At 41.2% G+C, this 251,742-nt stretch overlaps 3 protein-coding genes across 10 annotated transcripts; 2 read left to right on the plus strand and 1 right to left on the minus strand.

Annotated features, from left to right (window-relative positions):
• The first annotated feature begins 67,335 nt into the window (after positions 1–67,335).
• On the plus strand, positions 67,336–208,285 carry ITSN2 (intersectin 2). 3 transcript variants are annotated; one of them, XM_044261982.1, is made up of 41 exons: positions 67,336–67,396; positions 96,734–96,797; positions 99,194–99,295; positions 106,428–106,520; positions 108,149–108,212; positions 109,421–109,584; positions 110,867–111,073; positions 111,227–111,326; positions 112,174–112,313; positions 119,276–119,339; positions 119,873–120,010; positions 120,468–120,553; positions 121,246–121,508; positions 122,577–122,726; positions 125,539–125,679; positions 126,674–126,761; positions 130,904–131,043; positions 132,011–132,091; positions 143,889–144,025; positions 146,867–147,003; positions 148,041–148,138; positions 152,264–152,439; positions 152,748–152,892; positions 156,315–156,520; positions 158,407–158,471; positions 160,273–160,439; positions 164,781–164,826; positions 164,909–165,030; positions 166,749–166,845; positions 167,256–167,447; positions 191,237–191,358; positions 194,359–194,465; positions 195,339–195,522; positions 199,649–199,747; positions 201,287–201,454; positions 201,856–202,071; positions 202,832–202,953; positions 203,719–203,801; positions 206,223–206,306; positions 206,741–206,914; positions 207,365–208,285. In XM_044261982.1, exons 2-41 carry the CDS (start codon positions 96,767–96,769, stop codon positions 207,520–207,522), a joined length of 5,157 nt encoding a protein of 1,718 aa, XP_044117917.1. In that variant the 5' UTR covers positions 67,336–67,396; positions 96,734–96,766; the 3' UTR covers positions 207,523–208,285. The 3 variants fall into 3 exon arrangements, with proteins under 3 accessions (XP_044117917.1, XP_044117916.1, XP_044117918.1); XM_044261981.1 differs by lacking the exon at positions 67,336–67,396 and adding an exon at positions 67,618–67,751; XM_044261983.1 differs by lacking the exons at positions 67,336–67,396; positions 99,194–99,295; positions 132,011–132,091.
• Positions 208,286–218,328: 10,043 nt separating this feature from the next.
• On the minus strand, positions 218,329–241,862 carry LOC122915268 (protein FAM228B-like). Of its 6 annotated transcripts, XM_044261987.1 has the most exons (10): positions 241,700–241,862; positions 240,926–241,056; positions 235,379–235,447; positions 233,074–233,265; positions 232,173–232,253; positions 229,637–229,724; positions 229,387–229,543; positions 225,201–225,308; positions 222,015–222,177; positions 218,329–218,592 (listed from the first exon to the last, which is right to left on the minus strand). In XM_044261987.1, exons 2-10 carry the CDS (start codon positions 241,022–241,024, stop codon positions 218,563–218,565), a joined length of 987 nt encoding a protein of 328 aa, XP_044117922.1. In that variant the 5' UTR covers positions 241,025–241,056; positions 241,700–241,862; the 3' UTR covers positions 218,329–218,562. The 6 variants fall into 6 exon arrangements, with proteins under 6 accessions (XP_044117922.1, XP_044117920.1, XP_044117919.1 ...); XM_044261985.1 differs by lacking the exon at positions 218,329–218,592 and having other exon boundaries at positions 221,668–222,177; positions 229,646–229,724; XM_044261984.1 differs by lacking the exon at positions 218,329–218,592 and having other exon boundaries at positions 221,668–222,177.
• Positions 241,863–242,866: 1,004 nt separating this feature from the next.
• PFN4 (profilin family member 4) lies at positions 242,867–248,081 on the plus strand. The gene is made up of 4 exons (XM_044262544.1): positions 242,867–242,983; positions 243,539–243,676; positions 245,088–245,193; positions 248,053–248,081. Exons 1-4 carry the CDS (start codon positions 242,867–242,869, stop codon positions 248,079–248,081), a joined length of 390 nt encoding a protein of 129 aa, XP_044118479.1.
• The last annotated feature ends 3,661 nt before the right edge of the window (positions 248,082–251,742 follow it).

Consider the following 251,742-nt stretch of genomic DNA (forward strand, 5'->3'; position numbering starts at 1 on the left):
CTCCCAGGGACCTGGGATGATGAAGGCCATCTCACCGATCCGAGCTAGGCTCTCTGGTAGAGGGAAAGTTTTACTGATAATGCTCTAAATGAAAGCAGTATCCTTCAAAGGAAAAAGAGAAAACAAACACGACAGCATGTTTAATAGGGAGGTTCGATCGATTTCAGATTCCAAAGGGTGTTGCGAGAGGCCATATGGAATTTTCAAAGTAGATGCCAAGAACAGGTTAGACAACTGACCCACATAAAAGGCCTAACTCGTTGGGAGAGGAGAGAGGGAGGATTTTGTGAGGAAGATTTCTCTGGAAGGAGCTGGGAAACCTGCTCAAAGTTGGGGAGCATCAGCCAGGCCCCCTGGAAACTGGCTTTGTTTTTTTTTTTGTTGTTGTTGTTTTTGTTTTTGTTTTTAAGATTTTACTTATTTATTTGAGACAGAGATCACAAGTAGCCAGAGAGGCAGGAAGAGAGAGAGAGAAGAAGAAACAGGCTCCCCGCAGAGCAGGGAGTCCAATGTGGGGCTCGATCCCCTGACGCTGGAATCATGTCCTGAGCCCAAGGCAGAGGCCTTAACCCACTGAGCCACCCAGGCACCCCTGGAAACTGGCTTTGTACTCCTTGCGGGGTTAGTTCCGGGGACCATGACCGAGAATGATTAAGGGGCCAGGTCGCAGAGAAGAAGGAAATAGGGCCCTTCTACCCCAAGAGCCTCAGCAGATCCCTTCCCGTTGTCACTTTGTCCTGAGGTCATTTAAAATAGATCCTACCTGCGAGGGCAGCTTGCTGGGGTGAGGGGCACAGGTAAAAAGAACAGTGGCAGGAGCAGACCCCAAGAGAACGGGTACAGCCAGCCAAAGGAAAGGGCACTGCTCAGGTCAAAGGATCTGTCAGTCAAGGCCCAGGAGAGGGTTGGATAAAGGGCCTCGGAAATTGACCAGGAGAGTGTTTCAGACATTGCGAGGCCCAGAGAGAGGGAAGCCAGGTAGTACTAGCGAGTAAGTACATTCATGCTAGTCCCCTTTCTCCTTCCTATCACACCCATTCCAGGCTCCCCGCTCCTGGCAGAGCTCCTCACCGACAACAGACAACATCTACCTGCAGGAAGGCAGTGAACAAAGAGAAGCATTTTCCCCCTCCCTCCTCCCGTGGATCACGGAGTCTAGTCTGCGACAGGCCCCAGCCAAAGGAAGGGAAAAGCTGTAATTACGCGGTTGAGGCTCTGTGTGTGACTTATAAGCCACCATAAGGATGCTTATTACCTGAGAGGGATGAGAAACGAAGGACGGGCTTGAGTCTTCACCCCGAGCAGGGGGAACAGGAGGACACACAAAGAAAGTTGCTGTTTGATGAGCCAGTTGCACAAAAAAGATTAGTTAACTAGGGTAAAAGTGAGTTTTTTTCATCGTTTTTCATTCTAATTAGGAATAATTAGGCCTTATCATGAATGACTTTTTAAAAAGATTTTATTTATTTTTCTGAGAGAGAGAGAGAGAGAGCATGAGCAGGGGTGAGGAGGCAAAGGAAGAGGGAGTAGTGGACTTCCCACTGAGCAGGGAGCCCGATGAGGGACTCCATCCCTGGACCCTGGGATCATGACCTGAGCTAAAGGCAGATGCTTAACCAACTGAGTCGCCCAGGCACCCCATCATGAATCATTAGAAAGGTCTATTAGTAATATATCGAATGTAGACATTGATCAAGATAGGTGCAGACATCAAGAGAAGGAATAAAAAGGCTCCTGATGTTGTTTTATTGTTATACTGGGATGCATTCATGAAAAGCAGAGGAAAAGGTGGACACATTTCAATGGAAAAGGGCCTCATGCTCCCCCATCCACCCCGCTGTGTACTTACAGGCTCCAGGTATGCGAGGCCTGCCTAATCTACGGCCACTCCGAGTCATGGATTCCAATTTGGCTGCCTCATTCGTTCCTCCACTTGACCTGCTACGTAACCTGAAAATTCTTGTGCTTCATCCTTCAAAGCCAGAAGGAAGGCACAGTGGCAGAGTTCCACATAACAGTGACGTCCCAGGGCGCCTGATTGGCTCAGTGGGTTAAGCTGCTGCCTTCGGCTCACGTCATGATCTCAGGGTCCTGGGATCGAGGCCCGCATCGGGCTCTCTGCTCGGCGGGGAGCCTGCTTCCTCCTCTCTGCCTGCTTGTGATCTCTCTCTGTCAAATAAACAGTGATGTCCCACCTTGTGGGAAAACATGTGGATGTTTATCAACTCCGGTGTAGTTCATCACGTGAACTACACATTGCGGTAGATCTCCCTTATCACTGGTAACTTTTTTAAAAGATGAAGGAATAAAGTTCTATCTTCTAAAAAAAAAAAAAGAAGAAGAAGAAGAAGAATAAAAAGGCTCCAGATATGTATGACTTGTTCCGATTCTCCACACTTGAAGAAAGTCCCATTTAATGATAGAGTATGCAGAAAGTTTCATCCCAATACACAAATTAAAATCAAAGCCAGCGACGGCCGCTCACCGGGCTCAAGCTCATAAGGGTTGAGTTAATTATACCCTCATGGCCATTATTGCCCATGTAAGACGGGAGACTGAGTCACTTCTCCTGGAGTGACCACTCTTCTCCTGGAGTTTCTTTCTTTAAACATTCTATACACTTGTTGATCCAAATAAATCAAGTGAAATGTTTGTGCCCCACCATTTGTAATTCACCAGCTGTCTTCCGCGGTTTTGGGGGCCAACACGCACATTCTATTTCTCCATGTTACATGAAAACTAGATAGTTTCTAGTTTTCTTACATCTCAACTCTTTTCCATTGCACCCTGAGACGTAGATCTCTGTGTTGCACATGATGTGTGCCCTTTGGAGATAGAGCCCCATGACGGTGAATTTATTCTTCATTTCAGGTTGATGTCATCATCACAGAAGGCTATGGCAGGAAGCACCCAGAAGAGACTTGTCATCTTTCAGGTGCCTAAAATGAACTGGTGGATACTCATTGTGTTAATCAGAGAGACCTGGGTCAGCTACGTTAGAGAAGATAAAACATTAACCTTTAATCCTGATAAGTTATTCAGAGACCATACAGTCAAACTGTGCAAATGTGAGCGATTTTTTTTCATTTTTTTAATATTTTTTAGATTTATTCATTTATTTCAAAGAGAGAGAGAGAGTGCATGGTGGGGGAAGAGGGGCAGAAGGAGAGGGCGAGGGAAAGCAGACTCAGGACTCAGTCTTCAGACTCTGAGATCATGACCTGAGCTGAAACCAAGAGTCATCTTGGTTGAACCCACTGAGCCATCCAGGTGCCCCATTGTTTCAGAATAATATACATCTGATTCTTCTGCAAAGCATGACTATCTTCTAAGCCAAACTTCATTTTGGAAGTTTAATTCTCCCAAAGTAGAACTTTGTACATGCAATATTCTCCCAATGGTTGAAGTTATTTGTTGTGTAGGGAATGCAGTCCTTAGTTCCTGTTTCTATGAACACCAAGTTTCCCCAACTTTTAGCATTTATATACTAGACAAAGGCTAATGTCCTGATATGTCAAGAGTCCCTACTCAAAATGAAGAAGACAACCAACCCCCACGAGACAAAGGAACCAAAAAATAAAGTATGGATAGTTCCCAGGAAAGGACATTAAATATATCTCATACAAATGAAAAAGATGATAGGGCACCTGACTGGCTCAGTCAGTAGAGTGTGCAATTCTTATTTCAGGACTGTGAGTTCAAGCCCCATGTTGGGTGTAGAGATTACTTAAGAAAATAAAATCTTCCCCAAAAGTAAATAAAATAAAAATAAAAGATGCCTAGCTTCATCATAATGAGGGAAATAACATTTTAAATGTGAATGCAGTACCATTTTCACCAAGAGATTGGTAAAGATCAAAAAGTTAGATGACACATCTGAGTTGTAGAAAGCAGGTATGCATACATAGACAACATCCTCAGGAGGGCTACAGGGCAGTATCTATCAAAATTACAAAGAACAGTATGTATCAGTCAAAATTTGCAGAACTGTGTACTCGAAATGGTAAAAAATCTGCTATATCTAAATTATACCTTAATTTAATTTTTTAATGAAAAACATTAAAGCCAGTCTCTTCACAAGAAATCCTATATTGCTTTTAAAGCCTATATTGCTTTTAAAGAGAATGAGATTGGGGCGCCTGGGTGGCTCAGTGGGTTAAGCTTCTGCCTTCGTCTCGGTCATGATCTCAGGGTCCTGGCATCGAGCCCCACATCAGGCTCTCTGCTCAGTGGGGAGCCTGCTTCTCCCTCTCTCCACCTGCCTCTCTGTCTCCTTGTGATCTCTCTGTCAAATAAATAAATACAATCTTTAAAAAAAAACAAAGAGAATGAGATTGATCTATACTAGCAATAAATTCTAAGATATATTAAGTGAAAAGAGCAAGGTGCAGAATGGTGTATGATCCTTGCATATTCCTTCTAAGCAAAGACAATTGACATATACTGACTGACATATGTAGATCAGCTGGGCATCTGCCTTCAGCTCAGGTCATGATTCCAGGGTCTTGGGATCAAATCCTGCATTGGGCTCCTTGCTCAGCAGGGAGGCTGCTTCTCCCTCTGCCTGCTGCTCCCCCTGCTTGTGCTCCCTCTTTGTCTCTGATAAATAAAGAAATAAATTTAAAAAAAGAAGGTATCCTAAGTGAAAAGAGAAATCTGTGCCTTTGCAGAGTAGGACATATTATTGAGGGAAAGGGGGAAAGATGATATTTACATGCCTTTGTTTAAATGTGCATAACACCTCCCAGAGAAGAAAACATCAGATGGATGGCCTCTGGGAAGGAGATCCGGGCACTGGGAAGAAAAGGGAGTGGGAAAGAAAGTGTTCACAAATATTTTGAGCCATGTGAAAGAACTACCTATTAGCATAAACTGTAGGCTTCGCTGGTGTAGTAGGACCAATATAGCTGTGTGATACAGGACGGGGGCTCATGGTGAAGATGACCTTCTTTCAGCACAATCAGCGTGTCCTTTACCACCATTAAAACACACACACACACACACACACACACTCAATAGAATCTGCCTTACTATTTTGTTTGCACAGGAAAATGAACTGGGTCTGTTTCCAGGGAATGCTCCAGGTAGACAAACTGGAATCATCCTTCCAATGACAAAACATTTCTCACCCTTTGACAAGGACGTGGACTCCTGGAGTGCAGAGCGCACAGGTCACAGCGGGGGGAAGGCTAGAGGCATCAACTTAAGAATGAAGCTTTTCAGAAAGGAACAGTTTCTTCACAGTGACCTCTGTCCTCAGGCGCAAACGTCTCTCAGCCAAGACATTGTGGTCACCCGGGTGGGCCAGCGTGTTGTGCCTGTTTTCCAGAACAGCATGGCTTGAGCAGAACAAATAGCTGGAGAAATTCGGGCCTCGCAGCAGGAGACCCCACTTTTACAGTGATAGGCTTATGTGTACAGAAAATTGATCAATATTTCTAAGTATCTGCCAGATTATTATACCCCCATGATAATGGGAAATGATTTAGATTCAAAAAGGAAACAAGTGTACATGCTGACTTGAGGACTGTCCCCAGAGCACATTACCACAATAATGATTAGAGTTCATTAAGTATATCATATCAAGAATACTAATTTAAGCTCATTAAATTATATGACCGGGGAACATTACTATCTGAAGAAAAGACGGTACAAATATTGGACATAAGAAGTTATAAGTGCACTTATTCCCTATGAAGTATTTTCCATATTAATTTTTGTAAGCTTCATTTTATTTATTTTAGAGAGAGAGAGAGCACCGGGGGAGGGGGGCAGAGGGAGAGGATGAAGGAGAAAAGCAGACTCCCCGCGGAGCACAGAGTCCAGTGGGGCTGGATCTCACAACCCTGCGATCACCACCTGAGCTGAAACCAAGAGTCTGATGCTTAACTGACTGAGCCACCCAGGCTCCCCCACCCTCCTCGTATTAATTTTTATGACACATTCAGCATCTTGGTCAAAAGAGATTCTGAACCTCTGTATCAGTTAGGGTCCCCTGGGTAGCAAGTGAGAGAAAAATCGGATCCAAACACTGGCTTCAACAAAATACGGACTTACTGGATTACGTAACTGAACAGTCCAAGGGTAAGACTTGGTGCTACGCTGCTCTCTTGGCCTGAAGGCTGAAGTGTATCACCCTGGGAACCTTTCCGTCTGTCTGTCTGTCTCTCTCTCAGCTCCATTCTGAGACTGGTTCCCACTCAAGATATCAAGATGGCTACAGCAACTCTGGGCCTCACTCTAAAGGTATAAATCTGGCAGGACAGAGAAAGAATCTGTCTCTCCCAGAAGTCCCAGCAAAAGTATTCGCACCGATGCCGAACCAGGCTTCTGGGAATCAGTCCGTCCGTCTGGCCAGGGGTATGCAACATTTGGACGGACCGAGGTTGCACGCTCTGTGTCTGAGGCAGGGTTAAGCCCCAGCGGAAGCAGCCACACCGGGGAGGCAGGGGTTTCCACAGATGGGAGCTGGAGTGTGGTTCCCAGCAGAAGGATGGCTACATGGTAGGCAGTGAAGAGAACAGCTGTCAGTAAGCAGCTGTGGCCTGAGATAATTAGTGTGCCGTGGAAATCCAATAGGAATGATGATCCACCACGAACAAGAAAGGCACCCTCAGAGAAAGAGGATAGGAAATAGATGTTTACACCCATCGTTGGACATTAATACTTCAAATTAAAGAGTCAAGGTTTCTGGACTTGATAGGCAATTTCAAAAAGAAAGAATAATGCATGTTTCTGGACTTGATGTGGCAATCTTAAAAAGAAAGAATAATTGCTTTATTCTTCAAAACTAAAAAAAAAAAATCCTTCATCAAACAAGCTTTGAGAAGAAAATTTTATCCTGAGAATTACTGCAAATATAAGATTACTCTCATCTAAAAGCATGTCAGAAATAAAAGACAGTGCTGGGAATCAGCTGCTGTCAGTTTTAGATGGAATGTCTCCTTTGAACATGATTTATTCTTTACCATGTAAGGTTCTTCTATCATATGTAAACCGGAGGTGACTCGTACAACTCATGTCGTCGGAAGATAAGCTCTAGAGTGAGAAGTTTGGGTTAGAAGTGGAATGATTCTTAAAAACACTTTTACAGTCAGTTTCATCAAGCATTAACAGCAAGAAATTAAGTCCTAGAATTTTTCTAAGTCACTGCAGAGAATTAATAATTATCAGAGGAAGAAAAACATTTTACTAGTTTCTGTAGAAGCATTGTCCTGCCCTTGGCACGGGGCCCGGTGGATTTAGCGTGTGTAATTTCTCCAGAGCTCCTCTGGCAAGGGCTATTGGTAGCCTACCCAACAGATATTCCTGGCTTCTTTTTGGCTTTAAAAAAAAAAAAAAAAAAAAGTACATAAGTAGAATAAAAGCCCTGTTTCAATTGGACAATGATGTGCCCAGCTTCAAGGTCTAAGTAAAGCATGCCGTTCTCATTTCCCTTTTGTTGGTCCAGGGAGGGGCATGTGGTCAAGTTCTGGCCCAAGACGTCTGCTAGGAGCCTCAAGGTTTCTTCCTGCAGAGGAAGACTGATGAAAAAGAGAAGCCCGGCTTGCTCTGGTCTCCTCCCTAACCTGCTTAGGACTCAACAAGCTGAGGGCGTAGTGTTTAGAGCAGCTGTGCCACCTGCTGGCCGGAAGGGGAAGGCCAAGCGACCAGCGAACTTGGACCCAGATGTCCAGCTGCTCAACGCCCCAGTCATCACCTGCTTCTGCATATTATGCGTCATGTGGTTTGAGCACTTTTAGTCGGATATTCTGTTGCTTTTGGGCAACGTCATTGGTCCGTGATACAGATCCCCTCAAATTTCTGACTTGTGGTTTCCAGACTAAATACCACACGGCTGAACCTGGAGGTTATTTATTTGCCTAGCAAAGCCTAAAACAGAGGACTGACTTTCAAGCAGTCCTTCTTGCTGAACAGCTATTTCTTAAACTGTCCTATTTGTTTAAATTTGATCTGGCGTTCCCACCTCCCCGCAAAATAATTCAAGCCAGACTTCTCCCCCCATCCCACCCCATTTCCTTTGGAAAGCCATTAAAGACATGTATTGGTAAGATGACATTCCCTCGCAGCTGACACCTGTCCTCCTGTTTCAAACACGGCAATCAGCACAATTTGCAGAGAGGAGTTCTGAGCTCATGGTAAGGAAGAGCCTTCACTCAAAGCCAAAGCGAAGACACAACAGGCCGCTCCTGAGGGTGGTGGCAGATGGCAGACCTCACCCACAGAGGAGCTGAAGAATAAACAGAATGACAGGACTTTGTAAGGGAAATTTAAGTGTCAGATGGAATTAGACAAAATAATCTTCGAGGTTCCTCAGCTCTGAGATTCAAGGATTGTCTGTTCTTCAATCTTGAATCTTAAAACTGAAATAGACCGTTTCTTGTTTGACTCTGCAAAACTGTTTTTGTTACCATCTTCTCTCTGTAAATATCTGATAGATTCCTATTTCTTTTCTACTTTCTGACTGCCTATTCCTCATCCTTAATGTTATGTAACCCATACTCTATACCCCACCTTTGGATGAAAACTCTTCTTTTACTAATGACTGAAGATTTAAGCTAAATCCTACATTTTTCTTAATCTTTAAAAAAACTAGATAATTGGTTTATTTCTGCAAATGTTTCGAGAATCAACATGCATTTTTAGAATCCTCCTTCTTGTATACATGCCTACAATGTCAGCATCTGATGGAGTTGCTTGCTGTTGTGGGTGCCCTTGTTCCTTGTTGTCTTTCTCTTTCTTGATTCTCATGTCTGCCTTGCATGATTTTTCCCCCCAGCTTTACTGAGATATTTATGTTTATTGACATATAACATATATAAGTTTAAGGTACAGTGTGATGATTTGAAACATGTAAAGAATGCAAAATGATGACCACAATAAGGTTACTTAACACCACCAAACCCTCACATAATTACATATTGTGTGTGTGGTGAGAATATGTAAGATCTACTCTTTTCACCTGTTAATTATAGTCACCACGCTATCCATTAGATCCCCAGAACTTACTCATCTTAGAGCTAGAAGTCTGTCCCCTTCTTAATCTTTGTACCGTCTGGAATGTCTGCTGTGTCTGAAACTGTTTCCCAACCCCTCTGTGACATTCCAGACACCTGAGGGTTGTTTGTCTCCTTTGTAGTCACTATCAAGACATAACTGAATCACCTGGGGGATTACACACATCCAAGTTCTAGTCCAAGATTCAGGGCGTCAAAGAGGTGGTACCTTTGTCTGAACATCGCATGTTTTTAGAGTATACATTTCCCCTAATCCTTCTCTCATGTATTCTGGTTTGTAAGCAGGGGAGAGCTGAAGGATGGCTGTTAGAGTACCAGGTCCTGGTCAGTATTACACAGTTAAATTTAGATTTTAAATAGCTGAGAGAAAAGATTTGACATGCGCTATGAAAAAGTGACCAAGGGGAACTTCTCAAAAAGGAAAACAAACAAACAAACAAACAAAAAACACTAGCCATAAGGTAAGCCACAGAGTGGGGAATCATATTGGTATCACATATTATTGAAAAGAGACAAGGAAGGAAGGAAGGAAGAGAGGGAGGGAGGGAGAAAGGGACTTCACCTCAAGAGTATAAAGAACTCTTACAAACCAGTAAGAAAAATCTGGACAACCCAATGCCGATTCATGAAGAACTCTGGAAATTGCCCATGAGACAGCCAGCCCCAGACCCTGACGAGCTCTCCAGCTTGCAAGCCATCTTGCAAAAATGTCGGTGAAATAAACTTCGTTACTCCTCATCACGCCTTCGCGCCAGCCCTGAGCGCACCTCTGTCCTGGCTCCTTGCCAAGTTACTAGCAACAAGCTCATCAGGCATATCATTTTGAGGTTGCAGAGGAGGAGAGGGCGAAAGAGAAAAGCTGTCCACGCGGACTTGTAACTGCAGCAGGTGTCAGTGGGGAAAAGATTTAATGACTGAGCTGAGGCTATTTAGTGACTTTTCATTTGGTGTGTAATTCTAGGTTGGCAGCTGTTTACTTGAGAACATTAAAGATATCGTTCCTTAATCTCTGGCTTCTATAACCGCTGCTGAGAATTCAGCAGTCAGTCTAACCATTGCTTCTTTGAAGGTAAACTGTCCTTTTTCCCTCTGGCTTCTCTTAATAGTTTCTCATTGCCTTTGGTTTTCTTCACTTCCCTGTGCTGCCTCTGTGGTGGCTGGCTTCCTATGACCCTCCTTGCGATCCACTGGGCTTCTGTGGGTTGATGTCTGGAGCTGAAAAATCCCAGCTATTTTTTCCTTAAATGTCGCTTCTACCCCGTTCTCTTTTACTTCTTCTTTTAAGCTCTCCAACTGAATGCTCATTGTATTCTCTCTTTTTTCCCATTCTTTTTTTCTTTGTGCTACATTCTGAAAGGTTTCATAAGATCTTTGTCAGAATTCTTTCTTAATTATGTCTAATTTGTTCTTAAATGCATCCACTGATTTAATTTAGGCTACTCGATTTTTTTACTATTTGATTCTTTTTCAAGTCTATGTCATTTTCTTATACGCTAGAGTTTTCTGCTAAAATATTCATACTTCACTTGTATCTACTTGAACTTGGTAAGCATAATTGCTTTACAGTCTGTATTTGGAATCCCTGAAGGTCTAGTTCTGCAGTCTGATTTTTTTTCTTGTTCCTAGTGTTTTATCATCTTGTACACCTGGTTATTTTTTCCTATGTCCTGAAAATTGTATTTTTAATTATTTGTAAAAACAATTTGAGACCTACTATGATGTTCTCTTTCTCCAAAGAGAATTTGTTTTTAAGATTTATTTCATTTTAAAAAAAAGATTTATTTCGTTTTAGACAAAGAGAGAGCATGAGCAGGAGGAGCAGAGGAAGAGAGAGAAAGAGAAAGAGAGAGGAAATCTCAAGCAGACTCTGTGCTGAACTGCAGAGCCTGATGCAGGGCTTAATCTCATGACCCTGAGATCATGACCTGAGCTGAAACCAAGAGTTGGACGCTCACCCAACTGCACTCCCCAGATGCCCCATCCAAAGAAAATTTTTATTGCTTCTACCAGGCACTTGGAGACACCAACATTCCAATATTTCCCTAATCCAGTTTCAGGCTTGAGATTTCCCAGGCCACCCAGGTGACTCGAAGACAGAACGCAGTATAAGCAAGGGCTGGTCAACTTCCAGGTCACTCATTTCTAGAGTCCGTCAGTCTCCACTCGGGGTCCAAGGCACTTACCCGTGGTGGGCCCCAGGCCCCGACTTTCGTCTCCCTAGCCCTAACGGGTCTGTCAAACCTCCCAGCCACCTGAGATCACCACACATCCTCAGGACAACATGGCACCAGTACCGCGCTCATCTTTATGAATTTTAAGTTCCCCAGAAACTTAACCTGGTAATTCTTCACTATTTGTTAGTTTGCTGTTTCTGGACAGGTAATTTTTATATTTTGCTCAGCATTTTAGTTGTCTTCAATGGGAGGATTTTTCTAAATGACTGGAAGGAGAAGACTAACCTTATCTTTTCGTCTCCTACTTAGCATCCTGTGACTTTTTGAGGAAGCACAGACATAGTGGAGATGATGAAACTTGGGCATTTGGTATTGCCCTCTCCATGAATTTGTTGTGTGGTTTACCTAACATTTGACTCTAAGTTTTGTGGAAACAAATTAAAATTGGCCAGGAGCACCTGAGTGGCTCAGTTGGTTAAGCAATTGCCTTCAGCTCAGGTCATGATCCCAGAGTCCCAGGATCAGGTCCCACTTCAGGGTCCCAGCCCCGCAGGGAGTCTGCTTCTCCCTCTGACCTTCTCCTGTCTCATGTTCTCTCTCTCTCAAATAAATAAATAAATAACCCCCCCAAAAAAGGGAAAAAAATCTATTTTAACACACATGCTCAAATTCATTAAGGAAATGTAAGGAAAATGCAAGGGAATTAAAAAATATATATATCACTGAGACCTGAAAGAACTTTTGTGTTATTCTTCAAAATGGCTTAGTCTGTGTTGGTAAACACAGCAAACTGACAACTTTATAAACTAAACCAAAAAGTTTTGGGTTACCTAATTATTCAGATTTAATCCAGTCTTTAAAGAGGATTACATTTGATCCTGGTTTGTACTAGTCACAGGTGACATATTTTTCTATTGGGCTTTCTTCTAGATCCTGAAATGATCTATGAAGAAATAAGAATCCCCTTGCTGTCAAATGTTTTTGATAAGAGATGTTTTACTCACACAAATATGGAGCTTTCAAATCTGTATGAATGCCAAAGATTATAAATTACATTCTGGGCAATTGTGGAAAGTTTAAAGCATGTGAGATGGTATTGTTAATGTGTTAGCTGCAATAGACTGGGTTATGCCGCAGGATTAACCGATCCCCAACCTCCACTGGTTTAACCCATGAAAGTTGACATTTCACTCATGCAAAGTTGGCTGCAGATACGGGGGCTCTTCCCGGCACCTCCCTCCCAAGCACGTCTGACATCCAGGCTGTTCCATCTTGTGGCTACACTGTTCCCAGGTCTAGCCTCTGCTGTTGTGGCGGCGGGAAAAGAGAGAAGCATCAAAAACTAAAAAGTGCTCCTCTTTATTCTTTGTCCCAGAAGTGACACATGTCACTTCCACTCACAGCTCGCTTGTCATAACTCATCACATACACCCATCTAACTGCAAGGGAGCTGGGAAATGTACGGGAGCACATGGATATTCAGTGACTAATAAATTATAATAAATTACATCACTTTAAATATGATTGAACTTAAAATGAACTCCTTGAAATATTTCCAAGGAAGAATTATTCCTGAAACAATAGGAAATCCATGGTGTGATTTCCAGTATTTAAAGAAGCAGATCCTCGGCTGTCTCTCCCCCACAATGGTTACTTTTTTCAGAGGTTCTGACAGCTTTAACACAACATGGAGCTTCCTTAATTCTTGGATACTTGCCTTATATTTAAAGAGAAGGAACTGGACTGATTGATCTCTAACATCGCTTAAGAGCCCTTGAAAACACTGTTTATTTTTTTATTCTAACTTGGAATAATTTTTTTCAGAATTCTGTTGTGCTTTTTTGTTTTTGTTGTTTAACCTAAAACTTTAACTATGCACCAGAAGTTCCAGCCCCTTGAGGGAAAGATAATTTTTTTTTTTTTTTGATAAGTGAACTGAAGCTTCAGGAAAATCTTATGCATCTGGTTTTTGTCACACGAGATTTCTATCCAAGGACCTTCTTTTTTTTTTTTTTTTTAATGAAAGCATTTTGTTAGGCAGTGTCGTTAAAAAATGGAAACGCCTTTCCTCAGGGGCAATGGCAAGGTGAGGGAATCAGATTATTCAAAAAAAATTAACATGACCTCCAGTCATTAAAACTTCGCTCTCCGTATAAAACTTAGCACATCTGAGTTTTAGTAAGAGAATTCTTTAGTAAGAGAATTAGGCTAAATTTGTTTTGCTAATAATGTTTCCTGTATTCTGTTTATTGGTAAGAGACTGAGAGGCTATTGGTAAAAGTCTCCGGACTTGGGGTTGCAAAATCAGATCCTACAGGGTTTAAAGAGGTCGACGAAGCAGATTCACGGTGTGAGGACAGTCTAGAACAGAGCGAGCTTGTTGAAAGCAAGGATCCAGTATCAGGGTATTGTTGTTAGGCAAGAATTTGGGACCTGTGTTGCCAGATCTTCCAAATTAGGACTGAAAGAAAGAGAGGAGTTAAGAAGGTCAAGAGGCTGCTGGCTTAGAACGGAAGAGGGGAGGGATGGTTGCCGGGAGGAGAGAGGCTACACCTTTCTTCTCTTGGCTTCCCTCTCTCACTCAAGCAATTTCTTCCTTACACAAGATTAAAGAGAGAAAAACCAGGAAAGCAAAGTCTGTGGGATACAAGAAAGTAAAATTTAAGACGGCAACACAGCTGTCAGAAGTCAAGGCCTGAAAACAAAAAAGGGACAAAGATTAACAACCCCGGGAGTAGTCATAGTAGTAACAAACAGCTACTGGGCACTTACCACGCACCAGGCACTATTCTAAGAGATTTACATGTGTTTATCCATTGAATCCCCAGAACCACTGTGTAGTAAAGAATTTATCCTGAAAGAGAGGTCTGGCCTTTGTCTAGCTCTAGGAAGTTACCTCTATCCTCTTGGGATACTCCAAGTGACAGGGGATGTCTTTGTGGCTCATGGTGGACCCCTGGGACCACACCTGAGACTTACACTAACAAGGTGACCCATGGTGGGCCCATGGGTCGTCTACACGAAGCGGAGGATTCAAGGTGGGGGCTGGCCATGGTCAACCATGAGATTAGAAGGGTGGGGCTTTGGCCCACATGATACCCTCTTGACTTCCAAGGAGGGGAGAGGGATTGAGTTCTACCACGTGGGTAATTCAATCAATCATACCTGTGTAATGAAGCCCCAGTCAAAATTCTGGACACCGAAGCTGCGAGAAGCTTCTCTGGTTGACAATACTCTGTCACACTTCAGTGTTGGGAAGATAACACATCGAGGACGATGGAAGCTTTGCTTAAGCTTCCCACACTTAGATCCATCTGTACCTCCCTTTGGCTGGGTCTAATTTGTATCCCTTGCCAAAAATAAATGTGACTATGAGTTTAATAGCTTTCAGAGAGTTCTTGGGAATCTTTCTAACAAATTATCAAACCTCAGGCTAGTCATGGGTACCTCTGAATTTATAGCCCGCTGATGTGAAGTGAGGTGGCCCTGGGAGCCTCCAGACTTTATGCTTGTGTCTAACTGAGGGCAGGCTTTCAGGGACGGTGCCCTCTGGGCACTTTGCCAAACTCCTCTGCATGCACTCAAGCGATTGTTATGATGACAGAATAACACATAGAGTGTAAGGAATCTGCCTGAGGTCACACAGGACATAAGAGGAAAAGCCTGGGTTAAAGCTTATGCCTTCGGCTCAGGTCATGACTCCCAGAGTTCTGGGATGGAGCCCCATATCATGCTCTTTGCTCGGCAGGAAGCCTGCTTCCTTCTGTTTCTCTGCCTACTTGTGATCTCTGTCTGTCAAATAAATAAATAAATAAATAAAATCTTTAAAAAAAAAAGAAGAAAAGCCTGGATTCAAACAAGGGCATTGCAACCACCACATTATATTCTGCTCCATTACCTCAAACTCAATGGAGAGAATATCTAATAGCAACTTGGAAAAGGTTTGCTTAGACCTATTTTCAAATGCACTGGGATACACGGTTAAGAATCTGTATTTTATAGAACTGCTCATTATACACACATACACACACCCGAAACAAAATGTGACACCCTCAGATGTCTTCCAAACTCGGTTATTTGTGTTTTCTAAATGCTATAAACCTACCAAATTGATTTCCTATCCAGTTAAGAATTTTGCATCAGCAAAATTTAGAAACGCTGGTTTGGAAAGTGGTTTTAAAATAGTACTTTCCAATTCTGGTTTTAAATTGGGATAACCTGGGGAATTTTTCAAGAAAAATGTAAAACCCAGGCTCCGCACCTAGAGTTTTTAATTCAGTTAGTTTAGGATGGAGGTAGGGCATCAACATTTTGTGTTTTTTGAAGTCTCTGGGTACTTGCGATGTACAGCAGGGACTTGAGAACGGCTGTTCAAAAATAGCACCTACTGTGCGATTTCAAGCAGATGTTTTAAGGAATCAATATGCTCTTTTATTTTAAAAGGAAAATGCGTGGCTGACTATGGTGATCTGGATCCCTTGCAGCTCCCTTTCATGGCTATGGCACCTATGGTAGTTTTATACCTAGACTGCAGAAGCAACCGTTAGACGGGGCGCCGGGGTGGCTCAGCTGATTAAGCGGCTGCGTTCAGCTCAGTTCATGACCCCTGGGATCAAGTCCTGCATCAGGCTCCCTGCTCCATGGGGAGTCTGCTTCTCCCTCTGACCTTCTCCCTCTCATGCTGTTTCTCTCTCTCTCTCAAATAAATAAATAAAATCTTAAAAAAAAAAAAAAAAAAAAAAAAGGAGGGGCGCCTGGGTGGCTCAGTGGGTTAAAGCCTCTGCCTTCAGCTCAGGTCATGATTCCAGGGTCCTGGGATCAAGCCCAGCATCTGCTTCCCTTCCTCTCTCTCTGCCTGCCTCTCTGCCTACTTGTGATCTCTGTCTCTCAAATGAATAAAAATATTAAAAAAAAAAAAAAGAAGCAACCATTAGAGCAATTAAAAAATAAATATGAGGAGGAACTCTGTAACTCTGAAGACATGTAGTGACACATTGGGGACTCTTTTCACTTCAAAGTGATTTTATTCATTATTAAGAGAAAAACTATTCTTTTATATTATATAATTATATACTATAATTCTTTATATATAATCTTCATATATAATTATGCAAATATATAAAATTATGCATAATCATATCTTATATAAATATAGAATATATATTTTTAAACATGTATTAATACAACAGATATTAATAATATACAAATAGATAATAGAAACATTACTATATAATACCAAATTATTTTCTGTCTCAATTTACACTCCCACTAGCAAAGTATTAGAGTTTGCGTTGTTCCGAGCTTTGCCCACACCCAATACCGGACATTAATTTTTGCCAGCCTCATGGATATAAATTTGTACCTGAATGTATCATTTCCTTGAAAATAATTAATTTGAGCATTTTTCCATCTGTTTATTGTCTAATTGGGTTTTCTCTTCTGTGAAGTTCCTGTTCTGGTCTTTTGCCCATTTTGGTAACTTCTAACATGACAGCCTATCTAATCCTCTGAAACCAAAATGTGCCACGGTGAGATGATCTTCAACCAGAAATCCTTCCGAAGTGTGTTTGTATGAAATTCCTTAAAGTTTTTAGGTGATCATTCTATAAACACTGAACTTCTAAATTTAAGTCAGGCCATTGAAAATCATCCAAGGGGCACCTGGCTGGTGGTTGTTGGAGTGTGTGACTCAGGGTTGTAAGTTTGAGCCCCACATTGGGCATAGAGATTACTTAAAAATAAAACAAAACAAAACAAAACAAAAAAAGAAAGAAAGAAAGAAAATGATCCAAACTACCCACATATCAGCAGGGCTTCCTGCTTTTTTCTATCCCAAACCTCCCTTCTGACTGGGCCACATTTTTCTGGGAAGATCTCCTAGTGGGATCACATGCAAGGCCCTGTGTTTACTGCAGGACAGAAACCTAGAGAGAGAAGAAAAACTTCCAACAGAACCAAATATTGTGGAGGAAAATAGATGAGAATATGATTGGAAAGCTGCCCGTCAGATGGAGTTTTCTTTATACATCTGCTTTCTTGACAGAGGATGAAGGTAAAGGTACACGAACGAGTAGCACAAATGAAACACCATTGTCCAAATGCAAACAACGGGGACTTCAGGGGTATTGCTAAAACATTAAGAAGGAAAGACTCGCCCTGCTGGGTCACCTCCACAATAAGCAAACCCCAGTAATCGGGTCTGTAATGATGGAACTGCTGGGCTCTGTCCTGAGTTTAGATGCGGCTCCATCCTTGACAACCAATCCCTTGTGTAAATCTCAACTCCTTCAGCCTGCTAACCCTCCAATTCTCTCACCCAGCAAACCCCAACCCTACTGGTATTCTTTAAATAAAATTTGTCGTTCCCCAAAAATGTTATAATTCAGTGTATTCTAAGGAGCTTTTTATAACTTGATCATTTCCCCCATTTCTTCAAATTCCTTATAAGTTTTAAATTTAGTCTTTTTATACAGTCTCTCTCGTGTGTGTGTGTGTGTGTGATAATCTGTTTCAGTGAAGAAGTACACTGTAGGGAAATACTTTGAAATATACTATCAGTGTTTCTACATCAATGTGGTTCTCATTCAAAGTCCTCTGTCACATTAGTTTTTAAAGGCTCATCAATGTAAAAGGAGGTGATTTACTTGGTTATTTCTGAACTTACCTTATGAACTGCTTGTTGATTCTATTTCACTATAACAAGATAAATACTTGTATCTGAAAGGATGAATACCCAACTTTTGTAGCAACATGGACAGGACTGGAAGAGATTATGCTGAGTGAAATAAGTCAAGCAGAGAGAGTCAGTTATAATATGGTTTCACTTATTTGTGGAGCATAACAAATAACATGGAGGACAAGGGGAGATAGAGAGGAGAAAGGAGTTGAGGGAAATTGGAAGGGGAGGTGAACCATGAAAGACTATGGACTCTGAAAAACAATCTGACGGTTTTGAAGGGGCGGGGGGTGGGAGGTTGCGGGGAACCAGGTGGTGGGTATTATGGAGGGCACGGATTGCATGGAGCACTGGGTGTGGTGCAAAAACAATGAATACTGTTACGCTGAAAAGAAATTTAAAAAAAAAAAGACAAATACTTCTGTTTTCATTGTTTTAGGGAAAACAGCTCCAGATCGGAGCCTGCTATTCTTTCTGTTCTGGGGAGAACTGTCCAGAGAAAGCAGTTGTGCATGCTCAGATAAGGGGAGACTGGAGCCTGATGAGCCAGTTCATGTGGAGAGCGCTGCTGTCTGCCTCCCACGGTGAGCTGACTGCCAATGGCAGTGACCTTGAAATCTGGTGGAAAATCTAATTTTGCTGAATCAGAGAACCTCTCTAAAACAGGAGAATGTGATGTTCCCAGCCACACACACACACACACACACGCACACAAAACCTGCTCTGCCTGGTTTTCCAGTGTCCTGGGAACCGCAGTCCTCCTCCTCTCTCCCACTTTACCCAGGGAAACTTCTAAACACAATGGACACCTTGGGCTTATCTAGGCTAGACTAATATAATTAGACTGCTTTTTGAAATAAAGATAAAAATCAATAGTTCAGTTAAGTTTCAAAGGGAGTAAGTACGTCTTTAAGCCCTAAAGAAAGCAAGAAAAAGAGGCACCTGGGTGGCTCAATCGGTTAAACATCTGCCTTCCACTCAGATCATGATCCTGGGGTTTGGGGACGGAGACTAAAGTCAGGCTCCCTGCTCAGTGAGGAGTCTGCTTCTCCCTCTCCCTCTGCCCCTCACTCTGCTCATTCTTTCTTACAAATAAATAAATACAATTTTAAAAAGAAAAAAAAGAAGGCAAGAAGAAAATCTTAAGGATGCTAGGTCAGAGAAGAATCAGGAATTCCTAAAATGCAAGGGGAATCTGCCTCAGATCCCATAACAAATGATAAGCTGGCGCCCTTCTACCTGTGCCGTTCTGATACTATATCAGAGCCACAAACTCAGTGAAATCAGGAATTCTTTTTAGTGGACATGAGTTTATTGTCCCAACCTGTTATTTTGAAAAATGTCAAGCTTACAGCAAGTGACAAGAATAGAACAAAAAATACGCCATTCGCGATTCATCTAGAATCACTAAGAGTTGACATTTTGTCATGTTTGCTTTATCCAACTTTCTCCACACACTTTCTTTCTCTCCTTTTTTCCTTTTTCTTTCCTTCCTTCACCCCACTGGATCATTTATTTTAGTTAGTTACAGACTGCCATGACACTTCACCCCTAAATCTCTCAGATGTTTCTTCATTTCTTTTTACTTTTTTTACATTTTTGAAAACATTTTATTTATTTAAGTAATCTCTTCCCCCAAAGTGGAGCTTGAACTCGTGACCCCAAGGTCAGAGTCCGATGCTCTTCCAACTGAGCCAGCCAGGCACCCCTCACAGATGTTTCTTCTGAGAACAAGGACAAACTCCTACAGGCACTATACAATTATCACATTGAGGAAACTCAACACATATTAACACTAATACACAGCCCATATTCAATTTCCCTAATTATTCAATAATGCGTATCATAGCTTTTGTTTCTTTCAATGCAGGATCTAGTAAAGCATGATAAATTCAAGATTTTTTTAAGACAAAGAAAAAGAATTTAACTCCTGAGGTCATCCTGGAAGCAATGAAACATTTCCTACTTGCAAACAAAATTAACACTGATGACTATGAAATACATTTGGTCTAAAAAACATTGATAAAATGTAATAACCACACTCACCTAGAATACGGTCCTGAAAAATTTACTACTGGGTGGCACTAAAACATTTAATTTTAATAAGAATCTACTGTTTGCCTTATTCTTTTTCTGTAGAGACTGAATAGAGTATCTTATATACCATTTTTACAATTTTTTAAAGTCAGTGAGAAAAGTGAAGCGATATAAAAGTCCTGTTTGATGAAGGAAATGTTAGTGTAAAAATATACAAAAACAACCCAAAAAAAAAGCCAACTTCTAAGAAGTGACACTAGAAGTGGATCTTTAACAAATTCCATGTTATTCTCCTTGGCTGTGATGATGTATAAATGAGCTCTTTCTTAAGTCAAGCGGAGAAAGACAACTATCATATGATCTCCCTGATATGAGGGAGTGGTGATGCAACATGGGGGCTTAAGTGGGTAGGAGAAGAATCCATGAAACAAGATGGGATAGGGAGGGAGACAAACCATAAGTGACTCTTAATCTCACGAAACAAACTGTGGGTTGCTGGGGGGAGGGGGGTTGGGAGAAGGGGGGTAGGGTTATGGACATTGGGGAGGGTATGTGCTTTTGGGTAAATTGGAAGGGGAGATGAACCATGAGAGACTGTGGACTCTGAAAAACAACCTGAGGAGTTTGAAGTGGCGGGGGGGTGGGAGGTTGGGGTACCAGGTGGTGGGTATTATAGAGGGCACAGCTTGCATGGAGCACTGGGTGTGGTGAAAAAATAATGAATACTGTTTTTCTGAAAATAAATAAATTGGGGAAAAAAAAATGAGCTCTTTCTAATCACATGAAGTGATCACAAGTAGTGGGTCATAGTCTGCAAGTCCCAAAAGGTATCAACAGTTTTGGAGATGAAAGGATGAGGGGAAAAAATAACAATCAGTATGACCTATGAAACTGTGTTTATCAAAGAAAGAGAACAAAAACAAAAATTGGAGTTATTTATTAAGTTAAATTTACAAAATAGATGATGTAGCATTCAATATTCTCTGTGAAAATGAACCAGCTTTTAAAAAAAAAAAAAGATTTTATTTATTTATTTATTTTAGAGAGAGGGAAAGCATGCAAGCAGGGGGAGGGGCAAAGGGAGAGGGAGAGAGAGAATCCCAAGTAGACTCTGAGCTGAGCCCACATGGGGCTCTATCCTACTATCCTGAGATCATGATTTGAGCCAAAATCAAGAGTTGGATGCTTGGGGCTCCTGGGTGGCTCTGTCAGCGAAGCTTCTGACTCTTGGTTCCAGCTGAGGTCATGATCTCAGGATCTTGAGATCAAGCCCCAAGTAGGGCTCAGTACTCAGTGGAGGGTCTGTCTCCCTCTCTCCCTCTCCCCCTCCTCCCACTCATGCATACTCTCTCTCTAAAATAAAATAAATACAACATTTTTTCAAAAAAAAGAAAAAGAACACTTAACTGATTGAACACCCAGGTGCTCCAAAAATGAACTAGCTTTAAATATAGAGTGCATATTAATGAATTTAATAGGAATAAGTAAACATGAAAATGCTAATCCCCTAAAAGCTGGATCAGATAGGGGCACGTGGGTGGCTCAGTGGGTTAAAGCCTCTGCCTTCAGCTCAGGTCATGATCTCAGGGTCCTGAGATGGAGCCCCACGTTGCGGGGGGTGGGGGGGGTCTCCGCTCAGCAGGGAGCCTGCTTCCTCCTCTTTCTCTGCCTGCCTCTCTGCCTACTTGTGATCTCTATCTGTCAAATAAATAAATAACATCTTTAAAAAAATTTTTTTAAAAAGCTGGATCAGATATAATTATTACCAGACAAAATAAACTTTAAGGCAAAACCATTACTAAAAATAAAGAGGGTAACTTCATAATGATAAAAGATTTTATTCCCCAGGGAGTTAGAACAATTTTAAACTTATATGTACTTTATAACATAACCCAGAAGTATATAAAACAAAACAAGTTGAGACAAGAAGGAGAGAACATAGAAATCATTGTGATGGATTTTAATGTACTTCTTTCATTAACTCCAGTAGATTATAGATCTAACTGTGAAGGCAAAACAATAATGTTTTTAGAAGGTAATTTAAGATAATAATTTCACGCGCTTGAGATAGAAATCAATTTCTTTAAAAAGGTGCAAGTATTTTTTTAAAAGATGCATATATTTCCTACCAGGACATAGAAACAGCACACTGACCGTAAATGGGAAAAATTTAGATAAATTTGACTAAATTAAAATGAAGAACTTTTGTTCATCAAAGCACATCACAAAAAGGTGAGAAAAAACAAGCTATAAAATAGGAAAAGATATTTGCAATACAGACAACTAACAAAAGGTTTATACTGATAACCTACAGAGAATGCCTATGAAGTCAAAAAGAAAAAGTTGAGGCCCTAATAGGAAAATGTGCTCAAACACTGGACAGGTCTCTTTACAAAAAGGAAATGTAAATGGTTAACAAAAATATGAAGAGATGTTAAACTTGATTAGTAATCAGGGAAAGATAAATTAAAACCACCACGAGATACCATTACACAGCCCCAGATTGCCAAAACTTTAAAGTCCTAAAAATGCCAATGCTGGTGAACATATGGACAACAGGGATGCTTAGAGCATTGTGTTTATATTACCAAATTTTAAGACACATCCCCCTAGGGATCCAGATATTCTACTCCATATTATATATCCTGGAGAAAGAAAGTCACATGCGTGAGAACCAAAACATATATATGCCCAAGAACGTGTATAGCAGCATTGCTTGTGATATCAACAGGAATGACCCAAATATCCATCAACAACTGAATGGATAAATTAAGTGTGGTATAAGTACACAATAGATATTACTCAGAAAGTAAAAAAGAAGTAACAAATAAGCAATATATAATATAATCAATTCCATATACTTATATATGTATTATATATTCTATACATTATATAACTTAAACTTTTATTTATATTAAATTATATATAATTTTTCAATAGATACACATTTATATACATATAACACATTTATAAATATATAAAATTACATAGAAAATAGAGGCATATCAAAGCTAAAACTTTAGTCTTTGAAAAGACAAACCTCTTTAAAGATCAATCAAGGCAAAAAAAGGAAGATACAAATAATATTGAAAATAAATATACATGATATAACCATGATGCTAAAGAGCCTTTAAGATAGGAAGATATTTTTGAACAACTTTTTTTAAGATTTTATTTATTTATTTGAGAGAGAGAGAGCATGAGCTGGAGGTCGGGGGAGCAGAAGGAGAGGGAGCAGACTCCCCACTGAGTAGGGAGCCAGACACAGGACTCAATCTCAGGATCCTGGGATCATGACCTGAGCTGAAAGCAGATGCTTAACTGACTGAGGCATCCAGGCTCCCCTGAACAACTTTTTAAAAGAAATAGTTTGAGCAACTTTTTGCCAAAGAATTTGAAAGTAGAAAAATATAGCTTACTTAAAGTGATGCAGGAAAAAAACAGAAAACATGCAGGCCTTTATAATAATTAGAGAAATTGAATCAGCTTCAATTACTCCCGTAAAAGAAAACAACAGACCCAGACAATTTTAGTAGTAAGTTCTCTCAATAACTCAAGAAGCAAATAATTTCAGCCTTATACAAACTATCTCAGAGACTAAAAAAAGAGAAACAACTCACTTTATGAGGCTGATTTTATTTCAACATCGGAAACCTAATGAGATTACATGATGGGAAAATTATAAACTAAATTCATTCGGACATCAAAGCAAATCCTCAGCAAGACACTAGGAAAAGGAATCTAGCAATATATGAAATGATGATACACCACGTCGAAGCTGGGGTTAACACAAGAATGCAAGATGAGTGTATCAGTTACCTACGCTACATTAAAAACAAAGCACCAAAACCAAAATGACAACACTCTGAAACAGCGGCTTGCAAAAGTTTATTATTTCTCACAATGCTATGGGTTGGCTGGGCCAACGTTGGCCTGGTTACTTTCATGGCTGCAGTCAGACGGGAGTTCAGCTGGGGGTGGATGGCCCAAGCTGACCTTACTCATGTATCTGGGACCTCATCTGCCATGTCTGGAAAGGCTGGGATTCTGGACCTCTCTCCATGAGGACTATCCTGGGCTTTTCCACATTTAGAGAAGTGCTCTAAGGGGGAGAGAGCAAAGGAACAAAATCCCTTGAGGCCAGGGGTCAGAAATCACTATACTTGGGTCGAGCCCCACATCGGGCTCCCTGTTCAGCAGGGAGCCTGCTTCCCCCTCTCCCTCTGCCTGCCGCTCTGCCTACTTGTGATTTCTCTCTCTGTCAAATAAATAAATAAAATCTTCCCCCCAAAAAATCAATTGCCTTGGGACGCCTGGGTGGCTCAGTGGGTTGAGCCGCTGCCTTCAGCTCGGGTCATGATCCCAGGGTCCTGGGTTCTCTGTTCAGCCGGGATCCTGCTTCCTTCTCTCTCTCTCTGCCTGCTTGTGAGCTCTCTCTGTCAAATAAATAAATAAATAATCTTTTTTAAAAAATCAATTGCCTTTATATTCACCAGTAATAGTAATGAGAAAATGTAAAGATATTATTTTTGTGAGAATCAAAAACTAACAAGTTTCTGTTTCTGGTAAAAGAGAGTAAGAACTATTCCATCCTCTCTCACACTGAATACAGCTATGACACCTGGACAGAACTCAAGCAGCAACTCTTTGATGAGTCTGAGCATAAATAAGACAAGATTCCCAACATCACCAGCCAGCAAGCAAATGCAAGCCAAAAGCACAATGAAATGCCACGTCATACCCACAAGAATGCCAGTAATCAAAAAAGGCACTAACAAGTGTCAGCAAGGAAGTGGGGAAATTGGGACCCACATGGAATGCTGGTAGAAATGTTAAACAGCACAGCCATATTTTGAAGAGAAACCCAAGAGAACTGAAACTTGTCCACACAAAAACTTGTACAAAATGTTTGTAGCAGAGTCAATCATGATAGACAGAAGTGGAAACAACCCCAATATCCATCAACTAATGAATGGATAAACAAAATGTGGTATGTCCACACGACAGAATATAATTGGGCCATAAAAAGGAATGAAGAATGGAGTCGTGCTAGAACATGGGTGGACCTTGAAAACATTGTGCCAAGTAAAAACGAAACAAAACAAAACAGACAGGAAAGGCACATGTTGTATGATTTCAAAATCTATGTTAGGGTTTCCCAGAGAGGAAACATGACTGTGTGGACTGGCGAGTTCAAAATCGATCAGCAGGGCGCCCGGGTGGCTCAGTGGGTTAAGCCACTGCCTTCGGCTCAGGTCATGATCTCAGGGTCCTGGGATCGAGTCCCGCATCGGGCTCTTTGCTCAGGGGGAGCCTGCTTCCTCCTCTCTCTCTCTGCCTGCCTCTCTGCCTACTTGTAATCTCTCTCTGCCAAAATCGATCAGCAGCCTGGACGTTCAGGGAAGAGATGGTGTTGAAGGTTTGAGTCTCTCTTTTTCCAGGTACCTCTGGCTTTTTCTTCTTAAGGCATTTGAATGATTGGATTAGTGACTTCTTTTTTTGTTAAATATTTTATTTATGTACCCGACAGAGAGAGATCACAAGCAGGCAGAGAGGAAGGCAGAGAGAGAGAGAGGAAGGGAAGCAGGCTCCCTGCCGAGCAGAGAGCCCCACGTGGGGCTCGATCCCAGGACCCCGGGATCATGACCTGAGCTGAAGGCAGAGGCTTAACCCACTGAGCCACCCAGGCGCCCCTGGATTAGTGACTTCTAATGGGTATGGGCTTCCTTTCTAGGCTGGTAAAAATATTCTGGACTAAGTGATATTACAAAAAGTCACAGAATCACACACTTTTTTAAAAGATTTATTTATTTATCTTAGAGAGAGAGAGCACGTGCACATGAGTGGGGCAAGGGACAGAGGGCGAGAATCTTGAGGCAGACCCCCTGCTGAGCAGGAACTCTACACAGGGCTGGATCTCATGACCCATGAGATCACAACCTGAGCTGAAACCAGGAGTCCTCTGCTTCACTGACTGAGCCACCCAGACACCCTGAAACTGTACACATTAAAGGGGTGAATTTTATAGTATGTGAGTTATAGCTCAGTAAAGGTGATGCTAAAAAATTCTCACAGTTTTTATGAATACAGACAAGCAGATTCTAAAATTTTTTAGAAAGGAAAAGGAACGAAATGGCTAAAAAATTTGAAAGAGAAGAACAAAGAATCACACTATCCAATCTCAAGATTTTCTATAAACCTGCAGTAACCAATAGAGGATAAGCTGCAGTCCATAAAGGCTGAGCCCTAAGTCCTAGGAGATTTTTCATAAAAGGAAAAGTTTTCTTAAAGCTAAATATTTTTATTTATTTATTCCATTTTAATATATTTCCCCATTTAAAAAAAATAGAATTTGAGGCACCTTACCAAAATCTAGTATTGAGTGAACCAATAAAAGACAAGTGAAAACATAAGAGTAAAACAAAGGCACAAAAGTCACTTAAAAATAATACACAGGATGGAGGAGGAGTAGCAGACTGAGATGACATCAGGTCGCAGGAGTTCGGCTAGATAGTTACCAAACCATTCTGAACACCTACAAACTCACCAGGAGATCGAAGAGAAGAAGAGCAGCAATTCTAAGAACAACAGAAAATCGACCACTTTCTGGAAGGTAGGTCGTGTGGAGAAGTGAATCTGAAGCCACGGAAAGATAGACTGCGGAGGGAGGGGCCGGCTCCCAGAAAGCAGTAAAGCAGCAGAGCACAAAATCAAAACTTTTAGAAGTCAGCTCCACTGAGGGACATCGCTCCAGAGGCTAAGCGGGGGTGGAGCCCTCGCGGGGACAGCGCGGTCTCAGGTCCCGTGGGGTCACGGAAAGACCAGGGGTGTCTGAGGGTGGCAGAGTTCCCAGGTATCGGAATGGGGAAGCCGGCGGCAGAGACGGGGCTGAGGAGTGAGCTCTCAGCTCCGGGTTACCTTAAACTGTGATCCGAGGCACCGTTGGGCCACTGTTCTTCGAGAAGGGACCGCACAAGTGGCAGATCCAGGGAGACTCACCTTTCTCCTCTGGAGAAGCGTCTTGCAGGAATCTGCTGGGTTTGGAGACTCCAGATGGGGTTGTGTGTCAGAGACAGAAATGCTCAGTCACAGGCCAGGTGATCCCAGAGCACGGCCGGAGACCAGGGAGACGGGAGGGATTGAGCGCTTTTCTTCGAGGGCACACTGAGGAGCAGGCCCTGAGCTCTCAGCTCCTCCAGGCCAGAGACTGGGAGGCCACCATTTTCATTCCCATCCTCCAGAGCTCTCCGGAAAGTGTTCAGGGAACAAAAGCTCCCGAGCAAACCTGAGTAGATTACTTAGTCTGGCCCCTGGCAAGGGCAGCGCAGTTCCACCTCAGGCAAAGCCATTTGAGAATCACTGCAACAGGCCCCTCCCACGGAGGATCAGCAAGAACATTCAGCCAAGACCAAGCTCACTGATCAAGGAGAACAGCGGAACTTCAGAGCTGGGGGAAAGCCGTGCATGGAATTCGTGGCTTTCTCCCCATGATCCTTTAGTCTTACAAAGTTAAATGAATTTTTTTAATTTTATTTTTTTCTTATTCTATTTTTTTCAACTTCTTTCCTTTCTTAATGTTTTTTTAACTAGTTTATCTTAACAATAATTTTCTTTAAAAAATCTTTTTAACCTTCATTATTATAGTCATATTTTATCCTTCATTGTATTTAACCTTACTTTTTGTGTGTATATATATATGTGTGTGTATACACACACACACACACACATATATATATATGGCTTTTTTTTTCCTAAATAATTTGGGGTACAATTTCTTCTAATAGATCAAAATATACCCTAAATCTAGCACAGGGCTTTGTTCTACTCTTTAGCCTGAGCACATTCTTTCCACTTTTTTCTTTCTTTTTCCAATCAACTTATCTTATTAATTCCTTTTTTAGAATTTTTAAAATTTTCATCTTTACAGTCATATTCCATCCCTTCATCGTGTTTACCCTTATTTTTGTATATACATAAGTTTTTCTTCCTTTAAAATTTTGGGAGGTAATTTCTTCTAAGAGACCAAAATTACACCCAAAATCAAGTGGGTGGCTCTGTTCTATTCACCAGATATATATAGATATAGATATAGATATAGATATAGATATAGATATAGATATGAATGACACACACACATATGTATTTTTTTTCTTTCTACACCTTTCTTCTATCCCCAATTTGGGGTCTCTTTTGACTTGGTTAGCATTCATTTTTCTGGGGTCTTTGCCACACTTTTAGTATTTTATTCTGTCATTCATATATTCCCATCTGGATAAAATGACAAGGCAGAAAAACTCACCACAAAAAAAGAACAAGAGGCAGTACCAAAGGCTAGGGACCTAATCAATATAGACATCGGTAATATGTCAGATCTAGAGCTCAGAATGACGATTCTCAAGGTGCTAGCTGGGCTCAAAAAAGGTGTGGAGGATATTAAAGAAACCTGTCTGGAGAAATAAAATCACTTTCTGGAGAAATAAAAGAACTAAAATCTAACCAAACTGAAATCAAAAAAGCTATTAATGAGGTGCAATCAAAAATAGAAGCTCTTACTGCTAGAATAAATGAGACAGAAGAGAGAATGAGTGATATAGAGGACCAAATGACCAAGAATAAAGAAGCTGAGAAAAAGAGAGACAAACAACTACTGGACCACAAGGGATATTCAAGAGATAAGTGATACCACAAGATGAAACATTATTAGAATAATTGATATTCCAGAAGAAGAAAGAGAGAAGGGGGCAGAAGGTATATTGGAGCGAATTATTTTGAGAATTTCCCTAATATGGTAAGGGGAACAGCATCAAAATCCAGGAGGCACAGAGAATCCCCCTCAAAATCAATAAAAATAGGTCCACACCCAGACATCTAATAGTAAAATTTACAAGTCTTAGTGACAAAGAGAAAATCCTGAAAAGAGCTCAGGACAAGAAGTCTGTAACATACAATTGTAAAATTATTAGATTGGCAGCAGACTTATTCATAGAGAACTGGCAGGCCAGAAAGAACTGGCATGATATATTCAGAGCACTAAATGAGAAAAATATGCAGCCACGGACACTATATCCAGCTAGGCTATCATTGAAAATAGAAGGAGAGATAAAAAGCTTCCAGGACAAACAAAAACTAAAAGAATTTGAAAACACCAAACCAGCCTTACAGGAAATATTGAAAGGGGTCCTCTAAGCAAAGAGAGAGCCTTAAAGTAGTAGGTCAAAAAGCAACAGAGACAATATACAGTAAAAGTCACCTTACAGGCAATATAATGGTACTAAATTCATATCTTTCAATAGTTACCCTGAATGTAAATAGGCTAAATGCCCCAATCAAAAATACACAGGGTATCAGAATGGATAAAAAACCAAAACTCATCAATATGCTGCAAGAAACTCATTTTAGACCCAAAGACACCTCCAGATTCAAAGTGAGGGGGGTGGAAAACAATTTACCATGCTAATGACATCAAACAAAAGCTGGGATCACAATCCTTACATCAGATAAATTAGATTTTAAGCCAAAGACTATAATAAGAGATGAGAAAGGACACTATATCATACTCAAAGGGTCTGTCCAAAAAGAAGATCTAACAATCTTAAATACCTATGCCCCTATCATGGGAGCAGCCAACTATATAAACCAATTAATAAAAAAAAATCAAAGAAACACATCGACAATGATACAATAATAGTAGGGGACTTTAACACCCCCTCACTGAAATGGACAGATCATCCAAGCAAAATATCAGCAAAGAAATAAAAGGCTTTAAATGACACACTGGACCAGATGGACGTCACAGATCTATTCAGAACATTCTATCCCAAAGCAACAGAATACACATTCTTCTCTACTGCACATGAAACGTTCTCCAGAACAGATCACATCCTGCGTCACAAATCAAGTCTCAACCCGTAGCAAAAGATTGGGATCATTCCATGCATATTTTCAAACCAAAATGCTCTGAAGCTAGAACTCAATCACAAGAGAAAAGTTGGAAAGAACTCCAATACACGGAGGCTAAAGAGCATCCTACTAAAGAATGAGTGGGTCAACCAAGAAAGTAAAGAAGAATTGAAAAAATTCATGGAAACAAATGATAATGAAAACACAACTGTTCAACATATGTGGGACACAGGAAGGCAGTCCTGAGAAGAAAGTTTATGGTGATACAAGCCTTTCTCAAGAAACAAGAAAGTTCTCAAGTACGCAACTTAACCCTACACCTAAAAGAGCTGGAGAAAGAACAGCAAAGAAAGCCTAAATCCAGCAGGAGAAGAGAAATCAGAGCAGATCAGAGCAGAAATCAATGAAACAGAAACCAAAAGAACAGTAGAACAAGTCAACAAAACTAGGAGCTGGTTCCTTAAAAGAGTTAATAAGATTGATAAACCCCTGGCCAGACTTATCAAAAAGAAAAGAGAAAGGACCCAAATTAATAAAATCATTAATGAAAGAGGAGAGATCACAACCAACACCAAAGAAATACAAACAATTATAAGAATATATTATAAGCAACTATGCACCAGCAAATTTGATAATCTGGAAGAAATGGATGCATTCCTAGAGACATAATAAACTACCAAAACTGAACCAGGAAGAAATAGAAAACCCGAGTAGACCCATAACCAGTAAGGAGATTGAAGCAGTCATCAAAAATCTCCCAACAAACAAGAGTCCAGGGCCAGACGGCTTCCCAGGGGAATTCTACCAAACATTTAAAGATGAATTAATACCTATTCTCCCGAAACAGTTCCAAAAAATTGAAATGGAAGAAAAACTTCCAAAATCATTTTTATGAGGCCAGCATTACCTTGATCCCAAAACCAGAGACCCCATCAAAAAAGAGAATTACAGGAAATAAAGCTTTGCTTGGCCTTCAAAAAAAAAAAGAGAATTACAGACCAGTATCCTTGACGAACACAGATGTGAAAATTCTCAGCAAAATACTAGCCAATAGGATACAACAGTACATTGAAAGGATCATTTACCACAACCAAGTGAGATTTATGCCTGGGCTGCAAAGTTGGTTCAACATCTGCAAATCAATCAATGTGATACAATACATTAATAAAAGAAAGAACAAGAACCATATGATACTCTCAATAGACACTGAAAAAGGGGCAAAGTACAGCATCCTTTCTTGATCAAAACCTTCAAAGGGTAGGGATAGAGGGTACATACCTCGATATCAACAAAGGCATCTATGAAAACCCACAGCGAATATCATTCTCAATGGGGAAAAACTGAGAGCTTTTCTGCTAAGGTCAGGAACACGGCAGGGACGTCCGCTATCATCACTGCTATTCAACATAGTACTAGAAGTCCTAACCATAGCATTCAGACAACAAAAATAAATTAAAGGCATCTGAATCAGCAAAGAAGTCAAACACTCACTCTTTCCAGATGATATGATACTTTATGTGGAAAACACAAAAGATTCCACTCCAAAACTGCTAGAACTCATATAGGAATTCAGTTAAGTGTCAGGATATAAAACCAATGCATTTCTATACACCAACAACAAGACAGAAGAAAGAGAAATTAAGGAGTCAATCCCATTTACAGTTGCACCCAAACCATAAGATACATAGGAATAAACCTAACCAAAGAGGCACAGAATCTGTAAACTATAAAGTACTCATGAAAGAAATTGAGGAAGACACAAAGAAATGGAAAAACATTCCATGCTCATGGGTTGGAAGAACAAATATTGTGAAAATGTCTATGCTACCTAAAGCAATCTACACAGTTAATGCAATCCCTATCAAAATACCATCATTTTTTTTAGAGATGGAACAAAAAATCCTAAAATTTATATGGAATGAGAAAAGACCCCGAATAGCCAGAGGAATATTAAAAAGTAAAGCCAAATTTGGTGGTTATCACAATTCCAGACTCCAAGCTCAATTACAAAGCTGTAATCATTAAGAATGTATGGCAATGGCACAAAAACAGACACATAGATCAATGGAACAGAATAGGGAGCCCAGAAATAGACCCTCAACTCTATGGTTAACCAATCTTCAACAAAGCAGGAAAGAATGTCTAACGGAAAAAAGACAGTCTCTTCAACAAATGTTTTTGGGAAAATTGGATAGCCACATGCAGAAAAATGAAACTGGACCATTTCCTTATAACACACACAAAAATAGACTCAAAATGGATGAAAGACCTCAATATGAGACCAGAATCCATCAAAATCTTTGAGGAGAACACAGGCAGCAACCTCTTCGACCTCAGCCACAGAAACTTCTTCCTAGAAACATCGCCAAAGGCAAGGGAAGCAAGGGCAAAAATGAACTATTGGGACTTCATCAAGATCAAAAGCTTTTGCACAGCAAAGGAAACAGACAACAAAACCAAAGACAACTGACAGAATGGGAGAATATATTCACAAACGACATATCAGAGAAAGGGCTAGTATCCGAAATCTATAAAGAAATAATCAAACTCAATACCCAAAGAACAAAGAATCTAATCAATAAATGGGCAGAGGACATGAACAGACATTTCTGCAAAGAATACATCCAAATGGCCAATAGATACATGAAAAAGTGCTCAACATCATTCAGCATCAGTGAAATACAAATCAAAACCACAATGAGGTACCACCTCACACCAGTCAGAATGGCTAAAATTAACAAGTCAGGAAACAACAGATGTTGGAGAGGATGTGGAGAAAGGGGAACCCTCCTACACTGTTGGTAAGAATTCAAGCTGGTGCAGCCACTCTGGAAAACAGCATGGACGTTCCTCAAAATGTTGAAAATAGAGCTACCCTATGACCCAGCAATCGCACTACTGGGTGTTTACCCTCAAGATACAAATGTAGGGATCTGAAGGGACACGTGCACCTGAATGTTTATAGCAGCAATGTCCACAATAGCCAAACTATGGAAAGAACCTAGATGTCCATCAACAGATGAATGGATAAAGAAGAGGTGGTATATATATACAATGGAATACTATGCAGCCATCAAAAGAAATGAAATCTTGCCATTTGGGACGACATGGATGGAACTAGAGGGTATTATGTTTAGTGAAATAAGTCAATCGGAGAAAGACAACTATCATATTATCCCCCTGATATGAGGAAGGGGAGATGCAACATGGGAGGTTTGGGGGGTAGGAAAAGAATAAATGAAACAAGTTGGGGTCGAGAGGGAGACAAACCATCAGAGACTCTTAATCTCACAAAAAAAACTGAGGGTTGCTGGGGGAAGGGGGGTTGAGAGAGGGTGGTGTGATTATGGACATTGGGGAGGGTATGTGCTATGGTGAGTGCTGTGAAGTGTGTAAACCTGGCGATTCACAGACCTGTACCCCTGGAGCTAAAAATACATTATATGTTTATTAAAAAAATTTAAAAAGTAAAAAAAAAAAGGAACTAGATGTCCATCAACAGATGAATGGATAAAGAAGAGGAATACAATACAATGGAATACTATGGAATACTATGCAGCCATCAAAAGAAATGAAATCTTGCCATTTGCAACGACATGGATCGAACTAGAGGGTATTATTGCTGAGTGAAATAAGTCGATCAGAGAAAAACAATTATCATATGATCTCCCTGATATGAGGAATTTGAGACGCAATGTTGGTGGGAGTTTCGGGGGTAGGGAAGGACAAAAAATGAAACAAGATGGGATTGGGAAGGAGACAAACCATAAGAGACTCTTAATCTCACAAAACAGAGGGTTGCTGCGGGGAGGAAGGGTATAGGGAGGGTGGTCGAGTTAGGGACATTGGGGAGGGTATGTGATATGGTGAGTGCTGTGAAGTGTGTAAACCTGGCGATTCACAGACCTGGGGCAAAGAATACATTATATGTTAATAAAATAATAATTTTTTTAAAGTAACACACAAACATGCAAATCATTGCGCACACTCTACCCTCTAGAATTACAAGCAGATTCGGCCAAACACTTTCCAGCAGCCAGCCCCCAGAAGAAGCAAAGTCAGTTTCAGGTCCACAGTGCTCATACGATAAAAGACAAAAGCAGATGCTCACGAGAGAGTATCATTTCCGGATTCTGTGAATTGAGAGAACGTTCTCCCAATTAGGAAAAATACTACTGTGCGGGGGCGGGTGAAGGTGTGAAATGTCATCAGCCTTGGAGCCTGCAGCCCCAGCAGTGACAAGGAGGAACATCCCTGGCACAAGCGTCAACAGTTTGACACCAGGTGTTGGCAGCCTGGGAACGGAGATAGGAAAGTCTGCAGCCTGCAGGGGTGTGGCCTGCAGTTGGCCTCTAAAGAGAGAAGAGCAAGAAAACTCTGAGGCAGCCAAGAGAACAAATTCACAGAACACTTGTGAGATACCACATAGGGATTCCAAGAACTCTTCACAAGGAAACAGAAGAGTTCTTAGAATAGGTGAGGGAAGAGAGAGAAATACTGCTATGTCACTGCTATTTGGGTCCACACATGGGATTATGTGTTTCTTTTCATTTTTTGTTTTTTTTTATGAAACCCATGAGTGTATCTCTTAAAAACTTTAATGGAACAGTTAGCTTACAGTGGAAAATACCAGAATTCTGCCCCTTTGATCCTCATTTTCAAAATCCCTCTCCTCTTTTTTTTTTTTTTATATTTTTTTATTAGAGAGAATGAGTGAGAGAAAGATTGAGAGAATAACTGGAAGGGACAGAGGGGAAGCAGACTCCCTGAGGGGCAGAGGCCTGACACAAGACTCCATCCCAGGACCTTGGGATCACGACCTGAGCCGAAGGCAGATGCTTAACCCGCCGAGCCACCCAGGCGCCCCCACAAATTCCCCCTCCTCTTAAGCAACTTCTCTGAGGGTTTTTTTTGGCTATTTATCCTGGTTTTCTCTCCAGGTACCTAAACTATGTGCTTACATCGCCATTTTTTTTTTCATTTTTTACTTTACCTATTATCTCTTGATTTGCTATTATGGTAAATGGAGATTTACCTCTCTTAAATCATCTCCCTCAAGTACAAGCTTTCCTCGTCTGATTGTACTTCATGTTATGCCGCTTGGCAGACACTGCGTTTTTTAGGAATTAGAGGTTTGTGGCAACCCTCTGTCGAGGAAGTCCGCTGGCACCATTTTCCCAACAGCACTTGATTGCTTCGTGTCCCAGCACCCTATTTTGGTTAATTTTGCAGTTTTTCAAAATTTTTCATTATTTTTATATTTGTTATGTGATTGGTGATTAACGATTATGATTATGAATGATGGTTAACATTTTTTAGCAATAAAGAATGTTTCAAATAAAGTATGTACTATTTTTTAGATATAATGTTATTACACACTTAACAAACTACAGTATAATGTAAGCATAAGTTTCATAGGCACTGGGTAGGCAAAAATTCATTTGACTCACTTTATTGCAACAGTTGCTTTATTGCCATGGTCTCGAACTGAATATCTCAGAGATGTGTCTGTATATTCATTTAAATATTCTTCCTCATTCCCATTTTCCCAAATCTGTTCCATGGGCATTTTTGTTTAAGCAAATATTTATTATTTATATTAGTATAGTTTCTACTATTCATACCTGTGATAGGGCGTACTATGATAACATTTCATTTTTGAACAACTTTATGTTATTTCCAGTATAAATAATTGCTTTGGTTTTTGTTACTTGTCTGGTTAGTTTTTCCATGTCAAATCACTAATTCAATTCCGAACTATCAAACAGAGCTAAAAACAATTTCTGAGTGTATTAAAATACATTGGCTGGGCACCTGGGTGGCTCAGTTGGTTGGACGACTGCCTTCAGCTCAGGTCATGATCCTGGAGTCCCGGGATCGAGTCCCACATCGGGCTCCCAGCTCCATGGGGAGACTGCTTCTTCCTCTGACCTCCTCCTCGCTCATGTTCTCTCTCACTGTCTCTCTCTCAAATAAATAAATGAAATCTTTAAAAAAAAAATACATTGGCTACTCCATACACTTAGTACACTAGTTTTCTCCAGTTAGTTTTCTCTCCAAGTGACTTTCTGGGAGCCCTCTGTCTCCATTTTCTTATTGGTACTGGTTGTTCATGAGGCATGCTCCCAACTATGGTCTTGAAACTAACCATCACTAAAATTTAGGAAACTCCCCCCCACACACACTTACTGTGTTGAATCTTTGCTCCCTGGGATCCAGTGTCTTTATCTTTCTTGGTTTCCTTTTTTACATAACTTAGTGTTTCTGAATAAACTTGTCATGATTTTACTCACTTACCTGAGTGGTAACTTGCCTAAGTAGAGAATTTCAGCTTGGATATAATTTGTCTTCAGAATTTTAAGCCACCACTCCTTTTTTCCCCCCAGATTAATCTAGTATTCTTGGTTTGTTTGTCTTTGTGTTTTTTTGTGGGGTTTTTTGGTTTTGTTTTGTTTTTATCTTTTTTTTTTCCTGAGTCCTGGATTGCTTTTCCTTCCTTTGGATTCTTGCTATGACTTGTTTGTTTCTTTGTATATTTAGCATTGGTTGTCTTTGTCTTTCTTGTTTAAATCTTTTTCAACTATGTGTGATTATTGAACACACATATTCAGATTTTTCTAGGGCTATTCCAGGGAAGAAAGCTGAACCTTCTGATTGCTGGGTATGTGCGGATAAAGCTATCAACATTCTGGCTTTCAGCTTTCTTGGCACTAAGAGACTCAAGGGAGTGGGTGGAGAATTATCCTTTATTATATGGACTTTTTCTTAATCTCACTCTTTATAGTATGGCTTCTGCTTTGCCTGCCACTGTACTTGTCCCCGATTTGGGGCCCATCTTTTCAATTTATCCATGCATTAAACCTCCAATCTCCTGCTTAGGGCATAGGAGAGAAATTAGTCTATTCTATCAAAGAAAATAGATACTTCTGCATAGGAAAAGATACTGGGGAAAGGATATCTAACAGTTAAACATAGCAGATTGAACATATGGCTCTTATTTCTGTTGCCTCCAGAAACTCTGCTAAAATGAGAATAAAATTTTTGAAATGAATAAACACAGTAAAGAGAGAACATGAACAGCGATGTAGCAGTCAGAGCTCTGGCAGAAAACAGATTGGCACACTCAAATGAGAATTGAATAGAATTTAATAAAACTATTTACAGAGGTGTGAGCAGGATTAAGAGAACTGACAAGGGATGATGAAGTACATGGGGGCTAACAACATTTGGAAGCGATCATCATCTCTAGGCCTCTAGGGGCAAGTGGGAAGAATGATGACTGGAATCTGGTTAAAAGCTCTAGGCATGGAAGAGAAGAACACTATAGGAGTCACAGAGCTAAGTAGAAGGATTGTGCCACCACCCAAACTGTGGTGTTCCAGGGAAAAGTATGTGGGGAGAATGCAGTGATGAGAATAAATATTCTTACATCTACAATTCTATTTCCTCCCACTCTCCAGTCTTCTGCCAGTACCTCCAATTAGCTGAATCCAACTGGAAGCCAAAAGTCAAGGGAGCTGAATTCCACAGAAGTATCTTCTCTGCACACAGAGCAGGGCAAAAAAAAAAAAAAAAAAAAAGAGAGAGAGAGAGAGAGAGAGAGAGAACATGAATTTGGAAGAGCAAAATGATAAATAACACAAGTACAGACAAGAGATGTCAACAAATTTTTAGAAGATAAAAATTAGATTAAGGAGTTGCTACAATTGTGAAAGCTTAGTACCGCAGGGGTTTGCTAAGAAGAAAGCTGAAATCATCACAGTATTTTATAAATGCCCAGAATCTGGAGGCACCAGTTATCACTAAAGGCAGAAATTAATGCAGAGCTGAAAAGAAAAGGACTGGTTGGAAAACTTTAAATGTCTTGCTCATAGCCATAAAACTCCATTCTGCAGAGACAAGTGGACCGTCTTTCCCACTCTAGCAGAAGACAGGGCATCAGGAAACTTGCAGTATCTAGTCACAAGAACACCAGACACAGCGGAAGGCAAAAATAATTATTTGTACAGGATTCAGAGCAGGATATCCCAATTCTTCTGGGGAGCTTAAGGTTGAACTAGAACTACTACATAGAAAATTACTAGAAAAAACCCATAGGCAATTATTAATTCTAGTAAAATTAAAAAGCTATATAATCAGTAGTATAACAATACAAGTATATTAATTTAAACAAAAAATGTGAAAATAAAATACAAATAAAAAATGTGAAACAAATATATTGGAAGGGTGAAGGGAAGGAAGGGGATGTTACGTGGCCAAAATCCCATTATTCCATAATATGAAGTCAATAGGTAGCATATAAAGAGCCACTTAAGATTGTTTTTGGAAAAATAGAATAAAAAAAAAAAAACAGGAGAAACAGCTAAAAGAATTCAAAATTTTGCTTCTAAGGAACACATTTCAGAGATGGGAATGGGGGTTCATGGTGCTATACTATTCTCAATATAAACCTTATCATCATATTGGACTTCTTCAAATTATGTACATATTTCACTTTCATAAAAGCTAACAAAGGATATATGTGTTGCCATTAAAATAGTAAGGTTCACTCAGGGCCCAGAGAAGAAAAACAAAGCTGAGGAAAAGCTTAAGGGAGGGTCATATGGTGGAGGACACACTGGTCTCATCAAACCCCTCAGAATTCAGATTCATTAAGTACTAACAGAAGTTGCCATTGACTTGTAAAGACAACAGAAATACATTTTGGATATACAAGAGCATACCCTAAAACACTCTTCAGAAAAGAACTACAACCAAATTATAGATTAACCAATTATAAATGTAACAATGGAGCAGTTCCTATCTAATCAACTTTCTAGTGGATAATAGGTATAAATTCTGAGAAAAATTGTAAAAAATCAACAACTTGAAAGCACTGGAGAAAGACCAAACTCAGGCCAAAAGTAGGTAGTAGGGGCGTTTACATTTGAAAAAGGGGAATGTTTCTGAATAAGTTCTCATTGTTAACCCGTTTAGCTTGAGGGAAGGTTCCAGGTGACCCCGAATGGGATAGTTAAACGTGAAGAAGAAAAGGGATGGGGGCACCTGGGTAGCTCAGTCGCTTAAGACCCTAAGACTTTGACTCAGGGGATCTCAGTGTCATGATCTCGGGGTCAAGATCTCAGGGTCATGAGATTGGGCCCCACTCCAGTGGGGAGTTTGCTGGAGATTCTCTCTCCCTCTGCCCCTCCCCTTGCTCGCTTGCTCTCCCTCTCTCAAATAATAAATTTTTCTAAAAAAAGAAAAAGAAGAGTGTGAGGTGACAATAGCCCTTGAAAAGAAAGGGCAGATCACAAATAGGAGAGAGCCAGAGAGAGGGAGACAGGGTTCTGTGTATAAATTCTGCCCCTATATCTGCCTGACCTTGAACTACACTTGTGCAGGGCAGACTCTGTGCAACCCAGCTAATGCTAGAAGAGCTGAACTGAGATTTCAGCTGCTGCCCACAACAATAGAAAGTTTGAGGTTTGAGTCTAGCCAAGTTAACTGCCAAGTTAAACTCCAAGCAAAGCAAAACAAAACAAAACAAAACAGGGCATGTGGTTAGCTCAGTTGGTACAGGATGTGACTCATGATCTTGGGATCATGAATTTGAGCCCCACATTGGGCATAGTTTACTTAAAAAAAAAAACCTTTCTGGAGAAATATAGCAGAATCCAGAGTCTCTACAACATATTGTTTATAATATCCAGGATACGGTCCAAAATTATGAGGGGAAATCTGGGAATTTGGTAGAATAGAAAGTATCAGTAATTTGTCTCCCCTCCTAGATAACAGTTGATGGCAGAATCCGTCTGATACACAATTTTGGAACTCTGGAGTCTATTGAGGGCTTGCAACTTCCAAGGGAAGGCTAAATTGGTAAATTGTGGTTAATTTTGGTCAATTTCAGTTCTTAGCACAGGAGCAAGTACCCATTCCCCACCCTCAGCCCCATGATAGGTAGCTATGCATGCCTCCTAAAGCAGGTACACACAGCTTGTAGAAGTCAGCATAGGCAGAAATTACCCTCCAAATATCTGGGATCTGTGTTTTGGTTATAGATTGCTGCTTCTGATCAGAGAGGTACACCTCTTTGCACCTACTCCCATTGTTGCAAACTCCTACCTCTCTAGGTTAAGGGATTTAAAGGGCTTTTTCCTTTTCTTTCTCTTTTTCCCCTTTTAGGGGTCACACATTAAAGAATAGGATATTCAAAAACAATTGCATAAATGGGGAAATAAGAAAGTAGCCATGTATGCCCAGGGAAAAGTGTAGGCTCAGAAAAGATCAGAGAAGATCTTAAGTTCATAACTCACATATGTCCCTGACGCAGAGCCAGGATACAATAAATTTTTTCAAAAGAATAAACAAACAAACAACAAGAAAACCCCATAGCAAACCCTTGGGAAAGGAGGGAAATCTGATTTTAAGTGTTACCACATTATTAGATTAAAATGTCCAGTTTTGGGGCGCCTGGGTGGCTCAGTGGGTTAAGCCGCTGCCTTCGGCTCAGGTCATGATCTCAGGGTCCTGGGATCGAGTCCCGCATCGGGCTCTCTGCTCAGCAGGGAGCCTGCTTCCTTCTCTCTCTCTGCCTGCCTCTCCATCTACTTGTGATTTCTCTCTGTCAAATAAATAAATAAAATCTTTAAAAAAAAAAAAAGTCCAGTTTTCAGGGTGCCAGAGTAGCTCAGTTGATTAAGTGTCTAGCTCTTAGTTTTGGCTGAGGTCATGATCTCATGGATCATGGGATCAAGTTCTGAGTCAGGCGCTGCACTCAGCAGGGATTCTGCTTCAAGATTCTCTCCCTCTGCCCCTTTCCCACACATGAGCACACTCTCAAATAAATAATCTTTAAACAAATGTCCATACTCAAGAAAAAAATCACAAGGCATAAAACAAAATAGGAAAAGGTGCCCATGCAAAGGAAAAATTTAAATCCACAGGGACTTTCCCTGAAAAAATTTGATGACAAATCTACTAGAAAGAGACTTTAAAACAGCTGTCTTAAAGATGCTCAAAGATCTAGAAAGTCAAGAAAATGATGTATGAATAAAATAGAAATATCAATAAAGAAATAGAAAAAATAAGAAGAAAACTAAAAGACATTCTGGGACTGAAAAGTACAATAACTAAAATTGAAAAATTCTGGGGCATCTGGCTGGCTCAGTGGGTTAAGCCTCTGCCTTTAGCTCAGGTCATGATCTCAGGGTCCTGTGATCGAGCCCTGCATCGGGGTTTCTGCTCAGCAGGGAGCCTGCTTCCCCACCCCCTCTCTCTCTGGCTGCCTCCCTGCCTACCTCTGATCTCTGTCTGCCTAACAAATAAATAAAATCTTTTAAAAAAAAATTTAAAAAAAAATGAAAAATTCATTGGAGGTGGGGTGCCTGGGTGGCTCAGAGGGTTAAGCCTCTGCCTTCAGCTCAGGTCATGATCTCAGGGTCCTGGGATCGAGCCCCACATCAGGCTCTCTGCTCAGCAGGGAGTCTGCTTCCCCCTCTCTCTCTGCCTGCCTGCTTGTGATTTCTCACTCTCTCTCAGTCAAATAAATAAATAAAATCTTTAAAAAAATTCATTGGAGGGATTCAAAGGCAGATTTGAGCAAACAAAAGACAGAATCAGCAAACACAAAGGTGACAATGCAAAGTATTAATTCTAAGGAACAGATAGAAAAAAAGACTGGAAAAAATTAACTGACCCTAAGGGAGCTGTGGGATACCCCTAAACAGACCAACATGTACATCATGGAAATCCCAGAAGAAGAAAAGGATAGAGAGAATATATGAATAAATGTGCCTGAAAACTTCCCCAATTTGATGAAATACATGAATATAAATATCCAAGAAGCTCAGTGAACTCTAAGTAAGACAAACCGAAATAGACCCACAACACCAAAACAGGTCATAATCAAATTTTCAAAAGACAAAAAGAGAATCTGGAAAGCAGCAAGAGAGAAGCAATTCACTGCATACAAGGAGGAAGATTATCAGAAGCCTCCTCAGAAATTTTGGAGTCCAGGGGCACCTGGGTGGCTCAGTGGGTTAAAGCCACTGCCTTCAGCTCAGGTCATGGACTCAGGGTCCTGGGATCGAGCCCCACATCGGGCTCTCTGCTCAGCAGGGAGCCTGCTACCTCCTCTCTCTCTTCCTGCTTCTCTGTGATCTCCGTCTGTCAAATAAATAAATAAAAATCTTAAAAAAAAAAAAAAAAGAAAAAGAAATGTTGGAGTCTAACATATCCAAGGGGCTAAAAGAAAAAAAAAAAGAACTGTTAACCAAGAATTCAATATCCAGCACAACTCTCATTTGAAAGTGGAGATACTGGGGTGCCTGGGTGGCTCAGTGGGTTAAGCCTCTGCCTTCGACTCAGGTCATGATCTCGGGGTCCTGGGATCGAGCCCCGCATCAGGCTCTCTGCTCAGTGGGGAGCCTGCTTCCCCCTCTCTCTCTCTCTCTGCCTGCCTCTCTGCCTACTTGTGATCTCTACCTGTCAAATAAATAAATAAATAAAATCTTTAAAAAAAAAAAGTGGAGATACTGATACATTAATGATAAACAAAAGCTGAGAGAATTCACAGCCACCAGAGCTGCCCTTCAAGATATGCTCAAGGCGATCCTGCAGGCTGAAATGAAAGGACACCCGAGAGTAACTTGAAGTCATGGGAAGAAATAGAAACTTCCCTCAATAAAGATAAATACACAAGCAATTATAAAAGCTACCAAACTACAGTAATCAGAACAACGTGGGGGCACCTGGGTGGCTTAGTCAGTTAAGCAGCTGCCTTCAGCTCAGGTCTTGGTCTGAGTCCTGGGATCGAGTCCCACATCGGGCTCTTTGCTCAGCAGGAAGCCTGCTTCTCCCTCTCCTGCTTCCCCTGCTTGTACTCTTTCTCTCTCTCTCTCACATAAATAAATAAAACCTTTTAAAAAACAGTGTGGTACTGGCAAAAAGACAAACATACAGACCAAGGAAGTTTAATTGAGAGCCCAGGAATAAACCTTAAATATGTGGTCACATTAATTTCTTAAAAGATTTTTATTTATATTATTGAGAGAGAGAGAGCACAAACAGGGGGAAGGGTGGAGGGAGAAGGACAAGCAGATTCCCCACTGAGTGTGGAGCCTGACACAGGGTTCAATCCCCAGACCCATAGATCATGACCTGGACTACATGAAGTCAGACACTTAACTGACTGAGCCACCCAGGCACTCCATTTGGTCAAATGACTTTCAACAAGTGTACCCAGACCATTCAATGAAGAAAAGATGGTCTTTTCTATAAATGTTGCTGGGAAAACTGGATACTCACATGCTAAAGAATGAAGTTGGACCTTTACTTAACACCATACACAAAAATTAACTCAAAATTAGTAAAAGACCTAAATGTAAGACTTAAAAGTAAAAAATTCTTAGAAGGAAACACAGGGCAAAACCTTCACTGTGTGGGATTTGGCAGTGTTTCCTTGGATATGACACCAAAGGCACAAGCAACAAACTAAGAAGATAAGTTGGACTTCATGCAACTTTAAAAATTCTGTGTATCAAAAGGCAGTGTCAACAGAATTAAAAAGCAAACCACAGAATAAGGGAAAATATTTGCAGAACTACATCTGATACGGGATTAACATCCAGAATATATAGAGAACTTGTATAACTCAACAACAACGGCAACAACAAATAATTCAAAAATGGACAAAGGACTTTAAATAAACATTTGTCCAAAGAAGACATACAAATGGCCAATAAGCACACAAAAAGATGAGCCACATCATTGCAAATCGGAACTATTATGAGATATCACCTCATATGCATTAGGCTGACAAATATCAAAAAACAACAGGAAAATAACAATGGTTGGCAAGGATGTGGAGACATTAGAATCCCTGTTCATTGCTGGCGGGAATATAAAATGGCATAGTTGTAGAAAACAGTTTGGCGGTCTTCAAAAAGTTAAACATGGGGGGGGGCGCCTGGGTGGCTCAGTGGGTTAAAGCCTCTGCCTTTGGCTCAGGTCATGATCTCAGAGTCCTGGAATCGAGCCCCGAATCGGGCTCTCTGCTCAGCGGGGAGCCTGCTTCATCCTCTCTCTCTGCCTGCTTCTCTGCCTACTTGTGATCTCCATCTGTCAAATAAATAAATAAAATCTTTAAAAAAAAAAAAAAGAAGTTAAACATGGACTTACCATAAGACCCTGCAGTTCTGCTCTTAGGTACACACTCAGAAGACTGCAAACAGGGACCCCTAGTCGTATGCCAGCGTCCACTGCAGGATTCACAATAGCCAGCAGGTGGAGACAACCGAAATATCCATCAATAGATAAAAGGATCAACGAATTGTGCCAAACACACGCAAGGTAATATAATCTAGCCAGAAACAGAATGAGATTCTGATGCATGCTGCAATGTGGACGAACTTGGAAATATACAAAGTGCGATGAGCCAGACACAAGAGGGAAAATGATGAATGATCCCACCTATGCGAAGTATCTAGAACAAGCAAGTTCGTAGAGACAGAGAGTAGGTTAGAAATTACCAGAGGCTGGGGGAACGGGGAGAAGGCATGACTGTTTAATGCCCACGAGTTTTTGTTGGAGGCAATAAAAAGGGTTGAATATAGATTGTGGTGGTGATTACATAACATTGTGAATATAATTCATGCCACTGAATTTTATACTTAAAAATGATTAAAGTGGTAAATTTTATGTTACATATATTTTACCACAATAAAGCTTAGAGCTATGGGGAATCGGGGCGGGGGGGAAGGTAAAATTATGGCCTCTATGCCACTATTTATTATCTCGAGTCTACTTTCTCTCTGCAGATTAACATTAAATATTTGCTTAGGACTCTAGTTTATAAGATTTATAAGGAACTTGGTTGTAAAATATTCTAGCAATGCCGTTTTTGTTTAGGAAGCTCTGACATACAAGGCAATGTTTCTTTCTTTTTTTTTTTTAAGATTTATTTATTTGACAGAGAGAAATCACAAGTAGATGGAGAGGCAGGCAGAGAGAGAGAGAGGGAAGCAGGCTCCCTGCTGAGCAGAGAGCCCGATGCGGGACTCGATCCCAGGACCCCGAGATCATGACCTGAGCCGAAGGCAGTGGCTTAACCCACTGAGCCACCCAGGCGCCCCCAAGGCAATGTTTCTTAAACATCTAAAAAAAATCTTCAGTAGTCCGAGACTTACCTGCATCAGCATCCTCTTAGGATGCTTGATAAAATGTAGATTCCTGGCTCCAACCAAGATCTACCAAACCAGGAAATTTGGGAATCAAGGCTATGAAAGAGCATTTTAAAAACGTGTCCAGAGAGAAATTATGCTTAGGTCATAGGCAATTATATGTATGCACAGTTGGTTAGGCTTACTCAACCTGGTGCAAACAGCCAGTTTCCAATGGCTTCCTGGAACCTTGGAAGGCTGGGAACACTTGAGATATTTGAACTAAGTTAACCCAACTTTGTAGTAGCTGAAGGAGCAAATAACACCCCTCTATTTAGACTGAACAAAATAAGATTTTTAGAAAGAGAGAGGGAGGAGCACCTGGGTGGCTCAGTTGGGTTAAGAATCTGATCTGACTCTTGATCTCAGCTCAAGTCTTGATCTCAGGCCTGTAAGTTCAAGTCCTATCCTGACTTCCACACTGGGCCTGAAGTCTACTTAAAATAAATAAGCAAATAATTTTTAAAAAGGAAGAAGGAACACATTTTCTATATAATTGAGGATTTAGGTTCAAGGGATTAAGTAAAGGAAGGGTATACTTGTTCTGTTTGTGGGAGGCAGTCAAAGGCTGGTGTGCTACATTATTATAGCGTGTTCACTGTGAATGGAATGCTGTCTGATGAGTTTAATTTCAGCATCAGGCACCATAACAGTAAATGAGACATTAAATCGATGAAGTTCCTTTTCAAGGAGTGTGCAGCACTGGTTTTCAACCTTAATGTGCCTAAGATTTGTCTCACTAACACCATCCCCTCCCCATTCCACCCTTGAAATTCCCCTTCCTTCCTTCCTTTCTTTTACCTTTCTTTCTTCCTACCTCCCTACTACCTTCTCTCCTTTCTTTCTTTAGTTTCAGAGGTAGAATTTAGTGATTCCTGAGTTGCATATAATACTCAGCACCCATTACATCAAGTGCCCTCCTTAATTCCCATCCCCCAATATCCACCCCCCCAGCAACCTTCATTTTGTTTCCTAGAGTTCAGTGTCTCCATGGTTTGCCTCCCTCTCTATTTCCATCTTATTTTATTTTTCCTTCCCTTCCCCTGTGTTCATCTGTTTTGCTTCCTAAAGTCCACATATGAGTGAAATCATATGGTATTTGTCTTAGCATAATACCCTCTAGTATAATACCCTCTAGTATAGTACCCTTAGCATAATACCCTCTAATTCCATCCGTGTCCCTGAAATTCTGATTCAGAGATTTGGGTTGGGACCCAGAAATCTTCATTTTAAAGAAATACTCTAGGATATTCCCATGCATGTGGTCCAAAGAGCACACTTGGAAAAACACTTGGGCTGCATTTGATAGAATGTCTTGACATAACTCAGGCTCCCTGGGTAGAACATCAAAGGAACATTTGTAAAAGGGCTGAACTACTTACCCATTTCATGAGTCCCGAGCGGAGAACTAGCAAGAATTAAAGAATTAGATGCATGAAAGTACAGACAGGACATTTCTGATACTCTGCTAAGCTCCCCGGTGAGGGAAAGCAACACCCTACATTTCTTGACTTTAACACTAAATCAACAGCAGCAACAACCCCCCGACGCAAGCACGTTAATTTTCCAGTCAGTGCTGATGCACACTCTAACCGCTAGAGGGAGCCCAAGGATTTCCACACACAAAACCCATTCCCTAGCAGGGAGAAATTTAACAGGGGTCAAGAACTTGAGGACTTTATTGCTAAGGGAACAGCAAAGTCTGGAAGGAGCTAAAGGCTAAAAGCATTTCATTACACATGCAATGTATAAAATGAAAACTCCTTCTGTCCCCTATTTAAATCTTTGCATCTTAAGACAAAAAAAGAAAGAAAGAAAGAAAGAAAGAAAGAAAGAAAGAAAGAAAGGGTTCTCTGAGGTAGCCTGGGCTAGATTTGCCAGGGTTGTTAAAGAAAAAATTATTCTAAAAATATTGTATTGTAAAAGAAAAGAGGGAGGGCACCTGGGTGGCTCAATCCGTTGAGCATCCAACTCTATCTTTCTTTCTTTTTTCAGATTTTATTTATTTATTTGATAGTGAGTGAGAGAGGGAACACAAGCAGGGGAAGAGGGAGAAGCAGGCTTCCTGCTGAGGGGCTCATCCCAGGACCCTGGGATCATGACCTGATCCAAAGGCAAACGCTTAAAGACTGAGCCACCCAGATGCCCAAGCATCCAACTCTTGATTTTGGCCCAGGTCCGACTCTTGATTTTGGCCCAGGTCATGATCTCCGGGTCCTGGGATGGAGCCTGGCAGTTGGCTTTCCACTCAGCAGGGAGTCTGCTTCAGGATTCTCTCTCTCTCTGCCCCTCCCCCTCTAAAAAGTAAATAAATTTTTTAAAAATATATTGCATTATACATTTCAAATCGCTAAGAGAATAATCTTAAAAGTTCTCAGCACACCAATAAATAAATAAATACCATGTGAGGTGATATTCATTTCACAATATATAGGTCTATAAAAATCATCCCATTGTACGCCTTACATCTGCACAATGTTATATGTCATTTATATTTTAATAAATGTGGGGGGAAAAGAAAAAAATATTCTGACACTTATTAAAATGGTAAGAAAGACTTCATTCAAGACTGTTGGAATAGGCTTCAATACTATCAAAATGGAGAGAGGGATCAGGCTGAATTCGGAATTGAGTAAGGACAAGTGGGGATCAATGGCCAAGGAGCAGAGTGAAGGGGCCAGTGGATGGAAAATTACTGGAGGAGACAGCAAGGGTAGGGGGGTTTTTGCTACACTGACTTAGCAGGATTCTACCGCAGGCCAAGACCTTAGAGTCAAAGGTAGGGAATGAAGAACTTGATCAGATATGGAGGGTAATCAGGTATCACAGGTGGGGTATTTCTCTTAACTGACTTGGCAGGATTCTTTTTTTTTTTTTTTTTTTTAAAGATTTTATTTATTTATTTGTCAGAGAGAGAGGGAGAGAGAGCGAGCACAGGCAGACAGAGAGGCAGGCAGGGGCAGAGGGAGAAGCAGGCTCCTTGCCAAGCAAGGAGCCCGATGTGGGACTCGATCCCAGGACGCTGAGATCATGACCTGAGCCGAAGTCAGCTGCTTAACCAACTGAGACTTGGCAGGATTCTTGCTAAAACTTGGCTATTCAGGCCAGACAAGGGGTCTTCAAGAGGTCAAGGTCGAGGTCCAGTTGAGAAGAGGGCTCAGAGGAACCTGACTTATGCTTGGTCAAGGAGACAATCTTTGTCAGGGCTTATGATGAAAGGGTTCTCTTTCTCTCGGTTTCCTTTTCCATTCTTTCCTTTCTCTTCCCAGGATAAGATCAAAGCGTAGCCCCAAGGGCAAAGGACCTGTAAGACCTGCTTTTTGCCTAGACTTGGATCTTGAAGTCCTGCCTGGCTTAGCAGCAGCTTAGAATAACAACTGAACCAAATCCCCAGCCTCCAAAAGAGTAAATAATATCCTTAAAAATGTCCATTCATGTATTTTTCACAGAGATCTAGTGGGTGTCCATCTGGGTGGCTGTAGAGTATTTGGGGCTACAAAATCCAAAATCTCTTTTATGCACACAACCAACCTATATAATTGAATGCACAGTAAATACACCACACACACACCCCACATGAACACTCATTCTGATTTAGAAAAATAGATACCTAAATAACAAAACCCCTTTATCTTTAGAGACCTAGAAAATAGATTGAATAATATTTCCAAATTTAATCTAAGACTCTGTAGATGTGTTATTAAAAAAAATTGAATGAACTAAAGAGTAATCCAATCATTAAAGACTGTTCTGTGTGTGATTTTCTACTAGGTGTAGAAATAGAGAAGACCTAGGATGTGCCCAGCAATATACTTGTTGCCTCATCACTTGAAATAAATTTACAATGGAGACTATATGTCCCCTTGAAAGATGAAGAAAGACTACATAACTTGTCCCAGGTAAAATTGTTGGAAAGGCAGAACTAGAAATTTAATTGAGGTCTGGGGTTAGAATCTTATTTAAAAATTATTTCTATCACTTTAAAGTAAAATATTCTAAACTAAATGGAATCATGCCCCATGCTTTGTAACCTATTTTTTCCAAATAGTATATCTTGAATGTCCCTACTTCATAGCCTTCAAATTCACTGTTTTGTTTTGCTTTTTCATAAAACCTTCACACTTCTGGAAAATAGAGGGCAGTTTGAGAAAACATGGTTGATTTCTTTCCCTCCCTATCCCATATACCCCACGCCTTGCAAAATGACCAAAGAAATCTAAAGTAAGGAACGTTCTGTATCAGCTCTGACAATAAAGCACACAAAGAGCAGGCACCTTGGGGAATTGAATTTTACTACATTTAGGACAGTTGGTGTTAAAGAATACCCAGGCACAATTGTCAGTTTTAGCAAATAAAAATACAAGATACACAGTTCAATTTGCATCTCAGAGAAATAATAAATAACTTTTATACTATTGGTGCATGAGATATTCATTGTTTAACGTTTGGATTTAACGGGGCATCCTGTATTTTGTCTGGCAGTCATACCCCACAACCCATTCAGAGCTTCCCTGAAGGAACTTCAAGGCCAGGACAGAAGGAAGGAGGAAGGAAAGGAGGGAGATGCTAGAGCTCAGGTATGGAGAGACAATGGTTGGGATTGGAGGAGCATGGCAGGGCTGAGTAGAAAAGCTGCACTTGGGGTACAAATTATTTGCTAAGGATCCCGTGGGTTATAAGCAGCCCTAAGTTCAAGGGATGTCAAGAGATGTTAGGTGTAGAAAGCTTAGGGGGGGTAGAATGGGACCCTCTGAAGCACTGCTAGTTGATGAATAAGTTAATGGGAGTTTTTCTAGAAGACAATTTGACTACACATCAAAAGCTTTAAAATATTTAACCTAGCAATAGCTCCACTAGAAATTCATTCTAAAGAAATGATAAATGTGTTCTGTAAAGTGTTGGGTATAATAACAAAGAAATGGATCCGTGTTAAGTGATGAACAACAGGAGAATATTTAAGTTATGGTACACCCATATGCTAAGGAATATTATACAGTCATTAAAAATGATGCCACAGAGTACATACTGATATGAAAAGAATTTTCACTGTATAGTTTGAGTAAAAAAAAAAAAAAGAGGCAAACTACGAAACTCCTTAATGGTAAGATTCTATTTTATAAATAGATAACATAGGTAGATATATCAGTCTCTCTGTGCATATATATATATACACACATATATATATATGCATTTTGTGCATAAAAAATCTCAAAGGGTGTATACCAAAAAGTTAACAATGGTTTTCTCTAAATAATTGCAATGTGGGTAGCTCCTTTTTACTTACATTTTGTAGTTTATTTTTTAAATATATATATATTTTAAAGATTTTATTCATTTATTTGACACACAGAGAGAGATCACAAATAGGTAGAGAGGGAGGCAGAGAGACAGGGAGAAGCAGGCTCCCCGCTAAGCAAAGAGCCCGATGAGGGCCTCGATCCCAGGACCCTGGGACCACGATCCAAGCCGAAAGCAGAGGCCCAACCTGCTGAGCCACCCAGGGGCCCCTAGTTTATTTTTTAAATCTGTATTACCTAGGTAACTTTTTAAAGGTATTGTTTAAACCTCTCATTGGTGAACATACGCTTTTGAGTAACTATGAGATTCCAGTTATAAAATGGGCTTTACTATTAAGGAATGTCTCGTCAAGGTAAATGAGCACTGAGTTTCTACTGAGTCCCAGGACTCTCGGCCCTCCCAGAGTCTAAAGGCCACATTCCTTGGTGAAGTTCCTTGGCTCTCATCCTTGCTGGCTCTGAAACCCCATTTGTCAGCCCATTTGTGATCATCTCTCAGGAGTCAAGTTCACTGATGAGCAAACTAGGACGATGTATTAATTTGTGCTGAGAATGATCACAGTCACATAAGTCAGAAGAGCACTCCCAGTGTAACCAGCACATTTCTTCCCTGTGGGGTGACACAGGGAACCAGATTGTGATTAGAACGTTGCTTGCTAGGCCTGGAATCATACTAGGGGCAGGTAGTAACTTGAAAATTTAATGGGACCTGACTAAGCTAGGCAGGACGTACCCTGTTCTCAATAAACATGGCCTTGCCAATAGGACTATAAATACGAGTCTGAGGTTCCTTCTTCCCAGCACAGTAGTAGTTCGATAGGCACTGCCAAAATTTATCTCCGAGATTCCCCTTTTATAAAAATCTCGCCCCCTTAGCATGGACAGTCAGCACGTTCTCATGTGTGGAGCCCTTCTACTTCCTTCAAGGCATTTTCAGCTATTTTTTCTCCTGCAGTGTCGTATTCTGATAGTTTAACTCTGAAGAGTATTTCCTCAATTTCTTTTCTTTTTAAAATTATTTAATAATTTAAATCAGTTACTATAAAAGAGTAATAATGATTTCCGCAGCACCTGTTAGATTTGGGTAGGATGGTGGGTGAGCAGAATAGGTGAAACCTTTCTCAGTTTTTGTTGCTTGCACAGGCTAGTTATTGACAACCTGGTGGCAAAACAGAAAATATATGCAAAATTACGTTTCTTTCCTTCTTCTCCCCCTCCCCTTCCCTTCTTCTTCTTTTTCTTCTTCTTCTTCCTCTTCTCCTCCTTCTCCTCCTCCTTCTTGGCTTAACAAAACACATTTCTTTTTTTTTTTATTTTAATTAAATTAATTAACATAAAATGCATTATTGGTTTCAGAGGTACAGGTCTGTGATTCTTCAGTCTTATATAATACCCAGAGCTCATTACATCACATTCCCTCCTTAATGTCCATCACCCAGTGACCCCCTCCCTCTACCCCCCTCCCCTCCAGCAACCCTCAGTTTGTTTCCTATGACTAAGAGTCCCTCATGGTTTGTCTCCCTCTCTGGTTTTGTCATTATTTTTTCCTTTCTTTCCCTATGATCTTGTTTTGTTTCTTAAATTCCCCATATGAGTGAGATCGTATGATAATTGTCTTTCTCTGATTGATTTATTTTACTTAGCATGATACCCTCTAGTTCGATCCACGTCATTGCAAATGGCAAGATTTCATTTTTGATGGGTGTCTAATAATTCATCATATATATGTATATGTGTGAATATATATATATATATATATATATAGTCACATCTTCTTTATCCATTCATCTGTTGATGGACATTTGGGCTCTCTCCATAGTTTGGCTATTTTCTTAAAGGGCATTTTAATATGCATTTACATACAACAAACTTTTAAATAGTAAACGCATTTTTAAAAAAAATATTCAAACTCGGGCGGGTGGATGAAAAGCGTTTTTGAAGAAATTAGGGGTCAACACACAAAGAGGCTTTCATAGCTGCTCTCTCGCTCCTGGATCAAGTTCATATTGGAGCAAAATTCTTTTGCTCAAACATGAAACTGAGCTTCTACACTGATAGAAGACACCAGGCTCTGGGCGCCTGAGTGGCTCAGTGGGTTAAAGCCTCTGCCTTCGGCTCAGGTCATGATCCCAGGGTCCTGGGATCGACCCGGCATCGGCATCTCTGTTCAGCTGGAAGCCTGCTTCCTCCTCTCTCTCTGCCTACTTGTGATCTCTGTCTGTCAAATAAATAAACAAAATCTTAAAAAAAAAAAAAAATAAAGACACCAGGCTCAGCTCTGACTCTTGAGGAGTCATAAAGGAGTTGCCCCTTGGTGTAGCTTCCTTGGTTGCCAAACAGTCTACTCAAATTTTCCATGACTGGAACCAAAGTCCACATAATCTACTTAACATTCTGAGTTCTGAAGAACATGGTGTACCCAGTGTGAGTTATCCAAAAAGCAAACCAAGCACAGTCTTAGGGAACTGGCAGCAAAGGTATACCCTTGAGCACGCATATCTGTATGTGTGTGAGTGTGTACACGTGACATTCACACATGCACACACACACAATTATTTAGAAATACTTTAATGTTTGAGAGTTCAAAAAAAAGGGGGGGGCAACAAAGGGGTGCTTGGGTGGCTCAGTCAGTCGGGCGTCTGCCTTTGGCTCAGGTCATGATTCCAGGGTCCTAGGATCAAGCCCTCTATGGGTTCCTTGCTCAGTGGGGAGTCTTCTCCCTCTCCTTCTGCCACTCCCCCTGCTGGTGCTTGCTTTCTCCTTTTCCCTCTCTCTGTCAAACAAACAAATAAATAAATAAAATCTTTTTTTAAAAAAGACAATGAAATAATTTCCATGCAAAATTAGAAAACAAACAAATCATAGAACTTAGTGGACTTGCTGATTTTAAGGTTTGGTGTGTTTTGGTGCTTTGTTTTGTTTTAATTTCACACGTGTGTGCTTTCATTTTAGGGCCTCTACACTCTTAATCCAATCTTGCTGACATTAATCCTAGTATAAACGTTTTTACAACTCTTAACATGAGAACCACCTGATTTCCACATTCATCAGGCCATGACATTTATGTATTGCAAATTTCAACATGTTTCAGCCATGGGATACTTTCCTGACTCCTTCTAAGAAGCCATGAAAAGTTTTTCACATCTCTCTTTCATCATATACCAAAATAGCTCTTAAAGTTAATTATACTTAGAGTTAGCATTTTGTGCCAAACACCCAATATCTAACCATTAATTATTATTTCCTAAGTATTGAGAGTACAGTGTAAGCCTCTATTACATGTCAAAACCTGCTCTTTGCACTGAGGCTTGCCATATAAATTACAAAACAAATCAATTCAAACTGGGCACTACATCAAATTAAAAGCAAGGCTAAACTTGAAGGACACAAAGTTCAGGTACATTTTGGTAAATCCCTAGGAAGTTAGCATAATTCTAACTAAAATGTGTTGGTTGGAAGGTAGAATTCTGTGTTTGTTTTAACTACTAACAATGCCACTGCCACTGTTTTGGGAAAGAATGCAGAACTTAAGAAGAGAGTGCTAGGGACGCCTGGGTGGCTCAGTTGGTTAAGCAGCTGCCTTCGGCTCAGGTCATGATCCCAGCGTCCTGGGATCGAGTCCCACATTGGGCTCCTTGCTTGGCGGGGCTGCCACTCTGTCTGTCTGTGCTCGCTTGCGTGCTCTCTCTCTCTCTCTCTCTCTCTCTGGCAAATAAATAAATAAAATCTTTAAAAAAAAATGAGAGTGCTAGAGTCACAACACAATTTCAGTTACTCTCTCTTGTCGCAAATGATAAAGTCAAACCACAGCATAAACTTCTGATACCACCCAGATTCTCCTTAGGCATCTAAATAATTAAAATAAATAATAACGAAAATAAATGCCATCATAACAAAAGTATCAGAGACACTTAGCATACCACAAAGACATTTCAATATTTATTTTTTCTTTCCTTTAAAAAAATCACCACCAGTACCATTATGTCTGTCTGACCAAAATATTACAGGAGAAATCTTTTCTGGTGCCTGTCCGGTTCCTATTGTTCCTCCTTTTCCCCTTGTCCTTCAGACATTAAAATTCCAAAATCACAAGACTGGATTGAGTCCGACTTGTTTATACAGGTTGATTCTCCCTCCCTGACTGCAGTTAACTGGAGCAAGAGTGGGCACCTGACTCAAGCTGGACCGCTCAGTCTCATCCCAAGAAATCTGGAAGTGGAACTGAGGGATTTAAATTTCTTTTATGTGGCTAGACCTATAACATTTACACCTCAAAAGAAGAATACATGAAGCCCAAAGTTTGTAGGAGGTGGGAAATAGCAAAGACAGAGCAGAAATAAACGAAACCGGGACTAAAAATGCAATAGAAAAGGTAAGTGAAACTAAGAGCTGGCTCTTTGAAAAGATACACAAAAGAGAGAAATCTTTAGCTAGACTCACCAGGAAAAGAGGCAGGCTCAAATAAATAAATTCAGAAATGAAATAAATAGAAATGAAAGAAGAGACATGACAACTGATTCCACAGAAATACAAAGGATCGTGAGACTACTCTCAACAATAATATGCCAACAAATGTGTCAACGTACAAGAAATGGATAAACCCTAGAAAATTACAGCCTCCCAAGGCTGAATCATGAAGGAATAGAAAATCTGAATGGACTGATTACTAGTAAGGATATTGAATCAGTAGATAAAAACCTCCCAAGAAACCAGAGTCCAGGATCAGATGACTTCACTGGTGAATTTTAACGTACATTTTAAAATGAATTAACACCAATCCTTCTCAAACTCTTCCAAAAACTTTAAGAGGAGGGAACACTTCCAAATTTATTTTACAAGGCCAGCCTTAGCTTAATACCAAAACCACACAAGGACATTACAGGAAAAGAAAATTATAGGCCAATATTTTGAACATAGATACAAAAATCCTGAACAAAATACCAGCAAACCAAATTCAATAATACATTAAAAGGATCATATACCGTGATTGAATGGGATTTATTCCAGAGATGCGAGGATGGCTCAACATCCACAAATCAATTAATATGATACACCACATTAATGAAATGAAAGATAAAAATCATATGATCATCTCGTTAGATGCAGAAAAAGCATTTGACAAAATTCAATATCCATTATGATAAAAACTCAACAAGGTGGGCATGGAGGTAATGAACTTCAACATAATAAAGGTTACAAATGACAAACCCACAGCAACATTGTCTCAGGAACAAGAAAAGAATGCTTATTCTCACCACTTTTATTCAGCATAATATTGGAAGTCCTGGCCAGAACAATTAGAAATGAAAGGCATCCAAACTGGAAAGGAAACGGTAAAAACCTTTCACTATCTGGGGGCAACTGGCTGGCTTAGTTGGAAGAGCATGCAACTCTTGATCTCAGGGTCATGAGTACAGGCCCCACATTGGGCATAGAGATGACTAAAATATAAATTAATTTAAAAAATGAACCTGTGACTGTTTGCAGATGACATATACTATATTTATGAAATCATAGACACTCTACCAATCAAAAAAACCTCTTAGAGTAAAAGAATTCAGAAAGGTTGCAGGATACAGAATCAATATACAAAAATCTGTTGTGCTTATATGTACTAATAATGAACTACCAGAAACAGAAATTAAGAAAATGATCCCATTTACAATTGCACCAAAAATGAATCAAGTACCTGGAACAAACTCTACCAAAGAGGTGAAAAACCTGTACACTGAAAACTCTAATAAGACACCAATGACAAAAATTGAAGAAAACGCAAATAAATGGAAAGATATTCTGAGGATATTCTATCCTCATAGATTGAAAGAACTGATATTATTAAAATGCCCATACTACCCAAACCAATCTGCAAATTCAGTGCAATCCTTATCAAAATTCAAATGACATTTTCTAAGAAATAAAACAAACAATCCTCAAATTTGTATAGAACCACAAAACATAAGAACCCCCTAATAGCCAAACCAGTCTTGAGAAAGAACAAAACTGGAGGCATCACACTGACTGATTTCAAACTATACTACAAAGCTATAGTAATCGAAACGATATGGTACTGGCATAAAAATAGACACATAGATCAAAGGAAAATAACAGAAAGACCTGAAATAAACCCGCACATAAATGGTCAATTAATTTAATGACAAATGAACCAAGAATATACAATGGTGAATGGACAATCTCTTCAGTCAATGGTGCTGGGGAAACTAGACAGCTGCATGCAAAAGAATAAAAGTGGACCACTCTTTTACACCATAAACAAAAATTAACTCAAAATGGGGGCACCTGGGTGGCTCAGTCAGTTAACTGTCTGCCTTTGGCTCAGGTCATGATCCCAGGGTCTGGTGATGAAGCCCTGCATTGGGTTCCCTATTCAGCAGAGAGCCTGCTTCTCCTCTCTCTCCGCCCCACTCCTTGCTTGTGTACTCTCTTTCACCCATAAATTAATAAAGTCTTTAAATAAAAAAAATTAACTTAAAAATGGATTAAAGACGGGGCACCTGGGTGGCTCAGTGGGTTAAAGCTTCTGCCTTTGGCTCAGGTCATGGTCCCAGAGTCCTGGGATCAAGCCCCGCATCGGGCTCTCTGCTCAGCAGGGAACCTGCTTCCCTCTCTCTCTCTGCCTGCCTCTCTACCTACTTGTGATCTCTGTCAAATAAATAAATAAAATCTTTAAAAAAAATCCCCCCCCCCAAAAATGGATTAAAGACTTGAATGTAAGGCCTGAACTCCAGGAAGAAAACATAGGCAATAAGTTTGATATTGCTTTTGGTGATGATTTTTTTGGATTTGACACCTGAAGCAAAGCGAACAAAAACAAAAATAAACAAACTTCAAAGGAAAAAGCTCCTACATAGCAAAGGAAACCAACAACAAAATGAGAAGCCAGCCTACTGAATAGGAGGAAAACTGGCAAATTATGTATCTAATTAGAAGTTAATATCCAAAATATATGAAGAATTCATAACTCAATACCAAAAAAATCCAACTGAAAGATGAGCAGAGAGGGCGCCTGAGTGGCTCAGTGGGTTAAGCTGCTGCCTTTGGCTCAGGTCATGATCTCAGGGTCCTGGGATGGAGCCCTGCATCAGCCTCTCTGCTCAGCAAGGAGCCTGCTTCGCCCTCTCTCTCTCTGCCTGCCTCTCCATCTACTAGTGATCTCCCTCTCTCTCTCTCTGTCAAATAAATAAATAAATAAATCTTAAAAAAAAAAGAAAGAAAAGAAAGAAAAAGGAGCAGAGGATCTGTATGGACATTTTTCCAAAGAAGACATACAGCCAGCCAACAAGTATATGAAAAGATCATCAGGGAAATGTAAATCAAAGAGATATCACTTCACACCTGTTAGAATGGGAATTATTTCAAAAGATAAGAAATGACCAGTACTGAAGAGGACATAGAGAAAAGGGAATCCTTGGGCACTGTCAGGGGAATGCAAACGTGTGTAGCCACTATGGAAAACAGAAGGGAGTTTCCTCAAAAAATTAAAAAGAGAACTGCCATATGATCCAGCAATTCTACTTCTGGACATTTATCCATAAAAAATGAAAATATTAACTTAAAATGATGTATCACCCCCGTGTTCATTGCAGCATAATTTATAATTGCCAAGATAAAGAAACAACCAAAGTGTCCATCAGTGGATGACTGGATTTTTTAAAAATGTGATATACATACAATGGAATATTATTCAGCTGTAAAAAGAATGAAATCTTGCCACTTGTGACAACATTGATGGGCCTTAAGGTCATTACGCTAAGTGAAGTAAGTCAGACAGAGAAAGATAAATACCATATGATCTCAGTCGTATATAGAATCTAAAATATAAAACAAACCCCAAAAAACAAAAAACAAGTTCATAGATACAGAGAACAGATTATTTATGGTTGCCAGGAGTGTGGCAACCATACTTTGGTGGGGGGGGAGTGAGTGAAATGGGTAAAGGGGGTACAAACTACCAGTTATAAAATAAATAAGTCATAGGAGTGTAATGTACAGCATTAGTTATATATAGTTAATAATATCGTCGTACATGTTTGAAAGTTGTTAAGAGAGAAATCTTTGTTCATATCACAAGAAGAAAAATTTGTAATTATGTATGGTGACAGCTGTTAATGAGACTTATTGTGGTGATCATTTGGCAATATATACAAATATCAAATCATATTGTCAACTGAAACTAATATATCTCATTATATCTCAATTTTTAAAAAGAATGTATAAGAATTGGCAAAATTGGAATACCATAATATATAAATGAACAAAGAATGTGAATAATTCACAGAATAAAAATTAATTTTATTAATAAAAAGTAATTTTATTGCCTTTATTAATGAAAGTACTAAAGTGTTTTTATCATCTTATATTGTAATGATCTAAGAAAAACTATTTAAATCAAAAAATTATTTTGTCTAGTAATTAAAACTTTTAAATGTGGATGAAATATTTTGAGGAGGGTGTGGTGGAATTGGTATACTCCTATGCTGCTATGAGAGAGTAAATTAATGTATTTTTATGGAAATTACCAATAATTATATTTATGCAGTAATTATAGTTCTGAGAATTAATTATAAGGATGAATGCCAAAAGAAAGAAAAATGGTATCTGTGAAAACATTTATTGTGAAATGCTTTTAATATGTGTTTAGGTATTTAGAAAGGAAATGTAATTTTTAATAATGAAAAATTAAAAGCAGCCAGTAACAGGAGAATCATTAATTATGGTACTTTATTCAATAGATAGTATGTGGTTTTTAAAGATAAGTGTGAAAAATATAGAAAACATGCTATTATGGAATAGTATTTATGACTTTAAGTGAGGAAAAGCTGAAAATTGTATTACACAATGAGTACAGTCAAATAATGAGTATACATCTAAATGGACAAATCCTAGGAGGAAAATGAAAGAGGTTTGATTTTTCATTATGATGCAGCTACATGACTTAGAATCTATGTGTAATTTTGAACTTATTGGAATTATTGAAATAATGTTTTTTGGAAAATAAAAAAGAGTAAAACAGCCCCTTTTTTTCCTGAAGAAAAAAGTGAATTTTAGAAAATAAAAACATTGCTGGATATGGGGCAGTTGGTCAACAACTTTCTTATATACCAAAACAATTGCTGGCATTATCCGGAACACAGAATTGAAAATTCTTAGTGCTGTAACAGAAAGAACTTGAAACTATTTCTTAGAACAAAATGAGATGGACAGATAAATGGATGCATAACATTTACACAAAGGTTTTCATTAATCACTTCTTGATGAAAATAAGGTAATAGGCAACCTCTTAAAGATGACATATTCTAAAATCTTTTTAAGTTTCTCATCCTACAAATGAGGAATTTGTAGGAAGAATTTAAAAGTGGGGTAGAAAAATCTGTTGCTTCAAAATGGACTGTCTACAACATTGGGCAAAAGAAGCCAGACACAGATAGAAACACACTGTATTTCACTTACATAAAATCTAGGAGCTGGCAAATTTATGATGTGTGTACTTTACCATCTGCAAATTATATCTCAATAAGGAAGAAAAAAATGTTCCATAGTCAGATAAAATCATTTCACAGAATTGAAACTCAGACACAGACATTGAGGGTTTATTTTCCTTCAATTGTCTATTTGGAATGTAATGAAGCTTTTCTAAGTATTTTGAGTAATGCGACCTTCCTAAATTACCTCGGGTCAATGTGGGTGGTCATGAATGGCAAGATGTTCATTTAATTAGTTATAATGGCTCACAGTGGCCAGACTGAGCATACATCCTTAAGGCTAATGCTGCTATGCTCCTTCAAGTGATCAGGTAGATTCTCTTAATTCTAAAGAGTTATGTCATTTACAGGACAGACTCTTAAAGGAAAATAAGGAATAAGACCATATATGTCCCACCTTGGAAGTCCACAACCAACACAGAAAACAGGAGTGCACATGACATGAAGTGTTGACTGCAGTGGGAGGAATCACAAGCTCCGGGATCATCACCTGGTGTGTCTGATTGCTGAGTGGAACTTGACCCACTATTTGAATCTTCATATTTTGGGGAACTGTTCTTCCAAGATAAATTATTTTGGAAGTTCTTACCCATGCATATTAATACAAAGATAGAAATTACTGATGATGTAATATAGTGAGAAGAAGCCTTGTAGAGTACAAAGAGCGTGGTCTTGAAGGTCATAAAAATAAGGATTCAAATTATAGCTCTTCCAATTCCTAAATATAATTATGGAAAAATGGGGGTGCCTGGGTGGCTCAGTGGGTTAAAGCCTCTGCCTTTGGCTTAGGTCATGATCCCAGAGTCCTGGGATGGAGCCCCGAATCAGGCTCTCTGCTCAGCAGGGAGCCTGCTTCTCTGCCTACTTGTGATCTCGTCTATCAAATAAATAAATAAAATCTTTAAAAAAAAAAAGAAAAAGATATGGCCCAATTTCTCTCAACTACAGTTCCTTTACCTTGTGAAATGAGGTTTATAATATCTGCCATGCATTGTTATCTTTCATTAGAAACTATAAATATGTGTGTGTATATGGGCTTGGCACACTCAGGGAACAGTGATGGTGGTGATTCAGCATTTATGGCTGAATGGTTTTGTTCAAATGCTGTACTTTTTTGGACATTCAAACTTATTCATTTATTAAAAAAGGCAAAAACATTCACAAGTTGAAGAATAGCTTCTAAGGTTCAATTAATTTGCAAACAAGCCTATTTTTTTTCTTTCTTGCCCTCCTATGTAGTTCTCCTGAATTAAACACTTTTTAAAAAATTATCATGTATTATTTGCTTCAGGAGTACAGGTCTGTGAATCATCAGTCTTGCATAATACATAGCAATCACCATAGCACAAACCCTCCCCAATGTCCACAACCCAGCCACGCTATCCCTCCCCCACCCTTACCTCCTAGCAATCCTCAATTTGTTTCCTGGGATTAAGAGTCTTTTATGGTTTGTCTCCCTCCCAATCCCATCTTGTATCATTTTTTTCCCTCCCTTCTCCCTATGACCCCCCCCACCTCTCCAATTCCTCATATCAAAGAGATCATATGATAATTGTCTTTCTTTGATTGACTTATTTTGCTCAGCATAATACGCTCTAGTTCCATCCACTAGATGACATCCATAGTCGTTGGAAATGGCAGGGTTTCATTTTTGATGGCTGCATAGTATTCCGTGTGTGTGTGTGTGTGTGTGTGTATACATATATATATTTATCTTCTTTATCCATTCATCTGTTGATGGACATCTAGGTTTTTCCCATAGTTTATCTATCGTGGACATTGCCGCTATAAACTTTCAGGTGCACATGCCCCTTTGGATCACTACATTTGTATCTTTAGGATAAATACCCAGTAGTCGGATTGCTGGGTCATAGGATAGCTCTATATTCAACTTTTTGAGAAACCTCCGTACTATTCTCCAGAGTAGCTGCACCAGCTTGCATTCCAACCAACAGTGTAGGAGGGTTCCCCTTTCTCTGCATCCTTGTCAACATCTGTCATTTCCTGACTTGTTAATTTTAGCTGTTCTGACAAGTTTGAGGTGGTATCTCACTGTGTGGTTTTTTTTTAAAGATTTTATTTATTCATTTGACAGACAGAGATCACAAGTAGGCAGAGAGGCAGGCAGACAGAGAGAGGAGGAAGCAGACTCCCTGCTGAGCAGAGAGCCCGATGCGGGGCTCGATCCCAGGATGCTGGGATCACGACCTGAGCCAAAGGCAGAGGCCCAACCCACTGAGCCACCTAGGCACCCCCTCACTGTGGTTTTGATTTGTAGTTCCTTGATGCCAAGTGATGTTGAGCACTTTTTCATGTGTCTATTGGCCATTTGGATGTCTTCTTTGCAAAAAATGTCTGTTCATGTCTTCTGCCCATTTCTTGATTGGATTATTTGTTCTTTGGGTGTTCATAAACGCTTTTTTTAAAAAAGACTTTACTCAGGTATTTGCCAGAGAGAGAGAGAGAACAAGCAGAAGAACTGGTAGGTAGAGGGAGAAGCAGGCTCCCTGCTGAGCACAGGGCTAGATGTGAGATTAGATCCTAGGACCCCAAGATCATGACCTGAGCTAAAAGCAGACACTCACCCCACTAAGCCAGCCAGGCATCCCTGAATTAAACACTTTGAAACCATAGGTACTTGAAAAAGGAAAAAGGCCTACTTATTGGATACATGCAATACAAAAGGAAAAAAAAAAAGAAAGAAAGAAAAGAAAGAAAAAGGAATGGCCAATAGCACCAAGAACCCAATCTTAATTTCCATCTAAGTCCCAAGGCAGAAAATTCTGGTCTAGTCATTCTTCCCTAGGGTGGATGAGGATGGCAACCCAGCTGAGGTTGCTGACCCCATTTTGTGCAGTGATTTCATTGCTGTAATTCTTAGATGTTCATCTTGTTCTTGTGGGAAGTCAAGACAGGGCAAGTTTTAAGCGTATCATCTAAACGAGGAAATGTGGCCTCCCATTTGCCTGGGGTCTTCCCTCATCTAGTGTGCTGGTACCACAGCAAACACAGCAATTCCCTCTCTCTCTCCTGAGAGTGGGGGTGGGATCCAGTTATCTTTTTTTTATATTTCATTGGTTTAAGATATTATCTTCCTTAGGAAGAAGAAAATGGTAATTCTAGAAATAAAAATGTTTGTCCAGCTAGACTAGGCCAAGCAGTACAAAATGATCTGATCCATTGTGTATTTTAAAGTAAAACATTGTTGCTGTCTGAACCCAGAATAGCATAGCCTGTGTTTCTCTATTTGAAGGGGGAAAAGAAAATCACAACAACCCAGCATGGGAAAACTACCCACACAAGACTGAGACCTGATTTTCCCTCTTTCCTTTTATACGAAGTTTAGATGATCACAAACAGATCTTTACCTTGCATCCCAGGATTGTTGTGAGGATTATAAATGAAATAACAAAATTACTCTGTCAAGGGCAAAATGTCACATAAATATTAGCTAGTTTATCACAGAAAGGGAACTGGAATCACTCCAAGTTTGTGCTGGAGAGGGCAGCAATGAACTGAACAGACAGCTGGGCAAATATGCCAGACAGGAAGCATGTCTGACTCCCGAATACAGGCTGAATTCCCTTTAGCTGAGCTACACCTGCCAGACTGGAAGCCCCTGGTGCTTCAGTCATGAATGAGCACGTCCTGTGCAGAGCTCTAGGGCCTTGCCCTAGTCTGGCCTTTGGCTCCAACCTGCTAAGCTGGCCCAGAGTCTTGTCTGGTCTAACTTCCACTCTAATATGCCTGGTACCGCCTCTTCCAGTACCAGCAGGCCTTAAGCCAGAGCCTCGAGTTTTGCATGACACAAGCGACCCAATAATGAGAACACTCGTTCCAGTGGGCTCGGGAATTATCCTTCTCTCCTCTTTCCCCTTAAATCACTGCTATTTCCATTTCTTCTCTGTGTCAGGGTTCCAGAATAGAATGCAGGAGGTGATGAAGCTGGTGACAAGATGAAGGAACTAATTAGGCCCATTAACCACGTCTCTGAACTGGGTCTCACCTGCTTCCCCTAGTGCCAATTCCTCACTAACTCCCTGTTTCCAGTAGCTACAAGGTAATAGATTCTTAATAGCTATCGGTTGAATGAAAAAAAAATCAAATTAATGAATCAGCAAATACATACCAGATGAAGCCCTAGGACTTTTCCTGGACCCTGACTTTCCCTATCCCTGACCTGATTTTCATGTGCTCTTATGGCCAAATACTAGGGCAGTCTCTGCTTGGTTTCCCAAACTGACTTTGACTTTAGTGCTTTATGCACAAAGAATGACTGTCAGCACATCTATTCTTTTGTGTGAGTTTGGAAAGAAAAAAAGAATCTAAAAAAGAACAAACCTCACTTTCCATCTATTTCTCAAAAGGAATAGCATAATTCTGATATGTGTGCGTGCGTGCGTGTGTGTTTAACACTGGTATAGAGATATTGCAAAGGTTTTTTCCCTACAGAATAAAAGAGACACCCTTGGTTAAAAAGAACAGTTGCTAACAATAGAGGCATATTAACTCCTACCAAAGATAGAAGGTAAAAGGAGCACAGCTTTAGATTCCCACTGTTCACTACTCCTATCTTTAGATGCCCTGAGGATCAGAAGGGCAGAGCCAGGTTTTTCTGGTGTTCAATGTTGGTTCAACACTGCTACACCTATATGAACCCTAGATGATACCAAATAATCAAATATATGTGTAACTGGAATGCCAGAAGGAGGTAAGAGACAGAATGGGGCAGAGAAAAAGTATTTGAAGAAATAATGTCTAAGATTTTTTTTAATTTGATGAAAGACAGAAATTTGCAGATACAAGATTGTAAATAAACACCACACAGAATAAACACCAAAGAAGTACACACTGGTGCACATCAGAGTCAAATTATTGAAAGCCAAAGATAAAGAGCAGACTTTGAAGACAGCAAGAGAAAACAGCATATTACATAAAGGAGAAAATGATCTTGTCAACAGCTGACTTTCAGTAGAAACCATGAAGGCCAGAAGACAAAGGGAAAACATTTTTTAAATGCCAAAGAAAAAAACTCTTGTCAATCCAGAATCCTATATTCTATATATCTAGGGGATATGTAGTTCAAGTATGAAAATAAAATAACATTTTCAGATAAAATTAAGGAACTTGTAGTCAAACTGCACAACAAGCAACAATAAAGGAAGTTCTAAACTATTTGTTTATCACGTCGTCTTGGAGATTTATTACTAGTGGGGGCATTACATGTGAACTCCAGTTTCTCATAGCCTTCCTTCTTTTTGGATAGATAATGTATTTACCAGATGGGATGGTTAGAGTCTGGAATCGTTTCTCTTCTCTATTATTGCCTCTTCCCACCACTGTGGGTTTGTTTTGAGGGTAAACTGAATAGGAATGGGGTTAAGGATGGAATCCTTGAAAACTAACAGAAAGAGAAATTGATGTAACAAAACATGTATGTGGTTGGGGTGGGGAGAACCAGCGCGGGTAAGGAAAACAGACTGAGATTAAATGCTCTCCAAGGAAAAGCTAGGTTACTAGGAATAGACCTGAAAATCTATCCTAAATTGTGGAAGAACTTGGGGAAGAAAAATGTAATATACTTAGTCCCTTCCCCGACCTCCATGTCTTCTTATTCTACAATAACTCCTAATCTTCTTTAGATTTGACAGGTATGTCTCTATGTCTTAGGTCGGACTCAGTTCCTTCACATATCTGATCACCAGTTGGTGTGGGAGGTAAACAAGAGATGATGGGATTTGGGAAATACAAAGGAGAAAAATTACAGATACAGTTCCAAGGTATGCTCTATGAATAGAGGAGGACATCAAAGAAGTAGAATGATGTTTCTATCATCTACGTAAATCATAAATACTCAATGAGTAGGATAGGTTGGACAAACTAGCCTCAAAGTTCCTTAAAGGAGGAACCCTAAGATATGTTTTAGCAGTTGGGATACTATAGGCCCCCAGTTGTATACAGGACACCAATTTCCATGAGAGGTTGCTAAATTTTTGGCTTATTTTAGGGAGATGTTTATTTTTTTTATTTGTTTATAAATATTCCTTTTAACAAACTTAATTTTTGTCCTGCCATGGATTTGGCACCTCCTTCAGAAAGAAAAGGGACTCACGGTGAATTTCACCAGGTCCAGAACTCAGAAACACAAATGACAATGACCAAGTGGTGGAAGGGAAATGGAGACAAGCTATCTGCCTATCAGGAATTAAAAAAGAGGTTTTGCCCTAGGCCAAGTCTTTGGAGCAACATGCTGAGAAGGATTCAGAGGCTTAGAAAAGGGATTGAATACACGCTCTGAAAGGAAGTACCACAATTATTTGGTGATGTCTGCTATGGGAATGAGACTATGTGGTCAAGAGTGTTATTCTTAGCTTGGGTGGTTTGTTTGCAGATTGATTGGTCCCCAGGAGATAAGAGTTAAATTAACCCTAGTAGATAAAGGACTTCCTAGACTAACACAAAGGAATCCAGCCTCACTGTGTCACCGAAGCACAGGGCCTGTCTTTCAGGTCTTGGTCAGGTCTTAATCGAAGAGTTAGAAAAAACACTGAGTGCCGGAGCGGGAAAAGCCTGTTTATCATCATTGATGTTTGCTAAGTTCCTCACATGAGTTGGTTGGCCTAAGGTTTGGACCCATCCTTCTAGAGCCAACCTTGTTACCTTCTCTTGTCCTAACAAGTAAGTAAGGAAGCCATGGGATCATTTGGTTTGTACAGATTTCTCCTTTACCAATATAAGTCAGGGGGAATATGAGTTTTGTACATGGGACTAGCCCCCACTCTGCCTCTAAAGCCAACAGAAATATCGGGTCTTGTAATCCCATTTTGTTATACTCATAAGAACCATGACTCTGCCTCCAACCCCAACTAACAGAAACCCTCTGTCTAGAAGGAGTGCTATGTCAAGGGCAAGGGTAGATGGCGGTTACTTGAGTTGAGGTCTAGTGTTTTGTGCGGAGACTAGGAGCTGAAAGTTTTGAGGAAAAAAGAGATACTCTGATCTTCACCTGTCAGGTGGCTGTAGGGTGGGGAAGGATGTTCAGCTTCTGCAGACTGGGTGGTATTTGGGGAGAGATGAACGTCTTATTGCTCGTGAGAGTTTGGGGTGGATGCTCTCCCAAGTGGAGGCGGGCCCCTACCTTGTTGGCCTTTTTTATATGGTATAGAGGAAAGTGAGGAATGCTGAATGGATGACCCTCGGGTATGGTCAGTCCTTCTGAGGACTGTACCAGACCCATAAACAAGGGCGAGAATGACCTCCTTCTCCTGCCTCACATCCCCTTTCCAGGAGAATCCCGGCTCTCTCATCAGCGGAGTTAACCTTAGAGGGAGAGAAGGCTCCGGAGAGAGCCCCATGTGGGGTGCAACAGGCATGCGTCCGACAAGGCTAGGCCTTCCCCGAAACCTTGGGGGTTCTGCAGTGGCAGGAAACGCACCACCCAACCTCAACATGTCACCTCGGGGAGGAGGAGCCAGGTGGGCCGCCGCTGCTCCGGGAAAGGGCTGCGGGGCGCGGGGCTTCAGGGCCTCCCCGAGGGGCGAGAGGAGCGCCGGCACCAGGCCCGCGGGGTCGGGTGCCCCAGGACTCTGGGGGTGAGGAGCGGCGCCCGGGCCAACCTCGCGTTCCCGAGGGTGGGGGAGTCGGTGCCGGCCGCGGGCGGGCGGGCGGGCCGTCAGCTGCCCGGCCCGTCGCCTACCTCCCCGCCCCCCGGCTTCCTGCGGAGGCCGCGGCCGCCATGTTGTTGTGGGGCTGAGGCGGCGCCGCGGAGCCCGAGCGCCGGTGACAGGCTGCGCAACAGGTTCGCTGTGGGCGGCCTGGCGACGAACCGGGCGGCGGCGGCGGCGGTGGCCGACCAGGGTCTCCCGGCGTCCGTCCGCGACCGCGCTGCCGGTGCCGAGGGGCGCGGGGTCGCGCTGTGACGTGCAGGAGGCGCGGCGGGGGCGCCAGGTGGGTGAAGCGGCCGGCCGGGGCTGCGGTAGGGCGCGGGGCAGGTGCGGGCGCCGCCGCGCTCGCCGCGGGGAGGCTCGGCGGGCCCGGCGGGGAGGCGGCTGCGCGCCCCGGCCGCCGCGGACGCCTCGGGAGCCGCGGCTAGGCCCCTGGCGGGCTTGGCGGCGCCGGGCGGAAACCTCCGGCCCCGGTTCCTGCTCCTGCGGCGGGGCAGGGGCGGACGCCGAGGGGCCGGGGCCGGGTCGCCCCTTCCCGCGCGGCGGATCCCCAGGCCCCGGCCTCTCCTGGCAGGTGCGGACGCCTCTGAGGGCGGCGGCGGGGGCTGGGGGGCGGCGTGGCCCCTCGTTTTCGCGGTGCCGGCCGAAGAGGGCCCTTAGGGGCAGTCGCACGCTTCCTCGGGGACCCTGGGACCCTTCTTTTTTATTTTTGTGTTTTCGGCCGAGTTGGCTTTCCTTGGTCATGGCTGGCGCGGAATGTCAGGTGAGCCGCATCCCGGTGCGTCAAAGTAGCCCGAGTCACGAGCGGCCAGTGGGCGGATGCTCGGCGTCCACCGCTCGCATTAAACCAAAGTTGGGAAATGTTACCGTTTGACTTTAGCGTTATTGACTTCCAGGGTGTACAGGAAGCACGGAAAGGTGTAATCTCTCAAGCCAGAGTAAAGTTTATTGCTTATCATTATTGTTATTATTTTTAAAGACTCCTGCGTGTGCGTAGTGAATGGGTAAACAGAGGCTGAAACTGCAGACGGCTTTGCATTCTGTAAAAAGGTGCTGTATCTGGGTGATTAATCATGTGCTTTGTCGTTGAACGATAGCCAATGGCAAGTTTGCTTCATTTGAGACTTGGATTAATTATGAATTAGGAATGTGTTTGATAGAGCCAACCAGTTTATTTTAGGAACTAAGGTTAACACAGAATGATCGCTTTATTAAATGCACTAGTTTGTTTTTACTAGAGTTTACTCGCTTACCCAGAGATAGGCTAGGTGTGAGTTGAAATTTTGTGTTGTTTTCGTCAGCTTAATTTAGGTGGCATAGACTTTGTAGGTTAAGTTCTTAAGCCTCTTAAGAAAATTAATTGCCTCTTTCCCTGTCCTTGTTTGCTGTATTGTTAGTGATAAAATTTAAACGCAATAAATCATTAATAATGTCCCTTAAATTTTAAAGGCAGTAGCATCTCTGATGTGCATACCTTTAGGTTTCTTTGGCTGTGTCTAACATTCTCTAGTAATTTCTTGCTCCCATCCCCCAGCTTTGAGATATGATTGACATACATCTCTTGTAATTTCAAAAGTGTAGAAGGTGGAAGTTGTATTTAAAAGCTTAACTTAAAAACAGACAATTCCATATTTTTCAAGGACGTGGGAAAATGTGCATTGCTGCTATTTTAATGTAATATTCATGAGCAGCAGAAAAGCTTGTATTTCTTAATGCTCTAATGCATTTATTCCTCTGCTCACCTTTATAATGAAAGGTAGAATTGTCTGAAAAAAAACTTGACCTATCCTGAATTATTGAGCAGGAAAGTACATTGTTCAGCAGATCTCAAGGCTAAAATCCCAGTCTGTTCTGAATATGAGGAAATGTATTAGGCATGTTCTGGGAGTGCAATTACAGTCACCCCCCAAAATTGTACTTTTGCAAAAAGAATAGTATAAGGAATCTCTGTATGCCAGTCACCCACATTTAGGAGCTGTCAGGATTTTCTTTATCCATCTCTTTTTCTTTCTTATCTTTATTTTTTAGTCATTTCACCATACATACTTAACACATCTTGGATTTTTTTGGTGGAATTTTTTTCCTCATAACCTTAAGATTTTTATTTTTAATGTCTCTTTAAGACACAGTTTCACAAATTTCCATCCTTCTAGTAAGATGAAAAGAACATTTATTGACCATCTGTTTCACATAGTTTCCTCAATACTAAAATATATTTGCTATTGTGGTTGTGATTTATTGAACACTTAGTACATGCTAGGCCGTGTGCTGTTTTGCATAATCAGTTAAAGCTTAGGAGTACCGTAGGAGTAGTTCTTTTTCTCCTGTCAAACAGATGAGTGAAATGCTAACGTAGAGGTTAATTGATTACTCTCCATCTCTGAGCTAATAAGTACAAGAACCAGGTTTCAAACCAGGGTCCTTCTAACTTTAGCACCTGTGCCTTTATCACTCCTCTTGGTTCAGGAAAAGAAAAAAAAAAGTGATTTGGGTATTCGATAAATATTTGTTGTTACAGTAAACAAATGAAAATAAATGTTAGTCCACTGATAAGTAACTAGCATTTTTATATACTATATTTAGTTGTAAAGCATTTTATGAACAAATTCCAGAAATGATTCAGAATAATTATGTTGCTAAATTATATCACTTAAACTTATTTTACTAAAAATGTGGTATATTTATTCCTATCTGCATTTGCTTTTCTTTCTTTCCTTTTTTTTTTTTTTTTTGGATTCTGATCTTTTCAATAACTTATTTATGGAAAAATTTTTATGGAATAACTATTTTTGAAGAAAGACTAAGAAAAGGCAGACTTTTTTTTCATGTACTAATTGTTAAAGGCAGGATTCCAAGTGTGAAGTAGAGAAATAACGTTTAGAATTAATTATGTAAATGAATAGATCTAAAGATGAAGGTGCATCAGGAATGCTGTGTTTTTTTTTTTTTAGTTCATTTTTTACTTCGTACCCTTCTGTAATTACAGAGCACAGCAACTGATGACAGAGGACAGCCACTGATGTTAGATTCCTGTTGGGTAGACTGCATATTTGTAGGTATTCTTTGAGAAGGAGGAACTGAACTTGTCTTAAAGGATCTTAAGGCAGAGAGGAAGTGGGGGAGGAGGGGAGGAAACAGAGCAGAAATAGGGCAGTGAATGCTTCAAAAAATAAGGTATTTATACAACTCTAAGAGGGCAGCATATTTCATTTGCAAATGTATAGTATTATTTTGAGAGATTCACTTAAAAAATCATTTCACAGCTCTATCAGGACACTGAATGATTTAGTTACTTGTGAAGTTATTCAGCAGTGGTTATGGGAGACATTTAGGGATCAATTACCAGACAGTAGACATTTAACTTGTCTCTCATTTAAGCAACCGTTTTATGTTTTCTAGATTATTTTCTTAGCTAATGCATATTCATTTTAGACAAGTATATGTGGTTAATAAAAATTTCACTTACTTTCCTTGTAACCATAGTAGATAAAATAAAGACTTTCAAGTTAAACCTCCTGCTCCTAACTAAATAGCTGTATGACCTTGAACAACTGATTTTAATTCTCTGAGCTGCTGTTTCTCATCTATAAAATGTATGTCATAGTGTTGTGATATAAAGTGTTTCCCAGTGACTGCTGCTTTGTATGAGTGCCCAAGTACCATTATTCCAACTAGCTTCCGTGAGAAATTTAAAACTAGCTTAATGCTTTTTGGTGGGAGGGGGGGTCTTTTTACCTAGTGACTGAAAAAAATTTCAGGAAGGAAATATCTATATCTGCAAAAAACCCTACTGCTTTGGATTATCACTTGCAAGTCTTTGAATCCAGGTGCTTAAATAATGTGTACTTTTAAGTGTGAAGAGCACTTGACTGGTGTGAGGCGGATGAGGGGGAGGGGAAGAATGGTCAAGAATGGTGGGCCATGTCAAACTACAAAGTCCCTGTAGATAAACCCCAGCAGGGTTTACTCTGACAGTTGGGAGGACACTGATAACTACGGCTTTATCATTTTCTTTTTGCTTAAACACATTGGCGTAGGTATTTGGACATTTTACATCACCCTACTGCCCTCCTTCACACTTAAGAATGAGTGCTTAAATATAAGAATTAAGTAGGTCAAGTTCATAAATTTCCTAGCATATGTATTATTTGGTAATTTTACTTTTTAGTGAGCATGAAATACATTTTCGTGAGTATAAGTGAAAACTTGAAGATTAACAGAGAATGATGTGAGCTGAGATGCATGTGTAGCACTTTTCTAACATTGTGATAAGTCCTGGAAACCTGAACGGTAGAACAGAAGCTATGGTTTAATTTCCATTTACCTTCTCCTTACTAGGGGCATTTTAGGCTTTCCCTCTGCCAAAGTTCCAGTGAGGTTCCAGCTTACAAATTGATTTTGTCTTGCTGCCGAGACATTCCATATTGGAAGGCTTTCCCTGTCTTTTGTTCTGGTCCTGATCCTCATTCTATGATTCTGACTTGGAGGTTTTGGCTCCTTTATAGCTGAGTCAGTTGTATGGTTGAGATGTCAAGAGCCATTTAGACTAAATACAGATAACCCAAAACTTTTTCTGAACATTAAATTACTCTCTAGTACCTGGATTTTATAGTTTTTGTAGCATGGTGGTAATCTTATCTTGAGAAAGTATATGCTGCAGCTCCCTCTTAACAACTTTGTTATTGCTTTCCTCATCAGATTGACTTTGTCCTCTGTGTCTTTGTCATCTTTGTCTTTCTAGGAACTTCAGTGAGAGAGAGAAAAAAAAAAAAGCCCCCCCTTCCTCGTAGTTTTCTGTCCTCTGGTTTAACTTTTTCTTTATTATCAACAACCATTTTTCATCTTTAAAGAATTAAACCAAACAGAAGTTACTCATAATCGTGGTACCAAATTAACTCTTTTTAACAAATATTGAGTGCCTTCATGCCAGGAACTGGTCCAAGCAATGAGTATATAAGCAGTAAACAAAATCTGCAAAAATTCCTGCCCTGGTGCTGCTCGCATTCAAGAGGGAGAAGAGAGACAATAAAATGTTTAGAAGTTAGAGTTTGCTAGGGCTATGGAGAAAAGCAAGGTAGAAAATGGGGTTAGGGAATGTGTGGGCAGTTGTGTGGGGGGTAATTGAGAGAAGTAAATTTGCCTTATTTGAAGTTATTATTGAGGAATTCAAGATTTGGGAAAAGATTATTCTGTGTGTTTTAGGAGTAAACTTAGTATTTCACATCACTGTTTTTAACGTAAATGTCCATCATTTCAATATTACTATTTGGTTTGCACCCAGCACACCTGTGAATATTCTTGTTTTCTAGTAATTTAAGCCAGAACAACAAACCTCAGGCACAGCATGAATCTAGAGCAGATTTGTCAAATGGTTTAGAATAGAATCTTCATTTTCTTTTTCCTAAAAGTGGCATACTATGTTTGTTTTTAAATCTTGTAGGCTTTTTGTTTATACCATTTTTATGACTAATATATGTTCTTTTGGAAAACTGGAAAGCAACAGGAAAATTGAAAGAAGAAAATAATAGTCATTAATAATCATATTACCCAGAGAAATAGTCAGTATTAATATTCTGGTAGATATCCTTCTAGAAATTTTTCTTTGCAAAAAATGGAATTATATATTCTTAGCTTGCTAGCATTTATCAAAAACATGGTTCTATTTTATTGTATATTTATCTGCAGTGTAATTTTATTGGCTAAATTATATTGCTTAGCTACCACCGAACATTCATAATGTCTAATATGTACTGAGCATTCACTGTATTCTAGTTACTTTTGAGACACTTTACGTATTTTTACTTGTTTAATTTTCAGCCTCTCCGTAAGAACTGTTCTGTTATTATTTGTTTTATTTTATTTATTTTACAGTTGAGAAGATTGAACAAGGATAGGTTCAGTAATTTTCCCAAGATCCCACAGCTAATAAATGGTAGACAGAGGATGTGAACTGGACTTATATTGGTTCAATAGCATTAAAGTATTTCGTAATTATTTTTTAAATTTTATATTGTGCCACAGTTAACATCTTTGTAATTGTATCTGTGTGCACATCTGTGAGTGTAAACTTATTGCCAAATTGTCTTCTAGAAAAACTTGTCAGTACCAAAGTGTTCTCCTACCAGTGATACCAGTCCTATTTACCACATCCTCAGAAACATTGGCTTTTTTTTTTCATCTGCTAATTTGATGAGGACCACCTTGTTTTCCTTATTATTGAAGTTATACTTTTAAAGATTTTTCTTTGAGAAATATTTATCTCTGCCCTTTCTCACTTTTTTAGCATTTTCATCTCTTAGTTATTTCTAAGGATTCTTTGTATTTTAAGAATAGTACCTCTTTGCCATATAAGTATAATTTTTCCCAAGTTTGTTTCTTACTTTGTTTTTAGATTTTTATCAATGATAATAGAATTTGTATAGTATTTCCCTTATGTAGCACTGTTCTTATTTGATACATTTATTCCCTCATTTAATTTTTAAAACATTCCTATGGGATAGGTGCTATTATTAGCCCCATTTACAAAGTCCTCTGACATTGTCTTTTAATTCTCAAACAGCTTTTTCCTCTGTGTCTTTGCCTATTTCTGTTCCCAAGTCCTAAAAAATCTCCTTTTCTAGCCTACTGGGTGATACTTATTGATTAGTTCTTCATTACTCAGTTGAGGAGTCGTTTCTTCTGGGATTGCTCATCTTAACAACTTTCTAGTTCTCTAAGACAAAGTTAGGTGCCTGTCTTCTGTCCTTTGTACCTATAGCACCTATATAGAATTCTGAGTTTGGGCCTTATTCCTCTTCTGTATTTCCTGCTCTTATACATCTTATCCAGGTGTTATACCTGTGATGACTTGGTAAATATTTGTCGATTTGAATTAAAGGTACTTATGATGTTGTTGGTGTTATCAAGAAGGGAATCCACCTTCTGAGTATATAGAGTAGAGAAACTTAATACTGAGGAAGTAACAATGGAACTGGGCTTAGAAGGGCGTTGGGGTTGGGGGTGGGGCCTAGAGACAAATCCAATGAAAGCAGACTTGGGTATTTCCCATTCTGGGAATAGCAATTTACCTAGAGTGACTTTGAGGATTATTAACTTTGCCTTTGGGAAGTCCTGAGGAAAAAGATCCCCCTTTCAGTCCAGTATACCTCTTCTGGTAATCAGAATATTCCTTCTTGCTCAGTTTCTCTTCTGACTTCCCCCTTTTTTTTTTGTTTTCAGTGTAATGAAGGAAGTTGGAGGGTCCTGATGTAATCCTGGTAAGGTTTGGAAATGCTTTAGGAAGTTTGGTGAACTGGTGGAGTAGGTCCGCTGGTAGCTTCTCCCAGAAGTCAGAGCCTTAGGGGAGAGAACAACTGTGAAGCTGTTGTCTTTGGAGATTTGGGGTTCTAGTCACACTTCTCCCTGTTAGTGCATTGGATGAGATTTCACCTCCTTTTCTCTACAGCATTCATTCATTTCTGTTCTAATTTTGTTAAGAGACATTCTTCTCTAAATTTACTAGTTTAATTTTGCTGGCCTCTGAGTATTATTAATATAACTTGTTTTTCAATATTTTTCCAAATCCTTTTCTCATTCAATTTAACTTTATTTTTTATTATGTAACTTATATTTATTGTAAAAATAATGCATGCTGATTAAAGAAACTTTGTAAAATAAGGGGGAAAAAAGTAGGCTAAAATGTTGTGTCATTCCACGTCCAACAGCCAGTAACAATCACATTTTGGTGTCTCCTACCCACCTTATTTTTTTTTGTTGTTTTTACATATATATTCTGTGTGTTTTATAATACAGCATGGTAGTTAAGAATAACATGGCTTTTGCTCCGTGGAGTTTTAGTTCTAGCTTGGCTTTTTATTAGCTCGATGAGTCTAACAGTCTCACTGAACTTTGGTTTGTCCTTTTTAAAAAGTGGAGATCTCATAATAATACTTACCCTTAGAGCTGTCAGGAGGATGAAGAGATAATGTATGGTTAGCATGGTTATCTCATAATAAATTCTTTATAAATATAACAGTATAATCAGGCCTGTCTTTGGTTAGGTTAGCTGGGGCTGCTGACCTAGGCTATGCCTGGAGGAAAGGGAGCATGTCTGGGGCACTGTACCTTTCTTTCCTGAAACAGCAGTTTCAAAAATTTTTTAACATTCCTAAGGGACCTTTGCAATTGTTTACAGTGAGGCCTTCTTTAGAGTGTAATTTATCTTGAGCCAGCTGTGCAGTTGGTGGCTGGCCCTGAGCCTCAAACCCTTCTAGGATGGCCCTATTATAATAATGATGTCAATGATAACATGTAAAGACCTAAATGTCAGGCTTGGAACGTGCCAAGTGTTCAGTGATTTTTAGCTGTTATTATTATTTTCTTACTGATGCACATTATATCATAAATTATAAAAATGTAACCAGTTTCCATGTTATTACATGGTGTAGCCGAACTTTGTTTTTTTCTTTTTTCTTTTTTGTTTTTTTTTTAAAGATTTTATTTATTTATTTGACAGAGAGAGATCACAAGTAGGCAGAGAGGCAGGCAGAGAGAGAGGAGGAAGCAGGCTCCCTGCTGAGCAGAGAGCCCGATGCGGGGCTCGATCCCAGAACCCTGAGATCATGACCTGAGCCGAAGGCAGCGGCTTAACCCACTGAGCCACCCAGGTGCCCCACGAACTTTGTTTTTAAAAGTAAGCTTATTGAGATATAAATGTAGATATCATTATGAATTTGATATTTGACTTAAGTAACAGCATGATTCATGGTTCAGTGTATTCCCAATTGCTGGTCACTCGTCTTACTTTCAGTTTTTTTCTTTCTGTAATAATAATAATTATTTTTTTAGATTCTATTTATTTATTTGACACAGAGAGAGAGATCACAAGTAGGCAGAGAGGCAGGCGGGAGGGGGAGGCAGGCTCCCCACCGAGCAGGGAGCCTGATGTGGGGCTTGATCCCAGGACCCTGAGATCATGACCCAAGCCGAAGGCAGAGGCTTAATTCACTGAGCCACCTAGGCACCCCTCTTTCTGTATTAATTATTAAATGCTGTGAATATATACACATTTTCTCCATTTATCATATTTTTGTGAAATAGTTGGCTCACTGCCTCTGAACATTAGTAGGGTTTTTGGTGTATGTTTTCATACTGTCTTCTGAAGAGCAATACCAGTTTGCATTCCCATGAGTTATGTCTGTAGCACTTACTTCCCTCACCTTTGCTAGCCCTGGCTATTAGTCAAGGTTTTGTTGTTGTTGTTTAAATTTATTTAAGATCTAGGCAGTATTGGTTTCAGAAGTAGGATTCAATGCTTCATCACTTATATAAAACCCCCAGTGCTCACCACAAGTGCTCTCCTTAATACCCATCACCCATCAGCCCATCCCCCACGCACCTCCCTACGTCAGCCCTCAGTTTCTTCTCTCATGGTGGGGTGCCTGGGTTGCTCAGTTATTGAGCATCTCATTGAGTGTCTTTTTTTTTTTTTTTTTTTAATTTTTTTATTGATTTATTTGACAGAGAGAGATCACAAGCAGGCAGAGAGAGAGAGGAGGAAGCAGGCTCCCTGCTGAGCAGAGAGCCCGATGCGGGACTCGACCCCAGGATCTTGGGATCATGACCTGAGCCGAAGGCAGCGGCCCAACCCACTGAGCCACCCAGGCGCCCTCATTGAGTGTCTTGAGAAGCGTCTGCCTTCTACTCAGGTTGTGATCTTTAGGTCATGGGATGGGGATGGAATCCTGCACTGGGCTCCCTGCTTGGCGGGAGTCTGCTTCTCCCTCTCCCTCTGCCTGTCTTGCCTCCCCATCATGCTCTCTCTCTCTCAGATAAATAAAATCTTTAAAAAAAAAAAAAAAGAGGAGTTACTTATGGCTTGTTTCTCTCTTTTTTTCTCCTTCCCATATGTTCATCTGTTTTCTTAAATTCCTGCATGAGTGAGATCATATGATATTTGTCTTTCTCTGACTGACTTATTTCACTTAGCGTACATAATACACTCTAGTAGGGACCTCAGTGGCTCAGCTGGTTAAGCGACTGCCTTTGGCTCAGGTCATGATCCTGGGCCACCGGAATCAAGTCCCACATTAGGCTCCCAGCTCTGCAGGGAGTCTGCTTCTCCCTCTGACCTTCTCCCCTCTCATGTTCTCTCTCACTCTCTCTCTCTCAAATATATATTATATTTTAAAAATTAAAAAAAATTTTATTTAAAAAATAAAATACACTCTATTAAAAAAAAATACACTCTAGCTCCATCCTCATTGTTGCAAATCAGCCAAGGTTTGATTTTGTTGTTGTTTTGTTTTGTTTTAAATAAGTTTTTTGGGAGAAACAAAACAAAATTTCACTTGCACTGCCTTGAATATTCATGATGTTAACATTTATTACCCAATTTCTTTTCCCCTTTGCAAAGCTATTTGAGGTCTTAGAGTTTTCATTATCTACTTTAATAGTTCTCTGTACATTAAAAATATTGACTATCATATTTATTTTGTTTTTTCCCCATTTATCTTTAAATTTTGTTTTCAGCAAACATTTAAAATATTTATATAGATGAATCTTAATTTTTCCCTTTGAGTTTTCTTGAGTGGTGTTAGAACTTAGTTTTTGTTTTGTTTTGTTTTGTTTTTTGTCAGAGAGGTGATATTTTACTTGAAGGTGAAACATTTATCTGAATGTTTCCCTCTTCTTATTCAAGACAAGTAAATAGTTTTGTTTCAATATTTAGCCTTGATATGAGACTGAAGAGAACAGACCAAATAGCCGGCACCCACCACCTTCTCCTTACGGCGGTGCGGGCTGAGTCACAAGCTATTCTTAGGTGGCTTTTTTTCCCCCTTTGTGTGGGTGAATTGTCTTATTCAGAGTTGTTGACTAGTTCTTCTAAAATTGATTTAATTTAAATCTGCAATATTATTGGAGTAGTAACGACTTCAGTATTAGTTTTACCGTTTCTGTTCTTATATACCTGCTTGGCTTCTTAGTTGATTCTTTTTAGGCTAAGCTTAACAATTACAAAAAATCAGACTTATAATTTATATTTAAACATCTTAAACAGAGAATGCTAAGTTGCAGAACTAGAACTAGTAACTAATTTTGAATAGGAAAGTTATCTTTGAAGTTTTTAAGTCTCAGCATGTTTTGTGTATTTGATCCCTAAGCCTTTAGAAAGAAATAATAGTAACCTTTTCCTCAGATATGAAAGTGAGAAAAAATGTGTCCTTCTTATCAGTAATTGGTACGACTTTAGTTTGTTGCACCAACTCAGTGAAATCAAGATAACTATTGTGTTAAAAATAGCATTGAAATAATAGTAGTAATAGCCATCGTTTATGAGCACCTTCTGTGTGCCAGATGCTTTGCAGACATTATATCTAAGCCTTAAAACAACCCAGCATTTAGGTACAACTATCCACACTTAGAGGTTAGGAAGTTGAAGCTGTCACATGGAGTCCACAAAGCCAAGGAGTAACTGTGCTGGGATTTAAACACAAGTTGGTTGACGTCCTTTCAAAGTTCAAAGTTATCAGCCTTCTTGTCCACACTGCAGTTGAAAGAATGCTAACTTCTGAGAGTCAAAGCATTTAGGTTTCTTAAAGGATATTTTAGTACCAGTCACATGGCTGACTTCTGGACATTAGGTATATGAAGATGAAGAGGCATTCATAGGAGTTCACCATGTCATAGATGTGGTTGGCATGAAAATAGAAGTTAATAATACTGGGTAGTGTGTAGTTTAATGGAGATATATACAAGATTAAACAGGAATGTAGCAAAGGAAGCTTTTATAAGTGGAAGTATCACTCAGGAGGGTAGGTAGTTCCATAGGGTCAGAGAGTGGGGAATGAAATAAGATGGGGCAGAGATAAAGGTGGGAACATATTCTAACACTAGGAAAATAGGCAAAGGATAAACCGTAAAACACCTCATATGCAATGTGAAAGAGATTAGTTTTTTTTAATGTAACAGTTTTGTTGAGATATAATTCATACCATAAAATTCACCTTTTTAAAGCTTACAGTTCTGTGGTTTTTATTATATTCACAGAATTGTGCAGCTATCAACAATACCTAATTTTAGAACATTTTTAAAGATTATTTTAAAAGATTTTATTTATTTATTTGAAAGAGAAATCACAAGCAGGGGGAGCAGTAGAGGGAGAGGGAGAAGCAGGCTCCTGTCTGAACAAGGATCCCGATGGGGCGCTTGATCCCAGGATGCTGGGATCATGACCTGAGCTGAAGGCAGACACTTAACCATCTGAGCCACACAAGTGACTAATTTTAGAACATTAAAAAAAAAAGATATTTACTTATTTGAGGGGATGGAGGGAGAGAGCAGGAGCGGGGTTTGGGGAAGGGGGGTGGAGAGGGACAAGCAGACTCCCTGCTAAGCAGGGAACCTGAGGCAGGGCTCTTTCCCAGGACCCTGGGATCATGACCTGAGCCATAGGCAGATCCTTAGCCAGCTGGGGCACCCAAGCACCCCGAATTTTAGAACATTTTCATCATCCAAGAAAGAACCCCCTTATCCATTAGCCCCATTTCCATTCCCCCACCACCCCGGTCGTAAGCATAGGTTTTGGGGTCTCTATGAATTTGCCTATTGTGGACATTTCATATAAATGGGAACATAAAATATGTGTGGTCTTTTGTGATTGGTTTCTCTCGCAACCATGATGTTTTTAAGGTGTGTCTTTGTTATAGCATATATGAATAAGTCACTCCTTTTCATGGTTAAATATTCTATTATATGGATATACCACATTTGGTTTATCCGTTCATCAGTGGATGGACATTTGGGTTGTTTACACTTTTTGGCTATAATGAAGAATACTGCTGTGAGCATATGTATACACAGTTTTGTGTGGACATAGGGTTAGGTTTTCATTTCTCTTGGGTTCATACCTAGGGGTAGAATAGCTGAGTTATATGGTAACCTATGCTTAACATTTTGAGAAATTGCCAAGTTGTTTTCCAAAGCAGCTGAATCATTTTACATTCCCACCAGCAATGTATGAGGGATCCAATTTAGGAGATTCGATTTTATACTACTGATGAACTATTATTACACAGAATCATGGTGGAGAATGGCTGAAAATTTTTGGATTAGGTTACTGTTTCTCCAGTATGGTTCAAGACACATGCAGGTGAGCAGACTTTTCCTGATGAATATGATGATGAATATGAAACTAAAATGAAAGTTATTTTCTTGTTTCTTAGGAGCTACTGTTATTTTGTGTCCATAGTCTAGATTTTTGTGTTAGTATACTTACTGATAATCTGAGGTACTAAGGATTACTGAAATTTAGTGTTTATAAACTAAAATTAACCAGTTTCTAGAGCCTACTGAGGGCTCTATTTTAGTTTTCTTTTACAAAACTTGTTAGCTGGAAAAAATACACTGTGGGAAAAAGACAGTCTCTTCAATAAATGGTGCTGGGAAAATTGGACAGCTATATGTAGAAGAATGAAACTCGACCGTTCTCTTACACCATACGCAAAGATGAACTCAAAATGGATAAAAGACCTCAACATGAGGCAGGAATCCATTAGAATCATAGAGAAGAACTTAGGCAGTAACCTCTTCGATATCAGCCACAGCAACTTCTTACAAGATATGTCTCCAAAGGCAAAGAAGACAAAAGTGAAAATGAATTTTTGGGACTTCATCAAGATCAAAAGCTTCTGCACAGCAAAGGAAACAGTCAACAAAACAAAAAGGCAACCCACGGAATGGGAGAAGATATTTGCAAATGACAGTACAGACATAAGGCTGACTGATATCCAGGATCTATAAAGAACTTCTCAAACTCAACACACACAAAACAGATAATCATGTCAAAAAATGGGCAGAAGACACGAACAGACACTTCTCCAATGAAGACATACAAATGGCTATCAGACACATGAAAAAATGTTCATCATCTCTAGCCATCAGGGAGATCCAAATCAAAACCACATTGAGATAACCACCTTACACCAATTAGAATGGCCAAAATTAACAAGACAGTAAACAACATGTGTTGGAGAGGATGTGGAGAAAGGGGAACCCTCTTACACTGTTGGTGGCAATGCAAGTTGGTGTAGCCGCTTTGGAAAACATGTGGAGATTCCTTAAGAAATTAAAAAATAGAGCTTCCTTGTGACCCTGCAATTGCACTTTGGGTATTTACTCCAAAGATACAGATGTAGTGAAAAGAAGGGCCATCTGTACCCCCATGTTCCTGGCAGCAATGGCCATGGTCACCCAACTGTGGAAAGAACCAAGATGCTTTTCAACGGACGAATGGCTAAGGAAGATGTGGTCCATATACACTACGGAGTATTATGCCTCCATCGGAAAGGATGAATACCCAACTTTTGTATCAACATGGATGGGACTGGAAGAGATTATGCTGAGTGAAATAAGTCAAGCAGAGAAAGTCAATTATCATATGGTTTCACTTATTTGTGGAGCATAAGAAATAACATGGAGGACACAGGGAGAGGAAGAGGAGAAGGGAGTTGGGGGAAACTGGAGGGCGAGGTGAACCATGAGAGACTAGGGACTCTGAAAAACAATCTGAGGGTTTTGAAGGGGAGGCGGATGGGAAGTTGGGTGAGCCTGGTGGCGGGTATTATGGAGGGCACGTATTGCATGGAGCACTGGATGTGGTGCATAAACAAACAGCACTGGATGTGGTGAATTCTGGTACACTGAAAATAAATTTAAAAAATTACAAAGCCCTAAGTACAATCCTTATACTTACAAACAAACAAACAAACTAAAAAAACCTGTTAGCTATACAATACTTTGGCTGCATTGAAAAATGCCTACAATGTAAACCCACACTCAAATGTAAATACTGTTTTCAGTGCAAGCATTGGTATTATCTTAAGTTTGAGGTAGTTCCAGTTGCTGTCCTTGAATTAGCTGTAATTATAGAATCATGTTAAATTTAATTTTTTTTGCCCACTTTGCTCTTATGCCACTGTTGCATTGTATAATTCTTCATCATGGAGTTATTTTTCTATTGGAAAATGGAAGCAGGTGATTGGTTAGGTTGGGTCTCTTGTCCCACTTAGGTGCGCCACAGTTAGAATACTTTGAAAACGAATGGAATACGTAGTGGAAGGATTCTTTCCTACTCTAGTATTGTATGTATTTTTAAAACTGGGAATTACTATATTTATAATTAAGTGCCTTAGCTATGGAAAACAGGAACTCTCTGAAAATCTTCACATTGGCTTGACAGGTCTGAAAAACCTTTGGAATTGTATGCTACATTTTATACATTTGTGTTTTTTTCCAGAAAGAGCAACTATAGGTTTGCCAGACTTTTTAAGTCCATGACTCCTCAAAATTAAAGAACTCGGATTGGTGAAGAGAATTTGTAAATTTGTGTTTTTGAAGTATTCGAGGGAAGTGAGTCCTTGTTTTGATTAGAGATAGGTATTTTCTGAACACTGTTGGTTTTAGTGGGACTAATTCCGCATTAGAGTATTTCTATCTTACTTTTTTATGGTAGTTTTTCTCCCTGTCAGAACTTGGAGTTTGCTTTTAAAATCCTCATTCTACTATTTTATATTTGCTTTCTTAATAGATTAGGATGTTCTATTTAAGAGCATTATTTTTGCTGCACTGATAGCATACTTTCTAGTAACTGAAACATTGATATTAAAAAAAAAAACAAAACTTAAAGTAGACTGATAGAATAGGAAAATGGATGGTTGCTTTTGTTCCCACTGGCTACTGCTTTCATTTTCTTTACTCTCTTGTTCTGTATGTGTTTGGATTGAATTTAGAAACTACCAGTCACAGATGGAAGCCATTCCCACTCAGGACCTTCTGGGTGTGGCATTGCTTTTGGATTCCAGGCTCTTTAGGCCTTTGCAGCAGGGTACGTGTGGAGGAGTATACTTCTCCTTTGTAGTTTTTAGCACTGTAGCATGGCAGGGTTTGAGAGATTGGTAATTTTAGTTAAATGTTTTTGGTAAAACAGACTTTTTACTTAATATTGTTTATAATACACTAAGATATAGACAAGAGCAAGGCTCTGGGTCATATTTGCTATTGTGTTGAAAGATCGTATAGTAGAATACAAAAACATATTTGGTCTTTGTCCCTGGTGCCTGGCACAGATTTCCTAAAACCTTTGGAATTTCCTGAGTGATAGGAGTGTCTTTTATTCATAATAAGCCCCTTCCCCTCACACCTGAGGTATGCTAATAAGGCTTAGAGTGGTACCCCTAGATAGCCTGAGGATGAGGATACTTTCCACCCCACCCACTGACCTCCAGGAAGAGGAGGTGGGCACTAGAGATTGAGCTCTGTAAAAGCTCTAGGACAGTGAGGTTCAGCAAGCTTCCAGGTTGGTGAATGCATTGAGGTGCTGGGAGGGTGACATGCCTGGAGAAGGCATGGAAGCTCCATGTCCTGCCCCCCATACCTTGCCCAGTGTGTCTCTTCCATTTGGCTCTCCTTGAATTATAACCTTTATATTAAAACAGTAAATGTAAATAAATTGTTTTTCTAGGTTCTGTGAGCTTTTCTAGCAAATTCTCAAACCCATGGAGGGGATCATGGGAACCTCTGACTAATAGCCAGCTGGTTGAGCTAAGGCCTCAACCTGTGGGGACTACATAACTCTAGGTGGTTAGAGTTAGAATTGAATTGTTGGACACCTACTTGGTGTCAGGAAAAAAAAAATCTCCATAGAAGACATTACTGGTTTTTGAAAGACAGGTAAACTTACCATAGACTTCTCTTCTTTGAATTACTGAAAATTGTCTATTTTTAATTGCTTGTCATTTGGTATGTGCAGTTCATATGAGATTTTAAAAAACAGCAACAAAACTTGGAAAAAAAATCAGTCACAGCCTTTCAACCTAAGTCAGCTATTTTTAGCATATTAATTTTTTTAATGTTATTTTAGAGAGAACATGAGCAGGAGGGGCAGAGGGAGGGGGAGAGAGAGAGAGAATCTCAGGCAGACTCTGAGTTGACTGCAGAGCTGGATGCAGGGCTCAATCCCCTGACTCTGAGATCACAACCTGAGCCAAAACCAAGACTGTTCCACCCATGCACCCCAGTATATTAATGCTTTTTAATTAGAGTATCTATCTGTTTATAACATATACACATACATATATGATTTTTACATAATTGCAATCAGTATAGATTTTTGTCTACTTACTACATGGAAGGAGTTTTTTGTGTTGCAATGATTTTCATAAGTATTAATGGCTATGTTTTTTTTTAATTTTTTAAAAGAAAAAAAAAATAAAAGATTTTATTTGTTTGATAGAGACACAGCGAAAGTGGGAACACAAGCAAGGGGAGAGGGAGAAGGAGGCTTCCCACAGAGCAGGGAACCCGAGGTAATATTCCATCCCAGGACCCTGGGATCGTGACCTGAGCCGAAGACAGACGCTTAACGACTGAGCCACCCAGGCGCCCCGGTGTTTATATTTATCTAGTAGATAGACTATGATTTATTAACCATACTCCTCTATTTTCAGGTGTATGGGTTTGTTTCAAGTTTTTTGCTATTATAAATGAAATTGATGAATATTATTCGTTGAATGTATATTATACATTTATACATTTATATTATACATTTATTATACATTTGTCAGACTCTCATTAGGTGCTTCATAAAGATAAGGTTCTTTCCCTTAAGAGGTTTTCTTCTAATCCTTTACATGCACATTTATAATTTTGAATATTTGTATCCATATTCTAGAATTTCTTATTTTTTATTTTTTATTTTTTTTAAAAAGATTTTATTTATTTATTTATTTGACAGAGAGATCACAAGTAGGCAGAGAGGCAGGCAGAGAGAGAGGAGGAAGCAGGCTCCCCGCTGAGCAGAGAGCCTGATGTGGGGCCCGATCCCAGGACCCTGAGATCATGACCTGAGCTGAAGGCAGAGGCCTCAACCCCTGAGCCACCCAGGCGCCCCATAGAATTTTGTATTTTTAAAAAAATTTACATTATATTGGGGTGCCTGGGTTGGTCAGTTGTTAAACGTCTGCCTTTGGCTCAGGTCATGATTGTGGGGCCATGGGATCGAGCCCCGTGTCGGACTCCGTGCTTGGCAAGCAGCCTGCTTCTTCCTCTCTTACTCCCCCTGCTTATGTTCCCTCTCTGGCTGTCTCTCTCTCTGTGTCAAATAAACAAATAAAATCTTTTTTAAAAAATTTACTTTATATCACAAACATTACTTATTATAGCCTTGTAATTATCATTTATAATACATGTGTGATATTCTGAAATTTATTTTCTTGTTCCTTTCCCTATTGGATAATTAACCTGATTTGTATACTCAGTAGTCATAAAAGAAAAGATTGACAAATCTTGGGATGAAAATAAAAAAGTTGGTATAGTAAAAAATGCCTTCAAATCAAAAGGCGAGAATCTGGGTGAAGAGTTTTATGACGCATGTTACGAGTCTGGAAGAGTGAGGGAGAGAGGGAAGTGTGGTGGTGGGCCGGGGGAACAGGTGAGCTAGGGACCTGTCAGGCTGGTGGGAGCTAGTGGTCAGGAGTTTAAAGTGACGCCAGTCAACACCTTCATTCATGTGGCCATGAAATAGTAGTGGGGTTTTACTAGATGCATAATATACAGGAAGAGGGGAGAGTGAACTTTGGGATGCATACAATGACTTACAATTTGGGTAAGGAGAGTTATTAGGACCTAAGGAAGCTGATGTTAGGGCATAAAGAAGAATGAGAGACAGTGAAAATTTGCCAAGACCAATAGTTTGTAAGTCCTGGTAGAGTTAAAGAATTTCTGGAAAATGGGCTGTTGATCAAGGCTCTGGTGAAGGAAGAGTGGGAGGCTTGAAGTGGGTTACACAGGAGTCCAGTCATTATAATAACAAGGCCTAGGGTGTGACCTGGGAGTGCCCAGCTAAGATAAGATGGAGGATAAGACATTTGGAATACGGGGGTCAAAGACAGGATGTGGGTAGGATCATCTGTGGGGAGACTTGACTTCACCAAGATGTATTGCAATAATGGTGGAGAGGGGATGGTGAGGTAGGTGTGAAAGCAGTTAAGGAATTGCCATGGTGATTGTAGGGGACAGCAGTGAGGGAGAGCCAGTGGTCAAGTCAGATGCACTAGTTTTCTTTTTCAACTTTCATTTATGAAAAATGTCAAACATGCAAAAGTTGAAAGCAATCACTTATTTTCTAATTACCTTCATTTACCCATGTACTTTTTAATTTAATGTGTTTTTTTTTAAGATTTTATTTATTTATTTGACAGAGAGAGATCACAAGTAGACGGAGAGAGAGGCAGGCAGAGAGAGAGGGAAGCAGGCTCCCTGCTGAGCAGAGAGCCCGATGTGGGACTCGATCCCAGGACCCTGAGATCATGACCTGAGCCGAAGGCAGCGGCTTAACCCACTGAGCCACCCGGATGCCCTAATTTAATGTTTTTATACTTTTGCATGAGCTTTAATTCTTTTTTGGAGAAGACGGGCTATAAATAAGTTCATTTCCAGATTCCTTTCCAGAAGAGTAGTTGTGCCAATTTTCATTTCTATCAGCTAGGTATTAATATAATTCTCATTTTTACAGCTATTGTTATAGTTCCTTGCATTGTTAAGCTCTTAACTACTTCATGTGAATAAACCACCACCAATTTTCCCAGACCACACTCCTCACTCCGCTTTTGCACATATTACCTCAGCCTAGAATGTTACTCTCCTATATTCATTCGGGTAACAAATGTTCCCATGTATAAAGCATAGCTAGTTGAACACAACTGAAATTCATACACCTGAGTGACTCTTGGGAACATATTTACATGAGACCTTCTTTTGTTGCTTGAAGAGAAGAGAAATGTGTGCTTAGCCACCTCAGAGCCATGCCCTTTGGATGTCTGGGCCCGAAGAAAAGCTGTACTTTCTCAACTCCTTTTCCTTCTGCTTCCAAACTTATATGTCTTTATTAATCTTTACTATCTATAAAGATATTTATCTTGTTGTTTTGTCCTATATTCCCAGAACCAGAAATGTGTGGCCCATGTTCTAGCTTTATACTCTAGAGCTGTCTGCTTTCTCTGGACTCTTAGCTTTCATTATTAATTAACCTCCTTTCCTTCTCCTTTTGGAAATTAAATCTCTTCATCTTCCTCTAAAAATAGTTTTGTTCTCCCATCTAACAGGAAAGCCTGATAACCTTGCCTCTTTCCTGAAACCTCCTGTCACTCCTCCCCATCCCCCCTTCCCTCTCCTTTAACAACATATTCTTGAGTCACACTTTACTGCTGGTCTACTTCAGTTTGACTTACAGTCCATTACCTGCACAGATGGCTGAAACTAATGGCTTAGTCTTGACTTCTATGACATTTGACAGTTATGGCCATCATCTCTTTGAAATGCTTTTCTTTCCTCTATGTTGTGATTTCTCCTTTTTCTCAACCTCTGTTCTGATCATTCTTCTCCTTTTTCCTGTACATGCTTTTTGTGGATAATGTGGATAATGTCATTTACTGACCTGTTTACAGCTCTTCCCAATCCATGATAGCTACCAAATCTGGTCTGCAGCCTGGGCAGAATCCTTACCATCTCTTAAACATTTCCACCTGGATGTCTTTGTAAGTGCATCAGATTAAGTAAGCTGAAAACTGAACGTTTTGTTGCTCACCCCCCAAATCTAATACTGAAATTTCTACTTTTTTAGAGCTTTTGTCTTGGTTAGTATTACCACTACAGTCACCCAAGAAGAAACCTATCTTTTTTTTTTTTTTTTTTAAAGATTTTATTTATTTATTTGTCAGAGAGAGAGGGAGAGAGCACAGGCAGACAGAGAGGCAGGCAGAGGCAGAGGGAGAAGCAGGCTCCCTGCCGAGCAAGGAGCCCGATGTGGGACTCGATCCCAGGATGCCGGGATCATGCCCCGAGCCGCAGGCAGCTGCTTAACCAACTGAGCCACCCAGGCGTCCCAAGAAGAAACTTATCTTGATGCTCTTCTTTCATCAGCAGCATTTAGCTGATCAGAAAATGCTGTCCATTCTAGCTCAGAAGTGCTTCTTCTCGATTGTCCAAGTTAAAATTCTCACCATCTGGATTACATCAGTCACTCATAACTGGTGTCCGTGTCTCAAGATACTCCCATCCAGTTCAGTTCCTATATTGTTTCTCAGAATTCTCTTCATCTGCCCTTAAAAGATCAGGTTCTTCTCTTGTTTCTTATATATGCTTTCCCTGGATAAAGTCACTCACTGATATGATGCCAACTATTTCCAGTCCCTGATGACTACCAAAACTGAGTGTCTGTCTTGCATAATAAATACGGTCTCTCCATGACTTGCACAGTGAAATTCAAAATCAATAGCGTGACATACTTTGCTGCTTAAATTGTATAATCTTGGCAAGTTACTTAATCTCTTTGGATTCTCTTTAATTGTCTCTAAAATGAAGGGGCTGAAATTCAGTATGCTGTTTAATTCTTTAAGAAAAAATCATCAGATAAAATATTATAGAGAAGCCTTAGTATGTGAAACACAAAAACGGAGCTACTGTCATTGAAGTTGGTATCCTCTTCCAGTCCTGCATTCCTCTTCCCTATTCCACATCTATCGTATCGCTTTAAAATTTCTAGAATTGCAAGGAGCCAAGTTTAAAACTATTGGGTCTCTTACGGTGTCTTTTAACAATTAAAATTAAGTGAGTTCTTTGAAATCCCATGGCTCTCAAATCACACCGTCTTTGAATAGGAAAGTCTCTACTGTGATACAGGCTATGTACTTTCCTTTCAACCAGTCTTTCCCTTAGATTCAGGTGCTTTTCCTTTCTCCGTATCAGTGTCTGTCCACGCACCTATACAATGTCTTTCACTCTGAGAATGCATGGAACCGACTTACTTTTGCCATCATAATCACATTAGAGCCTTCTTACACAAATATTACCTCCTTTGTGATATGTGCCCTAGTTTAACTCACCTCCTTAGTAGTGGTAGTTCTGTTCTCTGGGTTCTTACAACATTCTTCAAATCCTTTTATTATAGTGACTATTAATGTCTGATAACTAAACAAATGGATGAATGAAAGAAGTGATGGCTAGACAGGGAACAGGTGTAGAGAACGTATTGTACACTGTAAATTTCCTTCTACTGCAGAAACTGTAAAGAAGTAAGTAATTTTGCCTCAGTCATTCTCTCATGGGACCGACCTTGATCTCCTTTGGAATCAGATGATGAAGGAACATTTTCTCCAACTGATCAGTAAGTTTGGAGAGTTGGTTCTCTGTACATAGCACGTGAAGTGGAGGAGGCACTGGAGAAAGTTTTATAAGATAGGCCTTCAGGAACTTGATTATCTTGCTTTTGAATGTCAGACCTTCAGTCAGATTTATTTAAGCTCAACAATGTTTAACGAACATGATCAGTATAACTGAAAAACCCAAGTCTTTCTGTCCCAATGTAAAAGCTTCAGAAACCAACAGGCCATAAAACTTTCTCTCTAAAAGTATACTTAGAAGAAAAAGTTGTGGATCGACCACGTTGCAAAGGATGATTTGGTCTAAAATCCAGGGCCTAGTACCTGCAGGGTTTCAAGGAGGTCATTTAGAGTTTCTGTTCTGTATATTCCGTTCTGCGGCACCTTGCTCCATGCTTCCCTTGCTTCGTTTTTGTTTATCTTGCCCATACCACTCATTTACCCAATTCATTTGTTCAGCAAATCTTTATTGAACATTGTCTTTGGGAGGTCTGGTTTAGGCACCAAGCCTAAAAAAAAGTCTTTGCCCAGAACAAGTGAAACATGCAACTGAAATACAGTATGATAAATGAAGTTACGGTGGGACGAACAAATGGTGGACGACTTAGGAGATTGTGGCTAACTGGGAGGACACAAATCTCTCAGATAGGGTGTGTCATTGAGTTGAGAGTTGAAGAATGAGAAAAAAGTGTGAATGTGATGGGGAACAGCTCTTTACAAAGAAATAGGGGAGTGAAAAAAGCATCACTGTTTAAAAAAGAAAAAAGCTGAATCAAGGGAGCATGTCTAGAGATGAATGTGGTAAAGTAGATTGAGGTGAGGTTCTAAATTATGTTTCATACTCAACCGTGTTTCATACTAACAAGTTTGGGCTTGGACTTATAGTTGTGAAATAAGGTGTTTTGGAAGAAAACTAGTAGCTCTGTAGAAGGTCTCAAAGCAATAAGATCATTTTAGAAAGTTCATGCCATAATTCACACCATCTCTCAATGATGTGCTTGGGAATCTCTAGTAAATGACCCAAGTGATACCGTCAGCCAAGTTGGGGAACTCTTATGTCCAGATCATTGGACATAAAAGATGTGGTTTCTAGGATCAGCTTTGCTACTGGCTAGCTGTGTGAACTTGTACAAGTCTCTCAGTCTTCCCATCTTGAAAGTTGAGGGTTTTGAACTAAGTAAGTACTGTGATTGTTTCCTTCTCAAACTATTCTTCTAGACAGACAAAAATTTTTTTAACTTATAATGTCTACAACTTACCCTCTTCTGGATCTTAAAGAAGGATTGCCTGCTTCTGTGAAGCATTTCTACTTTTCTCTGCCTTAGTATGAGTGTAGTTGCCAAATTCTAAAGTGGTATTTGCGGGGCGCCTGGGTGGCTCAGTGGGTTAAGCCGCTGCCTTCGGCTCAGGTCATGATCTCAGGGTCCTGGGATGGAGTCCCGCATGGGGCTCTCTGCTCAGCAGGGAGCCTGCTTCCCTCTCTCTCTCTGCCTGCCTCTCCATCTACTTGTGATTTCTCTCTGTCAAATAAATACATAAAATCTTTAAAAATAAATAAATAAAGTGGTATTTGCTTTATATTGATTTGCAACATTCTTCTTTGCCTTAGGCCTGCTGTCTACCACATGTGTTTTCTTGGTGTCTCAAAAGGTAACAGTGCCAGTTCTCCACTAATTTATAATGTGCAAGGAAAGCTCCGTGTGAATATTCTCTTTTCCACATGAATATTCTAAAGCCATAGGTAATTAACACAGTGTTCTAACTGCAGGATAACTGCAAACTGCCAAGAGTGCGCATCATCATATTACCCCTCCTAAGGAATGGAGGCAGGTGTTTGTTGGATGCTGACTCCAATCACCCACATCTGAAACAGGCATCAGGCAGGTAACTGGGGAGATGCTGATCACCCTTTTCTTCCTCTGAGAGGGTTATACCAAGAGGAAAGAAATAATTAGCTGTCCCCTAATTTATGTACATGAGAGACCTGTGTGTTTTAAGATACCTCTGGCTTGTTTTCCTTCTCCCTACAAATGTACCACCATTGAGTTGAGCTGCTTCTCTCAGGAAGCTGCGCCCTATTCATCATTAATTATTATCCCAATTTAAGAGAAGAAGAGGCATATAAAGCCCATGGGAAGGGAAGTTTGTGGCCTTTAAAATTAGCCAGGTTTGGGATTGCGTCCTGGCTTCATCACTCAGTGAATATTGGCAAGTAATTTAGCCTTTCTGTTTCTTCATCTGTGAAATGAATACAGTATCCTCTGCCTTGCAGGGATAATTGTGAAAGTTATTAGTGTTATCAAAGGTGTTTAGCAGTATCTGGCACCTGGAAGCCTGCTTTACAAGCTCCTCTGTTTCTTCTCTGAAGCTCCTTGTATGCAACCTAGAATATATTAGACTCTCAGTATTGAGCACAACACATAGTAACACATAGTAGATGATTAATAGAAGTGTATTGCATTAATAGTAAGCACTTATTAAATTGTAGCTAGTATGATTACATAAAGTAATCATACTGGGGCACCTAGGTGGCTCAGTGGGTTAAAGCCTCTGCCTTCGGCTCAGGTCATGATCCCCGGGTCCTGGGATCAAGCTCCACATTGGGTTCTCTGCTCAGCGGGGAGCCTGCTTCTCCCCCCCCCCCGCCTGCCTCTCTGCATACTTGTGATCTCTGTTTGTCAAATAAATAAACTATTTTTTTTTATTTTTTTTAAGATTTTATTCATTTATTTGACAGAGAGAGATCACAAGCAGGCGAGAGGCAGGCAGAGAGAGAGGAAGGGAAGGAGGCTCCCTGCTGAGCAGAAAGCCTGACGTGGGACTCTACCCCAGGACCCTGAGATCATGACCTGAGCCGAAGGCAGCGGCTTAACCCACTGAGCCACCCAGGCGCCCCAATAAATAAACTATTTTTAAAAAGTTAAAAAATTGATTTAAGTGTAAAATGTCTAATTTTTCAAAATTTCAATTGTTATTTCTTTGTACAAGTACTATTCTGCAAGTAGATTAGTAGAATTGTTAAGCATGAGGTAATTATTTGACAACAGGGCAGAGAGAATTGATATAAACATAACAGATATGAAGTAGTAAAAGCTTGTTGGTTCCAACAAACTGCACTACCATAGTCAGATGTTATCACAGTCAATCAGATGTTACATGTATACATCTATGTAATGATACCTGCATGTGTGGCTGGCTAAATCCCATGTACCATGGGCTAAATCCCAGGTAAAGAAAGTTCTGTAATACTGGTACCTTCAGCTTCACTTGCCCTCCCTTCCCATTACATTATTTGATTCATTCTTTGGTTTTATTTCAGAATCATACCTGTGATTACTGAGTATCGATTATGTGGCATTCTGTTGTATTCATAGGATATGTGATGACTAACTATAAGTTCTAGATAGATAATCTTTAAATTTTAGACCTAGATCTAACTGATTAAGGCTTTGTGACTGTGGGATCCTATTCTTTGTCCTTTGTAAGTGCATGCTTTCTCTTCAAACTGTCCCTGGTAATTCACATGCTTTTATGCAGTTACACAGTGTGTTGCATGTAACATTTTTGGAGGATTTTTCTTCTACATTTTGAAACTATCTCCTCTCAGAGATCTAATAAAATAGGTCTTGCTACTTGCTACTACGTATCTTTAAACAGTTTCTTTGCAGGCATGTTAACTTATTTTGGTTTAACATTACTGATAACAATTTAAAATTGGGGAAATAAAAGTGTCAGACTTTTTTGTAGAATTTCTGTATTGGGGAATTATCAGTCATATCGATATTTATGAGACTTCTCTGTGTTCACTTTTTCTTAAAACTGGTGACCCCACAATTCACCCAGTCTCACAAACAAATTCTGGGAGTCATCACTTTGATTCCTTTTATTTCATAATCCCTCATATCTAAAGAGTTTCAGGGTTCTACCTGTTTTAAACCCTTCCTTATTATTCCAGTACACCCCATCTGCTCTGTTCCGTCTGCCACTATTTTAGATCAGGTGTCAGTTATTGTTCTCATCTCTTCCCTAACTGATCTCCCTGGTATAGCTGTGGTCTTTTCTTCACCATTGATTGTCTTAAGTGAAATCTATGTCCCTCTTCTTTGACCATTTTAAAACTCCCTGTGAGCGGGGCGCCTGGGGGGCACAGAGAACAAACTGTTGGCTGCCAGAGGGAGATGGCAGGGGAATGGGTGAACCACGTGAAGTAATTAGGTGTATACTTATGATGAATCACCATATCATACACCTGAAACTAATATAACATAGTGTTAACTATACTGGAATTTAAAAAAAAATTTTTAAAAGCTTTATTGCAATGGAACTTTAATCTTGTTACCACACTTAGACTTCACCTGTCACTATACTCTTCCTAGGTATGAGGAAATTCCACTTACGTACAAGTTAGTGTTTTCTTTCTTCCTTTTTCAAAAGGTAATGTAAGGTGTAGGTATTGGACTTGTTTACTACACAGAAAATAATATCTAAACATGGTGGGGTAGTCAAGAACTCACTTTACATGGGGTAAGAACACTGGATTTGAACCTGTGGCTCACAAGGAGGGTTTGGGTTTATTGGTTGTTTTTTTTTTTGTTGTTGTTGTTGTTTTTAAGATTTATTTATTTATTTGATACATAGAGCACAAGTAGGCAGAGCTGGAGGCAGAGGAAGAGGAGAAGCAGACTCCCTGCTGAGCAGGGAGCCCTGTGTGGGGCTCAGTCATGGGACCCTGAGATCATGACCTGAGCTGAAGGCAGATGCTTAACCCACTGAGCCACCCAGGCACCACAGATTTCGTTCTTTATGGCTGAGTAGTATTCCATTCTGTATACCACATTTTCTTTATCCATTATCTGTCAGTGGACAGTCAGGCTGCTTCCGCAACTTGGCTATTGTAAATAATGCTGCAATAAACATAGGGGTGCGTCTGTCTTTTCAAATTAGTGTTTTCATCTTTTGGTAAATACACGGTGCTGGAATTACTGGATCATATGGTCATTCTGCTTTTAATATTTTGAGGAACCTCCATATTGTTTTCCACAGTGGCTACACCAGTTCCATTCCTACCAATAGTGCACGAGGGTTCCTTTTTCTCCACATCCTCACCCATACTGGATATTTCCTGTATTTTTTATTTTAGCTGTTCTGACAGGCATGAGGTAATATCTCATTGTGGTTTTGATTTGCATTTCCCTGATGATTAGTGTTGTTGGGCATCTTTTCATCTGTCTGTTGACCATCTGTATGTTTTTTTTTGTTTGTTTGCTTGTTTTTGTTTGAGAAATGTCTGTGTCTTTTTTAAATGGATTATTTGTTTTTGGGACATTGAGTTTTATATGTTCTTTGTATATTTTGGATACTAACCCTCTATCAGATATGTCATTCACAAATATCTTCTCCCATTCAATAGGTTGTTTCTTAGTTTTGTTGATGGTTTTCTCTGCTGTGCAAAAAAGCTGCACTAAAGCTTATTAACACCTAAAGAAAGAGTATACACTTTAAGAGGGGGGATGGTGTATGGTGGTAGCATACAGAAAAGCTAGGAGTCACAAGAGTAAAGTTGGCAGTGTCATTCAAAGCATTATTGGAGGTTTAACTGTCCGTCCCTATTGTGCAGTCCTTGGCTTATTCTTGTTGTGTAGATAAATGTATCTGACTGTCAGTGCATGATGTCATTAAGCATTCTAATCACTGGTAACTCCCTTCTCTCACTACACAGTCATCTGGTTGAAATTTAGTAGATGTTGTAGTTTGCTTGATAAGAAGAAAAGGGACTGTTTCCTCGGCTATTAAATTTCTCTTTGTAAATCAGTAAATTGGATGTATATACCAGTCTTTTGTTGGTGTGACTAGCTTTTGGTGGTTATACTGATACAGTCATATTTCTCTTTGAGCACGGCAGATTCACTATGATCTAGTGCCTTGTAGCATTTCCAGGCAGCTGGTTAGCCAGCTCCTCTGGAGCTCCTCTGGGGACACCATCCACCATGATGTGTAACTCTTTGTGCCTTCTTTGTTCACATGGCTTGTGTAAACATTTTACCTTGGGCTTCTAAAAATGTTAATATTTAAATGATTTGGGTAAATAGATGAGCTACTGAACGGTCTTTTTAATATAGTGATTTTCCCCTGCAGTTTATAAGCCATGGTTTTAATTACTAAGTACATTATTATAAATTTCCTAGGTCTTCACTCTCCCTAACTGATCTTACCCTCAAGATTCATGGAATGAATTTTTAATTTATTCATAGTAAAATAATGAATTCAGGGTTCAAGATTATATTGCACTCTCCCTTCCTGGATGTTTGCAAAATAGCAGCTATTTATCAAACACTCACTGTGTGTCAAGCAGTGTACTGGAATATATCTAAAACTTAAAAAAAAAAAATACTCGTGCAGAGTATTTTTACAGATGAGGAATCTGAGACTCGAAAAGATTAAATAACTCTCCCGCCTTCACAGCTAGGAAAATAGCAGAGTTGGGATTTAAATCACAGCTGTTAATTTCCAAAGTCACTTCTGTTCCTAGTACAGGGTACTTGCCCAGCACAGTTAGTTGTTTAAATAAACATATATATTATAATAATTCTGGGAAATTTTTATAAACCTGTAGAACCCTGTGCCACATTTATTTTGGATATTTTTCTCATTTGGGGATTTTTTAAAGAAAAGAACTTATGGATTTCCATGTTATTATACACTTAATTTATACAGTTGATTTCTCTGAAATAGCATCTTGCCTAGCTCTAACAACCTTCCTCTCTCCCAAGTTGATGTCTACAAAGCTGATTCATGCCAAGGGTTTCTTTATTCAGTATTTGCTATGAAATATGGGACTGTTTTTTCTTATAAATGTTTCTGTTTTAAAGGCAGTATCATTACCCAACAAAGTCTCCTACCCTTCCTTCCCTAAATGTAAATCCTGCCCCTTCAGCAGCAGCAGCAGCTCTGCTTTGTTTCCTATTGGAAGTGTGAGCTCAAGGGGACAGACATTCCCACTGCTAAGCTGGTGCACTAAAGCTGTGATCTGCCCTTGTTGTATTATTAATGGCACAATGTTTTTATGTTGCAGATGGCTGAGAGCTAGCAAGGAAAATTCAGGACCATGATGGCTCAGTTTCCCACAGCAATGAATGGTAAGCTGCTTTGTGCTTGTGGCAAGATAAAGAGGTTATGCCGGGTGGGGGGGGTTGTAAAGGTGGTAAAATATTCGTCTTGTTATTTTTCCTTGAGCTAATAAATGCAAAACTTAAAATATTCTTACTGAAAACGTTTTGATAGTTTACTTCAGAACACTGCATATTTCTTCTATTAGAATATTATGCAGTAAATCCTGTGGTTCAAAGTAAGCACGTTCTGCTGTATCATCTGGAATGTGTGCTTGCCTTTTAGCAGTTAAGAATAACCTAAAGGTATATTGTGTTTGATGCATAAAATGGGAAGACAAAAAGCAGAGTGCTGTAAGTGAAGACTGTTGAAGGTATTTCAGTAGTTTAGGATGATTGTAAACTGACTAAGTTAATAAAGATTCATTTAGTAATATGCACATAAAATTAAGTATTCCTTTTAAAGGGTTGTGTGTGCCTACACACACAATTGTTTCATATGAAACATTTTTTTTTTTAAGATTTTATTTATTTATTTGACAGAGAGAGATCACAAGCAGGCAGAGAGGCAGGCAGAGAGAGAGGAGGAAGCAGGCTCCCCGCTGAGCAGAGAGCCCGATGCGGGGCTCGATCCCAGGACCCTGAGATAATGACCCGAGCCGAAGGCAGTGGCCTAACCACTGAGCCACCCAGGCGCCCCCATATGAAACATTTTTAAAGAAAATGTTTATATAACTTCAGTAACAAAAAGTTTTTAAAGTTTCTTTTCTGATTCTAGTTTTCTTTTTCAAATACAAATTAACCACCCTTAATAAGTATTAAGGTGTGTATGTCACTTAGAATTAATGCATTATATTTTTAAGAGAAAGAAAAAATGCATTATATTTTTAAATTGCTAAAGAAATCTAAGATGTGAACTTCTTAAATTTGTGGTAAATTTCATTAGCCAATTATAAAGGAATAGAGAGTCCAGTCAATAACTCTTTAACATTTAAATCGAAAGCAGTGATATTAAAGAACACTAGGAGAAGAAAAAGAAGGAAGCTTCATGAATTAATTCTACCGCTTTCAAACCATGATTCTGTTTTAATGCTCCCATCTTATATTCGATCAGTTGTATCCTTTTTAAAAACACGTTTTCAGTCATAAGGCCAAATTAAGCACATTGTTAACAAAAAAATACATGTTGTATATCTAAAATTTTAAGATTCAGAATTGACCTTGTAAGATTTAGAAAAGTTTCGGAAAATTGAATTATTTGTTTAAAAGGTAAAACTAAATTCTGTGTGGTAGAATTCTATGTCATGTAAGGATGGGCTTGAGATAAGAGTTTTGTTTTGCTTTTTGCCTTTTCAGAACTCTTATTTAAAGATCACTGTGAGCATTGCTGGAAATGGTATGGGGTTATGAAGATTATTTGATGCCACAGGCAGTTTTTAAAAATTGAATAATGGCTTTTTTCTTCATAATGAGTGATAAACATAAGCCTAGAATCAGGGTAATAATTGTAGTACTAAACTGCTCTACCCAAACTTAGGATTTCTACACACCACACATAGGAGTTTGCATTAAACACATAGTTTAGTTTCAAACTTCAATCAAAATGTTAAGGCTTACAAACAAAATGGACATAAAAGAAAGCAGTGTAGGTAGGCCTAGTCTTTCTTCATTCTGTTTCTTCCCTTCCCTTAACATTTGTGTATCTACTTGTAGCTCATTGCATTATATATGGAAGAATAATACTGACAAAATGTTGGATAATTACTTTAGGAGTGACGTTTAGGAATCAAGGTAGTTAAAAAAGGATTAGAGGTAGTAATTTTTTTTAAATTCTGAAGAATTGATAGCAAATGTAGACTTTGTACCCTCCTTAGTTTATAATACAGCTGAAGATTGAAGATGATCTTGCTCATATCTAATTCGTCAAATTCAGAGTTTAAGATCTTACTAGAAGAGGCATTCACATATAGCACAAAACTTTCAAAAGCAGTGTTTGCTCTTCTAGTAAATGCTCAATTATAGATGGTGTTAAATCTTTTCGATGCCCAGTACCGTTGGAACCTGTCTTTAAGTGCCCTAGACCAAGCTGTGTGTCTAAACGCTTCGAATGTATTTCTCACATTTTGCCATGTCTATTTCATCATCTCAAGACTAACTACAGATTTAGACTTCTTTGGTTCTCACAAAGATGTGCTGCCTTATGTAGTAGCCATTAGCTACATGTGACGATTTCAACTTAACTTTAATAAAAATTAAGTAAATTCAGTCGCTCAGTCATATAGCCACATTTCAAGCTCCCAAAGCCACATGTGGCCATTGTATTGGACAATGCAGATACAGAACATTTACATCATCTCAGAAAGTTCTATTGAGTAGATATTCTTTTCTTAGTCTCTTTGATGCTTCACTTCCCATCTCCTCAACAGAGCAAAAAAGATCAGTGCGTCATATTTTTACCACTCGTGACTCTAATTCTGGTGTCTTCTGCACCAGCAGAATCATCCTTGCCAGAGTCTTCTTTGATCATGGTAGGTTTGCTTTCTGCTTTTCAAAAATGTAATAAAACTGTAAACACAGCCTGATATTTGAGTCATCAGGTGATAAGCAAGAGGCTACTTCAAATTCATGTTACTGTCTGTTGATTATAGTGTACTGTAGCTTGTTCCAGCCTTAAAATTGGTGGGTGGGGGTACTGAAAACTGGTTAAATGAATAAGAAGTTCTGAAGCCCATGACAGTGGCAATATTCAAAATATGGAAGAGGGAAGGAGGATGGGGTGGGAGAGAATGGCTAATGGCTTTAGGAGGAAAAAGTGCCATTTTAGAGTTTTATTACTTTTTCAGAATTTTAGAGTTCATTGGTCTTTTCATCTGTGTAATTAGGAAATTGTTAAACATTGGATCTGCAGAAGTAGAGGTGGTACTCACTGAACTTATAACAGCCCAAGCATGCATTATTCATATCCTAGTTAAGGCTTTAGTTCTATCTAGACCAGTATTCTAGTTGTGTTTTAGAGATTTAAGTTTGTACTGGGTTGACATACATCATTTGACTATTATTTTGAACTGGACCCAGAAATAGTCTTCAGTTAATTTTGCAGCATATAAGCAGGATTGAACATGTTTGAATCGTGTACCTTCAGAACTGTGTGTTAGGATACTGCTATGCTAAACTCAGCTGTGTTGACTTAACCTTATGGAACTTGTGTGTGTGTGTGTGTGTGTGTACCCATACATGCATATGCATATGTGTATGTATGTTTGTCTATGTATGTGAAATAGGGATGACACTATCTACTGCATGGGATTTAGTAGATAGTGGATATTCTATAAATGTCTATTTTTCCTTCCACGTAGAGCATAAGAACATTTTTGACAGAGCCAGTAGGTGAGAAGATGAGAATAAGCAACAGAAATCTTTATGGAAATACCACATTCTCAATTTAGTGATGAGTGGGGGAAGTGGATAGAATATTAATACATTTCTAAAGTGATCAGACAATGTAAAAAGATGTTGGCTTTTCAAGGAAATATTAAACATCAACCCCAAAACTTAGGTTTTCCTGACTTTCTATAGGTTTACAAATAAATACAGAGAAAAATTGGGAAATCTTTTACTCTAAGTTCAAAATAGTAAACTGTTGACTCTTGGAAAGGTTCTGTGAGAAAACCAGAATTGGATCAACTTTTTTTTTTTTTTAAGATTTTATTTATTTATTTATTTATTTATTTATTTATTTATTGCGGGGGTGGTGCAGGAGGTAGCGGGCAGGGGGAAGGGGCAAAGGGAGAGGCAGAGAGAGACTATCTCAAGCAGACTGCACACTCAGCCCGATATAGGGCATGATCTCACAAACCCGAGATCTTGACCTGAGCGGAAATCAAGTTGGACACCTAACCAACTGAGACATCCACATGCCCCAGATCAACTCTTTTAAAATGGTTTTTGAAGTACATATATTTTCTAGTTTTCTTACTTCTGTGTAACTTTTCCTTTGTGTAAAATTCCTAGTGCATTAACATCTTACATATTAATGTGGTCATTTTTTAAGTGTCCAGTTTAAAGGTTATTTAAATACTACTTAAAAATTATGCCTTGTCTGGGCGCCTGGGTGGCTCAGTGGGTTAAGCCGCTGCCTTCGGCTCAGGTCATGATCTCAGGATCCTGGGATCGAGTCCCACATCGGGCTGTCTGCTCAGCAGGGAGCCTGCTTCCTCCTCTCTCTCTCTCTGCCTGCTTCTCTGCCTACTTGTGATCTCTCTCTGTCAAATAAATAAATAAAATCTTTAAGAAAAAATTATGCCTTGTCTTAATACCTTAGGCATTTTTATTCTATAAGTACATTAATCATGATAACATTTAATCATGATTGGTGTGTGTGATTCTCTTGGCTAAGAGAGTGTGTGAGTTCCTTTTAAAGCATTCATTTTATTCATCCTTGTATCCCTAGTCGTTATTCACAGTGGTGCCCCAAAATGGTTTTTGGCTGAATAGGTATGAAGGTGTCAAGGTCGTTGGAACTAAACGAGAGACCTTATCAGATAGTTGTGTTGGCCACTGTGAAGACAGGTAGCCAAGGAAAAGTGAGGTGTCAGTGGGACATAAAAAAGCACTGTCCTGGGGCGCCTGGGTGGCTCAGTGGGTTAAGCCGCTGCCTTCGGCTCAGGTCATGATCTCAGGGTCCTGGGATCGAGTCCCGCATCGGGCTCTCTGCTCAGCAGGGAGCCTGCTTCCCTCTATCTCTCTCTCTGCCTTCCTCTCCATCTGCTTGTGATCTCTCTCTGTCAAATAAATAAATAAAATCTTAAAAAAAAAAAAAGCACTGTCCTTCTGATGCCGCAGAGCCCTCTGCAGTCTTAGGAAGCAGTTTGCCACTCCCTGGGGGTATATACACTCCCTCGATGTGTGTTAGAGCAGCTCGAGCCTTCCTAACCAGACTCTCCAGACTTAAAATAGTCTTGAGGTTTCTGACTAAACAGCCTTGCTCTCAGTATTTTCTGGCAAGGGTACCTTTACCAGAAGGAGAAGAGTCTGAGAAAGATTTTAATGCTCTGACTTCTCCTTAGTTATATTGTTCCCTGGCATTGGGTTGAGTAAGGAAACTAATTTATTGACAGCCTCCATGTGGCTGGTATGTATTAGCTGCTGTATTGTTTTGTTTGTTTTTTAAAGATTTTATTTATTTATTTGACAGACAGAGATTACAAGTAGACAGAGAGAGAGAGGGAGGGGGAAGCAGGCTCACTGCTGAGCAGAGAGCCCGACATGGGGCTTGATCCCAGGACCCTGAGATCATGACCTGAGCCGTAGGCAGAGGCTTTAACCCACTGAGCCTCCCAGGCGCCCCTGTGTTGTTGTTTTTTTTTGCTGTTTTATTTTTAAGTTGAGTTTATTGAAGTATAATTTACCCTTCTTTTTTTTTTTTTTAAAGATTTTATTTATTTATTTGACAGAAATCACAAGTAGATGGAGAGGCAGGCAGAGAGAGAGAGGGAAGCAGGCTCCCTGCTGAGCAGAGAGCCTGATGCGGAACTCGATCCCAGGACCCTGAGATCATGACCTGAGCCGAAGGCAGCGGCTTAACCCACTGAGCCACCCAGGCGCCCCATAATTTACCCTTCTTAAGTATATATATAGTTCAGTGGGTTTTAATAAATGCATACAGTCATATAAATCAGGATATGGAACATTTCCATCAAATAGAAGGTTCCGTTATCCCCCATACCCTGCCCTTAGCCACTGGCAACCACTGGTCAGATTTCGGTCCCTGCAGTTTTGCTTTTTCCAGAATGTCATATAAGTGAAATACACAATACATGGCTATTTGTATGTGGCTCGTTTCACTTAACAAAATACTTTCACAGTTCATCTATGTAATTATATTTATTTTTCTTTTTCATTGCTGAGTAGAATTCCATTGTATAAATGTGTACCACAAGTTGTTTATCCATTCATCTGTAGAAAACATCTAGGTCGTTTCCAGGCTTTCGTGTCTAAACCAAATGTCTAAAGCTACTATAATCATCAGAGGACAGATTTTTATCTGGAAAAAGTCTTCATTTCTCTTGCATAAATACCCAGGAGTTTTCTCGTTTTTTTTTTTTTTTTAAAGATTTTATTTATTTATTTGACAGAGAGAGATCACAAGTAGGCAGAGAGGCAGGCAGAGAGAGAGAGAGAGGAGGAAGCAGGCTCCCTGCTGAGCAGAGAGCCTGATGCGGGACTCGATCCCAGGACCCTGAGATCATGACCTGAGCCGAAGTCAGCGGCTTAACCCACTGAGCCACCCATGCGCCCATTCTTGTTTTTTTTTTTTTTTTTTTTAAAGATTTTATTCATTTATTTGACAGAGCGAGCGCAGGCAGGGGGAGTTGGAGTGGGAGAAGCAGGCACCCTGCTGATCAGGGAGCCCACACAGACCTCCATCCCAGGCCCCCCGGGATCATGACCTGAGCTGAAGGCAGACACTTAACCGACTGAGCCACCCAGACACCCCTACCCGGGAGCTTGTTGCTGGGTTGCGTGGGAAATGGATATTTAACTTCATAAGAAGTTGCTAGACTCTTTTTTGTAAATTGTCTCAGTTTCCTTCCCCACCAGCAGTATGTGAGAATTTGAGTTGCTCAGTATGCTTGCCAGCAGTTTTTAAAAAAAACTTTTGACATTCTATGGGCATGGAGTGATATGTTACTGTAGTGTTGTGTTTTTTTTTCCTTTAAGATTTTTATTTATTTACTTGACAGGGAGAGAGAGAGATCACAAGTAGGCGAGGGTGGGGAAGCAGGCTCCCTGCTGAACAGAGAGCCCGATTGGGACTCGATCCCAGGACCCCGAGATTATGACCCGAGCTGAAGGCAGAGGCTTAACCCACTGAGCCACCCAGGCACCCCTGTTACTGTAGTTTTAATATGTATTTCCTGGGGTGCCTGGTTACTATAGTTTTACTATGCATTTCCCGGGGTGCCTGGGTGGCTTAATAGGTTTAGGCATCTGCCTTTGGCTCAGGTCATGATCCTAGGGTCCTGGGATCAACTCCCCCAACTCCACCCCCACTGTGTCAGGCTCTGAGCAGGGAGCCTGCCTCTCTCTCTGCCCCTTCCCCTGCTGTGCTTTCTCTCTCTCTCTATCAAATAAATAAATAGAACCTTCAAAAAAATAATACTCATTTCCCTGATGATCAGTGACATTTAACATCTTGTCACATGCTTATTTGCCATCTTTATCTTTAATATGTCAGTTCAGATCTTTTGCCCATTGGGGAAAAGACAGGGAGGAGCAGGGATTGTATTAATGAGTTGAATAGTTCTTCATATATGTTGGATGCATGTCCTTTATTATGTTTTGCAGATATTTTCTCCCAGTCTGTAGCTTGTCTTTTTATTTTTTTTTTTAGATTTATTTATTTTAGAGAGAGAGCAGGCTCATGCACACACAAGAATGAGTGGGGGGAGGGATATAGAGAGAGCATCTCATGCAGACTCCCAGCAGAATGCAGAGCGAGACATGGGGCTCCATTTCACGGTCCATGAAATCATGGCCTAAGCTGAAATCACAAGTTGGATGCTTAACCAACTGAGCCACACAGCCACCCATTGTCTTTTTACTTTCTTAACAGTGTCTTTAAGAAAGGAGAAAGTCCAACTTAACAAAAAGTTTTAGTCATTTGTGTCCTAATATCATTTCCTAATCTAAATTCACAAAGAGTTTTTGTTTGCTTTCATCACAAAAATTTTCAGTTTGGCTCCTGTGTTTAATTCTATAATCCATTTAGAGTTAACTCTTCATATGTGGTGCAGGATTGAAATGGTTTGATTTGTTGTTACTGTTGTTGTTCATGTGGATGTCCTGTTCTTTCATCCTTTCAGTGAAGGGTTCAGTGAAGGGTTATCCTTTCCCCATTGAATTATCTTGACGTCTTTGTTGAAATCAAGTGATAACATATTTGTGGTTTTATTTGTTTTTAATTATTGTCAGGGCAGGTAGTTTAAGATTCTTAATTTTAAGTCTGTGGATTCTGACCCTGTCTTCAACACTTAACAACTTTGATACCTGGGGCAAATTATCTAATCTCTCCATGCCTCTGTTTCCTCCTCTGTAAAACAGTAATAATAGTAATAGTAACCTCATAGAATTCTTGCGAGACTTTTAGAAACAGTGCACATAAAGCTTTTAGAGAAATACCTAACACATGGCAAGTTTCATTAAATGCTAGCTGTTGTTACTTTACCAATCTAATAGATGAAGAATTATATTTAGTGTTATTTTTAGAGTTGATGTATTACTTATTACATACAGTCTTTACAACCCTGTAAACTTAGATAATCTTCCTAGTTTTTATTATTTTTTAAAGATCTTATTTATTTATCTGACAGAAAGAGAAACAGTGAGAGGAAACACAAGCAGGGGGAGTGGAGGAGGGAAAAGCAGGCTTCCCGCTGAGCAGGGAGCCGATAGGAGGCTCAATCCCAGGACCCTGGGATCATTACCTGAGCTGAAGGCAGATTCCTAACAAGTGAGCCACCCAGGCGCCCCAGTCTTCCTCATTTTTAGAGGTGGCAGCTAAAATACAGAAAACACGAGCATATTAACCATAAATATCGAGAGACTGTGTAGCTCACAGATCAGGCTACCTGGGTTCCGATCTCAGCTCTGCCACTTACTAGTTGTGTGACCTTGAATAAATAACTTTACCACCATGGGTTTTGGTTTCCTCACGTGTGTCATGGGGATAATAGTAGTACCTAATGTAGAGGGCAGCGGTGGGAGTACTGAGGTACTGCATAAAAAGTCTCTGACATAGAGTTGGGGCTCAGTGCAAGTGAGCTGCTTCCTTCTCTGTCATCCTGTGTTGTTGTCATTGTTTTTCTGTTGTCATCAGTTTTCCAGATTCCTAGGTCCACACTGCTAGTCACAGGGGTCATGACAGGTTAATTTGTTTACTTTATAATAAATTGATAAACCAAGGGTTTACTATGTGTGTGGTATTTATTTAGAAAGTGTGTAGGTTTAGCTGTTTTAGGAACTTAGTTCTTCAGTACGTCTGTTTCTATATTTTTAACTTTAATCTTAAAGCTTGTCTTTAAAAGAGGATGTTTATAGATTCTTTTTAATCCATTCATTTAGGGCTAAGAAGTATTTGTTAAGTCATATCCATCTTAGTGTTTCAAAGTATAGTGGGTACCTACTTTCAATGATAGGCATTTCCTGGAAGCAACTCTGTAGGGCCGATTTTTATACCATAAACAGCAAATTTATATGAATTTATATACCTAAACATATTTGGTTTCTTACTGGTAGAAGTTGAGTAAACTGAAAAGGTAGTCAGAAGTGAAGTGTATAGACCATTATTAGCTATGTTGAATGTGTAGAGAGGATGGGAATACTATCTTATTCATCTTTTTATTTCCTGAATTTAGCTTATTGCCTATTTCTTGTGAATGGTATAGTTATTGTTCTATAGATGTTAATGGGGTGAATGAGTGAAGAACCTTAGGGCTGTGTCACATATATGGTTGTGATGGAACTTTACCGTTTGTGTCATGCAGGGATAGAGTACTGTCTCTACAGGGACACCTGTGATTCATATTTACATTTTAGAATTATTTGGAGCATTCTCATATATACATACTATAATTTCTTTGTCTTTCACTTCTGGTTTAGGAGGGCCAAACATGTGGGCTATTACTTCTGAGGAACGGACTAAGCATGACAAGCAGTTTGATAACCTCAAACCCTCAGGAGGTTACATAACAGGTTTGTATTTACATTTTATTTGTCAGTTATGTTCCTTTTCATGTATTGTCTTAGAATTAGTTTTAATTTGATTACCATCAATTTTGTATTACCAAGTGATTAAATTCCTATCAGTCAGAATTTATGCATTAAAAAAATTGTGGCTTTCTTATTTTATCTGCAACTGTCTTAATTTGTTGTTTTGGATTTGGCTTATGGAAGATCTTTTCTTGATCCTAAAGGATATCCAAGAATTTCAGTTTCCCACTTTAACATTGTTTCTAGAATGTTTTCAGTTTCTTTCTTAAGTAGTTGAGACTTTTTCCCCAACCACATTTATTAATATGCTCCGAATCCATTGTGCCAGTTCCCTGTATGATGGTCAGTGTTACTAGGTCTAGAAGAAGTATGTATCAGACCCATTTCCTTGAAAATAATCTAGAAGTTTTTTCCTACAATCTGTTTTTAGAATGCTGGTCCTCCGTTTTTGAGAGGTGATACAAAGCATTGATTGTTGGCACTAGCTCTTGTCTTGCAAGATGACCTCCAGAGCCTAAGGAGGATTAATTTAGGTGTGTCTTTCAAATTGTTTTGTATAGATTAAACTTTTTTTCGGTGCCAAAGAACCTGAGTGCTTTATTTCCAGTAATAGTAACTATAATGACTAATATTTACTAGATCTGTGCTGTTAGTGTTGATCTGTGCTGTGAAACCTTTCAGTCTGATTTTGGAATCCATCCTCTTAGCCATTATAGCCTAATGTTATTTGTGCTTCTATAATAATAGCTACCTTTCCTGGTATCATGGCTGGGATTTGCTCACCCTGCTTACAAGTTAGTAACATAGTCTGTTACTGTCTCATGGATGCGGCATAAGACCCAGGGTTCCTCATAAGACCCGGGGTTCCTGAGTCAGAGACAAAGGACTTTGTTACAAAGGGCACAGCTAGTGTTAGGAGCATCAGCACGTTCCTGTAGACTTCTCTGTTCCCTAAGTCCCACAGGGTGATGCAGAGAGCCCAAAAGGATGGCAGAAATGCAGCAGTTGTGTCACAGGACAGAAACAGTGACCCTGAGGGAACCCACCATCTTTAGCAAGCAGGTTGTTTTTTGGCCGGGGGGAACATTACCTCTTCATGCCTCAAGATTGCTCACCACAAACCCAACCTGAGAAACAACCCAGGTGGAGAGCAGTTAGGGTCTTGCCTTCTTGGCACACACGGAAGGATGTAGAGGATTGTGCGAGACCACGAGACCAATTGGGGGACTGTCTTTCCCAACACCTGGTATTTTTTATTTAGAACTCTTTTAGGGAATAATGTTCTAAATTATGAATTTTATTAATTGGAAGTATTATCAAGTTATACACCAGTTATTATGAAAAACCTAAGATGAATAATGTAATCTTTCATCATTGATTAATGCATATAACTTGATTTGTGGCTTTCTTGTTAAAACCTAAATCTTTTTAATGTAATGTAAATAATTTTATGTGCTTATTTTTGTTTAATTTATTCCTTAGTGACTGCAATTAAAATGAAAATAAAGCAATAACATTATTATTATTATTGTCCACTACTGTTATTCAGAGGCATTGGAGGAATTCCATTTACTAATGTGCTTCTCGATTTTTGCTTTTATTACCTTCAGGTGATCAAGCACGTACCTTTTTCTTACAGTCAGGCCTGCCGGCTCCTGTTTTAGCTGAAATATGGTAAAGTGTTCTCTCTTGTAGATGAATTTAAATTTCTGATAGTCTGGTTTTATTTTGTGTTTGATATAGTCTTAATCTAAAGATTTTTTTTATCATAGTCTGCTGTTAAGTATTTCTTCAGCTTTTAGGAAAATAAGTTTTATTGAGTAAATGACTGAAAATAATTGGGCTTTTATTCTATTGGACAGATTTGTTTTGTTTTGTTTTTTTAAGAGAGAATGAGCTCAAGTTGGGGGGGAGGAGCAGAGGGAAAAGCAGACTCCCCACTTGAACATTGTGCTCAAAGCGGGGCTTGATCCCAGGACCTGATCATGACCTGAGCTGAAGGCAGACACTTAACCAACTGAGCCACCTAGGCGCCCCTCTCTTGGACAAATTTTTTAATGTCCTTAGAATTTTTAAGGAACGATAAATACATTGCCATTGAAAAATATTTCTTTATAACTTGGCAAACTCTCAAAAATCTTCTTTATGTTACTTTTAGTTATTTCATTTCTTTCTTTCATCATCTGTAAGACCAAAATTAGCCCTCCCTTTTCCTGCTCATACCTTAAACAGAATTGTTCTTTATATTTTCTAGGGTTTTATAAAAAAACTTTTTTTAAGATTTTGTTTATTTATTTGATAGAGGGGGAGCAGGAGAGGGAGAAGCAGGTTCCCCACTGAGCAGGGAGCCCCATGCGGGGCTTGATATCAGGACTCTGGGATCATGACCTGAGCCAAAGGCTGATGCCCAACTGACTGAGCCAACCAGGCTCCCTAGAGTTTTGTTTTTCAATGCATTTACAAGAAATGTCAACCCCTACCCCTTCTTTCTTTCCACTTGGAATATTCCCATGCCTGGTAGAGTACTGGACACATAGCAGGCTTTCAATAAATATTTGAGCAAATTAATAAATTAAATTTAGAATGATTATACTCTTGAGTAATTTCTTTCTGTCCACACTGGTGGAATTCATCCCAAAGGTCTCATAGATTCTCTTTACATGGATTCTGTGTAGATGGGCAGTATTTCATTAGATGCGATCTTTGGTCACTATTTCTTAATTTACAGATTTTAGCTTTTTGGATTTTGTTTGCTTAATTTTATATTTATGGTTATTAAGTGATGATCTGTATGTGAATACTACGTCATTGTTTCTATTTTATTATCCTCAGAAATAATGCTAGCACTGCATACTAATCTGCCTACTTCATAATTCTTTTAGGGCTTTATCAGATCTGAACAAGGATGGGAAGATGGATCAGCAAGAGTTCTCCATAGCAATGAAACTCATCAAGCTAAAGCTGCAGGGCCAACAGTTGCCCGTAGTCCTCCCTCCTATTATGAAACAACCTCCTATGTTCTCTCCATTAATTTCTGCTCGTTTTGGTATGTATTTATTAATTGAATTGGCTGCTTTTGATAGTTAAACTTGATCCCTATACATAATATTTAAGGATTAGAAAAGGGTTTGTTAGCATAAAACAATAATCCTCAGACTCCAGGTTAATTGTGTCTGAGATAAGATGTTAAACTTGCTGTCATAGCAGGGGTGTCCTTGTGTCCCAGTTTTCCAGGGACAGTTCTGATTTATGCCTGTTGTCCTGGCCTCAAGTCTGGTTAGTGTTCCCTTTCATAATTCCCAGTTGGATGATAAAGTATCTGACCCCCTCCAGTTAGAGCTGATCTTAAATACTATTCTTAGTTTCCTCTCTACTCCGAATGAGTCACAGAAAAAATATGAACAATTTCAAACTCACTTAGATGGTTTAAGTAGGAGGTGATTTAAAATTATTACTAAGTAGAAATTTTTTTTAATTTAAAGGTTAATTACCCAGCTAAATTCAGGGCTAAAAGTTGCAGACTTTGTGCTCATTGATATATATATTCATCATAGAGAATCTGGAATCTGTTTTCTGTTAATTTTGATTAGCCAATTTTTTATTAATTATATATAAGAAGCACTCATTGGTATGGAACAGTCAGTTAGATTCTGTGAATCTACATGTTCTTTGATTCCAGATGTTAGATCCTAAAATACTAAATTCTTTCATTATTTCAGTGAGCTCTGGAGATAAAGACCAGATCACTATGTGACCATACTTACATAGAGTGTACCTAGTAATCTAGTTAGTAACTGAATAAAAGTCATCATTTTATTCTTTTTAAAGAATTGTCCTTAAATCCATGGATGTATTACTTATAAGAAAAGTGAAATATGTGGCATACTTCCTTCTCACAAATAATGCATATACATAAATGGGTCTCCTAACGTATCTAGTAAATATCCTTTTGCGGGAGATGGGGAGATTGGGGGAATGTATGTGTGTGTGTGTTAGTTGAGTAACTCAACAGCACTATATTATCCTTACACAAAACCCCACATTTAATCCACTAATGCAGTCTCTCTTTGAAAGTACTAATATTTAATTGGAAAAGTTCCTTAGAAAGCATTCCCATAGTTCACATAGGTCAAAATGTTGATATTAAAAGCAGTGGTGTATCTCCCTTGCTGCTAAGTCAAAGCTGCTTTAGTGAACTTTTTAACTAGAAGACTAATTTGCCCATAGTGTCTCTGTAAATGTGGATTTGCTCACTGTACTGTCAGTTTGTTTTCTGTGTTTTATAGTCCGTTGCTAGCACTGGGAAATGTGTTCTGTTTTGTCTCTAGGAATGGGAAGCATGCCCAATCTGTCCATTCCTCACTCATTGCCTCCAGTTGCACCTATGACAACCCCCTTATCCTCTGCGACTTCAGGGACCACCCTTCCTCCCTTAATGATGCCTGCTCCCCTAGTGCCTTCCGTTAGCACATCATCACTACCAAATGGAACCGCTGGCCTCATTCAGCCTTTATCCATTCCTTATTCTTCTTCAAGTAAGTACTTCTAGCTAATGACTGAGAAACTGTCAAAGAAAGAAACTGGTATACTTGTATCCCAGTAAATATAGATTTCCTTCATACTTTGTACAATTGCTTAGCGTGAACCATTTTCTTTCTCCATTTCTCCCCCCCTCTTTTTTCTTTTAGCATTGCCTCATACGTCATCTTACGGTCTCATGATGGGAGGACTCGGCGGCGGTGCTAGTTTACAGAAAGCCCAGTCTCTGATTGATCTAGGATCTAGCAGGTATGAAGGCTTAAAACCTCCAACTTTTAATGCTTTCAATAAGGAGTATCTACAAACGACTTTTTTTTTTTTGTAAGCTCTGAGCTTATACAGATTTTTAACTTCACAATGGCCAAATGTAGAATTGAAGGTAAATTTACTACTTATAATTCACATAAAATAATTCTTTATTTTTAGGATTAGTAAATGCATGGAAAAATGTTTCACATAAGCCAAAAATGTTCTGTTTTTAATTAGTCAAGTTTTTGCCCAAAATAATCTACTTTTTGTACATGTTTCTCAAAAAGTTTCATAATTATGGTATATCATTAATTATTTTCTTGAGCAAATTCTGCTGATTGAGTATCTTTTAAATTTTAAAGAACACAAAGTCTTCAGTATTCATTCACCACACCTCATATAAATCATAATAATATTCTTCAAATCAGTGTAGCAAGAGTGTTAGCTTTAACCGAAAAGAAGGGTCTTGGTGTCCCAGCTTAGCTGCTCACTGAATGTATGACCTTGTTTTTCATAACATCACTGAGCCACAGTTTGCCCATTGAAAAGGCGGGGACAGTAATACCTTTTACATTTGTCATGGGGATAAGAAACAGTATTCGTAAAGGTCCTAGCACAACAGAGGGCCTGGCACATAGTACGTTCTTGGTATAAGGTAGTTCTGTACTTCATATGGTATTTGCTTTCCTAAGATTGAGGTTAAATTATTTAAAACTTTAAAATATCAAACACAAAAGCAATTACGTTGTACTATAGAAGGTATGATTCTTAATGTTTCTGCCTTATAAGGTTTAACTAAATGTATTTTATTTAGTAATATAAAGATTTTAAATAAATTTTGTTATAGCTCAACTTCCTCAACTGCTTCACTGTCAGGGAACTCGCCCAAGACTGGGACCTCCGAGTGGGCAGTTCCTCAGCCTTCAAGATTAAAATATCGACAAAAATTTAATAGTCTTGACAAAAGTATGAGTGGATACCTCTCAGGTAAGTGACATTCGGTGCTTCAGAATGTGAGAGAGTTAAAGTTTTTTATATGAATTTCTACTGAAGAACATTTGAGTTTATACTTTGTAGCTTATCTAAAATTTTAACATCCAAAAAGTTTAGCAGCATTTGGTAAATACAGATATTTTAAGTAGTGTGAGAGCTCAAAGATGGATACAACTTGACTGATTTCTTCGAAGTTCTTACAATGAAGTTGAGCACACAGGTAGACCCCCAGGTTTTTGGAAAGAAAACCTCTCCCTTCAGAAGATTAAGCGTCACGCTTCAGTGCAGTGAAAGGAGAACCTGTGACAAGCTCCGTTGTGTGGGACTTAACCTCAGCTTTTTCCCTGCGGGTCCTCTTCCTTGCATCTTTCTATGCTTACCCTTACTTAAACCTCTGTGAGCACTGTCCACCTTTTAATGTTCCAACCAAGAGGTGCCCGTAAGACTTGACCTCAGGGGGCGCCTGGGTGGCTCAGTGGGTTAAGCCACTGCCTTCGGCTCAGGTCATGATCTCAGGGTCCTGGGATTGAGTCCCGCATCGGGCTCTCTGCTCAGCAGGGAGCCTGCTTCCTCCTCTCTCTCTCTGCCTGCCTCTCTGCCTACTTGTGATCTGTCTCTGTCAAATAAATAAATAAAATCTTTAAAAACAAACAAACAAACAAAAAATACCAAAAAAAAAACCACTTGACCTCAGGCGGGGCTCCTGGGTGGCTCAGTTGGTTATGCGCCTGCCTTTGGCTCAGATCACGATCTCAGGGTATTGGGTTCAAGCCCCACATCGGGCTCCCTGCTCAGTGGGGATTCTGCTTCTACCTCTCCCTCTGCCTCTCCTCCCCACTCACACTGTTTCTCTTGCCCTCTCTCAAATAAATAAAATATTAAAAAAAAAAAAAAGACTTTACCTCAGGTCCCTACAGAACATTTGAGTCCATCTCGAACACTATCCAAACTTTTCTCTTTTTTTCTTTTTCTTTCTTTCTTTTTTTTTGGGGGGGGGGACCTTTGATTTGTATTATTGCTGAGTAGGAATAAAAACTTGTACCAGGAAAGTAGAATGTGACAAGGAGGTGAAGTGATTAAACAAAAAACATTTATGGAGCAGCCTGCTGGAAGAGAAAAGAATGAACTGGTTGAGCATACTACTCTGGTACTTCTGTCCTCTCCAAAGACTAGAGGAAGCAAACTTTTCTAATAAAGGATAGTGAAGGGGATATAAACAGATGGTAGTAGGCCAAGGGGAGTTCCCACCTTTTAACTGCCCCTCTCTCTCCACTCAGCAACTAATTTATAGTTTAGACAGAGTAATAAAATAAGTGTTTTAAAATATTAGAGCTTCAAAGTGCTTAGGGAAAATAGAGTGGGAGATACTAAAGAGATTAGATAAAACATCTTATAGGAGGGAGCATTTCAGCTCCATCATGAAAGGAAGAGTTAGGGTTTGGACAGATAGAGATTGAAGATGATAGCATTTGAGGGTGACAGAGAAGAAGTCTTAAGAGCAAAAAGTACATGGTATATTTGGAGAATATGTATGGGATCTCTTAATTGTGCAATGGGGCAAGGGAGCAAGAAAGCCTTGCAACTGATTGGGCAAGCAAAACTGTATGATGTTTTCTTTAAATTTACATCATAAATTTGTGATAAAAACTTTAAAAAGGCAAGATGGGGGTAATCAGGCCTTGGGCTGGACAGCTCCTTTCTATACACTTAGCACCATCCACCACATTTGCGTCTAAGGTTATATATGTCAGATTCACTAGAAACTGAAGGGGGGAGAAAAGGGCAAGGTAATCATGCACACAAAATTCAGGACAGCAGTTCCCTCTCCTGAAGGAGGTATGGAGATAAAGTCATGGAACATAGCTTCAAAGCATTTAGTAATGATCTAGTGTTAAGTTTGGGTGGTAGGTTCAGGCATGTCTTTGTATTGTATTTCATAACCTATAATTTGTTATTTTATATGTATCAAATAGTACATAGTTACTTTTTTCTGTGATTTTATCAAATTACTTGAAATAAGATATATTTTAAAGTCACACTTTTTTTTTTAACTTTTTTTTTAATATCATTTTTTTTTTTTTAAAGATTTTATTTATTTATTTGACAGAGAGAGATCACAAGTAGGCAGAGAGGCAGGCAGAGAGAGAGAGAGGAGGAAGCAGGCTCCCTGCTGAGCAGAGAGCCCGATGCGGGACTCGATCCCAGGACTCTGAGATCATGACCTGAGCCGAAGGCAGCGGCTTAACCCACTGAGCCACCCAGGCGCCCTTTTTTTAACATTTTAACATCTCTGAAATTAAGGACGTGTTACCATCAGTGGTGTCTTAGCACTGTCATGGTTTTGTTGGCAGTGTTTTTTTTTTTTCTTTCTTACTGTTACATAAAATAATGATATGTCTTACAATTGATGGCATCTTAGAATCTGTGAAATATGATATTCAACACACTTAAGATTCATGAAAAGTCACAACTCCCATTTTTTTAAAAAAATGAACTTTGGGCCCTACATTTTACATTAAAAAGTGGACTAAAAAGCCATGTACAAAAATGTTCATAACAACTTCATTCAAAACATCCCCAAAAATGTGGATATTTAATATAAATAACGTGGATATTATTTATAAATAATATTAAATTACCTTAATAAATAAATAAATAATATTAAATATTTGTGTAACACAACATTTCACAGCAAAAAGATGAATGAATTCCTGCTACATACAACGACATGGATAATGTATTGAGTGAAAGAAGCTTGGCTCAAAGGGTCCACACTATTTAATACATTTATATAAAGCTGAGCAACTGGAAACATGATGGATGGTGATAGAAATCAGAATATTATAGTTACTCTGTTGGGAAGGGACCATGCACAAACCTTATGAGGTGCTAAAAACATTCTGTATATGGGCGCCTGGGTGGCTCAGTGGGTTAAGCCGCTGCCTTCGGCTCAGGTCATGATCTCAGGGTCCTGGGATCGAGTCCCGCATCGGGCTCTCTGCTCAGCAGGGAGCCTGCTTCCTCCTCTCTCTCTCTCTGCCTTCCTCTCTGCCTACTTGTGATCTCTCTCTCTCTCTCTCTGTGTCAAATAAATAAATAAATCTTTAAAAAAAAATAAAATAAATAAAATAAAATAAAAACATTCTGTATGTTGATAAGGATGTTGGTTGCATATGCGCATACCTGTGTAAAAACTCATCAAGCAGTACACTTAAGATTAGTACACTTTACGTATGTACTAAAAACATACAATAAAAACAAAGGTGGAATATGAAGGTCAATAGAAAGTCACCTGTGAAGTATTAGTCCCCTAATGTTACTTGATTTGTATATGCCACATTATATGAAGGTCATATATTGAGTTGTTCGCAGAGTATTAACCTGAGACCTACAAGAATGAAGCTATATTCATAGTTAAGGGAAAGTTGTTTTTATTTTTATTTTTTGAAGATTTTATTTATTTATTTAACAGACAGAGATCACAAGTAGGCAGAGAGGCAGGCAGAGAGAGAGAGGAGGAGGAAGCAGGCTCCCTGGCTGAGCAGAGAGCCTGATGCAGGGCTCGATCCCAGGACCATGACCTGAGCCGAAGGCAGAAGCTTTAACCCATTGAGCCACCCAGGCACCCGTGTTTTGTTTTGTTTTTAAATAGGTGTTTCTTGTGTCTTGCAACTGAGCATGAGCCCCAGGTATATGAGGCTGGGACTGACCTAGACTTACATGTTTTGCTTTGTTCAGTGAGTGTAGCATTCAGTGGTCTGATTTTCTTTCTCTTCTTCTTCTTCTTCCCTTCCCCCTTAACTCTTGTGATTTATTTAGATTAATTCATTGACTCGTAGTTGCTGAGTCACATATCTTCTGGGCACTCTGTGACATACTGAAATGCACGGGGTGTGGGGAGATATGGTCCATATCTTTGAGGAGTCCATAGTATATAGGTCACATAATCATAATATTTGATTAGTGGTTTAAAAGTGCGGTGATTGGGGTGCTTGGGTGGCTCAGTTGGTTAAGCATCTGACTTTTGATTTCAGCTTAGGTCATGAACTTGCTGTCATGAGACTGAGTCCCACTTTAGGCTTCATGCTCAGCAGGGATCCTGCTTGTCCCTCTCCCTTTTTTTTTTTTTTTTTTTTTTTTAAGATTTTATATATTTATTTGACAGACAGAGATCACAAGTAGGCAGAGAGGCAGGCAGAGAGAGAGAAGGAAGGAACAGGCTCTCTGCTGAGCAGAGAGCCCGATGCTGGGCTGGATCTCAGAACCCTAAGATCATGACCTGAGCCAAAGGCAGAGGCTTTAACCCACTGAGCCACCCAGGTGCCCCTGTTTCTCCTTCTACTCCTCCCCCTGCTCACTTGTTCACTCTCTCTCAAATAAATACATAAAATCTTTTTAAAAAATAAAAGTGCTGTGGTTAATAAAGATGAGAAAGTGACCAGTATGTGAGGATATGAAAGAGCTTCAGGGAAGAGATGACAGCTGAGCTGGACCTTATAGGATGAGTAGTCCACCAGGTAGAGAAGGAGGAACTAGCCTTATAGGCACAGGGAATATGATATCAAAAGGATTGGCAGACCAACAGTGTAGATGTTCAAGTGAGCTTTTCTTAGTAGAGTACTCTGCTGGCTCTCTATAGCCCTTTGTACGATTTATACCTTGCACATTTAAGCCTTCCACCAGTAGGCTTTTAACCATTTACATTCCTTCCTTCTTCCTGTTTGCTCTCTTGCCCCATGCTAAGGGATCTACTTTCAGTTGTCTTTGACTAAAAGCTGAAACATTAGTTACTAGACCTTTTTTCAGGTTTGAAATAACCTTCCATTTCTCTTTATTAGAAAAGTCCTCCTTATAAATGAAACAAGATGGGATCGGGAGGGAGGCAAACCGTAAGAGACTCTTAATCTCACAAAACAAACTGAGGGTTGCCGGGGGATGGGGGATAGGGAGAGGGTGGTTGGGTTATGGACATTGGGGAAAGTATGTGCTACAGTAAGTGCCATGAAGTATATAAATCTGGCGATTCACAGATCTGTACCCCTGGGGCTAATAATACATCATATGTCAATAAAAAAGAAGAAGAGTCTTCTTTTTAACACAAAGACCTCCTCAAATCTCACTTACGTGAAATCTACTGAGGACTAATTATTTGGGAGACGGTATAAGCTATTTGCAGTGTTTTTTCCTTACGTGATTTCTGTTAAAAGACCAGATTTTTTTAAGACTGAGATTTTAAAGTTACATAATATAAATGTCCACTTGCATGTTATAATTTATGGTGTATTTATGTCTGTTCCGTATGGTATATATAGCTTTGATTACCCAGATCTCATGTTCAAAGCTCAGTGAAACAGTGGGTTAGCAGCATTCAGGCTGGCTCTGCAGTAGGAGCTGAGGAAGAGTTGGTGGATGTACTGTTTTCTGTGCAGTTGTTTGGATGGTTCTCAGCTCAGGCTGAACCCTGAGTAGAGGCTGACTCCCAGTACTCATGGCTCAGTCGTCACCTGGGAGTGGGAGGTGCAACACCTGCGTTACTGGCTAGGAGACCTGCCCTGGAGAAGCCATGTCATTTTATCCACGGTCAGAAAGCCCCACACGTGGCCATCAGGAGTGAATGCTCCTGTGAATCAGACCTGAATGGATTCCTGGGATTTCTGTGTGGCCATCATCCTGACATGAAAATGTAGGGCAGGAAGCCTGTGACAGAAGCATATTTTTGATGACTGCGGGAGAGAAAAGAAGTTGGAACAGTTTGTTACAGATTATAAGCAATCAGTGAATGCTGTTATTACTCTCGGACTCTATCCCATAAGTCCCCATTGCACCTTAGAGAACTTCGGATTACGATTTAATTCATCACTTTAGCAAATATTTATTGAGCATTTATGTACCTGGCACTGGGTACAATCGTTAGTGAATAAGGCAGTCAAGGTTTTTGTCCATAGGACTTAGCAGAAACAGACAATAAATAGGTAAACGGGAAGATAAATGTTACATTACAGATTGTGATATGAGTTATGAAAGAAACAAACAAGAAGTATATTATATTAGATCATAGGGCAGACAGAGAAGACATTTCTGAGAAGGTGGCATTAAATTGGGACTTTCAGGGTGAGGACCCAGGCAGGCAGTGATGTCAAATTTTAGAACTTGATGTTGGATATGGGTGTACATGAGGGAGGGATCAAGGGTGACTTTCTGCTTTCTGGCTTGAGACCCTGGCAGGACAGTGATGCCACCCAGAGCAAGGGGAAGGCTGAAGGTAAATTGGGTGAAAAGGGCTGTGAATGGGGATTGAGAGAGTCATTTGGTATGCATTTGGTTTGAGATGCCTGTGAAATACTTCAGCAGGTTTTTCAGTTGGATATAGAAATCTAAACCTAAAGCAGAGGTTTAGGCTGGGACGCACATTTGCAAATTATCTAGGTGCTATTTAAAGTCACAAAAATGAATGTGAACACACAGAGAGAACAGAGTGCCCAGAACAGAGCCTTGGGGAATCCCAGCATTTACAGGTCACTTAGAAAAGAGAAAGTAGAGAGAGAGGAAAGATCAGAGAGAGATGAGAAAGTCTGAAGATGCTAAGAAAGCAGTGCTTAGAGGTGCACAGGGAGCATGAGGAGACCTGAGAGCTCAGCCTCCAGCACTTTCTGTGCCAGCACTAGGACCTTCGTGCTGGTCAGTGGTGTGTACTTGTTATTTTCTAAAAGGACATGGGGGAACACTTGAGTTACTAATTCTTGATTTTAAATTCCTTGGGGGCAAGGGTTTTGATTACTGTGTTTTGATTACTCCCCAATGCTCAGCAGCTGGCATATGGTAAAAACTTTTTTGATGTCGAAAGTTTCCAGGATAGTAGCAGTATTATTTCATGGAATACAGTCATTTCAGTTTGCTTGACTTTGAAGAGGCTAAAGAATTTTCTTTCTTTTTTCTGGTTTTTCCCACTCAATCAGGTTTTCAAGCTAGAAATGCTCTTCTTCAGTCCAATCTTTCCCAAACTCAGCTAGCTACTATTTGGTGAGTTTGTCCATTGGTCGTGATTTTTAACTATACATCCTCTGTTGTAGGAAAAATACTGTTTCTGTCAAAGTTTGTGACTCAAAGATGTTCCATAAAAGCAGCCATTCGAAGCCTAATACAACCCTAAAATCCAATAAAATTGTACAAATTGTTATTTTTTGGCAATGTAGCATTTAATTATTTTGCAAGTAAAACTGGTTTGTCTTTTCATAATGGCATCTGTGGAGAATTAGAGAATGTCTCATTTTTAATTTAGAGCTAAATGTGATTTGATAGGTCAATTATCCATGAAATGAGACAAGCCACCTTTTCATAAGGAATGTTTCTTTTTCTCCCCTCCCTTGTGTGATAGAACAGTGAACGGGAAAAATAAGCTCACTTTTCCATGTATATTTATATTTCACTAAAGTATGTTAACCCAACTGTTTATTGTAATTATTATTATTTTGAAATTAAATATTGAACTCTTTTGAAAATACTTCACTCTAAGTAGACTGTTTATAAGCTGTGAATGTTCACATTTTCTTTAGGACCCTGGCTGACATTGATGGTGACGGACAGCTGAGAGCTGAAGAGTTCATCCTTGCGATGCACCTCACTGACATGGCCAAAGCCGGACAACCGTTACCACTGACGTTGCCTCCTGAGCTTGTCCCTCCGTCTTTCAGGTGGGCGCCTCTTGAGGTGAAGAGGCATGGTTTTGATTTTGGGATAGACATGATGATTATGTTGCGATCTCCTGAGGCCTCTGCTCTAGTTTAGTGGGAAGTTAAACATTGACACTGACATTTGATTTTGGTATTTAATGAGTTACACCAGCAAGGAGTAGAAATAGGTTTGTTTCCACCGTGTTATAGATAAGGAAACTGGCAGCTACAGACTAAGAACACAATTGCTCACGGACAGCAGTCAGCTAAACCATGATGTGAATCCAAGCCTCTCTGGCTAGACAGTCCGTATCCTGCCCAATACATCATAACTTTAGACCATATTGCACTCTAAGTGTCTTTAATACTGCATTCTAAATATTCAATGGCTCTAGTTATTGGTAGTACAGCTGTATATACCGTCTAGAAATGTCCAGACTGTTTGGTGCTAAATTCATTTGTTGTCTTCTTTTCTTAGGGGAGGAAAGCAAATTGATTCTATTAATGGTACTCTGCCTTCATATCAGAAAATTCAAGAAGAGGAACCTCAGAAAAAATTACCAGGTAACATTGAATGTCTAAGTTGTATGTTTACAGTGGGTTCTCTTAAATTTTACTTGAGTTGTAAACAAGTATTTAATATGTTACATTCTTAATATTTTATATGCTATAAGAGAAAACTATTCACCAAAAGGGTTAGATTCTGACATCAATAAACTGAAGATAGTAAAAAGTGAGAAGTATTTAGGAAGAAGAGACAGTGTATGTGTTTGGCAAGAGTCTTTGTATTAGACATCCTAGTTAAAATGCTCCTCCCACTTTAGGAAAAATCACTACAGCAAGCTTTGTGATGAAATCTTCAGCTGTAAAGAAATGTTTAAATATTGGTTGAAAAAGTACATATGTATATATTTTAAAGTATTAAAAAGTTAATGAACTATATCAAATAAAATAAGTATATAGCCGTATAACTTTATTTATCTGAAGAAAATACTGAGAAAACAGCATTTTTATTGGCAGGAATAGTAAAATTATTTCTCTCAGATGGATTCAAACTTAGAAATTTGTTTTCCAAAAATGAATCCTCTTAGACAAAAGTAAATACTTGACTGTTTACATTTGAGTTAAAACTATCCTTAGGGGAAGTATCCACAGAGTAACAGCACTCAAATGATCACGAGGCATGAGGGTGTTGAAACTGGAGTCCGCGTTCTTGGGCTGTTCATGTGCGAGGGCTTACCACATGTTTTATTTAGTTACTTTTGAGGACAAGCGGAAGGCCAACTACGAGCGAGGAAACGTGGAGCTGGAGAAGCGACGCCAAGCGCTGATGGAGCAGCAGCAGAGGGAGGCAGAACGGAAGGCCCAGAAAGAAAAGGAAGAGTGGGAGCGCAAACAGAGAGAATTGCAGGAGCAAGAATGGAAGAAGCAACTTGAATTAGAAAAACGCTTGGAGAAGCAGAGGGAACTGGAGAGACAGCGGGAGGAAGAAAGGAGAAAAGAGATAGAAAGACGAGAGGTTGTTTTTAACTTATTTTGTTTCCTCAGAAAATGATTATATTTAATAAGTGACTTTATTCCATTTGATTTAAAAATGGGTATTTTTGTTGTGTCTCTTTCTCTGCATCATTCATTCTTACTTATCATCTCCATCTCGGAGCCTGCCTTCCCTTGCGGAGGGGAAGAGGGCCCTTGCTTGTGAAGGGTTTTCAGGGCCAGTACCTGGTGGAGGAGGCCTGTCTGCAGGTGATAAGTCATTCAGAGGAGGACTGATTGCAGAGCTGAGTTGAGTGAGGAGCTGAGGTTAGTGAGCCAGAGGAAGGAGTCCGTCCAGGCAGGGCATGAACAAAAGTAAGCTTGGGATCCAGAGTAAGAGGCCACGGAATTGGAGCCGCAGAAAGCTGAGACTGGGGAGTCCGGAGGAGGAGCACAAGGGTGGGCTTGCACAGGTCCTTGGGATAAATACTGCTGTGTGGTGTCCCTAGGAGGACTGGCTTTGTTTTAAGGGGCTTGGGATGGAGCACAGAAATCACAAAGACACTGAAGTAATGTCAGGAGAAGGGTTTTTCTTCCCTGATACCAGAATAAAGGTATGATTATTCTTATTAACACTTCTATTTCTGAGATTGTCTTTTTATTTAAGAAAAAAGTAACTACAAATAAAAAGATGGTTCCATGAAACAGTCAAAAAGTCTGATGGATGATGTTACTTTTGTGGAAGGCCATAGGTTAGGCCTACTGCTAAAACTGGGTTTGCCCTGTTTCCTAACTTAGGCACTGAAGCTCACTAAATGCCAAACCCTGCCTCACCTCTCTGTCCTCCCATCACTTTTTGAATGAGGCAAAATTGTTAATTTAAAAATTAATTCATTGGGGGGCCTGGGTGGCTCAGTGGGTTAAAGCCTCTGCCTTCAGCTCAGGTCATAGTCCCAGGGTTCTGGGGTGGAGCCCCGCATCGGGCTCTCTGCTCAGCGGGGCTTCCTCCCCACTCTCTCTGCCTGCTTCTCTGCCTGCTTCTCTGCCTGCTTGTGATCTCTGTCTGTCAAATGAATAAATAAAATCTTTTTTAAAAATTCATTATTTTCAGGCAGCAAAACAGGAACTGGAAAGACAACGTCGTTTAGAATGGGAGAGAATTCGTCGACAGGAGCTTCTCAATCAAAGGAATAGAGAACAGGAAGAAATTGTCAGGTTAAACTCTAAAAAGAAGAGTCTTCATCTCGAGTTGGAAGCACTGGTATGCCTGAGGTTTGGAGTGAAATTGCTTTGAATGATCTAGAGTTACCTGTTGAAAATATTGTTCTTTTTTTTTTCCTTAAGATTTTATTTACTTATTTGAGAGAGAGAGAGAGCAGCCACAAGCAGGGAGTGGGGAGCAGGGGGAGAGAGGGGGGGAAGGAGACTCCTTGCTGGCTTAGTCCCAGGACTCCGGGATCATAACCTGAACTGACTGCAGACACTTAACTGACTGAGCCACCCAGGCGTCCCTGTCATTGCTTTTTAAACCTACCTCATGAATACATTATGTTTTCATGGGATTGAATAGTCATGTTTTCATGTGTGCTTCTTAACAGTCTGGACAACATAGTTTACCAGAACAGTGACTCAAGTTGTGGTCTCAGTGCCGAAGCTGCCAAACTGTGCATTCCTGGGCAAGGCATCCCTTCTCTGTGTGTTGCTTTGCCCGTCTGTAAAAGATAGAGTTGTGTCAGTTTGGTAAAAAAAAAAAAAAATTTTTTTATTTTAGTGATTTTCAGTTTTGAAGTTGATGTCTAGAAGTGGTCTGCAGAGGGGTGACCAGCAGTGGGAGGGGGGAAGCGAAGGCAGCAGGGCAGCGCTCCCTTCTCCCCAGCACTTCGCATGACTCGCAACACACAAGCTCCACAGTTGCTTGCTTTGCCTTTCTTGGAGTTTTATCTGGATTTGCTTGGAAAAAAGGATTCTGCTAAATAGAAAAAATGATTTGAAGCTCCTGATCTAAACAACCTCTTAGGACTTGTTCCAGTTCTGCTGGACTGTGGTTTTTAGCTAATACTGGCCAGTATGCTTACCAGATTTTACACTTCAGATGTCAGAGAGTCAAGTTGTTTAAAAGGCTTTGTTGCAAATAAATAAAAAGATAAATGGCTTTGCTGCAAATGCAAGGTGAGAAGATAGAAAGGGTGTAGGTTTAACACTAGATTCTAAAAGCCTGACCTGATAGTGTAATAGGATTTTGAAAAAAAATACATGTGTAGCCATGTTGTAGATTCAAGCTTAGATCTTTTATAATTGGATTCTAACATTTTATTTGGTTTCTGACTTGAAATTACAATTTTTAAAAATCGCATTTGTGGTCATAAAGGTGCTATCTTATGCCTTCAAATGGATAAGAAAGCATATCACAATTATTATTCATGCCACAGTACTACAAAATAGGTTTAAAAATCTTTAACTTCTTTGTGTAGCTATTTGGATTTCTATCTGAACCATTATTTTAACTATGTTTTTCCTTAAAATTATAAAAGGGAACCTTATGATTGATTGTTTTTCCCCCAAGAACCTGGATTGCATACCAAGCAGTAACATAGATTAATGTGAAGAGTCTGGAAGGTCCAGAGCCTGTACTCTGCTGAAGATAGGAACATGAACGCTAGGGTAGACATTGTATATTCCTTTTAGCATGTGTGTTTCTCAAATATAAAACTAACTTTTCAGTAAAAACTTTAATTATCAGTGATTTTTAAGCTTCATTTCTCCTCCTCACCTTGCTGTATTAACTAGGGCTACCATAATGAAATAACCCAGACTAGGGGGCTTAAACAAAAGAAATTAATTTTCTCACAGTTCCGGAGTCTGGAGTCCAAGATCAGGATGTCAGCAGGTTTGGTTACTTCTGAGACCTCTCTCCTTGGCTTGCAGATGGCTGTCTTCTTGCTGTTTTCCTTACATGGCCCCTCCTCTGCCTGTGCATCTCTAGTGTCTGTTTTGTGTCCAGATTTTCTCGTGTCATAAGTCAGGTTATATTAGGGCCCATCCATATGACCTTATTTAACCTTATGATCTCTTTAAAGACCCTGTTTCCAAATAACAGTCACATTCTGGGGTCCTGGAGATTAAGACTTCAACATACAAATTTTGGGGAGATACACTTCAGCCCATAACACCTCACCCTTCTCCTTAGTCTCCATTAAGAATCTCTGCTAGTTTGGGGGGCACCTGGGTGGCTCAGTCGTTAAGCGTCTGCCTTCAGCTCAGGTCATCATCCTGGGGTCCTAAGATCGAGCCCCACATCAGGCTCCCTGCTTGACAGAAGGTCTGCTTCTCCCTCTCCCACTCCCTCTACCTTTGTTTTCTCTCTCACTGTCTCTCTGTGTGTCAGATAAATAAATAAAATCTTAAAAAAAAAAAAAAAGAAAGAATCTCTGCTAGTTTGGGTTCTTTTTACTTCTCAGAGAAGAGGAAAGGAATATTTGGTGTAGGAGAAGAGAATTGTGGCTAAAAAGGTCCTCCTAGACCCTGTTTAATTAGAGGAAATTAGATGGCAATGTGGAGAGTAGAAATTTCAGAAGCTTCAAGGAGACAGTGCCGAAAGTCGCATGTAGATGTTTATCTCTCTTCATTATTCTTTGAGACTACCTCTTTAATATTATAAATTAATGCCTCACTGCTGGATTCAGAAAAAATTCAGCGTGCTATGTTTGTGCTTGGTCATATTAGCATCTGGGCCCTTAACCCTCTGAGAATGGTATATTTCCTGCTAATAATAACTCTGTCCGGAGTTAACAGATACAACCTTAGAACACCTTCCACTTAGTTGTATTTACTTATTTTTAGGTAGGCTCCATGCCCAATGTGGGGCTCAAATGCACCACCTCCAGATTAAAAGTCATATGCTCTACTGACTAAGTCAGCCAGGTGCCCTCCCCCACTTAGTTTTAGATATTTATCTAGACTGAGTATAAATGATAACTGACATTTAAAAGTTTAAATGAGAATATAATTCTTCTGATAGGCGCTTTTTCTATTAGTGTTTTAAGTCACTGTATGTTTATATGCTCTTCCTATAGAATGGCAAACATCAGCAGATCTCAGGCAGACTTCAAGATGTCCGACTCCGAAAACAAACTCAAAAGACTGAGATAGAAGTTCTAGATAAGCAATGTGACCTGGAAATCATGGAAATCAAGCAGCTCCAACAAGAACTTCAGGTTAGTCCCTTGCTGCTGAATTGTGCATCAGTGTGAGCAGTTGTAAATAATTCTTCCTAATAGAATAGTTTTCATTTTGGGGTGATGAACCCCTCTGGGTCTCTGATAGACATCATTCCTAGAAGGATGTAAATATATATACCATCTTGTATATAATATCAGGAAGCTCATACGCCCTCTAAAGCTCTACTAGACATCTGGTTAAATTCTGCTTAATATTTGTACATAAATGAATGCCTTTCACTTTGACTTTTAAGTCTTTAATAAATATATAGATATACCTTTACATTAAACTTAAGTTTATTGCTACTACTTTTAGGAAATTTTGACTTAATGTTATTCTTTCACAGTTGCAGTGAAGAATGTCCCTCAGGGACCTCGTCATCTTCTTTACCTGTGCAGTAAGGTCTAGCTCAGTTATCGTGGTTGAGAATAAGGACCCTGGGAGCATTCTGCATCTTTAGAGTCCTCTTAACCAAATTTCTGCTTCCGTATGGACTAGCAATTAATTAACGAAGTGTTCTTACTGTGTCACAGCTGGTACAGACAGAGGCCAGATAACATTCCTGTCTGATTTAAACCTGCTTCCCTAATTCCTGAGTCTCCAATTTCTCTTCGATATTCATTCTGGGGTGTCATGACCTGCTTACAAATACCATTTGGTGCAGACGGCAAAGGCACCTCTCACCTTGTGCCTGCGGACATCCGTCAGTGCACGGAAGATTGTAAGACTTCCAGACATACGCCATTACCAAAGATTTTCCTCACCACCTTTACTCCAGCCAATCATTCATAAATGGATGTATGTTTAAATATTGTATTTTAAATCATGCGTAATTCCATTTTAATTTATTTGTAAACTGTAGGCAGTTTACAGCTACACACTATTCCTATACTAAGTTTTAAGAGTGATTAAATCATGTTTTTAAGTCTTCAAAAAATGCTCAGACAACATGATAGAATTTTAATCAGGTACTACTTTTTTTTTAATAAGGATTATCAAAATAAGCTTATCTATTTGGTACCTGAGAAGCAATTACTAAATGAAAGAATTAAGAACATGCAACTCGGTAACACACCTGGTAAGTCTCTAAGGTTTGTTTTACCTCTTTTATTTTCTGAATGACCGTACCAGTCATACTCTGTTACTTGTTAAAATAACATTATTCTGTTATACATAGCATTTCTTGTCTGTAGTTAAAAATTTCAAAATAAGTGAAAAAAAATCACAGATATTAGAGCATCTTTAGCAATAAAAAGTAAGTCAGTCAATCGGAGAAAGACAATTAGCTTATGGTCTCACTGATATGAGGAATTTGAAAAACAAGACAGAGGATCATAGGGGAAGGGAGGGAAAAATGAAACAAGATGAAACCAGAGGTGGAGACAAATCATGAGAGACTCAATCTCAGGAAACAAAACTGAGGGCTGTTGGAGGGGAGGGAGGTGGGAGAGATGGGGTGGCTGAGTGATGGACATTAGGGAGGGTATGTGCTATGGTGAGAAAAAAACCCTTATAAATAAATAAAAATTAAATAAGTAGTCATTGTGGTATGCCTTCCTATCTTCATAACATGTGTTTCAAATATCAGTCAAATAAAATGTTAGACTATAGCTAAATAAGATCTAGGTTTGGCTTTAACACAAGACTGTATGTACATTCTGGCAAAATCCTACACTGATGGAAAGAATTTCAGGAAATTCTACCATAGGACCAAGCCTGTGAAATTCTAGGTGATAGTGTATAGCAGGTTTAGACCTAAGCAGAATGGAACGCTCTTCCCAGACCTTTCATATCACCTAACTGATTCATATAAAGACTTTTACTGGCTTTGCCCTCTGACACCTTTGGAGCAAAATAGTCCAAGGCAGTTTGTGGAATGTCACATTTTTCTTGACCCAAGGTCCAACCAGGATACTGAAAAAAAGATCTCTATGTTGGATAGCATGCCAGTAACAACATAATAGAAGAAAGGTTTACTTAAAAGTAAATCTGCAAATATCATGTTAGAACTGACTGAAGTATTCTAAATGTCTCCCTTTGAGTATCTGTCAGTCTTTCCATTACGGGGCTCTTTCTTATACTTCTGGCTCTTTAGGAAGCCCAATTAACAGCATCCCTCATCTTTGCCCAAGTTCAGAACGAATAGAGAAATAAGGCAAAGGAGCAAGACATATGAGAGACCAAAAATATTGCCTCATTTTTGGTAAAGCTGATATTGGACAGCCTGGCTTACCTGCGAGTGGGACAGTCACCCCTGTAAAAAAATGGGTGTACAACAAAGTAGAACAGGTTTCCTGTGGGCAGTTCAGTCGCAAGAACACGAGGGACTGGAAGGGTCTAGGCTGTGTATGCCCAAGTCCTTAATCGTAAGCCCACCAGTTACTTAAGGGGTGGGAAGAAGTGGGGAATGGTATCCTAGTGAAGGGCCCTTCACTTGGAAGAAATACCAAGCATAGAGAATTTTACTTTTGTGAACTGTTCTGCTGTGTCTCCCGCCTTCCACTGAAACCGTCTGTCCACGTCTCTTCTCAGACCATCTTCCTTGCACGCAATTGTCTTCTTGGCTTTTCGACGAATACCAGCCCCTACCTCACCCCTCCGCAGGCATTCCAGAGGCTGGATGAGCAGCCCTCCTGGTCTGTGCAGTCACAGAGAGCACAACTCTCGTTGTTGCAGTATTTGGACTGTGAATGGAATGTGCACTGTGTCTTATGGGGGACCTGGTAGAGCTAGTCTTTCTTACAGAATGCGATCCACCTGTTATTACAGTTACTGGTTCAAAACAGGAAGCTTTTGTTTGCAGTTTTCAAAACACCCTGTATCCCTTAGATTCCTCTCTGCATCCCTGTTGCCGCTGAAGATTACCAACCGTGGCCAAGCACCATGCTGGGCAGTTTTCATGCACTGTGTCTTTTAATTTTTACAACAGCCCGGTGAAATAGGTATTGTTATTCCCCTTGTGTAGCTCAGCAAAGCTGAGGCTCAGAGAGATTAAGTGGTTGCCCAAGGTGGTACAATAGTCGTTCTCAAATTCTTGTCTCATTCTGAAGCCCACTGTACCACCACGTTGCCTCTCTGGATTTTCAGTTTGCTCATAGATATGATCTATTCAAATCTAGTGTTGAAACATCCATTCTTCGTGATGCTCATTTTGAAGAGTACTAGGAGTGTAAATTAACTGATTTTTTCCACAGTGCTTGTCTCCCAACTGAAATAGACTCTGAACGACTTGAGGCTGGGACCCATGCCTTGTCCTTCTTTTTCCCCTGCTATTGAACCTAGTACAGTGCCTTGCACATAGCGGAGGTGTAATTTCTTGAGAAAATATTTGTTGAAATACTGGAAAGCTACAAGATAATTATAAGAGAATTTAGCAAGGTGTCTGGATAAAAAGCATGTAAAAACCAGCAACTTTTACTGTATATCAAAAGCACTTAGAAAATATCATGAACAGGGGCCCCTGGGTGGCTCAGTGGGTTAAAGCTTCTGCCTTCGGCTTGGGTCATGATCCCAGGGTCATGGAATCCTGCTCAGTGGGGAGCCTGCTTCCTCCTCTCTCTCTGCCTGCCTCTCTGCCTACTTGTGATCTCTCTCCATCAAATAAATAAATAAAATCTTTTAAAAAAGAAAATATCATGAACAAAGGTCTCATTTACATTAGGATTCTCATTATTATGTATAAAGAAATGTGTAGCTATAAAATTTTACTGCTAGATATGAAAGATTCCTGGATAAGTAGGTACATGTTATGTTCCTGACTCAGGAACGCTGATATAGCTCAACGTTGTTAAAGATGTTATTCTCTACTACTTTGTCCCGTACATTCAGTTCCATTCAGGTTTCTTTAAATGAAACCTGGCAAGATAATTCACAGATTGACCTAGAAGAGAACGTGCAAGGTTAGGCAAGACTTGAAAAAGAATGACATTGGTGGGGAGAACACACTAGCTCTACCAGGTATCAAAACATGTTAGGACCCCTGAAAGAAATAGTACATTTTATGTTAATTAATTGAATTTAAATTTTAAAAAATTAAAAAAAAAACATGTTAGGAAAGCTCTGTCCCTAAAGTAGCATATTATTGATCAGAAAGGAAACATAGAATGATGGAACTAAATATATGCCTTATTGTCTTCTAAATTGTGAGCTATATCTCACAATTTAGAGTATGACAAGTTTGGCATTTAACACCAATGGGGAAAGGATGGGCTTCCAAATAAGTGATCTGGGGGACAGTTGATGCTCTGAAAGGGAGGTAGGGAAGCTCTTTACCTCAATCCATGTACATAATTCTAGGTAAGCTAAGAGGTTAAATGTAAAAAAAATACCTCTAGAAAAAATGTTATAAAAACAAAGGAAGACTTTTTTATAATCTCCCTGTTGGAAACATTTCTTCAAATAATCCCTAGAGCTATGAGGGAAAATATTTACAGATTCAGTGATACAAAAATGAAGTTTTTCGTGACAAAAGACATCGATAAACAGTGCAGCATTGGAAACTACAGTACAACAAGAATTTATAGCTGCTGTAGATCAGAAATAAAGACAACCCAACAGAAAGAAAAAAGGCAGTGGATGGGGTGAGGCAATCCAAAAGGGTGGCCAGTGAGCCTATAAATAGGTGTTGATTTGATTTCAGTTGTTATCAAGGAAATACAAATTAAAATAACAATAAGGTTTCTTTTTTTTGCCCATTGGAGAAAATGAAAAAAGGTTGATAATATCCAGTGTTGATGAGGGTGTGCAGAAACAGGTACTTTGGTGTCATTTTATATTAGTGTTCCTTTTTTGAAAGACGGTTTGGCAGTTTTCGTCAAAGTTTGAAGTGCTCAAATCATTTTACATGGCAGTTCATTCACCTCCTAGCCGTGTAAAATACTTCCACATGTGCTTTCAAATACATATACGAGGATATTTATTGTAGCATTTTCGTGTAAATAGTAGGAAATTAGAAACAACCTAATGGCAATCCTAAAGAGAATAGTTATATAAATTACTTACATAATTTAAAAAATCATGTAGACAACCATAGAGTAATTTTATATTTATACATCTTTTTTTTCCAGTGTTACTACAATATAATTGGCATACACCACTGTGCAAGTTTAAGGTGTGCATCATAGGAGTTTGACTTAGATATATTGTGAGAGTAAAAGTCAATCACCAGTAGTAACAGAAGAATTTCTGCCAAATGTAAACTATCTGATGTTTGTATTTCAGATTTAGGGATTGATTTGCTTCATAAAAAATCATTGGAAAAGGAAGAATTATGCCAAAGACTTAAAGAACAATTAGACGCTCTTGAAAAAGAAACTGCATCTAAGCTATCCGAAATGGATTCATTTAACAATCAACTAAAGGTATTTATCTTCCATAATATTCATTTTTAGTTAGCTGCCTTCTTACCGTCCTTGTTTTGATTTAGTGGAATGAGTTAACTAAAGCTATTTTTGTTACATGTAGTATATTTGCATAATTTTTCTCATAATTTGAGCTATACCAGGTTTAAAAGATTGCTTTTGATGTTCTCTGTAGATACTATAAACATGGTTAAGTAATGAAACCAGTCATTTACCATGGTTTCCAGTTCTTGATCGTTTTTATTGGTATCTGTACATGTTAAGAATAAGTGCCTTTATCAGTATAGAAAGTTGATCTCAGGCAGCCTGATCTTGGGCAAAATTCTAAGATGGTAGATACGGAAAATTATTTAAAATAGTTGTAATGGTAGAGGCTTTTATAATATACTAAATTCTTTCATTTGTTTCTTTGTTATAATATAATTAACCTTTATTAAGCAATGCAATAACCAGTGAAATCCAAAGCATAATCTGGCACTCTGAATTTTGCATGAAAAGTAAGTTCATGATCTATTATTTGCTGCATTGGCAGAGCAGATGTCCAAAACATCTACTGCACGCTTACCATTCTGAGCAGTATTAGTTGTATATGGAAGCCATACCTCTGAAAGAAGTATTAGAAGGTAAAAACCAGACTGATGGCACATCATTCCAATTTGGGAATAGTCACAGCTCTCTATCTCTTCATATGACTTTTGCTGACTTATTTAGAGTAATACTCCACCACCTATAGCGTGAACATTATAAAGAAAAGAGATCATGGTGGCTTCAGTTCTGGAGGGGAATTTGGGGTGAATAATGTTAATATTACATTATATATGAGCATATATTTTATAGAAAATTTTTTTAAAGAAAACCAAATAATTTTTTGCTGGTGGACAGATAAGCCAGCCAAGTTATCATCCCTACATAATTTTTAAAAATCTGTACATAGTTTAATTGGCTTTTTATCTGCCTTATCTTACAGTGTGGGAATATGGATGACTCTGTTCTGCAGTGCCTTTTGTCTCTGCTAAGCTGTCTCAACAACCTCTTCCTCTTACTTAAGGTTATTTTCTAATATCTAGCTCCTTTTCTTTTGAGTTACTTTACTGTTTTCTTTTCTTAAAAACTAGACTATTCTTTGCATTTATCTGAGTGTCTTTGTTTGAAATAACATACACAATTTGGACCTTTTTTTCTTTCTGTTTGCTTGAATAGCCTTCTGCTGTCTAACTGCCTGTTTGAGACTAATGCCAGAAATTTGTGGGGTTACCCAGAGTAACCTGTCTCATAAGGAACTCAATACCCTTAGAAATAACTACCGATTTCCCTATAACATCCCTGTGCTTTGGGTTAACTCCTGGGATGATTACTGATTCAATTTAAAAGAAAGCAAGGGAATGGGAGATTAAATCGTTTACCCATATCACTGAAAATCATTATTTAAAATAAAATGTATTTCTTCTGAAATGTAGGGTAAGGTTATGTCATGTATATATACCAGGTTGCTTCCTGATACTGCTATAAGGAAAAATCGTAGCCAATAACGGAGGGGCAGCTTTAGTTATGTCTAGTTAGCAGGCCTCATGTTTAGACATGCTTGCAATTCAAATAAAAAATGTTCAAATCATATGCAAAAATAAATAGCTCACTTTGTCATTTTAGCACAGAGTATTTCAAATACTCAATGAATTTCTGTTTTAATATAGTTTAAAGAAAGGTGCTTTGCATGTAGCTCTCCTTGACCCTAGATTCTGACAGTGCATTCTGCATCAGTAGCGCAGTTGCATATATATGTATGTGCCTTCGTACATAGTGAAGACAAGAACATGATAAGTGGAACTCACGTGTTTAAGCAAATGTTGCGCAAGTTGGAAAGATGGTGTCAGCCTTTCCTTTATGGTTGTAGCGTGAATGGCCAGCTTATCTGGTCTTAGACCTTGTGGCATAGGTTGCATAAAAATTTCACCCTACATTTCTTCATCTACAAAATGAGGTTTGATAATGACTTGTGGGCTGTACTCACACACGTAAGTCTGATTATTTCAGTTAGCATTTGATTCTCCACAGGCCAGCAGATTATTCTTAGCTCTTGTTTTACTTTCTTCCTTATGCTTCTTGCCTTCCAGCCTTTCACTGCTTGTTGATACTTTCATCAGAGGCAATTTAGGATTAAAACTAAGAGGGGATGAGAGTGGCCCGGAGAATGTACTGTCCCAGAAAGCAAGAAGAGAGGCCTCTGAGAGTTATCACTGCAAAGCACTGCAGAGCAGTCAGCGTAGTCCTAAAAAATATCCATGGAATTGTCCGTGAGACCGTTGAAGACCATACTGAAAGGGCCATTTTAGTTAAGTGAGCAGAAGCTGAACTGCAGCAGATAGGAATGAATGGGAGTTAAGGAAGGGCTGAGTGAATGTGACCACCTCGAGGAGGAGAGTGCAAAGAAAACGTGAGGTCAAAGGAAAACCTGTGTGTGTGTGTGTGTGTGTGTACTTGAAGGATAAAGGATACAAAGTTTCAGTTAGGAAAGATGGATAAGTTCTGGGATGTGATGTACAACATGGTGACTCTAGTTAACAAGATCGTGTTGGATGCTTGAGATTTGCTAAGATAGAGAAAACGGTTAAAATACGTGAGGTAGATATGTTCATTGACACAGTTTGGGTGATCATTTCCCATTGTATACTAATACCGAAACATCAAGTTGTATACCTTAAACATACACAATTTTTATTTGTCAGTTTTATTTTAAGAAAGCTGGGGAGAAAATAATCAGGACCACCCTTGGAGGTGGTATCAGCTTTCTGTGAGGCATATGCTTACATGGGGAAGAGATTCGGTTGGGGCTGAGGAATGGAAATAGAGAGAGCCTGTGAGGTAACTGACCGAGTCTGTCTTAATGGTAATTTCCTGGCCAAGCCGAATGTCTTGTTGCTGAATTCCCAGCACCTGTAGGAGTACATGGTAGGTTAAGGGTGGCAGTAAATACTTGTGGAGTGAATGAAGGGTTTTGAATGTTCTCAAAAAAATATGCAGCACTTTAGGATTGATATATGGAGTTGATTAAAAAAAAGTAGAAAAGAATTTGTCAGAAAACATGTATTCCACATTCTAGGAACACTTGTGACTTCGTGTATTTTTTTCTATTAAGTAAAGGCTATTTTTTAAATGCAAAAAACGGGGCACGTGGGTGGCTCAGTCAGTTAACTGTCTGCCTTTGGCTCAGGGTCATGATCCTGGAGTCCTGCATTGGAGGCCCTAGTTGAGCTCCCTGCTCAGGAGGGGAGCCTGCTTCTCCCTCTTCTGCTCCCCCTGCTTGTGCTGTCTCACACTCTCTCTCTTTCTCAAATAAATAAACAAAATCTTTAAGAGACACACACACACAAACTTGAAGGAGACAGAAGGGAAGGCGAGGAAGGAAGGGAGAGCTTCAGGTTGAATATATAAGGTGGTGGTTATTGCTAGAGTCCAAGGGAAGCAGACTGAGATACAATCCAGAGCATAGATTTAAGGGTTAGGTAAAAAGTCTTTGGGTGTAACATATGGAGGAAAGATGAGTGTGAATGCGGCTAAATTTGCTTGTGGAGAGAGGACGCTGACAGCTTGAAGACTTACAATCAGAAGCAAGTTGAACCATTACAAGGAATCTTCCTGGGTAGTTGAGGACATGGAATAAGTTCAGCCAGGCTAGAAGTTGGGTGCAGATGCAGGAAGTTGTATTGATTTTTGAGATGGGAAGATGAGGGAGTTCCAGTCTGGTGGTTTAATGAGGCAAGGTTATTAGCTGATAGTGAGAAGAATGGATGCAAGCTTAGGGAGTTTAGGGAACTCCCCAATTCCCGGATTAGGGAAGATTAGGCAGTTCTGTTTCAGGAGAGAGAAGTGGGCATGAAATAGACATTGCAGTGGGGGTAAAGGGTGTATGCTTAGTAGAGGAAGACAGTACGTGTGCTGAGCCATGTTGAATGCCTGTGTGAAGTTGGAGGTCATGAATATAAATTGAAAGCAGGGACGCCTGGGTAGCTCAGTTGGTTGGGCTGCTGCTTTTAGCTCAGGTCATGATCTCAAGGTCCTGGGATCGAGTCCTGCATCGGGCTCCTTGCTCAGCAGGGAGCCTGCTTCTCTCTCCACCTCTGCCTGCTGCTCCCCCTGCTCGTGCGTGTGCTCGTGCGTGCTTGCTCTCTTTCTCTCTCTCTGACAAATAAATAAATAAATAAAATCTTAAAAAAATAAATTGAAAGCAGCATGCCTAATTGTATGATTTTTTCCCCACCAAAGTTCAGCTGCTTAGATAAAAACACAAAGAAGGGTGAAGCAGAGTCATAGTTCAAACACAGGTTTGAAGTTTTAATAGACATGACAATGAGGGAGGGACAGGGAATTGCAAATCTTGACACAGTAATTTCAGCAAAGAGGAACTCTGAAGTATGGACTGACATGAAGAGGTATGAGGAAAGAAAATTATGCTGCTGAAAAAGGAGAAGCTGTTGGGGTCATCGGGTGTTATCAGGTACAAGATCTCCAAGGATAAGAACCTACATTTGAAGAATGGGATCTTTAATCAGTGGTAGTTCTGTTTCTAATGATGACAAGATTCAACATAGAATAATGCAAATGGTGAGTTAAGTGGGGTAAAAAGGAGAGTTGAGGTTTTGATCCAATCCATGTGGTTGTCAAAGCCTTGGAGAGTAGTGAACATTAATGAATGAGGATCAGACCAGGTGATCAAGAGATACCAATAAAAAGGAAGAGGAGGGGAGTGTTGCAAGATGGTATGAGCCTCAGAAAAGCATGACCTCATAAAAGGGAAGAGAGATAATAGTCTGGAAATGACAGTGAGGAGCAAAGAAAATAACTTTAGTTATCTCCTCACCCTGATGTAAATGGAATATGTGGTAGTAAACTGAGAGAGAAATAGAGGAAAACAGCGTCCTGAGGGATCAGCCAAAAGGACAAAGAGCTAAGGGAATTTCCGTTCAGAGAAGCTATGCAGGTCTGTGAGGGGCTTCCTGAGCACAAACAGGAAGGTCCCCAGCAGTGGAGGGATTTGAGGAGAAGAAGGGTGGGAGATTGGGTCAGATCAAGGATAAACAGCCTTCTAGAGATGAGGATTTGGGTGGTAAAGGGTGACAGGGAAGGCCAGGTGGGTTGACAGGTGAAAGAGAAAATTGGCCTTTTTGGTCTTGGAGGAAGACAGGCAGTGAGTTCTAATTTGTGGCCTTTGAGACAGCGGAGCATCTGCTTTAGCCTATTTATGGTGGAATGGGAGTATAAGGTTTAAAATTATTTGTCTTAAGAAATTATGTTCTACTGGTCCCTGTCATATTCATGTATAGGATCAGTGGTAATTTTTACTCTTTTGCTTAAGTGACACTAGGACACACAGCAAAGCCTGTGTGGGTCGGCTCAGGGCGTGATCCTGGAGTCCCGGGATCGAGTCCCACATCAGGCTCCCAGCTCCATGGGGAGTCTGCTTCGCTCTCTGACCTTCTCCTCGCTCATGCTCTCTCTCACTGTCTCTCTCTCTCAAATAAATAAATAAAATCTTTAAAAAAAAAAAAAAAAGAAATTATGTTCTACTGGTCCCTGTCATATTCATGTATAGGATCAGTGGTAATTTTTACTCTTTTGCTTAAGTGACACTAGGACACACAGCAAAGCCTGTGTGGGTCCAAAGATGAGACATTTGACATGCCCTTATTCCATTAGAGAAATTCACGCACTGTCGTATCTTTAGCAGTGAGTTAATAGTGAGAAGAGTATTGGCCTCAGAATCTGAAGAAATGAGTTCTGGTCCTACCAGTGCCACTTGCTAGCTGTGTAACTGCCATTTAACCTCCAAATTTTGCTTTCTTCATTTACAAAATGAAGCTGACAGTATCTGTTCTGCCTTCTTTGCAGAGTCGTAGGGCGATTAAATGAGATTGTGTATGTACAGAAGTGCTTTATGAACTATTATGCACCATACAAATTTTTTCGTTGTTCTTATTAGTAGGGATCATCCTGAATCACCACAGTACTTTCAGTGCATTGAAGGTCATCACTGCTGACTTGGGATAATGATTGAGGAGATACTATTCCTTTGAGACAAAGTGGGATCTGCCAATAGCCAAATTGGGGCTTATCACAGACCTCTATCCTAAATTTCTCCATTGGGGCTTTGTCATTCTGGCCTTACTAACTAGTCCTCATTACTACAGACAGTGCTTCTGAAATTGAGTTTTACTGATGGCCCTTCTGATTCAGGATAGAGGTGGGTGATCCCCCTTACTGTTTAACAGACTGAGAGAATGAGCACACTAGGGTTGTTAGTGGTCATTACTAAGACTTGATGTTGCCTCCTCATAATCAGAATGCTGCTTTTGTGTTCTTGACTCCTTTAGAATGGACATGAATTACTGTTGGTTTCAAATCCCTTTAAATCATTTAATTTTTAAAATGTTTCTTATCTAATAAAGATATTTTTAGTAAGTTAGCTGAAAGTGGAGTTAAGTGAAAGTAAATATAGAATCTGTGGTACGATTTGGGGTTTGAATGACATGGTGTAGATAATTCAAAAAGAGGCAAGTCAATCTTCTGAGTCTCAGAATTGGTCATCATTTTATCCATTTTACAAGAATGCTATTAAGATCAAATGTAGGTATTATGTGTAAAAACACTTTAAAGTGCTACACAGATGTTCAGAGTTTTTTGTTTTGGGGTTTTTTGGATGTTAAGTTTGAGGTGCTAATTTGCGTTCTGCCAGGATTTTTTTTCATGACTAATAAAAATTTTTTGTATCACATTATATCACATTATTGAGCTAAGCTGTATTTTGTCCATTGAATCTCTTTTAAGACCTGGCCTTTGGAAAGAACATTATATCCTTTTTTTTTTTTTTTAAGATTTTATTTATTTATTTGACAGGCAGAGATCACAAGTAGGCGGAGAGGTAGGCAGAGAGAGAAGAAGAAGCAGGCTCCCTGCTGAGCAGAGAGCCGATGCGGGGCTCGATCCCAGGACTCTGGGATCATGACCTGAGCCAAAGGCAGAGGCTTTAACCCACTGAGCCACCCAGGCGCCCCCATTATATCCTTTCTTGAAGCAAAAATCAGAATATAACATTACTTACTATCACTATTAGAGGTATTCCGTATTAGTGGTTTAAGTTCAGCAAGTTACATCTTCCATTTCTACCAGGATGGCAGAATAAGTACTCTCTCTCAGTAATGAGAACAGTAGAAATAGGTGCTGGATTTAAAAATTTTTGTGAGTGCTTTGTTGACCCATGTTAAGGTACACTCAGGACTAAAACTAAGTAAACCAATCTTAAACCAAGTGGTCAAATTTAACATTACCAAAATGGCACAAACCAGCATTATAGGTCTCCTGATACATTGCGCTGAAAGAAGCACATCACTGCTGTATTATTTTTGCCAAAAATAATTTCATCTAAGTGTAAGGAAATAAATTGTAAGGAAATAAATTAGACACACCCAAATTGTGATTTGATCTATGAAACAGCTGACTGACCCGCACTCTAAAAATGTGAATCTCATAAAAGATGGAGGAAATCTTTATGATTTAAGGAGACCAAAGAGCCACTCTTAAAGGACACTAAAGAGTCATGACAGCAAAATGCAGTGTGTGACCCTCGATGAGATCATGGGTAAGGGAGAAAGCTATTATTGAGGACAGTATTCACGGTAATGGGGACATTTTTGAATATGAATTCTGTATTAAATATCAGTATATGGCTGTGTTAAATGTCTGTAATTTAGTACTGGCATTGGAGTTGTAGTTACGTGGAATAGTGATGAGGTATCTGGGGTGAAATCATCAGCATCTGCGAAAGTTTTCAAAATAAAAAGAAAAATTTAGAGTTGCACGATGTCAGGTGTTTGTGAAAATGAAACAGTAGATTAAGTATTTTTTATTTTTATTTTTTTTAAGATTATTTATTTATTTATTTGACAGGCAGAGATTACAACTAGGCAGAGAGGCACGCAGAGAGAGAGAGAGAGAGAGAGAGAGGAGGAAGCAGGCTCCCTGCTGAGCAGAGAGCCCAACGAGGGTCTTGATCCCAGGACACTGGGATCATGACCTGAGCCGAAGGCAGAGGCTTTAACCCACTGAGCCACCCAGGCGCCCTGATTAAGTATATTTTTAAGTTGTAAAAGTGCTAAGTAGATTAACCACCAGTAAATATCAACACTGGGAAACAGAGTGGTGGGGAGTAGTGTAAATTAACAGACTTCTCCTCAGTCATATCAGGGGTCAGTAGCTGCTGATTCGTAAATGAAGATGTATTGATATTAGGGTTTATTAAGGGCTTTCTCTGGAACTGACATGGTTCTAAGTGTCTTACTTATTGAATCCTTATATTAACCCTGTGATATAGGTCAGTATTATTCCTCTCCACATTTCACATAGGAGTAAGTTAAGACCCAGAAGGTGCCCAAGGTTATACATTTGACCATAAACAGTTATATTGGGGAAAAAAAAGATGAAAATATATAAGCTAAGCTTTCACCTTAAGAAGCTAGAAAAAGACTAGTGTAATAAAGCAAAAATAGTAGAAGGAAATCAATGAAACAAAAGACATTAAATACCGGGAATCAAGAAAACCAATATTTGACTCTTTTAAAAAGATTAATAAAATTAAACCTTTGGCAAGACCAATTTTAAAAGGAAAGTAGGTAGTAATAAAATTAGGAATGAAAAGGAAATAAAAATATATATGCTGCAAACATTAGAAGAGCATATTGGGGCGCCTGGGTGGCTCATTTGGTTAAGCAACCAACTCTTGGTTTCAGTTCAGGTCATGATCTCAGGGTCTTGAGATAGAGCCCGCAGCAGCCTGTGCACTCAGTGGGGAATCTACTTGTGGATTCTCTCTCCCTCTCCCCCTCAGTCTGTTGGTGCATGCTAAATGTAGATGAACAAATTACGACTTGCCAAAACTGACTCAAAATATAAAATATCTGGACAGCTCTATTGTTATAAAATATTTTAAATCTATAGTTTAAAATCTTTCCTAAAAGAGAAGCGCAGAGTCTTTACTGGAGGAACCAGTAAATCTAGTCTTACATAGCTGTTTCTGTTACCATTCAGCCTTTTGTCTAAGATAAAGTGTAGTCTTACACAGCTGTTTCAAAATACAGAAAAACGGGATTATTCCCAACTTATACAAAGCTATCAGAGACATATCAAAACATATTAGAACAGTATGAGAAAAGATCATTATGGGCCAGTTTAATATAGAGGTGAAAATTCTAAAAAATATTAAAAAGACAAATGTAGAATTTATAAAAAAGGATAATCCATAATGACCAAAAAAGTTGATTTATCTTAGTCATGCAAAGCTGATTTGACATACAAAAACATGTAATTTGCCCTATAAACAGATTAAAGGGAGAAAATGGTATGTTTATCTCACTAGATGCAAAAAACATATGTGATGGGGCGCCTGGGTGGCTCAGTCGGTTAAGCAGCTGCCTTTAGCTCCCAGGGTCCTGGGATCAAGACCCACATCAGGCTCCCTGCTCAGCGGAGAGCCTGTTTCTCTCTCTCTACCCGCCTCTCTGCCTATTTGTTCTCTGTATCTCTCTGTCAAATAAATAAATAAAATCTTTTTATAAAAAAGAGTATGTGAGAAAATTTTAAATCCATTCATGATTAAAACATGAAAAACTTATTAGCAAATTAAGAATAGAACTTCCTTAACCTGAAAAAGATCTGTCATTCTCTTAAGACTGCGACAGTACTGTCCACAAGTGCTGATTAATTTACTTGTCCTCAGTTAACTCATCTATTGAACAAGGGCCTCCTGGAAGCAATGACTTAATCCAAAGGAATGAGTCTAGAGATAGGATTTGCCAAGATTATTGCTGTCAGCAGAGGAAGTTTCTGGCAAGCCTTATAGTGCTCTTCAAATCTTATTAGTATGTGTGACTATTGTTTATGCATTCTCATTTGTTTAAGAAATATTAATTGAATATCCACATAATACCAGACCATTTTGGGTGGGGATACCTTGATGAAATTCAGTGCTGTTGTCAAGAAACTCAGTCCAGTATTGGAGGGAACCATACAGTCAGGAGACACTGATTATGATAGAGGAAGGCACAGGATGCCTTGGGGAGCATGGGCAGCTAATGAACTCAGACACTGCAGGAGTGGGCTGGTAAAGGAAGACTTGAAACAGTATCTTACAGGACACGTTGGAGGGCTAATCTTGCAGCCATAAGAAGATCAGATGTTAATTTGGCTCCTCTTTACTCTCTCTTTACCTTACAATTCTTTTTCTTTATGACCTCAGGCAATAATAATAGCTAAACTTCCTATGAACTTGCTCTGTGTCCTCCAGCACTTTATAGGCATTAACCCATTTAATCCTCAACAGTATTGTGAGGATTAAATGTACTAGAGTGCATGTACTAGTGAGGCATGTACTAGAATTAACTGCATTTTACGGATGAGGAAACTGCAAGTAACTCCTGATGTTACTCAGCACACCACTGACAGAGCCTGACTCAGACTGATGTTCCCAGAGTCCTTATCACTAAGCCAGACTGCTCCTCCATAGATTGTAACCACCATATCCTTCTGGTTTTCAGTAGAATTTAGAGAAAGGTGTGACCAAGAGAACTGTTGAAGCTGAGATTTGTGGAGACTTGCTGAATGCAGTATTTGTATTGTTATTGGCTTAAGCTGCAAGTCTTGATCTCAGACACTTGGGATGTAGTCTTCACACTCACACCGCATTGTACAAGGATCATATCTATCACTTAAATCAAGTTAAAAGGATCCACTTACAGGAAATTTTATTTCTGGAAAGAAATTGCGTTTCTTGGGTTTTGGGGGAGGTTGTTTTGGAGGATTTTTTTGGTTTAGTTTTGTTATGTGTGAGTAGATACCCCAAAACATTCTACCAAATATAGTTGACCCTTGAGCCACATGGGTTAGGGGCGCCAGTGCCCAATAGAGTTGAAAATCTGCATACAGCTTTTGACTTCCCCCCAATTTAACTACTAATAGCCTACTATTGACCAGGCACCTAACCTATAACAGTGATTAATACATATGTTGTGTAATGTATGTATATCATATTATATTCTTAAAATTAAGCTAGAGAAAAGAAAATTAAGAAAATCATAAGGAAAACCCATTTATGGTACTCTGTTGTATTTATTTTTAAAAATCTGTGTATAGGTGTGCACAAACAGTTCAACCCTGATTATTTGAGGGTCAGCTGTACTGTGGAAGGTTCCACCTTTGCCGTGAAACCTCTTGATTATTTGAGGTTTTTGTGAGGGCTTTTTCCTCTTTCTTAATCCAGTCTCTTTAAACTCTCTTGTTCAAGATCCTGTAGATAGCATGTAAAAGAAACTCATTTCAAATAGTTAAGCTCACAAGAGTTGTTACTGGAAGAGTCCCAGGACTGCTGAGTCCATACAAGTGCTACTAGGAAGGAGCAGTTCCTAGGCGTAGGAATGCAGTTGGGAGAGTCGGTTCCTCCAGGCCTCCCTCCCTCTGTCTCCAGTCTTTGCTTGCCTCTTTTCTGTATGGATTTCATTTCCACCCCAGTAGCGTCACTTGGTGGTGGGACAGCTCCAGGTTTGTCTTATCCCAGTTTAATGAGTTTAGAGAAGAAAAGACCTCTTTCTCCCCTTTTCAGTCTATCTGAATCCCAGGAAAGGATTCTGGCTCAGCTTGGATCCATGTGTATGTCCTTTGGACCAGTCATTCTGGCCAGGGAGGTGGGGTGCTGTGATTGATTAGTTAGGCCTAGATTAAATGACTGCAGCTGAGAGGGAGTGGGTGGAATCTGAGTGACAGATTCCTAACAAACTCACAGAATAGGGTTGGGCAGGTGCTGTTAGAAGATGGAAGGAAAATGCTGTAACCACAGGTTTAACCACAGGTTAAAGTAACCACAGGTTTCTGCTAAGGTGCTTATCTCTATCCCACGTTTTGGGACTTTTCTCTGCTTTGAGACTTCAAGCTTTTTGAAGGCAAAAACTTGAGAGCCAGCGGGCCCTAGATTTGATTCCCTGTGCATCTCTGTGACACCACATAGAACTAGATGCTCAATAAGCAAGTATTTATTTCAATTCCTGTTTGCAGTACTTCTCATTATTTTGGGTTACTGTAGTCATGATTTTAGGTAGACATTATCTTTTCCATTTTTAGTTTTAGCTGAATTACTTAATAATTGCTTCTGTGTTTAGTTCAGGACCTTACTCAGTCAACCTACATATGTAAAAAATATGACTGAATAAAATTCTTCTTCAAATAATAAGGAGATTGTTTCCCCATGTTTTTTAAAAGATTTGTTCATTTATTCGAGAGAGAGAGAGAGAGCAAGAGAGAGCGCATGCCAGTGTGAGCAGGGGGAGGGGCAGATGGAGAGGGAGAGAGAGAATCTCAAGCAGATTCCAAGCTGAGCTTGGAGCCCGATGCAGGGCTCTGCTGCACAACCCCGAGATCATGACCTGCGCCAAAAGCAGGAACTGGATGTTCAACTGATTAAGCCACCACCCTGTTTCCCCATATTTTTAATGGATTGGGTTTTTTTTTAATTGAAAATAAAGTATCAAATCAAAGATTTGGCTTATGAAGTTGGCTTATCTTTATTCCTTAGAAAAGAACTAATACACAAGTACATGACTTTAACATATATATTTGTCCTCAGTGGTTATAGGACTTAAGTACTTGTATTCAGGACTTTTTAATCATCTAGATATTTTTTAAACTTTTACTCTTCTTACTTTAGTTTAACTTGCTTTCAGATTTTTGTCTCTTAATAAAATGCCACATTAGTATATAAGATAAAAATATTTAAATCAATGTATATTGACTTATTTTCATTTTCTCCTTAGGAACTGAGAGAAAGCTACAACACACAGCAGTTAGCGCTTGAACAACTTCATAAAATCAAACGTGACAAGTTGAAGGAAATTGAAAGAAAAAGGTCAGAGCTAATACAGAAAAAGAAACTAGAAGATGAGGCTATAAGGTAATATAGCTGATAAATTTAATATACTACTTTACTATTAGAATTCTAATTTTGTTGCCCATATCTTAGTTTGACTATGAAAATTTAAGGGAAATAAAAGGATTATCCTTGGATGCTAATTAGAGTCTCAATTTTAGAAGTTCAGTTTTTCTTTTAGGGACTGAGATTATAGTAATCAATTTTATGTTCCACTGGTGAAGAATAGGGGGTTTGGAGTCAGACCTGGATTAGACTTCTTTTTTTTTTTTTTTTTTTAAAGATTTTATTTATTTATTTGACAGAGAGAGATCACAAGTAGGCAGAGAGGCAGGCAGAGAGAGAGAGAGGAGGAAGCAGGCTCCCTGCTGAGCAGAGAGCCCGATGTGGGACTCGATCCCAGGACCCTGAGATCATGACCTGAGCCGAAGGCAGCGGCTTAACCCAGTGAGCCACCCAGGCGCCCCTGGATTAGACTTCTTGATCTACCACTTACTATTTGGATGACCTTGGTTAAGTCACTTTACCTTTTGAACCCCATTTCTCCACCTGAGAAATAGAAATACTGATGCATGCCTCATAAGTAAAAATAATGTAGCTAGCAAGCCAAACACAAACGTCTTACACTCATCACTTCCTTCTCTCCATTGTAAATCTGTTAAGTTTGCTAAAAGATCACAAAACCCAAATACTTAATTTTATTAAGTGATAAGCTGGAGTGATGAGATGGAGTATATAATGCCATGTGGATGCACAGAGCCTATCAGTTGCCTCCATTTATAGCAAGAAGTAAGACAGTTGCAGAATCTGAGGCATTTGTGTAGAGACTCAGCATAATTTTTTTCTGTTGTGAGGTCTTGTTTCTAATATGTTCCTTAGCCGCGACCCCCTCCAAGTCCTCTAGCGTCAGAAATCAGTATAATTAACAAATACTAAGGAGCCAGCTTTTCTTTGCCTTGGAGATAAGTAGACGAGTAATGCCCATGAAGGAGCTAACAGTTACTCGAAAGGCAAGAAAGACACATTACCATGTAGTAGGCCTCGATTTTTAATGGCTTCAGAATAACCACTCCCAGCACACTTAATGTGTGGCGGCTGTTGACTGTGATGCAAGGACACTCTGGTTTTACTCCTTGTTCTTGATTCCTCATCATTCCAGTAGGAGTTGGAGACTGCCAAACAGATCTCTGTAGTACTTCTTACTCCACGACCCCCACTTTTGTGGCTGCTAACAAGAAATACTAGAATAATGTAAAAGCAGAGACAGTGAAGTTCAAATTTAGAAGTCTTTTTTTTTTTTTAACCACTTAACTGCCACTGAACGTTGCATAAGGGAATAGTGCAGTAACTACATAGCTAGTCACTGTGTCAGAATTTTCTGCTGATAATGTTGCAAGTGTTTTGCTATCTCTTCATCACCACTCACAATTTTTTCTAGGCCAGCAAGCCATATTAATAATACACATTTTCATTTCATTCATCCTCCTCACACATTATCCTGCTATAGAAGAGGAAAGAAATCAGAGCAGACACACATGTCGAATCAGTCCAGAGCTGAGTCTTAGAAATAACAACTTGATTTCTTAGCCGTTTGCCTAGGAAGGCTCCCTCCTTGTCCCCCGCTGTTGGTTAGAGTCAGGTTTTCAGTGTAGGTTTGGCCTCCTTGCCCTTTGTCCAGCTTCTGAGGTATATTCTGGCTCTGAATTGTTTCTCATGCACTGACACATAAGAAAGTTTATCAAAATTTAATTTCATATTCTTTTAACTCTCTAGTCTTTCTTTATCCCAGTAAACATGGGGTAAATACTCTGTGGTGTTTATAATCTCTGGGAATTCAAGTAGAGGCTAGATTAGGTCACCTTAATGTGGAAGAATGTGGGAAAAGGCGATGGAGGAACTCACCAGGAAAAGGAATGGTGGCTGAGATGAAGAAAGGACCTCAGAGAAGCGTGGCCCTCAAAGGAGAGCCAGATGTCAGTCACAGAAAGTGCTGGAGGAAACACTCTTTGCAGTGAGAGAGGTTATGGGAGGATTTGCAAAGGGTCAAGGGGAGCTTATCATGGGGTAATGAACCAGGAGTATGAGTGTAAGACAGTCCAGGAATGAGGAAGAGAAGTGGCAGAGTAAGTGGGTCTGCAGTTTTGGGGATTATATAGGAATTGAGACATGGAATTAAGCCAAGATGTCTTCCTTGGTGGGGCATAGACCATCTTGCCCAGCTAGAAACCAAGCTGCAGCTGTTATCAAATGTCATAGAAGCACATACAGAAGCGTGGACCTATAGGGGAACATGCCCTGCTCTCTAACAATGAAAAAGACTTCCAAGGGGTAATATAGAAAGTAGCTAATCTGCCCAGAAGCATTTCCTGTTTCCACAGTAACAACCAAATCCTGAAAACAGGGGTTAACTAGATAGTGGAAATAAGAGCTGAAATACAGTCCTTGTGAAAAATCTAGAGAGAAAGAAAGAAATCGGGAGAGAGAGGAAGAACATTTAGATATACCTTATGTATTTATTTTCTGAATAGTTCCCCTTTCTTCTCAGTATTGGGAGGTATGGCTGACAGGAGGGAATTTAAGGGTATGAGAAATTGTCAGTCTTACTCCCCAGTTCATCTGTTAGACCAAGGGTCCTCTCCTGATTAATTGGTTTTCCCCTTCATCCATGATCCCCACTGTTTCTCCACACCCCATGCTAATGTCTTTGCTATATGATAAATACATAAGATTATATATAAATACATAAGAAATATGTAATATTCCTATAGTTTGTGAGGAATAAGATCTGATATTTTTTATTTTGTTATTATTTTGCATAACAGAAATTTTAGGACATGATGCAAACTCTTTTTTTTTTATGTAAAGGAAAGCAAAGCAAGGAAAAGAAAACTTATGGAGAGAAAGTCTTAGAAAGGAGGAAGAAGAAAAACAAAAGCGACTCCAGGAAGAAAAAACACAAGAGAAAGTTCAAGAAGAGGAGCGGAAAGTGGAGGAGAAGCAGTGTAAGGATAAGGATAAAAATAGTAGATTTGATTTTTCTGAGACAGAACAATGAAAGCAGTAAGAATAAAAAGATTATGATGAAAAGCAAAAAAAAAAAAAATTTAAACAGATGTTAACCTTTGAGTCAGAAAAAAACTTTTTCTAAATTAAACTTGGAGAAGGCTTTATTAAAACAGACTGAGGGTAGAAGTCTTAAAACAACTTGCAGAAAAGAAGAGGATCATAATCACTGAGTAGCTATGAACAGACCTTGTCATGGTTTTCATAATAGAAGTAAACAGTTATAGTTTATTCAACCAGTGTTTACTAAACTGTTTATTTTAATGATACAGCAGTAAAATTTTAAGTCTTTGCATATTGAAATTTTCTCAGAAGGTATGTTTTGTTCATGATACAGCTCAGTATCCATTCCTAAGATACTTTACATATTACTGTATTTCTTTTGGATATACAAATATTTGAAACCTTATTGATGATACATGTGTTGAAATTTCTGTAAGCCAAAGCATTTATTCTGCAAATAAAGTTAAGTATTTTTAATCTTATTAAGGGGAGTGTATCTGTGAGCTCTTCTGCTTTTCTTTTAGAACCATACTGGTTAATCTACAGCTCTTTCTGCACTGAACCCTGTTCACTGCTAACCTCATCTGTGGCCTCTCTCTCTGCCTCTTCTTCCCTGTTACATCCTGAGTGCCACAGAACAAACCTCGCTGCTTGGCCTCCTTGCGCTTTGCACGGCTTAGCTGCCACCACTCCTCTGCCTTCCCCGACGTCCCTGCGCGTGGCACACCCCGCAAGTCATGGCTTTGTTTCATTGCCTCCTACTTTACTGAAGATGAATGTCCTTGTTTGCTTTTATATCGATTCTGTGACTATACAAGATATTTAAATCCTAACAAGCCTGTGTCAAATGGATTTTCATTTTACTATTTGATGTTCAGGTTTTTTTCCTTTTGATTTTACAAGTTCTTTATATTGAGTGATAAAGATGTATGTACATGAAAGTAGCAAATAATGACCATTATCTTCTCTTTAGGTGAGCCAGCTAGTGCTTTGGTAAATTATAAAGCATTGTATCGCTTTGAAGCCAGAAGCCATGATGAGATGAGTTTTAATTCTGGGGATATAATACAGGTAGGAAACTATCTTTTTTGTTCATGAATAAGCTTAATACAATGAAGTGTATAACTTTCTATAATAATAATGACTATAATTTCATGTAGTGATTTGTCATTTAAAAAGCATATCTTTAACATTATCCAATTTGGCCCTAACAACTTACTGCACAGTTGCGTATTACCACTGCCATATTCTAGGTAAGGCAGCTGAGACTTACACAACAGGTAACAGTCAGCAGGCCAGTAACTGAGTGGGTTGCAAGTACGTGTCTTTGATTTTCAAATCCTGTGTTCTTTACACTGTGCCATTGCTTCACATCGTAAAAGGTGATGCTGATTTTGTTAATAAATCACCAGTGAAATTTGGGGAAGCTGATTATTTTCTGGCAACATTAAAAGAATTGAAGGAGGCAGGTTCTATAGCTCTAATTAGATGCAGTCCCTTGTTCCTAGAAACAAAAGCCCTTTATTATATAGTCACAAACCACAGAAGATGGAAGAATAAGGGAAGATGCAGGGAAGAGCATTTGATACAGCTGTTGTGACGTAATGGAAAGAATACAGGTTTTAGAAGCATACTAACTTGGGTTTTAGTCTGTGCTTCAGTTTTCTTCTTAATAAATTAAGGTACTATTACCTGGACTACCGAGCCAGTGCCTGCTTTCATTTTTCCCTGCGTGGTCACCAGTTTGGTGTATTTTATCTGTTACACAGCAAATATTTAGTGATACTTGGCATAGGGTTTACTAGAAGCATCTGTTCAAACACTCGAGATGGTCTCCCTTTCTTCTGTTACCATTGCCACCACTGACAGTGCCACAGTCTTGTGGCCTTCCTCATCTTCTACCTGTTAATGATGATGAATTTGGTCCAGAAGTGAAGAGATGCAGCCTATGTGGTGAGGAGCCCACTTACAGTTCTGCTTATATCTTTTATTTACTTTGTCAACAAATATTTTTTGAGGGCTGTGCTAGGCTAGGAATATAGTGAACAAGGCACGGTCTCTACCCTTAAACCGCTGATAGTCTAATGAGAAAGACAGACATTCTAATGCAGTTGAGGAAGGAAGGTGGTGGAAAGCTACCAGCTTTACAGCAGACCTCGCCCGTGGTCATCAAGCCAGTCTGGTGGCAGTGACAACAGGAACATTGAGGTAGCTAGAGTTTCTCGACTATGTTCTGTGCTGAATCACTAATGTAAAGAATGAGCCATGTGTTACAGATGCCTGATTTGGATACCTTGGTTGATGACAGTGTCATTCACTAAGAGAGGAAGATCAGAAGGAGGGAATTGGAGTAAGAGTTACAATGAGTTTAATTTGGGGTGAGTTTCAGATTCCTAGGCAGCAGGTGGATACACCTCTGGCTCTCCAGAGATATAGAGGGATCTCAGGCAGAGATCAGAGGCGGCCAGGTTAAGTGTCATCACTCTGTTGTGATGGTAATTGACATGAGCGTAGAGGATGACTAATGGTGCAGTCCCCAAGAGACATGAACACTGGAGGTATTATCAGAGGAAGGGGAGTCTTAAAAGAAACGAGAGGTAGGAAAAAGCCAGGAGGGTAGTTTAGCAGGAGGGAATTTTGAGAAGAGTGGTCTGGGTCTGTATGTCAAATAAGATGGGACTTAAAAAAAAAAAAATAACCATTAGATTAACAGTATCACAACTATTGTTAAATTGGAGGAAAACAGTACTAGTTGACTGGAGTGGTCGGTGAAGAAGCCAGATTTTAGTGACCTGAACAAATTGGAAGGGAGGAAGAGGAGACCGTGAATATACAAAACTCTTTGAAGGATCTTGGCTTTTGAAAGTTGGAAGGGAGAGAAAATGATAGTACGTGTATGGGTTGAGGGAGGTTGTTCTATGTTTTGTTTTATGGTTTTCTGGTGTTTTTTTTTTTAACTTGGCTGAAGCTTGAGCAAGTTCAAATAATGATAGAGAAGATCTGCAGAGAGGGAAAGGATTAATGATACTGGATTTACTAAAGTGCACAACTGTAAATATACGGCTCAAATGTTTAGTGCACATGTGTGTATCTGTGAAACTACCACTCAGATCAACATATAGAACACAGAACACTCAGGAAGGCACCTCATGTCTCCCTGGCAGACCTCTCTATTCTGACTAGTGGATGCAGATGAGGAAGATTCTTGGTAAGGCTGGAAGGCTTGGAATCTAGAGCACAGGACGAGAGAATAGTGGAAGGACTAGATAACTTCTTAGAGATTAGAGGACGGAAAGAAAGGATGGATGGGATTATTAAAAATGCATTTTGCTGAGTTAGAAGGTGAGCTCAGATCTGAGGGCTTCCCTATCCTTGGTAAGATAGGAGGCAAAATCTAATCAACTTAATGGATGAGGGTAGCAGAAGAGATTTGTTTGAAAGTGAAAAAGATTACAAATTCTCCTGAGCCCTGGCAACATTTTCCATGACAACCTATTTTTCCAGTGTTCATATGTATTAATGCTGTTTTTGAAGTAATAATTTCCATTAACCTGTGAGAACTATATAAAAATTCCTAGTTTAATTCTCTGTGTAAATCTCTGTGTAATCAGAGCTATAAATAACAGATATGAAATTGGTTAAAATTGACCCCTGACAAAGCAAGCTTGATCTAATTCTAAAGATGAAATGAATGTTCCTTTTCTTTTTCTTCTTTTTTTTTTTCAGAGATTTTATTTATTCACAGAGATCACAAGTAGGCAGAGAGGCAGGCAGAGAGAGAGAGAGAGGAGGAAGCAGGCTCCCTGCTAGCAGAGAGTCGATGTGGGGCTTGATCCCAGCACCCTGGGATCATGACCCAAGCCGAAGGCAGAGGCTTTAACCTACTGAGCCACCAAAGTGCCCCGAATGGGCCTTTTCTTCTTGGAATGGTAGAAAATATTAGGAAAAAGTATTAAAGAAAGGACACTTTTAACAGTTTGTAGGAAAAGGAGGAAGTTAGTGTTCAAACGCCAGTATTCTTAACTGTCAGTGATCCGTGCTTTGAGACCAGCATTTAAATCAGGTAAATTGCTGAGCTTGCTACTTTAGGTTGCATACGTCCTTGGGGTCTGTTATGTTCTTGTCTTCAGTTTTAGTGCTCTGGATTGGCTGTTTTAAAGTAGTCTTAAACTAGATCTACAGGATGATATTTTAGCAGGGGTTTCTTTTGTTCTGTTTCAGTACACCATTTTATAGTTACTACATAGCTGTGCCAGCTATTCTAGAACTAATGAGTGTGTTTAACAAGCAAGGTTGCAGGATACAAGATCAATATACAAGGACAAACGTTCATAGTTTTATTTGTAATAGCCAAAAGCTGGAAACCACTCAGATGTCCATCACTAGGTGTAAGCATTTAAACAAAAATTGTGGTACATCTATACAATGTAACATTACTCAGCAATTAAAGGGGGAAAAAAAAGAAACTATAAATCACCTATGTGTGTTACCAGTTGAAAAATAGTATTCAGAACTCTTAGAGAGTTCAAGAAGACTGTCATAGGAACAGAAAAAACTAAGCAAAACAAAAATTAATGATTAACTATAGGATAATAACAAGTTTGCAAGAAAGTAAGTGTAATTATCAGAATAGTGCATAATTCAGATGCAAAAATTTATTTACAGAATCATAATAATGTAAACATTAAATATAATTTAACCAAAAATTTTGAGGTAGCAGTATTGATAGAATAAGAAGATATAGTAAAAGACAGTTAAACGTTGATTTTCCGTTATCAAAAGCCAATAGATAATGTCTAAAATTGAAACATTCAAGAAATAGTATAAATACGTTATTTAGAGGTAAAGAAGGTAATACAGAAGAAACAAATGAAAATGGCAAGTTACTATGAGGAGTGGAAATCAGGGCACAATGAGTGATAGGGTCTTCTATCATAAACCATGTGGAATGCTGTTTGTTTTTGTAAACGATTTTCATATTTAACTTGGATGGATTTAAAAATTAAATTTTAAAAAGGCACTTTGTCAGTCATTAGAGATAGTGAGTGACCTATTAATTTGTAGAAAATGGCATCGACTCTTTAGTTCAATGGGCTTAATTCTGAAAATGAGGCTACTATACAGTAGTCTGCATTTTCTTCCTTTGTAAATCCGTGGCATTCTAACCATTGTTAACCCTTGTTTTTGTTTCCATAGGTTGATGAAAAAACCATAGGAGAACCTGGTTGGCTTTATGGTAGTTTTCAAGGAAATTTTGGATGGTTTCCATGCAACTACGTAGAAAAAATGCCATCAGGTGAAAAATCTGTGTCTCCTAAGAAGGCCTTACTTCCCCCTACAGTATCTGTATCTGCTACCTCAACTTCCTCTGAGTAAGTTTTTGCTAACAGTGGAGTTTATGCATTTTTTTGGTAATGTATAAATACTTAATAGGTATTTGTGTCAGCGTGCTATGTAATCATAATCTAATCTGTGCTGGGCTCTCCAAGAGTACCTTTTGTTCCAAATTTCATACTGGAATTTAATAAATAAAAATGTAGGACAGTACTTTGTTCATTAATTTTTTCCCCACAAATTGTGTTTAAACACAAAGTAAATTATATACAAGCTGATAAATTTGTAGTACTTCACTAAATTTTAAATGATTAACTGTACTTACATCGAAGTGTTGTATTTACAGATCACTTTCTTCAAATCAACCAGCATCAGTGACTGATTATCAAAATGTATCTTTTACAAACCTAACTGTTAATACGTCATGGCAGAAAAAGTCAGCTTTTACTCGTACTGTGTCCCCTGGATCTGTATCACCGATTCATGGACAGGTGTGTATTTTTAATTTTGTGTGCTTTATCCTTTTTTTTCCTTTTTAAGATTTATTTATTTATTAGAGAGAGAGAGGGAGCACACACAAGTGAGGGAAGGAGCAGAGGGAGAGAAACTCAGACTCCGTGCTGAACGCAGAGCCCAACGCGGGGTTCAGTCACACAACCTTGAGATCATGACCGGAGCCAAAACTAAGAGTCGGACGCTTAACTTACAGAGCGTCCTGTGTTCTGACCCAGGCGCCCCTGTGTTCGTTATTCTTTGACATTGCTTCTAGAATGAAGATTTTTGTACAAAGGCATCATTTACTCTTTTAATCAGAGTTTGTAGCATTTGGTTTCTATTCTTACTGTCCATGTGTGATGTAAAGAAATTATTACTTAGAAGTTTCCCAGTGATTCATTTTCATAGCATCCAGTTATTACTAATTAAGGTTTCTAAGCTCAAAATGTCATTGTTATAAGTCTGATTATATTATTCTTAATTCATACTTGCTGTAAGTTTTTTGGGCTTGGGAGGTTTTGGTTTTTTGTTCTTAAAAAAGTTATTTGTGTGGGAACTATGTTATGTATATTTATCCTCTGATGTAGATGTGATCATTACATCTAACTGTTACATCTAAATTACAGATCAGGCATTTTTACATGAACATTATTGAAAAGAAAGCACAGACTTCATCACAGTAGAGTCCAGAGATATGCCTTCATTCAAAAAAATGCTTATTATGTGACCGTTGGTTCCAGGCATCTCATTACGTGCTAGAAATTTAATGGGGATTGGGGCGCCTGGGTGGCTCAGTGGGTTAAGCTGCTGCCTTCGGCTCGGGTCATGATCTCAGGGTCCTGGGATCGAGTCCTGCATCAGGCTCTCTGCTCTGCGGGGAGCCTGCTTCCTCCTCTCTCTCTCTGCCTGCCTTTCTGCCTACTTGTGATCTCTCTCTGTCAAATAAATAAATAAAATCTTTAAAAAAAAGAGAGAGAAATTTAATGGGGAAAAAAATCCCTGCTTTAAGAAGTCATAATCTAATGAGACAGACAAAGAAATAAATAATTGTAGGGGCGCCTGAGTGGCTCAGTCAGTCAAGTGTCTGCCTTTGATTCAGGCCATGATTTCCAAGCCCTGGGAACAAGCCCACCTTTGGGCTCCCTGCTCAGTGGGGAGTCTGCTTCTTCCCTCTCCCTTTGCCCCCACCCTCCTGCTTGCTTGTGGTCTCTCTCAACTGAATAAATAAATCTTTAAAATCTTTTTTAAAAAAGAAATAAATAATTATAAATTATGAGAAGTATTGTCATAAAGATACTCTGCAAAGTCTTGAGGTATATACAGCTGAGAGAGATCTCATTCAGTCTGTGGAAATTGGAGCATGGTTCATAAAGAGCCAGGTTTTTGAGTGGGAGGTGAAGATAAGTGAGATTTTAGCAAACAGAGAAGGAACGTTATTCCTGTGAAAAAATAAGTTGGGGAAGATCAGTGAGGCATGTTAACACAAAGAGTTTGCAGGATGAGAATTTTTTTTTTTTTAAGATTTTATTTATTTATTTGACAGAGAGAGATCACAAGTAGGCAGAGAGGCAGGCAGAGAGAGAGAGGGGGGAGCAGGCTCCCTGCTGAGCAGAGAGCCCGATGCGGGACTCGATCCCAGGACCCTGAGATCATGACCCGAGCCGAAGGCAGTGGCTTAACCCACTGAGCCACCCAGGCGCCCCCAGGATGAGAATTATTTATGGTGTGGCCAGAGTACAGGGTTCGTGGAGGAAGGGTCAGGAAGTGCAGTTAGAGGTGGAGGTCTCTTTGTGAAATGTTTGGTACAGTGCCCAGCAGCTGGGCAGTGGGCAGCCCCTGGTGCCCAGCAGCTTGGCAGTGGGCAGCCCCTGAAAGTTTCTAAGAGGTATGTATTTTAGAAACCTAACCCCACCAGAGTACAGGGGCTAGATGAGTGGAAGGAAGTGAAGGAAGGAGATTAAGGAAGGAAGGAAGGGTGCTGCAGGAGCCGGGGAGCGAGAGGATGGCGTGAGCCCGTGCCACAGGAGAGAAGACATGGAGAAGAGGAAATGGATTTCCCTTCTATATATTTTCAGGATCTTTAGCTCGAGTAACAGGAAGGAAGGTGATGGCATTGTCTTTGGTGGGCATCGCAAGAGGAGTGGGTTCCGTGGGTTCCAGAAATGCATCCCACACCTGCAACTTAGGTATCTGGTTTAGAGACAATGTGGTGGGAAGGCCACATAAGCAGAGTCTGACTTACAAGACTGGAGCTCAGGAGATAAAGTTATAATTAAGATATATATTTGAGGAAGCCACTCTGCCTTTGGGCTCGGGTCATGATCTCAGTGGGATCGAGTTCCACCTCCAGCTCCTTGCTCGGTGGGGAGCCTGCATCTCCTCTCTGCCTGCAACTCCCCCTGCTTGTGCTCTTTTTCTCTCTCTCTCTCTCTCTCTCTCACAAATAAGTAAATAAAATCTTTTTTTTTTTTTAAAGATTTGAAAAGGCATAGACATAAATAAGATAATTTAGAGAAGTCATGTGGAAACAGGCAAGGAAAGGGCTTGGACCAAAGATGGAATCCATCAAGCACCAGAGAGTGAGTTTTCTGAAGGACAGGGGTGTAAGCGATGTCAGCACTGTTCAGACATCAGGGAAGATGCGGGTTTGGAAGAAGCTTTTTGCGCTTTGATGTTATCAGTGACCTTGTCAAGAAGAGGTTCAATAGTGTGGTGGGTGCAGAACCTAAATTAAAATGGATTGAGTTCCTGTCTTTAAGGAATTTAGAAGTAGAAATTAAGTAGAGAGGTGGAGAGATTAGCTATTTTAGAGAGGCACTTCATGATGTTACAAAATATTTTTGGAAAATGGAGGGTATAATAGAAGATTTAGGGCACAGGTAAAGAGATGAGTCTTATCAACAAAACACTCCTTCCTCCAAGAGGAGCAAGGAAAGGAGAATGACTAAGAATACCAGGAGGAAGTTGGGGCGCAAAAGCTAAGAAGTGGAGGGAGGAGAGCACAGCCCCTGTGTATTGGTTAGTGGCGCGACCTTTGACCTGTAGTGACTGCAGGGAGCAGGTGTCGGAACTAGAGGACAGGAAGAGCTGTAGTAGCTCTTTGCACTTGTTCCGTGATGTCAGCTTGATGGATTTATGAAAACATTTCTTGAGTGTCCAGTGTTTCTCCTACAATCTAGTGTTCCTTTGTGCCAAGATGTTTCCTTGAATGGTAGGTGTTCAGTCTTTAACAAACAGAAGGCTATTCAAATGTTCCGTCATCTGTCATTTTAAATGGGTTGATAGATAAAGGTTATCTTAAGTCACCACCACACCAAACTTGTCTCTGTTTAAATAGTTAATAAGTTATATATTAGGAAAAAGAAGTCACGGTTACCTTTTTTTTTTTTTTTTTAATTTTGTGGTTTTGTATTCACAGGGACAGGTTGTAGAAAACCTAAAGGCACAGGCCCTTTGTTCTTGGACTGCAAAGAAAGATAACCACTTGAACTTCTCAAAACATGATATTATTACTGTCTTGGAGCAGCAAGAAAATTGGTGGTTTGGGGAGGTACATGGAGGAAGAGGATGGTTTCCAAAATCTTATGTCAAAATCATCCCTGGGAGTGAAGTCAAGCGGGAAGAGTAAGCATTTTGTGTTTCCATGAGATGTGGTTGTTGGTGTTTTCCCTAGTGAGTCCACCATAGAATGTAAAACATTTACGCTTGAATTTGACCATCAGGCAGGAGGGCAATTCCTGGAGTGAAAAAAGTGCGCTTCAGATATTTATATCAGTTTTAGAATATCTTTTATTCTAGTTATTTCCGATTCCTAAAGTTCTCAAAGTGCTTAAAATTTGAGATCTGTTGTTTTCTTTATGCTATCAGGTCAGTTAGAGAAGTTCTTTTTTATTTCCTTTGGAGCACTTCTTCCTTGTTGTTTATTTTGCATTGTCAGTTTTTAAATAAAGGTTTACTTTGCCAGAGTGGAGGGCTTGCAGTTTCTGGGCCTCCAGAATTCCTTGAAGATCACACCTTTCTAACTGCTCGTAAGAGACTGGGCTATAGTTACGCATTATCTTAACCATATCCCTTACTAGAGCATATGCTCCAGGAGGACAGGGTCCATGTCTTTTGTTTGTTTTTCAGTTTTTCCCTGCCTCGTGTCATCACAGTGCACACTAGCTTCTCAGTCATGTTAGCTCAGTGAATAAGCAGAGGAGTCAGTGAACGAACAGTCAGTTGAATCCATTTTCAGAGAACAGCAAGTGGAAATTAGACAAGGTCTCTGGCCTTTATTTCCCAGTGCAGAGGAGTCAGATCATCAGACATCTTTAAGATGTTTAAGAAATAAGTACTCTAATGTAGCAATGGGGAGCTGTCTCTTGTGTTTTTCATGGACATTGATCTAAATAGAAAAGTGATCTGATTGAACGAAAGAGACAGGTCTTTGGAAATCAAGAGGCTTGAGTTTGGATTCTTCTATTTTTTTTTTGTCAGGCTGTATAGAATCACCTACTTTACAGTTTTCTAATTGATGAGATGAAAAAAGTAAATTAATCTTTAAAAACCTTCTCAGTGCTGAGACTCTTTGTAGGAATTTTTATTCAAATGCAGAAATTTACTGTTCAGACTGACATGGAATTTTAGACTTAAAATTCTGTAAGTGATAGCAATTCAGAGCTGACAGGTGCATATTGGCACTGAGCTGGGCCCTTGATAGGAATTATCTATTTAAGCACCATAACATTTTATGGAGTAGAAGACATAAGTGCAAAGACAGTAAGTTTAAATGCTTTTCCCCCTAACTTTTCATTCAGTTCCTGACCTTTTCTAGCAGATAAGGCATACAACTTGAAAGCCTACAGTAATGGAGAGATCATGCCTTAAACAAGGCAGTCTGTTAAGCTGTGACCATGAGCTGTAGTAAGTTTCCATTCTGTTCCCTGAGAACTACCTTACTGTATAATTTCCTCAAGGGTCCTGGGGAGCACTGGTACGTCCTACAGATGTCCACTTCTTAAATATGACAGTCTTCCACATTTTTAAAGACAGTTTCTTGGGTTAAATTGGAAATTAAAGCTTTACTGTTTCTGAAATATAAAAATAAAGTTCTGTGCTCAAAACAAATATTAAAATTAATATATTATGTTCTTCTTGTTTCTCCATATACCAAGCCAAGCCCCCTATGTGCTTTACTAAATTACCGTCCATTTACCAAAGCACTTGTGTCTTTTAAATTCCTCTAGAAAGGCAAAGTATCTCACACTTTAAAAAAACTATTTATAAATCATGTTGAAATTAATTCATTCAAACATTTAGAGGTTTTTAACTAGGCCCTTCTTAGTCCCCTAACGATCTTGTGTTATGAGAATATTTCTAGCCTGTGTACTGAAACAATATTTAAATTAATTTTAGAAAGCCCTAAAAGAAAGTACTGCAAACACCTGCTGATCACCTTTCTTGGTTTTTGCTTGTTGATGTCTTTGTTTCATTATTTTTTTAAATCTTTTTGTATATTTATTTGGCAGATCAGAAGCTTTGTATGCAGCTATAAACAAGAAACCTACCTCTGCAGCCTATACAGTTGGAGATGGTGAGTTTTTGGCAAGCTGTAAATTAAATGGGAGTCAGATTAGCTATTGACTCTTTGTCTGAGTTCCCACAGTTGTTATTTGCCTTGTTTCCATGTCTTCACTGTTAAAGTAGGCTTAGAGGAACCTGCCCCTTAGCTATTTCATATGAATATTGAGAATATAGAAAACATACGGCACTTTTAGAAAATCGGTACTCTAAAAATTCAGCATAGACTCAATAAGATCATAAATGAAAAATGTTACAGTGAGATAGCATGGAGGTTTTTGTTTTCCTCTTATTTTAGATATCCAGGTTAGGCAATTTTAATACATTTACTTACAAACTGCATTTTAATTACAGTGTATCATATAAGTCATTAAGTAGGATTTGAAATCAAGGTATACTTTATCATAATTATTACAAAGAAATTTTTTTCTATAGCCCTTTGGGCTGACTAATAATTTATTTTTTTATTTCAGTGTACTAAAAAATGAAAGATTATCCACCCTAAGTTTCTGACATTTATTTAACACTTACATAGCTTTATAAATGAATGATGTACGTCCCCTGTAAAATTAGTTGAATAGTAGAAGTACATTTTATGTTTACATCACTGCTCAAGAAGATTAGCTTAATGATAAATTAAGCCGTTTATTCAGTATCTACTATGTTAAAGTTTCTGTGCTAAAGCCTGAAAAATACAAGGATGAATAAAACACAGTTTCCCAAGTCCTCACAGTAGACTGGGGAGTATAGGCATACCACTGTAAGAAATTCTGTAATGAGTACCTAGAACTGAATTTTGAATAGGACCTATGAATCCACGGACAAGGCAGTTTTGGATCGTCTTAAGCAAGGAGTAGAATTTCGCATAGTGACAAGGGAAGAGAAAGCTCTTGTGGACGGAGGGGAAGTTAAGAGCCAGGGCATGGCTGTGAAAGGTTAGAGAGCTCAGATCACCAGCCAGATTGGACCCATACATAGGTTCACTGTGGAATGAGTGCTGTGAAGTGAGTCTAGGAAGGGAGGAAGGAGTGTTTGGGGGAGACCTTGCTAATTGCAGCATACCTAAACCTTACAGGCATTTTTGGTTTTGTTAAATCACCCAGTAATACTGGGAACATGAACAGTAAGTAGGTTGTAGATGGTGTTCCTAGTCATTTCTAGTTTGTGATGTACAGATGAAATTCCATGTTGACAAATAAAATTAACTGGAAACTAAGAAAGACTTCTACAACCAGGTCATTGACTGTTTATTCTAAATAGCAGTAATGACAGGGATGGAAACCAAAGCCAATATATTTTCCCAAAGAAGTCAGTATGTATTGAGCATCTACTCTGTGCCAAGCACTGTGCTAGGAGCCGGGTCACTGTGGTAGAACTTGGCTACTGGTACGGATGTCAACTGAATATTGGGCATTTCCATAACAATATATAAAAGAATTAGAAAAAAACTTAGCATATTAAATGATATTTTGCATAAGGAAATTGAAAAAGTACTTTCATATCTTAACTCTGTAGAGATACTTCTACCTGTTTGTGTTTTTGGATTCTCTGTGATAAGACGGTGGTGATGATGATGCTACTGTAGGGAAAAGAATAAACCCTATGATAAAGCTTTATGTTAAATAATCTTTTTCTCGAAATTATTAAATAATTGCCTCATTCTTTTTTCTACTTTAATATCTTTTCACATTTGGTTTCCTTAACTTACAAGGTCTTTTTTAGTTAATTTACACAAGGTTTGGAGATTAACATAATCTTTTGCTTTCTATAATCTTACAACCAAAATTCGTTTCTTTTTGTTTTGTTTCCTACAGAGTATATTGCACTTTATTCATATTCAAGTGTAGAACCTGGAGATTTGACTTTCATTGAAGGTGAAGAAATATTGGTGACCCAGAAAGATGGAGAGTGGTGGACAGGAAGCATTGGAGATAGAACTGGAATTTTTCCATCAAATTATGTCAAGCCAAAAGATCAAGAGGTAGAGTTATTTTGATACAGAAACAAAATTATTCCATTCTTGTGTATTGAGATTCATACTGAAAATAGAGACCCATGTATAGACAAGCTTTGGTTGTAAGGACACCACTGAAGGCGGCACCAGTTAAATAGAATTTATTGTGGGGATCCTGTTAAATAAGAGGGACAGGATTTCATGAAATTTCTAAGAGTAGGAGCCAAAGGTAGACCTGGGCGTCATGGTTACTGAAGCTAGGAAGGAGTCCCAGATCCCAGGGATCACCTTCAAGGAGTTTGTAAATCCTTTTTTTTTTAAAAGATCTTATTTATTTATCAGAGAGAGCGAGAGAGGGAGAGCGAGCGAGCACAGGCAGACAGAATGGCAGGCAGAGGCAGAGGGAGAAGCAGGCTCCCTGCTGAGCAAGGAGCCTGATGTGGGACTCGATCCCAGGACGCTGGGATCATGACCTGAGCCGAAGGCAGCTGCTTAACCAACTGAGCCACCCAGGCGTCCCGGAGTTTGTAAATCTTTGCAGCCCTGGTGTTAATGTGACTCATCTTATGCTCAGTTCTTGCCTCTTTTCATCCTACCACTAGTGCCGTACAATACAGCGGTTCTCAAACTCTTTGATTTGAGGAACTTTTTACATTCTTAAAAATTACTGGGGATTTTAGGAGCACCTGGGTAGCTCAGTCAGTTGAGCAACTGACTCTTGATTTCACCTCAAGTCATGATCTCAGCAGGGTCTTGAGATCCAGCCCTGCGTCTGTCGCCTCTGCGCTCAGCGGGGAGACTGCTTGAGATTCCCTCCCCTCCCACTCACACTCTCTCTCTAAAATAAATAAATAAATAAATCTTTAAAAAATTATTGGGCACTCTAAAGAGTTTTTAAAACTGTATGGGTGGGGGATGTCTGGATGGCTCATTTGGTTAAGCATCTGCCTTCGGCTGAGGTCATGATCCCAGGGTCCTGGGATGGAGCCCCACGTTGGGCTCCCTGCTCGTTGGGGAACCTGCTTCTACGTCTCCCTCTGCCACTCCCCACTTGCTCTCTCTTCTCTCTCTAATAAATAAATAAAATCTTTTATTTAATGTATTTTAAAAATACATATATAGGTTAAAATACACATATATATGGGTTACACATAGTTCTGTTTTCCATATTAGAAATTAAAACCGTGGAATTTTAAAAATACTTATTTTAAAGTAACAAAAGTAGTGATGCCTGGAAGGCTCAGTCTGTTAAGGCGTCTTCCTTTTGCTCGGGTCATGATCCCAAGTCCCACGTTGAGGGTGGGACAGAGTCCTTGCTCAGCGGGAAGGCTGCCTCTCCCTCTGCCTACCACTCCTCCTGCTTGTGCTCACTCCCTCTGAAAAATAAACAAAATCTTTTAAAAAATAAAGTAACAAAAGTAAATCCATTACATGGTAATATAAATAACTTGGTTCTTATGAAAATAATATATTTTCAAAGAAGAAAGTTTGTTAGAAAGAGTAGCATCGTTTTGTATTTTTGCAAAGCTCTTTAATGTCTGGCTTACCTTGAAGACAGCTAGATTCTTCACTGTTTCCGTATTCAGTCTGTGGTGACATATTTTTTTGGTTGACACGTGAAGAAAATTCAACCTCACACAGATATGGGAGAAGACACAGGAGTATTTATTAACATTTTCTGGTGCCTGTGGTTATGCTTTGATATTACTATACCAAAACTTAATAAGTGTTAAATTGTTACAGGTTAGTTACACATGAATCTAAAGCCATGTCAGTGAACATTTCTTACTGTTACATGAAAATTCACCACTCTGTCTTGACGTTGAATGGATTTTTTTTTAAACACTTCTTTTTTTTTTAAAGATTTTATTTATTTATTTGACAAAGAGAGATCACAAGTAGGCAGAGAGGAGGAAGCAGGCTCCCTGCTGAGCAGAGAGCCCTATGTGGGACTTGATCCCAGGACCCTAAGATCATGACCTGATCCGAAGGTGGCAGCTTAACCCACTGAGCCACCCAGGCGCCCTGAATGGATTTTTTTTTTTTAAAGATTATTTATTTATTTATTTGACAGAGAGAGATCACAAGTGGGCAGAGAGGCAGGCAGAGAGATTTTTTAATCCATGCATTGGTCATTTGGGAAGGATGGAATCCCTGAGTTATGCAAATATTCCTTGTATTGCCACATTTCATTATACAATATCAAAAAATTTTGGGACGCCTGGGTGGCTCAGTGGGTTAAGCCGCTGCCTTTGGCTCAGGTCATGATCCCAGGGTCCTGGGATCGAGTCCCGCATCGGGCTCTCTGCTCAGCAGGGAGCCTGCTTCCCTCTCTCTCTCTCTCTGCCTGCCTCTCTGCCTACTTGTGATCTCTGTCTGTCAAATTAAAAAAAAAAAAAAGAAAACCCTTAAAAAAATTTTATTTGTTAATATCACCATAGATCTCATGGGAAAATCTTCATATACTTTGAAACTGTCAAACTCATGGTGGTAGATGCAAGTTTTCCAAAATTTCAATTTTCTCTAGAAATCTTAAATTGGATCATTGGCCACAAGTCCCGTCAGCTGTATTCCTTGATGTGACAGACATACTTTATCTTGGAGAAAACGTCTGCTAAATCCCGAGTCTGAAGAGTTTGTCTTTAGTTGTTCTTTCAAGTAAAAACGTCCCGTGAAAACCCCAGTTCAGCACACAGTTGAATAACACAAGTGCTTCTCCTTCAGATAGCCATCTTCTATTCAGTATGCTGCGGAAACGCTGTAGGCTTGCTTCCATCTAGTCACACAGAATTTTTAAAAGATCATGTTTCAGGCGCCTGGGTGGCTCAGAGGGTTAAAGCCTCTGCCTTTGGCTCAGATCAGGATCCCAGGGTCCTGGGATCGAGTCCCGCATTGGGCTCTCTGCTCAGCAGGGAGCCTGCTTCCCTCTCTCTCTCTCTCTCTCTGCCTGCCTCTCTGCCTAATTGTGATCTCTGTCAAATAAAGAAAATCCTTAAAAAAAAAAAAAAAGAAAGATCATGTTTCACTAAGATTTCATAACATTTTTACTGCTTGACTGAGGACGTTTTTAAGTGAAACCGGTTTTGTTTGTCCTGTGATTATGTGGTTGTGAAGAATACTGTGACCTCTAGTATAATTTCACACCGCTGTCATGATTCATGCTAAGGCATCAGCAGTTTTATTCCTTGGGGTAAATGTCAACACAGTAAAAGAAGCAATTAATGTCTTAATACTGTGAATGAAAAAGGTCTTTATTTAATGAAAAAGCCCCTTGAAAGAGGCTCAAGGACCTTCCCCAGGGATCCGCAAACTGCCCGGTGAGAACCATCTAGGTTGACTTCAGGCTCTAACACTTAGAGGCCTTGGACAAGTTATTTCACCTTTCTGTACCTCAGTTTCCTTCTCTGTAACATGGGGATAATCATAATACTTAATAGGGTTATTGTGAGAATTATAAGTGACTGTATGTAAAATTTATCGGCTGTAACCCACATCTGTTGCACAAATGGTGATTTCTAAATACTGTTCGTGTAAGTGCTCGGAAATCGTTAGCCCTTGCCTAGCATCTCTTCAGCCTCAGTACTTCCACTATAGCTGTGTTCACTCACAGAAGAAAGGTGTTCCGTTCCTTCCCTTTACTTGTTCAGATTCCTGAAATGAAGAAAGGTTGTTGGTGCAGCTGTCCTGTAAAGTCAGACTGAGGTTATAGTTGCTACCCAGGGCATGGATTTTTTTGTTCTTATGTCAGGTTCAGGGGGAATATGCAAAAGAATTAAAAACATTGACTCCTAGGTAGCAGCAGTAAAACTCACATATGCCTTAAGGTATGTTGTAGGTGGTGGGCATTGATGCTAACCTGATAAATGAGAGGTATCTGGTCACATTTGGTATTCAGGAAAGATGCATTTAATGAGCTATTCTTGTTGAATCATTGGCTGCCAACATCAACCACTTGTGTATAATGTCTATTAGTAGACCAGATCTCCCCATAATTAATGTTTTGGATTCTTTACTTACTTGGTTAATATAAGACTAATTGTTGGGGCACCTGGATGGCTCAGTGGGTTAAAGCCTCTGCTTTCAGCTCAGGTCACAATCCCAGGGTCCTGGGATCGAGCCCTGCATCAGGCTCTCTGCTTGGCTGGGAATCTGCTTCCCTTCCTCTCTCTCTGCCTGCCTCTCTGCCTACTTGTGATCTCTGTCTGTCAAATAAATAAATAAAATTTTTTAAAAAAACACTAATTGTTATTTTGATCTTCATTTAAAGAAACAGTCCTGGGAATTAAAAATCTCTAATTCCTAGTAACCTTTGCATTCTTACATCTGGATTATTAGAAAATGGTAAAACAGTATGTCTTTTTCTTACAGAGTTTTGGGAGTGCTAGCAAATCTGGAACATCAAACAAGAAACCTGGTATGTATAATAATGAAGTTGCAAAATTACTATAGTGTTTAATTGTCTTGAATTCATAGTTTCTTATCTGTCTTCTTTTCAGAGATTGCTCAAGTAACTTCAGCATATGTGGCTTCTGGTTCTGAACAACTAAGTCTCGCACCAGGGCAGTTAATATTAATCCTAAAGAAAAATTCAAGCGGGTGGTGGCAAGGGGAATTACAGGTAATAACCTTGAAGTAACATTTATCATTTTTATTATAAAAGAAATGCGTGTTCAAATTAAAAAATAAAATTAAAAATTTTTAGATCACCTATAATCATACCACCTAAGGTAATCAATATTAACATTTTAATGTATTATTTTCCCTGTTCATTTTTAGTTTCATTTTTAGTGCATTTGAGCTGATATTATAAGTAACAATATGAGAATAATTTTCTATATAGACATAATTGTTTTACAATAATACCTGCTTTAATAAACCACAGGTCACCTTCTTAAAGGAAAGCATCGCATCACCTTTGCCTGGGATAACCCCAGGGTATAGCCTCTCTCCAGGAAAAGAAACATGATCCAGACTATGTACTGAGAAACTTGTTGGACTTTGCCCACGATAGTCTTATGCTTTTGAAACAGCAGTGAAAGGAAAGGAAATGTAGGCATAAGTGAACCTAGTTTTTTCCTAAAATGTTAGAGACAGTTATTGCATATGTCTTGATTCAGAAAGAGACTTCTTTTCTCCTAAATGTTCCTTACTAGAAAAACTAAAAAGCATTTTAAGATTAAAAGATGATGAGGGGTATAATAGCTGTATTTTTATGTAAGGTTGATATGTGATTATAATATGGAGGATAAACACAGCTTTGTTCTTGCAGATCAGCCTTACACAGTTCCTAGAGAGCAGTGGAGGTTCAAAGTTCAGTATCTTGAATAATCCCCTGAAATCCCACCTTCCTATTTTGCTTTGAAGATCAACCCAACTAAATGGGAAACATGGCTCCCCACAAATTGTATTTGTGATCTCTGTATTAATTTTTAACAAAGCTCCAAGAGATGTTCATTGTGCACTGTACCATTTTAAGGTTAACTTGAACTTACTAAGAAAACTCTAGAAAAGTGTTTTTAGTTTATAAATATTATTTGTGTGAAATATGCAGAGTACTCTGAGCCCCAAAGGCCTCCTACTAGCCTTCTACAATGGCATTTCAGCACCACTTGGAGATGCATATAGAGTCTTCTGGTTGTTTGATACTAACCTGGAAGGTCACTGCAGAGTTCAGCAGTTCCCAAGACCACCCTAACTTCTGACACCAGTTGTTAAGTTTGGAAGTCCCCAAGATCACTCTCAAGTTCAGTAATTAACTAGAATGACTCACAAGGGACTGAAATTATTCTTCTCATAGTTACGGTTTATTACAGCAAAATAATTTAGATTAAAATTAGCCAAGAGAAGAGATATATGGGACTGATTTAAGGACAGTTCCAAAAACAGAGTTTTCATTGTCCTCTCGTGGTAGAGTCATGGACAACATTAACTCCTGGCAACAACACATACTGCCGAGTATTGCCAAGCAAAGAAGCTCATTCAGGACCTGGTATCCAGAGATTTTACTGGGGTTCCATCACATAGACATGGTTCTGCCCATATGGCTTGAATGAGTCTCCAGTCCCTCTGGGGGTTGAGTTCATAATATGTGACCCAAAGCATCCACCATAAGTCACATTGTTAGACTATCTGGCATGGTCAAGGCCCCCAGAGAAAATAAGACACTGAGCAATCAGGACATATCACAGGTTTAGAGATTACCTCCCAGGAGCCAAAGGTAGAGTTCATACCTCTTTGGGGACAGGACTAAATTCTTTACTACACAGCCTTTTTTAGTTTATATCTCAGTAATTGTTTTTCATCTCATCTTTCAAATTCCTTTTGCTGATCTTACAGGCCAGAGGAAAAAAGCGACAGAAAGGATGGTTTCCTGCCAGCCACGTTAAACTTTTGGGTCCAAGCAGTGAAAGAACTACACCTGCCTTTCATCCTGGTACGGCAGTGGGTTAACTTGTGTCGCAGCTTCTAGAAGTTTTGTTGAAACTCAGCAACTTCTTAGATTAAGAGAAACTTTGAAAAATAGTAAAAATTATTTCTTTTTATAATTCTACCCAATGAGAACTTCCTTTCTAGAAAGTTCTGTGTGGAAACAGTCAACTGTTCGGTGATAATTGAACCAACCACTTAATTGCTTCAAATTTTTCAAGGTGGAATTCCTCTGCTCTCATACTCAAAGTGTAGTAGTTCATGTGGATTAACTGTAGCTGGGAGATTCTTGTTTTGTAAAATAAGGAATGGAGGAAGGGGGGTGAGAGAGAGCAGCTCAAGGGAAGTTTTAGCCTAGTTGTAACATGGGATCTTTGTAGGAATAATTAATCTATTATTTTGTTCTTTTTCTGGTAGTGTGTCAGGTGATTGCCATGTATGACTATGTGGCAAATAACGAGGATGAGCTGAATTTCTCCAAGGGACAGCTTATCAATGTTTTGAACAAAGATGATCCTGACTGGTGGCAGGGCGAAATCAACGGGGTGACTGGTCTCTTTCCTTCAAACTATGTTAAGATGACAACAGACTCCGATCCAAGTCAACAGTGTGAGTAATACTAAACTGTTTGCTCTCAGCTAGTACAAAAGCTTTAATATGCAGCACATTCTGTCCCCAGGCATGTCTTAAACTCAGCACTCTTCTTAGCAAGTCTATATTAGTGATGAAAGCAGTAAATTGCAAAAGAAATTTTTTCACAAAATCGAAAGTTAGACTGCTTAAATACTTTTTCTCTTAGCTTTAGACCTTACTATTGGACTATACCTGAAAACATGCCAACTCTTTTACAGGTTCTTGAGTTAAAGAGCAGTGTGTACTTCAACTTCCCTTTACCACCATCCTTTTTTTTACCTCTAATGATCTTTTTCTGCTTAATAAAGAGCAGCCAGTAATTACCATATTCACTTATTCAAATTACCCTTTGAGAGTACAGGTGCTATTAGTTTTGCAACCTTCTCATTTAATATCCATATATTTACACATCATCCAGGTTAGCAGAGAATTAAAAACCTGATTAAACTGTTTGTTTGCAAAACTCTTATTAGGTGATTTTTTCAAGATGCCTAATGCCATAAGAGATACATGAGTCAAGATCTGTTTCACTGTTTTTAGAACAAGGATCCAGATCACAGTATGAAATACGGTATTTTATAAAATTATCTCTTAGTAATTGCCTAGCCTTTCTTATATTTGACAATAAACATGCATTTATAATAATTAGAGAATTAAACAGCACTTAGAAATGCTTTTTACCTTTATAAAATGTCACTTTCTCCCCTACCTTTTTGATTTTGGTTGTTTTTGTTTTTTGTTTTTTTTGTTTTTTTACAGAATACATAATGATTCATCATGATTTGTATTTTTATCATTGTGAAATTATCTAAAATATTTATTAGCCTTTCATTTTAGTTTCTGAGAACACATAAATGGTAACCCAGTCAATCTGAGAAATGCTTATGATTCAGTGCAAGTATTATGAATTTATACTATAAATTCTATAAAATTATAAATACTATAAAATTGAAGTATTAGAGCATTACTTTCACTGTAGAGCTTGTAGCTCCAAAAATAGTTCTGATCCTGGAAGTCTTTCTTTTAGATAAAGCAACTGAATTTCTCAATTTGGATGTGGGATGAGTTGAGTTTTTTATGGTTTGAACATCCCCCCAAAATGTGGGCTATCTCCATGACCGTTTGTAAGCTCTGCTGATTGGTTTGGCAGCTTCCAGAGCTTGCCCGCTTATCTCATTAACTAGACATGCATGAGGTACCTTCCCTGGCCCCGGGAGGGGAAGATACTTGACAGACCTGTGGGGTCTGGAAGCTTCTTGGCTAGTGAAACTTGGAGACACCCAGTGCAGTGGTATGTTTGGCTTTTCCAGGATGTGAAGGGACAGGTTTCCAAGTGCGTTGTTGCTGTTTCTCTTGTTTTCCAGTGGAGGAACACTCTTTTCCAATTAAGTCTTATATAATAAGGAATACAAAGAAGAGATAAAAACTATTCTAAAGGAAGAACAGCCAGGAGTATATGAGTCTGTGAAAACTGGTTAAATTTTAGATTACCATTTGTGTTTCTTGGGCCCTTAACAATTACTGTTTTCATTTTATTATGTAATTGGGATGTTTTTTAAAGATTGAGGATTTTAATAATTCTGATTTGTTTAGTTGATGTTGCATGTTACTAGTCAAATTTTTTTCTCACCCACTTAATTTGCTTTATGTTCATTTTATTCCTCATTTTTCTTTTTATAGGACCCAATGTTGTCTTCCAGTGTGAAAGCACCCCAGAGACCCACTATCCAAGTTTGACTCTAGCGTGGAGGCAGGGCAGGCAGCCCTGATCAAATCTCTCCTACACAATTCATTAACTCCGTTTGAATGTTAGAGCCACTTGTGATTATTTCTTTGTGTTTCTAATTTACAGTTAAAATTTATTTGTAACAAGTTAAAGGATAGTGGGTCTTTGTGTGGCTTTCCCTGCTGTTCACTCTGGCATCCTTTAGCATTTTTCTTCTTTTTTAATTTGGTAATTGTAGGTCATTAGCATGCATATTGAGTTTGCCCTTACATGGTGGGAGTTCAAACACACAAAGACCCACTATTTGCACAAACTATTCTCACTGGTTTGGAATGGGCTGCCATGCTTTTCTAATGTTACTGCAACATGTATATTCATTACAGTTCAGATAAAACTTGCTTATGTTTTGCTCTTATGTTTGATCTGATCCTAATCACAGTGAGCTCTTAACTGGTTCGATATGTGATTTGCTCCCAGATATGCACTGTTTACTGTTACTTTCTAATATGCCACCATGAGAACCAATATTGAAATCGTTTAAAGGCCAAGAACTGGAAATAACCTTTTTTGTATTTTCTGTGTGTTTTTGGGTGGGAGCAATAACACTTCTGGGAAGCTTTTTCTCGGCAAAGAGGAAAGCAGCCTATCCCAGCAGGATGTGCAGAGTGGGCTCTGTTTCCTCTGTCTCAGCCACGCACAAACGGGCACTGTACTGTGGGAGTTCCTTAGGCTCTGTGAGCTCTGAGCTGAGGAAGGTCCTGCACCGTGTGCTGTAGCAGTCAGGTGGTACTTCTCTATTGGGGACCTAAAAATGGACTCCTGGAGGAATGAAAGGCTCCTATCATTGACGGTGAGGTAGGAAACCTTCCCTGCCTTAGCGTTTAGATCTAGAATACATTCTAAAGTCAAAATTCATGATACCTATTTTAATTAGGTGACTACCTGTCATAAAAGGACACGCGTTGACGTTCTCCTTAATGTATTTAGTAAAAATCATAAGGAATCCTTGAAGAGTTTAAATCCACTGAGGCAGGCATAGAGGCTCTGCTCAGTCCAGAATGAATTCGGGTGAAGGAAAGATGTGTGAGAGCCGCATTTTTCCTGTGTCCATGAAGCTGCTCTGAGGCTAGAAGATTGGTTTTACCGCCCAGAATTCTCCGGCTCGTATCTTGTCTTCAGACACATTGGCTACTTTGGCATAGGATTTTACTCCTTTTCCTTGAACAGAAAACACTTTAAAGATAATAAACATTATTATAAATAGGTAAATGATGTGAGAGTACCTAGCTGAAAGAAAAAGGGGTTTTAGTTGGCAGTATTAAATTATATTTGAAAATCAATGAGAAGTTTATGCAACTTAAAATGTTTACAAACTGCAGTGCAATCTACTGTTCATGAATGTCAGAGTATTATCAGGAAAAGTGTACATACAATCAGAGTCTTATTTCCTCACAGAGTTCTTTAAGAAGAGTGAAATATGTTTTTCTATCTCTGAGTTTCAGTTAGAGGCGTATTTTGTGCAATATTTATGTTAATGTGCCTATACATTGTGAATGAATAATTTCAGTCATTGCCTAAATCATAAGTTTTTTCTTGAGAAAGAATCAACAGTTTAGGTAGAACTTTACAAAGTTCAAATGTCTGTGTTTCAAAATGCTTACCGTTCCTGGGATGTATGATGATGTACATGTGTGTTCCCTGGGGCAGGGATTTCTAGTTAACTATTAGACCACCTCAGTTTTTAGTATTTGGCATCATCATGGTACTTTTATAAAATAGGATGTTAATAGGAAAGCAATAATAACACTTTACAGGTGGGGTAACAGATTGCCTGCAGTGACTAAAGGAGACAGTACAAAGACTGAGTCCTTGTGAATTCAGCTGATCTTCCAGATTGTACGGATTACTTGGTCTTGTCTTTTATTTTCTGAACTTTCTGCTTTTGCACTGTTTGATTGGGTTCAGATTAAGGACAGTTACTTTAAATGCATTTTAAACCCTGAGAGTGGAAATCAGACCTCTGCTAATTAGCCACACAATTTAGTATAACATTTTCTCTTTCTAATTTTGAATTTGGGCTTATCTAATACACTGATAAATTATTTCAAAGGTATTTTTATAGCTCAAATCGCTTCACTGTAACCCTGATAAATATAATTTATCAAGAATGACATTCAAGGAAAGCTTAGCATCTGTAATCAGTTAGAAAAATAATACATTCATCAGGTACCCATGGACTAAATCAAATCCCATAAGGGCATACTTAAGCTGGATGTTAGTCTGGAAAATAAGTGTACTGTATTTCCTAAAATACCACTCTTTGTGTAGGTATTTTGCCATATATTTGAGAGAAAGCTAAAAAGTAAAGGAAACTGAATGACATGTAAAAGTAACCTAAATCCTTAAAAGCGCATGCAGTCGGTCCTTCACGGTACCTCCCGATAAGCCACGTTGTTTGCTCTCTTCCTCGTTCAGGATGAGAGGCGGCTTTCAGTAGGCTTAGAAAGAAACATTAGAAGGAAACGGTTTATCAGGAACACAGAATTTTAAAATGGGGATAAATCTGAACCCCATAGGAAGACTCCATGTTAATTTTTTTTTAAAGCTGTTTATTTCAAGATTGTACTATGTGATAATCTTTTTTTTTTTTTTGCTGGTAAATTCTTTTTTTTTAAATTTTTAAAATTATTAATAAACATATAATGTATTTTTATCCCCAGGGGTATAGGTCTGTGAATCGCCAGGTTTACACATTTCACAGCACTTGTGATAATCATTTTTAAAGTATGTGATTAAACCTGATAGGTTTTCCAGCGATGAAAAAAGTAAGTTCTAAAACTGAAGCTGATTTTTTTTAGCAAATTTAAAAATTTAAGTCAGTCCCACCCATTATATAGTTTCCTCTAAAACTTTATCTTAAAAGAGTCATTTTAAAGTAGTACAACTATTTAAAAATGTAACTGTTATTTTAAAATACAAAATGAATAGTGACAGTTTAAAAGAAAGTGGGGGAAGGAAAAGTAGAGAAGGAAATGCCAGTTCCAGTCCACAGCTTTATTTGCCAAGTTTAAATTTTACCTAGTTATAAATTCTTGTAAATAGAATCTATAATGGAAATACTGAGAGACTTTGCCTGAAGTGGCATTATTGGATGCTGCTGTGATGCTACTGTAATAAGTTATTAAATTGTTGCAAAGTGCTGTTTTTGCCTTAAATTTTTATTTTGTGTGTCTTAAAACTATAGTATTAAAGGTGTTGAGATTGTGCAGATGCTGGGCACGCTTGGCATGAGGTCATCTGTTTTTATTTTTACAGAATTGTAATATAACTATGCAAGTGTGTTTATTAAAAGGACACAAACTACATTACTTGTATTGTGTATTTCTTTTGAAGCACCCTTTGAAACGTATTTGTAATTATATGTAGTCGTGATTGAATTTCTGTGGAATTTCTCTTTTTCCTTGACATAGTCTGTGGGTACAGGCCAGCAAGCTGTTTCATATTACAGTAGGCAAAAGAAATTTTTAAATGGTCAAGATCGAGATAATTTGATCCAAGATAATCATACGTATCTCAAAAGCAGAAGAAACTTTGATTTGAAAGTAAAAGAAAATATGATCTAGGGTAATAGACTACTATGTTATTTATAGTTTTTACTCCAACTTGTTTCTAAAAAATTGGAGGGAACTTACAAGTTGATCCTCATTGCAAACCCAAAATAAAACATTCTTAGTATAAAACAAGAGTCTATGTACAAGAAATTGTAGTGAATACTTGGAGGCCCCACACTTAAGTAGAGTCTGACACTTACACATTATCAAGTTGGTGGTTTCACCTTGAGTGAAAAAATATGTATCGAAATCCAACCCATCCGTCAGTGTCTGGCATAAACAACCTCTTTCCAGAAAACCTTTCCTCACCTCTGGAACTGAGTCTGCATAAGGCCAGACAGGAACTAACTGCTGAGAATATGAAAACAAGTGTCAGCTAGTCCTGGGCTCAGGTAGCACATTGCTCTGTGAGGGGGGTCAGGCACACAGGCAGATAATTCTAGAACAGCACACTAGTAAGCACAGTGATCGACATTCACTGGGCACCACGAGAGTACAGAGGGAGGAATACCTCATTCATTGTAGATGGGTGAATTAGAGAAGACTTCCTGGGGGAGGCATCTGGGCGACCAGTAAGATAAATAGGAGTAAGCCAGGTGGGCGGGATGGCGAAGGGTACCACAGACAAGAGACAGTGGAGGGGGTGATTTTATAAGCAGTTCATTATGGCTGCAGTGGAAGTGCAAAGCCAGAATCAGTGCAAGGTGGGGCTTGAGAGCCGGACCACAGGCTGGATCAGATTCTCTAGCCTGAATGAGAGATTCACTGGGACCACCTGGGAAGCTTTAAAAAAAACTGTTGATGCCTGAGTCCTCATTTAAATGGTCTAAAGCATGGTCTGCGTGGGGTGGGGGGGGGGGTTCAGAGCTGCCCAGATGATTCTGCTCTGAAGCCAAGGTGGGGAAAAAGTGATGAAACAGAGCTAAGAACTGTTTCTGAAGGAACATTGGCAGGAGTTGGTGATGGATGGGATGTGTGGGCAGGTGTGTATCCTGGTGACAGGTAGAATCGTTGTGCCACCAGCTGCAGTAAGGAGTCAGAGTTAGGGGAAGAAGAATTTGGTTTTTTCCTACAAAGCCCCCACAGTGGGCCACCAGGGTAGACCTGTCCGGCAGGCGGTGGGAGCAGCAGGACATCAGCCGGTGGGAGGAACGCAGCTTGACGGTTGAGCCCATGAATATAGATGAGCTGACTGTCCAGGGTGTTAGCAGTTACGGGTGGATCCGCAAAAGCACCCACAGAGGCAGGAAACAGGTTCTAGGAGAACAAGGACAAGCTGGCTGCACAGCCATTGCTCAGACCAATGAAAAGACGAGAAGGAAGTGCCCTTCACTGAGCCCTTACTAATCTAGGTACTTTTCTGAAGTTCCCTAATGTTTTTCCTCATTATGATTTTCTTTTTACAGATAAGGAAATGAAAGCAAAAGCTAAATAACTTGTCCGAGGTTACACAGCCCATGAGTGGTAGAGCTGGGTTCAGACCCACATGGTTTGTCTCCAGAGCCCATGCTCTCACCATCTACACTAGGGTGCGGCCACTGCGCCCCTTTAGAGCAGTGAGGCTCCGCAGTACAGCCAGCACTGGAACCAGGGAAAAGGAAAGAGGGAAAATCAGAGGCGGCACAGTGTTTCCTCTTGGTAGAAAGTACACCCAGAGAAGCAGCCAGGAGGCAAAGACTGAATGTGACCAACAAGGACAGGAATCGTTAAGAATAGTGTCTAGAAGGATAAAGCTGAACAAACCACTTTTTGGGTAGCAGCTTTGTTGAGATATGTCGTATACCATACAGTCTATCCATTTAAAGTGTACAGTTGAATGTTTTTTAGTATATTCAGTGTTGTGGGACCGTCACCAGAGATAGCTGATTCCAGAACATTCTCCTCACCCCCAAAAGAAGCCCTGTACCCTTTAACTTTTACCCTCCTGTCTTCCTATACAACCCCCACCTCCAGCCCTAGGCAGCCACTACTCACCTACTTTCCACCCCCATATGTTTGCGTATTCTGGGCATATCATATATGTGGAACCATAAAATGTGTGGGTTTTGTGATTGACTTATTTTACTCAGCATCATGTCTTCAAGGTACACCCATGCTGTGGGATGCCTCTGCCCTTCGTTCCTTTTCATGACTAAGTAGTAGTCCGCTGCGTGGGTACACCACACTTGCTTATCCATTCTTAAGTTGATGGATATTTGCGTTGTTGCTACTTTTTGGCTCTTAGGAACAACGCTGCTACAAATGTGTACAAGTTTTTGTGTAGGCATATGTCTTCATTTTTCTTGGGTATACAGGAGTATACTAGGTAGGAGTGGAATTGCTACATCAAATGGCAATTCTGTGTTTAGCTTTTTTTTTTTTTTTTAAAGATTTTATTTATTTGAGAGAGACCAAGAAAGAGCATGAACAGTGGGGAGGAGCAGAGGGAGAGGGAGAAGCAGGCTCCCTCCTGAGTGGGGATCCCGAGGTGGGGCTCCCTCCCAGGACCCCACAATCATGACCTGAGCCAAGGGCAGACGCTCAACCCACTGAGCCACCAAGACACGCCTCTGTGTTTAACTTTTTGAGGAACGTTTTCCAAAGTAGCTGCACCATTTAATATTCCCACCAGCAGGGCACAAGTTTTCTCTTTCTCCATATCCTTACCAACACTTGTTATTCTCTTACTTGTAGCCGTCCCTCTGGGTGTGAAGCGACAACTCACTGTGGTTTTGCTTTACATCTCCTCCATGACTAATGATGCTGGGTGTCTTTTCCTGTGCTTGTTGAGCATTTGCATGTCTTTGGAGAGAAGAGTACTTAGATCCTTTGCCTATTATTTGAGTACTTGGTCTTCCTAATCACGTTTTAAATTCGTTTTAAACAAGAACAAGTTCTGGGCACTTGAGTGGCCCAGTCGGTTAAGCATCTGCCTTCAGCTCGGGTCGTGATCCTGGGGTCCTGAGATGGAGCCCCGCATCAGGCTCCCTACTCAGCAGGAAGCCTGCTTCTTCCTCTGCCACTCCCTCTGCTTGTGTTTCCCCCTCACTGTGTCTCTCTCTGTCAAATAAATCAATAAAATGTTTTAAGAAAAGAAAGAAAGAACAGCTAACATTTACTAAGCGTTTACCTTGTACTGAGCGATGGACTAAGTACTTCGGGTACCTGTCTGGGTTAGTCAGTGATGGAGTTAGAACTCTAGTCCAGACGGAGTCTGACTCCAAAGTCGTGCTCTTAGCCTCACCCTACACTGCTTTCCGTAACCTGGAAGCAGCTGCAGCTCCAGATCACAAAAGCAGAACAACCATCTCTTAACTCCCAGAGTCAGGCGAGAAGAGTGTAAAGAGAATTCACTGTTTTAAATAAATCCAGTCCGGTCAGGTTACCCTGAAAGGTACTGGGAGGAACCTGCTGCTAGGGTCCCTGTGTCGCCGACAGCCACCTGTTAACCACGAGCTCTGTCAGACAGTGCTGGAGAGCTGGCGTGTCCACACCAAGCACGGGGTGGCAAAGTGACCAATTACATTGTCACAAACAGTTTGAAAGTATGGGCTGTGTGATCATGCTGCTGGGGAGAATTAGGAGTAAAGCAAGCTGTTTAGTAATGGGGAGACCAAACAGCCCCCGTCACCCCAGGCCAGTGCTAGCATAGTAATGGGTGCCCAGTGTGAGGGCTGAAGCGTGCAGGACAGTGCACAGGAGGCGGGCGGTGGGACCCCACTACTCACTGCATGTGTGACAGAGGAGGTTTGTAGGTACCAGTCGCCACTTAGACACAAAAATGACTTAAGGGAAGGTGAGAGCTCTGTTGGCATTTCCAGAAAAGTGCCCCTTATTCCCTCTAGATTTCAATCCAGCAAGCAGCAGACCAGGTCATGTTTCTGCAAACCATCGTCCACGGTTTGCCCCAAGGAGGATGGCTGTGTAGACGCCATTTAAAATGGCCTGGTATTTCAAAGTGTAAGACTTGAACCAAGAGGCCTAGGAGCAGGGATTTTGTAGCTCTAAATTCTGCACTAAGTCCCTTAGCCACCAAACTTCCGAGGCTCCATATACTGGCACAGCAGGGGTCCGAGTGGGATCCGCGGGTCGCAGGGCTGATGAGAGGTTGTAAGTTGTCATGCGTGTTGGTAACGGTTATTTTTATGTTCAGATTAAAGGCTCTCTGTTGGGCGAACCTGAAAAGATTAGAGTTGCATAACACCTCTTCGTGATGTTCTGCATCTGCCTGGCACGTCGCGTCCCTCACATGGGCCGGTGACAGAACGCTGCCTAGTCTAGAACATGTCACCAGGCTCAGCCTGAACAAAACTCCTTCCGAGGCTCAACTTCGGAGGCACCTCTTCTGCCATTAGGAGGTCTTCGCTCTCTTTTAGGCTTGTGACCTTTCACTGAAGATTCCAAAGTAAAAATAAAACCAATAAACGGTTTCTTTGTCCACTTGTGTTTATCAGCAGACTTACTTTGGGAAGCTCTGAAATACATTCACTTACCGATAACCGAATATTTCGCTTTTGCTTACTGATGGTCTGCAATATTAGAATATATTATTAACTTCTCTTTTTGTGCTTAAACAACCTAACTCCCGGTGACAAAGAATTGACAGGCATCAGGAAGACCTAGAGCTTAAAAGTTTGTTCAACAATTGTTTAGATTTCCAAAAACAAAACCACAAGTATCCATGGCTCTGTGGTAGAAGCATAGTGCCTGGTACGTGGTTGGTATTCGGTAATAGTTGCCAAGTGGATAAACCGCTGTTCTTTTACAAAATGAGATCTGCACTAATTTTCTGGTCCCCCGACAAAACTTCTTTATTAAAGGCAGCCTTCAGGGGCGCCTAGCTGGCTTAGTCAGTTGAACGTCTTGACTCTTCATTTCGGCTCAGATCACATCTCAAGGTCGTGGGACGGAGCCCCACGTTGGGCCCTGCGCTTGGTCCGGAGTCTGCTTGTCCCTCTCCCTCGCTCGTGTTCTCACTCTTTCTCTCAAATAAATAAATAAAATTTATTTTCTTTAAGGCAGTGTCAGAAAATGCACACAGTTTCGTCATCTGGATTTACTGTTAAAAATTGTCTTTTCACTGAGCTTCCAAACAGACTGAAAACCATTATGTGACACTCGGGCTGCTCCTTCGGGGTGGAGAATAGCGTCTTTCAGTGGCCTTGCTCTTCTCACAATGGGCAAGGACGTTTCTGGGACTTGATGACGTAATCCGAACAAGCTGTCTTTGTACTGGTCATCACAAACCATCTTTTGTCCTTCACCTTTTGGAATCTCTGCAGAGCTCCGTCCTCTGCTTTCTTAGGCGTCTCTTGTTTGCTTCTCGCTCTCGTGTGCATTTAAACGGCAGCCGCTCCCTGACTCTGTGGGACACAGTCTACAGGGCTGTTATTCGTTGTGCATAACTTGGCTGTCAGTCTCTGTGTCCTCACGAAAGTTGGGGGTGGGGGAGGGGGGGTCTTGTGACCCTGGGGACTTTGACCTGATCGTCGCCATGATCTCTCCTTTTTCTTACTTTGCCACACTTCCTGTCTGCCAGAAAGAACTTACCAGCACGTTCTCATCATTCTCTCTGGCCACCCGTAGTTACTATCATTGTACCATCTCCTGCAGGTCAGGGCTTATCTTCATATCATATTCTTCAGATACTTGTTGAAAACCTAGTGTGTGGGCGCCTGGGTGGCTCAGTGGGTTAAAGCCTCTGCCTTCAGCTCAGGTCATGGTCTCAGGGTCCTGGGATCGAGCCCCGCATCGGGCTCTCTGCTCGACAGGGATCCTGCTTACCCCACTCTCTCTGTGCCTGCCTCTCTGCCTACTTGTGATGTGTCAAATAAATAAATAAAATCTGTTTTTTAAAAAACCTACTATGTGTCAGACACTGGGGATATAGCAGATTATAAAGCAAAAAAAATTCCTCCCCTCTCAGAGCTGACATTTAAGTAGGGCAAGATGAAAACAAAATGAATGAGTATGTCATGTCTTGGGAAATTAAAGCAGGTTAGGGAAAGGGAGTGATGGGTTGGTGGGAGGGGGGTGGATCCAGATGGATTTCAGCTTTAAACAGGCTCTGAAGTGGTGACATGTGAGCAAAGACTTGAAGGACATCAGGGACATCTGGACGGAGCCATGCAGATACCTGGAAAGTCATTCTAGGCAGCGGGAAGAGCACATGCCAGGGCCTCAGTCGGGAACATGACTGTAATGCCTGAGGAACAGTGTGAGCCTGGTGTGGCTGGAACAGAGCAAGAAGTGAGGACAGAGGGTTAACTGGGGAGATAGGGGAGATGGTTTAGGTTCTTGGAGGCTTTTTGTAAGAACAGCCTTGGATTTTGCTGGGAGTGACAAGAACGCATCAGAGGGTTTTAATCAAAGGAAGGACACGATCTGATACGCTTTAACAGGATAGCTCCGGCTTGCTAGATGAAAGCAGGGGTTGGGGCAGGGAAAGGCTCAGAAGCAAGCAGACACGTTCAGAGGCTAGTTCAGTAATCCAGGTCCACAGTGGTGCTGGCCTGATCGGCATGATCCAAGCGGACGTCATGGGAAGTGGTCAGACTATATTCTGAAGATAGAGCCAACAGGCGGATTGAATGTGGGATGTGAAAAGAAGAAAAGTATCAAGGATGTCCCTAAAGATCTTGGCCTAAGCAGCCAGAGGCATGGAAGTGCCATAAAATGAAGGCACATGATGAGGGAGGAGGGGCAGGGAAGATGATGAGGAATTTGATCTTGGGTATGGCCCTCACTTACTTTTAAGATTGGTCAGTAGAGAGGTGCCTGGGTGGCTCAGGGGGTTAAAGCCTCTGCCTTCGGCTCAGGTCATGGTCTCAGGGTCCTGGGATCAAGCCCCGCATCGGGCTCTCTGCTCAGCAGGGAGCCTGCTTCCCCCTCTCTGTCTCTGCCTGCCTCTCTGCCTACTTGTGATCTCTGTCTGTCAAATAAATAAAATCTTTTAAAAAAATAAATAAAAAGATTGGTTAGTAGAGATGCTGGTGAGGTCCAGAGCATATATTTGGGCTGGAGTGCACGGGTGGGAATGCCTCGGTGCATCGATGATTCTTAAAGCCACAAGACTCGGTGGGACCACCGAGGCTGTTTGTGGAGAAGAGTTACAGGGCTGAGACTTTGGCTTCCAGTGTTAAGTCTGTGGGTTGAGGAGGAGCTGGGAAAGGAGAGGAGGGGACTGGCTGAGGAGGCAGCGCCCTAGAAGCCAAGTAAAGAAGGATTTTAAGGAGGAGGGAGTGATCCACTATCACAAATGCTAGTGATTGGTCAAGCGAATCGAGGGGCCTTTTGCTAAAGGAGGAAGCTACCTGGAGCTTTGGGTAATCTCTTCTTGAAACTACAACATTTGAAATAATTTCAATGCTTAGTGTTTCAGCTATTCAGGAAATGTGTTTACATAGAAATATAGAGGCTGGTATTTGTTGAAATTAATTCTTTGGGTACTTGAGAAAAATATTCCTTTGCCTATGTGTTCACTATATTAAGCCTGTTAATATACAAGGCTTTCATATTTACTAATTTTCATTGAGAGATATTATTATAACCCACTACTTTGATTATAGATTTTTCAAATCTTTTTTCTTTCTTTTTTCCTCTCTTGCACCCTCGTCCCTCCCTCCCTCCCTCCCTTCCTTCCTTCCTTCCTCTCTTTCAGAGGTCATTTTGTCAATTAATTTTACATTTTCATGCTGTCCTGTTAATTGCAAATGAAACCAGAATTATTATACCATCCTAAATATTTATAATGTTTACACAGGTCTTCAAAAGCCTATTTTGTCTGTTGCTAATAAAACCTCCCTAGTTCCTTTTTAATATACTGTAAATGTGGAGCCTTGTCCAAACCTTTACTTCTACCATTTCTGTAAGATTGCATTAGGTGTCATTGTAAACAACATCTAGCTGAAATTTTTTTTAATTCCCGTATAATTAATATGTAGTGCTCTGTGAGTTTCAGGCGTACAATATAGTGATTCGGCACTTCCGTACAACACCTGTGCTCATCACAGGGCGCGTGCTCTTGTCCCCATCACCTGTGTGTGTCATTCTCCCCGACCTCCTCTGGTAACCACCAGTTCGCTATATTTAAAAGTTTTATATGTACATTTAAGAGGGTTTGTTTGATTGTTTGTTTGGGGCGCCTGGGTGGCTCAGTCGTTAAGCGTCTGCCTTCGGCTCAGGTCATGATCCCAGGGTCCTGGAATCGAGCCCCGCATCGGGCTCCCTGCTCGGCAGGAAGCCTGCTTCCCCCTCTCCCACTCCCCCAGCTTGTGTTCCTTCTCTCACTGTGTCTCTCTCTTCAAATAAATAAATAAAGTCTTTATTTTTTTTTAAAGATTTTATTCATTTGTCCGAGAGGGAGAGAGAGAGGATGAGAGCGAGCATGAGAGGGGGAAGGTCAGAGGGAGCAGTAGACCCCCTGCTGAACAGGGAGCCCGATGCGGGACTCAATCCTAGGACTCCAGGATATCATGATCTGAGCTGAAGGTGATTGTTCAACCAACTGAAGCCACCCAGGCGCCCCTAAATAAAATCTTTAAAACAAACAAACAAAAAAACAAACAACAAAAAAAAGTTTTTTGTTTGTCTTGTTTTGTTTGTTTCATTTCTTAAATTCCACGTATAAATAAAATCATACAGTATTTGTCTTTCACTGGCTGACTTATTTCATTTAGCATTATACACTCTAGATCTATCCACTTGTTGCAAATGGCAAGATTTCATTCATCTTCATGTCTGAGTAATACTCCATTTTATAAACACACACACACACACACACACACACCTTTATCCGTTCATCTATGGGTGGACACTTGGGCTGCTTCCATAATACAGCTATTATAAATAATGCTGCAGTAAACATAGGTGTGCTCTTATCTTTTAAATTCATTTTTTCTTATTCTTGGGGTAAATATCCAGTAATGAAATTGCTGAACTGTATGGTAACTCTATCTTTAATTTTTTGAAAAACTTTTATACTGTTTTCTCCAGTGGCTGTACCACTTTGCATTTCCACCAACAATGTAGGAGGATTCCTTTTCCTCCATATCCTTGGCAACACTTGTTTCTTATGTTTTTGATTTCAGCCATTCTGATGGGTGTTAGGTGATATGTCACTGCAGTTTTGATTTGTGTTTCCTTGATGCCAAGTGATGAGCATCTCTTCTTCTGTCTTTTGGCCATCTGGATGTCTTTGGAGAAATTCCTGTTCATGTCTTCTGCCCATTTTTAATCAGATTATTTGGGGGTTTTTTAATGTTGGATTGTGTAAGTTCTTTACATATTTTAGATTCTAACCCTTTATCAGATAATGTCTTTTGCAAATATCTTTTCCCATTCATTAGGTTGTCTTTTTGTTTTGTTGATTGTTTCTGTTTTTGTGCAGAAGCTTTTTATTTTGTTCTAGTCCCAATAGTTTATTTTTGCTTTTGTTTCCCTTGCCTCAGGAGACATATCTAGAAAAAACTTGCTGTGGAGGCACCTGGATATCTCAGCCAGTTAAGCATCTGATTCTTGATTTCAGCTCAGGTCATGATCTCAGGGGTCATGAGATTAAGCCCTGCATCAGGCTCTGCTGTCAGTGTGGAATCTGCTTAAGATTCTTTATCCCTCTCCCTTAGCCCCTCCCCCTGCTTTTGTGTGTGTGTGTGTGTGTGTGTGTGTACTTGTGCTCTCTCGCTTGCGCTCTCTCTCAAATAAATAAATGAAATCTTTAAAAAGAAGAAAAGAAAGAACTTGCTGTGTATGATGTCAGAGAAATCACTGCCTGTGCTTTTCTAGGATCTTTATGGACTCAGTCTCACATTTATTTAGGTTCTCAGTCCATTTTGAGTTTATTTTTATGTGTGATGTATGAAAGTGGTCCAGTTTCATTCTTTCGCGGGTAGCTCTCCAGTTTTCCCAACACCTTTTTTGAAGAGACTTTTTCCCATTGCATATTCTTGCCTCCTTTGTCAAAGATTAATTGATCATTCAATCGTGGGTTTATTTCTGGGCTCTCTATTCTGTTCCATTAATCAATGTGTCTCTTTTTGTATCAGTATCATACTGTTTTGATTACCACAGATTTGTAGTTTATCTTGAAATCTGGGATTGTGATACCTCCGGTTTTGTTCTTTCTCAAGATTGCTTGGCTACTTGGGGTCTTTTGTGGTTCCCTACAAATTTTAGGATTATTCTGGTTCTGTGAAAAAAATGCTTTTAGGTATTTTTATGAGTTGTATTAAATCTGGGGATTGCTTTAGGTAATATGGACATTTTAACAATACGTGTTCTCCCAGTCCATGAACATGGAGTATCTCTCCATTTGTTTGTGTCATCTTCTATTTCTTTCATCAGTGTTTTATAGTTTTCAGAGTACAGATCTTTTACCTCTTTGGTTCCTAGGTACTTTTTCTTTTTGGTGCAGTTGTAAATGGGATTTTTTTTAATTTCCCTTTCTGCTGTTTCATTATTAATGCATAAAAATGTAACAGATTTCTGCATATTGACTTTGTATCCTGCAAGTTTATTTACCAGTTCTAGTAGTTTTTTGTTGGAATCTTTAGGGTTTTCTATATATAGTATTGTGTCATCTATAAATAGTGGAAGTCTTACTACTACTTTACCACTTTGGTTGCCTTTTACTTCTTTTTTCTTGTCTGATTGCTGTGGATAGGACTTTCAGTACTATGTGAATAAAAGTGGTGAAAGTGGACATCCTTGTCTTGTTCCTGATCTTAGGGGGGAAAGTTTTCAGTTTTTACCATTGAGTATGATGTTAGCTATGGGTTTGTGTGATGTATCACATTGATTGATTTGCAAATATGGAACCACCCTTGCATCTCAGGAATAAATCCCAATTGGTTGCAATGAATGACTTTTTTAATGTACTGTTAAGTTTGGTTTGCTAGTATTTTCTTAAGGATTTTTGCATCTATGTTATCAGAGACATTGGCCTATAGTTCTTTTGTGCTGTCTTTGTCTGATTTTGGTGTCAAGGTCATGTTGGCCTCATAAAATGAATTTAGAAATTTTTTTCCTCTTCTATTCTTTTGAATGGTTTTAGAAGAATAAGTTTAACATGTCTTTAAATGTTTGTTAGCATTTATCTGCAACAGCATCTGGTCCTGGAGTTTTCTTTGTTGTGGGTTTTTAAATTTTCCAATTCGATTTCGTTGCTGGTAATGAGTCTGTTCATATTTTCTATTTCTTCCTGATTCACTTTGGGAGATTATATGTTTCTAGGAATTTATCCATTTCTTCTAGGTTGTCCAGTTTGTTGCCATATAATTTTTCATAATGTTCTCTTATAACCCTTTGTATCTCTGTGATGTCGGTTGTTATTTCTCCTCTTTCATTTCTGATTTTGTTTGAGTCCTCCTTCTCTCTCTTTCTCTCTTTTTCTCTTTTATGAGTCTGGCTAAAAGTTTATCAATTTCAAAGAATCAGCTCCTGGTTTCATTGATCTTTTCTGTTGTTTTTGTTTGTTTGTTTGTTTGTATTTCACTTATTTCTGTTCTAACCTCTACTTTCTTTCCACTGGTTTGGGTTTTTATTTGTTCTTCTTTTTCTAGCTCCTTTATGTATAATGTTAAGTTGTTTATTTGTGATTTTTCCTGTTTCTTAAGGTAGGCCTTATTACTATGAATGTCCCTGTTAGAACAGCTTTTGCTGCATCTCAAAGATTTTGGACCATTGTGGGGTTTTTTGGGTTTTTTTTTTTAAGATTTTATTTATTTATTTGACAGAGAGAGAGAGATCACAAGTAGGCAGAGAGGCAGGCAGGGGTGGGGGGAAGCAGGCTCCCTGCTGAGCAGAGACACCTCCTCCCGCAATGTGGGGCTCAATCCCAGGACCCTGAGACCATGACCAAAGCCAAAGGCAGAGGCCTAACCCACTGAGTCACCTAGGCACCCCAAGGACCATTGTGTTTTCATTTTCATTTGTTTCCATATACTTTCTTATTTCCTTTTTGGTTTTTTGTCTTGTTTTGTTTTTAAGGTTTTCTTTCTTTCTTTCTTTGAGGGAGAGCATGAGCTGGGGGAGCAGCAGGGGGAGAGGGAGAAGCAGACTCCCCACTGAGCAGGGAGCCCAGTGTGTGGTTTGTTCTCAGGACCCTGGGCTCATGGCCTGAGCTGAAGGCAAATGCTTAGCTAACTGAGCCACCCAGGCACCCCTCTTATTTCCTTTTGATTTCTTGGTTGATCTATTCATTGTTCTATTCATTGTTTAGTAGCACGCCAGTCTTCCTGATGTCTTCTGGTTTATTTTCACTGATGTCAATGTTATCTAGCTGTATCTGTGGGATGAGCTCTGGCTCTTGCTCTCTGTGTCAAATAAATAAATTTTTAAAAAATTAGTTTTAAGTAAATTTAAAATCCACCTTGAATTTATACCTACCATTATTGTTACTTTATATCATCAATGATTATTTTGATTTCTCACATATTTACTAGTGTTTTTGCTCCCCCTTCCTTCCCTCTTTCTCTTTCCTTCTTTCTTTTCCTTCCTTCCCTTTTCTCTTTCTTTCTTCTTTTTCTTTCTTCACCACTCCTTACATCTCATTATTCCTTCTTTTTTTTTTAAGATTTTATTTATTCATTTGAACAAGTGAAACAGAGACAGCAGGGAGGGAAGGGAAAAGCAGGTTCCTGATGCAGGGTTCAATCCCAGGATGCTGAGATCATGACCTGAGCCAAAGGCAAACACTTAACTGACTGAGTCCCCCAGCCCTCCTCATTATTCCTTCTTATTCAATTTCCTTCTTCCCAAAATACAACTCTTTATAGTTCCTTTAGTCAGCCTATTAGTGGGAAATGCCCTCAAACTTTGTCTGAAAATGTTTGTATTTCTCCCTCAACCATGAATGGTGTATAATTAGAATTTGGGTTTGACAGTTATTTTTGCTCAGTTTAGGTATAGATTCGTTTTTATTTTTTCCATAATCGGGAATCTTTGTTCCATTTGAATATGTGGAGGTATATCTTTCATCGATTCTAGAAAATTCTCAACCATTATAATCTCAATATCACTTCCTCCCATTATTTCTGTTCACCACCACCCCCCTCGCCAGATTCCCATTAGATGTATGGGGTGATGTCATTCTGTCCTCTGTGTCCCTTAACGTCCATTTTATGTTTTCCATCTTTTTGTCTTTCCAGGCCACCTTCTTTTTTTTTTTTTTTTAATAAATCTTTTTTTTTTAAAAGATTTTATTTATTTATTTGACAGACAAAGATCACAAGTAGGCAGAGAGGCAGGCAGAGAGAGGGGGGGCAACAGGCTCCCCACTGAGCAGAGAACCTGATGCAGAGCTCGATCCCAGGACCCTGGGATCATGACCTGAGCCGAAGACAGAGGCTTAACCCACTGAGCCACCCAGGCGCCCCGATAATAACATTCTTATTAGTTTCTTTTTACATTTGCCCATTATTTTTTTTAAGATTTTATTTATTTGTCAGAGAGAGAGCACACACACAAGCAGGGGGAGCAGCAGCAGAGGAAGAAGCAATCTCCCTGCTGAGCAAGGAGCCTGACGTGGGACATGATCCCAGGACCCTGGGATCATGATTTGAGCCAATGGCAGATGCTTAACCGAATGCATCACCCAGGCATCCCTGGCCATTCTTTTTTATGGATGGTGTTTATGTATTTAAACCCTTAATGTATATCTTGAGTTATTTTAAATATAGAAACTTCACTTTTTTTTTATGAGTTTATTCTATTACTTTATGTTATTGGGGGTTTTGTTGTTGTTGTTAAGATTTTATTTATTTATTTCACAGAGAAAGATAGCACAAGCCAGAGGGAGCAGCAGAAGCAGGCTCTCCACTGAGCAGGGAGCCTGATGTGGAGCTCAATTCTAGAACCCTGGGATCATGACCTGAGCCGAAGGCAAATGCTTAACCGACTAAGCCACCCAGGCACCCTTCTTGTTTTGTTTTTTAAGATTTTATTTTAAGAAATCTCTACACCAGGATGGGGCTGTAGTTCAGAACCCCAAGTTCAGGAGTTCAGTGCTATACCAACTGAGCCAGCCAGATGACCCCCTTTAGGGTTCTTTCTAGTCATCATTTTTATTTATGGTGGATCAGTTCTTATTTTTGGTAATTTTTTACTTTGAACTCCTCTTTAGTGAGATGGTTTTCCTGTGGAAATCATGTGGAACCACGGTTGTGAGAGAGACCCTCTGGACAGTGCACATTTTCTTTGGCCAACCACACTAAGGGTATCACCAGCTAGGGACCATTTTTCTGCTGATCCATCAGTTTTGGAACTCTTGAACTCCCCATTTATGTGAGATGCAAACCTAGCAATTGTTTACTTCTTGACCCAGCAGACTTAAAAGCTCTCCTATCCTCTCACTCTTCTAGCAGGAGGAGAGTTCTCCCAGTTGGCCCTGTGGTCTCCTTCCGGAGCCTCCTCTCATTGGCCAAACCTGGGCAGAAGCCAACTGAAATAGGAGCTTATACAAGCAGCCTGTGGGGTTGGCTTCCCTGTAGTACAGAGCAGAGGAGAGGTGAGAAACAGGTCTGGGGACCAACCTAACGGTCTGCCATTTGACAGATATTTCCTGGTCAAAACGCTATGTTAAATTTGATATTGTAGAACTGTGGGATATCCTGTCCCTGACCTCCAGTGGGAGAGACGGACACACCAACTATATAAGAGGTGAACTATAGCGCAGGTTACGTTATGTGAAATGTTAAATACAGATGCAGACTAGCCTGGAAGCACAAAAGAGAGGCAAGCTGGGGGTAAGTGGGATAGGGATGGGAGAGCTCCCCCAGAGTAGGGTCACATGAGCTGTACCCTGAAGGGTTAGAAAGCTGGCTGTGTGTGGAGAAGAGGGCCATGGGCAGTGTGGACAGCTCATCATGAGGACTGAGCCTGGGCCAGGGCGGCTAACAGGCGGGCTACATGGTCAAAGGTGAGGCTGCAGATGTAGCTGTGGGTAGATTACAGAGACTCTGGAGCCCTGTGCTACTAAGCTAAGACTTTATTCTGCAGATAGCAGAAGCCGCTAAAACATCCTGTTAGGGAAGGAACATAATAAAAAATGTTCCAGCTGGCTTGAGCTGTTTAATAGAAATATAATGTAAGTCACAAATGCAGCCAGCCCATCTGTAATTTAAAATTTTCCAAAAGCCACATTTTAAAGAGTAAAACATGAAATTGATTTGAATAATTTTTTACTTAGCTCAGTATTATACAAAATATTACCATTTTAATATGCAGCCAACATAAGAATTATTAATGCATTATTTTATGTGCTAGGTTTTTTTGTACTAGCTCTTTGAAATCTGGTGTGTATCTCACACTTAGAGCAGTTCTCTGTTTGGACTGGCCCAGTTCAAGTGCTCCGTGTTGCTAATGGCCAACATGTTGGACAGTGTGGGTGGAGAGGACAGCAAGGGGTCAAAAGGAGAGGTTCGGTTAACGACGCGGCTCCAGGAAGAAACAGGATCCCCTCATCCCCTCACACAGGAAGGAAGTACAGGGGTGAGGAGCAGGGAAGTGAAGGGCAGAAGTAAAAGGGCTGCCATGCCTTTCTTTCCCCTGACATCAGAGGTAAGAACGTCTGAAAGTGAGGGTTGGGGTCAAATTGGAAACTTGAAGAGAATAAAATTTTAAGAACCTTTGTACTGAAAGAATTAATTAATTAATTTTTAAAAACGATAAAATATCTGAGACTTTTCCTGTTATTCCAAGGTACAGAACATAGGCTGATGCTCGTGGGTTTTACCATAAATCGTTTCCCGAAGTGTGATCCACATACCAGATGGTACACTACACGGTGGCAAAATAGTACTGGGACGACTTGTTTGCTTTTTAAGCAGGCTCCAAGCCCAGTGTGGAGCCCAGTGCAGGGCTTGAACTCATGACCCTGAGATTAAGACCTGAGCTGAGATCAAGAGTCTGACACTTAATCAACTGAGCCGCCTGGGCGCCCCATAGGAGAACTTGTTTTATTCTAAAAGTTATGTATTTATTGTAGTGAGTATTAGAAGAAACATAATCAATACATAAAACCCATGGTCCCCTACATATTTAACTCAAACATGAGTAAATTTACAGGGAAGGACGTGGGAGAAGGTGAATGGCTGAAATCCGTACACATGGGTGTAAGAGATGCGGTAACCTCAGAGACTTAGAAACCGTTCCGATGCGGGGCACCTGAGTGGCTCAGTGGGTTAAGCCTCTGCCTTCGGCTCAGGTCATGATTCCAGGGTCCTGGGATCGAGCCCCGCATCGGGCTGTCTGCTCCGCGGAGAGCCTGCTTCCTCCTCTCTCTCTCTCTCTGCCTGCCTCTCTGTCTACTTGTGATCTCTGTCTGCCAAATAAATAAATAAAATCTTAAAAAAAAAAAAAAAAGAAACCGTTCCGATGCTCATCCCAGTCAGCTGGTAACTCTGACCAGTGATCCCAGGTCACGTCGCCATTGACATTTCCCCTCCAGCCTCCCTGCTCCCCACAACCTAGTCAGACAGGCGTCTGTATTAGCTTCATGGGGTCAGGACACCTGGTCTTTCTGTAGCTCTCGCCGGCAGAGCAGGGTACAGTACGATCCCCAGAAAAGCTGGATAATTTTGAACATGACAGTGGCACCATGATGTCTTCTTGAAAGCACCAAACACAACCTGCCTTATTTTATTTCTGTTTTACTGTGAGAAGAATTTTTTTGAAGCTGTTGGCAACACGTACAGAAAATAGACCAATTTTCTCCCTTAGAACTGTTGGCCCAGATCTATACAAAATATATAAAAACTCAAAGGCAAGCAAAAAGAGAAGCCCCCTTGAAAAGCCCAGTCTGATCCTTGCATTTTCTGCCTCTGTGGCTTTATATGTTCCCAGTGCCCCACAAGCACATCTCCGAGTGGTGCCTCTGCGTCGGTCCACGCCTGTCCCATGGATGAAGGCTGGGGCAGTGTGACACCCCCGCCCCCGCTGCATCTCATGGTTGCCTCAACCTCGACGGTCACCCACACCTCACTCGGCTTTCTGTCTCCCTCACGTGGTAGCTTGCTGGTACCTACCTGCTCTTTCTCTTTGTCTGAGGAAGGCCTACCTGAGGTAGTCCGCCGCCACCGTGCGTAAGGCAAGCCCTCAGCTATGTACCAAGTAATTCTGGAATCATGTCGGTTCTCGGGCTGACATTCAGGTCAGCTCCCGTGTGCCCTTGAATTGATCCAGACTGAGCAATGGCGCTCACCCTGACGCGAGGCTGCTGGGGACTTGCCTCGAGGTCTTACAGCCATGATGTCCTGGAGCCAGTTCTGGTGGCTAAGGCAGTGACCTTGTTGGGACCTGCTGAATCCCAGGAATTTCAGGTTTCCTAACTGTAACACTTGACTTTGAGAAATCTAGAGCAATGTTCCTCAAACATTTCTTAGCAGTAAGATACTCTACATACCTACGTAAAAGTGTTCACAGAGCAGTACCTCCCAATGCTGCACGCCAGCTGGTTTGTATTTATTTGTTTGTGTTAATGCTAAGCCTGACCCACATGTTTTAAAAGATTTTATTTATTCATTTGAGTGTGAGAGAATGAGCAGGGGGACAGGGAGAAGCAGGTTCCCCACTGAGCCAGGAGTCCAACCTGGGCCTCTATCGCAGGACCCTGAGATCATGACCTGAGCCAAAGGCAGAGGCTTAACCCACTGAGCCACCCAGGTGCCCCCCGACCCACTTTTTTTTTTTTTTAAGATTTTATTTATTTGAGAAAGAGCACACAAGACAGGCGTTGGAGCAGTGGGAGAAGGAGAAGAAGATTCCCCACCGAGCAGGGAGCCTGACTCAGGGCTGGATCCCAGGACCCTGAAATCATGACCTGAGCTGAAAGGAGGCAGATGCTTAACCGACTTAGCCTCTGAGATGCTCTTTTTTTTTTTTTTAAGATTTTATTTATTTATTTGAGAGAGTGAGGGAAAGGGAAAGAGAGCGTGCCTAACCCACATTTTTAAAAAAACAAAATTGATGGACGGATCCACAGATGGCTTATGACCTGCAATTTGGAAAACACTGGTCTCAGGCATTTGATTGATTTAATCAAATCTGTCCCTCAGCTGATTGATTTAATCAATCAAGTATCTTTGATATCTCGAAGATCACTATCTACCTTTGAAAATGTCCCGCAGCGATGAGAACCGCACAGGTTCTCCACAAGTTCAGAACAGTTCTCCTCTGAGGCCATTCCTAAAACCCCTTCCTCTGTCATTGATTTGGAAGAGAAGCGCGGACCCCCGTGAGATGGCAGGGGCCTGGCTCCCTGCGGCTCCGGGGGAGCGGGCGGCGAGGCCGGCCTTCGGCAGGTGGGCGCCGCTCTGCGGACCATCGGGTACTCCGGAAAGCTGCGTGGCTCTTTCGAGGCTCCGTTCGAAACCCAGCACATCTGCTGATAATTGTCTGTTTCCTACCAAGAAGACGAAAGGGCTGTTTTGAACCTGTGCCCTGTCTTCCCGTAGGGTGCGCGGACCTGCAGAGCCTGGACACCATGCAGCCGGGGGAGAGGAAGAGGCAGGGCTACATCCACGAGCTGATCCGGACGGAGGAGCGGTACGTGGACGACCTGCAGCTCGTCGTGGAGGTGAGGCCTGTGTTCCCTGTCGGCGCCGACTCCCGTTCCCAGTGACTCCCAAGCCAGCGACAGCCGCTAGAGCAGCACTTAAAAATGGTCTGTGTTTGAGTAGACAAAGTAAGACTTGTTTCCGTGGCTCCTCGTTCCCACCAAAGGTGTCAAGGCCCTCGGGATGAGAAGCCCAGTTAAATAAACAAGCCGCCGAAGAGAACACGTGTCCCCAGCGGGCCCAGCAGGTGCCTAGCCGTGACCTCGCTGGAGGCGTGGCGGGGAAGCTCCAGCGGCCCCCAGAAAGGCCCGCCCTCGCGCCATCTTCCAGCCCGCGTGCAAGCTGGGGCTTGCGACCCACACACTTGTTCTGCTCCAAGTGCACTCTGCCACGCTGCTAGTGGGTAACGTGTCTCTTCCCCGCGAGGCTGTGAGCCCCTGACAGCAGGGACATGCATCCTTCATCCCGTGTCCCCAAAACTCAGTGTGGCCCTTTACAGGCCTTCCCGTCGGCCCTGAATGAATTACGTGTGTTTACGTCTACACTTCCCTGACCTGGAAGGATGGCGAGAAGAAAAACCCATCTTGTCATTGACCCCTCCGAGTATCACCCCGCCGCTGGCAGGTCGCAGTGCTGGGAGGTTGCCAATGGCCGTGGAAGCGCCTGTCGGACACCGGCGTGGAGCGTGCACTGGGCCGCACGCCTCCCCCACTCAGACCCGTCACTTCCCCGTGGGTTATTCCCACTCTGCCCGCCTGCCCTGGCTGAGGAGCAGGGGCTCACGTCGGGGGCAGGTAGAGTGAGAGCGCGGTTCGCAGGCCAGGCGGGCGCATCGCCATCCCCACGGAGGCTCTCAGAGGGCCCGACCGTCCTCCTCTGCTTCCCTCCCGGAGGCAGGTGAATGGGATGAGTAAGTATTCATCAGCGGGTGAGAGAACAGACCAGCAGGTGCCTTCCCGGCCTTCCCGGCCTTCCGGCGCCTCGGAGCAGACCCACCACCTTGCCAGGGCGCGCTCCGGTCAGAGGATCCGGACATCCTCGCTCCAGTCTTGGAACGACGAAGGTTCAGAACGTCCGGTTCATAGCACTGTTAACCTGAATCCTTCGAGTCCGTGCTCAGTACAACTCAGTAAATCGACACTCACCGAAGACCTGCCACGGGCAGAAAGCTCTGTGCTGGAGAGCAGAGGGGAGGAGAAAGTTCCCGCCCTCAGGAGTTCACAGTCACGCGGACAGACAGACAGACAGATAGCAGCAGAACAGAGAGGTGGGGGCCAGGAGAGGGCTGACCACCCCTGCCACAGAGGAGAGTCAGGACAGACCAGAAGGACAAGGACGAGTGTGCCTGGAAGAGGAAGTAGGAGTGGGAAGGCTGTGCCCGGGAGCCGGGGACCTGCGGCTGGTCCCGCGTGGCGTGTCCAGGCCTCGGGGGCCAGGCGGGTGAAGCTGGCAGGGCAGGCCGCGCGGGCGTGGGGAGCCTTCGGAAGGAGCCTGCGCCTTATCACAGGGCCCTCGAGCGCCTTTAGCAGGCTGACGTGTCGTGTGTATCTCGGAAAGATCACACAGGAGAAGGTTATCTCGGGTAACTTCACGGTTTCCGAAGACTTTAGACTAGTCACTTGCTGGGAATCCCACTTGTCTGTGGAAACCAGCTTAGAGTCAAAAAGACTGGTGTTTTTGTTCTGGCTCCTTCGTGGTCTAGGTTTGTGACCTTGAGCAGATCACTCTCTCAGCCTTTCTTTCCTCATGAGTGCCCCGGGAAAAGCAACAGCTGAAGGGCGCCTGGGTGGCTCTGTCAGCGAAGGGACTGGATCTGGATTTCAGCTTAGGTCATGATCTCGGGACCAAGAGATCAATCCCCACCTCAGGCTCCACGCTCCGTGCAGAGTCTGCCTAGAATTCTCTTGCTCTGAACCTTCTCCAACTCACTCTGTCTAAAAAACAAATAAATCTTTAAAAACAAATAATAATAATAATAGCTGATTGGGCTTGCCCTGCATCATCTGTGAAGTTCACTCAGAACCCACTCACAGCATGTGCACACACGCACACAGGCGTGTGCAGATACGTACCCATCAGCTTCGTAAATCCTCCAGTGTCATGGAATGTAGATAGAGGGTAGCATTTCTGCTCAGCCAGCCAGCCTCTGAAGTCCTCATCTGCGTGGGGGCCGTGTAAATCACCACTTTCTCTGTTGCTGACCCTCTCACAGACCACTTCTGGGACTCTGGGCTGCCCAGCCCCTCAATTCTGCAGCTTTCACGAGGTGCGGGTACTTTATACACATGGTTTCATTGAACCTGCTTCATCTCCCTAGGCAGTAGGTAGGAGAAGCTCCTCTTATTGATGAGAGTACTGGCCTCAGTCCTTCTCAGAATTAGGCCTAATAAGGGGCACCTGGCTGTCTCGATCAGTGGAACATGTGATTCCTGATCTCAGGGTTGTGAGTGCAAGTCCCAAATTGGGCATGGAGCCCACTTACCAAAAAAAGAAGAAGAAGAAGAAGAATTAGCCCTAGTAAGAACCAGAGAGCAAACAGTAGGGAAATTATGCAACTTAAAATTTAGCAATCAAGGCGCCTGGGTGGCTCGATCAGTTGGGCATCTGGCCCTTGGTTTTAGCTCAGGTCTTGATCTCAGGATGGTGACATTGAGCCCCAGGTCAGGCTCCATGCTCAGCGGGGAGTCTGCTTGAGATTCTCTCTCTCCTTCTCCCCCTCAACCCCCCATGCTTGTACTCTCTCTCTCAAATAAATAAATAAAATAAAATTTAGCAATCAACTCAGTGTTATATATATGTGACAAAACACGAAATTCTGGTCCTGAAACCAGTAATACACTCTATGTTAACTAACTAGAATTTAAATTAAAATTGGGGGGAAAATTTAGCAATCATAAGTAGGCTTATTTAAAAACATCATGATCATATTAGTTTCAGTATGTGAAGTTGTTGTTTGATTTAGACCACATAGCCTGTGTATTCACACCCCAGCTAACATTTCTTTTGTGTCTTGAATTTAGGTTTTTCAGAAACGGATGGTGGAGTCAGGCTTTCTCACTGAAGGAGAAATGGCCTTGATCTTTGTAAACTGGAAGGAGCTCATCATGTGTAACACGAAGCTGCTGAAGTGAGTTACGAGCGACTCCCACACAGCAGTGGACACCCCCAGCCCCCAGGATCAGGACGTCCTCACTTGACTCCCCACAGGGCTGTTTAGCAAAGGAACTTTTAATTGTTCTCTGCTCCCTCAAGCTTTTTATTTTATTGTCATTTTATGAAATGCCCCGTAACTGTAAAATACGTAATTCTTGAAATTGAGAAATACAACAAAGAAAAAAATTGGACAAAGAAAAATTAAATCATAAAATCATATATTAACATAGGATTTCAAAATTTGCTTGACTCTAGTTAGAGTAGGAGAGAAGCTGTAGCTCCTGCCCCAGGCATACTGGCTGGTCTGGCAGTCTCCTCAGTCCCTGTGTGAAATTCCATTCCTTGGGGTGACTTCCCATCCCCCTCGCCTGTGAGGACGGACTCCAGGGCGCAGGGGACTCAGCACGCCCAGCCCAGCCCTTGCTGCATCTCTGCCCTCCTCAGGGCGCAGCAGCTCTCCTGAGGACAGTGCTCACCTCTCCCTCCATGCCTGGCCTCTGTGGGCTCCTGCTCCCTTTTTCCCCTTCTTGGTTCAGCTGAGAACACATTAGAATTTCTCTAAAGGAACTTTGCTAAGAACCAAAAATGAGTCCAAAGCAATTCCAAGGACCTAGAAATACCCCCGTGTACAGACTTCCGTTTTCTTACTCTTCTTTGCTAACGTTTTACCCAGGTTGGCTTGGCCAGCAGCACGTAGGCCCCCGCTGCCGCCTCCTGACTCTCCCCTCACAGTGCCAGGTGTTTAGGTAACTCACTGGTTCTCATTTCCTTAGTCTCCCATGATATTCATCCTTTATTTACTGACGAAGTTCGCTAGAAACTGACCATGGGAGTGTGTTGGTTGCAGGGCCTTGCGGGTCCGGAAGAAGACGGGAGGAGAGAAGATGCCGGTGCAGACGATCGGGGACATCCTGGCCGCTGAGCTGTCCCACATGCAGGCTTACATCCGGTTCTGTAGCTGTCAGCTGAACGGAGCAGCTCTGTTACAGCAGAAGACGGACGAAGACACGGAGTTCAAGGAATTTTTAAAGGTAACTCCATTCTGGGATCGAGGGCAGGCCACCTCGTTCTGAGCCTGGAGGCAGAGACCGCTGCCCGTCAGGGGGCTCGGCCTGGGGAAGGGCACCCCCCCCAACTTGCCAGAGGAAACACCAATATGGCAAAGAATGTTTTGAGTGTTGGTTCATGTAGAATTGACTTTTCTTGCCACTGGGACCATGTTGTTGCCCATCTATTAGTAGAGTATTATTTAAGCCTATTAAATCAGCTACTTTATACCCCCAAAATATCCAGAATGTCACTTTATTAAATTTATATTAAATTTGTGAACTATACCCATCTTATTCCCAAAAAAGCATAGTTTACTCAAATATATCAAAAGCAACAAGATAAAATGTGAGTGTATGCATACAGTGGGACCAAAGGAAACGAGAGGAGAAGGGCGAAACTGGACTTAGGACGTTGCTTAAACACTCATGTGTGACTCTGTCCATGTGCTCCACGTGTGCCCCGATGTCCCCAAAAAGTCCAGAAGCCAATGAGAGGACACATTCAGCTCCGTGGAGCCATGGTCGTAAATTAAAAACAAAGCCTTGGTGCGCAGTCACGCTAGAAGGGCCGTCAGAGACCGCCGTGGGTAGTGTAAGGGGTCAGCGACAGCCTCCCAGAGATCCAGCAGCGAGATGCCCGGCGGCTACCGCAGCCCAGCCCGGTGTGCGAACGCGAACACATCTTCGCCCGTGTTGGGCAACACACACTCTTCCCACACATGTTAAAGTGGTGACAGAAATGAGAGTTAAATCTGCTTTCTTCCTTTTCTACGTGTCTTCTTGTTTTTTGGTTTCTGAAATACTGCATATTGGGGTCTGTTACAGCCACAGTGCCTGAAGGGAGAATGCATCATTTTAATGTCTTCATTATCAAAAAAGAATGGAAAAAATAATTAAGCATAGAATGTAAGATATTTAGGCAGAGGATAAAAATTCCAACAAAAAAATGGAGTAAGTAATAAAGATAAAAGCACAAATGATATCAATATATCTAAGAACAGATACACTGAAAAGCACTAATAGAATATAACTGTGGGGCGCCTGGGTGGCTCAGTCGGTTAAGTGTCTGCCTTGAGCTCGGGGCATGATCTCGGGGTACCTGCTCAATGGGGAGTCTGCTTGTCCTTTGCCCTCTCCTTCTGCCCGCCCCCTACTCATTCTGTCTCTCTCAAATAAATAAAATGTTAAAAAAAACAAAGAAAGAAAGACAAACCCATCTAATTCACTGCATAAGGCAAAAGTGTTTCTGACCCCCAAAGCCTATATTTGCATTTGTATTTAATTACAAAAATGAAAAAAAAAGAGTTATAACCCAATATCTCTTATAAATATAGTTGTTAAAATCTTAATTAAAATATCAGCAAATAGGAATGCCTGGATGGCTCAGTCCTTAAGTGTCTGCCTTTGGCTCAGGTCATGATCCCCGGGTCCTGGGACCCAGCCCTGCATCCGGCTCCCTGCTCAGCAGGAAGCCTGCTTCTCTCTCTCCCACTCCCCCTGCTTGTGTTCCCTCTCTCACTGTCTCTCTCTGTGTCAAATAAATAAAGTCTTTAAAATAAAATAAAATAAAATCCAGTGAATAAAAATAAACCTTACATGAAAAGAAAAGTCTGTCATAACCAAATAGAATCATCCCAGGAGGCCATTATGCATCGTCCTAGAATAAAGCAGCCTTCAGAATCAGATGGCCTGGCGTGTGAGCAAGGCAAGCTACTTAACATTTGGTGCCTTCGGGCTCCAGTGTGTAACCCAGAGATGGTCAGATACTACTTTTAAAGTACTTTCTAGGGGGTGCCTGGGTGGCTCAGTGGGTTAAAGCCTCTGCCTTCGGCTCAGGGTCCTGGGATCGAGCCCTGCATCAGGCTCTCTGCTCAGCAGGGAGCCTGCTTCCTCCTCTCTCTCGGCCTGCCTTTCTGCCTACTTGTGATCTCTGTCTGTCAAATAAATAAATAAAATCTTTAAAAAAAAAAAAAAAAGTACTTTCTAGCAGAGACCAGCATGTATAAGCATTCAGTAAATGTTAATTATATTTACATTCTTTATGATGATCTCCGGGAGGCAAAAATGATTCGACTAAAGTAAGGCCCTGAGGACTGACTCTTCATGAAGTTGGCTACTAGTAAGGGTAGGAGGCACAGGCTTGCTTAGAAATGAACCAGAAGAAACATACAAGGGAACTGAAATTACAGACACAAACACTGGTCAGAATAAGTAGATAAATGTGGGACTGTGAGTGCATGCAAATGCTTTAAAATAATGAATAGTAGAATGAAGGATATTTAGGGGTGCCTGTCTGGCTTAATTGGTAGAGTTTGTGACTCTTGATTTCGGGGTTATGGGTTCAGGCCCCACATTGGGCACAAAGATTACTTAAAAATAAAATCTTTGAAAAGAAACTGGATCTTTACCGTCTAAAGCATGAGTAAAAGATTTTTTTAATTTTCCAAATAGTAATAACAGCCACAGTATAAATAGGGTATCGGTGTCATCACAACTGTTAACAATAGTAAGAATAAGTTTATAGTCTCATAATGAAAGGCATTGTGTCGATTACATTATATTAAAAACAAAATCTAACAATAATATTCATTCTTTTTTTTTTCTTTTTTCCAATTTATTTATTTTCAGAAAAACAGTATTCATTATTTTTTCACCACACCCAGTGCTCCATGCAAGCCGTGCCCTCTATAATACCCACCACCTGGTACCCCCCACCTCCCACCCCCCCGCCACTTCAAACCCCTCAGACTGTTTTTCAGAGTCCATAGTCTCTCATGGTTCACCTCCTCTTCCAATTTACCCAAATTCCCTACTCCTCTCTAATGCCCCTTGTCCTCCATGCTATTGGTTATGCTCCACAGATAAATGAAACCATATGATAATTGACTCTCTCTGCTTGACTTATTTCACTCAGCATAATCTCTTCCAGTCCATGTAACTGTTTAAAAAGTCTCAGATAATACAGAACAAAATACATCTTAGATATATCCAAAAACAAAAGGAGGGAACAGTTTTAATATCCCACCGTGGCAAAAGTTAAATTATAATAAATGTGCTTTTCAGTCATTACCAATGGTCATTAAAAAAAGAAAAGGTCACCCAAGAATAGTAGCTACTTTATTCAGGTTAATAGGAGTAGAAGCAAATATGTTGGGGTACTTAGTTTCCTGGGGCTAACAGTCTACAAGGTCATGGAGACAACTCAGACGTGATCCCTCTCCCTGTCTTACCCAGTCTGGAGGTGACATTACGATAAAGGCACCCACGGGTTATTGTGGGGCTCGAGAAGGATCACTGAAAAGGAGAGAGGGCGTCAAGGAAGGGGAGAGGCTGCCCAAGGGGAGGCATAATGTGAGTCTTCAGAAATGACTATGAACTAGGTGGAGAGAGAGAAGGCACAGTAGCCAAGTGCACTCATGACCTGGCACATCGTAGGTGCTCAATAAACGGTAGTGACTGTTTCGAACTAAAGCAGAGACAATGGCAGGCAGAGGCAGGGGAAATCAAGAGCTATTTAGAAGATGAACTGGCGTGAAAGGGGACTCCCCGGCGTGTGGCAGGAAGGTGGGTGGGTGCAGAGTGGTGCAGCAGCTCAGGGGCGGAGGTGGAAGAGAAGGCTTTCGGGAAGGAAGGTGAGGACTTCGGGGTGTGTCGAGGTACTGAGTGGGAGGTCCACGTAGGAAGGAGAGTGAGGCGGCAAGCATGGAGCTCTGGAGAGGGTCTGGGTGACGCTCAGGACTTCGCTGCACGGGGCCCCGGGCAGCACCATCACTTAAGAGCTGGGAGAAGAGGAAGGAAGTGGGGATCGGGAAGGAGCCGGCTGGGAAGACAGTGGTCTGTGCTTCCGGAAGCAAAGGAGGGAGAGATGGCATAGCCACAAATCCATGTGAGAAAGAGAGAAATGAAAGCTTCTGCTGGGTTGAGCATCAGGGGTAGGAAGGTTGACCTCCCCTCGGAGGTCTGTTCATCTGAGACATACCATTTTTAAATCCTGAGTCTTTAAGAGAAATTAGGAATCTACAAAGTGCTCAACATCAGGAGTACAATCGATGCTTCCTTTGTTTTCCTCAAAGGTACATTTGCTCATGAGCCTCTCCATTCTTTGCAGAAGCTGGCTTCTGACCCTCGCTGTAAGGGGATGCCCCTGTCCAGCTTCCTGCTGAAGCCCATGCAGAGGATCACCCGCTACCCTCTTCTCATCAGAAGCGTGAGTGCCCTGGCGGGGATGGAGCGGCGGCCCGCAGAGGGCCACGGAGGCCCTAGCCAGGGAGCCCGGGAGAGCGCCAGCCTCCCCGGCCACACGGTCTGACTGGCCGGGCCATGTGTGCGCACACAAGTGCACACGGGCATCCGGATTAGGCAAATACAGGTCAACCAGGGTCACTGGAGTAACCTGCGCCCCCTCCCCTAGGAAACTCCGCTGGCCTCTCAGAGTCAGGAGTGTGTTTTTCTAGGCAGGGCGGTCGCCCTCTAGGTCTGCAGCGGCGGAGCCTGTCTTGAGCCCAGACAGAGTCCTCTGCTAGTACAACCCTGGACTGCAGTCTTTCGGGTGAGAGCAGAATTCTTCTCCCAGCTGAACACCTGTACCTGGATGGTCTCAGGAGCCCCCGACTCAGCACAGCCTCACCCGGGCTCACCACCATCCCCGCGCCGTGCCCGCCTCAACTTGCTAACTCAACAGTCCTAAAAGCCATCCATCTTTTAACAGAAACTAGGTGGCCCTCTTGAGCCAGTATGCCTTCTGAGAAGCATCTTTCCATAAGTTATCATAGATGCAATTTTAATCATCTTACAAAGGAAAACAGCAGAAGTAGTGTAAGACTTGCTTTTACGGATTATCCCTTGACCATTGGTCTCTAAACCGCGCTGGCTCAGTGTGGACCTCGTGCCACAGTGATGATACCAAGCTGACCCCTTAATGCAGTCATCCGCAGGCCCTCAGCTGAAATAGCGTGAGCTGGATGGGTCTCAAAATTCAGAATTTAATTCAAATACTGTCTCTTATATGACATCACAACAAAGCCTGGCCATCACCTTTAACCAAACACGGTAGTATTCCTACAGTGACGTACGTGAGTCATCACTTCCGAGTAGAATAAATAAAGGCCTCTCTTCCGGCTAGGTCAGGTTTTGTCACCAAATGAATATTGGACTTTCGGGGCTTTGTCCCATTTTGGAGCTGTAGACAGAGGACTGTGGGCCCACCGTGACCAGAGTCCAGTCAGGAGGCATCTGCTGCGGGGGCCCCACAGGGGGATGCGCCTCTGTTCTTTTGCATTTGTGACATTAGTTTGAAGGCACTTCGGAATGAACTGAACATGTTTCCTACTAGGGGGTGACATGATTTTATTGTATTTTTCCCGTAGCAGAGGATTCATTGCTTTCTACAGATTTTTTAAAAAGACCAGTGACCCCCAGAATGTTACACGTGATTGTCCTTCAGCAGGTTCACACCCAGGTCCCCTGGTGGGTTAAAGGCACTGGCTCAAGTGACTGGGGGCGGCAGGCAGGCCCCTTTCACACAGGTCCTATTGCTAAGACCCCACCGAGAGCCCCTCGATGCCCAGGTCTCAGGGCACTTGATCTCCTTACCCGAGTCCCTGTCTCCCCAGGAACAGAGGAGCCATGAGCTCCTCAAGGGCAGTTTTGCGGCCAGTGGCCCGCGCCCAGCACGTGCAGCAGCCAACACGACGCCTGGGTGGGTGGGTACGCTGCTAACCGGATGACGCGGCCCACTCTTTTCCAGATTCTGGAGAACACCCTGGAGAATCACGTAGACCACTCCTCCCTAAAGCTGGCTCTGGAGCGGGCAGAGGAGCTTTGCTCCCAAGTTAATGAAGGAGTTCGGGAAAAAGAAAATTCCGACCGGCTGGAGTGGATCCAGGCCCACGTTCAGTGTGACGGTCTCGCAGAGGTGAGCCCTGTGGGGCTAAGCTGGGGCCCCCTGGGCAGCCGCTGGGTGGGGAGCCGGAGCCTGTGAACAGTATCTGCCTCAGCCCAGCCCCCGGGACTCACCATCCTGTCCCTTCTGGGGTGTCATTTCCCTTTCTTAGAAAGAGAACTTTGATCTTTTTGAGTTCCTTGAATCCAGCCATTAAGATCCGTATTCTGTGGCTCTGAGTAATCCTTTTCACGATGCCACTCTGAACTCTGAGGAAAAATAAACACAAGGATCTTTTGTGTCAAGGTGGATGGTTCCAGCCACCTTCCCAACTACAAGATTCTACCACAGCACCTCAGGTCCCGGGCACTGGCTTCCCACGGCGCACAGGATGGCTTGTGCTGGCACTCACAAAGCGACAATTTCTCTTTAAGCAACTGATTTTCAACTCCCTCACCAACTGCCTGGGGCCCCGGAAGCTTCTGCACAGTGGAAAGTTATATAAGACCAAGAGCAATAAGGAGCTACATGGATTCCTCTTCAACGACTTTCTGCTCCTGACCCACATGGTCAAGCAGTTTGCTGTTTCCTCAGGCTCTGAGAAGCTTTTCAGCTCTAAGTCCAATGCCCAGTTCAAAATGTATAAAACGGTAAGTGTCACGTCCCTGGCCATGGCATCAGGAGTGTAACGAGGTGTTTCCGTCACCTCGAAGACCTCCTTCCTGGCCTGAGCCTCCCTTGTCCCCATGCAACTCTCTTCCTCCCTCTCCAGATGGCTCACTCCCCCTTCGTCACGTCCCAGGGAGGAAGGCCCAGTGTGGCGGGGCCCTCACTGCCCTCTGGCCGCTGATGGCCAGACTCCAGCTGTAGGCTCTGGCCTCCTCCCTGGCAAACTTGACATGTAGCCCCCCCGCCGCCCCCATCCACATTCAGCATCAGGTCTCTATGAAACTGAAGCGGGAGCAGAGTGCTGAGTGACCCTGACCCATGGACACTCGGAACTCCTGTCCCCAGTTCAGGAATCTCTGATCTGCCCAACATGCTTCTTCCACAAAATGGACACTGTCTCTTTTTCCCTAAGTAGAAGGCTCGAGAAGCCAGCCTCTTCTCTGCTTCTCAGCAAGGCTCTTCAGGGGCGCCTGGGTGTCTCAGTGGGTTAAAACCTCTGCCTTTGGCTCAAGTCATGATCCCAGGGTCCCAGGATCAAGCCCCGCATCGGGCTCTTTGCTCAGCGGGGAGCCTGCTTCCCTTCCTCTCTCTCTGCCTGGTTGTGATCTCTGTCAAATAAATAAAATCTTAAAAAAAAAAAAAAAAAAGGCTCTTTGGGACAGACAGCGCTCTCTGGAAGCATAGGCGGGTGGAGGGTTCTGGCCCATCTCACAGCCTGTGTTTCGGCCCTAACTCTTTCAGCCCATTTTCCTGAACGAAGTCTTGGTGAAACTGCCCACAGACCCTTCCAGCGATGAGCCCGTCTTCCACATTTCTCACATTGACCGGGTCTACACCCTCCGAACAGACAACATTAACGAGAGGTTAGTCCTGACCAACTGGGACTGCCTTGAAGCCTGGACGGCTCCGTCCCACTAGCCGCCTGCAGACATGCTCCAGTGCTGCTCCTTCTGCACCCCAGGCTCCCCTGACGGTCCCACCCAGCCCCGTCCCACCGGCCAGCCTCGGTGTGGACTTGCCGGCTTGCTGCCATCAACTCAGCCTGTGTCCCTGCCTCGCTCTCTCCTCAGGATCTTCCAAAACGGGAGATCCGGCACCTCGCTTCCTGCTAAAATCCCTCGTGTGGCAGGCCAGGCTCCTTCGCCCAGTCTCTGAGGCCCGTGTGCGTGTCTCAGCCCCAGCCCCATCCCTCCACCCGCCAGGATGTCTGCCCGCGTGTGGAGCGCCGCGCTCCTGCTCTCTGCCCGGCCACCATCCTCCACGGCCACCTCTGTGATGGCAGATGGGGGCCCGCCCCCTCCTCTGTGCGCTCGCTTCTTTGCTTTCAGGTCGAATGTCCCTCTGTCGTGCTGAATTGCCACTGTGGTGGCGCCCTGCGTCTCCCTCTGGGTGTCAGCACCCTGCCGGTGTCTGGTGTTCTCTAAGCGGTAGCTGCCCACAAATCCCAGCTTGATCTTCAAGTAGCGAACAAGCCTTTCGGTTGAACTAACACTCGGTCTGTAATGGGAAACTTGTCAAAGCCGAGGGCAGCACAGGAGGGCCGAGCGAGGGCCGAGCTTTGGCGCTCCTGGCCGAGCCCCGGAGGCGTGCGGGAAGGCCAACCCCAGGGCTGTGCTCTGCCTCTCCAGGACTGCCTGGGTCCAGAAGATCAAGGCGGCCTCTGAGCAGTACATCGACACGGAAAAGAAGAAACGGGAAAAAGCTTATCAAGGTACTTGGTGGTGCCCTGGAGGGTTGGAAGCAGCTGCCAGGGGACCCCGGGGAGGGGGACAGGCCCCACCCTCAGGACACAAGCTGCTGCTCCTGCAGAGGGGGCTAAACAGCGACAGCCTGAAGGACAGTCTTGCTGGGGGACCAGGCAGTTGTGATCCCATTGGCTGCTCCTGCCCTCGGGGCCTCCTTGAACCCACTACCCACCACACAGATGGGGGGCATCCGGTGCCAGCCCTGGGACCTCGCTTCTCTTGTGGCAAAGGAAGAAGGTCCTTTGCACAACCAAGCCCACTTTTGCTTGGTCCGTTTTGCTTCACCCAACGTCACGTCTGCGGCCTGCCTGCCTTCAGCTCCGCTCCTCCTCTCCCCTCCAGGCGCCTGCCCCAGCCCCCTCCACGTCCACCCGTCCGCCTCCGACACCCGGGCCCAGATCCCAGGGCTCTCCTCCTCCTCACACTTGCTGTCCCCGTCATGTGCAAATGGCTCCCTCATGGGACACCAGGGACCTAACTAACCCATGGCTTCACTCACTCTGAGGTCCCTGCACCCGACGGCAGGAAGTCAGAGCGGCTCCTCTCGTTCTACCCGGAGCCGCCCTCGCCTAAGCGTCTCTGTCCCTCTGCTGTTTCATAAAGTCACGCTGGGCTGCTTCCCTGAGCCCACGCTCCGGCACACCGCGACCTCTCCCGGCCGCCTGCTGGGCTTCGCACCCTGGCATCTCCCGGGAAGCCCCGGCACCCACACTGCAGGCTCTCAGCCCGCACGCTGCCCTGCTCGGAGGCCGCGTCGCGCACCTTCTATCATTCCCTTCCCTCGTCCTGGTCCTTCCCCGGTGGCACAGCCCAGTTAAGACCCTCTAACCTCCACCCTGGCACAAGGCCCCCGTCGCCCGTCCCTTTCATTTCCAGAGCATTCTTCTTACAGGGCTTAATCTCCTTGCTAAGCGTCTTCCTTGTTGCCTCCCAAATTAAGGGTAATGTCCTACCCCAGACTCAGGGCACAGCCCCACTTCTTTCCCTCTGCCTCGCCCCCACCACTGCCCGACGGAACCGCCCTCCTCGGAAGCCCTGCCCGTGCCCGCCCCCAGGCCTCTCCTGTCCAGGCCTCCCCCTCACGTTCCCCTGCTGTAGCTGCAACTCTTGTTTTTTTTATTCAGGTTCCCCTTATTTTGTTAAATCTCTTGAAAGGTATGTGCATATTGGCTTTTGCTGATTGAATCTTGTTTTAATGGTACTTCAAATGCTTGCCTTTGAAGAATCAACGACTGAATGATCTGTAAAGCATATAACGATCTCTTAATTGGTCAAAGACATAAATCAGTGTTTCTGTTAGTTTTGCTTAACACCAATATCTCTACATACTGTTACGCATTTTCTCTATGTTCAATTCTTTAGACATTTATTACTTACTCTGTGCCAAGCTCTGTGCTAGTCCTAACTGGGCCTTCATAGATGAGTATGGCCCAGCCCTGTCTTTAAGGGGAACGGAGTGTAAGTGCCACGCTGGAGAGGTTGGCCTGGCGGTCCGGGAACCACTTGTCGTAAAGTTTTACACGCCCTAAGTTTTGAAAAATCAATAGCTCACAAGCAGCCTTTTGTTCATTTTTAAATGCTTGAGAGCAAAACCTGCTTAACTTCATATTTACCAAGATAATCCCGAGTTCACAGACTCATTCTCCTCCATATGAAAGGGTTTTGAGTACATCCTCAAAATAGAGCAAGGTCTTAAGTGAAACTGCTTCATAAGCTGACGTGTTTACATGTGACGGAATGACAGTGGGTGGCTAATAGCCTTTGGTACCTGGTGGTGACTTTTTTTTTACCTTGCCATTGACAGCCTCTGTGACAGGGGCGATCCCAGTCCTTTGTCAGACTCAGTTGTCCTGTGTGGAGATGGCAGTTCTCAGCTACCAGATCACGGAATTGTGCAGTTTAAATGATGGAACTTTTGTAGAGGTCTAGCACGGTGCCTGACACAAAGTATCCAATAAATGTTAGCTGCTTTTAAGTGCTGAACGGATAGAATGTATTATTTTATTACTGCGACCATCGCTAGGCAACAGAGCGTTAACTACAAGGCTGCATAAACACGAGCTCTGCAGCGGCCTCTCCTGGAGAGGAAGTTGCGGGACGCGCAGAAGCTGGGGATAACGGGTGCGCAGGGGGCAGAGATGGGGGTCCAGATGGGCCGTGTGCATCCTCAAGGCCGGGTAGGATGCAGACAAGCAGGGAGAGCGGATGAGGCGCCCCAGCAGGGACACAGTCTGGGCAAAGGCAGAGCAGCCAGATGGTGGTCGGCCAGGCCCAGCACCGTGGCAGGGGCCGCAGGGGAGCGTTAGGTCATCTAGAGCTCCGTGTCCTACGTGCGCTCCCTGCACGCTCGGAGAAGAAATTAACCGGGCTTTCCTCCTCTTTTGTAGCTCGCTCGCAAAAGACTTCAGGCATCGGGCGTCTGATGGTGCAGGTCATCGAAGCTACAGAATTAAAAGCCTGTAAACCAAATGGTAAATGCTTCTCCTGTTCCACAGATGTGGTAACTGCTCTGTTCTTTGCTGGTGACTCTTCTGAACACTGACTAATGGGGCACTTTAAAAATATCAGTGTTTCCACTGTCACTAAAATGGTCTTTGGACCCATATTATCACCGGTATGTTTTCCCAGTAAGTTCCAGTGCCTCCCTCCTCAGCGCGTCTGAATGGAAGCCGCACGGACACTTGCCTGGGCTCGTGGGAGGCAGCTGGGACACGGGAGCCCGCACGGGTGCTCCAGGCTTGTGCTGCTGTTGGTACTGGGCACACGGAGACTGCCGGGCAGATCTGGGCCCCCAGCGTGACTCCTGATCTCGTGGTCTGGATCCTGCTTCTACTCAAGGAAGGTGCTGTTGTCCTTTATTCTACCCACACATGCCACATGCGTCTTTGCTTTGTTTTTTGTTCAGGAAAGAGCAATCCATACTGTGAAATCAGCATGGGCTCCCAGAGCTATACCACCAGGACCCTGCCGGACACGCTCAATCCCAAGTGGAACTTTAACTGCCAGTTCTTTATTAAGGATCTCTACCAAGATGTGCTGTGTCTCACCATGTTTGACAGAGACCAGTTTTCACCGGATGGTACAGTATAACTCGACCAGGGAACCCAGAGTTTCCCCAGTACTCTAGAATTTGGGGTCTGGGTCCAGGGTACTTGGCTTCATTTTTACCCCATGACACCTAAGGAAAAGGACAGGGGCCCATGGGGAGAAGCAAGGCTGGGGAGGGGGATTCTCCCCGGGGTAACGGGTGCCCTCCGGAGTGTTTCCCTCCGGGACCCCAGTCCCTCCCTACAGAGTAGCAGAGCGCTGCTCCCAGCACCTCCTGAGTGGCTGACACCTCCTCTGACTGCAGAGACTTGGAGCCCAACGAGGCAGTCTCCTCCCACACACCCCCGCTCTGCACACAGTCGCAGTGACAGCCACTGAGTTGCATCTGAAAGCGATTAGAATGTCTTCAGATACTCCTAGTACTTCTCTTTAGCGACTTTTATAAAGAAGGAACATTGACTCTGGCATGTCTTTTCACCAGATTTCCTGGGTCGTACTGAGGTTCCAGTGGCAAAAATTCGCACAGAACAAGAAAGCAAAGGCCCCACAACCCGCCGACTCCTACTGCACGAGGTCCCCACTGGGGAGGTCTGGGTCCGCTTTGACCTACAGCTTTTTGAGCAAAAAACTCTCCTGTAGAGGGCTCAGGGATCTGCCCAAAAGGCCAGGGCTAGAGCCAGACGGCCGGCGCTGCACCTGGGCCGGAGGAGCACCGCGGCTTCATCCATCACGGGCCACGCGCGCCGGGGCTACTTTCTTGCACACTAAATTGCTAGCAATCTATGCAACCATGATCTTTCCTATAAATAAACCAAACCCATAGCACAGTGCCTTGTATTAGTGTTAACATCTCTGGCTGTGTTTAGATGCCAGGGTTTCCATTTTCAGGGCTATAAAAAGTATTAAGTGGAAATGAGGCATCAGAACACTGGACACTGTCCCGTGGTTGAATGTACCCAGGGCGGGTGGTTTGGGTGACACTGTAGCCATTCCCTGCCGGGGGGCCCAGACCGGGGTTCGGGGGGTGGTGCTGTGCCGCGCCACAGGCGCTCAGGAGGTGGAGGACTGGGGAGAAGCGCCGCCACCTCGGCGCGGGCACAGCCTCGTGCTGAAGTCGGTCTACTCTGCACTGAACGAAAACACAAACTTGACCATTTTGTTCCCAATTAGATTTTATCATCTCTGCTGAGACAATAGAGTTTGAAATATAAAGGGGAAAGCTTGGTTTACTTTAAATACTGTGAACTCTAATGATATGGAAATATTTTTCAACTTTAATTTTCTGAAGTATAAATTATTTATGTAAATTCCTTGTTTTGCCTATTTCATAGGACATGCATCTTTAAGCTTTATCATTGCCAATATGTACAGAAAGAATAAAAATATAAGTTTATGAATGTAACTTCTTTCAAAGTTTGACTGATTTATGTTTCACCTGAAAGGCTCTTAAAAGGTAAGTTTTGATGGCTCAGTCGGTTAAGTGTCTGCCTTTGACTCAAGTCATGATCCCAGGGTTCTGGGATCCAGCCCCACACTGGACTCCCTGCTCAGCTGGGAGTCTGTGCCTCCCTCTCCTGCTCCCTCTGCTTGTGGTGTCCCGCTGGCTCTCTCAAATAAATAAAATCTTTTTTAAAAAATTAAAAGGTAACTTCAGGGGTTGCTGGTAATGAAACCAAATTTTCTTTCTACAACGGTGGCAAAACCAAGGGCGGCATGGGGGTGGGGTGTGCCGGGGAGACCCTGCAGCCTCGTCTTGACTCCTACTTGCTCTAGGACTCTGGTCCATTCACCTGCTGTTTCTGGGGCTTGGCCATCTTAGGGGGCTAGACTGCTGACCTCTGTGGGAGCAAAGACCCTTCTGGGTCCTTCTGCTTGCCAGGTGAGCAGGAACCTCAGGGGTAACTTGGGACTCCAGAAAATGCACAAACATTAAACCTCCTGAGCAGGCCCCTCAGAGGGGCCCTCTCGCAGCCCCTTTCCCCTTCCCTGTCCTGTCAGAGCCACATACGCACCGTCGGAGCTGCTTATTTGGGCTCTGGAGTTTGGAGTATGAAATTTGTTTTGAACATTGATAAAAATAAGGTCTTACCCACTAAGTCCCGGACTCGTGAGTGCAGCAGGACCAACAGCTGACTTTTGGAAAGAACCACACAGGCTGGGGGAGCCCTGATTCTCAGGGAGCTGGAAGAACAGGAATGGTCCAGGTGTCCCTCCACCCCAGCCCCCACTTCTGTCTCAACATAATCACTAAGAAAAAAAAAAAAGGCTAGAAAACATAATTCAGAATATTCAAGTAAAAAAAAATCATCGTTCTAGGTATTCATCCTGGGCACTGACTTGTACAACCTAGATGTAAAAGAAATATGGCCCAGTGTCAACAAAGGAGACCCCACTCAACATCTGAAACCAAAACAACTGGATGCATCAATTAAGGCGAAGTTGGGCTGGTCAGGCACAGCCTCCCCGATCTCCTAGAGGGTCTCCCTTAGGGTCTTGGGAAGCAGATATATAGGTCAGTGTCCAAGTCTGCCTCTGCCTGGTCTTCTAAAGCCTGAGACGATTTTCTGAAGGGTGAGGGAACGGGCTACGCCTTTAGACTCCTTGCATCCCCCGGGGAAGGACTGAGCGGACCCGAGGGATGCCCGCAACCCCTACCCCACCGTCCGTGCCCTTCAGGATCAGGACACTGTGGCACACCAAGCCGCAGGATAACCACCCTCTGAAAGGGACCCGAATCCTGACCAGTCTGACCGACGTGTGGGGAGAGAAGCGCTCTGGTGAGCAGACCAGTGCTTTGGCACCGGAGGGCCTGGACTTGGAATCAAGAACGCTGCTGCTTTCGACGATGCAGCTGACCTTGAACAAGTTCCCGAACCCCTCTGAGCTTCATGTAACAGGAGCTGCTACTACTATCTTACTGTCAAAGCTTCTGCATGAATAAAACACCTCACCTAGGTCACAACAGGAGCTCAATAAACGGTAACTATTCCTGTGTGCTTATGTCTCGCAGTATCTGGAGACAGAAACCCTGTCGCAGCATTTTAACTGTTGCACAGACACCACAAGCTAAAGCCCGGCGGAGCTTTACCGCCAGGGGCCTCCCTGCAGACGGCGCCGTTCCGGGCAGCCTCACGAGCCCCAGCTGCAGGGAGGCCAGGTGCCGCCCCAGGACCTCGGCCGTCATCCCTCTTTCCACGGGCCGTGCCCTGCACCTATGCCGGCCGCCCCCGGCCGCCCCCCGAGCATGGTCTGTGCTGTCCGGTTCCTCCACCCTGTGAACAGAGGGAAGCGCTGAGTGTAAGGTAGGGAAGGGGCTGACGGCAAGGAGGAGGCCTCAGAGGATCCCACCCAATACTCAACCGTCCTGCCTGAGCTGGGACCTTCCAGGCAGCCCTCTCCTCACCTCTCCCCTGCTCTCGGGCTTCTGCCACGCTCAGCCAACGCTCAGCCCAAGCCCTAGGTCTTTGGACTCCACACGGTACCGACCTTTCTGTGGTGGGACAGAGGTAATCAGCTCCCCACAAAACACTCGCGCTCTCTGCCCTTGTGCTCAGAGCAGAGAGGGGCTACTCTTCCCAGCACCAACCTCCCTGTGGTTGGGGACAGCCATGTGACTGGTCCTCACAGGTCAGAACATGTGAGACCTGGCCCACCCCCCTCACAGGGGGCACTGCTGCATGACCTCTTCCCTCTTCGGGTGGACAGGAATGAGTTCCCCAAGGCAACCTTGGAACCTGGGCACTGAAGATGACAAAGGTTCCCTCAGCCAGAGGACAGCATGGAAGAGGGACAGCCTGCCAACCTACCCTGTTCTGGTACCTGAGCAAGAAATAAACTTCTGTCGTGTGTAAACCACACTCCAGTTTTGGGCTCTTTTGGGAGCAGTCAAGCTCCCCTGCCAGAAGGGCAGAGCTGACCAGTCCCGTTCAGGACTATGGGGCTTGGCTCTCAGAATGATCCACAGAAGACATTGCTGACAGGGGCCCTGGGTGGCTCAGTTAGTTAACCAGCAGCCTTCGGCTCAGGTCATGATCCCAAAGGCCTCACATCAAGTCCCACATCCAGCTCCCTGTTCAGTGGGCAGTGTGCGTCTCCCTCTGCCTCTCCCCCTGCTTGTGCTGTCTCTCTCTCTCGCTCCCCCTCCTCTCCCTCTCTCTCTCTCCTTTCTCTCTCTCTCTCAAACATATAAAATCTTTTTTAAAAAATTGCTGAGGAAAGGGTTATGGAAACAACCATATAAGGAGAATCCATTTCTGAGAGACCGGGGAAAACAACAGGAGAGGGTAGGACTTGGGTCACAAAACATCTAAAGATGTTCCTGCTCAAGAAAACTAGTCCCTCGTCCTGCGTGTGCTGGAGGCGAGAGCGGGGCAGTTGGTGAACACACAGATCCACGGCCCTGCAGACAGTCCTGAACCCCTTTCAGTTCCCGGGCACCTGGAAGCCTCCTCACCGTCGGGCACTAGGATACAGGACGAGGGAAGACGAGAGAATGAAAGGGAAGATGTGCCAGTCAGACGGCGAGCTCTCCGTAAGAAACCTGTGTGTGGAAAACGCGTACATAAAAAATAACTTTCGTGTATCGAAACCATCACTTGGCCTAATTTTTAGTACAAATTTCATTTCAGAAGATTCCCATCTATTGTGACTACACTAAGGAGAACGAATTTGTTTGGTCTGGGTTGGATGTATAAATGGTAGAAAAACGGCGGAAGAGCAAAAACTCCAGAAAAATGTGAGGAGATCTCAGAGGACAGAACTCAGTGGCCAGAGTTTCTCTCATCTTGTATGGGCACAATCTGTCCCCCCAAAAGCAGGGTCCAGGGTTCCCTAATATGCTCCTTCTCTGAGTTTCCAGACCCCAGGCTCCCCGCCAGAGGCTGTCTCATCTATGCAGCAGCACGAAGCCCAGAGGCAAACCCATCGTTTCTCGGGGAATTAAATGAAGCCTCTTCTGCATCCTTTCTCTCCCTGCCTCCCTGGGCTCCTGCCTTCTCTGCCCTGGGGAAGCCAGGGAAGAAGGAGGGCTCTGTCAACGGCTCAGATTCCACAATCAATGTCTGCTGTCTCGTGCACGCGGCAAACCTGGGCCATCCCCGCCCTGTTCCCCCCAGATCTTTACCACTCACCACACAGTTCTTCTCGTCCCTTTTATTCTCCTGGCTGAGCTTCGAGGGATGAAACTTCCTTTCAAAAGCCGTCTGACTTGGGCCGGTGGTCTTGTTCTCTTTATCAGGCAGACATTTGTTTTCTGAACAGGTAAGTTTTTCAGAACTGCAAAGAAAAGCAGGGGGAAAAAAAGTATCTCAACTCCATACAAACAAAATTGTATTATTCAATAATTGTCTGAAAATTAATTTTGCAAACTCACATCACTTGGTGGCTGTCCATCAATTGTCCATCAGTCAGTCTGCCCCACCCACACCCCTGCTAGCACAACCATTAGACAGTCATGTGGCCCTTCTCTGCCTATGGCCAAGGTACCTGGTCCAGGGCTTCGGGTCCCACAGTTATAAGTGGGACAGGATGGCTTTCAGGCAGTCCTAGAGTGCCCAAACCAGAAACTCAGGTAGGCCCAGTGCATCCATTTTCTAGCACATGCACAAGAAAGCAGAGAAAGCCAGTGTGCAGACTTGGGATCTAAGTCCTACCCTGTCCTATTGTTTTCCCCAGTGTGCAGAGAAAGCTTTGTAAAGCAGGTTCACAAAGAAGCTCTGATGAAAGCCACTAAGTCCCAAAGAGGAAAGGACATGGCTGTCAGTCCTTATGCAGCCTGGCTGTCCTCATGAGCCCTACAGTCTGAATGTATCCCCCCAAAATTCCTAAGTTGAAACCCAACCCCCAATGTGATGGGATTAGGAAGTAGGGCCTTTGAGAGGTGATTATGTCATGAGGACAGAGCCCTCGTGAATGTATGCTCCTATAAAAGAGGCCCTAGAATGCTCTCTCACCCCCTTATCCACGTGAGAACACGGCAAGAAGGTGCTGCCTAAGAACCAGGAAGCGGGCGCCCGTGAGATACCGAATCTGCCAGCACCTTGATCTTGGACTTCCCAGCCTCCAGAACTGAGAGAAATTAATTTCTGTTGCTTATTTATATTTTTTAGTATTTTTTATTTATTCATTTGAGAGACAGAGAGAGCACAAACAGAGGGAGAGGGAGAAGCAGACTCCCCACTGAGCTGGGAGCCCGACATGGTGCTTGGTCCCAGGACCTAGAGATCATGACCTGAGCTGAAGGCAGACGCTTAACTGACTGAGCCACCCAGGCGCCCCAATTTCTGTTGTTTATAAGGCCCCCGTCTCTAGTATTCTGTTGTAGCAGCCAAATGGGCTGAGACACTGACTGTAACTTCATAATAGACCAGTGCTCTCTAACCTACCAAGGCTCCTCCCACACCCCCTGCTGGGTTTTTTTTCTGACTTAAGAAGGATTCTGCTTTTTGTAATCAAACTGTCTCTGACTAACACAGCCACCTTTTCTTTAAGTACTTGTCTTACTTTACTGAGCAGCCATGTGGAGGCACCTCCGGGTATGTCCTGCCAGAGGATCTCCCCAGGGCTGCTCCCATTCCTGCCCTGGGAACCCCAGGCCTATCTCGGCATCTAAGCCTTCTTCTTCCTTCCTTCCTTCCTTCATTCATTCAGCAAGATTTACTCATCCTCTACTGCATTCCAGCTCCAACGCTGGGAACACCAAGTTAAAGACGACACAGTCCCTGCCCTCAAGGGGCTTGCTGGGGTAGGAAAAGGCAGATGGAGGGCGTGAGAATTCCCTCTACCGTCTGGATTGGGATGGTCAGGAATGAAAAGAAGGGGCAAAGGCATGAACCAATGTGGCAGTGCAGGCAGTTGTAACTGTGCTGACTCGACCCAGATATTTCTGTAGTTTAGGAAAGGGATTTTTTTTTTTAATTTTTATTTTTTATTTATTTGTCATAGAGAGTGAAGTGAGAGCAAGCACAGGCAGACAGAGTGGCAGGCAGAGGCAGAGGGAGAAGCAGGCTCCCCACCAAGCAAGGAGCCCGATGTGGGACTCGATCCCAGGATGCCAGGATCATGACCTGAGCCGAAGGCAGCTGCTTAACCAACTGAGCCACCCAGGCATCCCAGGAAAGGGATTTTTTAGATGAAGACAGAAAGGGTTGCAGAGTCCAGACAGCACATTAGGGTTATGGGAAGCCACTGGAAGGTTTTCAGTTGGAGAGGGATGATCACTTCCGAGAGAGTCCTCTGGCTGCAAGGTGGAAAATTCACTTGAGGACGCCAGACTAAAGGGCTGACAGCCACTTAAGGAACCAAGGAGTAAGAAGGTGGGGGATTGAAATAAAGCAAAACAAAGCCTTTGTCTCACTGAGGGATAAGGAGTTACATAATTATTAATGTTTAAATTAAAATTGTTGAAATGTATAAAGAAGCCAAGAAAGCAGAAATAAAACATAAAATTTCTAAATCAGAAGAGGAAACAACGCAGACTGTTCGTTCCAGAAAAACTCAGGGTGAGAGACTAAAAGGAAATATCAGGAGAACATAACAGGACTTCTATTTTTTGTGTAGAACTTACAAGTTTGCACAGGCCAACACTCCTGCTGCAACAACTAGGAAAAGAGAATGTTTTACCACCACCTCCTAGGAAAAAAAATTCCCAATTTTAAAGTTATTGAACAATTTCAGAGAGGAGAACACTCTTTCAGAATGAGGTGGCCATCCCGGGCTATTTTCTCTGCTGAGGGAATGTGCCGACCTCAGGTGGCAGGGGAGGGACTGATTCCTCCATGGTCCCAGCATATCTTTGGTGAATTTTCTCTCCCAGGCCTGGTTGCTATCTTGGCAGGTGGGTAGTTAACCTTGTTCTCAACATCTTCCTCCCGGTGGTAGGCACATCGAACAGTACCTTGAGATAGGATCCCCCAGGGCGGGAGGGAGACCCTTCTGGCCCTGAACCTTCCCCAAACCTCTCAGAAAAAGAACCAAATACAATGCTAAAGCTATAAAAATAGAACACCTGAAGATAACTCACTGACAGGTTTAACAAGAGATTATTAGACACAACTGAAGAGATAATTAGTAAAATATTTAGAATCAAGTATAAAGTAACAAAAAAAAAAAAGATGGAAAATAGGGGTGCCTGGGTGGCTCAGTGGGTTAAGCCTCTGCCTTCCGCTCAGGTCGTGATCTCAGGGTCCTGGGATTGAGCCCAGCATCGGGCTCTCTGCTCAGTCGGGAGCCTGCTTCCCCCCGTCTCTGCCTGCTTCTGCCTACTTGTGATCTCTCTCTCTCTGTCAAATAAATAAATGAAAATAAAATGCAGACCAGAGCCCACCTAGCTAAAACATGCCACATTCAGACCTGGGACCAAACATGCCCACAACAGGCAAAGAGACCTCTGAAAATGACTGGCCTACAGGATAAAGTGGTCAGGACAAAAAAGAGCAGAGTATACACAGCACACGGTGGAGACACTTCTGGAAGTGCCAGGCTCTGGGGAACAGGAAACACTACACAGCAGGGCACCACAGACCTCTTCTTCACAAGACCATCACCCTCAAGAACACGAGACGTAGCTGACTTTCCTAACATAAGGAGACAAGCAGAGTCTTAGACAAAATAAGAGGACAGAAATAAAAGAACAGGACAAGGCTACAGCCAGAAATCTAAGCATAAGTAACATGGCTGATGGAGAATTTAAAGCATTGATCATAAGTACACTCTGGACCTGGGAAAACAATGGAGATATCTGTGAGACCATTAACACAGACATAAGGAATAACATAGCAGAGATAAAGCACTCAATGAACACAAAGAAACACACACTTGATAAAATGAATAGCGGGCTGGAAAAGCAGAGGAATGAATTACTGACCTGGAAGACAGAGTAATGGAAAGTAATCAAGCTGAACAAGTATAATGCTAAGTGAAGTAAGTCAGAGAAAGACAAATGCCATAGGATTTCACTTATATGTGGAATTTAAGAAACAAATGAGCAAGGGGGGGGTTGGAGAGAAAGGGAGAGAGACAACCCAAGAAACAGACTCTTAACTATAGGGAACAAACTGATAGTTACTGGAGGGGAAGTGGGTTAGAAGATGGGCTAAATAGGTGATAGGGATTAAGGAGTGCACTTGTCAGGATGTGCACTGGGTGATTAAAATACTTATTAAAAAATAAAAATTCAGTGGGAAAAAATCTTTGAAGTGGTTATCATAGGAAGGAAAATAGATAAAATCTACTATTAGTAACACCTACTACTAGAAAATTTGGTTAGTGCACTGGGATGAGATTTTACTTATTTATTTATTTATTTTTTAACTTTTTAAATTTTTTTTTACTTTTTTATTTTTAAAGATTTTTTGTGTTTATTCTTATGTGGGAGAGAGCACAAGAGCAGGATGAGGGGCAGAAGGAGAAGCAGGCACCCCGCTGAGCAGGAAGTCCAAAGTGGGGCTCAATCCCCACCTCTGGGATCATGACGTGAGCCAAAGGCAGGGACCAGCTTTTAAAAGTGGGGCACTGGGGACCATCAGTTAAGCATCTGCCTTCGGTTCAGGTAATGATCCCAGGGTCCTAGAATCGAGCCTGAGCCGGGCATCAGGCTCAACAGGGAGCCTGCTTCCTCCTCTCTCTCTCTCTGCCTGCCTCTCTGCCTACTTGTGATCTCTGTCTCTCAAATAAATAAATAAATAAAATCTTTTTAAAAAAAAACAATCATTGCTTTACCATACCCTTAAGTATCAGAATTCCCTGGGGCACGCAGCCACAGCCGGCCGGCCAACTGAACCACACTCTTGGCCACCTTTGATCCTGGATCATTCATTCCCATTCACAGAAATTTTTCTCTGCCAGGAGCTGTTCTAGTTCTGGGGCCTACAGCCATGACTCAGACAAAATAGTTCTCAAGGGATTTATGTCCCATCACCCAAATGACTTATATCCCAAAACACCATGTTCCTTTACCTCCATGAAAGCAACTGACTCTGTCTCAGGCCATTCTTTCAATTTTTCTGTCCTGTAATGTTCACCATAGGTAGGCACTTTCTTGGAAGCCATGGATAATAGGATCCCTGACGGAAGAGAGAGTAATCGAAGAGACTTCACAAGACAGAAAGCAGTTTGAGTTCTGAGTAAAACAAAACAGAAATCCATGGCGCCCTAGAGCCTGTTTCCAAAAGGGTGATTATGCCTCCCCCACATGTGGCTGCTGGGTCCTCCCGGCTGGCAGGCCTCGGCCAACACCCACCCATCACCATGGAGGACCCCCACTCTCACCCCCGCTCCCGGACCACCACCCCCAAGACCTAGGGCCTCCCCACAGGCTTCTTCCTCCCTTGGTGGAGTGCCTGGCCGGCTAACCCACCAACCCACCTCCAGCAGGTGACCAGCGACGGAGAGGATTAAGGGAGGGAAAGGGAACATCCTTTTCAAACCAAACTAAAGCACTAAGCTGAAACCAGAGCCCACTTCCCTGGAAGCCCCTGTCCCAGCAAGGGCCAGTCAAGTGTGGAGGAGGTCAGGGAGGAAGAGGGCGCGCGCACATGGGGCCTTCAACTGGCCAATCCAATGCTACCTTATACTTTGTATCAAATTAGTTGACGTCTTATAAATTCATACTACAGGGGCGCCTGGGTGGCTCAGTGGGTTAAGCCGCTGCCTTCGGCTCAGGTCATGATCTCAGGGTCCTGGAATCGAGTCCTGCATCGGGCTCTCTGCTCAGCAGGGAGCCTGCTTCCCTCTCTCTCTCTCTGCCTGCCTCTCCATCTACTTGTAATTTCTCTCTGTCAAATAAATAAATAAAATCTTTAAAAAATATAAAAATAAAAAAATAAATTCATACTACAGAGAATATACAGTTTTCCTATATGAACTAGGGCTACGACTAGGAAAGGGATGATTTTTAGTGTCCCCTTTGCCTAAGGAAAACAAAATCCTGCCATCTTCCCCTGACTAGGGATCACACTAAAGGGTGACACACAGAGTCAGAATCAGCAAGTGTGTAATCATACTCAAAATGAATTCTTAAATTTTCTGAAGTCTGTTAGAAAAACCTGGGGAAGGGCGCCTGAGTGGCTCAGTCGGTTAAGGCTCCGCCTTCAGCTCAGGTCATGGTCCCTGGGTCCTGGGGCTCCCTGCTCCAGTGGGTGCCTGCTTCTCTGTCTGTCCCCTGCTCCTGCTAATAAACAAATAAATAAAATAAAGAAAAGGGGAAAGAGAGAAAGAAAGAAGAAAGAAAGATAGAAAGAAAGAGAGGGAAGGAAAGGAAGGAAGGGAGGAAGGAAGAAAGAAGAGAGAGAGAAAGGAGGGAGGGAGAGGAGGGGAGAGAAAAGGAAGGGAAGGGGGGGAGGGGAAAGGAGAAAAAAAGGGGAGAATGTGAGGCAATGGGTTTTAAGGGTACCTGATGGAACCTACCTTGATTAAGGAAAGATCAAGTGAAGTGAGACAGGCACTCAGTAAGGTAGCTATCATTATTTTTATTGGATCTTTCAGACAATATTTAACATCTACAGAAAATACATTGGCAATAACCATCAATACATGGTATTGTGATTCCTTAACTATCAGACAGACACTGAACTCAGAAGGGAAGCAGGTGAGCGCCTTCCTTGGTCCTCACCATGAGTGAGTCCCGCTGGCAGATGACTTCCTCCGGAGCAGCCTTCTTTTGTGTCCCTCACCAATCAAGGATCAGGGTGTACACTCCTTGGTCGCTAAAACCTTTTAAAGGTGACAGAAAAGAAGTCACGTGTGATACAGGAATGGGGAGCCTACAAGAGCAGAAAGAGTTCCTCAGCCCAGCAGAGCTGAGCCTCCCTGAAGCCTTGTCCTTCCAGAGCTGAGGGACTCCTCTCTCAGGCAAAGACCCACCGAAACCCACCTCAGCCTCTCCTCACTCTCTCTGGATTCAAAACATGCAGAGATTTGGGGACAAGCCAACCCTATTATGGGGTGGAAGGGTAGATCACTGATGTGTGACAGGAGTTGAGGGACCCCCCCCCATGGTCCTGCTTTCAGACTGTCAGGATGTCTGGATTACTAATTTACACTAGGATTATGGTGATTTAGAAAATAGTACCTTCCTTTCTTCCCTTTTTTCAAAACTCTGAATCTTGGTCTTCTACCTCCACTGTCAACCGACAGATGACCTTCTCACTTGAGTAATGAAGTGAACAGAAATAAACAATGTTCCTTCACAAAATTCACCAAGCTATATCCATGTACTCTCCCTCTATTTGGGTCCAGAATCCCACCTCCTTACAGGTAAAAGGGGGTAGAGAGGATAGGGGAATGGATGTGGGGGGAGACTGTTGTAACTAGAAAAGTCAGAGAAGGCTTCTCTGAGGAGATATTTGTGCAGAGGTCACCCAGGTCTGGGTGAACTGAGGAAGTAAGACATGGAGAAATCTGGAGAAAGAATGTTCCTGGTAGAAGGAAGGACAGAAGCAAAAGTCTGAGATGGGAGCAAAGTTGGTATGTTCAGAAAACAAAAAAGGGGGCGCCTGGGTGGCTCAGTGGGTTAAAGTCTCTGCCTTCAGCTCAGGTCATGATCCTGGGGTCCTGGGATCAAGCCCCACATGGGGCTCTCTGCTTGGTGGGGAGGCTGCCTCCCCTTCTCTCTCTGCCTGCCTCTCTACCTACTTGTGATTTCTGTCTGTTCAATAAATAAATAAAATCTTTAAAAAACAAAGACGACCAAAAAAGGCTGGTGAGGCTGGCACAGCAAATGTGGAGGGAAGTCAGGAGCTGAGGTTGGAGCGGAGGCAGGGCCCAATGGTCCAGGGACTTACAGACCACGGTAGGGAATTAGGATAAATTCCAAAGTGTGACAGGAAGCCATTCACAGGTTTTGCGTAGGGGAGAAATCGGATCTAACATTTTTTAAAGAACACAGCTTCTGCATGGGGAACGGATTATACAGGGGCAACTGCAGAAGGAGGAAGACCAGGTAGGGACACGACGGCCTGAACTGGGGAGAGTAGTGAGAAACTGAACAGTTAGTAAGTCAACAGAGCTGACACCTGCTAGACAGGGAAAGTGAGGAAGAAGCAAGAAATCAAAGACGAGGCAGCCGCATCTCTGCCTGCCCACGGGTCCTGTCCCCGTGCTCTAATAAACCACATTTTTGCACCAAAAAAAAAAAAAAAAAAGAAAGAAAGAAATCAAAGACGACCCCTAGATTTTTGTCCTGAGGGGTCCTGGTTGGATTATAATCCTATTTTCCTGTATGAGGGGAAATCCGGAGGCAAAGCAGGTTTTGGCAATAAGAGGGACACAGATACAAAAGTAAAGAATAATCCTTTTGGGGGCTGGTTAAAGTCAAGATACTCACAACCATTATAACATGTATTTGTACAGTATAAGCACAGAATAAAGTATAAAGCAACTTGGGTTTCTTCCCTGCTGTTCATTTCAAACCTGTTCTGTTGATGTACTTCCCCTACCCTACCTTCTTTGTTTTATTTTCCTCATTGTACTTATTACCACCTCACATATATATTTATTGTCTGTCCCCCCTCCTTCAAAATGTAAGCTCCTCAAGGGGCGCCTGGGTGGCTCAGTGGGTTAAGCCGCTGCCTTCGGCTCAGGTCATGATCTCAGGGTCCTGGGATCGAGTCCCGCATTGGGCTCTCTCTGCTCAGCAGGGAGCCTCCTCCTCTCTCTCTCTCTCTGCCTGCCTCTCTGCCTACTTGTGATCTCTGTCTGTCAAATAAATAAATAAAATATTTAAAAAAAAATGTAAGCGCCTCAAAATCAGAGATTTACCTCTTTTGTTTACCACTATGCCTCTCAAATAACCCCTGGGTCAGAGTAGGTGCTTGTTAAAATTTTGAAGAAGAGGGGGCACCTGGGTGGTTTAGTCCGTTAAGAGTCTGCCTTTGGCTCAGGTCATGATTCCAAGATCCCGGGATCCAGCCCCACGTGTGGGGGTCCCTGCTCAGCAGGGAAGTCTGCTTCTCCCTCTCCCCATCCCCTTGCTCATGCTCTCTCTCACGCTCTCAAATAAATAAGTAAAATCTTTAAAAACAAATATTTTTTAAGATTTTATTTATTTGAGAGAAAGAGATAGCAAGAGAGAGTATGCAGGAGTGATAGCAAGAGAGAGTATGCAGGAGTGGTGGGGAAGAGGAGAGGGAGAGGGAGAAGCAGGCTCCCCACTGAGCAGGGAGCCTGACATGGGGTTTCATTCCAGGACCCTGAGATCATGACCTGAGCAGAAGGCAGACACGTAACTGACTGAGCCACCCAGGAGACCAAAATCTTAAAACAATTTTTTGAGGAAGCAAGCAAGCAAGCACGGGAGGATACTAAAACATTACAGTAAAAGGAGTTAAACCACAAAATAAAGTTTTAATAAAACTTCCATGAGTAAGTAAAAAAATGAGTTTCCTGACACTTTGGAGTAGGGAAATGAAGAGACCAAAAAGAAGACAGGAAGAGTGTACGTTTGGAGTAACGCACCATTCCCATATTGATCTCTAACTGGAAGATGGGAAGGCTGTGCTGAGACTTTTCCTCCAAATCCACTCCTGAAAGAGGCTCTACCCCAGGGCACTGGGACACACAAGGGTGTAGAGAAGAGAAATGAAGGGGAAAAGTGGCACGTAGACCCGGAAGCAGTAAATTAGGTGCGACCGGTCACATGGCCGCCAAGTTTAACTGTAGTTATCGTAGGATGAGAAAACTGTGCTCTGTGAACACCTGTATTTCTATACATTTTACATTTTTAAATTTGGGGGCCTTTACTTCCTAAATTTTACTACACTAAATTTAGTACATGGTGCTTTTGAAAATTTTCTGCCTGTCTTGGTTGAATTAAGGGGAACAAAATTTGGGGTCTGGCTTAGGGTGTGGTAAGTGGTAAATGGTAGGGATGACAGAGATGGCAGAGAGACAGAAGAACAGTTAACATTCCTAAAAGGGAGGTAGGAAAATCTGGAAATCCACCCACCAAAGGGCATGTCCACTGTGTAATAACTCCCAGGGCAACTCTCTCCATTCCATCTGAATAAAGGAAGCTGCTTCTGTTTCTTCTACTCTCTCCCTCGCCTTGTTTGGGGTAAAGAGGGTGCAGTCCACTGCCTTCTCTCTTCCTGAAAGAAGTTCCCAGCTGCCCAGATTTTGGTATCAGCAATTTCTACCTTGTGTATGGCAAAAAGGACTCTCCCAGCCCTCACGGTGTCCTGGTCCCCTTCCTGCTGAGGGTCAAGGAAGTGGCCTACACAGTTGGCCTCTTTGAGACTTAGATTTCTTCTCTCATGAAAACACGGAGATTCTTTTTCCAGAAAGGATGATCCTTTATTTCTGTAGGAAGGAACCAGAAAGAAAAGTATTCTCTTAAATAACAACTCACTTGTAGCATTAAAAAAAATTTTGGGGGGCGCCAGGGTGGCTCAGTGGGTTGAGCCTCTGCCTTCAGCTCAGGTCATGATCCCAGGGTCCTGGAATCAAGCCCCACATCAGGCTCTCTGCTCCAAGGGGCGTCTGCTTCCTCCTCTCTCTCTGCCTGCCTCTCTGCCTACTTGTGATCTCTGTCAAATAAATAAGTAAAATATTAAAAAATAAATAAATAAAAATTTAAAAGTAATTAATTAATTAATTAATTAGGCAGGGCAGGAGCTTGGGTGGCTCAGTGGGTTAGGCCTCTTCCTTCAGCTCGAGTCATGATCTCCGGGTCCTGGGACTGAGCCCCCGCATTGGGCTCTCTGCTCACCAGGGAGCCTGCTTCCCCCTCTCTCTCTGCCTGCCTCTCTGCCTACTTGTGATCTCTCTCTGTCAAATAAATAAATAAATATCTTTAAAATTAAAAAAAATAATAAAAATTTTTTAAAAAATTTTAATTTAAAAAAATTTTTTTAGTTGGAAGTTGGTGAGTTTTATATGGATCTACACATTTTTATAAAAAAGAAACCCAAATGAATAGCATTACCTAGCTTTAATATTAGTTTCATGTGTAACTGCTTTGCTGCTTAATCAAACAGCTGAGTGGGGTTCTTTCAGAGTAAATGTCCACCTCACAGAGTTGTCCATTGTGTCTTCCTAAGGAAGGTCTAACTGTCGAAGTCCAATATGCTTTCCCCACCCCTGATGCCATAACTGGGATGTTTCCCTAATTCACAATCTAATCCACCTCTTTTCCAGAGGGAAGCTCATAGACTTAAGCCTCTAGTCTAAAATACAGGCCCTCCGTTACTCAAATACGCAATATTCTCCTTCATAGCTGGGTTCCACTCTGTTAGAAAGGATATTTGAGAACAAAAGTCCTCCTTTTATAACAAACATAGAAATTAAGTAGGATCTAAATGTTTATTATCCTAAAACCTGACCCAAACAGATCCATGAGACCGTGGCCGTTAGAGATTGTAGAGAAACTTAATCTTTTGAAACCTAGGATTCAAGAGTGATTTTGACTCATTCCATCTTTTAAGGCCTTTAGCTACCAAGTGAACAGGACTTACTTTCAATACTTCTATTATTCCTGAATTTAAACTCCCATTCAAAAAGCAGCCAATTATTAAACCACCCCTCTAGGACACTGAGAAGCCCACAGCATCCACCTCCATCTCAAGAGTCATGTGTTTCTACAATTAGTCATTAATCATTTTTTCTGCTGCCCATGGCAGCATCAATCATCTCTAAAAAGCCCTCTGGCTTTGGCCACACTGCATTTATCCATCAAATTCTGAGTCTACTCAGAAAAAGGAAAGTGTACTGCAACTTACTTTGGGGCTTTTTAGGAACAGAGAATTGTACATCATATAAGCTAATTTTTCTTCTGCTTTGCTTGGTTTTTAAAATTATTTTTTATATTTTCTATTACGATCAACAGCTTTACTGAGGTGTAATTTATACACCACACAATTCACCCATTTTAAGTATGGAAATCAATGATTACTAGTGTATTTAGAGCTGTTCAACCAACACCATGATCTAATTTTATAAAGTCTAAAAACCTCAAGCTCATTTACAATCACTGTCCATCCTCAACCCTAGGCCTAGCCCTACAACAGTCTACTTCCTGTCTCTATAGATCTGCCTTCCTGGACATAGGATTATACAGTATGTGGTCTTTTGCGGCTGTCCTCTTTCACAGAGAATAGTTTTGAGTTTCACCATTTCATAACAAGTATCACTACTTCTCTTCCTTTTAATCACCAAATAATACTCCAGGTAGAGATATGGCACATTTTTTTTTACCCACTCACCAGCTGATGAGTATCTAGGTTGTTTCCACTTTTTGGCGATTGTGACTAATACCGCCATGATCACTCACAGTCAGGTCATGGTCACTTATGCGGACGTATGTTTCCACTTCTCCTGGGTAGGAGTTGAATCGCTGAGTCACAGGGTCATTTAATGTTTCACATTTTGAGAAACTGCCCAACCCTTTTCCATAGTTGCTGCACCACTTTACATTCCCTGCACCAACAGCTGCGGGATCTCATTTGTTTTAATCAGCTAGTTAAACAGATTATGTAACTATACAGAGAAATCTCTTCCTTGAATTCCATAACTAGGCAATTGAGAGGATCCCTCTGTCACAAGCAGTACATACTACCACTCTCCTCGTAATATTGCTTCATTCTCGGTGTACCTACTATCCACCAAAACTAGTCCAAAATTCCATTTTTCTGCTCCAATTCTGATTTTAAAAAATCTCCTGAACTTTGAGTTGTTAACAGTCTGTCTTCTGTCCCTGCTTGTTATTTCTGAATGTGTTAGCAATTTGTTCTTCAAAACCAGAGTTGAGGAGCCCCTGGGTGGCTCCGTAGGTTAAAGCCTCTGCCTTCGGCTCAGGTCATGATCTCAGGGTCCTGGGATCGAGCCCCACATCAGGCTCTCTGCTCAGCAGGGAGCCTGCTTCCTCCTCTCTCTCTGCCTGCTTCTCTGCCTACTTGTGATCTTTGTCAAATAAATACATTTTTAAAATCTTTTAAAAAAATAAAATAAAATAGGGCGCCCAGGTGGCTCAGTGGGTTAAGCCTTCAGCTCAGGTCATGATCTCAGGGTCCTGGGATCGAGTTCCACATCGGGCTCTCTGCTCAGCAAGGAGCCTGCTTCCTCCTCTCTCTCTGCCTGCTTCTCTGCCTACTTGTGATCTCTGTCAAATAAATAAATAAAATCTTTGAAAAAAATAAAATAAAATAAAATAAAATAAAACCAGAGTTGAGGCAAGTCACCACCTCACCCCAGCACAGAGGCAGGAGGGGCCCAGTGTCATGCCACAGGAGCGTGGTGTATACCTCAGCACCATTCCAGCAACTTAAAAGGATGGCAGGGGATAGAAACACAGCCAAGCATCTTTAATGAAAAAAGCAAAGACTCACTTGGAAATAACTGCTTTTTCATCTTGCTGAGCCTCCACGGGATGAGGAACTCTTGTCAAGGGTTTCATATCAAAACTACAATCGTTAAAATTCATTTTCACTTTTAACCTTTAACAAGATAACATGGTGTGAGGATGTTTTTGAAAACAAAACTATCTTACATTTATACAGAAATTATTGTTATATATTGACTGCTATGTATATTGTCCAAAAGACCATTATTTCAAACTAGTATACATTCTTGAGTACTTAAGCACTACTGAAACTGACACCCCTGAGTGGTTCAGTCAGTTAAGCATCTGACTCTTGGTTTCAGCTCAAGTCATGATCTAGGGGTCCTGAGATCCAGCCCTTTATCTGGTTCCCCGCTCAGTGGGGAGTCTGCTTCCCCTCTCTTTCACCCTCTGCCCCTCTCCCTGCTCCTGTACTCTCTCTCTAGAATAAGTAAATCTTAAAAAAAAAAAAAAAGATTTTTCTCTTCCTCTCCATTTGTCTCTCCCCCTCTCTCTCTAAAAAATAAAAATAAAAAGATGTAAGGTCTAATATATGTCTAATTTGAGCCCAGAAGCAGAATGGAACAAATAAAGGAAAAGCAATCAAGAGATCATTGCTGTGAATTTTCAAGACTGATGAAAAATGAACACAGAGATCCAGGAAGCACAATATATACCAACAGATTAAATAAAAAGAAATCTATACCTAGACACCTCTAGTAAGAGTACAGAATACTAAGACTGGGGCACCTGGATGGCTTAGCCGGTTAAGGGTCGGCCTTTGGCTCTGGTCATGATCCCGGTCCTGGGATAGAGCTCCGTGTTGGGCTCCCTGCTCAGTGGGGAGCCTGCTTCTTCCTCTGCCCCTCCCCCTGCTCATGCTCTCTCTCTCGCTCACTCTAATAAAATCTTTAAGAAAATAAAATAAAATTTTTAAAAAGAACCTTAAAGACAAAGATTTTATAAGCAGCCATGGAGAACGAATGAAAATCAGAGTAACAGCAGACCTCTCATAAACAACAGAAACAAAAACAAGAAGCATATGTTTAAAGCATTAAGAGAAAATAAATACCAACCTAGAATTTTGTACTTAGCAAATTATCTTTAAAGAACAAGAATAAAGGGGAACCTGGGTGGCTCAGTCATTAAGCGTCTGCCTTCAGCTCGGGTCAGGATCCCAGGGTTCTGGGATCGAGCCCCGCACTGGGCTCCCTGCTCCCCCCCCCCACCGCACCCTTTGGGAGCCTTTTGGTCCCAATTCTGAACTAGGTGATAGGCTGGTTCAAATGTCTACTAGGGTAAATTGTAATTCAATTGGTCACCTAGCATCACTGTGGAGTTTCCTGTGTGTGTTACAATCTCATTGGCCACCTGTGTGTGGCCAGGCCCAACCACATGGCCTTTGCTCTATAAAAGTTAGTCTGGAAAGCAGGGAGGGGTCATCCTCTCTGTAGGGGCGGCCTGGCCCATCTTCTGTTTGATGATCAGTTTGATTCCTGATGCTTGGCGTGAAATAAAGCTTTGTATCAGTCTCGCTCCTTTAATCACAGACCCATTATTGGGGTACCCAATTTTGGGGGGACCCAACATGCCTACTTGTGATCTCCATCTGACAAATAAATAAATAAAATCTTTAAAAGAAAGAAAGAAAGAAACCACTTTAGGTCCAGAATCCTATACCTGTACTAAGCAGAGATCTGCTACTATTAGAACAGGGGCAGGAAACTCACACAAGAGTTTGGCTGCCACAAGGAGAAGGGAAAGGAACTCCAAGAACATGCTATTCCTGAGGCCCAAGGACATAGAGCATGCCTTAAACTGTGGCAGGATAAGGAAAACAGAAAAAAATTCCTCTGCTCCCACTATGAGCCTAGCAATAACCGGCAACAGCAGTATACTTCTGGGAATGAAGCAAAAACATGGGAGAGACTCCCCCCACCCCTCCCCTACACAACTCTGTGAAGCAGGCTTACAGAAACAGCCAAAAACTGATAGGGGAGTAGAAATGCTTGAGAAAACCCTTCTGGCAAGCCAGCCCCTACCCTAAGCACAAGGTAACAGCAGCCCAACACTAAAGGCATCTGAAGCCTCCAATGCACTAAAAGTAACAATAGCAACAGTAATACCTAAACCAAGCTGAACTTCTGACTAGATAAACCCAATTCTCCACACTAATGCTTGACAGAAGCAAAGGCATATCTGTTTCTAGATATATTTGGTCTATACTGTTCTACCTCTATTTCCTGGTATTTAATAAAAAATGACAAGACATGGAAGAAAAAAGGCCAGACAAAAGAACCTCAAATATCTAGCATTTAATAAAAAATTATAAGACACGGGGTGGGGGGGGGCAAGACAAAAAATAATCCATTGTCAAGAGTGAAAATAATCATTAAAACCACATTCAGAAATGACCCTAGCATGAGAACTATCAGAGAATTTAAAATAACTATGACTAATATATTAAAGAATCTAATGGAAAAGTGAAACTGTATAAATGGGAAAGTTTCAAAAGAAATGAAAACTATGTGAAAAAAAATCAAATGGAAATGCTAGAAATAAAAATCACACCAGAGACAAAGAATTCCACTGATGGACTAATCAAAAGATGGGACACAGGGGTGCCTGGGTGGTGCCTTCAGCACAGGTCATGATCTCAGGGTCCTGGGATGGAGCCCTGTGTTGGGCTCCCTGCTCAGTAGGAACCTGCTTCTCCCTCTGCTCTCTGATCTCATGCTCTGTCACTATCTCTGTATCTGGCACACACACACTGTCTCTCTCTCTCTCTCTCTCTCAAAATAAATAAAATCTTTTTAAAAAAGAGACATGGAGGGGCGCCTGGGTGGCTCAGTGGGTTGGGCCGCTGCCTTCGGCTCAGGTCATGGTCTCGGGGTCCTGGGATCGAGCCCCGCATCGGGCTCTCTGCTCAGTGGGGAGCCTGATTCCTCCTCTCTCTCTGCCTGCCTCTCTGCCTACTTGTGGTCTCTCTCTGTCAAATAAATAAATAAAATCTTAAAAAAAAAAAAAAAAAAAAGAGAGCTGGAACAGCTGAGGAAAGGCTCAGAGAACCAAAAGATAGGTTAGTAGAAACTGTCCAACTGAAATATAAGCAGAAAAAAAATTTTTTTAACAGAAAAGAACAAAATAAGAGCTACAGAGCTATGAAACAATATCAGATGGTCTAACATATATATATTGGAGTCTCAGGGGCACCTTCGAGGCTCACTCAGTCAGGTGTCTGCCTTCGGCTTGGTCATGATCCCAAGGTCCTAAGATGGAGTCCCACACTGGGCTCCTTGCTCAGCAGGGAGCCTGTTTCTCCCTTTCCTTCTGCCCCACGTCCCTACCAGTGCTATTTCTCTTGTGTAGTCTCTCTCAAATAAAAATCTTTTTAAGAGGTGCCTGGGAGGCTCAGTGGGTTAAAGCCTCTGCCTATAGCTCAGGTCATGATCTCAGGTTCCTGGGATCAAGCTCTGTATTGGGCTCTCTGCTCAGTGGGGAGGCTGCTTCCCTCTCTCTCTGCCTGATGCTCTGCCTGCTTGTGGTCTCTCTCTCTCTGTCAAATAAATAAATAAAAATCTTTAAAAACAATTTTTTTAAAATCTTAAAAAAAACATAATAATAGGGGCACCTGGCTGGGATCAAGCCCCACATCGGGCTTCCTGCTCAGCAGGGAATCTGCTTCTGCCTCTCCCTTTGCCTACTGCTCTCCCTACTTGTGCTCGCTCTCTTTGTCAAATAAATAAAATCTTTAAAATAATAATAATGATAATAATAATAATAATAATAATTGGAGTCTCAGAAAGAAAAGAAAAACAAAGAATGGGGCATAAGAAATAATTGAAGTGATAATGGCCTCATATTTTCAAAAAAAAAAAAAAAAAGAAAGATGTCAAACAACAGATACAAGAATCTCTGAGAACCCTAAGCAGGATAAACAGAAAGAAAGGGGACACATACGCACACACACACACATACTCAGACACATCACAATCTAGCTATTGAAAAGCAAGGAGAAAATCTTGAAAGTGCCCAAGAAAAAAAGAAACATCAAAAATAGGAATAAAGAATTAGATTTCTCATTGAAAAATGAAATTTTTTAAAAATCAGAATTATGACAAAATTTATACCACTGTCTCAAGAACAGTTTCAAATTCCAAAGGTTCTATAATTTCTATTACACTAACCATTACCTGCTCCTTTTACAAAATTCACTTTCTATGTAAGTTGTAGGCAGCTTAAGCCACTCATTTGGAGTCATAAAGTGCCTTGAATTAGAAATTCTTGGGAATCTGGAATGCAGTTTGGCCTTTTCAATCTCTTTAAATTCTTTCATTGTATATATTTTGCCTGCAGGAAGATTAGTAACCTAAATTAGCACAATTAAATGCAACTCCCATTGCTCTTGGTTGTAAAATCACGTAACATTTAGGCACTAAGTACCAGTCTCACACTGAAGAAGAGTTCTTTTTTCATCATCTTTGTCATACTGTGCCTTTTTCAAAGGATCACGAAATGGTGGAATGGTAACCTATAAGAAAAACATGTCTTTTGAGAACAGGATTGCAGGTCTTTTTCAGTCTAAACTAAGCAACTGTGTACGACTCTTAGGCCAGATGAATCAAGAATATAGTCTTGGGGTGCTCAGTGGCTCAGCTGTTAAGCGTCTGCCTTCAGCTCAGGTCATGATCCCAGGGTCTTGGGATGGAGCACTGCATCGGGCTCCCTGCTCAGCAGGAAGCCTGCTTCTCCCTCTCACACTCCCCTTGCTTATGTTCCCTCTCTCGCTCTGTCTCTCTCTGTCAAATAAATAAATAAAATCTTTTAAAAAAGAATAGTCTGGGGCACCTGGGTGGCTCAGTGGGTTAAAGCCTCTGTTTTCAGCTCAGGTCATGATCCCAGGGTCCTGGGATCGAGCCCCGCATCGGGCTCTCTGCTCAGCAGGGAACCTGCTTCCCTTCCTCTCTCTCTGCCTGCCTCTCTGCCTACTTGTGATCTCTGTCTTTCAAATAAATAAATAAAATCTTTTAAAAAATAAATAAATAAATAAAATTAAAATTAAAAAAGAATAGTCTCTACATATTTCAGAGTAACCATTATTTATATTTAACACATTACAAAGAAATGAGGGCCCTCCATCATAGTTAACTCTAATTTTTTTTAATTTTTAATTTATTTGGCAGAGAGAGATCAGAAGTAGGCAGAGAGGCAGCCAGAGAGAGAGAGGAGGAAGCAGGCTCCCTGCTGAGGAGACAGCCCGATGGGGGACTTGATCCCAGGACCCTGAGATCATGACCTGAGCCAAAGGTAGAGGCTTAACCCACTGAGCCACCCAGGCATCCCATAGTCAACTCTAATTTTAATAGCTTTTTCAGATCATTCTAATATGAATTGATCTGACTCAGATCAAATATTCTTCTTAGACACTCTACCCAAACGCAGTAAGTGGTAGTTTCTTTTTTTTTTTTTAAGATTTTATTTATTAATTTGACAGAGAGAAATCACAAGTAGACGGAGAGGCAGCCAGAGAGAGAGAGAGATAGGGAAGCAGGCTCCCTGCTGAGCAGAGAGCCCAATGCGGGACTCGATCCCTGAGATCACAACCTGAGCCAAAGGCAGAGGCTTTAACCCACTGAGCCACCCAGACACCCCAAGATTTATTATTTGAAAGGCGGAGAGTGGGGAGAGGGAAGAGAGAGAATCTCAAGCAGACTCCCCACTGAGTGCGTAGCCCAACTCACGGCTCGATCTCATGCCCTGAGGTCATGACCTGAGCAGAAATCAAGAGTCAGAGGCCTAACGGACTGAGCCACCCAGGCACCCCGGCTGTTATTAACAGAATACTATGCAATGATTAAAATTATGTATTTACATTTATTGACAAAGAAAGAAGCAAATCATAGAACTATTGAGGGAAAAAAATGCAGATTATAAAACATAATGTGTGTTACAACAATTTGTAAAATAAAAATGTGTATATACATCTACATATAGAAAGTAGTCTTGGCTATCTAGAAGGATATACCAAAAAATGTTAATAAGTTCATTCTGTGTAATGAAATCGTGAGGGTTTTTTTTTTAAGATTTTATTTTATTTTGTTTGATGTATTTAAGAGAGAGAGAGAGAGACAGAACATGAGTAGGGGAAGGAGGCAGAGACAGAGGGAGACACAGATTCCCCACTGAGAGGGAGTCCCACTCAGGGCTCCATCCCAGGACCCTGAGATCATGACCTGAGCCCAAGGCAGACACTTAACCAAATGAGCCACCCAAGTGCCCCTTAGAGTGGTTTTTTAATTATTTATTTAAAAACAGATTTTGAGGGGGGGCACCTGGGTGGCTCAGTTGGTTAAGCGTCTAACTCCTGACTTCAACTCAGGTCATGATCTCAGGGTCGGGAGATTGAGCCCTGCATCCATGCTGGGCAAGGAACCTGATTAAGATTCTCTCTCAAGGGGCGCCTGGGTGGCTCAGTGGATTAAGCCGCTGCCTTCGGCTCAGGTCATGATCTCAGTGTCCTGGGATCGAGCCCCGTATTGGGCTCTTTGCTTGGCGGGAGCCTGCTTCTCTCTCTCTCTCTCTGCCTGACTCTTTGCCTGCTTGTGATCTCTCTCTCTGTCAAATAAATAAAAATAAAATCTTAAAAAAAAAAAAAAAAGATTCTCTCTCAAAAAAAAAAAAAACAACCTTTTTTTCATGTATCATGAAAATGTATTAAATTTCTAACAAATTTTTTAAAGTCTATGAAATTTTAAAATATTACCTATTACCCAATTATTATACCCAAGTATTTTCAAATTTTACAGAGGTTTAATTTACTTTGGACTTTGCTTTTTTATTCCTTTCTAAGACATGGAGGTAGCAAACTATTCTTAAGATGTTACTGCATTCTTAGGGAATCACTAAATAACTACTTATATATTAGAGCTACTCAGAATAACCAACCACATAATACCAAATAATAAGAAATCTATCCTACCTTCAGAAAATTCGGGTCCTCTTTGCTCATATAAAAAGGATCATATTCTTTGGGATCATAATGTTCTATAAATACATTTCCCTATAGAAAGGAAATAAAACTACACATAACAAGAGGTGCACGATTAATTTTAAGTGTTAACAAAACTCAAGAGTCACACAGTTGCATTCTTCTATAGTTCAAAACAGCATCAATGACAAATACAAAGGGGAAGGGAAGACCAAATTTGAAATTAAACTTAATGTAACCAAGTAATAACTATTATAGTGACAGAAGGAATCCACTTAAAATTTGCAAGAATAAAAAATGTTGGAACACTAACAGATTTAGAAATTTATTTTTAAATGCTTCCTAGTCAAATATCTCAATCTCTTAGAAATGCCAAAACAAATATTTTACAGCTTTGTAAATAACGGAGTTCTAGAACTATATATAAGTATCGTGAGGGGCACCTGGGTGGCTCAGTGGGTTAAAGCCTCTGCCTTTGGCTCAGGTCATGATCCTGGGGTCCTGGGATCGAGCCCCGCATCGGGCTCTTTGCTCAGCAGGGAGCCTGCTTCCTCCTCCCTCTCTGCCTGCCTCTCTGCCTTCTTGTGATCTGTCTGTCAAATAAATAAAATCTTTAAAAAAAAAAAAAAGTATCCTGAACCTGGAGCCAAAATTTAATCGGTATATAAAATTAACAATTACATTTAAAAAGCAAAAAATACAGATTCTAATGTACACATTTAAATCCAGATCTAACCCTCTTCCCTCCATCCTTTCCACATACCGTGGATTTAAGAACAGTATTCACAACAGAGATTAATATAGAGTCAGAAGGGGCAGGCTGTTTGGATGTTTATAAAGATAATCATAGCTTTAAACCAACTGAAACAAGTATCAAATAACCTCTTCGTACCTTTTTATTTACATGTTTTAAAAAACCATCTAATTCTTCTTGTCTCCTTTTTTTAATCTTCTTATATGAACCAACTTTTTCTATAATTTTCTTCTGGAGAGGATGTGCGACATGGTCAACCCATCTTTTATGCAGCATCTCTTTTCTCCTTGCCTTTAAGAAGTCATGATGTTGTAAAGACTTATCTAGTTCCTAATAAACAGTGAAGGAAGAGACAATTATCTTAAAGCTACATTGTTCTAAACTTTAAACTCAATTACAGTCCTAAGAATAACCCACAAAGTCATTCATTAATTCAATCATTTATTTGGCTTCTACTGGGTGACACATACGATAATGGAAATAGTGAATAATATACAGACAGATTAGACAACATGAGGGCTCTCCCTGGAGAGACAGACTACGAAACAAATATACAAAACAACTGAGGGACAATATACCAAAATATACACACACACGAACACGTGCACACACGCACACACATACACACACAGAGAGACTCAGATACCTGCACATCGATGTTCATAGAACCATTATTCACAATAACCAAAATGAAAAACCCAAGTGTCCATCTACAGATGAATGTATAAATAAAATGTGGTATATACACAAAATGGAATATTAGATAGCCATAAGATGGAATGAAGTTTTTTTTTTTTTTTTAAAGATTTTATTTATTTATTTGACAGAGAGAGATGACAAGTAGGCAGAGAGGCAGGCAGAAAGAGAGGAGGAAGCAGGCTCCCTGCTGAGCAGAGAGCCTGATGCGGGGCTCGATCCCAGGACCCTGAGATCATGACCTGAGCCGAAGGCAGCGGCTTATCCCACTGAGCCACCCAGGCGCCCCATGGAATGAAGTTTTAACACATGCTTCAAAATGGATGAATCTTGAAGACAATATGCTAAGTGAAATAAGCCAGACACAAAAGGACAAATATTGTAGGATCCCACTTATTTGAAATTATCTAGAATAAGCAAATTCAGAAAGAGAAAATAAATTAGAGGTTACTCGAGGGACCTCTGGGGCAGAGGGGATAGGAATTCATTACTTAATGTGTATGAAGTTTGGGCTGGGATGATGAAAAAGTTTTAGAAATAGAAATAGATAATGGTGATGATTTCATGACATCCATCTATTTGGAAATAGTGATAATGGTTGTACAACATGTGAATGTAATTAATGTCACTGAACTGTACCTTTAAAAAATGGTTAAAAATCGCAATGTTATGTTATATATATTTTACCACAATGGGGAAAAAAGGACTAAACTTTTCTTTTTAATTCCTAGAGGGGGAGACATTCGGGATGGGCCTTAAAAAATGAAGAGTTGTATAGGAAAAGGAGGGATGAGAGAATGTAGAAGAGGTATGTTCTATGGAAGGAAAAAAAAAAAAAGGCAAGAGCGAAGAAGCAGGAGCACAGCACAACCTGGCCGAAACGGCAAGCAGCCCATAGAGAAAATGATTGATTTAGGCTATAAACTAAAACTTCTTATCCAAAACGTATTTGCCTCTCCCCTAGGGAATGAAATCATGTGATTGCTACAATCAACAACATGAAATTCAAAATCAACCAACCAGGAACCCTGAGAGCTTCTCCAGGCTCTATCCCTCCCTAGCTTCAGGTCATAGCAGTGTCCAACCATTTTTAATGAATAGCTCCTTTCCTTTTTAAACAATTCCAAAGAAAATTTTTCTTTCTTTTTTTTTTTTAAAGATTTTTTTTTATTTTTATTTGACAGAGAGAAATCACAAGTAGGCAGAGAGGCAGGCAGAGAGAGAGAGGGGAGGAAGCAGGCTCCCTGCGGAGCAGAGAGCCCGACACGGGGCTCGATCCCAGGACCCTGGGATCATGACCTGAGCCGAAGGCAGAGGCTTTAACCCACTGAGCCACCCAGGCGCCCCAAGAAAATTTTTCTTTACAGGTTATCCACTCCAGTGTTTACATGCACGTTCATCTTGTCTTATAATTAAGCCCATCCTGTTATAGTTAAAGCCTCCTTCTTACCTATGCATCCCTGGGTAATTATTGGTCACTGCATTCCAGTAACAGCTCTTAAAGCTCTTAATACACACTCACACCACAGAAGCCCCACTGGATGAAAGCGTAAGCTGGGGAAAACTCTTACAGAATTCCCACAAAGTATAAAAAGAGATTGCTTAAGGTTAATCCTAGGGGCGAAGGAGTGTTTTCAATTCTATTTTCTCTATTTTTTAAAATTTGTATAATGATGATGTACTACATCTAAAATGGATAAACAAAATTTAATTTTTAATTGTGACACATTCCGTAGCCAATTCTTACCTTAATCACATAATTTTCTCTATATAATATTGATTGAATAGCTGCCTCGGTATCTTCTTCAGCTAATGCCTAAAATGACAAAATGAAATTTTGAAAATCCAATCTTAAAAATAAATCAAATTATTGGGGTACCTGGGTGGCACAGTCAGTTAAGCATCCGACTCAGTTTTGGCTCAGGTCATGATCTCAGTCCTGAGATCGAGCCCCATGTCAGGCTCTGCACTCTGTGTGGAGTCACCTTCAGTTTCTCTCTCCATCTCCCTCTGCCCCTCCCCACCCCATTCTAAAAAAAAAAAATTTTAATTATATTATTAATACGGGCGCCTGGGTGGCTCAGTGGGTTAAGCCGCTGCCTTCGGCTCAGGTCATGATCTCAGGGTCCTGGGATCAAGTCCCTCATCGGCCTCTCTGCTCAGCGGGGAGCCTGCTTCCTCCTCTCTCTCTCTCTCTGCCTGCCTCTCTGTCTACTTGTGATCTCTCTGTCAAACAAATAATAAAATCTTTAAAAAATCATATTATTAATACTATCTGGACTTGCTTTTATGTGACAGACATATCCCTGAAAAGTTCTCTGTAAATACAATTTTTCTACTTCAAATCATATCATCAAGTACTTTTTTTTTCCTGTAAGACTTTTTATTGATTTATGTGTGAGAAACAGAAAGCACGAGAGGGGTGAGGGTCAGAGGGAGAAGCAGACTCCCTACCAACCCAGGAGCCTTCATCAAGTACTTCTTAAAGGGTATTTGAATCTTTCCGTTATTTGCTTTAGCTCATTCAGGGGCAAAAAAATAACTCAGATTACAGACATTTTGAGTTCCAGCATGGTCAAATGACTTGCCCAGAGTTGCATGATAAGTAGAACCCATCTTTTTTTTCACATTTCATAAAATGCTTTTACCTTTATAAATTAAAATAGAGGGGCGCCTGGGTGGCTCAGTGGGTTAAAGCCACTGCCTCCGGCTCAGGTCATGATCCCAGGGTCCTGGGATCAAGCCCCGCATCGGGCTCTCTGCTCAGTGGGGAGCCTGCTTCCTTCTCTCTCTTTCTGCCTGCCTCTCTGCTGACTTGTGATCTCTGTCTGTCAAATAAATAAATAAAATGTTTTTTTTTAAAGATTTTATTTATTTACTTGACAGGGAGAGAGATCACAAATAGGCAGAGAGGCAGGTGGGGGGGTGGGAAGCAGGTTCCCCGCTGAGCAGAGAGTCTGATGTGGGGCTTGATCCCAGGACCCTGAGATCATCACCTGAGCCGAAGGCAGAGGCTTAACCCACTGAGCCAGCCAGGTGCCCCATAAATAAAATGTTTTTTTAAAAAAAAAGTTAAAATAGAATTAGGCTTCTATTTGAATTCATTCAGTCATTACTGAATTCTACTTTAATTCATTTAGTCATTACAGCTTCAAATATTAATAGATTTATTTATATACAAGTTGTATTTTCAGGGTTTTTTTTTGAAGAGTTATTTATTTGTGAGAGAGTGCACATAAGCATGTTGGGAGGGGGTGGTTTAGCAAATCCCAAGCAGAATCCTTGCAGAGCATAAAGTCCAAAGCAGGGCTCTATCTCACAATCCTGTGATCCCAGCCTGAAACCAAAAGTCAGACACTTAACCAACTGAGCCACCCAGGCATTCCACATTTTCAGATTTTAAAGCAACAATCTTCACAAAATAGTTCATAACATTAATTTTTTCCACTTGCATAACAAATCTTCCATGAATACCCGCCAGAAAATACAAGAGGCTGTACACAGGTCACTGAAATTGTATACTTAAAAATGGTCAAAAATAGGGGCGCTTGGGTGGCTCAGTGGGTTAAGCCTCTGCCTTCAGCTCAGGTCATGATCCCAGGGTCCTGGAATCGAGCCCCACATCGGGCTCTCTGCTCAGCAGGGAGCCTGCTTCTCCCTATCTGTCTGCCTCTCTGCCTACTTGTGATCTCTGTCAAATAAATAAATAAAATCTTTTTTTAAAAAAATGGTCAGGGGCGCCTGGGTGGCTCAGTGGGTTAAGCCGCTGCCTTCGGCTCAGGTCATGATCCCAGGGTCCTGGGATCGAGTCCCACGTCGGGCTCTCCGCTGGGCGGTGAGCCTGCTTTCCTCTCTCTCTCTCTCTCTCTCTCTGCCTACTTCTCTGCCTACTTGTGATCTCTCTCTGTCAAATAAATAAATAAAATCTTTAAAAAAAATGGTCAAAAATAGCAAACTTTGATGCTATTGATGCTATATATCTTTTACCACAATGTAAATATGATTAATTTTTTTTTAATTTCCCAAAGTGAGAGATATTTGGGATGGGCCTTTGAAATCTTCTGACAATTATACAAAAACAAAATATTCTCAAATTATCAATCATTGGAAGTAGCAGTCTTCAATTCCACTACTCTTGTTTTCAGAACAGATGAGTAAAACCTCAAAACCCAAGAACTAACCTTCCCAAGGATGGTTAACACCCAAGGAAATTAAGAGTCATGGGAGTTAACCAAGAACTAGAAGCCCAGAAAACCCTGCACTGAGTCAGAATTTAAACTCAAGTAAAGGGCGCCTGGGTGGCTCAGTTGGTTGAGTGACTGCCTTTGGCTCAGGTCATGGTCCTGGGGGTCCTGAAATAGAGTCCTTACATCAGGCTCCCCCTGCTTTGTGGGGAGCCTGCTTCTCCCTCTCTTTCTGCCTGCCATTCCCTCTGCCAGTGCTTGCTCTCTCTTGCTGTCAAATAAAAGGATAAAATCTTTTAAAAAATGATTTAGGGGCGCCTGGGTGGCTCAGTCGTTAAGTGTCTGCCTTCGGCTCAGGTCATGATCCCAGGATTCTGGGATCGAGCTCCACATCAGGCTCCCTGCTTGGCGGGAAGCCTGTTTCTCCCTCTCCCTATGCTTGTGTTCCCTCTCTTGCTGTCTCTCTCTCTGTCAAATGAATGAGTGGAATCTTTAAAGTAATAAAAAAAATTTTTAAATTGATTTTAAAAAATTCATAAAAGGGGTGCCTGGTCTAAAAAAAAAAAAAAGAATGAAAAAGGGGCGCCTGGGTGGCTCAGTGGGTTAAGCCGCTGCCTTCGGCTCAGGTCATGATCTCAGGGTCCTGGGATCGAGTCCCGCATCGGGCTCTCTGCTCAGCAGGGAGCCTGCTTCCTCCTCTCTCTCTGCCTACTTGTGATCTCTCTCTGTCAAATAAATAAATAAAATCTAAAAAAAAAAAAAAGGGGTGTCTGCCTTGGCCTCGGGCTGTGATCTGCGGGTCCTGGGATTAAGCCCCACTTTGGGCTCCGGGCTGGGCAGGGAGTCTGCTTCTCCCTCTTATTCTGTCTCTCCCCTGGTTTGTGCTCTGTCTCTCTCTCTCTCAAATGAATAAAATTGTTTAAAAAAATTAAAATAAAAAAAATTTTTTTAATTAAAAAAAAAAAAAAAACACCTCCAGATTCATTTTCTTTGCTCTTTCCGTCCCATAGAGTTGCTATTCATGGCAAATCTGTTGTTCTCAAAACCAATATGGGTACTGAATTAATATTCTAGACAAAAATATAAAAAACAATCTGAAGATGCTGGAGACTGACCAAAAGCAGAGAGAAACAAGAATGTAATCAACCCTCGGAAAAAGACCGTAACGTTGGTTGAAGTTTTAAGTTTTTATGACTTTTGTCTAAGAACAGGCCTCCATCAGAGCTAAAGGTGAGAGCTCAAACTCAGAAACAAGAAGTTTTACAGAATTCAGGAATTAGAAGACGGGGGACCTGGCTGGTCAGTCAGAGGAGCATGCAACTCTTGTTCTCAGGGTTGTGAATTTGAGCCCCATGTTGGGTGCAGAGATTACTAAAAAAAGATGGACTTTTGAAAAAAGAAGAAAAAAAAAAGAGTTAGAAGACAGAGTTCAGGGCAATCATAGGAGCTGGAAAATCAAAGGTGAAATACCTGAAATGAGAAAGCCGTAGAGGAGATGCCACCAATTTTACAAATTAACTAACCAAATTCCTGACAGATCCTTGAACTATATGTATGTACAAGGCAAACTCCTTTGGAAAACAGTCTGGCAGTTTCATAAAAAAGTTCAATTTGGGGCACCTGGATGGCTCAGTCATTAGGTGTCTGCCTTCAGCTCACATCGTGATTCCAGGGTCCTGGGATTGAGCCCCATATCCAGCTCCCTGCTCAGTGGGAATCCTCCTTCTCCATCTTCCACTACCCCTGCTTATATTTCCTCTCTTACCATCTCTCTTTCTGGGTCGAATAAATAAATAAAATATTTTTTTAAAAAGTTAAATTCGGGACGCCTGGATGGCTCAGTTGGTTAAGCGGCTGCCTTCGGCTCGGGTCTTGATCCCAGCGTTCTGGGATCGAGTCCCACATCGGGCTCCTTGCTCGGCGGGGAGCCTGCTTCTTCCTCTGCCTCTGCCTGCCTCTCTGCCTGTGCTCGCTCGCTCTCTCTCCCTCTATCCCTGACAAATAAATAAATAAATAAAATCTTTAAAAATAAATAAATAAATAAATAAAAATAAATAAATAAAAAGTTAAATTCACTTATTACATGACCCAGTCATCCCACAACTAGATACCCAGGAGAAACGAAAGCATATGTCCATGTAAAGACATATAAATGAGTATTCCTTTTTTTTATTATTATTATTTTTTATTAATTTATTTGACAGACAGAGATCACAAGTAGGCAGAGAGGCAGGCAGAGAGAGAGAGGAGGAAGCAGGCTCCCTGCTGAGCAGAGAGCCCGATGTGGGGCTCCATCCCAGGACTCTGGGATCATGACCTGAGCCGAAGGCAGAGGCTTTAACCCACTGAGCCACCCAGGCGCCCCTACATGAGTATTCCTAACAGCTTTATTTGTAATAGCCAAAAAATGCAAATGACCCAAATTTCCATCAGCAGGATGGACAAACTAGGATATACAGCACTCAACCAAAAAAAAAAGGGGGGGGGGGTAATGAGGTACTGATACATGCCACAACATGAATGAATTGCAAAATAATTATGGTGCGTGAAAGAAGCCAGATAAAGGGAATACATGCTGTTTAAGATTACATCTGTATAAAATTTTTTAAATGCTAAACAAATGTAGTGACAGAAAGCAAATCAGTGGTTGCCTTGAGGTTTGGCAAGGAGGGAAGGATGACAAAAGGGACACAGTAGAAGGAAACTTTGGGAATACTGAATATGTTCATTCTCTTCATTGTGGTGATAGTTTCACATGTGGGAACACATCAAAATTTATCAAACTGTACACTTCAAATATATGCAGCTTACTGCATATCAGTTATAACTTAATGAAGTGGTTTAGAAAAAAATTACAATAGTTTTTAAAAACACAAAGTGTTAAAAGTGCTTCAGGACAAATTTTATAACTGCTATATGGAAAATGTAATCATTTGCCCATGATTCCACCTTAAAGAGCAAGTTAATGAATAGCAAACGAAAGTTAGTAGAACGAATGGAATAATAAAGAGCAGAAATTAAATATAAAACATAGGAAAAAATATTAAGCACAAGCCACATCTCAGTACAACTACCCAAATACAAACTTCAAAATGCCATGCTACCGTTACCTCCATAAAAGAAAGTGGCTGTGGTTCAAACCATTCTTTCGATCTCTTGGGCTTGTGAAGCTTGTCAGTTAACTGATCATCACTGTCTAAATTTCTCATTGTGGTCACAAAAAACAGAGCCCCTAGGGAAACTTAAAAAAAAAAAAATGAGCTTATTTAGTAATGAGAATTCACAGTCCTGCTTTCTCTTCTGCTTAATTAACAATCCTCGTGACCACGAAGGGTGTGGAACAGATTCTTAATTAGTAGCCACCCACACTTTCCCTAGTAAGAGGCCTTCACCATCGTTTTTTATTAGGTCTTCAGAACCACCGTCTTTTAAGCAGGGGAGGTTCTCACAGGACTGACCCCAGCAACCCCCGGAATTCCAGGCTTTCCACGTCCTTCTACCACACAGCCCGTTCGAGCCGGCGTGGCAATTACCAGACAGGCCTCTAGGGGTCGCACTGCAGTTTTCCTGACTCAGGACCGCGAACCCAGCGAGTTGCAACTTACTGGTTACTGAAGCCCACGCGAGGGGCTTAGTAGAGAGGGAGGGGCTTTCACAAAAATTTGTGTCCTCAACTTCTAGGACGACCAAAGCACCCCCCCACACACACACACACCACCACCACCCCCCGCCCGCCGATCGTCACCTGAGGGGGATGTCATTAGGGCTTGCGCCCGTTGTAGACCTACAGGACCCACCACCCCGTCCCTTCCCTCCCATCCCGTCAACAAGATTAGTGCCTGCTCCGCCCGGCCTGGCAGGAAAGCTGCAGACCATCCAGGTACCTCAGCTCCCTTCCCAAGCACGCGAGGGGTCCTGCCCCAAGGCCCACGGCCCCGCAGTGGTCAACTGCGACAGGAGAGTGCGCCCCCCAGGGCCTGCGGGCCCGTCAGGTTGGGCCCGTCGCCTCGGAATGACAGAACGTTCGAGTCCAGTGTTTAGTTGACGTAGCCCCCCGCAGCCCCTGCGCCGCGACAGACGACAAGCTAGAACCCCACCAGCCACCACTGCGACCCCGAGCCCGGGACAACTGCGCTGCCGAGCCCAGCCCCGCGGAGAAATAACCGGGGTACCCGGGTTGGGGCGCTGGTGGGCGGGTCGGAAGTAGCGAACCACACCGAAGCGCTTCTCGGTGACGGGCAGATATTGCAGCCAATAGCTAGGCACGTCGCCTTTCCGTCCCGCCTTCCCCCGCGCCCGTTGACTGGCCGCCGCTCCGCTCGCCGGCCTTTGGCCCAGTGCCACGCTGCTTTCCGAGTGCCGGCTTGCGTTCTGCTCACGCTTGGACCATCGCCTTCCCCTAAGCACTCTGTGTGTCTTCCCAGCCAACACGACTGGACGTTAAACACCCCTCCCTCGCCTCCAGTCCTTCTTCAGGGACCCCCCCACCCCTACCGCCGGCCCCGTGGCCTAAACCACTGCGCAGGGAGTGGCCGGAAAGGGCACTTGGCCTTATGTATCCCGTAAGGACTAGTATTTGTGGAGGTTGTCCTTAGGAAGGAGGCCAAAATGCGGAAAAGGCCGCTTTAAACGCGTTAAATCCGCTGGATCAGTGCCCATAGTTCGCGGGGATGCTGGTCAGGGGTAAGGACCCGCTGACCTCATTGATCCTTGTTAACTTAGATCCATGGCTCTGCGTCCCGCAGGTGTTTGGGTTCGGTTTATAATCTCGGGTGACTCTGGAGCAAACCATTGGTATAACTAGAAAATTGTGAGCAGTGGTTTTAACAAACTCAATAACCTGCTGTATGAATTGCGATTTTCTAGGATTCTATTTTCCTCTTTGAATACTGGTGGCTATTACATGATGGACCACCATTTTCCCTACTTCCAAAGTGCACGCGCTGAAAACTGTCCGAAGTGTCTAAGGAGACTTGTATTTGCAGGCCTTCCCAAAGGTAGCCAGAGTGAGTCGTCTCAACTGTAGTTCCCCTTTTCAGAGCGGAGGGAGCATGAGCCATCTGCAGAACTTGCTGTTGGATACTCTGCTGGGAACAAAGCATGTTGACAGTGCAGCCCTCATCAAGCTCCAAGAACGAAGCTTGTGTGTAGCATCACCAGGATTTAGTGTAAGGAAAAGCAAGTTTGGGCATTACCTTTTTTTTTTAAGATTTTATTTATTTATTTATTTATTTGACAGAAAGAGACACAGTGAGAGAGGGAACACAAGCAAGGGGAAGTGAGAGAGGGAGAAGCAGGCTCCAACCCAGGACCCTGGGATCATGACCAGAGCCGAAACGCAGACGTTTAATTAACCAACTGAGCCACCCAGGCACCCCAGGCATAAGCATTTTATCAAAAGTTTTTCTGTAAATAGCCATAGTAAACATTTTAGATTTCTGGGCCATGTGGCCTGAGTCACAACTACACAACTACTATGCAGTTTGAGTGGGAAAACAGGCATACATAAAAGAATGGGTGTGACCATGTTCCAACAAATCTTTATTTATGAACACTGAAATTTGAATTTCATGCAACTTTTACGTATCACAAAATATTATTCTATTGCCTTTTTTCCGATGACTTAAAAATGTAAAAACTATTCTTAGCTGGCAGGCCTACAGACAGTGGGCCAAAATTCGGCCAGCTTGTATAGTTTACCCACTCATACTCTATTTCTGCAGATAATGCCTCATGACATCCGAACACTTGTGAATGGATTCGCCAAGAACCCTTTGCAAACTAGAAGAGAAGGATTGTATTTCAAGGAAAAGGACTACAAATGTATCCGAGCTGATGACTATTCACTTTATGCTAAGAATGTGAGTGTTCACAATTTGAAGACAGCTAGGTAAAAAACCTTGAGAAAAGAATTTGATTCCAATCTGCTGTGTCCCCTGATCCTATTTATAAAAAAAACCTAACCCCATTACTGCAGTGACAATGTCTGAGACAGCGGTCTAGTACTTAGGAAGACCTGTGTAAAATAAAGTAGGAACAGGGAGCCTACCTGAGAAACATTCATTCCCAAAATCTATCAACAGAAACCTGCCTGAAGTATCTCTTTTCACTATTCTATATTCTACATGCCCCTTTTAAAAAAGAAAGAAAGATAACATTCTTATGCTTAACACCTCTCCTAGCTCTATTGCCTATAGGGAAATAAGAAGATAAAATTCACATTTACTGGATGGCCTATCTTGTGGGTTAAGCACACTTCATCTGCATTCTAAAGTAGCCTCATTTTACTGGAACAAGGAAACAGAGCATTTGCAAGGTTAAGTAAGTCTTCTTTAGTCATGCTGCAGGAAATGGAGTGCTGGGATTCAAGCCCAGAGATGCCCAATTCCAAAATCTATTACTTTCTCATTTTTAAAAAATATTTTATTGGGGCGCCTGGGTGGCTCAGTAGGTTGAATGTGTGCCTTCTGCTTGGGTCTTGATTCCAGGGTCCTGGGATAGAGGCCGGCATCGGGCTTCCTGCTCAGCAGAGAGCGGGCTTCTCCCTCTCCCTTTGCCTGCCATTCTGCCTACTTGTGCTCTTTCCCTCTCTGTCAAATAAATAAATGAAATCTTTAAAAAAATGTATTTATTTGTCAGAGAGAGACACACAGATAGCCAGTGAGCGTGAGGAGGGAGAAGGAAAAGCAGACTCCTGCTGGACTCCCACTGAGCAGGGAGCCTGACACAGGGCTTGATCCCTGCACTCTGGGATCATGACCTGAGCTGAAGGCAGACTTGCCACCCAGGCGCCCCTGTTATACCAGTTGTTCTCACTGGGATGGGGTATATTCCAATCAGTGGAACTTTTTCAAAATACACATGCTGTTATTACAAGTCTGATATTTTCTAAGCAGACAACTAAATTAGTGGGGAAAAAGTGAAGAGTCCAGGGACGCCTGGGTGGCTCAGTTGGTTAAGCAGCTGCCTTCAGCTCAGGTCATGATCCCAGCGTCCTGGGATCGAGTCCCACATCGGGCTCCTTGCTCGGCAGGGAGCCTGCTTCTCCCTCTGCCTCTCCCTGCCTCTCTGTCTGCCTGTGCTCGCTCTCTCTCCCTCTCTCTCTGACAAATAAATAAATAAAATCTTTAAAAAAAAAAAAAAAAAGTGAAGAGTCCAAAACTAGATATGAGTATATGGAAGTAAAAAAATGGCACAAAATGTGACTGGAGTGTAATTGCTAGTCCTGTGACTTGAACTGAAAGTAGGGCATTCTGTTTTACTCTTATCCAGGAAGACACTGGTGTGGTTGTTGTGAAGACACATCTGTACCTTCTGGTGGCAACTTACATTGAAGGCATGTATCCTAGTGTCTGTGTGGAAGCCACGGAGAAGCTGGGTAAGTTTGTCTCCCCACGCCTGTCTTTGTTCCCTATGACAAAGATCTGACTGCCAGTCACTGAGAGCCAATAGAAACCACGCAGGGTAGAAAGGAGGGATTTATTGGAAGGATGTTGGGTTACTTACAGATTCACTGGAACAACGGAGTGGAACGGAGCCACAGTGAAAATGGACTCCAGGGACAGGAATACTGCTAGAATGCTTCTCTAGTCTCTGTTTCTAAGAGGGTCAGTTTTGCTCTGTCCCATTGCAAAGCCTTCTTTCCTGGCTGGTATCATGGCCAAGCCTCACATTGTGCCTCTTAATCTCTTTTAAGACCCTGATTTGACAAGTCTTGGGTCATATAGTTTACCCCTTTATCAGTCATTCCACACTACCCCACCATCTATTAGCTGTTGGGGGGCTAAGGGTGAGTAAGGCAGCAGGGTGTAAAAAAAAAAAAAAAAAAAGTAAAACCAGAAATTTAGCTGCTGGGGGTCACTCTATGTAAAGGACCCTTTACAGGAAAAGAAATTACTGAGCCCTGCAGCTCCCTTGTTGAGGTCTACTGCATTCCCCTTCCAAGTCTTTATGTCTTTGAATGAAGATCTAATGTAGGACTAACTGGAAAATTGTATCTATGAAAGTTGAGTTTGATGATGATAAATTATATTTTAGATTTTTTTTTATTTTTTTATTTTATTATTTTTTTTTAAAGATTTTATTTATTTGACAGAGAGAGATCACAAGCAGGCAGAGAGGCAGGCAGAGAGAGAGGAGGAAGCAGGCTCCCTGCTGAGCAGAGACCCCCCTATGCGGGACTCAATCCCAGGACCCTGAGATCATGACCTGAGCCGAAGGCAGAGGCCCAACCTACTGAGCCACCCAGGCGCCCCTATATTTTAGATTTTTTAATGTAAACTTAAATTCCTAAAAAAAAAAAAAATTGCTGGAGTTGCTTAAACAGTCCTTTAAGATAGTAGAAGCCCCTACTTCTACTAGTGAGGAAAGCAGCCATTCTTTCATTCGCCTGGGTGGCTCAGTGGGTTAAGCCGCTGTCTTCGGCTCAGGTCATGATCTCAGGGTCCTGGGATCGAGACCCACATCGGGCTCTCTGCTCGACAGGGAGCCTGGTTCCTCCTCTCTCTCTCTGCCTGCCTCTCTGCCTACTTGTGATCTCTCTCTGTCAAATAAATAAATAAAATCTTTAAAAGAAAAGAAATATTCAGTGACAATCTCCTATGGGTGCTATACTATCCTAATAAAGCAAGAAAATCAAAGCTGTAAACAGATAGTCTCTACCTTCCATGCCTCTATACATGCTGCCCTATCTGTAGTGTCCCTTTCTGTCCCTGCCCTTTCACATCCAGTTGTCAAATTCTTTTTTTTTTCCCCTAAAGATTTTTTTTATTTATTTGAGAGAGAAAAAAATGAGCAGGGGGTAAGGGTAGAGGGAAAAGCAGACTTCTCGCTAAGCAGGAAGTGAGATGTAGGACTCAGTTCCAGGACCCTGAGATCACAATCCCAGCCAAAAGCAAATGCTTGACCGACTGAGCCACCCAGGGGCCCTTAGTTGTCAAATGCTTAACCATCATTGAAGATGCAAGTGAAATCTTCAGCTTCTCTCCACTATGCTACCTATTTTATGCATACCCTTATAACTAGAGTTCTTGTTTATTGTTAGAGCCACTAGAGTTGTTTGTTTACCTGGACTGTGAGCCCCTAGAAGATAAGAATTGTGTTTTAATCTCCTGTCTCTGGTACCTAAGAGTGTCTACTGTTGAAAAGGCAATTCGTATATGTATGATGAACAAATAAATGAGTGACCTCTGCCTAGCAGAATCAGGGAAGTCTCCAAAGAAATGAATCTTAAAAAATTAACGGAGAAGTTAAGTATCATCACAGAAAAAAATACACACATAAATGTATGTATGCACAGACCTTCCCAGTTGTTAACAGTTTCCTGGCATGGAATGTCATAAACCATGCTACATAGCTGGCAATAAGGTATTCTAAGAGTGAATAGGACGGAGCCTGGACAGGACACAACTTTGGAAGCATCTAATAGAAGGAGTGAACTCCAACCTGGGAGAAACAGGCAATTGCAATACCAAGGACCTTTTCTGAGCAAGTGTCCAAAGTTTGAGGGAGGTTCAGTTTCAATAGACTAGGGCTGGAGCAGGAAGACAAAATGGAGACCTGTAGAGTGGGGCTAATTATCTAATTAAAGGTATTCAGAAAATGAGGCTAGGAAAATGGGAAGTTAGGCTGTCAAGAGGCCAGAATCTGTCCTTTCAGCCTGGGCCCAGGGCTAATTCCCCAGGTCTCCTTTGGAGACCAGGGAACTTGTCCGACCACTGTAAGGTTGATTCTGTGGCTGGCAGTAAAGGTTGAGACTCCTGTTAGGACCACAAAAGGCTCCAAAGAGTGTGTACTGCTTAGAAGGACATAGCTGGAATCATACTACTAAAATCCCACTGCTTGGGAAGGGCTAGGCTGATCTTGGAAGTGGCTGGATTCTCATGAGGGATGGTTGAGGCTGAAACCTACTCAGGAGCCAGTTACTTGTCTCATTACTTCTGTTTCCTTCACTTGTTTTTCTCATAATTGTATTTCTGTCAAAACATTCTACATGATAATTATAGAAATTTTAAGAAAGAGAATTATGACTATTTAAAAATGTTTAATTGTGAAAGATTCTAGGAGATATATGTATGTTTGAGAGCAGGGAGTGAGTCTTAACTATTCAGTCATTCTTGTATTTCCAGAATCTAGCACATGGTAGTCACTCCCAATGTCTGTGGAATAAATATAATGAAGCACTTTGTGGTGATAATTTGTTGCTCACAAATAACCACCATGTTCTTTTCCTTTTCAGGAGAATATCTAAGAAGAAAAGGAAATTAAGTCACCAGAGGACTATGAAAGACAGCTCTCATTATTTTAAGAAATAGATCCTAAAGAAAAAAAAATCATGCTTTCTTTTGTGGTTGAAAACACTAGGAAGAAGATACTAAAGAGGAAGAAGTTAAGGGAGCAATTTTTCTTATTTCAAGAGATCTTCTTTTTTAATTGGAATTCTTTGATAAGCTATACTTGGTTTGTTTGTTTAAGTGTTGGTCATTGACATGAGTATGAGAAACCTGCTATCTGCCCAGAGCATATCTGTTGAGAGACTCCTCCCTGAGGGTCTTGTGCTCCCATACATCTTGCTGGGTATGCCAAGAATGCAAAGCTCATCATCCAGGCCCTTTCTCGGGGTGATTTTGCAGGAAGCAACCTTGAACAAGGAGGTAATGCCTCCCTTCAGAACAAAGAGCAAACTTTCTTACTGCTTGCTATAAAAGAGGTAAGTTCCCTGAACTCAGAGCTGTAATGCCACTCATTACATAGGTGACACCCACTGGTCCACACCACCCCTGTAGGACTTGGGGAGAAGGGCAACACAAAAGCCACACTTTGGGCCACAAGTCAAGGTATTTAATGGATGTTCCATGCTCCCCACCACCTACAGGCTTGGATTTTGTTGAACATGGGGAAGGCCTTTCAAAAGTCAACTCAAAAGAATTTTTAAAGAATCAACTCAAAAAGATTTTTTACTCCATCTTCTTGACTTCTTCTTAGTCCACACAACTTAGTATGGTTAAAGAATGCAACCTTCTCCAGAAAGGGTTCATCTCCTCTTGGTCACTTACTGGGTGATCAGGACAATAAGGGTAGGGAGCTAGAGAACCTATTTTGAAAATTCAGGATTCCACCCTGATCATTTCTGGGCATGATGCATCTTCCTTTCCCCTAATGGCAACTCCAGACCAACCTGGTTTGTACACTCTCAGGTACTCCTGAGGAGAGAACAGCTTACACCCCTGGCATCAAGTCTTAGACCTCTTGCAGTTCTTGACATGATCAAGTGGCAAAGTATAATTTTCTGAATTCCAAACACATGCTGTCTGGGGCTCTCCATGTAGACCCGCCTATAGATTTTGGCATCAGTCCTCCCGTGAATGGTTTCTCCTTGTAAATCAGCACATTGACATCATGTGGATTATATACTCAACTCTCCACATGCTGTCAAGCTGGGGTTATGAGCCTGCAAGGCAGAAGGTCTGACTCTAGGTAATGTCTAAAGTGCTAGAGGCCATCATGAAGCCTCTTGTCTGCTCACCAGCTCTTCCCGGACACATGCCCACTGCGCTGCTGGGATCCTCCTGGGGCCCTCCTCAAGGCAAGTGTCTCACTGTCTAGAGCCCTTCTATGTCGATCTGTCCAGTTAAGTTCTGAAATTCTCATCAGAAAGTTCCAACTAGGTCCAGTTCTGAAGAGAGACCCACAAAAATGACCCTTTGATGGTAGCCAGAGTACTTGCAGAGGTTCCCAGGGACTGGATGATCTTCTGAAACATCGGGATCTCCAAATGAGGGAGATTTGTGTCCTGGTGGTCCACAAAGACTTTAGAATGGGCACACAGGTGCAAATGGGTTTAAGTGATTAATTTTTTTTCCCAGATCCTCAATTTCCATATGTACTTGCCACAAGTGAGGAGTCGTCTCAGCTCTAGCTGCCCATCTGCCCACCTGCCCTCCCCAAGCTCGTTCCCCCAGGATACAAAAGAAAGGGGTAGGTACTCTCATCCAGCCCCAATCTTACTGTGATGCTTGGCCTGGATAGCAAAACCTGCAATGTGTGAGGTAAAGGGAAATTCTAAATTTTTTTTTAAAGATTTTATTTATTTATTTGTCAGAGAGAGAGGGAGAGAGAGCGAGCACAGGCAGACAGAGAGGCAGGCAGAGGCAGAGGGAGAAGCAGGCTCCCTGCCGAGCAAGGAGCCCGATGTGGGACTCTATCCCAGGACGCTGGGATCATGACCTGAGCTGAAGGCAGCTGCTTAACCAACTGAGCCACCCAGGCGTCCCTATTTTTTAATGTTTTAATCCTCTGTTGTCAAAAATCACATCATATGTGAGGGAGAGATTCATGAGAATAAAGTAAAGATCATTAATGAATGAGACATAATGAAAATCTTTGCATCATTTGTCTTAGGAAGCTTCTATGTCTTACCTATCTATATTTCTTAAAATTCAGAAGCAAAATGATTGGCATAGGACATGTATTAACAATGATTACTTGGATTGAGAAATGAGAAACCTTCTCTGATAGGAAGCACTTTTATTTGGCTGATTATTTAACAAGAGGACTGGCTTTGCCAATAAGAACATCACAGAGGCTTTTCATAATTAATATGCAGCTCCCAGATGTTAATGAAAATATATTTGAAGTATATGATGAGGTAGAAGGACTTGATTTTTAAAAAATTGTCTTAGCCTCTGAGAAACAAACTGAGGGTTTTGGAGGGGAAGGGGGTAGAGGGATGAGTGAGCCTGGTGGTGGGTATTAAGGAAGGCACATATTGCAGGGAGCACTGAGCGTGGTGCATAAACAATGAATCTTGGAACACTGAAAAAATTAAAGTAATAGAGTTGGAAAAAATTTTAAAAATAAAAATTGTCTTAGGAAAACTATTGAAATTAACATTTTTACTTTGTGAATCCTTTGTGAGTATATCAATTTAAACAAGATGTCTCTAAGTGAAAAAAAAAAGCAGCTATAATTGATCATCATTTGATAAATCCTCACAAAGTTTTGTTAGTATGACCCCAGATGCCTAGACCCCGAATGACACGTACAGCTGTACAACAAATCCTTAACCGGTTGAGTAGTTTTCAAGTCTTTGCTTTCAACAAAATTGAAGAAAGACCTAATTAAGTTGCCAGCTCATAGATCACTGAAAATAATTTTCAATGATAGATCATTATATAGTTTTTAATCATATAACTCAGAGGTATTCAGAGAATTGGCTGACATTCCTATAATGAAATTTCTCTTTCCCATCTAATTTATGCAAATTATATTCCTCAGAGCTTGTCTATAAAAATGAAAAACAGGAAGAGAATGAATGTTGATCCCAGTCTCATTCTAGCAATGAGGAATATTCACCACAGACATAATTACTTGGAAAAATTCAACCCCACCAATGGTCATTAAGAGCTATCTTTCCAATAAAATTTTACTTTCCATGTTCAATAATTATTAATATTTCAAATAATACTTAAAATATAAAAATTCAAAATAATATTTTGATCACTTGTGGACTAAGAATATTGTAATGATAATAAAATCCAGAAGAAACTGAACACTTAGAGCCCTGTGGTCACAGGAAATAACTTTTTAAATTACAGTACACATTTTTGTTCCAGATAAGAATGATCAATAAAGTATAAAATATCGCAATATATAAATTTCCTTTTTTTATGATTTTATTCATTTATTTGACAGACAGGGAGCCCGATGCGGGACTCGATCCCAGGACCCCGAGATCATGACCTGAGCTGAAGGCAGCGGCTTAACCCACTGAGCCACCCAGGCGCCCCAATAAATAAAACTCTTAAAAAAAATTTTTTTAATTTTTTTTTAATCCCGAAGTGTCAACAGTGCCAAACCTGAGAAACCCTGCTGTAGCCTATTCATACAGCCTTAACCTAAACTCAGACTGCCTCACTGGGCAGCAGCT

The sequence above is a fragment of the Neovison vison genome, chromosome 8, assembly GCF_020171115.1.
Source record: "Neovison vison isolate M4711 chromosome 8, ASM_NN_V1, whole genome shotgun sequence".
Classification (NCBI taxonomy): Eukaryota; Metazoa; Chordata; class Mammalia; order Carnivora; family Mustelidae; genus Neogale; species Neogale vison.

Excerpts from the sequence above, each read along its gene's own strand:
- ITSN2 (XM_044261982.1), top strand. The coding sequence starts at position 96,767 with ATGATGGCTCAGTTTCCCACAGCAATGAATG. Across the intron at positions 160,440-164,780 it reads TCAAGCCAAAAGATCAAGAG|AGTTTTGGGAGTGCTAGCAA; the intron begins GTAGAGTTATTT and ends TTTTTCTTACAG. Across the intron at positions 164,827-164,908 it reads AACATCAAACAAGAAACCTG|AGATTGCTCAAGTAACTTCA; the intron begins GTATGTATAATA and ends TCTTCTTTTCAG.
- LOC122915268 (XM_044261984.1), bottom strand. The coding sequence starts at position 241,024 with ATGAGAAATTTAGACAGTGATGATCAGTTAACTGACAAGCTTCACAAG. Across the intron at positions 235,448-240,925 it reads AGCCACTTTCTTTTATGGAG|GCATTAGCTGAAGAAGATAC; the intron begins GTAACGGTAGCA and ends TTGTCATTTTAG. Across the intron at positions 225,309-229,386 it reads GAATTTTGTAAAAGGAGCAG|GTTAAAAGTGAAAATGAATT; the intron begins GTAATGGTTAGT and ends ATCTTGTTAAAG.
- PFN4 (XM_044262544.1), top strand. The coding sequence starts at position 242,867 with ATGAGCCATCTGCAGAACTTGCTGTTGGATACTCTGCTGGGAACAAAG. Across the intron at positions 242,984-243,538 it reads TAGCATCACCAGGATTTAGT|ATAATGCCTCATGACATCCG; the intron begins GTAAGGAAAAGC and ends CTATTTCTGCAG. Across the intron at positions 243,677-245,087 it reads ATTCACTTTATGCTAAGAAT|GAAGACACTGGTGTGGTTGT; the intron begins GTGAGTGTTCAC and ends ACTCTTATCCAG.